We start from the raw sequence: 288358 nt of genomic DNA on the forward strand, positions 1-288358 counted from the left end.
CTGTACCAAATATTAATGTCCATGGACCACTGGTTCTTGGTAACTGTACCAAATATTAATGTCCATGGACCACTGGTTCTTGGTAACTGTACCAAATATTAATGTCCATGGACCACTGGTTCTTGGGGTAACTGTACCAAATATTAATGTCCATGGACCACTGGTTCTTGGTAACTGTACCAAATATATATGTCCATGGACCACTGGTTCTTGGGGTAACTGTACCAAATATGAATGTCCATGGACCACTGGTTCTTGGGGTAACTGTACCAAATATTAATGTCCATGGACCACTGGTTCTTGGGGTAACTGTACCAAATATTAATGTCCATGGACCACTGGTTCTTGGTAACTGTACCAAATAATAATGTCCATGGACCACTGGTTCTTGGTAACTGTACCAAATATTAATGTCCATGGACCACTGGTTCTTGGTAACTGTACCAAATATTAATGTCCATGGACCACTGGTTCTTGGTAACTGTACCAAATATTAATGTCCATGGACCACTGGTTCTTGGTAACTGTACCAAATATTAATGTCCATGGACCACTGGTTCTTGGTAACTGTACCAAATATTAATGTCCATGGACCACTGGTTCTTGGGGTAACTGTACCAAATATTAATGTCCATGGACCACTGGTTCTTGGTAACTGTACCAAATATTAATGTCCATGGACCACTGGTTCTTGGTAACTGTACCAAATATTAATGTCCATGGACCACTGGTTCTTGGTAACTGTACCAAATATTAATGTTCATGGACCAATGGTTCTTGGTAACTGTACCAAATATTAATGTCCATGGACCACTGGTTCTTGGTAACTGTACCAAATATTAATGTCCATGGACCACTGGTTCTTGGGGTTACTGTACCAAATATTAATGTCCATGGACCACTGGTTCTTGGGGTTACTGTACCAAATATTAATGTCCATGGACCACTGGTTCTTGGTAACTGTACCAAATATTAATGTCCATGGACCACTGGTTCTTGGGGTAACTGTACCAAATATTAATGTTCATGGACCAATGGTTCTTGGTAACTGTACCAAATATTAATGTCCATGGACCACTGGTTCTTGGTAACTGTACCAAATATTAATGTCCATGGACCACTGGTTCTTGGGGTTACTGTACCAAATATTAATGTCCATGGACCACTGGTTCTTGGTAACTGTACGGGTCAGTCAAGTCCAACTGCCTTTAATTTAAGCCCATAATCAGCTGTTATCCCGTCTTCTCCACTAGTTCCCAGACATTTTTGCCACTCAGTGCGAGTAAGGGGGCTGGTCCAGTGGGAAAGTGACGTCAATGCAGACCCTCTATTGAGTTTGTGAAAAATCCCTCTGCTGAATAGGTCTGGTACTCTGAGGTGGCTTCCCGACTGTCAAACGTGGCATGATTCTTGAACAGAATCGCAGGCTAGCTGTGGTTTATGAACTCATTGGCAGGATGGAAAAGACCTTGGAGAAGTTGAAGCTCGGCTGTTTGGAGTCGCCATCAAGATGAACCAGAGAGACTCTAAGGCAGACGGAAAATTACTGGAGCCTGCCTGACCCAAATACAATTGTTGACCTTGACAGAGTGGCTTGGCAGGCTGGTCTAGCCACAATCTCCCTGGATGTATTAAAATAAGAGACTCTGCTCCCACGAGCTCTCCCCTCAAGACACCTGTGGACCTAAACCAGAACTATACCGAGCCGGCTGATAGCATCAAGGACAATGGCTGAGGAGGAGATCTGGGGCACACGCACACGCACACGCACACACTTCCCTTATTATTCCTACGTGATACAGTGATGCGGAGGGAGCCTCCCAGGCTCCTCCTGACGCAGTAAACCAGGCTGAAACGCTGCACTAGGAGGCTCCTCCTCCCTCACTACCCTCCACATATGCTTGTATGATGTTGTTAATCGATGAGTATGTTGCTTCTCTGTGCTGAGGTGGGTTTTTTTTTGCTCCTTCATACTGTCTTTACAGTGAAGTCGTATTTTTTCCTGTCCTCTTTCCCAGTGTCATCCTTTCTCAGCTAATGATAAAGGCGGCGCCTACGAGCAGCAGCCATCAGCACCTGTCTATCTATGTCCTATGTTTTAATTTGTTGCGTCTCTTTTTTTGTTCCTTGGACGGGCTGTACTGGAACAAATTTTGTTGTGTAGAGCTGCTGGAGCAACAAGTTCATCAGTGAGCTATCCATCCTGATAGCAGACACGTTTGGGCCTGAGCTGGACTGCTTTGGCACTTGTGGCTCAAATATCTCCATTAATACAGCTGCTTCTCTTATTCAATGTGACAGTATCTCAAGAAGCTCCTGAACCTGCTTTAACAAGACAAGGTTCAGTTTAAGTTCTATGCTTTTATTGTGGATATAAAAACTTTTTTCCAACTGATATTCAGCATAAAAGGATTCAGAACCAACAGCCTGCAAGTACCCACCTGGGCATAGCAGGCCTCTTCGATCGCCAGACCTGTCGCTAAATCCACCTGCAAGAGAAAAAATATTGAAGATATTTAGATTTTTATTTACTTCCGGTTGAAATTTGGTGCCACACATGATCCACACCCCTCCTGAAGCACCCAGGGAACTTTTGAGACCAGTGAAGGGGGGGGTGTCGTACTAGAAAAGACAGTCCCTGCCTGCGAGACTCACCTCGATCCCCTGGTTGATTGCTAGCTTTGCCATCCTTATGGCGATCGGACCCTGTTGAGACAAAATTCACGTTTATCTTTTCTGTCACCAGGTTTAAAGCGAGAAAGCGCTGCTGTTTTGGTTCATACGGATGCAGTCTGTGGCCGCAGCAGCTCTCTGCTCGTGGCTCTCCTCACCTGCGGGTTCATCTCCCGGGCCAGCTCCAGAGCCCTCAGGTAGGCGGCGTCACCACTGTTGTTCTGCTCCACTGAGTGATTGACGAGGCCCAGGCGGCTCGCCTCCTGTCCGTCCACAGCCCGGGCGGCAAACATCAGCTCTTTGGCCTGGGGGACCCCGATGACCCGTGGAAGACGCTGCGTCCCACCTGTAAGGACAGAAAAGACCTCCAAAATCAGCCCATGAAGACCGAACATGACCGATCCGTCAGAACTTTACACCAACAAATAATAGAAAAGATAAATCCACATTCACCTGCTCCAGGAATGATCGCCAGTTTTGTCTCAACAAGTCCCATTTTTGAAGAATTTGCTAAAGAGAAGAATAACAGTATTATTACAGATAGGGCTGGGGATCGATTCAAATGTCAAGAATCAATTCGATTCGATTCCGATTCTTAAGATTCAGAATCGATTTTCAAGATTTGATTCGATTTGATTCCGATATTGATTTGGGTTAGTGTTATTAAATAACTGTTTTTTGAGCTGTTGCATGAATTATATGACTGTAGTTCTGCAACATATTAATACTAGTATTATATTGAGATTCAACAGCAAGTATTGCAGCTAATGATGTTGTAAGGACCAATCAGCTCCCAGAATGCTGATAGAACTGAAACAGAAACATCGTGGGTCAGAATTACCAAACAGATCCAGGGAGGAAACAGAGACGGAGGAAATCGGTTTTATTTTTTCCCACATTCCATTTTTATTTGTTCCTTTTTTGGTCTATTTTGGTTTTAAATTTTTGAGAATTTAGTTTTTAGCATTTTTTGCAAATGTAACCCCAAGACAGTATATAAAGTAATGAAATATAGACAATTTAGGCAATTATAACTGAACACTTTAATGTTTTCATACCTTTAAACATATTTAAAAGGCAAAAACATGGCACCAGTTATTCTCGTGTCCAACAAAATATTCCTTTTTTGGGGATAAACAAAAAATAACCAAAAGTTGTAATGTAATGATGAAAAAAAATACATAAATAAATAAAAGAAAATCAAAAAAAATCCCCCCCCAAAAACAAACAAACAAAAAAAAAAACATCGATCTTTAGACATATGAATTGATTTTTAGGAATTAATATGAGAATCGATTTAGAATTGGGAAATCGATTTTTTCAACACAGGCCTAATTACAGAGATACACTATGCACCTCTAAAACCACCGCTGCTACTTATTTATTTAATATTTCGATAAATACATAAATTAAAATACAAATATTGGAGAATATGTGGAGAGGACAGAAGCAGGTACACCTGCACGACAGAAAAACTTGAGATGACTTGGAAACTTGGAAATAAAATAAAATGCAGAGATTCCCAAATTTACTGACTTATTTTGACGTAAGAGTATAAACCCAATATAGTTCTTACAGGCGATTCTGATGTCACAAGCGAGCGCCATCTCTAAACCACCTCCTAAAGCTGCTCCATCGATTGCAGCGATCGTCGGCATCGGCAGATTTCCTGAAATCCAAAAGAAAACAACATCAAGGTGAACATTTGTGTCCTTGACGTCACACTGAGTCAGCTGATTCACTGCAACAGCTGGCGTCACGACACCAGAAGAACCCTGAACTCTCAGCCATCTTTGTTTCTGCAATCCCCCCAGCTGATGCATGAAAAGATACGGCGCCGTTTTTTCACAGTCCTTGCACATCTTTGGTCTATGCATCTTTTGGATAATAGAAGGTATTATGACCTATGACCTTACCCAGCTCTGTGATGAGGGCTCTGGCTTTAGAAACAAATGGTCCCACTTCGCTCTGGTGCATCTTTGCCCGCTCTTTAAGGTCTGCACCTGCACAGACACAACCGAGAACATCAGGGGGGATTTCAGGCCCCCGACACACTTCCTGTTTGGACCAACACTGCATTTGACATGATTTAGGAGTAGGGGTGCAACAATATATCGTGCCGCAAAATTTCACGATACAAAAACGTCACGATACGTGTCGTGGAGGTGACAAACTGTAGCTGATATTGGGTTATTAATATGAATATATTGTGTTTACTAGTAACGTCCTATTGGTGCAGCGGGATCATGTGACGACCTCGACCTGCGGACCAAAATCTTCCTCCGCTCAGAAGAAACTAGTACCGTTTTGGTCCCGATCACAGGACTCTTGGGGGTTTTGAGCTCCGAACTTTTACTGATGTAAGGCTGGTGTAGAGTTAAGCCTTACCTTATTAAATTAAACCTTTTTGGGGTTGTGAGTAGGATAAACACGGGGACAACTTCTGCTGAGTTCCAGTGTACTTTAATGTCCCTCAACAGTGTAGGATTTTAGAACATCAACACAGCACCTAGTGCCGTACTGTGGCGTATCACTCCGCCCAATCTAAAACACACTAATCACTACAGATAAACTGACTAGTGTCATTATAGTCCCTGATTTACATCAGAATATAAAGAATAGATTTATAAAATAATGATCCCTGAATTACCAAAATAACCTTAACAAAAATAAGTCTCCTCTTACACTTCTAAGGTGAGCATGAATCAATGTTTTTTATGGTGTAAAGATTGTGTCGTCCCCAAAGGTGGAGGATGAAACGATACCGGGGTTCACCTTACAGCCTCAGGCTGGAGCAGGTGAAGCTCTGAGCTCTGGAACAAGATCAATAACAGTCATGTTACATTTGGTGTTTGGGACTCTTCATAGTTTATTTATTTACTTTTATTTATTTATTTAATTTTAGTTGTTAAATTTCCGGAGAAGAAAAAAGTAAAGTCATACATGAGAGAAACTATTCAGTTTGTGGCTAAATATTTGTACTTGTATGAAACTGAAGATGCATAATGCAAAGCTGACATTTACTTTTAGTTCAGTTTGTGGAAAATGGTTGGCCTGGCTTTCTCTTTAAAACTTAAACAGTTATAAAGCATTACAAACTGTAACAATAGGGCAAACGCACAGCATTGTTTTGTATTTTGTGTCTTTCAAATAAAAGACCATGTTTCCAGTCATATGTTCCTCATTCAAGGTTGTTAAAAAAATACTGCTATAATATCGTATCGTTATCGTGACCTCAATATCGTGTATCGTATCGTGAGATTGGTATATCTTTACACACCTATTTAGGAGTAAAAAACTGAACACAGGACATATGGCTTCCTGTGATCACAGGGGTCTGGAAATAACCAGGACCGGTCAGACACACCAAAGACGGTCCGACAGGAGTGCAACTTTTGACCAGGAGCAGGAGATGATCCAGAACAGCAAGAATGTGAACCAATGTCGTACCTGCACAGAAGATGCCAGGAACCAAACTGCACAAGATGACGCTGCGCACTTTGTTGTTTTTCTTGATGTCCTCCACAGTCTCAAACATCTGAGGAGGAAACAAAATATTTAAAAATCCATATTTTGACTGAAGATCCGGTTACTGAAACATTGGGAATATTCTGTTTACATGGTAATTAATCATTTGGGATATCTGGATCAAACCAGCGACGCACGGAGAACATCATGACACAATTACCGTCATTTCTGCTTCTTCTTCCTGTATCCAAATTCAAAACAAATGCTGCTTCACGCAACTTTTGGCTCACCTTCTTGTAAATCTGTCTATCCCGGTACTTTCTACCGTCTACAAATGCAGAAATGTTCATATTCTTGATAACATTTATGAAGTGATTAGTCTCCTCCTGGTCTTGGTTTCTCCGTGTTTATAAGAACTTCCTGGACTCAAAAGACCAGGATTCCTTGTGAACAGAGCATGTGCAGAAAACAAATTCCTGTTCCGTTTGATGGGGATATTCCGTTTGACGTTTACATGACCCAATATTCAGGTTTTAAAAGGAGTAACCCAGGGCTCATATTGGGGTTTTTAAAAACCTGAATATGAGCAAATTCCGGTTATTCAAAAGGGTTATTGGTGTTTACATGGCCGTGCAAAACCGGTTATTGCTAATATTTGGGTTTTAAAAGGGTTATTGATGCATGGAAACACAGTCAATGAGTCTTCAGGAGAACTACAACATGTGAGGAAACAGCTAACGTAGACTTAATGTGGTCTGATGCTCTTATTCAGCTATTGTGTTTGATGGTGGGGAATTATGGGAAAGCATTGGTAGTTTGATGAGGGTGTGGGCCGGTGGGTAATTCAGGCTGTGGAGGGTGGTCAGGCTGGTACCAGCCCACGCTGCCTCCAGCCGTTCAGAGTGTCTTAATCATAAAAACAAAGAGAAAAATTGATGCGTACCATTTTGACCAGATTTTTGCTGATGGAGTTTTTGGCTTTTGGTCGATTGAGCCCAATGACGACGATGCCTGAAAGACAGGTGTAATAGCACTCAGAACATTTCACCAGCATGATACCGCAGATTATCTCACTTTTTACCAGATAAGGTAATCCCACTCAGAATTGTTGTTTTGTTTTTAAAAAACTGGCATAGCACATATCAGAGCTCTCTGCACTAATTTGCAGCATAGTATCTAATCTCAAGCATACTTTTAGTGGCAAAAATAACCCCTGCCTTTAGCTAAATGCTGGGAAATCTAGCTATGGAGGCCACACTTATAATCAAATACTCAGATTGCATCCTTGTATATAAAATCATCCAGGGTCTGGCTCCACCTCCATTAAATATATTTATAAAGAAAAACATGAACAGGTTAACCAGAGCAGGATCTAGAGGTGACTGTATCGTCCCATTCAGAAAAAGTGCTTTTGGGCAGTCAGCGTTTTCATACGGAGAATCTCATACATGGAACACAGTAGCAAATGTCATACGACACAAACCCACCCTCACCTCCTTCATTAAACACTGAAGAACAAGCTTCTACAGAATCAAGTCTGCACTCATGTTACATCTTAGTGTATTTTATTGTATGTTTTATCTTATATCTTAGTGTATTTTATCGTATTTTCTTCTATTGTGTATTTATTAGTGTATTTTACTGCTGTGTGTCATCATTTCTTGGACTGTATGTAATGTATGTGTCTGGAACCTTCTTTTACATCAACCAGGGACTAAAGATGCAAATTAACCACTGGCTATAATCTAGCATATTTACATGAAAATAATATTATTAATATGTACTGTCTCTGGTTCTTTTCTTTTAAAAAATAAAATACAAATACAAAAATACTTGCTTTTTGTACCAGACTGTAAACATGTTTATTTCTTTTGCAAAGTTGGACATTTGAGCAGCGATTGGTTCCCTTTAGTGATCCGCCTTCAGCCGTCAGACAGTGAACTGTCGTTTTTGCTACTTCTAAATTGACCTCAATGTGTTAGTTCATTGAGCTTTCATTCATTTATTTGGTCATTTGATTTGATTATTCAATGATGAAGGAAACATGTAGACTGCACCTTTTTTCTTTCTTATTTCTCGAGGTTCAAGGAATCTTTGTTATCCCCATAGAGGGAATTTGTTTTACAGCTCGCAGTCATACTTCAGGCTGTACACCCAGGCCTGCTCTCAGTAGTTAACGGACAATAACACATGCAATAACAAGATGTGCAATACCATATGTGCCATATTTTTTACCCCTCCCCTGCATGTGTGTGTTAAGTGTACTGCTGCTGAACAATGTGAGTTTCCCCACTGAGGGAGAAATAAAGGATTATCTTATCTTATCTCTTACTTCTTGCTTTTATTTCATTACATTATGATCCTTTTGAGTGTAGGCAATGAATAAGCTTTGCTTTAGCCTACACCTTTTTCGGTCTGGATGTTATTTGTATATTGGAAACGTATTTTTTTATTTTTTTTTGTGATGTCATGACCGAAAATAAACTGAACTGAATAGTTAGATTGTTGGAGCTCTTTTCTCCCGTACTTTACCTATTTCTGCACTTTATACTCTTTTTTTTTTTAAATTTAAATCTTGAAATACAATGAAAAATAAAGAACAAAAAGGCAACATACAGATGCCGAGATTCCAGCACCAAATTGAAAAGAAATAAACAAAAGAATATATATAAAAAGGACAAGACAGTTGAATGTAAATTAAAAAGATAAATAAAAATAAAAACAGCATAATGTGCGAGAGTAGGTTTCATGTAAACAAATTCACCGATTTACAGATGCCGATGGTCTTTTGTGCCTTTGTGTTTTTTGATGAGTAGATCGTCCTCATATATTGTTCAAGTTCTTTTTTAAGTACAAGGAGTTCAGGCTTTCTGTGGATGAATTTGCACTTATGTATGTGAAACTTTGCTAAAAATAAAGACAGATTAATAAAAAAAGAAAGCGTCCCTATCTTTGAGATTGAAATTATGAAAACCAAAAATAACATACTTAAAATAAAGATGAAAGTCAGAAGAGACAGAATCAGCAATATACTTGTGGAAGTCCCTCCAGAATGTATAAGTGAATTCACACGACCAGAATAAGTGAGAATGTTTCAGGATGCCCTTGGCAAAAAGAACAATTAACATCTATATCATTCTTAAATGTTGATAAATATTGTTTTGCAGGGTAGCTGCACTTTATACTCTGACAGGACAGTTTGAGGTGACATTTGTCCTCTCTGCCTGTGGGCGTATCCTTTTATGGGGCTGCAACGCTATTGGTCGACACCTTGCGTGACGTACACACATATACATATATATATATACATATATACATATACACACATATATATATACATATACACACACACACACACATATACACACATATACATATATATATATATATATATATATATATATATATATATATATATACACACACACACACACATATATACATATATATATATTAATAAAATAAATATATGTGACATATTAAAAATATATATCATTTTATATCATGTATATGTACATGTATATATATCAGCACCCACCCCAGCTCTGACCTGTTTGACCTGCTGCCTTCAGGAAGACCAAAGGTCCAAAACTAACAGACTGAAAAACAGCTTTTTCCCTAAAGCCACACTCGCCCCGAACAATATGTGAATGTCTTCCTTACTGTTTTTTACCGTGCAATACTTTTCCCGGCCTATCTGTGCAATATTCCACCACACATGTGTAGTTATATGTTATTATCTGTACATAGGATCTCAGGTCTTGATTTCACTATTCAAAATGCACCTTAACCTTTTTATATTTTTTATATTTTTTATCTTTATCTGTTTGCACTGTTTTGCACTGGAGAGGTGATGCTGCTTTTAATCTCACTGTACCCATCTATAATGAGAATTAAGCCTGATTTATGGTTCTGCGTTAAATCGACGCAGAGCATACGCCGTAGGGTTACGGCGTAGTCTACGGCGTAAAGTACGCTTCGCCGCGTACCTTACGCCATAGGCTCTGCGTCGGTGTAACGCGGAACCATAAATCAGGCTTGAAAGTATTCTCTTCTATGCTGTTCCCGTCACTTCCTTGGTTGTTGACCGTGTCCAGCCTACCGTGGTCCTCCCCGTCCAGGTATCGGACCCGCAGCTCGTCCTTGAGGTCGGAGCTGTAGAGCCGCGGAGCTGCGATGCCCAGGACGGCCCCGGTGGGCCTGCTCGGCCCGCCCCGAGCCGCCCGCACGCCGAGGGCTGCACACACACGTCCCAGCAGCAGCGCCATGATGCTCAGCTGTGACTTTCACCCCTCACCCGGTCACGTGGGGGATCACGTGGTACGGCCACATCAAGCTCGCTTTTATTTTTTTTTATGTATTTTTTTTTTTTTAACATAAGTTTATTGATTTTTTTTGTTTCAGAATGTACATGTATATACTACGGAAGAGAATCAGGGCCATGCAGGAGAAAAAATATTTGAGAGGGGAAGATTTTTTTTGTGCACTTTGAGAAAAAAGTCGAAATGTCGAGATTAATGTTGAAATACAATTTCAAGAAAAAAAATCGAAATTTCGCCTTTTTTCTCAACATTTCAACTTTATTCACGAAATTTTGCCTTTTTTTCCTCAACATTTCGACTTTTTTCTCAACATTTCGACTATTTTCTCGAAGTGCAATGAAAAAATTAAAAATAATGAAAAAAAAATCTTCCTCCTATCCAATATTATTTTTATTTTTATCCCCCTAGGGCCATGCAGGAGAAAAAATATTTGAGAGGGGAAGATTTTTTTTGTGCACTTTGAGAAAAAAGTGGAAATGTCGAGAAAAAAGTTGAAATGTTGAGATTAATGTTGAAATACAATTTCAAGAATAAAGTCAAACTTTTAGGCAGCACGGTGGCTTAGTGGTTAGCACTGTTGCCTCACAGCAAGAAGGTCCCCGGTTCGACTCCCAGGCCCGGCAGGGGCCTTTCTGTGTGGAGTTTGCATGTTCTCCCCGTGCTTGCGTGGGTTCTCTCCGGGTACTCCGGCTTCCTCCCACAGTCCAAAAACATGCATATTAGGTTAATTGATGATTCTAAATTGCCCGTAGGTGTGAGCGTGAGTGTGGTTGTGAGCATGGTTTGTGTGTCTATATGTGGCCCTGCGATGGACTGGTGACCTGTCCAGGGTGTAACCCCCGCCTCTCACCTAAAATGAGCTGGGATAGGCTCCAGCAGACCCCCGTGACCCCAAGGGATAAAGCGGGCAAGATAATGGATGGATGGAAGTCAACATTTTGTGAATCAAGTCGAAATCTCGACTTTTTTCTCAACATTTCAACTTTATTCACAAAATGTCAACTTTTCTCAAAATTGTACTTCAACATTATTCTCGACATTTCAACTTTTTTCTCAACATTTTGAATTTTTTCTCGAAATTGTACTTCAACATTAATCTCGACATTTCGACTTTTTTCTTGAAAAAAAAAATCTTCCTCTCTAAAATATAATTTTTATTTTTTTCCTGCCTGGCCCTAATACTCTTCCGTACTTCCATATGTATACAAGGCATATATAAACATATAGTATGAACAATGGTAAACCCACCAGCTTGTTCTTTAAAACTTAAACAGTTATAAAGCATTACAAACTGTAACAATAGGGCAAATTGTATTTTTATGACTTTCTAATAAAAGACAATTTTTTCCAGGCATATGTTCCTCATTCAAGGTTGTTAAAAAAATACTGCTATAATATCGTATCGTATCGTTATGGTGACCTCAATATTGTGTATCGTACCGTATCGTGAGATTAGTTCAATTCAATTCAATTCAATTTTATTTATATAGCGTCTAATATAACAAAAGTTGTCTCCAGACGCTTTCCAGAGACCCAGATTAGTGTATCGTTACACCCTTATTAAGTAGTAAGTCAATTTTATTACAGCACATTTCACAGACAACGGAATGTCACAAGGTGCTTAACAAAAAATAAAACAGCATCAATAATAACACAAATAAAACACTGCAATAAAAGTAGAAATACGATAAAAACAAGACAATACTGATAAAAGCTCCTAGAATAAAAATACATAAAATCAACATGGTGGTCATAAAAAAACCCTCTCACTATGATGTTTAAAAGCTTAGAGATTAGCTGCAGCCAGGGAATTTACTCCGAGCCACTGTTTTATCTGTGCAAGGCACTGCATCAAGGAGTGCAATTTCTCAATCTCAAAGGCCTTAAAAGAGCAGTACAGTTGGATATGGTCTGAAAATAAATGGTATGACACATCAAGGAAACTCCTGGATTTTCTTACCCAACGGGGTAACATATAATAAAAACAAAAGTGGACCCAAAACAGAACCCTGAGGTACTCCGCACAGCAAATCAGCACATCAGCAGAGTCAGACAGGAACTGGTTGTCAGGGTTTGACACTTCCCCCCAGTTTTTGAGTTTCAGTTCTGTCCCTCCTGTTTCCCATTTGCCCTGATTGTGTCTGCACCTGTGTCTCGTCGTGTCTCGTTATCCCCTGTGTATATCTGGTCTTGTCATTCCTTTGTTCCCTGTCGGTCCGTACTGTTTCCACCTCCATGTCTCCTCGTAGTTTTTTCCTCCATGATCCTGGTTTTTTGTTAATCCTGCTCTGCAGCGCTTTGTTTTTGCCTTTTTTTAAATAAACCCTTTTTTGTTGTGAACTCCTGGCTCCTGCTCTCCTGCGTTTGGGTCCTCGACAAAACCGAATCATAACAGAACGGACCGACCAGATGGACCCAGCGGGAGAGCGCCTCACGCTGATGGAATTCTTGCGCTGGGCCGAGGAGGGGGAGTATGGGGACCCCTTTTTGGGGACATACCAGGCTCTGGGTGGGCCCAGGAGCCTGCAGGCTCAGGGGAGGCAACGACGACGGCGTCGGCCTCAGCCCCAGCCTGTTCCTGCTCCCTGGGAATCGGCCGAGAACATGCGCTGGGCCGAGGAGGAGGAGTATCGGGAGCCCTTTTGGGGAACACGCCTGGCTCTGGGTGGGCCCAGGAGCCTGCAGGCTCAGGGGAAAAAACGACGACGGCGTAAGCGCCAGCCCCAGCTTGTTCCAGCTCCAGCTTGTTCCAGCTCCAGCTCCTGCACCCATCCCTGTTCCAGTGGTGGTCCCGGACGCACCTTCCCATGTTCCAGTGGTGGTCCCGGACGCACCTTCCCATGTTCCAGTGGTGGTCCCGGACGCACCTTCCCATGTTCCGGTGGTGGTCCCGGACCCCCCCCAGCCAGCTCCGAGGACCCGTGTCCCCCCCCAGCCAGCTCCGAGGACCCGTGTCCCCCCCCAGCCAGCTCTGAGGACCCGGGTACCCCCGCAGCAAGCGCCTTGGACCCGGGTACCCCCGCAACCAGCGCCACGGACCCGGGCCCCCACTCAGGCAGCTCCGAGGATCCTCTGCCCCCCGACACCGGCTCCCTGCATCCTGTCTGCCCCTGTTCCGGCTCCCCGCATCCTGTCTGCCCCTGTTCCGGCTCCCCGCATCCTGTCTGCCCCTGTTCCGGCTCCCCGCATCCTGTCTGCCCCTGTTCCGGCTCCCCGCATCCTGTCTGCCTCTGTTCCTGAGGCGATCCCGCCGCCAGTCTCCGTTCCTGAGGCGGTCCCGCCGCCAGTCTCCGTTCCTGAGGCGGTACCGCCCATCTCTGTTCCTCTTCCTGAGGCGATCCGGGATGGATCTGCCCAGCCCCGAGAACGGCCCTCTGGCCGGTGTGCCTGGTCCCGAGTCTGGTTCCGGGGTTAGCCCCCCAAAATGACTCTCCGGTTGGCCCGGCCCCGTCGGCGTCCTCCAGAACTCTCTTGCCGGTCTGCCTGGCCTCGAGGACGGCCCCCGGAACGCTCTTGCTGGTCTGCTCGGTCCCGAGGACGGCCCCCGGAACTTTGGCCGTGTGTGGCCTGGGCCCTCCTCCAGGCCCCCTCCGCCCACCCTGGGTTGGCACTGTTGGGACATCTGGGATCTGTCCCTTGAGGGGGGGGTACTGTCAGCGTTTGACACTTCCCCCCAGTTTGAGTTTCAGTTCTGTCCCTCCTGTTTCCCATTTGGCCTGATTGTGTCTGCACCTGTGTCTCGTCGTGTCTCGTTATCCCCTGTGTATATCTGGTCTTGTCATTCCTTTGTTCCCTGTCGGTCCGTACTGTTTCCACCTCCATGTCTCCTCGTAGTTTTTTCCTCCATGATCCTGGTTTTTTGTTAATCCTGCTCTGCAGCGCTTTGTTTTTGCCTTTTTTTAAATAAACCCTTTTTTGTTGTGAACTCCTGGCTCCTGCTCTCCTGCGTTTGGGTCCTCGACAAAACCGAATCATAACACTGGTTTGCTGAAACACTAAAGCTCCTACCTGGCGAATAGGAAATGAACCAGGAAAGAACCGGTCCAAACAGTCCAACCAAGTCCCGCAGTCCTCTTAACAAGGTTTAATGATCGACAGTGTCAAATGCCGAGGAAGGATCCAACAGGATCAGAACAGTGCATTTCCCAGAGTCTGCAGACATCATAATGTCACTAGATACCTTGAGCAGGGCAGTTTCTGTAGAATGATGCTTAGGGAAACCCGACTGAAAAGGGTCAAAGATGTTACACTCAAAAAAGGAAGTTAATTGTTCAGAAACCACTTTCTCTAAGACTTTAGACAGGAATGGCAGCTTTGATATGGGCCTAAAACTACTTGGATCGCTGGGATCCAGACTAGGTTTTTTGAGAAGTGGTTCCACAAAGGCATGTTTAAAGGAGCTGGGGAAACACCAGAAGACAGTGAGGTGTTTACCAGCTTAGTAACCCAGGGGCCAATGGCATCTAACACTTTTAAAAAGAGTTTACAGGGAAAAGCATCAGATAGACAAAAAGAGGGCTTTATTCTGGTTACCAAAACTGAGATATCAGCTTGGGTTACCGGATTAAAAGAAGACCAATTTTGGGGTGCAGGCTCAACAACAACAACAACAGGACTACAAGACGAAGGCCATGGAGGTTTAACCTTAATATCCTGGATTTTGCTGATAAAATACTCTAAAAAGGCATTGCTATCAGCTTTGCAAGAAACAGGTGTAGAATGAGCAACAGGACACACAAGAGAACTAATGGTGTCAAACACAACTTGGGGCTTCTTATTTAAAACTATCAACTGACAAAAGAAGTAAGATCTGGCATTTTTTTATCATTTCATTTAAGGACGACATCACTTCCCTGAGATGCAATCTATGTACGTCAGGTTTGGTAGACTTCCATAGACGCTCTGTTTTCCGACAGAGACGCTTCATGTCCTGAATACAGGCATTAATCCATGGACATGGGGTTTTCTTATTCACCAGATTAGATTTAACAGGAGCAATCTGATCCAAAATAGATTTACAATGACTGTTAAAACTATAAGTGAGGCTTTCCGTGTCATGACATTATACAAGCAGTTCAGAGTCAAACAAGGCAGAGACCAGAGCTGCTGTATCCTCAGTGATGATGCGCCTCTTTCACCGCATCTCAGAGGGCGAAGGTTTGGGAGCAAAGGACAGGTCAAATAAAACACAGCAATCATCACTAATGTGGACATCTTCTACACAAAGATTGGTAACGTTGATGCCAAGAGAAAAAAACAAGTCAAGAATCAAGAGTGTGGCCTTTTTGGTGGGTGGAGCCAGAAACATGTTTCTTTTAAAGTTTCAGTTAGTGCTAAAAGTTCCCTTCCTGCGCAAGAATTGCTGTCATCAACATTAATATTAAAATCACCAACTATTAAAACTTTTTCCAACTTGATTATTGAAGATAAAAAGTCACTAAAATCCATAAAAAATGCAGCAGCAGGGCCAAGTGGGCGATAAATCAACACACAATACAAAGAGTCGGAAGAACCAATCTTGAACATCTGTGATTCAAATGACGGGAACGTTTGAGTGTTCTTCATTTATTTTTATTTTAATTATTAAGAAAGAATTTTCATGTCATTCTGCTACCTACAATACCTATAGTCGAAAAGATTACTTTCTTATGTCCAGGTCTTGATTGCTAATGTCACCAGCTTGATCTACAAGAGTATTATCATTTCTGATCTAGGTCTATTTGTGGATAGGATTTCAGTTTAGTTTTTTTTTTTAAATCCCAGTTAGAACAGTCAATTCCCAACTTGCTCAGCACCATCAACACTTTCAGTAAACTTTCTGGTTACAAAATGAATGAATCAAAATCTGCTATTCTTTTCCTTATACACTCTGAAACAGTAAATCCACCAGTTCAAACACCATTTAAAATAGTTAGGGATAGCTTACATATATTTACATATAGAAATGACTCCAAAAATGAACAGTTAAGTTCAGGCAAACTACAATCCAGTCCTAGAGTCAGCTTCTAAAGATAAATGCTACCTATTTTCATGATTGGTCGGATCAATATAATTAAAATGAATGTTCTTCCTAGATTTTTGTACCTCTTTCATTCCATCCCTCTTAGTCCCCCAGTCCATTTTTTTCCAAAGATGAAAAGCTTGGTTTGTAATTTCATTTGTAAAAACAGGCGGGCTAGACGTGGTTAACTCTGCTATACCTCCCGTATGAATGACCTTCATCTTCAGTGGTATTATTGGCCAGCCCAACTCTCCACTGGTTCTCACAAGAAATACCATGGTCCTGGATGAAAGTAGCATGACATCCCCTCTACCACTCAGCTCATATTTATATTCAGCTAAATTAAGAGAACTATAGAAATGAACACAGAATCCCTTTGAGGTGAAACTCCTGTTTTGTCTCAATTTACACCAATTTGGGGTAACAGTGAATTTACACCTGGTAAACAGGACTTGGGATTCAAAAACGGGGCAGTCAAAGGCCTATATAAAATTGCAGATCTGTTTAATAATAACATTCTCATGCCATTTGATGAGATGAGACAAATATGGCATCCAACAAAAACATTTCTTTAAATACTTACAAATTAAAAACTATATATTCAAGACACAAAAATCTTTATCTCTACCTGTTCTCACCTTTATAAAAGAATTAGCAACAAAGCAACATTCTAAGGGGGGATTAACTTCAAATTTCTATACAATAAACATAAATTATGCATCCTAGGAATTTTTCCTGAAAATTGTGAAATAAGCAAGACCAACAAGAGTATGATTACATTATGCTTGCTACAAGCAAAAACATATAGCCAAATCCTGGAAATCCACCACTACACTAAGCCTAAGCGTTTGGCTTACAGGATTGTAAAACTCTCTTGCACTTGGAAAAAATATAATATTAATAAAATATATTATATTATAAAAGGTAAATACATCATCTTTGATAAGACATGGAGATATTTTATGGCATTCTTAGAGGGGAGTAAAGCATTAGAAACATGCTAGCCTTGAATGTTAATGTCAACCATTATTTGAATGTATGTTATGGCTTGCTGATTTATTAAGATGTATATTTACTTTCAAGTGCTTTTCTTTCCTGGGTAAAGGGGCAATTATTGTACTTCCAGGGACATTTAAAAGCAATGTCTGCTTTGGACTGTGTCACACAATTCACTCTGTAGCCCGGTATTTTAGTAATTTAGCAATTTGGGAAGAACCTTACTGTGATTGATCTGTTCTGCGCTATGTTATTTGCTGTTATGTTGTTGTTTCTCTCTGTGGAAAATTAATAAAAACATTTGTTGAAAAAAAATAATTTTTATTTACTGAAATGAGCAGAATATGGCGAATGAGAAAAATAAACTTTTCAAGCCCCCCCTCCTGTGGATCACTTTTGTGCATTTATAATCTAGTGCAGGGGTCGGCAACCCAAAATGTTGAAAGAGCCATATTGGACCAAAAACACAAAAAAACAAATATGTCTGGAGCCGCAAAAAAATTAGTCTTGTATAAGCCTTAGAATGAAGGCAAATGGCGAAAGGCCAAGTGTCGAGAAAAAAGTTGAAATGTTGAGAAAAAGGTTGAAATGTTGAGAAAAAGGTCGAAATGTCGAGAAAAAGGTTGAAATGTCGAGATTAATGTTGTAGTATAATCTCCAGAAAAAAGTCGAAATGTTGAGAAAAAAGTCGAAATGTTGAGAAAAGAGTCCAAATGTCGAGAAACAAGTCCAAATGTCGAGAAAAAAGTCGAAATGTCGAGAAAAAAGTCGAAATGTCGAGATTAAAAAGGAAAGCAAAAAGGAAGAAAAAAAGGAAAAAGAGAAAAAAGAAGAAAAAAAGGTCAAACATTTTTGAACAAGCCCCAGGGACCCACTAGGGCGGCGCTAAAGAGCCGCATGCGGCTCTAGAGCCGCGGGTTGCCGACCCCTGATCTAGTGGTATGTTGTCTTTTTTTTGGCAGATACTATAAAAAAAAACAGTAGTTGACCATGCAATTAATCAGTCTACTTCTAATATTATTAGTTTGTGTCTTAATGAAGAGATAAAAAAAGAGGAGTGCCTATGGGTTTTGCACAGAACTGTGTGTTGTGTAAGTACAACAGTGATTATGGTTCAGTGACAGAACATTTATTGTAAACCAAAATTCAGCATTAGAGGAAACATCTAGGCTGTGGGGCAAACATCATTGTCGTCTGTGTTTCAGCTGTGACACAAAAAGCAAGAGATTATTTATACTTTCACTGCTGATGAAGTGATATTAGTAGCAGTAAAAGTGATAAAAACATAACCTTGTTTCCCGGGAGATCTCTCGGGCTGACAGTGGTCTGGAGAGAGCACACTGCAAAAACTCTAAATCTTAACAAGAATATTTGTCTTATTTCTAGTTAAAATGTCTCATTTTTAGTCAATAAAAAAAATCTCATTACACTTAAAACAAAACTGGAAAAAACAACAATTTTCACCTGGTTCAAGTAGATTTTCACTTAAAATAAGTAGAAAAATCTGCCAGTGGAACACGATTTTTTTGCTTGTAATAAGAAGATAAATCTTGTCCCACTGGCAGATTTTTCTACTTATTTCAAGTGAAAATTTACTTGAAACAGGTGAAAATTGTCAAATAAGTTATTTTTCTGGTAATGACTGCATCTCTCACAGCTCTGGATCAATTCCACAGCAATACACTGATGGATGCCGCATTATACTACATACTACCGCTTTAAGGCAAATCAGGGTGGGACTCGCCCTGTGAGTGACAGGTGCGTAAAGATGGGCGGGGCCAAGAGAGAACGCTTTCACCCTCATTGTGCTGAGAGGCAGACAGGTGTGCCACACGTCTCATCGCTGCTTTATCTGCCAAACCACGAAGAGGTTCATACCCGAGATCAAACCATTGTCCTACCACCTCCTGACCTTTCATGAACCTTTGACAGCCTCTCCAGATCTTTATTCAGCATCTGGTCAAAATCCTACAGAGATGCGTTAAAAGAAACCTCAGTAGTCAGCCACACATCTGCTGCAGCTGGTGTTGGGGAGCGGAGTCAGAGGCCTCGCTCCATCCACGGGGGGGGGGGGGGGGGGGGACACGAAAAAATTAAAGCTGCAAGCAGCGATGAACGGGCCCTCGCGCGTGCAATTTTCACCAATAAAGGTCAAGGACTCAAAACTAAGTCCGGTGACACCACCCACGAGTCTGTATGTCATACCATTCAAAAGTTATGGCAGAAAGTAGGAACTATCAAATATCAGCCAATCAGAAGAAGGGGCGGGGGTAATTTGCACTAATTAAGGTGAAGGAGTCAAAACTGAGTCTGATGACACCACCCACGACTCTTTATGTCAAACCATTAAAATGTTATGGCAGAAAACAGGGAATCTGGAAAGTCTACCCATATCAGGGTCTGTGATGTCACAAGCCTGAACCCCTGAGCAGCTCGCTGACGGAGAGAGGAGTCAGACTGGAACAGGCCCAAACAAGGCCATGAGAGGATCCGTTTAGAGCTGCAGGGCTTTGTGACATCACTTCAGCCTGCCCACCTTTGTCTAAGCCCACACTTTCACCTCACATTCAGTGTGCTGAAGAGGCACCATAACGCTCTGCAGGGTGGGGGGGGGGGGGGGGGGGGTTAGGTGTCTGACTCCTACAACGCTCTGCAGGGTGGGGGGGGGGGAGTTAAGTGTCTGACTCCTACAACCAGATCTATACCCACTACGTCTCCAATATTCTCATCAAACATGTCACAGACCCCAAGAATCTGTGGAAACTCGTGAAAAAGTGTATAATACATCTCTTTTATTACATCTACAGTCTTGTTAGAAATGGTGACGGATGATCATTTTATATTAAAAGTAAATCAACAGAGATGGGAGAGCACGGCACACAGAGCTGCTAATGAAAGGTGGAAGAAACAACGAAGTGGTGGAGTGCATTGTACTAAGTTTCCAAACGTCACAGCGCGTTTCATCCAGACAACCAGTGCAGCGGGGAGTCCAGTGAGAAGGCTCAGTCGGAGGAGCAAGCCTCTGGTGCAGACTCGTGCTGATCACTGCAGCTTTCGGGGGTCTCCATCCCAGATCTTTGCTCTGCTGCGCTCAGTCTCGTTAAACCCTGCTGAACACACAAGTCCCCCCCCCGTCTGTGTGCACAGGAAGTTTCTTTCACATCCAGAGCAGGTTTGACAGCGGCAGGACTTTGGATGTGTGCGCTGCGCCTGCAGCCCCCCTGCAGAAACAACTTTCTCTCAGGGCGGGGGCTCCAGTCCTGCAAGCTGCTGACCTGCAGAGACAGAGGGCAGTGGGGGGGCTGCGGGAACACAGATAAGTCCAGAGCTTGGGAGACGGGAGATGAGGGCTTCCCCAGTGAGTCGTATTCGGGGTCGACGGCCTCCGCTTTGATGGGGATTCTCCGGGATTTGATCCGCAGTTTGTGGGGCAGCGCTGCAGAGCTGGCGTCCGGCACTTTGTGTGTGGAGACGATGATGCTTCTGGCGTCTGCAGCAGACGGCATCAGCCCTCGGGGGACCTGCTGCTCGTCCTCGCCATCCGAGGATTTACTCACAGCACCGTCCTCTGAGCTGGGGGAGATGCTGGACGAGCGGAGGATCTGGCTGAAGGATGCAGGTGGAGCGTAAGCTTCAGACAAACGGCCAGACACGCAGTGTTTGTAGAGGTCGTAAGGACTCCCCTGCACGTAGCTGCAGGGTTCTGCTGGTTCTTGTTTGACATCTGCAGCACTGCAGACGGCAAAGCTCCCCTGAGATGCACAGCACGCCTCCGGAATGAGAGGCGACTGTTTGATGACCGATATGCAGCTGCTGCGCCTCGGGAGAGACTCCAGATCCCTGCTGGCCGAGCCCTCGCTGGTGCTGGGTGGGGGGAACTCCTGCAGGTAGCTGAGAGCGGGCCGGGCAGACAGCTTCTGCATCTCCTGGGCGTAAACCGCAGAGCTCACCAGCCCAAACCTGAGCTTCAGCGACAGCAGCTCTGCCCTCAGAGAGGCATTTTCCTCACCGAGCACCATCAGCTTGTTCTCCAGCACCATGTCATTGATCCGCCGCTTCTCCCTGGAGCGCTTGGCGGCCTCGTTGTTCTTCCGCCGCCGCTCCCAGTAAAGGTTGTCCTTCTTTTCATCTGGGATGAACTCTCTCTTCCTGCGACACATGGTTTTGCCCTTGAAAGGAAGTGCAGGAATGCCGTGGCCCATCAGGTCTCTGTTGGACGCCTGCAGGCCCACGGCCAGGACCAGAGTGTCGTCGCCGCTGTACGACTCGCTGGAGTCCATCTCGTGTTTGATGGATTGCATCTCGAGCCCTGGCGGGTCTTTAACTGCTCGCCATGGTGCCGGAAGACAGCGAAGGTCACTCCCACACCGAGCTGAAGAGATCTGTTGAGACGAGAACAAGGGTTTTCACTCCGAGGTGAAGGAGTATTTTGTCTGTCTCATTCTGTGATGAATCAATATTTACTCAACCGTCTGAATGGCTTTGTCTGTATAAGTGACGTTTAATCCAACCACCTGTACCTGCCACTACAAAAACAAACTGATTTTCTCATGTGACGCCCTGAAGAAATGTTTGACTGCTCTGCACCAAGACGTATTATTGAATAGGCCTGTGTTAAAAAGATCGTCTTTTTTTTTTTGGGGGGGGGGGGGGGGGGGGGGGGGGTGGTTTATGGGGGTTTATTTATGTATTTTTTTTTTCATCATTACATTACAACTTTTGGTTATTTTTTGGTTTATCCCCAAAAAAGGAATGTTTTGTTGGACACGAGATTAACTGGTGCCATGTTTTTGCCTTTAAATATGTTTAAAGGTATGAAAACATTAAAGTGTTAGGTTATAATTGCATAAATTGTCTATATTTCATTACTTTATATACTGTCTTGGGGTTACATTTGCAAAAAATGCTAAAAACCAAATGCTCAAAAAGTAAAAACCAAAATAGACCAAAAATGGAACAAATAAAAACGGAATGTGGGAAAAAATAAAACTAATAATAGTAGTAATTCTGACCCACAATGTTTCTGAAAGCAGTTCTATCAGCATTCTGGGAGCTGATTGGTCCTTACAGCATTATTAGCTGCAATACTTGCTGTTTAATCTCAATATAACACTAGTAGTAATATTTTGCATAACTACAGTCATATAATTCATGCAACAGCTCAAAAAACTGTTTTAATAACACTAACCCAAATCAATATCCGAATCAAATCGAATCAAATCTTGATAATCGATTCTGAATCTTAAGAATCGGAATCGAATCGATTCTTGACATTTGAATCGATCCCCAGCCCTATTATTGAAATGACTTAATCAACAGCAAATCTGCTATTTTGTGGATTCATCCTTCTCCCTGCGGCCTCCCATCAACCCCACATCCTCATGTGCCTTTGGCAGTTTCCTTGGTCTACCTGTAGTTTTCCCTTTTTAAAACCTCCTCATTTTGTTTTTGTTTGCTACAAATCTAAAATAAATCAAAGTGGCATCTTACTGGGAACAATTAGCCGGAGTTGAACGGTCGTCTTGACAAAACCTCGGTCGTCCCCGGTCAGCAGTCTGAAATGGAAAAAAGTTGTTTTTTTTTTTAAAGAGAAAAACAAACAAACTGTGCACTGGTGGGGGACCTTCTTTCATTTTTGTTCTATTTTTTTTTCCTCAAAAGATCTCATAAATAAAAAAGGAGTTTATTCTTTTCTGGAAAAAGTTCTCCATTAATCACCTTCCACTTGAACACATATTTAAAGAAGCTTTACTTTAAAAATAAAAATGTGTCTGTTCTTTTACAGCTGCAGTCATCATTAAATCCATAATTGAATCAAAGCCACGCTGAAACTGAGACATTTGTACTTTTATATGAGCAGATTTACGTGCACAGGCTGATATATGAATGATTTATCTCACCTGATGATGAGAACTTTCAAAAAGTATTTCCCCATCCATCATCATAACATGAAACCTGAGCTGTTTTGTTAGAAGCTCCTTGTTAATGACTTATGTAACTTAGCTGACAACATTTCTGTGGCTCCTGTGACAAAACAATAATAATAATATGATGATGATAATAATTCAGCTAAATAGAATTATATGACGAACATCCCCCTCCCTGGCATGCCCTCATCACGTTTTTATTTTACTCATCAGGATATTTACTTGTGCAGACATGCCTCGTAATGAGAGGAGGTGGAGACAAAGGGAAAAGGAGCGGAGTGAGGTGCTAAAGGCCGTGGATCCATCACCAGCTGGATAACAAAGAGCACAGCAGGAAGCACATGGACCAGTTATTTATGTTGGATGGATGATATGTATGTTGTCATTTCTTTAGTTTTTCTGTAGTAGTTCTAGTAGTTCTGCATTTATTCAATGCCAAAACTTCATACAATGTAGAAAGAAAGAGGAAAGTGCATCACTGCCTTCTAGTATTGTAAATGTAAACACTGTACAGCTGGACAAATTAAAGTGCATGAACATTTATAACATGTTTTATATAAACCAGGACAGGTCTAATACTGAAAAGTCAGTAAGCAACTTAATTTTGCATCGTACCTCACTGCCTTCTAGGCTTGTAAATGTAAACACTGTTGGACAAATTGAAGTGCATGAACAATAGTGCGGTGACAACACCGTAAATCCCTTATGTGTGTTGTAATAAAATATCAATATTTGCCGTCAGTTTATCGATTATTTATTGCGACAGAGAGCGCAACAATATATTGCAATATTGATTTTTTTTCCCCCACCATTAGTGATTATCCAGACTTATTCTAGTTTTGTATTTTTCCATTAGTTTCAGTATTAGTTTTAGTTTGTTATTAAAATATGGGGTATTTGTCTTGGGTAAGATTTAAGAAGTTCAGAGCAATACAAAACACAAAAGCATTTTGTATTGTAATGTAACAAAAGTAACAAAGTTATTGTTGGTAAGTGTTAAAGTCTTGTTCCTTGTGTCCCTTCTTAAATTTCAGCACCTGCCCCTCCAAAGGTCTGCACGTCCCTGGTCCCAGAACCAGGGACCAGGGACGCCACCCGTCCCTTGAAATACGGAATTGTTACGTAATTGGGAATTAAAAGTTGCGTTACGTATTGAACCAATACGGACACATATTTAGAGCGGGTTATCATCACTGACCTCCCAATACGATACAATTCCGCTACGATTCGGTATCGATATTCTAGTTACAATAACGGAATAAAGTGATCCTTCCACGCGCTACGTCCGGCCAGAGAAACCCCACTGGTCTGGTGGAAAGAAGCTGCTGCTGATCACTCCTCAAGTAAGGAGGAGACCTGAGCTCAGTGTAGGAACTCCCGGGGTTGGTAGAGGGAGCAATGCCCAGGACTGTTACTTAGGTAGGAGCACTGGGTGATAAAATACGGAAAAAAATCTGGGATTAAAAAAAAATAAAATAAAATTAAACAAAGTTTTTTTTTTTTTTTTTAAATCGATACTTGGATTTATGTAACAAACAGTCTCAGGGACAGCTTCTTCCCCAAAGCTGTGAACTTTCTAAACCAATAAACTACCTCATACTGTGCAATATTCTCTATCCATTATGTGGAATATTCTTTACTCATCTATGTGCAATATTCTTCCATCCTTTCAAGTGCAATATTCTTCCACTCATTAATGTGCATTATTATTCTCTCATTCACTCATTTTTATAGTGTATATATATTTATGTTTCCTGTTTCTTATTTTGTTGTTTACACAGTCTTTGCATGTGTGCACTTTTACGGAGCTGCTGCCTAATCTCATTGTACCAGTATAATGATAATAAAGGCTTTCTATTTCTATGTATCGATAATCGTTCCTACACATGTATATCGATAAAATATCGATATATTGATATTTTTAACCCACCCCTATTCAAGAGTAGACTTACCTTTTCAGTAAAGCATATGCCAGCTATGATTTATAATTTGCCATTGATTTTTATGACTTTTTTACTTTTTCGTGATGATAGAGCTGCTTTTGATTTTCTTGCACTTTGAGATTCATTGAATGTAAAGTGCATTATAAATTAAATTAATTATTATTATTTCCACTGGGGGCAATTATGACATCACCAATAAATGTGGATGAAAGGCTGGGGTGGCGTCATCACGTCCTCCTGCCCCACATTCCTTCATTGTGTCCGGATTACACAATAACCCCCTCACCCACGCCCACCCTGGCCCGGCTCTCCCGGCTCTCCCGCGGCTGCCGACATTATGCAACCTGCCGATGTGGCAACGGACGGCGTTTAGATCACCGAAAACTGCCCGATGCGTCCATCCGTCCATCCATCCATGACATCAGCGCAGCGGCGGCTGCAGGGCATCGCCCCGAGGAGCCAACTGGAGCCGCGGATCTGCTCACCGGGACGCGCCGGCGGCGGGGTCTAGGCGGGTTACCTGCCCTGACCGAAACACCGCCCCGTCCCGAGCGAACCCCTCCCCGCCACGACGGGGCATCCCCACAGCCCCCACGACGCCGTGTTCACGCCGTGACCGGGTTAAAAGATGACACTGAACTGTGACTCCGCGGACCCGCACCAGGCGGTGGCCAAATCTCCGCCACCCTTACACGTTTCACTCCAACTCACAACTGTTACCTTTCCTTCGGCCTCTTGGTCTCCTTTGGGCTGGATGTTCCCCGCAGAGTGGGCTTTTCCCATCAGTTTATAAAGAAAATATCCTCTCAGTTGGAACCACCCAGCTGCCTTCCGTGGGTTTTTTCCTTTCAAGGTGGTTAGTGACTCATGGATCTGTGTTAGTAGGTCAGTGATTAAGTGTATTGGCAGCGTGAGATTAAACGACAGCCGCCGCAGCCAATCAGAGCGCGGCATTCTTTGACTCCAGCCAATCAGCGTCGGCCTCCACCACTCAGCAGGAAGCTCAAATCTTATTTAAAAAAAATCACGTCGTAATGAACAATACCATCCATTTCCCTGAACGCGCTTCAGCGCACGCTTATATAAACATATTTTAATTTAACAAATCCCGTCTTCCACGGCGGGACCGGTGCTGCCGTGATTATATAATCACCTCCCTAACAAGTTTGCAACTTGCTCCGCCGCGGGTGGCGTGTGACCTCTGCAGGCCGCACAGACAACTGTTGACACAACACACAACTGTTACTGCAGGGGACGAATGGGACGCGACGGGTTTGAGCTGCGTTTGAGGACTTCTTGATTTGATTTATTTTATTTTTGTACATGTAAAAAACAACACTGCAAGAGAAGTTTAAGAAAACAAAACAACATAACAAAGAATTTCATCCTTTAACACTTGATATCTTAATTTACATGTGCAAAAAAGGAGTAGGAAGAAGTGTAAACTTATTTAACTTACCTACCCCCATCACTAATCATTTAACCCGTATTTATAAATACTCACACACTGAACTCACACTGCTAAATAACAGTATTATTATTACTATATACTGTAATTATACTCACACACATACCTATACATACATAGGCCTACATACACACACATATTTGAATATTTCTATATATTTGTACACACATGCCCATATACATATTTATATAAATATACTTATTTACACTACCTACCATATGTAGGTACAGTATGTATGGGTATATATATATATATATATATATATATATATATATATACATATACATATACATACATACCTACATACATACTGTATATAAATATATACACATATGCATACATACACATATAATTAGCTGACAATTTCTGTATACATTTCTGTATAATCTTTCTATATAAACAAATCGACCCGTTCACCCAATAGTGTTATCTGCAGGCCCCTTCTTCGGTTTGCTATGGACATGTTGAAGGAAAGTAATATTATTCTGAGTAGATTCCAAACCACTTAACCCAGCGATCCCACACTGCAGTGCCAGCCAAAAGGACTTTTATTTTATTTCATACCATTCATCATTGACTACTTTTCATTTGCTCTTATCTATAGTTTAGAAACAGGAATCAGAGCTGGAGGTGCCTCCTTCAAGACGTTAAGATATACTTTGGGAACAAAGAGGAGGGATGACATTAAGAATGAGCACGTGGGAGTTACAGCCAGGGTTAGATGTTATGTTTAAGAAAGTCCTCTTACAAAAACCAGCCATACGTATTATTAATAAGGTGGGAAACTATGAACATACAAATCCATTGTTTATAAAATCCCATGTTATGAAGTTTAATGATTTGGTTTATTATAAAATAATGCAAATAATGTATAAAGTTAGATTAAAGTTACTCCCTGTACAACGGTTTTTCCCAATACATGAGTCAAAATATAATTTGCGTGATGTTTGTACATTTGTTTTACAAAAAGCTAGAAAAGAGACTAAAAGGAGACATATTTAAGGTTTCTTCTCCTGCTAGGAGTTTTTACCTGCCATTGTTTATGTTATGTTCATGTAATAATTGACATGGCGTCATGTTTTGGGTCTCTGGAAAGATCCTAAAGACAACTTGTGTTCTAAAAGACGCATTATAGATGACATTGAATTAAATTCATCGGTACAAGGATGCTGGAGGTGGACATGCCAGGCAAGAGAGGAAAATAAGGCCAAAGAGGAGATTCCTGGATGAGCTGAAAGAGGGTTTGCAGTTGACTGGTGGGATAGAGGAAAAAGCAGACGACGGGTACGATAGAAAAGGATTTTTGAAAGTTGAAAGAAGTGCATCTTCAAATAAGGAGTTTAACCGCACGTGCGAGTCACTGTAGATGCTACTGGGGGAAAAACAACATGAAAGTGAATTCAAATGATTCTTTTTCTATATTGTAAAATAGAGGAACCCCTTAAATAGAACAAAACGTGTAAAAATAGATGTGTATTTTCTCTCTGGTAGTACAACCTGGCTACGTTTGGCATCACTGGATCACGATTTAAATTTAAGACAGTGAGGATGTAGGCTACTCTAGCAGACCAGTGACCCTGAAGAACGCACATGGACTGATAGATAAAAATTAAATCCCTTATTTTTTTCCATTGAAAATAATAATGCATAAATGATGAAGCCTCAACATGGGCTGATCTTGTAATATAATTGAACATTGTTTTGGAGCATAGAACGGGGGATGGACAAACTCAACAGTGACATCAGCAACAGGTTTTTTGACTTACCTGGTTTAGTAAAATAAGCAGTAAACCTGTGTTTTCTGTTCCAAAAAGTAGTGTCTGTTTATTACTATGGAAACATACCCTCTGGTCAGTTTGTTTGAGTTAAACTGAACTTTAACCTTGGGAGTATTCCAGAAAGCAGTCTTGGACTTACCCGGTTAAGTAAACTCAGAGTAAGTTTAGTAAACCTGCATTTTGGTTTCAAGAAGGATGTTAGTCACCATGGAAACCCAAACTGTTGAGGGTGGGGGCAGATCATGGGGCAGATCATGGGGCAGATTCATTCAGGGCATGTTGAGTATTTCAGGTTCATGTTTTCCCAGGTGGGGTCTTGGTCCGAAATTGGAGTTACCTTTCGAGGATCAACAAAAAATGTTCAGAGGTACAAATAATCTGTAAGCTCTTCATAATGAAAGGGTGACGAGACCGGCGGTCGATGCGTCATCTCAGTTACCTCAATTTTCAGGGTCTCAGGAGTATTTTGATGAAGTGATATGACTGTAAATATAACCTTAATGGTTAATACTTGGACCACCAAATTGTGGGTTTCCTCCCTGTAGATGGTTTTCCAGACGGCCCCTTCACAACTTCAGCTGCTGCTTGTTTATGAGTCTTTCCTCCCTCACATTTCACTTCCGTAACTCAAAACGAGTTGGACTGAGATCAGTGAAAAATATTTCATTTCTTTGACTACTAAAGGTCTGGACTTGCTTCCTCTGCATGTCTGCAGTCATCAACCATCTGCATGGTGATACACAGCTTAGTCTGAGCTGGAACAGAGTACAGACCTGCACACCTCTGAATTCACCTGTCAGCAGTAGGGATGGGCGGTATGGACAAAAACATTTATCAGGATAATTTCTGGCATTTATCCCGATAATGATAAAAAAAAATACCAATTCAACTCCATCTTTGTAACTATAAATCCATCACCACATTCAGTCTGGTTTATCGTGAACGGTAAAATATCACCCATTCCTAGTCGGCATCATCAAGCACCAGGGAGACGTTCACCAGCAGTCGCTCCTATCGCACACGTCTGCTCTCCAGCACAAGCTGCTCTTTTCCTCTTCTCTTTAGTTCATGAAGAAATCGCTCGGCAGAACACGACGAGCAAAATGTAATGGGACTCTCCCGTTCTTGAATAGTAGCAGTGGTTTGTACCCTGATGTAAGAACTCTGAAACTGAATTTTCTTCACCGAGGGGCAGATTCTACAATCATTCCACTAGTTGTCTTCTGTGGTGTGCCTAAGAAAATCCTGTCATTGTCCAAATACTCGGAGATCTATTCATTTATCTCGTAAATGTTCCCGCCTGGAACTGGCAACCCGTGCAGCTGTACCTGCCGTTCACCTGCAGACAGCTGTGACCGGCTCCAACAGGACTAGTGAACTAGTGAGAAATGACACAAGCACATGCATGACCCCCAACGGCCCTGCAGGAGGCTCTCCAGAGCGTCTGCTGCTGTTTCTAAACATTGTGTCACAGGGTCGAGCAGGTTGTCTGTTAGAAAGCTGTAGTTTGCAGACGACGGGCGATGAAAATGTGCTACATGAGATCATTGAGAGTCTTTTATTGGGATCAGTGTATTTGTTCACTACAACGTAGAGTCTGTGTTTTTGTTGTGCTGTCTTCACAGCGCACCCTTTACAAATGTGTTATTCTTGGTGACAAATTATAAAACAACAATCAAAAACAAGAAAACTGGTTAAGAAAAGCAAACGGGTTGAAGAGGAGACCAACACCCCCATCAGCAGTCTGCAGCAACCGTACGAGGTCAGAGGTCACACGGCACCCCCTGCTCATGAAAAAAGACATGTTATCCACAAACGAGGCTTATTTAAGTCTCCTAAACCATTTCCTGTATCATACACTTTTATTCTGCTCGTCATAAAACACAGAAGGAAAATCCCACACCCGTCCTCCGGGAGGGAGAGACGCAGCCGGGGGTCTGCAGCTCTGCAGACCTCCCCTGCACTGCAGTGAACACGTCTGCTGGACGGACCATGTGACTGTCAGGCCGAGGGTTTGAGTCCCACCCTCACAGAACCCAGGTGACCCGTGGCGACGCACCGCTGGTGACACTGAACACCAGCCACGCAGCCTTGCAGCACTGCTCTTTATCAGATATATAATAGTAGAAAGATGTTGCTGCAAAACTATGAGAACACGTTAATTAAAATGACAACATAAAACCGCGTCTAATGAATAAAAATCACTTCTGGGAGGCGGTAGCATCTCAGAAACATAAAAACATTCAGTCAGTCTTCTTCAAATGGTTCCCTTCATGTAGTGGACATCTGTGAAGCGAGCACAGTTCTTATACTGTCACACTTATGTGTCCGATAGGTGGATCATCAGTTTGTCCGTCTGGGGATGCTCGCCGTCGCCGGGGGGCTCTGTCCCGGGCACCGAGGACGACTCGCTCTGCTTTCGCTCTTCCTGGGACGCCCTGTCGGCCGAGTCCTCGTCGTTGGTCCTGGAGTCCTCGTTCAGCAGGGCGACCCGTTCTGTGGCGGAGGTGTTGGAGGGGGCCGTGGTGACGTAGCCCGTGGATGTGGATCCACTGCCGCTGTGATGAGAACTGGCTTTGGAAGCCATCTGCGGTGGGTGGTGCATCTGCTGGGAGGGCATGGCCATGGGGATCTGCATGGGGTAGAAGTTCTGCAGGTAGGGGTACGCCGGCATGGGGTGGTAGCCGTTGACGGGGATGTAGAGCTGCGGCGGCACCATCGGTCGATGCATCTGACCCTTCATGGGCATGAACTGGGGCTGATGGAACGGAGAGCTCTTCTTAGGGCCGGTGTAGCGCGACGCATTCACCGTGCTCATGCTGATGTTGCTGACGGGGCTGGTGCTGAGAGAGCTGGTCTGGGTGGTGTTGCTGGTGCCGGACGTCTGCGCCGGACTGTTGTAGTTGGACAGGCTGTCCCACGAGCGCAGACGGGCATGGATGTCTTTGAAGCGAGGTCTCCTCGCCGGGAATTCACTCCAGCATTCCAGCATCAGGGTGTAGATCCAGGCGGGGCAGTCGTCGGGACACGGCAGCAGCTGGTGGCCGCGCACCATCTCCATCACGTCCTGGTTGGCGTAGCCGCAGTACGGCTGCAGGCCGTAGCTGAACGTCTCCCACAGCAGCACGCCGTAGGACCACACGTCAGACTCCGTGGAGAACTTGCCGTACATGATGGCTTCAGGGGACATCCAGCGGATAGGGAAGGGACTGGTTCCCATGAGGTTGTAGTAATCAGCGGAGTAGACGTCTCTGAACAAACCCAGATCCAGGATCTTGACACTGAGCTTGTCAAAGACCAGAATGTTCCGAGCCGCCAGGTCCTTATGGACCACTTGGTTGCTGGAGAGGTACTCCATCCCAGCAGCGATCTGGGTGATGACGTGCAGGAAGTCCGCCTGCTCCAGCGTGGACTTGGTGGTTCTGTCGTCGTCCGAGCTGCCCACATCCGAGTTGGGGGAACGCATCACCAGGTACTCGTGCAGGTCCCCGAGACTGGAGTAGGTGAAGATCATGCTCATGGGCTGCTCTTTGAAGACCACGCCGATCAGACAGACCACGTTCTGGTGCTGCAGGTGGAAGCGGCCCAGGGCTTCGTGGCGAAACTCCTCACAGAGGGCGGCGTCCAGCTTGTCTTTGACGGTCTTGATGGCCACCAGCTGGGCCTGCTCGCCGGGGGCCGTGCCGTACAGGTGGCCCTTGTAAACCATGCCGAAGCGATCCTCGCCCAGCTCCTCCATGAACCGCACCGCAGACAGGTTGATCTCCCGGAGCTTGGCCTGGACGGAGACAAAACACAGAAACAAAACCCTTAGAGGTCGTGTGTGCTTTTCTTAAGGTTCCTTCGGATCAGCATTTCAGAGAGAAACACAGTCAGCTGTGAGTTTTGGACTGCTTTTGGGAGAAAATATGTATTATCTGAAATATAGTGGTGTCAAATCAAAACAACTTGAATAATAAAAACAAGGGAGCAGAAAAAATGTACATAAAGTGCCAAGAAATGTGATCTGATCTTCATCTCCACTTATACTGTCACATCTTTATTGAAAAGGCTCATGAAATGTTCACTGTGCTGGATGGAAAACATGAATGAACTCACGAACCAATAACTTTTATATTCATAAGAAACACCTGTGATGACAAAAGAGGTTTGAAGTGAAATAAGTGAACATTTTCTTATTTAAAACAACACAAAACATCATTTAATGGGCCCGTCTATATTAAATTGTTTCTGCTGTTCTGTTAAAAGTGTCTTCTGAGACCATAAAAAGGAGAAGAGGTGTCGGAGAGTTCCAGTCTCGGCAAAACCACCTCAAAAGCCACAAAATGACACGATACAGGAGTTGCTGATCATAAACCTGGACACGGATACGTCTGAGCGGGTTGAGGCGTCCACCAGTGCACGGCTGGAGACGGCGTCTCCTCCCACCTCGCAGACATCCTAGTGAGGGTTACGCCACACTGCAACACAAACCGTTCAGACTGGCCCTCCGGCAGGACGCTGCAGGACGCTGCAGGACGCTGCAGGACGCTGCAGGACGCTGCAGGACGCTGCGCTCCATCAGGACCAAAACAAACACTTTCTTCCCGACTGCAGCTCCTCGTCAACAAACGCCCGGACCCCCCTCTCCCCCGTCTACCACCAGTGTTACTGAAAAATAGTAACTAGTTACCGTTACTAGTTACTTCATTAAAAAGTAACTCAGTTAGTAACTCACAGAGGTGTCAAGTAACGAAGTACAAATACTTTGTTACCTTACTTAAGTAGAAGTTTTGGTTATCTATACTTCACTGGAGTAATTATTTTTCAGACGACTTTTTACTTTTACTCCTTACATTTTCACACAATTATCTGTACTTTTTACTCCTTACATTTTAAAAACAGCCTTTCATTTGGGCCTTTAATAAAAACTATCCAGTTAAATTGCTCCATCCGGATAGAGTGAATTTGGTTGTGGTTGTTTCAGATGTTCTTGTCCAGTTTTGTTCTTACATCCGTTCCCTCAGATTCCTGCAACTAAACTTGGATGTACATTCCAATAAAGGTTAGGATAAATGATAACATGAACATGAAGTTTGACTTTTTGGACCATTACAATACTTATAGGTAACTAGTCATCATATCTCCTGCTCTCTGAAACACATGTTAATGCTCAATAGTAACATATATGCTTCTTCAATATATTTGCATTATACTAAGATACATTCATTTTCAATGGCTTTTGTCCTTAATGGCTTTTTTCCCCCTTACATTACTTTTACTTTTATACTTTAAGTAGTTTTGAAACCAGTACTTTTATACTTTTGCTTGAGTAATAAACTTGAGTTGATACTTCAACTTCTACAGGAGTATTTTTAAACTCTAGTATCTATACTTCTACCTGAGTAATGAATGTGAATACTGAAGACACCTCTGGTAACTCAGTTACTTAGACCAAAAAGTAATGCGTTACTATGAAAAGAAACTAGTTACTTTAAATAAAAACATTATTTTAAATGCTCCCATTAATGCCTCTCTAGTCTTCATTTCAGCAGGTTCTGTATGGATTTACATTGTGCATCGTGTTCTGCATTCTGATTGGCTAAACAGTCTCCCCGCTTCTTCACTTCCTGTATCAATAACGTTGGTTGCTTAGCAACAAGCTGAGAACGGCCAATGAGCTTCAGCAGCAGCTCAAGAGCGGGACCTTTGATGAATCGTTCATTACAGTCTCAGATATAATCCATGGTGTCGGTTTATCAGAATCTTTTTGCCCAGCAGAAAAAAGAGCTACAACAACGACCCATAACTATTTTCTTCTCTGGAAAAAACACACCTGCACCGCGGCTTTAGGAGAAAAAGACGCTACAGAGTCGGGATGCAGCGGCTCAGAAGAGCAGTGGAATACGTGCGAGGCGGTGCTGATCTCTGCAATTTGAACCTTCTATAATTGTAAAAGGAATTTCACTTATCACGGGTTCTTTTTGGAACGTAACCCCCGCGAAAAACCAGAGATTACTGTAATAACAATATCTCCATGTTGAGAAACTCTCCTTCTCTTGGCTCATGACCGTCATGTATTTGAAAACACACACTGCATTTCCTCTGGTCCCCGCGTGTGGGAAAAAAAGCTTCACTGTAGTCAGAAATAACGGAGTAACGCACCGTTTGGTAACAGTAATTGAGTTACCGAATTTAAAAAGTAATGCGTTAGAGTATTAGTTACTGTAACGCGTTACTGTAACGCGTTAGCCCCAACCCTGTCCACCACAGACTGCCCCCCCATCACACTCTACGTTACATTAACGGAAAGACCCCACTTCTGACCTTATGCATCACATTAACGCACATCCTAGGTACTCATTACTCCGGCACTTTAAAACCAACATGTTGTACATTTTTTCTTTTAGTATCATTTGTTATTTTGTATTGCACCAATCACCACAACAAATTCCTTATGTGTGTTAAACTACTTGGCAATAACCTTCTTTCTGCATGAATACGACCCCGTGACCCTCTCAATGCTACACCGACTGGGCCTCGTGTTTTCTTAAACATGTAAGAAGCATTTGTCCCACCTTCAAACTATTTCCCCGACCTCCTGAGCAACCAGAGAGCAGCTTCCACATGACTTCCAGCGGCTCGCTTTAATGTTCAAACTAGCATTTTCTCTCAACTGTTGAATCGCTACATGTGTTCCAGATATTGACTACGTTTACATGCAGTCAAAATTCGGGTTATTGCTAATATTCCGGTTACTGAAACATTGGGAATATTCCGTTTACATGGTAATTAATCATTCAGGATATCTGGATCAAACCAGCGACGCACGGAGAACATTATTATTATTATTATTATTATTACCGTCATTTCCTCTTCTTCTTCCTGTATCCAAATCCAAAATAAATGCTGCTTCGCGCAACTTTTCTCTCACCTTCTTGTAAATCTTCTATCCCGGTACTTTCTACCGTCTACAAATGCAGAAATGTTCATATCCTTCATTACATTTATGAAGTGATTAGTCTCCTCCTGGTCTTGGTTTCTCCGTGTTTATAAGAACTTCCTGGACTCAAAAGACCAGGATTCCTTGTGAACAGAGCATGTGCAGAAAACACATTCCTGTTCCGTTTGATGGGGATATTCCGTTTGGCGTTTACATGACCCAATATTCAGGTTTAAAAGGAGTAACCCAGGGGTCATATTGGGGTTTTTAAAAACCTGAATATGAGCAAATTCGGGTTATTCAAAGGGGTTATTGGTGTTTACATGGCCGTGCAAATACGGGGTATTGACAATATTCAGGTTTTAAAAAGGGTTATTGATGTATGTAAATGCAGTCAATGTTTTCAGAAAACCATTTCCCCAAAACTTTTTGAAATACATCCAAGGCTCTTCTTCTAATCTCTCCATGAATACACCTGAACAGCAGAATGACCCTCTAAATAGGAGCGGGATGTTCCTGCGAGCAGACTTGCAGGATTAAAACTCACTTGCACGCTAAGAGAAAGGTGAAACAGCCGTGTTATGAGAAGGTTCAAACCCCTTTAGATGATCTGGTGATGCATTCTTCTGTTTTACTGCTGCTGGCCCGGCTCCAGCGGAGTGGGACCATTTGAGAAGAAACGTGTCAAAGCAAGTTTCACACATTTCTAGCTTAATGTCCTCACAAAAAGCTAGAAATCGAGATTTTCTGAACTTTTTAGATTAGATTAGATTCAACATTATTGTTATTGCACATGTTAAAGTGCAGGGTAACGAAATGCAGTTGGCGTCTAACCGGAAGTTAACTGCATTTTGGAATTACAACAAAAGAAAAGTCATGAATTGCAAGTTTATGAACCGCCAGATAAATATAATTATAAACTATAAGAGATCCCAGCACAGATGCCACACGTACCCGAAGTAAACTGAGGTGCTCCACGGTGAAATAATTCATTCAATACCACTTCATGTAGGAAGAAGGAAAATTATACAAATGCGTATAATGAGGGCTTAGTGGAAGTGTGAAGGTGTGGAGTGGTGAAGGCGGCGTGTGAATCAGCTGGTCTTACCTGGTGCTTCTGCTGACTCAGCAGAGACAGCTCCACCTCCTGGCTGGGCGAGACGCCGAGCTGGCAGCGGGGGGGCGAGCCCGTCGAACACTTCTGTTTGTTGCGACACTTGCAGACCAGAAAGAAGAGGCAAGCGATGACCAGCGGGATGGAAATGGCCGGGATCAGAATGAACAGGATCTCCTTCCGAGGGTTCTCCCGAGGCTCTGCAGAGACACGTGTTGAAGAGTTGTCAGCACATGTTCATTTATGACCTAAAATAACCCTAGTCAGAGGTTTTAGCAGGACAGAGACCTGCCCCATCCCCGACATCAACGTTCCCTCCTGAAGACAATCCTTCACTGCAAAAACTCAAAATCTTACCAGGAATATTTGTCTTATTTCAAGTTAAAATGTCTAATTTTTAGTCAAAAAAAAATCTCATTACACTTAAAACAAGACTCATCACTGGAAAAAAACACAATTTTCACCTGTTTCAAGTAGATTTTCACTTAAAATAAGTAGAAAAATCTGCCAGTGGAACAAGATTTTTTTGCTTGTAAAGAGAAGATAAATCTTGTCCCACTGGCAGATTTTTCTACTTATTTCAAGTGAAAATTTACTTGAAACAGGTGAAAATGGTCAAATAAGTTATTTTTCTGGTAATGACTCTTGTTTTAAGTGTAATGAGATTTCTTGACTAAAAATGAGACATTTTAACTAGAAATAAGACAAATATTCGTCCGTCCCAATAAGATTTTGAGTTTTTGCAGTGTTGAGCATATTTTACATCAGTGCCAAGCGGGATACGTGCAGACTGAAAGCCCGCCAGCTTCCAGCAGGTTCTCCAGCCTGTCCAGGTCTGCAGGTCTCGGTCTGCAGGTCTTTCTGCAGGTCCAGGTCTGCAGGTCCAGGTCTGCAGGTCTCTGTCTGCAGGTCCAGGTCTGCAGGTCTCGGTCTGCAGGTCCAGGTCTGCAGGTCTCGGTCTGCAGGTCTCGGTCTGCAGGTCTCGGTCTGCAGGTCCAGGTCTGCAGGTCTCGGTCTGCAGGTCTCGGTCTGCAGGTCCAGGTCTGCAGGTCTCAGTCTGCAGGTCTCAGTCTGCAGGTCTCGGTCTGCAGGTCTCAGTCTGCAGGTCTCAGTCTGCAGGTCTCGGTCTGCAGGTCTCGGTCTGCAGGTCTCGGTCTGCAGGTCTCGGTCTGCAGGTCCAGGTCTGCAGGTCTCAGTAAATGTTGAGAAGGACTCAGGATTACCAGAGTCTGATCACACCACTTGCAATCTGTATTTGTTTCAATACAAACAACATAAACCAGGAAAAAGAGACTGCAGCAGCTTTGTGAGGAACTCAGCTGGATTTACATAAAACTTCTCCCAGGTTTCATCTATTAGGACGTAAGAAACATCCTTCAGACCGCTACAATAGATCATTTAGTCGTCTACAGGAGATCCTTCAGACCGGGACAGCTGATTCTTCCTGCACACCGCTAGAAACCTCTGCAATGATTTGTTGAAAAGACTTAAATCATAAAAAGTACTGGAATAATCCATTTCTTTGGGTATTAATGAAGTGTTTCTAAATTTAAATTTGAATCAATTATTTACTGAAAAAAAAAAACAGTTTGGGAGAGCCTAAGTACACACTCACCTGCTTTTATACGAGTTAAGAGAGTAACTGATCATCAGGTAAAGCAGAGGTTTTGGGGGTTGGATCATGTGTGTTGGCTAACACAATGCCAAAACGAGACATCAGCACTGAACTTAGAGAAGCAGCTGTTGCTGCACATCAGTCTGGGAGGGGTTGGAAGCCCACTTCCAGACTTAAAAAACACTCAACTATACCAACTATTTCCTTTACGGGAACAGTGTGAGCGTTTCTGCGCCGCGGCACTTACTGCAGGGCTGGATGTCGCACAGGTCCATCCGGACCCGTTGGTCCAGGGTGAAGCACCAGGGCGCCTCCATTAGGCCGCCGGGGTTCCGGCAGAAGTTGTGACTCCCCCAGAGCTCGGGGTACTCCTGGGAGAGGTGGTGGCTGTGAGGGGACTGAGAGCTCCACGGCTGGCACAGGTGACCCGACTTAGTGACGCTGACCGTCCCCCGGTAGTCCGCCCCGCTGCCGTTGAAGCAGCTGTGATCTGAGGGAGAATCTGCACACAGGTTAGAAGCTTCATGAAGCAAGACGGACCTTTTCAGCTGCTTCCAAATGTAAGTTTCATCGTACTTTAAAGGTGAATTGTGAAAAACATGTTTTTTCCATTTAAAGGGGACCTATTGTGAAAAAGGTGTTCTCTGTCTTTAACATATATAAAGTGGTCTCCCCTCAGCCTGCCAACTCAGAGAAGGAGGAAACAACCAGATTCTGCAGTGTCTGTACAGCCGCCCGGATGATCCGCCCAGTGTGATGTGGATCTACGAGCCAATAAGAATCTGATCCTGTCGTTACGTAACGACGGAGCGTTTTACATAGTTTGGCCTCCGATGCGTGAAACCACGCCCACAACTAACTCCACCGGCCGGAGCTTCCGCCATTTTTTGGTAGCGGTGTATCGCGTCATTCAGGCAGCCAATCAGCACAGAGCCTCATTATCATAGCCCCGCCCACTCAGAATCCCGCATAGATAATGAGGTTAGAGACTGGGAAGATAAAGACATGGCTCAGAGGCTGAATTTCTAATTTATTTAGAAAAAACAATCAAAAGCTTGTTTTTAAGACATTCAAGGCCTGTTTAAAATAGGTATTAGATCCATAATAGGTCCCCTTTAACTAATGTTAAACCTCCCTTGTTCACATGCCTCATGTGTTTGAGCGAAGCACGAGTAACGTAACTCTACCTAAAGGCTCAACGCCGCAAGATAGTTAAAGCTCACATTCCTCATGACTGAAAAATGTTGTAAAAGCTGATTGGTGCATGCCGCAACGTGAACTTACGCGAGCCCAGTTTGTCTGGCGGCACTCCTATCCTGATGCAAGACGCCGCCTCCAGGGTGCCCGTCCTGGGCAGCAGGCGGCAGTTGGGCAGCTCCAGCTGCATGAGGATCATGGGATTGGAGCGAGCGATGGTGTACTCGGCGTGGCACAGGTTGTTCTCCAGCGCCTCGCACTCATCGCGACAGAGCTGGCGGCGCCGGGGGCTCCGGGAGTCCTCGTCGCACAGAGGGAACACGTAGTAGCAGAAGGACGGGATGGAAAACTTTGAGCACTGATCCGACAGGTGGGTGGAGGTGCCGATCATGGTGAAAGCGGCTTCCAGGGAGGAGGGAGAGGAACGTGTTGGTTACAATCACAGCTCTGTAACAACGGTAGTGCAGCACAGGGAGTCAGACCAGCCCTCACCAGTGATGCGGTTCTCACTCTCCCCCTGCATCTGCAGGGACTCCACGTAGATGCTCTGGTTACCCAGGAAACGGGCGCAGGCGATGCCTCGGTACGGCTGGCAGAAACCTTTATTACTCGACCTGAGGAAGGAAATGGAGATTTAAAAAAAACATGATATATATATATATATATATATATATATATGTACACACACACACACACACACACACACGGGTCAATGACGCGACGCCTATATTTTCTGAAAAACTGATTTTTTTTCAATTCAAAAAAGGTTTAAATGGATAAAGATGAACTACCTGTGCCACATATGGACTCACTTGAATTTTACAGAAAATACTAGTTATTTGGGATTTTGTTGTTGTTTTAAGCGTCTAAATGTCATGTGGTGCGACCGTCCCACCAGGACTCTGGTTTTGAAAACCTTTTTTGAAATCACTCTAAATGTATTTAAATCAATCTTCTTCTATCTGGCATGATTTCCAAGTGTCTTGTAGTGTGTAAGATTGCAACACATTTGTATTTATATTTCCATCAGAATATACAAACAAAGTTTGACTGATGTCCATTTTATGAAATATCATGTGACGCTACCATTAAAAAAACAACCATTTTTGTATAATACTGAAAACTTGTAAAAAAAAAAGATGTCAAGATGTTACGGAAATTAATTTATTTTAATATGAATCATGGTTACACCACATGACCTTTTTTAAAGCTAGTGCAAATTCATCTTGACAAAAATTTTACATTTTTATATGAATTTATGTGTACACATCATTCTTAATGTTTGAACTACTGCAATATTCTTTTTTTTCATATTTTAAAATTGACCTGTTGAAAATCCTTATTCGTCATTGACCCATATACGTATGTATGTATGTATGTATATATATATGTATATATATATATATATATATATATATATATATATATATATATATATATATATATATATATATATATATATATATATATATATATATATATATATGTATGTGGGTTAATATGCATATATGTGTGTGTGTGTGATTGTGTGCGTGTGTGTATATATACATAATTCAGACTAAATGATGTTCTTAATAAAAATACATGAATGACCTCAGCACACTTAGAGAGCTACTCCGACCATCGGCTCTCGGGCTAAACCGATGGAGCATAATTACAGGTTCAGGTTAAAAATCCTCTTATTTCAGTCATCAGTAGTTTTGTAATGCATTTATGATGGTCCTGACGTCGTAGGCATGCTCAACTGTTTTAAAAACCAGGGTTGCCGTGGCGATGAATTAGCCTTGACTAAGAATGTTGGTCTCGGGTCTCAAGTGACTGGCTAGGAAAATACACCCAACTCCTCCCCCTTCCAGACAGACGAGTGGATGGAGCCGGCCTCAGTTGGAAGGAGAGTGACAGGCGGATGATTATCAGCGAAAACAAGCCAGCACTGCAGGAAGTTGAATACACTGAATTTCTGCAGAGCTTTTCTGGTCATTCCAGGAACAGCGGGCCGGGCCGGGCTGGGCCGGGCGGAAGGGGGGAGTCTTTGCTCAAGGAGTCCTGCTCAAGGACACTTCTGAACCCGGGGATCAAGCTGCTGCCTGGCTGATTGGTGGATGACTTCCTCTCCAGAGCTGCAGCTGAGCCCCGTTAACAGAAGGAGATCCCACCGGTGCTCAGAGTTTAGACAGACGGGATTTACTCGCTGAAAACATCTGAAAGCAGGAAGTGTTTTATCTGTGGATAAACCGCAGCTGCTGGCGTGGACTGGAGTGCAGTACAGCATCCTGCCAGCAGAGGGCCATCTGTGACGCACACGGTCCAGGTCCAGAGCCCTGAACTGAGGTCCTACACAGCCCGGTTCTTTTGCTTTTAACCAGAGGTGTCTTCAGTATTCACATCCATTACTCAGGTACAAGTATAGATACTAGAGTTTAAAAATACTCCTGTACAAGTTGAAGTATCAACTCAAGTTTTTTACTCAAGTAAAAGTATAAAAGTACTGGTTTCAAAACTACTTAAAGTATAAAAGTAAAAGTAATGTAAGGGGGAAAAAAGCCATTAAGGACAAAAGCCATTGAAAATGAATGTATCTTAGTATAATGCAAATATATTAAAGAAGCATATATGTGTACTATTGAGCATTAACATGTGTTTCAGAGAGCAGCAGATATGATGACTAGTTGCCTATAAGTATTGTAATGGTGCAAAAAGTCAAACTTCATGTTCATGTTATCATTTATCCTAACCTTTATTGGAATGTACATCCAAGTTTAGTTGCAGGAATCTGAGGGAACGGATGTAAGAACAAAACTGGACAAGAACATCTGAAACAACCACAACCAAATTCACTCTATCCGGATGGAGCAATTTAACTGGATAGTTTTTATTAAAGGCCCAAATGAAATAGAGTAACGAGGCTGTTTTTAAAATGTAAGGAGTAAAAAGTACAGATAATTGCGTGAAAATGTAAGGAGTAAAAGTAAAAAGTCGTCTGAAAAATAATTACTCCAGTGAAGTATAGATAACCAAAATTTCTACTTAAGTGAGGTAACGACGTATTTGTACTTTGTTACTTGACATCTCTGCTTTTAACTGTCTCAAAATTAATGCCTCAGAGATTATCATGTTTTTTTTAAATCTTCATTTTCTTCCTCAGATTTGGGTTTGAGTGCAGTAAACTGAACCTCCACATTTCTGCGGCCAACTTCAATTCAAAGGAAAAGTTGATTAAATCAAGTATCAAGTTCCTTTATTGTCTTAGAAAAACAATGAAACATTAAAACCCGTCCCGAGACACTGCCACGTCGCTACATCTCTGCAGAACCCAGAAACGCTGTCCACAGAACTGTTCGTCAATAACAAATGTCCAAGTATTTGTTTTTTCACTCAGTATATACTCCCACTTCCTTCCAGCGTGACCTCTGCACATAAACGTGCTTGGACTTGAAACTTGAACCATCATTTGAAGAACCACATTTGTTTTTTTGAGATTGTCCAAATCTGTGGAGCAGATGTTCAGATTAGGAGTGGAGATGTAATTCAGATAACGTTATCCTGGTTCTTGCTGCTGACGTGTGGACAAGATCACCAAGGACCAGCCGGACCGTGGGCTTGCAGAGGGTCAAGGCCTCCCGTGCTCTGAGAATCCTGCAGCAACCCTGGAGCATGTGGAAGGACGTGGAAACCATGACAAAGATGATGCACAATCCTCCAGGGGCTAATTCCTCCTGACCGTCTCGTAACTGCAGCCATTCCTCCTCCTGCAGGCTCAGCCGTCTCCTGGGGGAGCTGCCTTCACGGTCCCGTCTCCCATACTTTGGTCGCAAAGTTTGAGTGACACTATTTGGCGTTTTCTTCCATCTGAGAATAATGGGGCTTATTTTATGTACTTTAGGATAACTCTCATACAAGGCAATCCTTCTGGCATGTTATCTGACCTGCAGATGCGAAAAACAGGTTTTTGCTGCAGTTTTTGTGAAAATGACCTTTTTTTTTTTGAACTGCAGGAAGTCTCATTGACGCATTAACAGGGGTTTGCCGTATTACTATGAGGCGTATTTGGGGTCCAGTTTGTGGAATTTAACAGTAATTGGAAATGCACGTAGAGGGGATAATGCAGATGCGAGGAGGTCCCAGGTAACACCCCTGGGTTCTAATGGGAACCAGCTCCTGACTAAAAATGAGACGTTTTAACTAGAAATAAGACAAATATTCTTGTTAAGATTTGGAGTTTTTGCAGTGCACCAGCCTGGGCCTCGTCCACCAGGGGAACAGGGACGAGACTGCTCTTCTGGGGCAGCGCTGTCTTCCATAGGGTCCTACAAACCACGGTGAAAAACACTCAGAATAAAACCATCTCTTTTTAACCGGGTTCTGGACTTTTTACAGAACAGGTTGTAGATGTGAAGGATCCACATCATCGTCCTCAGCACTGGGGCCTGCGTTTGCCCACTGACTGCGCAGCCAAAGCTCAGGCGCTCATGTCCAATGATGATCTCATCATGGGACATGCACTACCAGCGCAGCTGGCAGCACAGCAAGAAGGTCCTGGGTTCGATTCCCGCCGGGGGCGCTGAAGTGCGTGTTAGTTCCCCCATGACTTCAGCACCCACACCCTGGGTGGGGTTGGAGAAAGGATCTTTCTGTGTGGAGTTTGCATGTTCTCCCCGTGTTCCCTTGGGTAGCTAATGTGAGCTACCCTCACAAAAACATGCAGCAGTCCTGGGCTACACATGTCCCCTCTGGCCAACCGGGGCGCCAGATGGAGTGGGAAGGATCCGGCTGGAATAACGTGATCCTTCCACGCGCTACGTCCGGCCGGAGAAACCCCACCCTGTCTGGTGGAAAGATGCTGCTGCTGCTCACTCCTCAGGATAAGGAGGAGACCTGAGCTCAGTGTAGGAACTCCTGGGGTTGGTAGAGGATGGAAATGCCCAGGACTGTCTAGGTAGGAGCACTGGGTGATAAAATGGGGGAAAAAACCGGGATAAAAATATTATATATAAAAAAAAAACAGACGAGGATTTCAGGAGGGACCACTTCCTCCTCCGTCTGCTCTACAGGAACAGCTGCTGAGACGTCTCAAGCTTCAAATACACGAGGGTGTCGAGGGTGGTGAAGGCTAGTGTTGTCCCGATCCATCGGCCGCCCAATCCATCGGGTCCGATCACGGCATTTTTAAAACATCGGTATCAGCCAAAAAAAGTATGGGGACAAACCTAGTTATTAATGTTTTTAATATATATTAAATGGTTTTATATATCGTTGTATTTAACGTCACTTCCGGCCGATGAAACGAAACTAACATGGTTTACATGTTTGAATTGTGAAATGTTCTATCTGTTCATGTTCATTAAGCTGCTGCTATTCATTCATTCATTCATTCATTCATTCATTCATTCAGAATGTTGCATTAAGGTTAAGACAAAAAGTATTTTAATTTTCATGTGTTTGTGAGTTTGACTGGATGTCATTCAACGACCTCTTTTGAAGTTAAATGTATTTATTTCTGTTATTGCACTATTCTGCACTTTTTGTTTTAGTTTACAATTCCATGTTTTTACATTTTGTGTCACCAGAGCTGATAAGCTTTGTTGAAATAATGTCCATGTTGTTTCCAATGGACAAGAAAAGAAACTTGGGATCATTTAGTTTTAGTCCTCTTTTGTTTTTTTAATTCATTGCCAAAATGTATCTGATCGAGAAAAAGTATCAGAAATGTATCAGGAACCAAAAAAAGTGATCGGATCGGGAAAAATCGGGATTGGCAGAAACTCAAACTCAAGTGATTGGGAGATAAAAAATCCTGATCGGTACAACCCTATTGAAGGCCAGAGAGGATGAAAGATGGCGGCCTGCCCGCCATCAGTGACATTTACGTCAGCGGATGGAGGAGAAAGGCTCCCCCTGACTTGGACTGCTGAGCCTTCTGGCGGACGGATGTGAAGAATCAAGCTCCACTAACACACCTGGCCTGGTATATCATTGTATTCTCACCCAATTTCACTTTTTCATGCAGCCAGGGATGTGTCCGATCCTAGAAAAAGAGTTTTGGGACGCGTGGCTCTTACTGGGAGACCTAGTTTTGGTGCTTTATGACCACTTTGCCTCCAGTCTTGGTTTGGGTCCCTGCCAGTTTTGCTGCACACCTGCAGCCGTACAAACACGGACACACCCCCTCCCCTCCAGCATTCCAGCAGCACTTCCTTCCTCCGTCTCTCTGCCTTCAGGTATTTCAGGTATGAATTCTCGTTTGCAGCTACAACAGCACGTATTTTGTGTGTCGTGAACCACCATGATGTGGATTCATTTAGGTTATTCCTGGATAGGGCTGTAACAATATATCGTGCCACGAAATTTCGCGATACAAAAACGTCACGATACGTGTCGTGGAGGTGACAAACTGCAGCTGATATTAGGTTATTAATATGAATATATTGTGTTTACTAGTCACCAGGCTTTAATACTGTATACTGTCGGTGTCTAAAAATAGCAGCGGTATCATTTTCAATACCGTCATGAAAAAATGCAATGGACTTATATAAGAGATAACAATTAAATATCAAATAAAAGTCATTTAATGCCTAAAATTGATTCTATGTCCAGTAGCACTCATGCGTGGTTGAAGTTTCAGTTTTACTTAAATAGTTGAATATGTTTTAGCCTACATTTTGAGACTTTCCATAAAGTTTATGAGCGTGATGTCATCAAAGAAAAAAGTAAAATCATACATGAGAGAAACTATTCAGTTTGTGGCTAAATATTTGTACTTGTATGAAACTGAAGATCATAATGTAAACCTGACATTTACTTTTAGTTCAGTTTGTGGAAAATGGTTGGCCTGGCTTTCTCTTTAAAACTTAAACAGTTATAAAGCATTACAAACTGTAACAATAGGGCAAACGCACAGCATTGTTTTGTATTTTGTGTCTTTCAAATAAAAGACCATGTTTCCAGTCATATGTTCCTCATTCAAGGTTGTTAAAAACATACTGCTATAATATCGTATCGTAGATCATATGACCTCAATATGGTGTACCGTATTGTGAGATTAGTGTATCGTTACACCCCTATTCCTGGATAAAAACATATCAAATGTAGCTAAAGTTTGGCTTTTTCCACACATCATCAAAAAAAAGGTAACGGCCCAAGTAAAGAAGGTGATAACTCACGGTACATCGGGTCCATGGGTCGGCACCTGTCCTGCAAATCCAAACCAGAACCATATAAGAGAGATGCACCACACAACACAACATGCAGAATGATCTGGAAGACCTGGAAGCTTCAGGTGTGCACGGTCTTACCCAGTTTGACCCACAGCACCCCGGTGGCAGAGATCTGCTTCAGCGAGTTGGAGGCCTCGCACTGGTAATACCCCGTGTCTGTGGTGTCTAGGTCCTGGATGCGGAGCTTGGAGCCCGCCTCGGTGCGACGGATGCTGATGCGCCCCTGCTCCTGGGCCAAGGGAGCGTCGTTCTTCAGCCAGCGGATCGAGGGGCGTGGGTTTCCGGCAACTTTGCAGTACAATGTGGCCGTCTGGCCCTGGAAGTGAGTGATGTTGTTGACCGGCTCCTGGAACTCCAGGAAATAACCTGCAGGAGAAAACATCTGGGTGAGACAGGAGGCTCTAAAGCAGGGCTGTCAAACTCATTTTGCTTGGCGGGCCGGATTTGACCAATATTTTTTCTCGTGGGCCGCACGCTCAAAATAACAAAAACGGTGCGAACATTTTTTTTTCTAATTCTTTTTTTTTTACTATTGTTATCTAATCCAATATCAGTTTAGTTAATTTTAAAGGAAATATGCACTTTGTTTACACTCTAATTATGTAAAATATATTTCTTCAGGATCGTTTTTTTTTTCAAATGATGTAAGATACTTTTACAAGGATAAACAGAAACAAGTATGTTTTTTTTATATTTCGCTTTTTTATAGGAAATTGAATTAAAAGCAAAATCTTTCTTATTACATCCGAGAGTGTTTCTTTGTGATTTAGAGATTTTTCCAGTACAATTAAGTATATTTATTTTTAAAAATTGGCGTGGATATTTACGCCAGTGTGCCGGAAAAGTCCGCACTTTTAACTGTTTTACTTTGTCACTATCCTCGTATTCAAAACTGAAATTCTCGGAATAAATATCTTCTATCATCTTTTTTAGCAGTGATATTTTTCCTGCGAAAATATATAATAGTAGTCAGTTAATAAAAATAAACGACCGTCTACAAAGAAATAAAATCAGCAAATGCATTCTAGAAAACTAAAAAAATGTCAAACGGCTCTCTTTGTGGAATAACGATGGATTTGTAGAAGAAATATATTATCGGATATGCTGCGATTCATGGCAATTATTCATGCCTTCCTTTTAAGTAAATTAACATTTCGGTTTTTTGCGTTGGAAACCTCTCTCGGGCCGCATGAAAACCTCTCTCCATCATCATCAAGTGCCATCATCAAACCTGGTTTTCAAAGAGACTTCAGATATTTCTACTGAATACAAGTGATAAGAAACTCACTGAAACAAACCTGGAACAGAAAATGTTGGGACATGTGGACAATATCACTTAAAAAAAAAAAAAAAAGATATTGATACTTGCATTCATTTTTACTTTAGTTTTTTGAACCCAGTAATATTTAAGGTTTTTATCTCTCATGAGCGTCACTTCAATTAGGGCTGGGCGATATCGAGATTTTAATATATATCGATATATTTTCAAACGCGATATGGTACGAGACAATATCGTTTATATCGAGAAAAAAAATTTTTTTTTTAGGATTTTGATATACGGTAGCTTATTTTGTGACAAATTGACTTGAATGTTTTATTTGAGATTTGCACAAATGTTTTGTTATTTGCACAACTGTCAACCTCAGTGGAAAAGTCTGCCTGTTACTGTCTACATTGTATTAATTGCACAGTGTATTTTTATTTAATTGTTATGCAGGAAAGGGATATTTGTTTTATTTTATTCAAGAAGCATTTTTATTCTATATATGCAGGCAAACCCCAATTATGGCACAGAAAAAATATCGATATATATCGAGTATCGCCATTCAGCTAGAAAATATGGAGATATGACTTTTGGTCCATATCGCCCAGCCCTAACTTCAATAAGCATTAATCTCGTGTTAATGCTTGTCTGATGCTTCATGTTTGCTCACGAAGACTCAAAAAGTCCCTTCAGACCCAGGACATGTCTTTACCTTCCCTAAACACCAGAATGTGGGAGCAGAGCCTCGTTATGGTGAGTCACTTTTTAATCCATCTGAGCCAGGTCCACCGTTTGAGAGAGTGCTCTGCGATGCGGCTGGAGTCAGGGTAAGAACCCTGTGCTGATTCTTGATGCTCGTTGGACAGATTCTCTAGAGGACGTTTGTAGTTTAACTACATTTCTCAGTAGCTTGGTGGTAGCATCTGTGTTTTCTGGATCAAGTAACTTCTCAGTAGTTTCGCTCTTTTATTGATCCCACACAAGCTACGTTTCCAAAATTATTTCTGAAGCTCAAACGAGCCGGAGATTTCTGTTACGGACTGAAATAAAACGGTCACTGCTACCACACAGAGGCAAGAGCTGCCAGTCATGTCTGCATGATGCTGACGTGACCACACCGGTACATGTAACGGTGCTGACGTGACCACACCGGTACATGTAACGGTGCTGACGTGACCACACCGGTACATGTAACGGTGCTGACGTGACCACACCGGTACATGTAACGGTGCTGACGTGACCACACCGGTACATGTAACGGTGCTGACGTGACCACACCGGTACATGTAACGGTGACGTGACCACACCGGTACATGTAACGGTGACGTGACCACACCGGTACATGTAACGGTGCTGACGTGACCACACCGGTACATGTAACGGTGCTGACGTGACCACACCGGTACATGTAACGGTGCTGACGTGACCACACCGGTACATGTAACGGTGCTGACGTTACCACACCGATACATGTAACGGTGACGTGACCACACCGGTACATGTAACGGTGACGTGACCACACCGGTACATGTAACGGTGCTGACGTGACCACACCGGTACATGTAACGGTGCTGACGTGACCACACCGGTACATGTAACGGTGCTGACGTGACCACACCGGTACATGTAACGGTGCTGACGTGACCACACCGGTACATGTAACGGTGACGTGACCACACCGGTACATGTAACGGTGCTGACGTGACCACACCGGCACATGTAACGGTGCTGACGTGACCACACTGACGTACATGTAACGGTGCTGACGTGACCACACCGGTACATGTAACGGTGCTGACGTGACCACACTGACGTACATGTAACGGTGCTGACGTGACCACACCGGTACATGTAACGGTGCTGACGTGACCACACCGGTACATGTAACGGTGCTGACGTGACCACACCGGTACATGTAACGGTGACGTGACCACACCGGTACATGTAACGGTGCTGACGTGACCACACTGACGTACATGTAACGGTGCTGACGTGACCACACCGGTACATGTAACGGTGCTGACGTGACCACACCGGTACATGTAACGGTGCTGACGTGACCACACCGGTACATGTAACGGTGCTGACGTGACCACACCGGCACATGTAACGGTGCTGACGTGACCACACCGGCACATGTAACGGTGCTGACGTGACCACACCGGCACATGTAACGGTGCTGACGTGACCACACCGGTACATGTAACGGTGCTGACGTGACCACACTGACGTACATGTAACGGTGCTGACGTGACGACACCGGTACATGTAACGGTGCTGACGTGACCACACCGGTACATGTAACGGTGCTGACGTGACCACACCGGTACATGTAACGGTGCTGACGTGACCACACCGGTACATGTAACGGTGCTGACGTGACCACACCGGTACATGTAACGGTGCTGACGTGACCACACCGGTACATGTAACGGTGCTGACGTGACCACACTGGTACATGTAACGGTGCTGACGTGACCACACTGACGTACATGTAACGGTGCTGACGTGACGACACCGGTACATGTAACGGTGCTGACGTGACCACACCGGCACATGTAACGGTGCTGACGTGACCACACCGGCACATGTAACGGTGCTGACGTGACCACACCGGCACATGTAACGGTGCTGACGTGACCACACCGGTACATGTAACGGTGCTGACGTGACCACACCGGTACATGTAACGGTGCTGACGTGACCACACCGGTACATGTAACGGTGCTGACGTGACCACACCGGTACATGTAACGGTGCTGACGTGATGACACCGGTACATGTAACGGTGCTGACGTGACGACACCGGTACATGTAACGGTGCTGACGTGACCACACCGGTACATGTAACGGTGCTGACGTGACCACACCGGCACATGTAACGGTGCTGACGTGACCACACCGGTACATGTAACGGTGCTGACGTGACCACACTGACGTACATGTAACGGTGCTGACGTGACCACACTGACGTACATGTAACGGTGCTGACGTGACCACACCGGTACATGTAACGGTGCTGACGTGACCACACTGACGTACATGTAACGGTGCTGACGTGACCACACTGACGTACATGTAACGGTGCTGACGTGACCACACTGACGTACATGTAACGGTGCTGACGTGACCACACTGACGTACATGTAACGGTGCTGACGTGACCACACCGGCACATGTAACGGTGACGTGACCACACCGGCACATGTAACGGTGCTGACGTGACCACACCGGCACATGTAACGGTGACGTGACCACACCGGCACATGTAACGGTGACGTGACCACACCGGCACATGTAACGGTGCTGACGTGACCACACCGGCACATGTAACGGTGCTGACGTGACCACACCGGTACATGTAACGGTGCTGACGTGACCACACTGACACATGTAACGGTGCTGACGTGACCACACTGACGTACATGTAACGGTGCTGACGTGACCACACCGGCACATGTAACGGTGCTGACGTGACCACACCGGTACATGTAACGGTGCTGACGTGACCACACCGGTACATGTAACGGTGCTGACGTGACCACACCGGTACATGTAACGGTGCTGACGTGACCACACCGGTACATGTAACGGTGCTGACGTGACCACACCGGTACATGTAACGGTGCTGACGTGACCACACCGGTACATGTAACGGTGCTGACGTGACCACACCGGTACATGTAACGGTGCTGACGTGACCACACCGGTACATGTAACGGTGACGTGACCACACCGGTACATGTAACGGTGACGTGACCACACCGGTACATGTAACGGTGCTGACGTGACCACACCGGTACATGTAACGGTGCTGACGTGATGACACCGGTACATGTAACGGTGCTGACGTGACCACACCGGTACATGTAACGGTGCTGACGTGACCACACCGGTACATGTAACGGTGCTGACGTGACCACACCGGTACATGTAACGGTGCTGACGTGATGACACCGGTACATGTAACGGTGCTGACGTGACGACACCGGTACATGTAACGGTGCTGACGTGACCACACCGGTACATGTAACGGTGCTGACGTGACCACACCGGTACATGTAACGGTGCTGTGCACCCTGCAGGCGGCCACTTGATGAGAGATGGCAGAGGGGGGAGTTGGAGTGGAGTCAGCGGGCGGGGAGATTTACCTGAGTCGCCGTGGCCACGTCTCAACAACTATATGAGTGTAACTGAAACAACAGACAGAAATGACGTGTTCAGGTGCTGATTGTGCAACCCAAAGAAGAAGCTGCTCTCAACTTTCTGAAGTACAGCACAGGCGTCCCCGCCAGTGCAGCTTGCCAGAGACTCTTTAGTGGAGGCAACGACATTTTCCTCCCAAAGAGAAACCGTCTCTCCGATGCAAATTTTGTAAAACTTCTCTTGTGTCGTGTGAACAAACATCTCATGTGAGAAAGATCACAGAGATAAGAGTTTTTGCAGTGTACATACAGTACATATACACACGTTTTTGACCATGTTACTGTTAAAAGCAGGTCTTTATTCTTTTGCCTGCGTGTCTGTTTGACTTTGAGTTTTATTGATCAGTAAGATTTGACACTGATTTGGCACAAAGTTGGTTCAATTTAGTAAAATGCTTGAATGTAGTTGCACTAGTTATTTTAATTTTGCAGTAGCTTAGCTTGCTACATTTCTGAAGGTAATAGCTTTGATGTAGTTAAGCTTCATTTAATGTTAGAGTAACTAATAGCTTAGCTCGCTACACTTTCCAAGTAGCTTGCCCAACACTGCTTTCTCTGCACCATCAGGAGCTGGAAGACTCCGTCAGTGTCTAAGGACTACGTTTATGCAGATGATGTGGTGTTGCAGCCTCCAGCTGCAATCTTCAGCTCTAACTGGAGCCGTCCTACTAGGCCTGTGTTGAAAAAATCAATTTCCCAATTCTAAATTGATTCTCATATTAATTCCTAAAAATCGATTCATATGTCTAAAGATCGATCTTTTTTATTTATTTATTTTTTTTTATTTATGTATTTTTATTTATTTTTTCATCATTACATTACAACTTTTGGTTATTTTTTTGTTTATCCCCAAAAAAGGAATGTTTTGTTGGACACCAGAATAACTGGTGCCATGTTTTTGCCTTTAAATATGTTTAAAGGCATGAAAACATTAAAGTTTTCAGTTATAATTGCATAAATTGTCTATATTTCATTACTTTATATACTGTCTTGGGGTTACATTTGCAAAAAATGCTAAAAACCAAATGCTCAAAAATTAAAAACCAAAATAGACCGAAAATGGAACAAATAAAAACGGATAAAACGGATTTCCTCCGTCTCTGTTTCCTCCCTGGATCTGTTTGGTAATTCTGACCCACGATGTTTCTGAAAGCAGTTCTATCAGCATTCTGGGAGCTGATTGGTCCTTACAGCATCATTAGCTGCAATACTTGCTGTTTAATCTCAATATAATACTAATAGTAATATGTTGCATGCAACATATATAACATACATAATTCATGCAACAGCTCAATTAACAGTTTTAATAAAAAAAAACTAACCGAAATCAATATCGGAATCGAATCGAATCAAATCTTGAAAATCGATTCTGAATCTTAAGAATCGGAATCAAATCGATTCTTGACATTTGAATGGATCCCCAGCCCTATGCCCTACAAGAATCTGTGGCTGAAAGGACCAGGAACGCAGGGTGGCTGGAATGGCCCTCAGAGAGGGGGGAGAAGCTCTGACATGTCGGGGAGAGTCGGAGTAGAGCTGCTGCTCCTCCACATCAGGGAGCCGGCTGAGGTGGCTCGGACATCTGCTTGGGGACCCGTTTCAGGAAGATCTAACCCTGGAGCAGACCCACAACGCACTGGCGCCATTACATGTGCCAGCTGGTTCTGGTTCTGGTTTCTGTCCCTCCACAGAAGAGATGGAGAGGGAGCTGCAGGCCTCAGTCTTCGGTGAAGACACTGGTTTACAACAATGAGGACGTGTGTTGTGCACGGCCGTGCTACATGCACCGGGATTAATGATGAAGCCCAGGTGTCTGGTCCTTTAAAGGGGACCTATTATGAAAAACAGGTGTTCTCTGTCTTTAACATATATAAAGTGGTCTCCCCTCAGCCTGACAACTCAGAGAAGGAGGAAACAACCAGATTCTGCAGTGTCTGTACAGCCGCCTGGATGATCCGTCCAGTGTGATGTGGATCTACGAGCCAATAAGATTCTGCTGATTTTCGTTACGTAACCAAAATGCAAACCATGCCCACAACTATAAAACCGTGTAACTGCATACGAGTGTCCGACTATCGTAGCACTGCGTGACATCGTCTCTCTGTCCATCTCCCTCCAGCAGCTGAACTTTATTGAGGTTTTTGTAGTGAAATGAGGAGGAATCATAGAGATAACTTCTCATTTCAACTAACTGGATCAGCCGTTCCTCATCCATGACCGTTTCCTACAGCGCTTTCAACCGGCTTTCAGCGCGAGCGACAGGAAGAAAATAGAAGCAGGGCGTCCGACAAATGTTCAGATCAAAACGCTGAGTCGCTGCATCCAGTTAGGACAGTCCAATAGAAAATAAAGCAATGGAATTGATTTTGTCGCTGACGCTCGCATCACATCACATGCAGTTAGGACACGGTAACTCCACCGGCCGGAGCTTCCACCATTTTTTGGTAGCGGTGTATGGCGTCATTCAGGCAGCCAATCAGCACAGAGCCTCATTATCATAGCCCCGCCCACTCAGAATCCCGCATAGATAATGAGGTTAGAGACTGGGAAGATAAAGACATGGTTTAGAGGCTGAATTTCTAATTTATTTAGCAAGAACAATCAAAAGCTTGTTTTTAAGACATTCAAGGCCTGTTTAAAATAGACATTATATGCCATAATAGGTCTCCTTTTAATAATCCCATTTCTGGCAGTTTTTTTCTCTAAAATAAAACTTTGAGGAAACATCTGTTCCCTTCATGACTTCAACGAGCTCTTCATAAGATCTACATTTAAAAGTCATCCCGGGTTATATTCAAGTCAAACCCACCATGTTATGCTCGAGTTGTATTCCATGTATGTATTCCAGTTCAGACAGTTCTGTTCATATACAGTAGTGCATTAGTCTCCACCAGGTCCTCGGGGCCACCGCCCTGCAGGCTTTACAGGTTTCACTACCGCCTCGTATACTAATGACTGTGTCACTAACAGACTCGTGCAGACCCCGATAACGAGCTGATGACCGTCGAAAAGTTTGAATCAGGTGTGCTGAAACAAGGAAACATTGAAGACATGCAGGACAGAGGGCCCCGAGGGCCCCGAGGGCCCCAGGGCCCCGAGGGCCAGGGTGGAGAAACGCTGCATTAGTATATCCAGAGTGGGAACCATCGTGGACAGATGGATCTTTTTTCACAAGAATTGTTATTGAACATTTCAGTGATTTGATCCTTTTTCAACTACAGACTCAGATCTGGACCCTCAAGTGTGTAATCATTCCAATAAAATATCATCAGGATGACCAGCTTTCAAGCTGACCTGACAGGTTTCAGGAGCCCGTCCACCTGGACCACCAGCATGTTGTTCTGAGTCAAGCCCCCTGAATACATGATCCTCCCACCAGAAATCATTTACACTCCTAAATCTGAACTATTGCTTCCCACTTGGTAGTTAAAATAAGATTTGTATTTATCCTACTTGTGGGAACCTTCCTTGTTACCGAAGCAGATAAAAACAATAAAAATCTACCAAAGCAGTCATAGATGTACGTCCTACACATCTTTGTATAAAGTACGAAGGTATGTAAAAGTACATATATTCAAAAAATGATAACACACGAAGGGTCGTAAAAGGGGTAAAGTGAAGATAAATCATGTGTCTGCTGCACGAGAAGGTGTGACGTAAACGTGGAACATGGACACGGCTGGAGTAACATCCTGTTATCTGCAGGGCTGCTCGTCATTTCCAGGAGGAATCACCTGCAGGAAGATGAGAACTGGTGCACGAGGAGGGGAGACACTTCTGAACACAATCTGCAGTGAGCACCTCACATATTGTTCCTGCAGTCACTCAGACGCCAGAAACCTTTCACAGTGTCCCACCAGCCGTTGCACCCTCTTCTTTGGAGTTGGTTTTACTCAGAATGAGATTAGCGTCCATACAGTAAACATAATTCTGAATCTAGAGACTTAAGGCTGGATTATGGTTCTGCAACAAATCCACCCCGAGCGTGCGCCGCAGGTTGCGCCGCGTTGAGCAGCCCACGCCGCACACCACGCCGTGCCTGACGTCACCTCCCACAAAATGTAACTACGTGTCGAGGCGACGCAGACCAACGCAGACGAGAGGGCTGTGATTGGTTCTCTTGGTAGCAACACATTTCTGGTTTTCCGGTTTGAAGCAGTCGTGAACTTTCAGCGCTCTTTTATTCATGCATGTGTGATTTTTTTTGTTTTGGTTTTTTGCACAATAGTTGTCCTTATCTCTTTGATTCACTGTGACCGGAAAAGTCGGATAAACCATTCAGGAAAAGATCGTAACCCCCTAGCGCCCTTGGGGGGTACTGCACCGTGGAGAAATAGAGTGACGGAGAAGTCCGAAGGTAAGGCTGTGCGATTAATCGATTTTAAATCTAAATTGTATTTATTAATCAAGACAATGTTAAAAAAAGGAAAATGGATTTTCCTTTTCTGCAGCTGGCTGCATTACAGACAGAGCTCGTCTAGTCATCTTTGTTTGGTCAAGAAAATGGTAAATGTTGTCACTTTACTAAACTCAAGGAGGATTTACAGTATCTTTCAATTGCACTTCATTCCCAATAGGGAAATTTGTTTACTATTTTTCTTTAAAAATAAAGATAAAATATTTGAAACAATTGATTCCATTGTCTTTTGTAGTTTTACCAAAAAGATCGAAATCGAAATTCGGGTTTTCAGAGAAAAAAATTGGGATTTTATTTTTGTCCAAAGTCGCCCAGCCCTATCCGAAGGTTTAACGCAGAACCATAATTCAGCCTTAAAACTGGTGAACGCAACCATGAACATGTACCGGTACATGTATGAGGGAGGAGGAAAACCATTTTTTCCTTTTTGAACTTTTCACAAATCTCAGACAGGTTTAGTTCATTTGGGATGCGCCCCCCACCAAAACACTTGCTCCACAGTAAAGCAGAAAACAAAGAACGGCATTTGATCCCACCTTCAGCTGAGGGTGCAGCTCCACTCTGAGCTTCTGCCAGACCATCTGCTTCCACTGACGCTCCTGGATCAGCTGTGGGAACAGCAGCAAAGGAGACAAACAGTCACAAACAAAGCGAACAGAAAACAGGAGCGCGCAGGCACGGCGGTAGACGCCCCGCAGCCCTCCATCACGCAGCCCTCCATCACGTAGCCCTCCATCACGCAGCCCTCCATCACGCAGCCCTCCATCACGCAGCCCTCCATCACGCAGCCCTCCATCACGCCCACCGACGCTAGGAATGGATTGGACCGAAGGAACTGCACGCCTGGAGAACGTCCAGAAGAACAACCAGTGGCTCTTCTGTGTTCAGTCCAGTCCAGATGTGACTGGATCTCCATCCCAGAACCAGATCTGATTTTAATGCAGCTACCTCAGGACCCGGAGGTCCCAGCCGTCAAATACTGAGCTTGGGCCGTATCGAACGCACACAGAGATTTATTCAGATCCTCAGAACGATTGGAGGCTTTTCTGGACCGTAGACGAGACACAGGGACAGTTTCTTCCCCCAAGCGGTTGCTCTGATGAACTCCCACAACTAATAGTCTCAGAGTAACCAATCACGTGCAAAACATCATCTAGCACCTTCCTTGATAACCATGTCTGCCTCACTCAGCTGCCCCTCACTGTGTATTTCTTTGTATAATTTGTATAATCTTTTATATTTTTTTTGTATAATTGTCTTGTAAAATTGTAAATCGGTTATGTTTATTTTTATTCAGAACTGTCCCTTTTTCTTTTCTCTCTCTACCTCAAACTGCTGCACCTTAAATGTTTATTCTGTTTATTCTGTATCATAGAAATACCACATTTGTTTTATTGTTTATTTTATTAGCAAAGAGCAAAATGACCGGAGTCAAATTCCTTGTTGGACAATGTTGGAACCTGGCCAATAAAGCTGATTCTGATTCTGAGACATTAGCTGAGGAACTTGGTTAAATGCTTCACCACGGGTTCATCTTCACTGAGGGACTGGCTTTAGCTTCCTGTCCATTATGTTACTGACCTGCTGTCAATCAACCTGTTTACCATCACCTTTTTAACCATGTTCAGATTCAAGATGAACTAATATCCTTCATTAAAAATCTAAACTGTTTCAGCTTCAGTATTGAGCCTTTTTCTTGGTGGTGGTGGGAAAAAAGTAGGGGGTTATGAAATTTGCACCCCATTACTTTCTGTACACTTTTATTTACATTTTACTCAGCGTCCGAACTCTCATGGGACCCGCTTGTACATCCTCTGTACATCATCAGGCCCTCAAAGTTATGTTTAGTTTATGTGAAGATGCAATAAAACTGGGAATAGCAGAAACCCACATGTGGACCATCCTTTTTCATGTTGACAGCATCATGTGGTGGACGGGAGTCTGCAGAGAGCTCGTCTCCACACACATGTGCTTTATGCCTTTTCAAAAAAGCCTTTTCACAGAAGGGAAATAATTAACTTCAGCTTCGCACATGGTGCACTGCAAATTTAAAAATGACATTCTTTGATTGTGAATTTGTCCTTCAGCTCATCTTCTATTAAAATAAAACAAAAAAACTCTGCCAATCTATTCAGCAGTTGCCCTATCGCTGCACTCAAGTCATCATGATTGATTAAAAGCAACACGTTGGAGCATCCCCCTCGTATGACAAGCTGTTATGAAGCCATACTTGTGAGGAGATAGCCTGTTCCCTCCCTACATCTGCTGAGGGCATAATCCCCGGCTCCCATTACCCTTTGGGGATGAAGAACGTGCATCAGAACAAGAGCCTTGGTACGAGTCTCCCTGGGTCGTAGCCGGCCCACTGCTGCCATCTGTTTTAGATGTACTGCACAAGTCAGAGTGGGGAAACAACAGCCAGTGATCTGTCCCTGAAAGAATGTTAACTGGAATCATGAATGCTGGGAGTTAGACGTAAAGAATGAAACAAGACAAATGAGCTTCTGATTCAGGAAAACTGCACAAGTTTAGATGGGAAAGGGAGCCCTGGGTGATTCACACTCTCACAAAGCAGCAGCAGCAGCACGATTCACCCCCGCCTGATCACTCCCCAAACACCCCCCGAGCAGGGCCGGGCCTCTCTACCTGATCACTCCCCAAACACCCACCCAGCAGGGCCGGCCCTCTCTACCTGATCACTCCCCAAACACCCACCGAGCAGGGCCGGGCCTCTGTTCCTGATCACTCCCCAAACACCCACCGAGCAGGGCCGGGCCTCTGTTCCTGATCACTCCCCAAACACCCACCGAGCAGGGCCGGCCCTCTCTACCTGATCACTCACAGCTGATGAGCTTTGTTGAAATAATGTCCATGTTGTTTCCAATGGACAAGAAAAGAAACTTGGGATCATTTGAGTTTTAGTCCTCTTTTTTCTTTTTATTCATTGCCAAAATGTATCTGATCGGGAAAAAGTATTGGAAATGTATCGGGAGCCAAAAAAAGTGATCGGATCGGGAAAAATCGGGATCGGCAGATACTCAAACTCAAGTGATCGGATCGGGAGATAAATAATCCTGATCCTGACAACCCTACGCATGGACACATGCTTACTGACACAGATCGGGAGTTCTACCTTTAAGATTTGTCTTTTTCATAAAGATTGTATGCAGGACTGGCTTTGGTTCTGCTGGTCTGGTTCTGGGCGGCTGGGGGACCATCATGATGCACTGGAAGAGTTCTCCGCTACGCCCCATTTCCTCTCCACATAGGTACGCCTTTATTACTGGATTTCTTCTTCTTCTTTCTCTCCTGGGGCAGCCATGGTTCAGTAGTTCCTCTCCCAGTTGGACGGCCAGCGGTTCGTCCCCAGTTCTTCCACACGACTGGAGTTGTTGGATGAGGTCAGGCTGACCCCGGTGTGTTAGCTGGGGAGTGACTGACGGAGCAAGTGCAACTCTGTACACCGAGCAGACACACCTGACATGACGCTGAGAGGGAACTGAAAAGTGTTTTCTAGGACATAAAATAAGGTTAAAAAAGATAGTTTATGAGCGCCGACCATTTATAATCAGTACTGGAGTTGAGGGGGGATATGGGGATGACATCCCCCCTGAAATAAAAACGGTCCAAATCATCCCCCCTTTCCATCCCTTATGTCATTTCATCAATGAATGTGGTTTTACTGCTATTTCAACATTTAGAGTCATCACCAGAAAAATAACACCAGAAAAATAACTTATTTGACCATTTTCACCTGTAGGAAAAAATCTGCCAGTGGGACAAGATTTATCTTCTCATTACAAGCAATAACATCTTGTTCCACTGGCAGATTTTTCTACTTATTTCAAGTGAAAATCTACTTGAAACAGGTGAAAATTGTTGTTTTTTCCAGTGATGAGTCTTGTTTTAAGTGTAATGAGATTTTTTTACTAAAATGAGACATTTTAACTAGAAATAAGACAAATATTCTTGTTAAGATTGTGAGTTTTTGCAGTGATCCATGTTACTTATCCTGTGAAGGACAGAGTCATATTGATAAGTTCAGAAAAGTGTTTTTTATTGTTGTGTTTTGATGTATTTGATGTAAGCCCAGTGGATATTTAAAGCTTACAGAAGGCTGCATTTAACTGCTGCTATGTCATTCCTGCAGTATTTCTGCAGCTGTTTTGGTCACTGCTATTATTTGTAATATATTATATTATTTGTAATCAGCACAAATTATCTGTCCCCATATGATCAAATCCACCATCCCCCCTGATTTTTTTTTTTACAACTCGAGTACTGTTTATAATCATCATCCTGCTGCACTTTTAAACCTCATGTTCAGCAGGAGATGGTCCCAGGAAGACGGGCTGATGGTAAAATAAGTATCCCTTTAAAAGAAAGAAATTTAAAAAACAGCCATCTGTGTTCAGTGACCTTAGAGCAGTTGCTATAATGTCACACTTTATAAAAGTCCTGGAGAGGCATTTTGTGGCTCGCCTTACTGTGGCACCGAGAGGCGTTTGACTGAACTCTCCGGAGGTCACCGTGACCGCCTCGGGGCGCTGCTATGCCGTCAACGACTAATCTGATGAAGTCTCATGCAGCTTCAGCCACTAACATCCCAGATAAACCTTCCAGGGAGACAACGCACAGTTCAATATCTAGGATCAGAAACAGTCCCGGGGCCTCCTCATTAGGCCTGTGTTGAAAAAAATCGATTTCCCAATTCTAAATCCATTCTCATATTAATTCCTAAAAATCGATTCATATGTTTAAAGATCGATTTTTTTTTCTTTTATTTATTTATGTATTTTTTTTTTTCATCATTACATTACAACTTTTGGTTATTATTTTGTTTATCCCCAAAAAAGGAATGTTTTGTTGGACACGAGAATAACTGGTGCCATGTTTTTGCCTTTAAATATGTTTAAAGGTATGAAAACATTAAAGTTTTCAGTTATAATTGCATAAATTGTCTATATTTCATTACTTTATATACTGTCTTACTGGGGTTACATTTACAAAAAATGCTAAAAACCAAATGTTCAAAAATTAAAAACTAAAATAGACCGAAAATGGAACAAATTAAAACGGAATGTGGGAAAAAATAAAAGCGATTTCCTCCGTCTCTGTTTCCTCCCTGGATCTGTTTGGTAATTGTGACCCACATGATGTTTCTGAAAGCAGTTCTATCAGCATTCTGGGAGCTGATTGGTCCTTACAGCATCATTAGCTGCAATACTTGCTGTTGAATCTCAATATAATACTAGTATTAATATGTTGCAGAACTACAGTCATATAATTCATGCAACAGCTCAAAAAACAGTTATTTAATAACACTAACCCAAATCAATATCGGGATCGGATCGGATCGTGATAATCGAATCTGAATCTTAAGAATCGGAATCGAATCGATTCTTGACATTTGAATGGATCCCCAGCCCTATTCCTCATCAGCGCTCCAGGGATAGTCTTTGCAGCCAAGGTCCAAAGTGAGGTCTGTTTCCATACCTCGCATCCCATTCTGGACCCAACGTTTATGACAGGCCTTGAGGACTTGAAGTCATTTACGGGCCAACATGTGATGATATCTGACGGGCAACAGGAGTTCTGGATGTCCATAAACCTCCCATCAACAGGCCTCCAGGAGGCGGACCAATCACAAAACACTTGAGTCAACTCTCCTGTGGACTCTCAGTCTCAGCTGGTCAGAAATAATGACCAGAGAGTAAAGCTATTCTTGGCATGGCAGGGCTTGAAGAGGAGGAGGATGAAAACAGCAGGATGTGTCTGCTTTAACGCAAATGACTACAGTCATTTTTTATTGGCTTGTCTTAAAAACCAACACTGTGGTCTGAAACGATATCTGTGATGGTTGTTTAGCTGCTCGGTAACGAACGCATGCCCTAATTTATCTGGACGTCCGTGAAATGTGAGACGACGTTTTAATTGTCCGAGCGAGAACAATGACACTTTCCTGGCAGATGCTGCTGAGATCTTGGGTTTTTGCTGCGAGGAGAACATCCAGCACAATTTTCCCCCTTTCATTTGGCTCGGCGCCTGTGGAAAAACAAAACGCTGAGACGCTGCAATAATGGCAGGAATATTTGGACAGGACTTCTCTCTGCTCAGTTATTGGTATTTATCTGAGTTAATGACGCGACCTGAAGGATTTCACTGATGACAGCGGGGCCGCTCGCGTTACATGCAGCACCATAAACCACCAGGCTGCCTGAGAATAAATGTTTTGTGTGCGACTATAAGACGAGCCGTAGCCGGACTGATATTCCAGGAGCCTGGTCATTGCAGGAAGTGGCTGTGATTGATTACACGTATTAAGTGCCTTGGAAAACATGGTGCTGCGGGCAGCGGGACGCTTTCCCATCAAGCGCTGCTGCATTCCTGCAGCCTGCTGCCTCCGCCGTGAAAGGGCCCTTTGAAAGGCGAGAGGCCAGGCCACCGCTCCATCTCTGGGGTTTGGATGGAGGGCCCTTTGGCACACCTCAACACTTTCCTTCCCTCTCCTGTTTAACCTACTTATGAGCGTGCATGTCGTCCCGCTGCTCGCTCCTCTGACTTTTATGTCCCTGCCGTTCCCCGAGACCTCAGCTCACACAGATTTTACAGTCTGCAGCATGCAGACGTGATGTTGCTGGCTGGGGTTTTAACTCCGGAGGTCAGAGACAAATGGCTTCAGTGTCGGAGCAGGGCGACGCGGCTGAAAGCTCAAGTGCTGCTCCTCTCTCTGACGAGGTCAGTGGTTGATCTGTTTCAGCGTTTTTAGCAGCGTGAAATGCATCTCATGGAGCTGCTGTAAGCCGGGACCGGAGCCACTAACACGACACACGCAGACACCGTTCACAAGGTTCTGGAGGGCTCAGGCGGACAGTAGAACTATTCAAACTGATCATTTTCCATGAGACTTACTTGGAGTTAATGGAAATTATTTGGACATTTATGGTAAAATATAATATAAACGTGACATTTTAACTTTAGGGATGAGGACGGCAGTATTGAAAGTAGGGCTGGGGATCGATTCAAATATCAAGAATCGATTCGATTCCGATTCTTAAGATTCAGAATCGATTATCATTCGATTCGATTCAATCCGATATTGATTTGGGTTAGTGTTAATAAAACTGTTTTTTCAGCTGTTGCATGAATTATATGACTGTAGTTCTGCAACATATGAATACTAGTATTATATTGAGATTCAACAGCAAGTATTGCAGCTAATGATGCTGTAAGGACCAATCAGCTCCCAGAATGCTGATAGAACTGAAACATCGTGGGTCAGAATTATCAAACAGATCCAGGGAGGAAACAGAGACGGAGGAAATCGCTTTTATTTTTTCCCATTTATGAGAATTTGGTTTTTAACATTTATGCAAATGTAACCCCAAGACAGTATATAAAGCAAAGAAATATAGACAATTTATGCAATTATAACTGAAAACGTTAATGTTTTCATACCTTTAAACATATTTAAAGGCAAAAACATGGCACCAGTTATTCTCGTGTCCAACAAAATATTCTTTTTTTGGGGATAAACAAAAAAGTACCAAAGGTTGTAATGTAATCATGAAAAAAAAAAAAAGTATTTATTTATTTATTTGTTTTTTTAAATTGATCTTTAGACATATGAATCGATTTTTAGGAATTAATATGAGAATCGATTTAAAATCGGAGAATCGATCCTTTCAACACAGGCCTAATTGAAAGCAGTGGCGGCTGGTGATAAAACATTTTGGGGGGGCGCACTGGTGAGTGGGGATTACAACACAACTATAACTCTACTTGAACATACATGTTGCTCTCCTCTCCTTCAGAACAGAACATTTTTCAATGACTTTCTGATTGAAATCTGTCATTTCACAAACAAGTCTCTTTTCCATGGAGAGCGTGGCCAGTGCATTCAGGCTCCGGTCCAAGCTCCTTAATCAGCTTCTTTTCCTCCGGCCAACGCCTCGGGAAATTATTATGTAATGAAACAACCAAATTTAGTTTTTTTGCCGACAGATTCAGTCGCGCGTCTACACTGTCAGGGGTGTGACTTTGATTGACAGCTCATGAATCAATCAGATTGGATGAAGAATGACAGAAAACACGCTGATTGGCCATGGAGTCTTTGAGTAACCAATTAGAGACCAGCATGAAGTCACATGGAAGAAAAGTTTAAGAACATACAATACACACTCATTTGGCCATAGAAACCTATGTATTTCAGTCTGCACAAAAAACACTCTGAATAAACCCAGTATGGGATGGGAAGGCTTGAAAGATTAAGTCAGACACATTTTATGAGTGCACAGATGTGATAATTAGAATAGAATAGAATACTTTAGAATAGAATACTTTATTGTCAATATACCTGGGTACAGTGAGATTGAAATTACTTTTTATTACGTAATTTATGTGTAGTGTCTATATTTTTTCCCTGTAATTGTAATGGGGGCGGGCAGCGCCCCCTATTGACAAGCCGACACTGATTGAAAGTGTAGTTCCTTGACTGACCACTAGATGGTGACTCCTAAAATAAGCCAATCTTCACTGTACTTTGTGTTAAAATGCGCAACTTTGCAGCAAACAAACACGTTTACAGCTTGGCTGAAAAAAACAAAAAAGTTTTGACCTCCGTAGTTATTTTCACATCCACGACACCTGCATGGGGTGATATTTCACATCAGGCAAGGTTTTATAAAGCAATGCACTGTTATGTAGAAAGGGGCGTACACTTTTGTGTGGTGGCTGCCACAGCCAACGACTGGCTTTCATCCCTTTCGCTGTTTAGAGCTCATCACTTCTTCTGTGCTATTAATTCCACCAACCCTGACTGGCTGTTGGTTGGTATGGAAGGGTTCAAGGACCAAGGGTGGCTCCGAGCAGGCAGCTTGTGCTAACCAAGCGCCTGCTAAATGCAGCGGTTATTTCTGAATTTTGCCACTAAAAATGACATTTGGAAATGGAGATCTCGTTGCAAATATTTACAGATCTGCAGCGCCTCCGCAGTGGCTCCGCTGAAGGAGCCAGGAGGAGCCACAGCAAATGAGTTAACCAGTGTCTTTTTCTCAATGCCAAATATACCTGATTCAGTGTTCAGTACCTACCAGCTCATTTTTGGCCAGTTCACCTCGGGAAATCCTACTTCAGATGACCACTCGCTGCTATTGCACCGATGACATCAATGATGACTTCATAGCTCAGCCAGCAGACCCACACATCTTTGAAAATCTCACATAAGCTCTATCTTGAAAAATCAGCCACAAATTAGAAGTTAGAATTTCAGTATAAAATAGGCCTGTGTTGAAAAAAATCGATTTTCTGATTCTAAATCGATTCTCATATTAATTCCTAAAAATCGATTTGTATGTCTAAAGATTGATTTTTTTTTTTATAAAAAAAAAAAAATATATCTATTTTTTTTTTTTCATCATTACATTTTTGCCTGGTGAACTTTAATTCCAGTATACCCAGTAGTTTTGAAAACTCTTTTTCTTTAGAGAAAATGCTGGACAATCCAGCTTAAATTTCTAAATGTTATATTAGTTCAATGAAGTTCATATTATCTATATTTACTATAGCTTGTTTGGTTTCTCTGTTATCGGATACGGTTTGTCATGAAATACCTGAAAAATGCCGGGTGCTTCATGGCAAGCTGTGTGTGGTGACAGAATAAATCAGACAAGCTAAAATAATCTGTTTACTGCTTGAGCTGTTGCAATTTCTTTCTTTTTTTGCACTTAAAGGAGACCTATTATGGCATTTAATGTATATTTTAAACAGGCCTTGAATGTCTTAAAAACAATCTAAAGCTTGTTTTTTCTACATAAATCAGAAATCCAGCCTGTGGGCCCTGTCACTAGTTTTACCGCTTCTAACCTCTTTTTCTGTGCCTCATTCTAAGGGAAGGGGGGGCGCCCGGTGTGGCTCCGGGGCGCATCGCCCGTTACCGGTGATCAAACCGACAGATTTCGCTGAAAATCTCGGATGGTGCCCCAGAAATCCCTGCTCCCAAAGCGGCTGGGAACCTGGACAATTTAGTTGGACGGACCCGCTTTGGGAACCAGGAAGTAGGCTGGAGCAGCGCGCATCACCGCGGCTTTAACCGGGGAATCTGACCGGTTCCGACCGGCCAGGACCGCAGGAACCGGCCTGGACTGGTAGCAGGGACTCCCGGGGACCGACCAGCAGAATTTCAGCCGGATCTGCCCGGCGGATGCTGCGCGACGGGCGCCGCAACCCCACGGCGGGCGCACAGATCAGCTCCGGGGCGCATCCTATGCGCATCGCCCGTTACCGGGAATCAAACCGACATATTTGGCTGAAAATCTCGGAGGGTGAAGCTGGTCCGACCTGGGACGGACCCCCAAGGACCCAGCTTCCAAACCACCGGGGAACCTGGATGATTTAACCCGGATCCGCTCCACCGCGGCGCCGCGTCCGACTGGCTGAAGGAAGCCCCGCTCCAGCCTGCGGAGAGAGCTGGTTGTGGGCGTGGTTTCAGCAGCGGAGGCTGAACCTATGGAAATCTGCTCCTGTCGTGACGCAACGACAGGAGCAGATTCTAATCGGCTCAAAAAAAACCACGTGACACTGGGGGACTCTGTCCAGCGGGGGTCAGAGAGCTTGCAGAAATTCATGGTATTTTGTCTCCCCTGTGCTGGCAGGGTGAGGGGAGACCACTTTATATGTTAAAACAAGAAAGAAAAAACGTGTTTTTCATAATAGGTCCCCTTTAAAAGGAGCATGAGGCTCCTTTTAAGAAATGACACTCTCTAGCGCCACCCTTCACCACGACGGCCGTTGGGGGTACTGCAGCCAACAGTGAAGCCGGCACGGGAGAACAGGGAGAACGTGCATGCAGCGTCATGTGACGTCACATCTGCAGGACAGCGCGGGAAATTCGGGCCCCGAATTGCAGCACATTTTGCAGCACACAGTCTGTTCAAGGCAAAGGAGAGATACACTAGAGGAATCATTATTTTGGGTTTGGAACGCTTCATCTGACATTATTACTAGAAAACTTAAAACATATAAGAATTTTTTTCAAAAATCCTGCCTCAAGCTCCTTTAAATGGATATTGAAATGCCTATTCGAGTTATTTATTTCTTAGTTATTTCACAATAATTATTGTGAAATTATTATTTCAATAGTTATTTTACAGTCATATAATCCAGGCAACACTAACCCAAATCAATATCGAATCGAATCAAATGGTGATAATCGATTCTGAATCTTAAGAGTTGGAATCAAATCGATTCTTGACATTTGAATCGATCCCCAGCTCTAGTATAAAACATCTTCAATCTACATCGCTCCGCAGCATCAGTTGGGATGTACACCTCTGGGCAGCAACCACCATCCACTGAAGCAAAATGCTTTCTGAGGAACGTTCCCCAGTCCACCAGAGCGTCTGATCAACCATACGCTGAGTGAAAACACTTCCTCCTGCCTCCCCGACCTTCTGAAGCGTGTTTGTGTACGCATCTCAGGGGAGGCCATGTCTGCTTGGTAGCACCAGACAGCTGAGATAACAGCGGCGCGTGTGATCAGACCCAGAAGAGTGCTTCATCCGCCTGTCAAACAAATATTTGGAAAACATGACAAAAGAAGAGAGAGTTTACATAAAAACGTGCGGTTCTCTCAGGACTGCAGCAGACTTGCTGCTGGTGTTGCTTTAAGTCGAGATGAGAGTTATGTTCCCTCGGATGTTTGAAGTCACTATCAGCTCCTAGATTAGGCTCAAAGACACCCCCACCCCCACCACACACACACACACACACAAACACACACTGCATTTAAGTTCCTTGCTACTGGCTAACCGGCAATTTTGCAGATTTCCCATTTATTTCAATCAATTTTTTTTAATTCCTGGAAAAGTCCTGGAATTTTTCAGCCCCATGTGGTTGCATTTAACGATGTGTAACTGAAGCAGTCATTGTCTGAAAGAATCCAACGTGCTGAGATGTTCAAAGTTACAAAACATTCTCATGGTAATCACGGCCGAGTCTCTGCTCTATTTTCTGTCATGTCTACGGCTCGTTCATTTAAATCCACAAGCAGGACGGGCAGATGTTTGTGCAGCCTCAGCGTAGTTGCAGCCACACACACACACACCATCTCACGGCCTAAATGGGTCAAATCCTGGTCAAGCACCCTCAGATATCTGATTGTAAGCACTCTGCGGGCCTCCTCGTCCTCGCCAGGCACAGCGTCTCAGTTTACTGTGGCGGGACTTCTCAGGACCTCCTCACTTACAGAGTTAAGTGCAGTCTTACAATGGAAGTCGCCGCTGCGAGCCTGAAACTTTCATACGGGTGGGATAACGGCACGAAGCCGATCCTGAACAAGCGGCGCTCCACGGAGATTTGGTTCTACGAGTTAAAGTATAGCTCAGTCTTTCACCCATCTGAATGGTATAACAGCAGCTGGTGGTGCTGGGGGAGGAGTCAGATACCACTTCCCTCCACCCCTCTCTCTCGTGTGGCGCTCAGGGTCTCTTGCCCCACCCACGCAGGACTAGTATTTCCTCAGGACCTGCAGTAATTAAATGACACCCCAATGTCTGTGCTTCCCCCAGCGCAGAGAAGTGAAGTCCAAGCTATACGATAATTTGCAGATATTTCCCTGATATGTGGTCACTGGTCAGACTTGTGTTTTACTAAATACTGAACTGGAAGTCCCTGACTTTAGTGACAACATGTCAGATTTTGACTGCAATGTCTAAATTTTGAGTTGATAGTGATAATAAGAGAGCCAAATATGTGTTCTCCAGCACAGAGAAAACGTCAATTCTCATCACTTTAAGTGAGACGCAAGCACAGCTAACCAAAGCATCGGCATCCAAACCACCACCTTCCATCTTATGCCCACTTTTTATTAATTCAGAGCATTTTGAATCTATTTATTGAACCAATAAAAATAATGTCATTTTCCTCTCATATCAACTGATAATTCATCTTTCTGATAGATACTAGGCCTGTGTTGAAAAAATCGATTTCCCAATTCTAAATCGATTCTCATATTAATTCCTAAAAATCGATTCATATGTCTAAAGATCGATTTTTTTTAATTTTTTTAATTTTATTTATTTATGTATTATTTTTTTTTCATCATTACATTACAACTTTTGGTTATTTTTTTGTTTATCTCCAAAAAAGGAATGTTTTGTTGGACATCAGAATAACTGGTGTCATGTTTTTGCCTTTAAATATGTTTAAAGGTATGAAAACATTAAAGTGTTAGGTCATAATTGCATAAATTGTCTATATTTCATTACTTTATATACTGTCTTGGGGTTACATTTGCAAAAAATGCTAAAAACAAAAATGCTCAAAAATTAAAAACCAAAATAGACCGAAAATGGAAAAAATTTAAACAGAATGTGGGGGAAAAAAAGGGTTTTCATCCGTCTCTGTTTCCTCCCTGGATCTGTTTGGTAATTCTGACCCACGATGTTTCTGAAAGCAGTTCTATCAGCATTCTGGGAGCTGATTGGTCCTTACAGCATCATTAGCTGCAATACTTGCTGTTGAATCTCAATATAATACTAGTAGTAATATTTTGCAGAACTACAGTCATATAATTCATGCAACAGCTCAAAAAACAGTTTTAATAACACTAACACAAATCAATATCGGAATCAAATCGAATCAAATCTTGATAATCGATTCTGAATCTTAAGAATCGGAATCGAATCGATTCTTGACATTTGAATCGATCCCCAGCCCTAATAGATACCACGATTGTCAGGTTAGTTCAGTCATATCTTTTTCTTTTTTACCCCCTTCTGGCATATTTTCCAAATGTCTGATATATCTTCAGGTGAAGCCGCCCACTCTCCTGCCTCGGATCACACGCCGTAAGTCGTGGAAGCATCTTGTTCAGGTTTAACACAGTCCTCTCTGGAAGCATCTTGTTTCTGAACGCATGAATGTTGCTATAAAACCTTTTATCCGTGCATTCTCCATCACACACACAGATCATTTCTAGAGTCCTGCACAGGACACCAAGACTATTACAGCCACATCACTCGAGCCATCACTAAAAGCACCACTCCGAGGACACATAATCAAGAGTAGGTGAGCTACGTCATGCTGGACAGCGTCTCCGAGTGTTTAGGCATCCATCAGTCCACACTTAGACAAAGTCCTTGTAAATGAAGAGGGTTTAATACCGTGGTTACTCTTCCTAGAAGCTGGTGCAGAGCTGAGATGGTAAAGACCAACCCACATTTGCTCATAAAGACCATGGACCTGTTCTTTACACGTTGCACCGTCAAGGTGAGCAAATACAATCAAAGAACAGAAAAACTGGAACATCTGGGAATATTAAGGGGGGGGGGGGGGGTTGCAAATGGTCTCCCTATGTTTAACCATTCTTCCCTGATACATTCTGTATTTCAAGCAAAAACTGAAGTTGGCAACGTGGACTGTGTTCACTTCCATGATCCCGTTGTTGGACGCAGCAGGACCGACAGGTGTAGGACCGGGAGGAGAGACAACTACTGAACCGCCCATCCATAAACTAAATGACAGGCTTGTTCCCTGAAACACCACTGCAGGACACGTCTGCCCGCCGGACCGAGCTTCCAAGCAAACGGGGAGGAATGAAAAAGCAAATTAGAGCGGAAATCCTAAACTATTATTGTCCCCGGCCCAACCCAGATAAAGTCAGAGTGGAATGTGTACGGGTATGTTATTAGAAGTACGACAAATTGCCTCAGCCGTCCAGCAAACCCCCAACCCCCTTCCCTGCGCTGTGAAAGGAGACGCCCTGAAATTATGACACCCCCCCCCACCATAAAAGTTTAAGGACAGTGATCTGATGGAAGCACCCTGAGTGAAAACAGCCCTAAGTGCCCCAAAGCAACGTGCTGTGCACCCACTCAAGGAGGTTTATGTGGCTCCCAAACAAAAGTATTTCTCTTTAAAGAGCACCCATGTGCCTGCAGAGCCCTGCTGCTCCTTCACTAGGACACGCAGTGCAGACGCTTAATGGTGCTCACCAAGGCTGCAACACTCCAGGAATGTTCAACGTTGGAAACTTTCAAAAGACATTTAAAGGAACATTCCAGGGTTTAAACAGCTCAGGTCTATTATTAGATGGTGAGGAGTAGAAAACTTTCATTAGGGACCAAAGTGACCTGAATGGCAGCTCTGTGGATGCACAGCTGGAGGCAGAACGACGGGTACGTCTTTACGGCGCGATCGCTGTGTGAAAGTGGCTGCTGTCTGGACGGATGAGGGGGAATTGCTCCCAAAGGACAAACGACTGCAAGGAGGCTGAAAATACAAACACGGCAATATCCATAACGATACAAACATCAGAGGCCGCTAGGGCTGGGCGGTATGGACTAAAAAATGTATCACGATCATTTCTGGCATTTATCCCGATAATGATAAAAATTACAATTTGGAGCCCCAATCACTGCTCTAAAAGATACTAAATGCTACTAAACTACACCAATGGAAATTTATCTATCTTTCTTTCCTTCCTTCCTTCCTTCAAACTCATATCCTTCCTTCCTTCCTTCAAACTCATATCCTTCCTTCCTTCCTTCAAACTCATATCCTTCCTTCCTTCCTTCCTTCCTTCCTTCCTTCCTTCCTTCCTTCCTTCCTTCCTTCCTTCCTTCCTTCCTTCCTTCCTTCCTTCCTTCCTTCCTTCCTTCCTTCCTTCCTTCCTTCCTTCCTTCCTTCCTTCCTTCCTTCCTTCCTTCCTTCCTTCCTTCCTTCCTTCCTTCCTTCCTTCCTTCCTTCCTTCCTTCCTTCCTTCCTTCCTTCCTTCCTTCCTTCCTTCCTTCCTTCCTTCCTTCCTTCCTTCCTTCCTTCCTTCCTTCCTTCCTTCCTTCCTTCCTTCCTTCCTTCCTTCCTTCCTTCCTTCCTTCCTTCCTTCCTTCTTCCTTCCTTCCTTCCTTCCTTCACGGGTTTTATTCCCCACTTCTCCAGCTAACTCTGTGGTGCAATTAACCCCAATCTTCAGATAAAACTAGTTTGTTGAGGAAAAAATATTAACTCTTATTCGTAGCTGCAGAGGAAAAAAAAAATCTCACGAGGAAAACAAAAATATTGCTCACGCCTCGGAGCCTCTTCAGCATAATATAGCAGTCAAAAAAAAAAGAAAAGAGAAGTAAGAGGGATACAAAACATGTACTGTATGTTGTACTATTATACTAATTTATTGAAACACATGGCGAGTCAAACATTTACCAAAGCAGCTGCCAAACACTCCTAAACAAGGTAGTAAGACGTGGGTTCTGCAGAACTGCGGCAGTAAATCCTTTCTAAAGAGTGGCGCTCCGACCAGGAGCTCCATTCTTTAGTAGGGATTTCATATGGATCCAGACCGTTAATAATCATTATTTTCTCCATATACCGCTCCCTGGCTTCCTTGTTTAAGGTATCCCGGTAAATTCCAGTTCCTTTCCAGCAGTTTAACATCTTTTTTTTGCGTTCCGTCTGTTCACTTGGTGAAACAGAAAAGTCTGTCCCGTCTTCATTCGCTATCAAAACAAATGCAGCGACGGGACAGGATCTTTCCGGCAGTACGCGCTAGTGTTCATGGGAAATGTAGTGTTCTTTCTGGTAAAGCACTACTGCTTTTGTCCAAAAGATGGCGCCAAACTCAACAAAAGCTGAAAGTTCCGTTGTGCTGCTTTAAAGTACTTGAATTTACTTTAAGATTATTTTAATTTAAGCTTTTTAAAATTTTTTATTAATTTTAATTTATTTATTGATTTAATTTGCCTGAAGATAATTATTTTGTACTTTTGTCTGTTTGAATGGTTGTGTTAAATTAAAAAAAAATCAGACGTTTTTTCATCAAGTACTTTTTTACTTTTACTCAAGTCATTATTTGGATGACTACTTTTTACTTCTACTTGAGTCATATTATTCTGAAGTAACAGTACTTTTACTTGAGTACAATTTTTGGCTCCTCTACCAGCTCTGGGTTTCATGTCAACCTCCAGTTGTACCGTTTCCCCTACGGTCCTTCCTGGGACCAAAAGGGCTGAGACCACTCCGTCAAGTTTCCTCCATCAGTGCTGGAGGTTAAACCAGTTGTCCTGTGTTACTCTGGTCTAGTTCCTGACTGCATTTCATGTCTTTTTGAGCCGTTTTGTCTTTTATCTATTATGTTTTTATTTATTCTTCCGTAAAACACTTTGGTCAGCTGTGATCGTTTTAAAAGTGCAAAACACATCAAATTGGATTGGAGAAAGAACAGTCAAACATGACCCACTCAGTGCTTTAATCGTTAATAATGGCTATTTCAATTGGAAGCTGCTTTTGTCCCCCAGCAACTGTATTTTCAAAATGTGATATCCATCCATCCATCCATCCATCCATCCATCCATCCATCCATCTATAGTCTTCCAGCAGGTGTACACCCTGGACCAGTTTATGGACATATTTAAGTTTTTTATCCATCAAAAAGGCGTCAACAATTGGCATCAGCCCAGAAACAACAACATCAAAATTGTTAACATACACAGTAATGGGCAGAAACGTTTCACTGGAAGTTCAGCTGAAAACATTTCTAAACCTTCCAAGATAGAAACTTTCCAAGGGAATCAGTGGGAAGTGCAGGTAATATTTCAAACACATGTAAACAAACTTTTAGATTGGTCGAAAGTACAAAAGCATGCAAACTTATACAAATTATAAAAAATTGCATTTTTGACTCCGTGGGTGGAACTTAAGTGGATTCTTTCATTGAACAAAAAAATGGATGAATGTTTTTTTCATTAAATATATTCCTAGTCTTTCTTTTCTTCTGCGTTTATTGTGGTGAACATGTCCCCACATCAGACATGTATGTGACATTGTTCTGTACAATAAAATTAGGAAAAAGCTTCCAGATGTATAATTACAGTCATCCATGAGCAGATGTACAGTTAAATGGATGAGTACTTCTAAATCAGCGTACCAAGTTAAACTTTCACACATACACTTGTAAACCGTCACCTACATTCTTGTATGCTAATGGGAAACCAGCTGGCAGGAGATGCAGCAGGACAATGATTAGATGAGGAGCGTTACAGCCATCTCTTCTCAGTCTGCATGCACGTAACATGATCGCTCTCTGCTGAAGCACCGTTCCAGTTCAGTACTGCCCAGATCCCAGACGTGGTCACGCTCCCGCCAGTTTCATCAAGAGCACATCCGCTGACAGTTTGAGATGATTAGATGAGGCAGAAAGCGCTTCACATCGACGTGCAGCAGTGACGGTGGAGGAGAAAGTTCACAACTGAACGTTACGTTTTAACACGACTAAGGCCCCGTTTACACATAGCCGGGTATTTACAAAAACGGATATTTCCCCCTCTACGTTTTGAAAAATTCCAGCGTTTACACGAGATCGTTTTCAAAATCTCTTTGTTTACACGGATCCGCATGAATACGCTGTTAACGTCGTGCCAGCCAATCAGAATCCTGGAAAAAACATCAACAAATGACACGTGTAACTTCTAGTTAAGGCTGATTTATGGTTCCGCGTTACATCAACGCAGAGCGTAGGGTACGCGGCGACACACACCGTACGGCGCGCATCGCCGCGTACCCTACGCCGTAGGCTCTGCGTCGATTTAACGCAGTACTATAATTCAGGCTTTACTTCCAAGAGGGAACGAGAGTCTTTGGTTTGGAGTGACAGAGAAGTGGAGTTACTTTTAAGTGTGACTTTAGAATATAAAACAGGTAAAATACAAGAAAATATTAACGGTGGCCAAACTAATTGTAAACACAGGTGTCACTCATGACGCTGGTGACGTTTCTGTTGCATAATGTGACGTTCTGAAGCCTAAATCTCAGTTTTCCTCCGTTTAGACGCAAACGTGAAAACAGAGTTTTTGAAAATCTCCACTTTGGCCGGAGTTTTCAGAAATGATCGTTTTTGGTGACTTTGAGCTCCGTTTTCGTGTAAACGAACGGCCAAAACGCATGAAAACGCCTCCGTTTTTGCTCCGTGTAAACGGGGCCTAAGGCAATGTCTTCATGCACGAATGTGGTTCTACCAACTTGAAGTATTGAAAGGAAACATGAAATTTGACTGAGGTCCTAAATGTTTTAGAAGACGCATGGTCCTCCTAGCGTTCTACATTCACTTCTGTTCCCGCCGCATAGAAACAAAACTACACCCTCCGAAGAACGTTCTCATGAATCAAAGTTTCCGGATATGAGCTACCCAGATGTCCAGATTTACTATTTTTGCAATTTTTTTTTTTAAATTTTTGCTTAACTTTCCAAATTTAATTGCAAAGTAAATTTTTGCAAAATAAATTGTCAATTAGATTAAGAGGAAAGTGTGTAAAAATAAGTTAAAATAGCAAAAGAAGGTTTATTTAATTTCTGGCTGGTTATTTCTCATCACCAGCTGCTGCCTTTGGTCATTAATAACAACGCATTCAGTGCTTGCAGGAAAAAATGACATGCATGTTAATTTGCATGCAGAGCAGGAAGGTCAGATTCGATCACTGAAGACACATTTGGGTGCAAGTTTCAGTGCCAGGTGTGAACACGCAGCTAACTGCTGGACGAATGTTAAAACCAGGTCTGAACAGAGTCCAAGGAGCAACGAAGCGTGCAACAAGTGATGCGCTGTGAAAGCTTTAGAGGTCCTCTCCAAACACAAATGTGATGAGCTTTGTTACACAGAATCGTTTACTCTGATCATGCAGATGCAAACATGCACTTAAACCACTTTACAGCCTCTCATAATGACTACATGGAGGCTCTCTCTGAACTGTCAGATGGTATCAGTCGCCTGCAGTGGAATTTCCCCCTTTCTGGCCTGATGCTATCTCCCCACCCCGCATAGCCCCCTACCGAGACAGCTTACAGAGTTTACTCCATCCCGATGACTGAGTTAAAACAACAATAGCCCTCTCATAAAAAACCCCAGCACTTCCCTTCAAACATTTGGCCATTTGGAGCCTCAAAGACACAAAAGTCCTGACGTGGGGGAGTTGAGTCATTTACATTTTATTTGCTCTCTGATAAGTGGGTGCATACCAGTCTGAGCCTGTGGGAAGAAAGAATAAATAAATAAAAAATAAAAAAAAATCAGGGAAAGCTGTGAAAAAAATGTTTGTTTTAACACCAAAACGAACATTTTTACGTGGGCCCTTTAATGATAAGAAACCCGGATTGTAGAGGTTTTTACTGAAGCCAGTGCTGTAGTTGTATTTTTCTATTAAACATGTTACGGAGGCACCGAAAAAGGTACAGCAATATTAAAAGGTGAATCAGCCAGAATAAATGTCGAGTGTCAAAGTTATAAACGTGACTCTCATTTAACTAAACAAAAACACAAGACACTGATTTACCCTTTCACTGCAGCGCAGCTTCGAAAAAATACACCGACAAGACGCAGATGCCAAAGAAACCCCTCGCTGAAATATAAAACCTGGAAAGTTGAGCTGGTGCCATTAACACACACAAAAAAGCCCAAATTGTGTCAAAAAACGAAAATATTTTCATCGTATTATCCCACATTAAACCATTTGGCCGTATTCTTGCTGAAGTGGATCCAGTAAATTGAAACTTGAAATATAGAAATAAACGGAGATTAAAGAGCGTTGATCAGGTTACTGAGATTATCACCCGAGCTTTTGAATTGTGGTCCAGTTTTGTTCCATTTTACCAACGCCAGCGTCAACGTCATGTTATCTCAGTTATTCAATATGCAGTAGTTTGTATTTGTAGGAACCAACAAGAGTTTCTCCTTCTTTTCTTTTTATTATCATTAAGAGAAATGTTTTTTTAAGTCCATTTTCTTTGGTTGAGACCAATTATTTGAGTATTTGAGGTCACCACCCAAACTGTGACATAACACAACTCTGGGACTGTTTTAGGACCTGAAAGTCTTTGATCCAGTGAGCCGGTGGGATCTGCAGGGTTCTGTGACATCACAGACCACTCTGCAGCCATGTCTGCACGCACAACCTCACAAGATGCTGCATTCACTGCCCTCAGCAGTAGGTAGTACAAGCTATCAACACTAGTAAAAAGAAAGATATGATGCAGGAGAAAGGGGTGGAGTAGACCAGCTGGTCTGATACCAGCTGGTATCAGACCAGCTGGTCTGATACTAGCTGGTCCTGGTCTGATACCAGCTGGTCTGATACCAGCTGGTCTGATACCAGCTGGTCCTGGTCTGATACCAGCTGGTCTGATACCAGCTGGTCCCGGTCTGATACCAGCTGGTCCTGGTCTGATACCAGCTGGTCCCGGTCTGATACCAGCTGGTCTGATACCAGCTGGTATCAGACCAGCTGGTCTGATACCAGCTGGTCTGATACCAGCTGGTCCCGGTCTGATACCAGCTGGTCCCGGTCTGATACCAGCTGGTCTGATACCAGCTGGTATCAGACCAGCTGGTATCAGACCAGCTGGTCTGATACCAGCTGGTCCCGGTCTGATACCAGCTGGTCCCGGTCTGATACCAGCTGGTCTGATACCAGCTGGTCCTGGTCTGATACCAGCTGGTCTGATACCAGCTGGTATCAGACCAGCTGGTATCAGACCAGCTGGTCTGATACCAGCTGGTCCCGGTCTGATACCAGCTGGTCCCGGTCTGATACCAGCTGGTCTGAGACCAGCTGGTATCAGACCAGCTGGTCTCAGACCAGCTGGTGTGATACCAGCTGGTCCCGGTCTGATACCAGCTGGTCTGAGACCAGCTGGTATCAGACCAGCTGGTGTGATACCAGCTGGTCCCGGTCTGATACCAGCTGGTCCCGGTCTGATACCAGCTGGTCCCGGTCTGATACCAGCTGGTCCCGGTCTGATACCAGCTGGTCCCGGTCTGATACCAGCTGGTGTTGCTGGCGCCGTTTCCTTTGCCGAGATTTCGACCGAAGCAATGTTATAATCTCCTACATCATCCAATGGTGTCAACGTTCATTTGGACTGCTTGTATTTGCAGATGTATTGTTTCAGGCCCGGACCATGATACTATAGATACCAGCTGGAACACAGATGGAGCAGGAAATCCCCCTCTCCCCAGCAGACACGTACATCTCCAGCTACATGATACCTGAACTCTGGTGGGGGCAGTTAATCATCCCTCACCTGCTCCAACACGGGCCCGCTCAATGCTATACTTAACATTACTTTTTTCAGAAATGCTCTAATATTTGACAATCATTTTAAAATAAGGGTTTAATTTCCAGACTCAGGAAATAAGGATAATAGTAATAAACCAGTGTTAGCTCTAGAGTCTAGACCATCAAAACAATTATTTTATAGAAGTGACTTGTATAAAATGATAAAAGCTCTAATAAGAAAAACTGAAAATACACTTTACCATCACATATTTTCAGGTTAGATAGTGATTTCTTGTCTGCCAAAAGCTGGCGGGTTTCAGGTTGGTACAAGACAGACTACATCGGCCATGACTCGTTGTTGGAGCAACAAAACCCCACAGTTCTGTTAAATACGGGCGTGGATGGGTCTGCCGTGCTTTTGTGAATCTTATGCACCGTTACTGGATTCAACAATATTCCCCGGATCCCGTTCTCCCTCCATGCAAGTTTCCTTCCATCAGAGCCCGAACACTCACTCAGTCAGTTATGTCTTTTAACTTGTGCCGTCATTGTGGAGGTTGAGCCCGTTTTGATAATCTACACAGTTTTCAGTTTAAATGTATAGGGAGTAAAAAGTTGCTGGAAAAATAAATACTCAAGTGAAGTACAGATACCTAAAAACTCGATGCAAGCACAGTAACAAAGTACTTGTACTTCCCACCTCTGGTAATCAAGCTACACCTCCCACGAGGGACACAGGAAACATGGTCTTTTGTCTTCTTTATGGAGCATCAACGTCTTTTGGTGAAAACGTACGCCAACTTGCGGTGGCAGCACAAACCGTGGTTTTTGGGTTCAGAATATAGTGATGTTTATTTTCCTCCATGGTCTTCGATGTGTGTTCAAAACGACCAGGTTTGGCTTCTGACCGTGGACGATTTCATTTCATAGGCTCTCGCTGTGGCTGATGCATGCGTTGAAGCGGGAAGAGTTGAAAAACTTTGGACAAATCAAACTATCTATTTAGCACTTTTCATGAATTAAAATGCAGCACAAAGTGCTTAACAGTTAGGGGTGTAACGATACACTAATCTCACGATACGCGATATTGAGGTCACGATAACGATATTATAGCAGTATTTTTTTAACAACCTTGCATGAGGAACATATGACTGGAAAAACTTGTCTTTTATTTGAAAGACACAAAATACAAAACAATGCTGTGCGTTTTCCCTATTGTTCCAGTTTGTAATGCTTTATAACTGTTTAAGTTTTAAAGAGAAAGCCAGGCCAACCATTTTCCACAAACTGAACTAAAAGTAAATGTCAGGTTTACATTATGCATCTAAGTTTCATACAAGGAAAATATTTAGCCACAAACTGAATAGTTTCTCTCATGTATGACTTTACTTTTTTCTTCTACAGAAATTTAACAACTAAAATTAAATAAATAAATAAAAGTAAATAAACTATGAGTCCCACATGATTGATCTTCTACCAGAGCTCAGAGCTTCACCTGCTCCAGCCTGAGGCCGTAAGGTGAACCCCGGTATCGTTTCATCCTCCCTCCTTTGGGGACGACACAATCTTTACACCATAAAAAACATTGATTCATGCTCACCTTAGAAGTAAAAGTTCGGAGCTCAAAACCCCCCAAGAGTCCTGTGATCGGGACCAAAACGGTACTAGTTTCTTCTGAGCGGAGTCAGATTTTGGTCCGCGGGTCGAGGTCGTCACGTGATCCCGCTGCACCAATAGGATGTTACTAGTAAACAATATATTCATATTCTGATGCTGGGGTCCGGCTGAGGGCCCGACTGGGGGCCAGACCTGGGGTCCAGCTGGGGGCCAGACTGGAGGCCAGACCTGGGGTCCAGCTGGGGGCCAGACCTGGGGGCCAGGCTGGGGGCCCGGCTGATTGACAGAGCACCACAACCCACCCCTGGGTGAGGTGGAGTGAAAACACCAGCGCTGTAGGATGGACGGATGGACGTACGGACGTACGGACCCACCACAACCCTAGGATGAACCTCAAGCTATCACTCACCAATAAACATGTCATAATAATACTAATTAAACATAATAGAAATAGACAAATGTAAATAAACAAGATACGGGCAATAAACAAGAGTGAAATGTGTTCATGACGGGACTTGTTTTGTCGGGGCCCTGGGCGGGAGGGGGACAGAGGAGCTGCTTCTCCTGGGTTTGATGTTCTCTTAAATATCATCCACATGACATCATCCACAAATCCCTAACCCTATCTTTAAAAGTAACCGCCAACTTTTATTATACCACACTTTATTTCATTTCCTCCTTTGCATGCAACGTTTTCAATTTATAAAAATGAATAAATGAGAGACAAAAAACTAAACATGTGTCTAAACTTACAGTCACAAATTTACAGGTCAGATCTGACCGATATAAAAAGTCCACCTTTTTATTCCCGACCCGATATGCCCTGAAAACCATCTTGCCAAACTTCCGAAAAGATCGGCGCCTGAGAAAACTTCCCAGATAAGACCTGACAAAAGCATTTCAGCATGTAAGTCCTGGAGGCAAACTTGTCCTCACAGCTGCTTCCACTCATGAAGCACAAACACCACACGCCTCCGTGAGCTGCAATCTGGGGAAAAGTGGAGAACCGGCCCCGACAACATGTTTGCCCGAGGTGGGATTCAAATCCAGGATCACCTGCACTCGGCTGCAGAGCCTCACATGTGCAAGGACGCCTTTAACTATCGGTGGGAAACTACAGAGTTCTGCTCTCGCAAGCTTTTTGTCTGAATGGCTGAGACTTTTGTGTTTTTTACCAAGAATTCTGGGAAATGTGCTGACTGGAAACGTCTGAGGTTTTTCCTCCTTGTCCTGTTCAATTAACCCAATGGGCAGGTGATCTAGTCGACACAGGGATCATCTCAGGGATCATCTGGATAAACACACATGAAAATGAGCCAAAGCTGCATCTCCCAAACCACCAGCAGCATCATTAGTCACTCAGGTGGGTCAGACTCCAAACCAGTTATGCCACAAAGAAAATCACCCACTGAATACGAGAAGGTTTTACATAGAAGGGTGTAAAACCCCCAGGTCCTCCCCGGGCTTTAGGATGAGCACCGACACACGACTTCTTCCCTCCGTCATCACGTACTGGACAGAAACTACGTACGGTCTCACTACCTCCGCGAGTCTCTACTCAGGTGAGAGCATCTCGTAAACGCAGCGGCTTGCTGCTCTGGCTAATTCAGGTGTGCTAACAGAACGCCAAAAGGGAGAGACACAAGCACTGGTCTTAGAGAAGATAAATCTGGGACAGGTCATAAAAACCACCTCCCAACAATTTGGAGTCCATAATTACGAAGTGGGAAAGAATGTCGTCTGGACGTCCCAGCAGATTCACCTCAAGGTCACATCGTGTAATTCTCAGGGAAACCGTAAAAGTGACAACCTCTACAACAGTCCGCAACAGGTCTCGGCATGTTGCACGTTAAAGTTCACAACGGTACAATTAGAGCAAGCGCGGATTGTTTGGAGGAGTTGCCAGGCAACAGGTCAGCTATGAAAGGCTCAGGTTTACCAAGCGCCTTCTGAACAAACCGCAAGACTTATAACAACGTCCGTTAACGGACAAAGAACGGATGGTTCGCCAGCTTGTGGCACCACGTTTAGCAGCCGAACGGAGCTAATGGTTTTCTGTACGACATCAACAGTCTTTGTCGCGGCTGTGGAGGAATTTTGGTCGTCCTTTACAGCGTTGCTTCAGTTCTTTGGATATTGGTCGAGTTTGTACTTCTTCTCTTCTACTAATCGAAAACAGAACTTTGACTCGCTCGGGCAAAAAGAAATGCCGTACCACCAGCCGTGTGTTCAGCAGGATGGAGGTGAAACCCTGATGCCGTACAGAAGAAGCACAGAACCACCTGAACCTCTCGAGGAACCTCGGGACTTCCAGTGCCTGCAGCAGGACGTTGTATATCTTCTGGGAGTCTGTGGTGGAGGGTGCTGTTTTATCTGCAGTCATCTGCGGGGTCTGCTACATCAAAGCCGGAGGCTCAAAGGCTGTTTTCAGTCTGAGACCCCATAATACTCCGCTCCGAAAGGTCGCCAATGTGCCGCCCTTATGCTGCACATTCACAGCTCTGAGCGAGCCTGAGAAACATATGCAAACATCTGCATGGGACGGTCTCCTTAGAAACTAGATAAATCTGTGTTTGGCTCTGACTTTTGTTCGTAGACTAATTTTGTTAAAACACTGGAGGTTTCAACAGATTCTCCAAGAGGTCCAATAATGATGCCAATTATTGCAAAATGACCTCCAACGGCATGAGTCAGTTCATTTAGATGAAGTTTAAATGGACCTAAATATATGAAACGGTTAGCTGGTCCGACAAAGGGAAGTTACTACTACTACTGTCATTTAGCAGACGCTTTTATCCAAAGCAACTTACATCTGAGAGAAAAAACACACCATTTCGCCCAGCAATTAGGGTTAAGGGCCCAAGGTGGTTCATCTTGGTTGCCATTCCGGGACACCTGGGATCCTGGGTCCTCCAGAGCCAAGTCCTCCTCTGTAGCCACTAGACTACCATCCCTCAAGCTCAGTCCAATCATCACTTTCTTCCTTAACGTCATGCACACACTATCCATCTTCTCTTTACACCTTAAGAGACTGGTAAAGGAACGTAGATATAGTGATGTAGATCAAACTAAATGGGAATAATCGTAATTCAGGCAGCAACGCGAGCAGTTTTATTGAATATAGACTTTGTTTGCATAACAGCTGATAACAACAAAGCCAGCAGCTCCGAGAGGTCGTCACCAGCCAGACGGGTCTGCGTTACCTCTCAGCGATGGCCGTGTGATGCAGGCTTCACCAATCAGGGGAGAAATATATATATATATATATATATATATATATATATATATATATATATATATATATATATATATATATATATATAGGGCTGGGCGATATGGACCAAAACTCATATCTCGATATTTTCTAGCTGAATGGCGATACTCGATATATATCAATATTTTTTTCTGTGCCATAATTGGGGTTTCCCCCAAAGCATTATAGCATAACATCTCTGTTAGCATCTCTGTTAGCTTCATTTTTTTCTGATCAAACCCTTAAAAAAACAGTCAGTTTTAATACAAAGCCTCGTGCCAAATGTCACACAGGTTCCTTTATTAACAGAGGTCTGCACAATATCAAAATGTATAAAACAAATGAAATAAAAATAAACTGCCTGCATATATAGAATAAAAATGCTTCTTGAATAAAATAAAACAAATATCCCTTTCCTGCATAACAATTACATTAAAATACACTGTGCAATTAATACAATGTAGACAGTAACAGGCAGACTTTTCCACTGAGGTTGACAGTTGTGCAAATAACAAAACATTTGTGCAAATCTCAAATAAAACATTCAAGTCCATTTGTCACAAAATAAGCTATATCAAAATCATTAAAAAAAAAAAAAAATTAATCGATATAAACGATATTGTTTCGTACCATATCGCGTTTGAAAATATATCGATATATATTAAAATCTCGATATATCGCCCAGCCTATATATGTGTGTGTGTGTGTGTGTGTGTGTGTGCGCGTGCGTGTGTGTGTGTGTGTGTGTGTGTGTGCACGTGCGTGTGTGTGTGTGTGTGCACGTGCGTGTGTGTGCGTGTGCGTGTGTGTGCGCGTGTGTGTGTGTGTGTGTGCGCGCGCGTGCGTGCGTGCGTGCGTGTGCACGTGCGTGTGTGTGCGTGTGCGTGTGCCCCTGAAGAGTAAAGCCTGAGCCGAGCTGGCACAGCTACATCACCGTTTCCAAATGTTTACGGCTTCATCCCTGCACATTAGACCACAATAACACAAACAGAACCGGGCTCTGGAGCAGAACAACAACTTTCCATGACTGGAGCAGCGTGTACAAGACAACCAACGGAACTAGGAAAGTTTAAATGAAATCCGTAGTAATGCAGACGCAGCAAGTCTCTGGAAGGGTTGTTGATCCAACGGTGATGCTGATTTGTTAGAAATGAAAACAAGACTCTGAATGATCCCTGCTGTTAGCGCTGAAAACATTTACTCTTGAGAAATGTCTGTTTACTGTCCCCCACAACATGGAGATGGAATATTCACCCACCAATGGACGTAAATTAGAGCTCTGGATGTTTATCCTGCCCTCATGCTCATTGTTTCCTTCATCTAAACAGAGAGAGGAGCAGGGACGTGCAGCTGGAAGGTTCCAGCAGCAGATTATTATCCAGCACAAGCACACAGCGACTTCAGCTATGATTAAAAAAGCATCTGCTGCAGGAGGAGGGACGGGCTGTTAACATATTTCCACAGACCATGGCAGGCTTTAAAGACCAATAACTACTAACGGAGCACTCTCAGTCCGCTTTACACTTCCACGAGCGTAAACACATGAGCTTCAACAGATTTATCAAGTCAGGCTCCACGCCGCGCACGTGATGTCCGTCCTCCTCCGTGTCTACACCTTATCAGCTGAAGTCTGCTGGTTCCCTCATGCAGGCTGGGTTCAGCAGGACCACGGAAAAGGTGAATTCTGCTCAGTGACGTGACGAAAGCTTCTGCAGAGCAACGCGGATTTCTGCATGTAAAACTGCCAGCAGCATGAGAACAGCCTGATGTAATCTTCATTGCACATTCATTGCACATTATGTTTTCTTGGCGTTTCCTACGACGACTGTCTCAAAGGCGCCACCCGAAAGCATACGCATCATCCTCGCGACCCGTCGCAGGTATGTTGTGGTGCATTTTGCGCGCGACTGAGCTTAGCCTGAACGTAGCCAGTTCTCATCTCCGCTGGAATTGTGCAAAACCATAATATCTCAAATAAAAGCCTACGATGCAAACACAGAATAGGAAAAGAAGAACCTCAGATGTTGCTAAACCTTTTATACACTTTCATGAGGTGGTTTTCCCGTCGTGTCGATAGTCCAGTTTAGTACTTTGGGAAACACGGTTTCTTTTGCATTTCCACGTCTCTGGCAGTGCTGGTTGTGACGTAGCCGGTCAAGCCAAAGCCATCACACTAGGGCTGGCGATATGGACCAAAAGTCATATCTCGATATTTTCTAGCTGAATGGCGATACTCAATATACAGTATATCGATATTTTTTCTGTGCCATAATTGGGATTTCCCCCAAAGCATTATAGCATAACATCTCTGTTAGCTTCATTTTTTTCTGAGGCAAACCCTTAAAAAAACAGTCAGTTTTGATACAAAGCCTCATGCCAAATGTCACACAGGTTCCTTTATTAACAGAGGTCTGCACAATATCAACATGTATAAAACAAATGAAATCAAAATAAACTGCCTGCCTGCATGTATAGAATAAAAATGCTTCTTGAATAAAATAAATATCCCTTTCCTGCATAACAATTAAATTAAAATACACTGTGCAATTAATACAATGTAGACAGTAACAGGCAGACTTTTCCACTGAGGTTGACAGTTGTGCAAATAAAAAAACATTTGTGCAAATCTCAAATAAAACATTCAAGTCAATTTGTCACAAAATAAGCTATATCAAAATAGTAAAAAAAAACAAAAAAAAAAACTTTTTTTCAAATCGATATAAACGATATTGTCCATATCGCGTTTGAAAATATATCGATATACATTAAAATCTCAATATATCGCCCAGCCCTACATCACACCATAGTTAATACGCTGTAAAGGTGTTATAAGGTTGTAATGGTGTTATACCACTACTTCATCATTATGCATTACTGCGTTACATAAGAGCTTTAACTCTGAACAGTCGTCTGCTCAATAATTTGTCCAAAACTATAAAATGTTTTCATTCATCTTCTTCAAAGTCGAGATTTCCTTTTTTTAGAAGTACGAGGTACGGAGAGTAAGTAGGAGAAATGTGCTCGTTAAAAAACAAGTCGATTTGTGAAAAAAAAACCCTTCAAAAGGAAATGGGAATCCATCGACCAACTATTGAAACCAGAAACACTGAGTCTTGGCTGCTGAAACAGGAAAAGTGAAAGCGTGAAAGCGGCCAGCAGTGGGGCCGGCCGCTGACACTTCGGGCGCTTTTCCATCTGTCGGGGTCCAGGGCAGTTTTACGACGCACGCCTCTATCAATACATAGACTACCGGGTGGGAAACGGTGTGGGCTCTGTGCTGACTCAGCATCCTCAGGGAGGGAGGACGTCCGCCAGCCCTCTCCACGTCCCGAGTCTTTTCCCTTCATCGCCACCACCACAGGAGAAGAGACTGCTGCCCTCTCCGCCTTCCCAATACAAACCCACTACTTTGAAAACACTAGAACTTAAACCCATGGAAGGTTTCAGAAACACCTGAACACCTCGGGAAGCATAATGCGCACGTTCAGCTCTTCCATGGTGGATACTCTGACTTCTCAGTGGGAAAAGAAACTATCTAATTACTGAAGGATAATGTTAGCATCCCAGTAAAGCAGGCCAATAAACCAGCGTGCACGACAGCAACACAGGAAACCTGCGTACCACAAGAATTTATTTGTAAAGGGATAAGAAAATTAATGAGGAAATAGACTGTGTGGCCAATTTATTATTAGGTACACCTGTTCAGCTGGTTGCTGATTCAAATATTTAATCTGCCAATCACACGGCGGCAGCTCATCCAGGCACGTGGTCAAGATGAGCAACTGGCCATCAAACCTAGCATCAGAAGTAGGCCTGTGTTGAAAAAAATCGATTTCCCATTTCTAAATCGATTCTCATATTAATTCCTAAAAATCGATTCATATGTCTAAAGATCGATTTTTTATTTTTTTATTATTTATGTATTCTTTTTTTTTCATCATTACATTACAACTTTTGGTTATTTTTTTGTTTATCACCAAAAAAGGAATGTTTTGTTGGACACCAGAATAACTGGTGCCATGTTTTTGCCTTTAAATATGTTTAAAGGTGTGAAAACATTAAAGTGTTAGGTTATAATTGCATAAATTGTCTATATTTCATTACTTTATGGGGTTACATTTGCAAAAAATGCTAAAAACCAAATGCTCAAAAATTAAAAACCAAAATAGACCGAAAATGGAACAAATAAAAACGGAATGTGGGAAAAAATAAAACCGATTTCCTCCGTCTCTGTTTCCTCCCTGGATCTGTTTGGTAATGCTGACCCACGATGTTTCTGAAAGCAGTTCTATAAGCATTCTGGGAGCTGATTGGTCCTTACAGCATCATTAGCTGCAATACTTGCTGTTGAATCTCTATATAATACTAGCAGTAATATTTTGCAGAACTACAGTCATATAATTCATGCAACAGCTCAAAAAACTGTTTTAATAACACTAACCCAAATCAATATCGGAATTGAATCGAATCGGATCGAATCAAATCTTGATAATCGATTCTGAATCTTAAGAATTGGAATCAAATCGATTCTTGATATTTGAATCGATCCCAAGCCCTAATCAGAAGAAAGATTTAAAATGACAATGTGGCCTGAAACCCTGCTGGGTTGCTGGTCCAACCGTTTCCGAATCCGCTGAGCTGCTGGGATTTTTACCTGAATCATCTTTAGAAATAAAGAGAAATACTCAGACAGCATCAGGCGAAAAGCACTTTTTGTTGCCAGAGGTTAGAGCAGACTGGTTTGACAGGATGGACAGGCAACAGTGACTGGGATAAACACTGGTAACAGCCCAGGTATGCAGAAGACCATCTCTGAATGCGCCATGTGTGGAAACTTGAATCAGGTTGGCTCCAGCCACTGAGAAACAGCTAAAAACAGAAAACCCAGCGAAGAACAGAAAACAGAGGCTCACCAAAACCGGACAACAGAAGACCAGAAAAACATCTGCCGTGATGAGTCTGGATTTCTCCTGCTACACTCACGTGGCAGAGCCAGAAGCCGGTGGAAGCAACGTGAGAAGATGGAGCCACGCTGCCGTGCATCGGCGGTTCAGGCTGCTGCTGCTGCTGCTGCTGCTGCTGCTGCTGCTGCTGCTGCTGCTGCTGGTGGGATGATGCTGATGTCTGTTGGCACACATTAAGCCCACTTGCAGCTTTTAACACCACAGCATCCCCATCTTCTGATGGCTAGTTCCAACAGGACGGTGCTACGTGTCTCTCCTGCGAAGCTGCATGGGAATTTATTGTTTTTACCACGAGATGACAAATTCTTACCGTGGGGAATTCTTTTGAAAGTTTATCGTGAACGGTAAAATATCGCCCATTCCTAGTGACAAGTGCACATTCTTACTTTTGTGTCAGGAGCTGATTTTGTGGTTTATGCTTGTGATTCTGGTTTAGTACATCAATCTCTAGTTAGTGTAACTAGTGTGTTAGGGCCAGTAGTCATAGCTGCAGCTGCAGGACCAGACTAGATCAGACCTTCATCCTAGATATGCTGCTACAGAGCTACGCTGCAGGGGGCACCAACATGATCCACTGACCTGCAGCCCCCCCATGACCACCTCTATTTATATAGTGCTCTCTGTAGTCCACCAACTAACTACGACTACGTTTACATGCATTCAAAACTTGGGTTATTGCTAATATTCCGGTTACTGAAACATTTGGAATATTCTGTTTACATGGTAATTAATCATTTGGGATATCTGGATCAAACCAGCGACGCACGGAGAACATCATGACACAATTCCCGTTCCTTCCTGTATCCAAATTCGAAACAAATTCTGCTTCGTGCAACTTTTCTCTCACCTTTTAAATCTGACTATCCCGGTACTTTCTACCGTCTACAAATGCAGAAATGTTCATATCCTTCATTACATTTATGAAGTGATTAGTCTCCTCCTGGTCTTGTGTTTCTCCGTGTTTAGAAGAACTTCCTGGACTCAAAAGACCAGGATTCCTTGTGAACAGAGCATGTGCAGAAAACAAATTCATGTTCCGTTTGATGGGGATATTCCGTTTGGCGTTTACATGACCCAATATTCAGGTTTTAAAAGGAGTAACCCAGGGCTCATATTGGGGTTTTTAAAAACCCCAATATGAGCAAATTCCGGTTATTCAAAGGGGTTATTGGTGTTTACATGGCTGTGCAAAACCGGGTTGTTGCTAATATTCTGGTTTTAAAAGGCTTATTGACTGCATGGAAACACAGTCGATGTATCAGGCACATGTACATAGAACTCTTAGTTGTTTAATAATTGCTCCGGGGTCACGTTCTGGGTCTCTGGAAAGCGCTGAGACATCTTGCGTTTTAATAGAAAAATGAAAATTGAAAAATGAAAATTGAAGGGAAGTGTGCTTTTAAACCAGCCCCCTGACGCATCAGGACCTCTGACCAAAGTAGAAGCACCTTGGAATATCAAAGGATATGACAGCAACTAATCCAAACCCTGCTTTTTCCTCTTCCTATACAGATGTTTTGTCTGCGTGGCACTGCCGGTGTTGCATCAGAAATGAGAAATGGTTGCAGACTCCAGAATGAGTCAACATTCGGATGACCATGTGACCACCCTCACTGTCAGGAAAGTAAAATCCAGGATCCGACAGGAACCGCGCAGAGCTGCAGCACACACGTACCATCCCACAAGAGCAGATGCTGGAACACGTGAACAGAATAATTAGGAACAGACTCGACAGCGCTGCCTGTGGCTCCGAGTTTCAGCGTAATCCAAACAGATGATGGCCAGGCTCCTGCTGGAGTCCGGGGAGACGCGAGGCCTCCAGCTTCTCCTCCGTGGAACACAGACGTTTCTGTTTCCACCAGCAGAACGCTCGTGATTCATGCGTGTTGCAACAAAATGTCAAACGGAGACACAAAAGGCCTCTAACAGGCGTCTGGGCTGGCCTCTGACCTCCGGGGGGGGGGCTGTCTCGCTCTTAATTATACAGTTTATGTTGGAGAGCTGTCGAGACGATCCCAGGTACCCCTGAAACCAAACAGCAGATAAGAATCGTCCAGCGGCGTGATGGGAGGCACGTTTCCCACCACCTCTGCTACGATGCAGACGAATAAACGTGCTTTCATTTGTGAAAGTCTCAACGGGGCAAGAGCGTGAAATCCAACCCGAGCACTAATCACTAATTAACTCCTGATTTAAAGGTTCCTCTGAGTTCTTGCTCAGCTTCTCTGCACAAACACGAGAACAGACACTCTTTCTACTTGTGCCTGACACATCGTCTGTTTTTCTGATTAGATGACAAACTTTTAAGCTTTTTACGACTCCCACTCGGGGGGCCCCCCTCCGGCGGGCCACATCTTTGAGAAGGCAGACGCGTCCACAAATACAAGGCCCCGGCTCAAGCCCTGCTCGTCCGCCTCACAGACCACCTCTGTGCACATCAGCGCAGTGGGGTTTCACTTTAAAAATGCAGTTTTAAGACAAAACTCACTGAGAGTGGGTAGGGCTGGGCGATATATCGAGATTTTAATATACATCAATATATTTTCAAACGCGATATGGTACGAGACAATATTGTTTATATCGATTTTAAAAAAAAATTATGATTTTGATATAGCTTATTTTGTGACGAATGGACTTGAATGTTTTATTTGAGATTTGCATAAATGTTTTGTTATTTGCACAACTGTCAACCTCAGTGGAAAAGTCTGCCTGTTACTGTCTACATTGTATTAATTGCACAGTGTATTTTAGGAAAGGGATATTTGTTTTATTTTATTCAAGAAGCATTTTTATTCTATATATGCAGGCAGTTTATTTTTATTTCATTTGTTTTATACATTTTGATATTGTGCAGACCTCTGTTAATAAAGGAACCTGTGTGACATTTGGCACGAGGCTTTGTATTAAAACTGACTGTTTTTTTAAGGGTTTGCCTCAGAAAAAAATGAAGCTAACAGAGATGTTATGCTATAATGCTTTGGGGGAAACCCCAATTATGGCACAGAAAAAAATATCGATATATATCGAGTATCGCCATTCAACTAGAAAATATTGAGATATGACTTTTGGTCCATATCGCCCAACCTTAAGAGTGGGCACTCAAGTGAAAACAGCTTTGAAATATTCTTTGTTGCAGGTTTTCCTGCAGTGTCTTTCCTTGTGCATATATATGTGCATGTATTTAGGCAGTTGCAGTTTACCCACTACACGTTAGCTGCCTAACAGCTGAAATAAAAAGGACAGCAGCGTGTTTACGCCATGGTGTCGGCCATGCGTTACACCAGTGCCTGGTGAGTCAGAGGAAGATGCACGAACCAGGTTAAGACCTGGCATTAAAGTGCATCCTGGTAATCAGATTACAAGGTCTGAGCACGTTCCAGGATGGAGCCACATCCAATTACCCAGGATGCATTTGGTCTCTGAGACTTGCATCCACACATCTAACAGGGTTCAAAGACAGCCTAACCGATTAACATAATCAGATTTTGCATGTAAATGACCACAATGAATGTTAGGCCACGTTTACACGTAGCCGGGTATTTACAAAAACGGATATTTCCCCCTCTATGTTTTCAAAAAAATCCTCGTTTACACGAAGCGGCATGAAAACGCTGTTAAGGAGCTATGAGCAGCCAAACCTGCAGGGGGCAGTACGGAGCGCGTCGCCGCGTACCCTACGCCGTAGGCTCTGCGTTGGTGTAACGCGGAACCATAAATCAGCCTTGACTGCCAGTTACTTCCAAGACTGTACGTACTCAATAGTATGTACTATCCATACTCATTCTGGAGAAATGTAATAGTGTGGATTGATGGACACTAGCTGAGCAGAAACTTCCCATAATGCAATGCAGCGGCGTTTGGTTGCCAAGTGATACGTATGTCATAAGTATAATATTATTATATAATATTAATATTATTATATTCGTATTTAATAATATTATTTAAAGTCATCTTGTTTCGGCCAGAATAAACAGGAAAGAGCGGAGCTACTGCTGCTGTGACGGGTTACCATGGTAACACCCCCCCCCCCCCCCCCCCCCCCAACGGCAGGAAGTGCCGTGTGAGCTCTTAATTGTACGTCCGAATTAATGCATACTACTGATATTTACTCAAAAGTGTGCCGAACTTAAGTATACTTTTTAGTATATACTGTTTAATATGGCATTTCGGACGCACCGCTAGACTCTCAAATAATCAATGACACAAAAAGAATTTACCCCTGAAACTGGGCCGTAGCTTAAAAGATACACATAACATACAGAGCACTGCAGAAAGTAAAGTCTTAGTCTTATGAGTAAGTGCAGTGGGGTGAGAGATTTGCACAGGTCCTGACAGACATCCCACTGTTCCCCGGCTGCAGCCAGCAGCACCTGCATCACCTGTCCACATACGGCCACAGGCAGCAGCTTGCTGGCACAATCTTCAAACAAATCTCTCTGCAGTCTCCAGAAAACAGATGACGCCTGATGACATTTGGTTCACTTGGACACTATATAGAGTGAATGCATGAAAGACAAAGTAAAGGATTTATTATTGAAAAAAAAATTATAATAAAAAAAAACAGTTGGCTCATCAGTAAGATCTGTTAAAGTTTGTTGGGTATCAGTTCAAAAGGGACCAGAACTTGGACATCTGAACCGTTCAGCTCCATAGAAAAACACCAGAAGATCCTGAACTCTCTTCTATGGCATTTATATTCCAAAAAATGTTTGATGTACCACTTGTAAGCTTTGATTTCTGAATCCAGATAAAACAGAACTTTATCTTTGCTTTTCATTACAAAACCAACTGGATGTCCAAAATATCAACAAGTATGTGTACATTTGTTTTAATTAAATCAAAGCAAAAACAACTTTAACTCTGCTAACGATACGTATTCCACTGCAATCGTTGTGTATCAACACAGATTTTGCCTCGGATAAGTTGGCGAGCTAGCAGTAACGTTGAGTCATTCACCACAAGTGTTGTCAGTTTACTTTTTAGCCACCAAGATCTTTAAATCTAGTGTAAGGTAGGTAGTTTAAGTCCTGTTTTAATGGTCCTTGATGAAAGGCGGTCGTTTTGGACTCAAAATTAATCAGAAACCTCTTGGAATCAGGTTTCCAGTTTCCAGTTACTAAGGTGGGCGGGGCTTACTGAGAAATCAACTGCAAATATGAATTACAGCTGCAAGCAGCGATGAACGGGCCCTCGCACCCTTGTGCACGTTCAGGCTGCAGTGGAAGCTTGTATGACTTGCATGTAGATTCTTCAGGCCTGGACATTTAGCGGATGAAACCACCCATGACTCTATACCAAACCATTCAAACGTTATGGCAGAAAATATCAGATATCGACCAATCAGAAGAAGGGGCAGGGCTAATTCATGCCAATGAAGGTCAAGTACTCAAAACTAAGTCCGATGACACCACCCACGAGTCTTTATGTCAAACCATTCAAAAGTTATGGCAGAAAGTAGGAACTATCAAATATGGACCAATCAGATGAAGGGGGGATGCGCTTTTTGGCGTCTAGCGTCGCCACGGTAACGCTTTTGACTGAGAAAAGTGATGCGCATCGTCGCAGGATCGAGACACACATTTTGATGTATAACACACCTGAGTGCACGTTACGGTTGGGGCGAAGAAACGGCCGAAGAAATGGCATAAATTGCTGCAAAATTACACGATTAATTCAAAATGGCCGACTTCCTGTTTGGTTTGGGCCATGGCGCCAAGAGACTTTTCTTTAAGTTGCGACATGATACAGGTGTGTACCAATTTCCGTGCATGTATGTCCAACCGTATTGTGGGGCTTGAGGCACAAAGTTTTCTAGGGGGCGCTGTTGAGCCATTTTACCACACCCATTAATGCAAACCATGAAATATCAAAATTTTTGCCAGGCCTGGCTTGGTGCAAAATTTGGTGACTTTTGGGGCACGTTTAGGGGGAAAAAAGGCACTCATTTCATCAGAAAAATAAAAACGAGGAAAAAAAAATAAAAATTCCTACAGATCCAATAGGGCCTTCGCACTGTGAGTGCTCGGGCCCTAATTATGCTGAAGTTGTTTCCTAGCAACTAAAAACTCTTACAAAAAGGACATAACAGTTTAGTTGGCTTCTGTCAAACCGACCCTGCAAAACCCTGGTTAATCCAAAGACGGCCGACTGGCAGGACCTCACTGATCTCACCTCACTTAGCACCAGCTAGCTCCTCTGACTTAGCTCATTTTAATTTGCTTTGTGAGGCATCTAATCACAGCACACCATTAAAGTCTGCCCCCAACCGATGACTGAATCCCACCTTAGTCATTCTGATATGCTGTTGTGGTTTCACAGAAGAGGAAATGAGTAACACCTAAAAAAATGGCATCTTCCTACAAAAGCACCACACTCCCTCCAGTTTTTACTGAGACACCTGGATGCAGCTCAATCACCACACAGTCGGAGCCGCCGCTTCAAAGTGGAGGAGAGCGTCCCGTGACGTCCCATTCATCCTCCAGCACAGATGAAAAGCTAATTTCTGCAGCTGCAAAGGTTACTGCAGGTCACAGCTGAAGCAGGGAAGTGTCAGATGCTTCTGGACCAAGAACCACCCCCACCCTACTCCGTCTGACATGTTGAACATATCCGTGTTAAATAAGAAGAAAAAAAATAGTCTGAATCAGAATCAGCTTTATTGGCCAAGTTTGAACATTGCCCGTCAAGGAATTTTGACTCTGGTTATTTTGCTCACTGTACCCAGATTTAAAAGTAGCAACAGTAAATAACAAATGTACAGTAAATAAACAATGTGGCACTTATTAACATATATACATTACAATTCAAAAAGTGAAAGGTGCAGCAGTACTGGGGTAGACATGGTCATGGTAGCTCTTAATAACAAATATACAATTTGTCTGCTCTGTAACTGGTTGTAAAAAATAAATGTTACCAAAAACTACAATCTCTCAAATGTGGGAACAAACATATCCAGGCTGGTGCACCGCTGCTGTAAATCATTATTTATGTACAACACATGCGGAGAAAACTCATCTGAAGCAGACACGCTACTGACTTACTCCAGAAGTCAAGGCGTAACCTGGTCCGGGCCTGTTTGTAACATTAATGACCTCAGTGATCCAGCAGGTTTAAAGACTAACCTTGGTGGAAATTCTGCATTTGGACTCAACAGATCTCTCGAACCGACTTCAGCGTGAGATTGCTTCCCGGTACTGTGCCCATTTTTAGCAAATTCCTTTAAGTTCCTACAGGTGAGTGGGGGCCATCCCAGAATTGAAAAGACCCTCCAACAACATGACTGAGCAACACTCAAGACCACAAACACAATTAAACACCATCCACACAAATTATGGTTCTCTAAACAGCAGAACAAACAGGAACAGTGCTTGGACTTTAGAGAACCAACATGTGGAGCAGGAATTATGACATCATTGATCCACCAGCGGCCGGTTGACTGTTATGTCACTTCAGCTTTCCCATCAGCAGTGTAAACACAAGGAGGGTAAAAGACGACGGCTGCCTCTGCTTCAGGGAACCAGGACCGCCTCTGAATCAACACGTTTGCATACACTAACAGAAAGTCAAATTGTTTCCTTAATCTGACGATATTTAATTTTTTACAGCCATGTTTACACTTTAGCCGGGCTGTAGTCGAACCGAATTGAAGCTCTTGAGATCGAGCTATTAGTGCCAGATAATCCGTCGTAATCCGAGTTATTCCAGCATGTATAGGCAACCCACGCTTAGCCGAGCGTCTGACTGCCCCGGGACTCCCCCCTCCAGAAGTGACGACACCGCAAAAGCCAGAATGTCAACGGAGTAGGAGAAGATGAAGAACAACAACTAACCAGAACAATGCCAAAGCGAAAGTGCGTGTGGCGCCACCTAGCATCGTAGAGTGGAATGTTCTTAACACAATAATTGATTGTCTTCTCGTACAAGTGTATTTGGATTTCTCTGAACCCCCAGTTCAATCCTTAGCTAGATTGTTGCCAATAGATTGATTTAGATGTGCATGTAACTGCACTGAGTGTTCCCTTTGTGAACCGGGATGAAGCCACTTGTTCTCTTTGAACAACCAAACATGAATGATAAACTGTCTGCACTTGTACAGCATCTTTTTAACATTGGGGTCTGGCGATTTACCCTGAACAGCTTCAAATATTAACACACACACTTTACACCGCTAAGCTAATATCTAATCAACACAATCACGATGAACGATGTGCACATCCGTTTTGACTGAAAAGCATGACAGAGAAGGTTCAGACAGTCACAACTCTCCACTCTCTCTCCCAAACAAGCATGGCTTTTTTTAAACCTCGTGTCTCTGGTCTCGCGGACTTCTGCCACATTCCACATCCCAGAAACCTCCGTGTATTCATTCACAACATGGAAACTGTTAACACGGCAGCCATGCCACCCTTGCAAAGCCCTCCTCATTAAAGGGCTGTCGCTTGCTCTTCATACCGGCTGCACATGATTCACAGACACCAACACCCCCCCCCAAAAAAAACCCACCTCGCTGCAAGAAAAAACACCAAAAAACCTCGGTCATCTGGTTACTAAAGCTGAGTCTGGCTCAGCTTAACATGATGTCATCCAGAAATCTTCCAATTACCCAGCTGATTACATTCATGCACTCGTTCTGAGGGATTTCTTCTTGCAACTGTTGTGATGCCACATAAAATGCTTGTTGTAAAACCCTGCGTAGCTGCAGCGTCCTGTCTGAAGAAGGCTTTGCTGCATTCTTGTCACACATGGAGCCAACAGGCTTCAGTTAAACGTGATCACAGAAATAATTACAGGACACTTTTCTCTTTCTCCTCAGATCCCAGCATGGTGAGCCATATCGCTGTCAGAACTCATGTGTTTCCACTTCGTTCAAAGCTGCTGCTCATTGTTCAAGCAGGGCTCTGAGATCATTTAACTTTATTATCGGGTTAAGCGCCGACTCCTCGAATACCATGTTGCATTTGTTAGCATCGCCCAAATATATCAGATTTTTCAGAGGCAGAGATCAGCAGCGAGTGAGCTTTTTTTTAAAACTGGACCAGGCCCTATTTGGATTTTATGAACTTGCTGGAAAACATGAAGTAGAAGATGCAAACGGCGTGTAAAATCTGCCTCGCACACATAAAACATGTTTTGTATTGAAACATTTGTTGCATTCATCCCGACCTAACCTCTGCAGCCTCGTGAAACTCATGCGGGCTGACTGATCTGCTTGAGACCTCTGAGAAGGCGACTTTCATGCCCACTTCGCTGCAGGGAATCCTGGCCTCAGCCGCTGCTGGAAGACCACGTAGCCGGAGTTTAAAGCTGCATTTCAAAATTCAACAGTCCTTTCTTTAACTCCTACTATTTTCACCACACAAACCAGGGGCTAAATAGAGATTTGGGGCAGGAAATGTAGCCCCAAGGAAAACTGTGGAAGGGAGGTAGAGTTTAGGACTGTTCAGTTTCCATCCAGGAAGCTTCCAGATAATTCCTGATTGCTCCAACGAGACCCTCTGGACGTTCTCCATGCTTCATTCATGCATGTGTATGCAATTATTACTCTCATCAGCTCTGCGGTTCTCTTTTGTGGTCATGTATCAGGCCCTCCTGGACTAATCTTTTTGTTTTGCTGGCATCTTTCCTGCCTTCCCCTCTGAAATGAACGAAGGGAGCGAACGGTGATGGTGCCACCAAGGAAGTGGATCTGTTGCACAAACAGAAACATCCACCGCCTGCTTTGACTTATTGGAGCTGAGGGGCACCTCTTGGGTTTACCTGAACTGAGCCCAGTTGTCGTTGCAGCCTGGATCTCAAGGCTTGTGTGGAAATGCAGTAGACTCAGGACCAACACACCCGGTCCACTAGGAAAGCTCTGGGTACCTGGGGTCCCATCATGAAGCCACTTCAACTTAGGAGGTTACACTGAGCACAAATGAGAATGTTTTTCTAGACCTGCGTAGCTTTCCATCAGTCGGAGGTTGCATGTTTTGGAGCTACACATAAAAAGAAGGTGGGAATTGTAAAACACAAAAGACATATGTAGCAGCAGGGGAGATGGAGACGCTTCCCATCGATCGGTTTAGACGCACCAAACACGCTCCGTACGCGACTGATCACATGACCGATTGGCCGCTTTCACCATTCAAATAACAAACATGGTCAATTATCAGAGAAATGCAAGAAGGAATGATAAAAAAAGTTGGAAATAATTCCCAAAGACACCTTTCAGGTTTTTCTGCCCCTATATGACCAATGACTGCAAACAGGCCATCTAAAAGAGACACTCCTGGCGTTCAGAAGTCAACACAGCTGATGGCAGGGATGAAATTTTCTTCTTTTTTTTTTAAAGATTTTTTTGGGCTCTAGTGGCCCTTTATTCAAGTGGCCGACAGGAAGGTGGTAGAGAGAGACAATGGGGATGACATGCAGGAAAGGTGCGCAGCCCGGGATTCAAACCTGCAGGAGGACTGTAGCCTCACTATATGAGCCGCATGCTTAAACCACTGTCCCACCGAGCAGCCCAAGCAGGGATGAATTTAAGTTAAATTTAACTTAAATGGAAGTGTCACGCTGCGTTACGGAAATGTTTACAGCTGGAGAGCCTCCAGGAGGAAATTCAAGAGCGTTCCTCATCTGCCTTGATTCACTCCCATTTAATCAGAGTACCACTGAAAACCAAGTTCATTTGGGATTCGAAGAAAACATCCTTTAAACTCTTGATATTGGGTTTGAACATCAGTTGTTCGCAGAAACACGAGCTTACACGCGAGCATCCCCCAAGTCCGACATGCTGACTGCTTTAAGGATGGCAGCCATGAGACGGTGAACCGCGGTAGCCGGGTGTCCCACCTGCCAGGGAGTGTTTCTTAACCTACATCCTTGTCTTCACTCGTGTTCTTGCCGACTTGTATCAACTTCAGCCAAAGTCCGCCGAGTACAGCTGAAACCCTCCCACACATTCTTCCTCCGCTCATTTCACCAAGCATGCATCCAGAGACTTGTGTAGACTTGAGGCAGGAAACTATCCCGGGATGTGTTTTGCTGCAACTATTTTGCAGTCGAGTTCAGTTTTAAAATGGTTCAACACCGTAATTTAGTCTTCTTGTCTGGGGCGGACTTATCAAAACAGGATTCAAGTGAAGAATTACTCCAGGATCTTCCAACGTGTGGGCCACGAGCTTCCACCATCGTTCCACCAGAAGAAACACCAAATCTTGTCTTCCCAAGTCTTCTCAAGTTTGAACCACCAAGTACTTCAGTCCATGTTTGATGGAACTGAGAAACATGCAACATGTGCTGCTTACTGGTAGCTACCAGGCTCATTGAAGGGGGAGGGTTCTGTTCTCCTTTGGAACAAGCCAAGAAAGTGCAAAATCAACAGTGTTTGTTTTTAACTGAGATTACTTTTCAGTGTAACTATTCAGAATGCAATCTCATTCAAAAGTTGGGGATATTTAGATAACCGAGGCTTTGTGTTGCTACAGCACCAACTCCACGCGGGAAAGACAAACCAGGCTTTAAAACGCGTCCCTGCTGAAGGATCCACATGGTGGACTGGACCTGAGGAACACTCTTCAGCAACATTCACGGTCAACTTTCAGTTTGTGAATTTGAGAATGAACAGTGACTACGTTTACATGCAGTCAAAATTTGGGTTATTGCTAATATTCCGGTTACTGAAACATTGGGAATATTCCGTTTACATGGTAATTAATCATTCAGGATATCTGGATCAAACCAGCGACGGAGAACGTGATGACGCAATTCCCATCATTTCTGCTTCTTCTTCCTGTATCCAAATTCAAAACAAATGCTGCTTCGCGCAACTTTTATCTCACCTTCTTGTAAATCTTCTATCCCGGTACTTTCTACCGTCTACAAATACAGAAATGTTCATATCCTTCATTACATTTATGAAGTGATTAGTCTCCTCCTGGTCTTGGTTTCTCCGTGTTTAGAAGAACTTCCTGGACTCAAAAGACCAGGATTCCTTGTGAACATAGCATGTGCAGAAAACACATTCATGTTCCGTTTGATGGGGATATTCCTTTAAGCTGGGCAGACACTGTGCAATATTTTAAATCGTTTGATTCAGCCCCATCTCAAACTGCACGACTAGATCGCTGAGTTCAAAAGTTCACAGCCCACGATTTATGGTCTCACACTGTCCGACCTGATGCTCTGATGCTCCGTCTGCTCACACTATACCATCATAATCCTCACGTCGGACTTCTGTTAATGGAACTGCAACGTCAAAAAGAAGTGGACGAGGAGGAAACCACGAAGTGGGAAACACCAAAGATGCTCAGCAAAAACAAACACCCTGCCTTAAGCCTGAATTATGGTTCTGCGTTAAATCGACGGCGTAACCGTACGGTGCGGGTCGCCGCGTACCCTACAGCGTAGGCTCTGCGTTGGTGTAAGGTGGAACCATAAATCAGCCTTTAGCAATTTGTGCCATTTTGTGTGGCGATAAAATAAAAAAGATTAGACAACGTCATGATTGGACAAGGAATTGGCTGGGCAGACGTGGGAAATGTGGTCTTTTTTTCTGCTATTAAAACATGATTTGTAATGTGAATTTGCAACACTTAAACTACAAATAATAGTTTTTGACGTGACATCAGAGATTGCGCATGCTCTCTGTGAAAGGATGAGTCCAATCGGGTCGTAGCTGCTTCAACTGTGCGATTCCTTCACGAGGAGCGACCAGGATTTCAAACACATTTGATTTTCTTGCGAGCATAAGATTTGTGATCGGGAGCTCGTCGTGAGGTGTTAATCTCTCGTCGTTACCCCACGTATAACTGCACGAGGCACAAGCAACGGTTGGGTCAAAATATGACCCCAAAAATATTGGGGTTTTTAAAAACCCGAATATGAGCAAATTTGGGTTATTCAAAGGGTTTATTGGTGTTTACATGGCCGTGCAAACTGGGTTATTGCTAATATTCAGGTTTTAAAAGGGTTATTGATGCATGTAAACGCAGTCAATGTCACTTAACTTCACAAGTACATACTGACTTTTTCCTTAATGTAGTATTAAGTACACTCTCAGGTGTGCAACGAACCGGTCTGCCACATCCCATAGTGCAATGGACCAGCGATCAAGTCATTCATTGTGGTCACATGCCCAACTTCTGGTTACTCTTTGGCATAATGGCTTCAACGTTGGGATTGGATGTGCCTACGATGGCTCAGAACCAAGTTGTACCAGGTTCAGAACCCCCCAACGGTGGGACCCTTCAGGGGCCCGTAGAGCCTCAGAACCCCCCAACGGTGGGACCCTTCAGGGGCCCGTAGCGCCTCAGAACCCCCCAACGGTGGGACCCTTCAGGGGCCCGTAGCGCCTCAGAACCCCCCAACGGTGGGACCCTTCAGGGGCCCGGAGCGCCTCAGGGTCAGAGATGCTAGCGAGCGGTCCAGCTGGAACCGGGAGTTGGTGGAACTTGTATCATCCAAGTATTTTTCACACGCTACTACAAATCACTACACACCTGTAGTGTGGTGGCTGATTTTGAAAATAGTCACAATTAAGAATTGCTGTGAGGATCTGTGACGTCACAGTTAAGGAAATGACCCCAGTTTTTGTGTGTGTGTGTGTGTGTGTGTGCGTGTGTGTGTAAGTAAGAGAGAGAGAGATTGGGGGGACCCTTCCCCCTTCCACTCATTAACAAATGGTGAGACCTGAGAGCCAGAGCCGAAAACAGGAAATCTGCGCCCCCATCCACGGGGGGGGGGGGACGTGGGGGGCGAATTAGCATGGCTGACAAAGATCACCGTGGGCTCTGCGCCAATTAACATGACAAGAACACAGAGTCCTCTGAGAGCGACACAGCGGCTTTTATGAGCTGCAGGAGGACAAAGAGGGGCTAAGTGGTCCCAGACACTCCAGGGAGGAGAGGAGAGGGGACCCCCCCACCCATCCATCCCACCCACCCCCAGCAAACACACACGAAATATCACAATAATGGAGAGAAAAGTTTCATTGAAAACCGCAGAGGTCTGAAAGTTCAAAGATGAGCTGAATGTCACTTTCAGCCACGGCCGTGAAATTAAACTATCTCCGTTTTTCTTGCCACTGTTTGGCTTAAGGTTTTTCTCCCACTAGGGGAGTTTTTACCTGCCATTGTTTATGGAATAATTGCTCGGGGGTTTACTTTCTGGATCTCTGGATATCTGTTATTAGACGCTATAGAAATAAAAGTGAATTGAATGTAAACTGCATGGACTCTCAGCCCCCACTCCCCCAACTGCAGCCAGAAACATAAGTGCAAAGAAAAAAGCGCGAACAACATCTCAAAACCCCACGGGGAATAGAAACTTCTGCAAACTTTTCTAGTGGGGAAGTGTGTCCCACGCACGTGAACTCACCGTCGCAGCCCACGCGTGGAAACAAGAAAAGCATCCAGAGAAAAGTCCTCAGGGAAAAGGCCATGGCGTCCGACACTCTGCAGGAAACTCTCTCCGGGTTCTGGTTCTGGTTCTGGTGGGTTCACCTCTTCTCAGTCCGGAGGAAGACTGAGCTCAGCTCGCGAGGGAGTCCGACACGCAGCGTGACAGGACGAGGAGCTGCTTCATCCCGCGGACCGTTCTGCAGCTCCGCCGCTCCGCTGCTCACACCTCCGGGGCCGAGGGCCCCACCTGCAGGCCGAGGGCCCCACCTGCAGGCCGAGGGCCCCAGCTGCAGGCCGAGGGCCCCACCTGCAGGCCGAGGGCCTCACCTGCAGGCCGAAGGCCCCACCTGCAGGCCGAGGGCCCCACCTGCAGGCCGAGGGCCCCACCTGCAGGCCGAGGGCCCCACCTGCAGGCCGAGGGCCCCACCTGCAGGCCGAGGGCCCCACCTGCAGGCCGAGGGCCTCACCTGCAGGCCGAGGAGCTTGGGCCACGAACCAGTCCGGTGTCGGGCCAAAAATCAGCCAGTGTCCGTCACTCATCTGCAGAGCCGGATTAACGCGAAGGCAAACTAGGCATGTGCCTAGGGCCCGATTGACAGGGGAGGGGCCCTGAGAGGGACAAAAAAAAAAAAAAAAAAAAAAAAATTTTTTGTCTGCACACATATTAATGGTTAATACCATGCCGGTAAAAACCTAAGGCATATATATATGTGCATTATTACTATATTTATTTAGTATATATACGCATACATACGCACAGGGCCTCCGCAAGGGGTGTGCGAACCGTGCAACCGCACGGGGCCTCGCGCTATGGGCCATTTTTTTTTTTTTTTTTTTCAAAAATTATTTTTGTTTTTTTCGTTTTTTTTTCGTTTTTTCCCTTATAAATATCAACAGTCACGTTCCATTACAGACCTAAATGTGTACTAGTCTGTGCATATCAATAAATATATGTGCAATGATGCACATCTCTGCTGCTCCGTTAACACAAAGTAACCATGGATATTCAGAAATGGTTCAAGCACAACCACGCCAGCAAGTTTATATTTATGGTTATATTTATTTTTGTTATTTATTTGTCTCTGTTTTATTTTCTGTTGCTCGATTGTCTGATGGGTGAGGTAGCCCAGACTAAATGTAACATTTTCTTTGTTCTGCTGCGATATTGCTGCAAAAATGCACTTGAAAGACACTTTAAATATTATTGTTTGACTGGTATCATTCCACTTGAAATGACTGTCATGTTTAGTGATGGTTTTGAGCTGTATAGATAAAATTAGTTTGAATTTCTATGTTTTATTTTCAGGGTAAGAAACATCTGTTGCTAGATTGTCTGATTTGGTGAGGTAGCCAAGACTAAATGTAGCATTTTCTTTGTTCTGCAGCAATATTGCTGCAATAAAGCATTTGAAATACACTTTAAATATTCTTGTTTTGCTAGTATCATTCCGCTTGAAATTATGGGAAAATGCATAATTTAGTGTTGAATAACGTGCTAGGCATGTGCACCCCTCTGATCTAAGATGCAGCCCTACTCATCATTTTATACAACCGGCCCTGTGCCAGAATCTGATTTCTCTCCTGAAAATGGGTCTTTTTACCTGCTAAAAATTGATGGAAGGTCAAATACAGTTAATGAAAAGTTTTTTCTACCTAAATATGATTTGATCTCATTCTCGAGCTTCATAATATAAACACTAGAGCTCACAGGATTGCTTTTAACTCTTTTAAAGGACCACTACAACACAAAATAGGCATTTTCACCTGCCAAACATTGATTGAAGGCCAAATACAGTTAATGAAAAGTTGTTTCTGCCTAAATATGATTTGATGTCATTCTTGAGCTTCATAATCTGAAAATCTGACGTTTTAGCGCTATCGCTCAACGGGCTGCTGTGCGCGGCCACAAATCAGATTCTGGCAGGGAATCACTTTTTGGCACGACAAAATCAAAATCAGGATGCTGTTCTGGGGTGCGAGATGCAGCAGATGGAGCTAAAGCAACATGTTACCTGCTCACCTTCTTACTTGATAACATGTACCACATAAACATTATTATTAGTTATTAGTCAGGTGGTTGGACATTCATTTTAACACATTATGATATTTGAATTTGAAGTATAAACGGTGTCTATCATAATTGATCAGGGTTCTGCGTCATTCAGGAGCAGCGGGTCAAAGATCCAACAGCTGAAATAAGTTTACAAAACAAAAACAAGAGAATAAACCAGCTCTTGTCACAGATATGTTCATTTGAGCTACAAAATGTTTGCATGCCAACAAAATGTAATGCTATGAATAGCATTTCTTCCCATCGTCTTGAAAAGGAGTGACAAATACAAACATCCCCCGGCTGCCGCGGTGCACTGGTTGGTAACAAATGTAGTGTAAGTATACTGTAAATACAGTAGTTTGATTGTATGAGTCAAATAAAATACTTCAACAATAAAATAACTTCAACCTGAAATAAACAAATAAATATTAAATAAAAAACTTCAAACTGAAATAAATAAACAAATCTGAGTCAAATAAAAAAACACATATTGTAAGTATGGATGCAGTAGTTTGATTGTAGGTCAAATAAAATAAAACACTTCAACCTGAAATAAATAAATAATTATTAAATAAAAACTTCAAACTGGAATAAATAAACACATCTGAGCAAAATAAAATAAAACACTTCAACCTGAAATAAATAAATAAATATTAAATATAAAACTTCAAATTGAAATAAATAAATATTAAATACAAAACTTCAAATTGAAATAAATAAATATTAAATAAAAACTTCAAACTGGAATAAATAAATAATTATTAAATAAAAACTTCAAACTGGAATAAATAAACAAATCTGAGTAAAAGAAAATAAAACACTTCAACCTGAAATAAATAAATAAATATTAAATATACACTTCAAACTGAAATAAATAAATAAACAAATCTGAGTCACAAGTTGAAAACATCTTAACAACATAAATTGATATAGAACTATAACCAATTTATAGTATATTGGCTTAGGTTTATAGTTTATCCGACCAAGTGGTCCTTTCACCACTCTTTAACGGAGGTGAAAGCCTGGAGCGTTAACAAGGTATTTAATACATGTTATTCAGCGTAGCTGGAAAAAAGAATCTCCAGTCTAGACCGAGACTGGAGACAGAGATTCCTGGCTAATGAGCAGCAGCTTCGGTGCTTGTGCCACAAAGTTTTATTTCAACAACATACCAACTTCAAGTGAAGCACGAGTTTCCTGTGTTTTGCCCTTTTTTTCTCTCTTGTTCCTTATTCATGATGTCTTTTGGACGACATGTTGAAATCTCCCCGTCTGTAGCTCTGCACAAGCCTCCCTGACGCGCAGCCCTCTGATTGGTCAGATGTGATACAGGTCTGCCTTCTCTCCTCCGCCTCACGGTGATGGATGCGCATGCGCGCTACCGTGCAAATGCGTCCCCTCGCTAAATATAAATGATGTCTGTATTTATTTTTTATACTATACACTCATTTATATACGGTACATATATATATCATTTTTACAAAAATAACCTGTTTAATACAAGATGTAATATATGATATAATAGATATAAATATAATATAAGTATATAAACATACAAAGACAACATGACAGAATAGCAGAACACACACAGTTGCTGATCTTTAAACACTGTCTTCACTTTTATACCTCAAATAAACCATTTCTTTATATTTCTTCTTAAATTGGTTTGTACATTCTTTTAACTCCAAATTAGGAGTAAAGTCACTAATCACTTAGGGTAAAGCAGAAAACTGTTCTTACCAAGGTGGTTAATGTCTGTAGTAAAATAACTGGCTCTGCTCAGGAAACTCTACAGGACCTGGATAACAAACAGCTGTATAGGGAATATAAAAACTATCCTATGGGACTGTTCCGTCCTCTACACCAAGGGCCTGATTTACTAAAGGTTTGCGTGCATAAAAACGTGTGCAAACTTGACATCACCCGCAAACCAATGTGCAAGCTGATCTACTAACAGCGTGCAAAGAGGACTGCGCCTCTCAAACTAATATAGAAACATGCAGCATGTGTTGCCTTCATTCTAAAGGCTGATTTATGGTTCCGCGTTACACCAACGCAGAGCCATGTAGAGCCACGTACGGCGCGCGTCGCCGCGTACCCTACGCCGTAGGCTCTGCGTCGATTTAACGCGGAACCATAATTCAGGCTTAAGGTTTGTACAAAACTTTTCATTTTTTGCGGGTCTAGACATATTTGTTTTTTGTGTTTTTGGTCCAATATGGCTCTTTCAACATTTTGGGTTGCCGACCCCTGAGCTAGGATGTGAGGCTTCGTAGTGTTGAAGGCTGATGAGATATCAATATCTCGATCGATCCAATCGATAATATCCATATTTATCTTCCACAGGTGTGAAGTGTGAACAGCTGACTCAGCCAGGTCATCGTCTGACCATCACCTGTCAGGTTTCTTATTCTCTCAGCAGCTTTTCAACACACTGGTTCAGACAGCACACATTGGACTTTCTTCAAAGAGTCACTGGAAACCAAATTCAGTCACCACTCAGAATCTTCCAGTAAAACAGTCACTTTAAATTGGCAGAATATGCAGCCTGGAGACTCTGCTGTGTATTACTGTGCCGAAGAGCTACACTCAATCACACAAACCACCAGTGCACTCTTGCAAAAACCTCGAAGAACAATTTTTACATAAAGCCACCAGGAGGCGCTCTAACACCACAGATATCTACAACTTTATGTTCATCCATAAAACAACAAAAACAGCAATCACTGTGATTGATGAGAGGAAACAAAAACACATGCTACACAGAACTAGACTGCACGCAAAACGGTGTATACAATTACAATTAATGCAGTATCTGTAGTCTCATAATATAAGAAGAGAATATAAGAATTGGAAGAGGCGGATCTCTCTCTTAATACCGACCAGTTTTCTTGGTCACAAATATGCTTAAATACGTTTACTATGACTAAAAACCCAAACTTACAACTTATACAGTACAAAGTTATTCATATAATACATTATACTGGACAAAGGATGTTCCAGATGGGCTTTGTCACCTCTAATATCTGTTCACAGTGCACAGAGAACACCCCAGATAATTATATGCATGCTTTATGGTTCTGTACACCGGTACAGAGGTTCTGGAAGGAGATTTGTGAGGATTTATCCACATGGATCAACTACAGAATCCCAGTGTGCCCCACGGTATGTATATTAGGTCACCTGGGAGACACTCAAATAGAACCTAATTGGACACACCGGGTTCTCACTGCCTTATGTATCGCAAAGAAAACCATTCTAGTAAATTGGAAACAAAAATCCAGTTTATGTATCAATCATTTTAGGAATCTTTTATCAGACCATATTAGTAGTGAGATAATGTCTGCCTCCACTGAACAACATTCGGCTGAATTGCACCCTCTGTGGTCCCCGATTATTGGCTTCGTTACCTAGTGGGGGCGGGGGGGTGGTGATCTCGTAGCCCTTGGGGTTGGGGGTCGGCTTGGGGGGTCTGGGGCGCCGGCCTCTGGTGGCCCCTGGGGGGCGGTGGGGGGGGGGGCGGTGGGGCCCTGTCCCTGGCCGGTGGGGGCCTTGGGGGCCTGTGGGGGGGGTTGCCTCATGGCGGTGGGGGGGGGTGGCTGGGGGGGGCTCGGGCGGGGGGCTGTGGCTTGGGCGTCTCCGGGTCTCCCGGGGGGGGGCTGGGCCGTGGACGTGGGGGCCCCACTCGGAGGGCCCGGCCCTGCCTGGGTGGGGGGTGGCTGTCTGCGCTGGGGGGGCATTGCTACCTTGGTCCTCCGTCGCTGGGCGGGGGCCGAGTGCCCCTGCGGATGTGGGGACTCCGTGACCCTTGGGGTGTCCGCCGGGGTGGCCTTGGGGGGGGGGGGGGGGGGGGTCCGGGGATCGGGGCCTCCCCTGACCGGGGGGTGCACGGGCGGGCGCGGCGGCGGGGTGGAGCCATTCCCAGGTGTCTATGTCTTATGTTGTCAGTATGAATGGGAGGATGTTGGACCGTTTCCCCCTCCGTCTGGGAGCTCCTGCGGCGCCGGGGGCGCCTGTGGAGGTACGGTGGGACCCTGGCCCGGCTCGGAGGGCCGGCCCCCGTCTACTGGATGGCCGGTGGGGGGGCGCGGGTGTCTTATCAGGGCCGGCTTTGCTGGTCCTGCTTCCTGGCTTCGGCCTCCGCTCCCCCTCTTTCCCCCCCTACACGATTCATACGCACATAGGCAAAGGGCGGGGGGTCCGGGTCGTGGGGGGCATTGTCCCGCGTGGCCCGGCACTCCCCGCCTCACGGTTTTAACAGCAAAATAGACACTGCACTTAACTTAAGTTAACATTCAACACTTAATAAATACATTTGACAAGGACATGTAGTTCGGGAGGGGGCGGGTCGGTGTCAAATCGATACTTGGCTCTCCCCCTCCCTGTTTTTATGGCATTAATCACATGCACTCAACACCAGGGGCGGGAGGGGGTCCCACATCACCCGCATTCCCTCACCGGCCTGGGATAGGTGGGTCGGGATACCCGGGCCTGGCGGGGCTGGCCGTGCAGCCTGGGGCGCCTTCTGGCGGTGCTGGACCCCCCCGGGGAGGGGGAAACGGTGCGTGATTGTGTGTCTGTGTCGGTGAGAATGCGGTATGGAAGGGTCCTGCCATGGAGGATTTGAGCCTCCATTGGCAGGACATCAAAACTTAATAATTTATCAATATTATATTATACAAAGATGGTTATTATTATTATTATTAGTATTATTATTATGTATAGTATATCATATTATTATTAGTATAGATATCGGATAGTTGAATGGATGAATGAATGGGATGCCTGGGTCTGGGGCCCTCCGTTGTCGGGCCTGCACGTGTGTCGCCTTGTTGGGGGGTTCCCTCTCTCCGGGCCCGTCTCCGGTCCCCCCCGCTGCCTCTGCGGCGGGGCGCCCCTCTGGTCTTGGAGGGCCACTTTCGTGGGGGGCGGGTGCGCCTGCCCGCGGCGGCGGCCGGGGCGGCTCTGTCTCTCCGGGCAGGCTGGCCCCCTGCCGGGTGGGGGTCGTTGGCCTGAAGGGTGAGGGCCTCCTGGCCGCGTGTCCGGCCCGGACCGGGTGGCCGGGGATTGCCTGGGTCGCGGTCCGCTGCCGCGGGATCCCTGGCTGCTTCTTCCCGCGCCGTGGGGGCCCCGCCCGCGGGCCTCGCAGGCGGTGGGTTGCCTCCCTCCTGCTTCTCCCCTCTGTGGGGTTGCCGGTGGCCTGGGTCCCGGGCTCTTCCGTGTCGGCCTCTGGTCTCGCGGGGTTGCTCCCCCCCCCCTCCCCCACTATAGATACACTTCAGGTAGAGCTTTGTTTGGTTTATTACACACACACACACACACACACACACACACACACACACACACACACACACACACACACACACACACACACACATATAGCCACTTAGTCACATGCATATACACAAACATACACAGCCACACAAACATATACATACACACACACACACACACACACACACACACACACACACACACACACACACACATACGCATGATCATATACATACACACACACACACATAGACATACACACTGGCTTGTTCACCTGCATGCTGGCTCTCTAGTTTTTGGGGTTAGGTAGCGGTAGCGGTAGCTTAGCTCAGACTGCGATCAGATCTCAAGATTTAGGTCGATTGCTGTTATTGTTTTGGTTGGCTCCGTGCCGGTTTCGTGTTTTGTTTGTGGTTTTTTGTTGCAGATTTCCAGTGCGTGTTTCCATGTGTTCCTGCTTCCTGGATTGGCAGTGGATGTCGTCACCCCCGCCCCCCCCCCCCCCCAAAAAAAAAAAAATCACTGGGTTTGTATGTGTATATTTATGTATGTGTACGCATATGTATGCGTATATATATGTATATATATTAAATATAGTAATAATGCACATGTGTATGCTTTTGGTTTCTACCGTCATGGTATCAATCATTAATATGTGTGCAGACAAGGGAAAAAAAAAAAAAAAAAAAGAGAATATAAGAATTATTGCAGTGCAGTTTCATCTCATTGATCTGAACACAGGAATAACTGCGGCTGCATCTGCCAGTGATGGATGGACCGACAATGTGACAAATATCTAAAACCATGAAGGAACAAGAAGGAGCTGATGTTCATTGGTTTTTGTCATTAATGATGTAAGAACCAATAATCCCATAAGATGCCAGTTTTCTCATATCACTGAGAATACTGTATAATAAGAAGTTTGATTGCTTGCAATAGTTGCATAGTTGCTATTTCCAGTCAGAAATATATCTTTCCCTGGCAACACAGAAAGAAATACATCATAAAGTATTGAAAGAAGGTGACAGATTGTTTGGCATTTTAAATGATATGACGTCTTCCACTTGAGTGGAAAATCTCCAAAGAGACTGTGAGGTATAATTTTATTGCATGATTGTCATATTAACTTGATAACACAGGAACCTGTGAACATGCTCAAGTGGCCTGGGAGATGCAACAGATAGATTATTCAGTATAATTTAATAAGATGTGTCATGATTTCTGAGAGAGTTTGACAACAAAAGACTGAACAGTCTCTGAGAATTGGTGAAGTTAATGATAACGAGTCTAAACAGTAATCTAAAACGTTGTGAGGTTGTTCCCAACAGCAGCATATAAATGAACAAATACCAAATATAAGATTGAACTGAGCTTAGTTGTCTCTATTGTCACGATAGTGTTGATTTTATATTGATAAGCTTCTGCTTCAGATGTAAGTAGATCACCAATGAGAGAGATACTTGCAGAACTGTTTGGTAAGGGAACAGCTGTGCACCAATGAACTTTTGGTTATCAACATCCAGAGCTGGGTAATAACGAGTTACATTTACTCTGTTACATTTACTTGAGTAAGTTTTGGGAAATGTTGTACTTTTAGGAGTAGTTTTGAATAACTATACTTTTTACTTTTACTTGAGTAGATTTGTGAAGAAGAAACTGTTCCTCTTACTCCGCTACATTAGGCTACGTTGAGCTGTTACTTTTCTTTTATCCCTTTTATCCACGTACGCGTCAATCTCATGACATCACTGGGTGATTCTTTGGGAAAAATGTTTGTTTTTACTGGCACATTTACACAGACTCAAACACACACAGAGTTTCTATGAGTTCATGTTTGTTCTAGTTCTGTCTGGTTAAAAAAGAAAAGTACAAAGGCTTGACATTTTGTGCTACTTGTGCTTAATTTATTTTCTTATTCTGTTATTATTTTTATCTATTTTATTATTTATTAAAGTACTTGAATTTAGTTTAAGATTACTTTAATTTAAGATATTTATTTTTTATTAATTTTAATTTATTTTATTATTTTATTGATTTAATTTGCCTGTAGATGATTATTTTGTACTTTTGTCTGTTTGAATGGTTGTGTTAAAAAAAATAAATGAGACGTTACTCAACAGTTACTCAGTACTTTTTCACCAAGTACTATTTTACTTTTACTCAAGTCATTATTTGGATGACTACTTTTTACTTCTACTTGAGTCATATTATTCTGAAGTAACAGTACTTTTACTTGAGTACAATTTTTGGCTCCTCTACCAGCTCTGTCAACATCTTTACTTGTTTAATAGCTAATTAACACAGGAAGCAGTCTTCACCACAACAGATGCGTCTGCATCCAGATGACAAACTGACACTTTGGACTGAAAGTTTTGAACCAGACTAATAATAAAAGTAGGTTAAATAAAAAAGTGTTTAACATGGAAATGATAATCCATTCACATTATAACCATTGTTCTAATCCCAGTCGCAGTGATAAATAAATAAAAAACACTGCCTTGAGTGTCTCCCATTTATTAATTGAATTTTGAAACATTACAAATGTTTAGCTTTTAATTTAGTGGAAAATGATTCAATACTTAATGGTCTTAAATGGAATACTTAGATGTTTTAGAGTTTAGGTGATTGAAATAGTTCTGTGAGCAGTGAAGACCTTGGAGGACCTGGCTGTTACACAAAGCCTCCTCTCTGTACAACCTGATCACTCTTGTCAAGCTCAACATCTGTGCAACACACTTTCACATCCATTTCTGCACGTCTACAAAACCAAACTCTGTAAAACCCCAACTCTGCCATCAACCCCACAAACAAACACACTACACTTAGAATTAAGACTCATGTAAACTAGCTACCAACCAAAATGTGAGTATGAATGAAATGAAATCAGGTTGTGTTTTTCAAACAGTCAAAGCTAACATTCAGCAGGAAACATGTAAAGACCTGTCATCTCTTTTCTGTCATCACCATTTCAACACTGGTGGTTCTGCTACTGTCCTGCGTTCCTCTTACACCTGCTCTATTCAAATTTTGTTGTTCTAAAGTTTTGTATCAGGTATTTTAATGGTTAAACCTTTTACGCAACTGTCATCAGATTTCAGTACGGTCTCTGTTCCTTTCCCTTTAGACGTAATGCTGACCATTACACGACAATTCCCACTACATTTCGATACCTTAGGATTTTTGGCCCTTTTGAATGTATGAATAACTGATATAAATAAAACTGAAGCATCTTGAATCAATCTAGCATATTCCTCAGTGGTAGCGCCACTGCTGTGTGAATTGTTGTTATACATCATTTTTTCTTCTGAAAGTCTGAAGCATGAGCAGCTGACGCAGCCACCTCAATGACAGAAAATCTGAGCTTTGGTATAACCCAAGCATTTATTATATATATATATATATATATATATATATATATATATATATATATATATATACAACCAATGATATCAAGTCAGTTCAAAGATTAATGATTCATGTTGCATTCCTTTGTTCTGTAATAATGAGCTATTCAAATGAGACTTCTTTTTCAAATGAAAATTTTTTTCATAATTAAATAAGTGAATATTAACATGTTTTAAGATTTTTGCAATGATACTCTATGTTTTAAATAAAAACCTTATTTCCAGAATAGCTACAGAAGATCAAGTAAATACAACAATCTCAACTGAATTGAAACACAGAAATCATAAATTGTAAGAAAATTGCGGTTTTTAACTTGCTATTTTTTATTTATTGTTTCCCAAATTTTCAGACTTCATATCAAACTTGACATCTGTGAACCTGCTGCTTGTTGGACCTGAAATGAGCCGGACTGATCCAGGTCCTGGCCCAGGTGTGGTCCCTCCTAAAGGGCAGTTTTTACCTGCATGTTCTGGAGAAAACCTGTCTCCTTGCTTCAACACACCTGATTCTAATTAACGGTCGTCACCAGCTTGCCATCAAGGTCTGGACAACTCTGTTGGTGACACAGCTACTTTTATCATGGTGTGCTGAAGCAGGGAAATATCTAAAACATGCAGGACACCGGCCCTCGAGGACCGACTTTGGACACCCCTGCTCTACGTGCAGCAGCAGGTGATGCAGCAGATGAGCGCGTGCCTGTGCCTCCATCTGATCTTTGAACAACTGCAGGTTTGCATGGGATAAATTATGGTGATTCCTCTTTGTCAGAAGACTTCAACTCAGTAACCAGGTCCGAGTCTCCTTCTGCTGGTCGTTTACGGGTTCAAAAGCAAATACAAAGAAAAGATTTTTGCCAAATACAGGGAAGAGGAGACATGAGGTAGTGATGGTGTGGGGATTCAGCATCATGTGTATTTAAAATGGTATATATAATAATGATTATATTGTTTATAAGATCTGTATATATATATATATATATATATATATATATATATATATATATTATAATTGCTCTGGTATATCATTTATTTATAAAGCTCAGGTATATTTATAATGCTCAACTATATTTATAAGGCTGAGGTATAATATTGCAATGAAGTGCTGTACTATTTTATAAGGTAATAACAGGTATACATTTTTTGATAAAGTAAAGCTTGCTGTAAAATGTTTTTCTTATTTTTATTTTCAAGCAAAATTGAAATAGAAACAAGGGGTAGCACCTCATAAGTTTTTTACTTCCTCCTACTCCTTTTCGGGCATGAAGGTTTATGTCCCTTTAATTTTGTTTAAATGACTGTTTATTTATATATATTATATATGGAAATAAAGAAAGATTTCAATGTATGTGTTTATAGTGGGAGATGATCCACCATGGACGAGGAGGGAAACCAGTCCCTGCATTTGTTAGTTTACGACAGCTAAACACGAGTGAAGACGACCGGGAGCAGAGTGACGAGAGCCCGGCCTGGGAGCTCTTTTCTGCAAGTAAACTTTTGGATACCTAAGACCAACGTCAATGATAGAAAAGAACAACTAGCTTACGCCACGTACTTTGAATCAGTTTTAATAATAGGGTTCAAAAAGGCACTGAGCTCTCACAGACATTCAACATCGACTAAAAAAATGAGACGATTTTACAGTATCAAAGAATTATCTGCATTAAATAACAAGGACAGACATCAGCTAAACAGTTAAACAGGAAGCAAATACTCTTCTTTGGTCATTTGGTCCTTGTTGCCCCCGCCCACCACCCCCACGTCTGACAACACGAGTTCATTAATGCGCCACATAAATAAGAACATGGACAAATGATGAAAACACAAACAGGAGTGTATTTCTGAGTTTCTGAGCAGGGATTATGATCCCATGGGTCCCGGTGGTTCTGCAGGCCGCCGGCAGGAAGGGACGGCTCACTGAGGGCCCAGGAGGACGGACGCCGCCTCTGTGATGCAGGACACGGCCTTCTGCAGGTCGTCGTCCATCTGCTTGATGGTGACCACCACCCTGATGCTGAGGACCAGAGGTGTTGAAAAGTATTCACATTCATTACTCAGGTAGAAGTATAGATACTAGAGTTTAAAAATACTCCTGTAGAAGTTGAAGTATCAACTCAAGTTTTTTACTCAAGTAAAAGTATAAAAGTACTGGCTTCAAAACTACTTAAAGTATAAAAGTAAAACTAATGTAAGGGGGGGAAAAGCCATTAAGGACAAAAGCCATTGAAAATGAATGTATCTTAGTATAATGCAAATATATTAAAGAAGCATATATGTGTACTATTGAGCATTAACATGTGTTTCAGAGAGCAGCAGATATGATGACTAGTTGCCTATAAGTATTGTAATGGTGCAAAAAGTCAAACTTCATGTTCATGTTATCATTTGTCCTAACCTTTATTGGAATGTACATCCAAGTTTAGTTGCAGGAATCTGAGGGAACGGATGTAAGAACAAAACTGGACAAGAACATCTGAAACAACCACAACCAAATTCACTCTATCCGGATGGAGCAATTTAACTGGATAGTTTTTATTAAAGGCAGAAATGAAATAGAGTAACGAGGCTGTCTTTAAAATGTTGTCGTCGTCCATCTGCTTGATGGTGACCACCACCCTGATGCTGAGGACACGCCAGATTCAACGTTTACGGAGAAATGATCATGTTTTGAACATCCACTGATGAAAATCAGACACTGCTTTTGAACTGTGGTTCAACAGAGTCATTAATACCTTTAGAAAACTATCATACTATGAACATACAAATCCATTGTTTATAACATCCCATGTTATGACATTTTATGATTTGGTTTATTATAAAACTATGCAAATAATGTATAAAGCTAAATTAAAGTTACTCCCAGTCTGTGTACAACGGTTTTTCTCAATACATGAGTCAAAATATAATTTGCGTGATGTTTGTAAATTTGTTGTACAAAAAGCTAGAAAAGAGACTAAAAGGAGACGTTTATCTGTTGTGGGAGTTAAACTATGGAATGACGCTAACCTAGATTTACCAATGTGCAGCTCATTTTCAGTTTACAAAAACAAAAATTGTAGAGCAATCTTTGAAAGCTACAAATGTTAATGTTTATTTGTTTTTGTTTGTTGCTGTTCTTCTCTGATATTTATATATTAAAAAAATGTCTCTACTACTATACACGTAAACCTTATTGGTCCTCCTTTTCTGGTTTAGTTTTGCTACTGTTTGTATGTAGGACAGGCATTAATATAAGCACTTTGCTTCTGCCTGTGCCTTTTCACTCACTATTGTGTTGATAATGTTAGTGTTGATAATGTTTGTTGATAATGTTAGGCCACGTTTACACGTAGCCGGGTATTTACAAAAACGGATATAAAAAAAATCCTCGTTTACACGAAGTGGCATGAAAACGCTGTTAAGGTGCTATGAGCAGCCAAACCTGCAGGGGGCAGTACGGAGCGCGTCGCCGCGTACCCTACGCTGTAGGCTCTGCGTTGGTGTAACGTGGAACCATAAATCAGCCTTGACTGCCAGTTACTTCCAAGACTGAACGAGAGTCTTTCGTTTGGAGTGACAGAGAAGTGGAGTTAGACCCCGTCCACACGTAGCCGGGTATCTGCTAAACCGAAGATATTAAGATATTAACGCGGCAGCTCCGTGGCGGGACACGGGGGGACTCGGGCTCGTTAACTGCGGCTTACAGAGAAGGAGACGCGCAGATGATCTACAGGTTTAGAATGCTTATGAATGTGGTCGAAAAAGCAGATCTTCAGTTATGTGTGGAAGGGTTTTATTTTTAAAAAACGATGTAATGTGGATACAAATTATTTTATAAACGGAAGGGGGGAAATATTCGGTTTTAAAAATACCCAGCTACGTGTGGACGGGGTCTTACTTTTTAAGTGTGACTTTAGAATATAAAATACAAGAAAATATTGACGGTGGCCAAACAAATTGTAAACACAGGTCGCACAAATGATGCTGGTGACGTTTCTGTGACGTTCTGAGCCTAAATCTCAGTTTTCCTCCGTTTTCCTCTGTTTAGACGCAAATGTGAAAACGGAGTTTTTGAAAATCTCCACTTTGGCCGGCGTTTTCAGAAATGATCGTTTTTGGTGACTTTGACCTCCGTTTTCGTGTAAACGAACGGCCAAAACGCATGAAAACGCCTCCGTTTTTGCTCCGTGTAAACGGGGCCTTAGTGTTGATAATGTTTGTGTTGATAATGTTTGTAGTGTGATGTGACTGAATAAAGAATTTCAATCAAAATAAAACCGGCCTTGATGAAGTATTTGGAACCCTCATTTCATTTAACAACCTTTTTATTGGCACTTTTGCACTAGGACTTACTGAGCCCGACTCGGCTCTACCCGCCTCTACCCGTTTGTTTTTCCACAGCCAGGGGAGAAGTGGGCGGGTTGGGGTGAAGCTGCTGTGACGTACTCGATTGCGCAACCGCTTTGTTCATGTCGGTGCTGATCAGAAATCAGCTGGAGCCGCGCGCGGCTGAGAGTAAAACAGCCCGTCTACATCCCTTTTTTAATTCTCTCGTCAGCCACCAGGTTTATGAACATCTGCACCTCAGAGTTGGATCACCAAACAGACGTTTTGCGCTTTATAATAAAATCGCCGCGAGCCGCGGGCATGGATGTATTGGCCGCGGGTCGCTCTCGCGCTGACTCCCGCTTCCTGATTCAAACGTCTGCCGGCCCCGCCCCCCGACCAATCAGTGGCGCGGAGGGTGATGACGTCAGAAATAGTCCCGGCTCAGCCCGGATAGAACCTCGCTAGAATGGTTACAGAAATAGTATGGGCTTGGAGTGGCTCTACCCGTCTCAGCCCCGAGTGCAAACGTGCAAGACGGGGCCGCACCGAGCTGAGCCGGGCGGAGGCGGGACTAGTGCAAAAGCGCCATAAGACGATCAGTTCAAGCTGACTGCAGGTTCCAGATGTTTCCACAGATGTTCAACAGGATGTAGATCAGGACACTTCAGGACAGTCCAGTGTTTGGTTCTGAGTGGTTCTTGGCTGGTTCTAGTTGCGTGTTTTGGGTAATTTTCCTGTTGGAAGACCAATGACCTGCGACTGAGACCAAGCTTTGTGACTCTGGACAGAACATCTGTCTGCAGAAGGTCTTGATGGTCTTGAGATTTCATCGTACCTGCACAGATTCAAGACACCCGGTACCAGACTCCAGCTCCAGAACAGAACCGAGCCTCCTCCAGGTTCCAGATCCAGTCTTCTTTTCTTTGAAGGACTTGTTTTACATCTGTGAATTTAAAGCTGGTGTTGTTTGTCAAAAACCTCCAGTTTTGTCACAGTCTTCCAGAAGCTTTGTGGTTTGTCAATTTGAATGATGACAAATTCCAGTGTGGGTTTTTCTGACGTTGGTCCACCAGTGGATCCTCCTCAGGCGTCCACTCGGGTCCAGGCAGTGATGGATGCTGATCAGACACTGATGGATCGTGACCTTGGAGGTCACCTTCAATCTCTTTAGAACTTGTTCTCTGTTCTTTGGTTTCCACTAGTGTTGTCCCGATCGATCGGGTCTGATCACGGCATTTTCAAAACATCGGTATCGGCCAAAAAAGTATCGGGACAAACCTAGTTATTAATGTTTTTAATATATATTAAAGCGTTTTATATATCGTTGTATTTAACGTCACTTCCGGCCGGCAAAGTAAGTGAAACTAACATGGTTTACATGTTTGAATTGTGAAATTTTATATCTGTTCATGTTCATTAAGCTGCTGCTATTCATTCATTCATTCATTCATTCATTCATTCATTCATTCATTCATTCAGAGTGTTGCACTAAGGTTAAGACAAAAAGTATTTTAATTTTCTTGTGTTTGTGAGTTTGACTGGATGTCATTCAATGACCTCTTTTGAAGTTAAATTTATTTATTTCTGTTATTGCACTATTCTGCACTTTTTGTTTTAGTTTACAATTCCATATTTTTACATTTTGTGGCACCAGAGCTGATAAGCTTTGTTGAAATAATGTCCATGTTGTTTCCAATGGACAAGAAAAGAAACTTGGGATCATTTAGTTTTAGTCCTCTTTTCTTTCCTTTTTTTTAAAATTCATTGCCAAAATGTATCTGATCGGGAAAAAGTATCAGAAATGTATCGGGAGCCAAAAAAAGTGATCGGATCGGGAAAAATCGTGATCGGCAGAAACTCAAACTCAAGTGATCGGATCGGATCGGGAGCTAAATAATCCTGATGGGGACGACCCTAATTTCCACTGGTATCATCCGTGTCTTCAGTTTGTCCTCAGTTGTCTTTGTGTCCACAGTCCTGCAGAGCCTAAACTTCTGAATGAAATGTCCAGCTGTAGTTGCAGGAACATCCAGTACCAAATAGTTTATCCAGGCCGGTTTCATTTATCCCTTTAGTTTTTTGTACAAAATTCTGGTGAACAACAATAAAGAAGTCTGATTTTCATTCAGTCACTTCCAGTAAATCATTGTCACAGTTTCAAGTTATTGCAGTGGACGGATGACAACACATCTGTCCACACCTGCACATCCATTATTAAATAGAAACAGCTAGTTGGCAGCAGCTCAGTACCAGTTTAAAACATACCTGTACTCAAGTACTGGAGGACGAGTACAGAGTGGAGCTCCTTACCTGGGCGGGGGCAGGAAGCGCTCTTCCTTTTCCAGATATCGAGCGAGCGTCAGAGCCACATGTCGTTCCAAACACTGATGGAGAAAAGCAAGGATGCTTGGTCAGAAACTAAAGGACTATTGAGTATTTAACATCAGGTTACATCACCATTTACTTAAAATTAACTCATGTTCAAAGCATCAAACGGTAAAGACTGTAAAAGCACAGAAAACAACAGTGACAACTGCTGCAGTAATGTTAATGACTGTGTTGTTTTGGTGAGTTCCAGCACTATAAAGTCTCACAGAGGAGTAGGCCTGTGTTGAAAAAAATCGATTTCCCAATTCTAAATCGATTCTCATATTAATTCCTAAAAATCGATTCATATGTCTAAAGATCGATTTTTTTTTTCTTTTATTTATTTATGTATTTTTTTTTTTTTTTTTTACATTACATCATTACATTACAACCTTTGGTACTTTTTTGTTTATCCTCAAAAAAGGAATGTTTTGTTGGACACGAGAATAACTGGTGCCATGTTTTTGCCTTTAAATATGTTTAAAGGTATGAAAACAAAGTGTTAGGTCATAATTGCATAAATTGTTTATATTTCATTACTTTATATACTGTCTTGGGGTTACATTTGCAAAAAATGCTAAAAACCAAATGCTCAAAAATTAAAAACCAAAATAGACCGAAAATGGAACCAATAAAAACGGAATGTAGGAAAAAATAAAACTGATTTCCTCCGTCTCTGTTTCCTCCCTGGATCTGTTTGATAAATTTTGACCCACGATGTTTCTGAAAGCAGTTCTATCAGCATTCTGGGAGCTGATTGGTCCTTACAGCATCATAGGCTGCAATACTTGCTGTTTAATCTCAATATAACACTAGTAGTAATATGTTGCAGAACTACAGTCATAATTCATGCAACAGCTCAATTAACACTAACCCAAATCAATATCGGAATCGAATCAAATCTTGATAATCGATTCTGAATCTTAGGAATCAGAATCAAATCGATTCTTGACATTTGAATGGATCCCCAGCCCTACAGAGGAGACATGAAGATACATGGAGATGTTGGTAAGCTGGGAGGACTTACATAATCCACGATGCTGCGGAGCAGCTGCATGTCAGAAGCTCTGCAGCCTGAACTTTTCTCCAGCTGTAGGTGAAGAGCCGGAGCGCAGGACATTCCCACCAGCTTCAGACCTGGGATCCTGTCACACAGCCAGAACAGCAGTCCACAACTAAGCATCGACCGTGACACCACACCACTCCACCCTCACCGTCTGCTCAACACTTCATGTCAACTTTTACTTCACCATTTTTCCTTCAGAGCTTTGAGGAGTCCAGCATCCCGGGAATGAGGGGAGTTGTATGTGGTATTTAGTGTTTTAATCATTCTTACTGCATTTTATTGTGATGTAATTTTACCTATTTATTCCTAAATCAACCAACAGCTCATTTCATCATTAATTTCGAAGTGATGACTTGATCCAACTTGTAGTCCATTGGCACTTGTCAGCACCACTCAAGGTAACAAAACTTACCTATGATTTTTTTTAAAGATCCATGTCTGTAGATGATATTCTGGTATGATAACCTTCCTGAGTGGCAGCTGGATCAGTTATCAGTTCATGAAGTTACCAGCCCCTTCAGAAAATGACATTTTAGATGCTGCTGCATATCCTGGTTCAGACTCATGTACAGGAAATCTGTCAATGTTTCACTATATTGTCTTTGGTATCATTTTAAAGGAGACCTTTTAAGCATTCATTCAAGCTAAGATGTGAATCTTTCTGACCAACATAGAGGTCACTGCAGCCCTTTAAACTATAAACAACACACATTTTTACACTATTTTCGCCTAAATGATATACTATCTTTTAGCCCTGTGTCATCTAGGAACAACAGAGACATAAAGTACAAAAACTGATATACTCACAGGTCCCCTTTAAAATGATACCAAAGACAATATAGTGAAACATTGACAGATATCCTGTACATGAGTCTAAACCAGGATATGCAGCAGCATCTAAAATGTCATTTTCTGAAGGGGGTGGTAACTAATAAATGTGCAGTGAAATACCCGTCAGTCACAATTTGTCTTACTTTACTTATTGTATTTTTTCTCATAATCCTTTTTCATTTTCTCCCGTTCAAATCCAGTTAATTGGGTCTTGGTGGGGCTGATCTCTGCAGTTTGAAGCCTTGTATAATAATTGTAAAAATCTGGGTTATTTTCTTGGAGGATCTGGTCATATCAGACAGTGAGTTTTCTCCACCACATCGGTAGTACGGTTCCTTTTCTCTGCTGTGCGTCCCGTCACCGTCTCCATCACCAAGCGCTTTCCCAAATTCAGCTCAGCCTGGATCATTTCTCGTGTTTCTGCTTTTCCCCACATCCAAGTAATGATCTGACATGCTGACATGTTTGCTGCATTTAACACCACACACTGTTCGCTGTTTGATTGCGTCATCACACGCCGTTATTAATTGTTCGGTTTTTTTCAACACTTATTCCACCAAACACTGAAAGTGTTTTTTTTGCTATTTTCGGCCGAACAATTTCGGTTACCGAACATTTGGTGCAACACTAGTTAAAACGGACTTGAACTTACCCCTGCAAAGCTTTGTAAACATGCTTGCACTTCTCTCTCAGGACAGTGAAAATATCTGTAGAAAGAAGGAAGAAAAAGGGACAGAAACAAAAACAGAGCTGAATCGCAACATGAAACAGAACCTGAATGTGAGCCAGAACCCGAGGAGCGCTGAGGAAGAAGCAGCAAAGAACCGATGTCTACCTGGATCCTCCTCCATGATGTTGAGAGCCTCGATGGCGGCAGCTGCCAGCATGGGAGGCAGGGAGGCGGAGAAACAGTAGCCCTGCCCCGACAGACGCTAAAAAACACAACATTTACTAAACCTCACTTCTATGGAGGATTTTTAGTGACAAAATTAAATAAATAAATACATCATTAATCATTAAAATGGGAATTAAATACATCATTCATATATTAAATGTGTCATTAATTAATTAAAATTGGAATTAAATATGGCATTAATTAATTAAAATACAATTCATTTTAAGTAAAAAAACAATTATTTTAGTATTTAATGAATTAATGACACATTTAATTAACGATTTTGTGTTGCTGTGTGTGAATCATGAAATGTCAAACTGTCAGTTTCACTCGTCAAACTCAGTGGGCGGGACTAACGCGAATCTAGTGGAATCCACTGCTTTGGTCTGAAACTGGAGGTGGAAGAGGAAGCCTTTCTAAACACGGCAGCTGTGAGTTTGGAGGATTTTCGTGAACTTTGTAGAGAGTTGGTGAGCGATATCTTCGACCTTGCAGGACCTGCTGACCCCGAGCAAGTAGCATGTAAAGCAGAGGAACTGACTGAAGTTGTTGGAGTTATTTCTGCACTTTCCCACCAAGCCCTGCAACAACCCATTATGGGGATTGGATTAGCCTTGACTTGATGTGCAGGGGAACCAATGAGCTGTTTGGAATCTGCCCACTGAGTTTGACGAGTGAAACTGACAGTTTTACATTTCATGATTTACACGCAAAAAGAAATCATTACAACACAAAATCATTAATTAAACGTTTCATTAATTCATTAAATACTGAAATAATTAAATATATTGTTTTACTTAAAATGAATTGTATTTTACTTGATTGACCTATTTCAGCCCAATTCTAATTAATTAATAAAACATTTAATTAATTAATGACACATTTAATTAATTAATTATGTATTTATTTATTTAATTTTGGCACCAAAAATCCTCCATACACTTCACATGCTCAGAATCACTGATTTAATGTGGTTAAACAAACAGAGTTTTCCAGATTATACAAAATCATTCGAAATCCTTCTGATCTGATACAAACTTGTTTAATTTGAGCTGTAAAACAGTAAAACGGTGACAACATAGAAGCAAGAAACTGCTGCAAAGTTGTCTCACTTAAATAAATAATCAATCTTTTAGTCGCAGTTTCTTTTCCAAGTAATAAAACATCCGTCTGAATCAGGTTCAGTCTGCCTTGTTCACATTATCATTGAATCTACGGCCTTTCATAATAAGAGGCTGTCACCTGATGGTCAATGACAAAGGAGCGGCCGCAGCAGAAGCCCCCGATGGAGGCCACGGCGTTCTCCATGTTGGCGCTGATCAGATCGATGTCGTCTATCTGGAGCAGAAACACGCAGACGTGAGCAAAGATTTAAGCAAACGACCCGTACCACGGACGCCGGAGTCGTGTTTTACATTTGACACAGTTTGATCCGTCTAAAAGTGACGTTAGCGTAGCGACTGAAGCATCACCTTGAAGGTTCTGGATGAGAAGCAAACTCAGGAAGTTAGGTGTACTCACATTGACGCCGAAGTGCTCAGTGACTCCTTTACCGTGTCTTCCCAACACACCAAAGGACATGCTCTCCTCCAGGAAGATCCGGACCTTGTATTTGTACTTGAGCTTCACCTGGAGATCACAAGAGCTTGTGTTGGAACCAGAAAGGCAGGAGATGCTCGGGCGTGGATCAGAAAAACCCACACTCCACTCAATCTACCGCCACCGGACGGGAGGAGGAGCGTTGGTGACTCCTGAACGGCATCTGTTTGTCAGTGTTGTGCATGAACGTGTTCATTTCTGTGAGAACGTTGAACTGAACGCAACATACATGCAAATAAAGAACTTGAACTTGTTCATTCTGCAGATCACGAACTGGAATTTTAACTGTTCAGATTATGTGAGTTTCAGCTTCACTGTTTAGGTCCAATTATTACGGAATAATCGTTATTTCACCAGCCGGCGGCACATTTAAAATACGCGACAAGACGACGACTTCACACTACATTACCCACAATGCAGTGCACACACCAGCATAACAACGGGCACCAGCTCCATGGCAACGGCAGCCCGAGCCCGGTGCATCTTTACATGACCAGTGAAGAGAGAGACGATGCAGACGCAGCGTCAGCGAGACATAGATGATGATCCCTATCATTATCTGCTGGAATTTTACACATCGTCTCCCAAAGAGTCTGACGGTAGAAATCTAACCTTTCTGTACAAATTATGTTCACCTGCGCTGAGAAAACAAGTCCGAGCGTCTGCCTCGTCAACTTCACATTTGAAACGTCATGTGGAGTTAAAGCATCCGTCCAGTGTGAGAAAATATCTGCAAGTCCTTGACAATCAAACAAAGTCATCAGGAAAGAGCAAGAAGACCCAACAGCCCCAAAAGACCCCAGTCACTGCTGCTCCTTCAGGGGGAGGATTTACCTGCAACAGGTAGAAACACTGATAATGGACTACAATGTTGGAGATTTACAGCCTCTGAGTAAAGTTGAAAAGCCACTAGGACAATACACGATTGCACAGTAGGGATGGGCGTTATGGACTAAAAAATGTATCACGATAATTTCTGGCATTTATCCCGATAACGATAAAAATGACGATAAGAAAAATACCAATTCAACTCCACTTTTGTAACTATAAATCTATCACCACATTCAGTCTTTAGAGCCCCCAAAACACTGCTCTAAAAGAATACTAAAGATTACTAAACTACACCAATTACATTTAATTAATAAAACTGGAATGACTCAGATCCGCCATGTTTGTTACACAAACACGTATCAACGGGAACCTTCCTTCCTTCCTTCCTTCCTTCCTTCCTTCCCCCCCCCCCATAAGACGTCTCGGTTCAGGCATATTGGATCAAAGTGCTTGTGTGCTGTGATGCACGGGAGATCTGCAAAAACGATCAAAGTTGTGCGCATCTTACCAGTGCATTAGGCTACGGCGTCGACGGCGTAGCCTACGCCGTTGACGCCGTAGCCGTGGCTCTAGAGCCTGCAGCGCACCGCCATCCGCTCTCCGCTCTCGCCGGGATGGAGACGCCGGTGGGCAGGATGCACGTTTGGGTGGGCATAGCCCACCCCTGCCCCCCCCCTAAAACCGGCCTCGGTGCTGGGTCCACCGTTTGATGACAGACCAGAGGCTGAGGGGACTGGCCCGGGACTTTGACGAAACGGGAGGCGCAGGCTTCGCGTCAAATAGGCAAGAACATCTTTATTTAATTTAATGACGCCAGATCTGGCTGGGGTTTTTATTGTAGCATCGGCTATCTGCTGGTTGAAACGTGTGGTCGGTTAGTCTATCTGAGTTTTATGGTGTTTTTATAGTTCATGCTTTATGGTGCTGTACTTTTTTATTTTTTTTTTATTTTTACTTTTTTGTAGGTGCGCCGTCACCTTAATGTTTTTAGCTGCATTTTCATCTGTATTTCTGGTGCGCCGTCACCTGTTTAGCTGTGTTTTCATCTGTTTCTGGGTGTCAAAACTGTTCGAGGGCCAGCAGGTGCCACCGTCTGACATCACTACCCAGAATGCATTGCGGTGTAAACAACAATGGCGACCTACGAGTTAAATTATATTTTCAAGTTTCATAAAAACGAAGACATCAAAAAGGTTTTTTATATCACATTGTTATAATTGATACCAACATTTATCTTTTAAGACCTACATGTCTTAATAGCCAGGGTTCCCTTTAAACTATGTGAACTGAACTTTGAACTAGTTCATGAGAAGTAGGAACTTGCACAACACTGCTGTTTGTTCAGATTAACGAGTTAAAGTCTCAAGAAAGACGATTCACCACGTCTACAATCACATGACCATCAGCAGAAGGAGCCTTCACGTGAACGTCCTTCGTGTCAGCCGAAGCCCGAACCTTCGTGGCTGCGTGAAATGCGCTTATCCCTCCTGAGGTTTACTAATTTATTAGGTTCATTAGTTTTGCATTTACCAGCTCGGGAAGAGGACAGATGTCCGCAGTGTTGATGTACAGCCCCTCCACAACGATAAACTTCCGCGTCACTCGAGCCTTACGAGGATTCTGCAGAGAAAAGAAAAAGATTTTGGTGAACAGAATATTACTGAAGGGAATCAGCAGCACAAGGAACCAACCTTCTGGTCCTCCAGCTCCTGCTCTTTGAGCAGCCGCTCCAGATCCTCCATGTCGTTGTGTTTGAAGTATTTGATGAAGCTGCGCGACGCCTGGAGACCTTTCTGGATAGAAAAACATGCGGCTTCGTCCCTGAACACGAGACACAAGCGTCAGAAGGCCACCCTCAAACCCAACACAGACTGGGAGATGTGTTTTCTTGCAGATTAGGGCTGGGCGATATGGACCAAAAGTCATATCTCCATATTTTCTAGCTGAATGGCAACTCGATATATATCGATATTTTTTCTGTGCCATAATTGGGGTTTCCCCCAAAGCATTATAGCATAGCATCTCTGTTAGCTTCATTTTTTTCTGAGGCAAACCCTTAAAAAAAACAGTCAGTTTTAATACAAAGCCTCGTGCCAAATGTCACACAGGTACCTTTATTAACAGAGGTCTGCACAATATCAACATGTATAAAACAAATGAAATCAAAATAAACTGCCTGCATATATAGAATAAAAATGCTTCTTGAATAAAATAAAACAAATATCCCTTTCCTGCATAACAATTAAATTAAAATTGCAATTAATACAATGTAGACAGTAACAGGCAGACTTTTCCACTGAGGTTGACAGTTGTGCAAATAACAAAACATTTGTGTAAATCTCAAATAAAACATTCAAATAAAATAGTCACAAAATAAGCTATATTAAAATCATTAAAAAAAATAAAATAAAATTAAATCGATATAAACGATATAGTCTCGTACCATATCGCGTTTGAAAATATATCGATATATATTAAAATCTCGATATATCGCCCAGCCCTATTGCGGATCAAAGCCTCTGCAGGACGTTGGATGAGACTGAACCAGGATTTAAGCCACTCACACAAATATGATGTCCCCTCTCTTGGAGTAGGCAGGAATCGCACTGGCAACCGTTGCAAAACCATAAGAGTAAATGATGGCCTCTTCTGTGTTCATGAATTTGGCGAGTCGACTCTCCAGCTCCAGATGGACGTCTGCAGGGGAGAAAGACACCCAGACGTGCAGATGATCCTCTAAGTTCACTGAGAGGGATCAAATATGCTGAGAGGAACCTGAAACATTTATCATCAGAAGTCCTGCTTCTGATGGGAGCTTCACATGACATTTCCTTTGGGTATTCTCAAACAGAGAGCCCCCACCTGACCTGAGCCCAGTCTACCGGACTTAGGTGTCAAAATGACCTGAATCTGCATTTGACGGATCTTCTGAGATTTGAGTTTTTGTTAATACCAGTCTGGGTCCAGATCACTTTCTACGGTGAGACTTAACCACAGGCGAGTCTTAGGGATGTGAACACAGGCTAATCAATTCTACTGATCTCAGGTCTTTGAGAGGAAACAAACGCAACGGTTTTTATTCTGAGTGAGGAGAACGTTACGACGACTCTTGAGAAAGCTAAAACCTCGTTCAGGAAATCAAAGGTAGGAACGCAGCACCTGGCCCTGAGTGTTACCTGGATTTAAACATCTACAAATTGACTAATAAACCCACTGAAAACACATCCAACTTGACTTTTATTGATCATTCAACTGACTTGGAGAATAAAGTCTGTCCCATGCGCTGTTCTGTTGATATATGGAGGACTTCTGAGCCCCCTCCTTCCTATCTGGAGCAGGTGAAGGTGAAAATGTGGATTAGAGACAAGAATAGGAAAACTAGTGTCGGCTTTAAACGCTCAGTTATGTTATTCCAGCCTCAATGCAGATATTCACACTCCGTTAAAGTAAAGACAGGAGCTTCACACCTCTGGATAACTGAGGACCAGCTCTTCCACTCACCAAACGTCCCGTAAAAACCTCGAGGACCACACGTGCCAACGCCGTATTTCTTTAGAGACGCTAAAGCCTTTTCCTGGAATGAGAAATTGAAAACGCAAAAAACATTTTCATTCAAATTTCCAAGCGACGTTTTTCATGATGAGCAACAAAAACCCATAAACACTGACCTTCACGCGCTCGTTGTCAAGGAGACCCAGGAAGTTAAACGAAGCAAAGTTTACACACTCTTTTCCGTTTATGATGATTTTGTGGCTCGGAGGTCTGTAATCAAAGACGAGCTTTAGGATTGTAACACTGCAAACCCCTTAACCACAGAAAGCATGAATAACGCTGGGAGAACATGGAATCAAAGACATTTATTGTTGTTTGTTTTGTCAGTTTTATTTCATAAGTGAATATATGTACAAATCCAAGAATCCCTAGTTTAAATCCTGGGGCTTTTTGGTGCAAAAGCCATCAGTTCAATTCAATAATACCTCAATACTACTAATATATATATATATATATATATATATATATACACACATGTCTCTCCTCTTCATCCTTTCTTTCCTATCTCTCTTTTCCTCCTCTACCCAGCTGGTCTTCAGCAGGAAGGTCCCCCTTATGATCCAGGTTTCTTCCCTCCTAAAGGGCAGTTTTTACTTGCATATTATGTCATGTTTTGATCTCTGGAGACAACCTGTGTTGTAATAGACGCTATATAGATAAAATTATTAACTATTAATTATGACACTAAATCGTTAACGGTATATTTAATAACTGTGGAGGGTCTTAAGGCTGGATTATGGTTCTGCGTTAAACCAACGCAGAACACACGCCGTCACCGTGACGCCATCGTGAACCTTCAGACTTCTCCGTCACTCCATTTCTCCGCGGTGCAGTTCCCCCCGCGACCGCTAGGGGGTGCAATCTTTTCCTAAATGGTTTATCCGACTTCTCCGGTCACAGTGAATCAAAGAGGACAACTATTGTGCAAAAAAACTAAACAAAAGAAAATCACACATACAGGAAGAAAAGAGGCTGAAAGTTCACGACTGCTTCATGAACCGGTACCGGAAATGCGTTGCTACCAAGCGAACCAATCACAGACCTCTCATCTGCGTTGGTCTGCGTCGCCTCGACGTGTAGTTACAATTTCTGGGAGGTGACGTCAGGCACGGCGTGGTGTGCGCCGTGGGGTGCTCATTGCGGCGCACGCTCAGCGTTGATTTAACGCAGAACCATAATCCTGCCTTTAATATTAGACATCCATCCATCATCTACATCAGGGGTGTCAAATGTGCATGTCGCATGCGGCCCGAGAGAGGTTTTCATGCGGCCCGAGAGAGGTTTTCATGCGGCCCGAGAGAGGTTTTCATGCGACCCGAGAGAGGTTTTCATGCGGTTTTCATACTCTTCAACATAATATAGCAGTCAAAAAAAAAGAAAAGAGAAGTAAGAGGGATACAAAACATGTACTGTATGTTATACAATGTTATACAAATGTATTGAAACACATGGCTCTTCAGTAGGGATTTCATATGGATCCAAACCGTTAATAATCATTATTTTCTCCATATACCGCTCCCTGGCTTCCTTGTTTAAGGTATCCCGGTAAATTCCAGTTCCTTTCCAGCAGTTTAACATCTTTTTTTTTGCGTTCCGTCTGTTCACTTGGTGAAACAGAAAAGCGTCCCGTGTTCTCTCATCAAAACAAATGCAGCGACGGGACAGGAGTTTTCCGGCAGTACGTAGTGTTCTTTCTGGTAAAGCACTACCGCTTTTGTCCAAAAGATGCCGCCAAACTCAGAAAAGCTGAAAGTTACGTTGTGCTGCTTTAATTATACTGGAAAAATCTCTAAATCCCAAAGAAACACTCTCGGATGTAATAAAAAAGATTTCGCTTTTAATTAAATTTCCTATAAAAAAGCGAAATATAAAAAAAACATACTTGTTTCTGTTTATCTTTGTAAAATGATATTAAAAGTATCTTACATAATTTGAAAAAAAACAAGAAATTTCAAGAAAAGATCCTGAAGAAATATATTTTACATAATTAGAGTGTAAACAAAGTGCATATTTCCTTTTAAATTAACTAAACTGATATTGGATTAGATAACAATAGTAAAAAAAAAAAAAAAAAAAAGAATTAGAAAAAAAAAAAAATTCGCACTGTTTTTGTTATTATGAGCGTGCGGCCCACGAGAAAAGAATTGGTGAAATCCGGCCCGCCAAGCAAAATGAGTTTGACACCCCTGATCTACACGGCCCTCGTCAGGATCCCAGGGGTCCGCTGGGCCAGCTCTCCTCCAGTGGGAGGTTTTGATGCACAGCGCTCTACAATTCCTGCCAAGGCGTTTCAATCGCTCCAAAACTTCTTCAGCCACTCTGATGCAGATGCGCTGCTATTCTTCAGATCACGGTGCTGTTGCAAGACACCGTTTTTGGCTGACTTTAGTTCCTGAACAAAGATCCTCAGAATTACTCTAGACTACTCTGGTACACAGATGAGATCTTGGCCCATCAGCGACCGACAAGCACCCAGGCCCCGTGGCTGCACAACGAGCTCAGACCACCAACCTTCCGCCTCCGTGCTCGACACTGGGAAATGAGGCGTTTCTGTTGAAAACCAAACATGGCAACGAGCATTTTGGCCAAACAGCTCCACTTTGGTCTCATCAGTTGTAATTCCATGTTATTTTTTCAGAGAGAACAGGCTTTTACTGTCAATCAAAGCGAGCCGGGTCGCTCAAATTGATTTGTGCACGACTGTTGTATTTGCACTTTTTTTATAAGCTGCATTTCTTGTTAATAAAATATGTTAATATTAAGCATGTTATGTTGTTATTGTTCAGTAATAGTGTTTGGTATTCAGTTTCTGAACGGTGAAGGCTCAAGCCAACAGTTTGGTAATACCACTTGAGGCTTACGTCATCATTTTTAATTAGTCACGGTAACAGCCTGTCCTAACTGCATGCGAGCGTTGACTATCGCGTCGCACTGCGTGGCATCGGACGCTCTCTGTCATGAAACACTGAAACTGTTATGGGCCCCCACGTTATTTTGATTGACAGCTGAAACTCGCTTTTTAAAAGGCTGATTTATGGTTCCGCATTACACCAACGCAGACCCTACGCCGTTGACTTTACGCGGAACCATAAATCAGCCTTTATTCACCGCACTACCCGCCTGTGCGCTCCTGAAAGAAACTCCTAAAATAACCCTTAAAGAGTAAAGAGACAAGTAAAAGATGGGTGAGTACTTGTAATCTTCCTACGTTTGTACTTTCTAAACAGAAAACAAGAAAATCACAAAAATTGTGATATTTAAATGGATGAGCAACGGCTGATCCAGTTAGTTGAAATGAGAAGTTATCTCTATGATTCCTCCTCATTTCACTACAAAAACCTCAATAAAGTGGCAGAAAGAAATATTATCCTATTATATATTATCTTATTATTATATCTTATTATCTTATCTGAACCTTCCAGCTCCCTGGCGATCTCCCTCCAGGAGCTGCCACTTTATTGAGGTTCTTGTATTGAAATGACTGTTTCCTACAGCGCTTTCAACCGGCTCTCAAGGCGAGTGACAGGAAGAAAATAGAAGCAGGGCGTCCAACAAAAGTCCAGCTCAAAACGGTGCGCCGCGTTGCGCCGATTCGCTCGCAGCCAGTTTGGACAGTCCAATAGGAAATAGCAAAAAGCAATGGAATTGTTTTTGTCGCTGACGCTCGCTCGTGTCGCATGCAGTTAGGACATGGTGTAATACCGTATACCGGGGTAAAATGTGGAGGAAGTTTGACGGTATCAAAATTTGGATACCGCCCAAGCCTAGTGTGTGGGTACTGAGATGTAGTTTTTATATTCCTCTGAGCATCACGTGGTCTGAGCTCGGGGCAGACTGAATGAAGCAAAAAGGTGTGTTTGTTTGTTTTACCCTGAGACAACGTCGTAGTAGAGGCTGGGGTGGTCTTTGGAGACCAGAGGAACCAGAGGCTCTGGCTGCCATTCTTCTATCAGGTCCTCCTTTTCCTGCAAGGCACAACCATACGACAGCCGTTTGGTGGTACACGGTTACAAACACTGCCTCTACTCGTCACCACGCTACTGGCGTTACCTTCTCTGTCAGTTTGTAGGTCTCGTGAAGTTTGTAGGTCTTCGAGAACAGAAGCCTGATGATCCAAAGTATGAGGATCCCCTCCAGAATCAGGTGATATGCAGGAGCCTAGGAGACAGGCAGAGGTGTCTTCAGTATTCACATTCATTACTCAGGTAGAAGTATAGATACTAGAGTTTAAAAATACTCCTGTAGAAGTTGAAGTATCTAATCAAGTTTTTTACTCAAGTAAAAGTATAAAAGTACAGGTTTCAAAACTACTTAAAGTATAAAAGTAAAAGTAATGTAAGGGGGAAAAAAGCCATTAAGGACAAACGCCATTGAAAATGAATGTATCTTAGTATAATGTAAATATATTAAAGAAGCATATATGTGTACTATTGAGCATTAACATGTGTTTCAAAGAGCAGGAGATATGATGACTAGTTGCCTATAAGTATTGTAATGGTGCAAAAAGTCAAACTTCAGAGGCAAGTTATCATTTATCCTAACCTTTATTGGAATGTACATCCAAGTTTAGTTGCAGGAATCTGAGGGAACGGATGTAAGAACAAAACTGGACAAGAACATCTGAAACAACCACAACCAAATTCACTCTATCCGGATGGAGCAATTTAACTGGATAGTTTTTATTTAAAGGCCGAAATGAAAGAGTAACGAGGCTGTTTTTAAAATGTAAGGAGTAAAAAGTACAGATAATTGCGTGAAAATGTAAGGAGTAAAAGTAAAAAGTCGTCTGAAAAATAATTACTCCAGTGAAGTATAGATAACCAAAATTTCTACTTAAAGCAGCACAACGTAACTTTCAGCTTTTCTGAGAAAAGCGGTAGTGCTTTACCAGAAAGAACACTACGTTTCCCATGAGCACCAGCGCGTACTACCCGAAAACTCCAGTTTTTCTGTGTTTTTATATTAAACTACGCCTCGTGTTGGCTAAAGTTTAACCCGGTTTGGTGTCGTGCGATTGGGTTCAGAGAGAACGACCCATAACACTCGTATAGACGTGTTAAAGGGGACCTATTATGGCATTTAAATGTATATTTTAAACAGGCCTTGAATGTCTTAAAAACAATCTAAAGCTTGTTTTTTCTACATAAATCATAAATCCAGCCTGTGGGCCCTGTCACTAGTTTTACCGCTTCTAACCCCTTTTTCTGTGCTCCATTCTTAGGGAAGGGGGGGGGGGGGGGGGGGTATGATAATGAGGCTCTGTGCTGATTGGCTCCCTGAATGACGTGTAGCAGGGGAGGAGAATAAACCTCGCTCCGCCAGAGCAGCCCGAGCCTGTAAATAAATCACAACACTGAATTTTCACAAATGGCAACTTTATTGTTAAAAAAATAAAATATGAGTTGTATATAAATAACATTTATGCACTATTTCAGCCGGATCTGCCCGGCGGATGCTGAACGCTGGCCCCGGAGCCACGAGAATTCCTGTAGGCGCCCCAAAAGTCACCAAATTTTGCAGCAAGCCAGGCCTGGAGAAAAATGTCATATTTCATGGTTTGCATTAATGGGCGTGGCCTAACGGCTCAACAGCGCCCCCTAGAAAACTTTGTACCTCAAGCCCCACAATACGGTTTGACGTACATGCACGAAAATCGCTACACACCTGTATCATGTCGCAACTTAAAGAAAAGTCTCTTGGCGCCATGGCCGAAACCGAACAGGAAGTCGGCCATTTTGAATTAATCGTGTAATTTTGCCACAATTTATGCCATTTCTTCAGCCGCTTCAGAGCCCGAACCGTAACGTGCACCCAGGTGTGTTATACATCAAAATGTGCGTCTCCATCCTGCGACCATGCACATTACTTTTCTCAGTCAAAAGCGTTACCGTGGCGACGATAGACGCCAAAAAGCCCACCCACCCTTCATCTGATTGGTCCATATTTGATAGTTCCTACTTTCTGCCATAACTTTTGAATGATTTGATATAAAGACTCATGGTGGGGTCATCGGACTCGGTTTTGAGTCCTTGATCTTTATTGGTGAAAATTGCCCGCGTGAGGGCCCGTTCATCGCTGACTGCAGCTTTAATTAAAGTTGATTTTATAAGGTGTTCCACTGGCCACGCCCCCTGCCGAGACCCGGATGTGGAACACAGGTGAACCTCGGGGGTCTCCCCTCGTCTCCTGGGGTCCTCAAAGTTTGTTTCAAGAGCTGGTGAACTCCTCCAGGTGTAGCCGAGGCGGATTCCCGGGTCACAGGGCGGATTCCCGGGTCACAGGGAGGAGGACGGAGGAGACAGATGAGGGGAACCACGCCGCCCACAACTTTACTGTTGTTAACTACATGAAACCAGCTTGAAAACGGCCAGGGCTGCCCTTTAAACCTGGGGATAATCCGTCACGTTACACCCGAGCGTTGTTGTGTATGGTTTCGGGAGGGAGAAGAGGAGCCTTACCTCGTAAAACGCCTGCACCATCTCTACCAACACCCACTGCTGTCCCGACGCCATGTTTATCTCCTCCTGCCTACGTCATCAGCGGGGCTGCGTTCACGGCCCGCAGGAAAACAAGGAAACCTGGACATCCAACTGAACAATACGACCCGCCCTCAGCCCGTTAAAGAACAATTGTGTTCATTACCCATTCTGTGTTTGTTCCCACAAAGCATGGGAACAAACACAGAATGAGAAGGAAATTTGTCACATTTGGTCTTATTGAGATGAAACGCATTACACTAAAATGTGGAAACAGAATGCTATATTATGTATATACATATAGCATATATATGCTATATGTGTATATATATATATATATATATATATATATATATATATATATATATATATATATATATATATATATATATATATAATGTACAAGTTATCCCACTTAAAAAGATGAGAGAGCCTGTAATTTTGATCATAGGTTCACTTCAACTACAGAATGCTATATATCAGGGATGTGCAGAGACCTTTGGAGGGGCAGGTGCTGAAATTTAAAAAGGGACACATGGAACACGACTTTAACACTTTCCGACAATGACTTTGTTACATTTGTTACTTTGTTACATTACAATACAAAACACTGTCGTGTGTTGTATTGTAATACTTGCTCTGAACTCACAATAACACAAATCAGGGGGGATGGTGGATTTTATCACATGGGGACAGATAATTTGTGCTGATTACAAATAATATAATATATTACAAATAATAGCAGTGACCAAAACACCTGCAGAAATACTGCAGGAATGACATAGCAGCAGTTAAATGCAGCCTTCTGTAAGCTTTAAATATCCACTGGGCTTACATCAAATACATCAAAACACAACAATAAAAAACACTTTTCTGAACTTATCAATATGACTCTGTCCTTCACAGGATAAGTAACATGGATCACTGCAAAAACTCACAATCTTAACAAGAATATTTGTCTTATTTCTAGTTAAAATGTCTCATTTTAGTAAAAAAAAATCTCATTACACTTAAAACAAGACTCATCACTGGAAAAAACAACAATTTTCGCCTCTTTCAAGTAGATTTTCACTTGAAATAAGTAGAAAAATCTGCCAGTGGAACAAGATTTTTTTGCTTGTAATGAGAAGATAAATCTTGTCCCACTGGCAGATTTTTCTACTTATTTCAAGTGAAAATTTACTTGAAACAGGTGAAAATTGTCAAATAAGTTATTTTTCTGGTGATGACTCTAAATGTTGAAATAGCAGTAAAACCACATTCATTGATGAAATGACATAAGGGATGGAAAGGAGGGATGGCAGTTTTACAGGGGGGATGATTTGGACCGTTTTTATTTCAGGGGGGGATGATTTGGACCGTTTTTAATTCAGGGGGGATGGCATCCCCCCTCAACTCCAGTACTATATATATATATATATATATATATATATATATATATATATATATATACACACATACACAGTGGGGCAAAAAGTATTTAGTCAGACACCAGTTGTGCAAGTTCTCCCACTTAAAAAGATGAGAGATGCCTGTAATTTTCATCATAGGTAACTTCAACTATGAGAGACATAACGGGGGTAAAGAATTCAGGAAATCACATTGTAGGATTTTTACTGAATCATTTGGTAAATTCCTCGGTAAAATAAGTATTTGGTCACCTACAAACAAGCAAGATTTCCGGCTTTCACAGAGCTGTAACTTGTTCTTTAAGAAGCTCCTCTGTCCTCCACTGTTACCTGTATTAATCATAAATCAATCAAATCATCAAAGACAGCTCCCACCCCGGCTCTGACCTGTTTGACCTTCAGGAAGACGCTACAGAGTCATCAGGTCAAAATCTAACAGACTTAAAAACAGAATTTTCCCCAAAGCCATAACCGCCCTGAACAAAACGTGACTGTCTTCATTACTGTTTTTTACAGTGCAATACTTCTATCTGTGCAATATTCCACTACATGTGTAACTAAATACTATCATCTGTAAATAGAATCTCAGGTCTTCACTATTCAAATGCACCTTAACCTTTTTTATATTTTTTATATTTCTTATATTCCTTATTGTTTGCACTATTGTTTCTTATTTGTCTTGCACTGGAGAGGTGATGCTGCTTTCAATCTCACTGTACCAGGTACATTGACAATAAAGTATTATTCTATTCTATTGCACCTGTTTTAACTGGTTATCAGTATAAAAGACACCTGTTTTAACTGGTTATCAGTATAAAAGACACCTGTTTTAACTGGTTACCAGTATAAAAGACATGTTTTAACTGGTTATCAGTATAAAAGACACCTGTTTTATCTGGTTACCAGTATAAAAGACACCTGTTTTAACTGGTTACCAGTATAAAAGACACCTGTCCACAACCTCAAACAATCACACTCCAAACTCCACTATGGCCAAGACCAAAGAGCTGTCAAAGGACGTGAGAAACTAAACTGTAGACCTGCACCAGGACCAGGACCAGGACTAGACCTGGACCAGGACTCAGACCTGCACCAGCTGGGAAGACTGAATCTGCAATAGGTAACAGCTCGGTGAAGAAATCAACTGTGGGAGCAATTATTAGAAAATGGAAGACACTGATAATCTCCCTCCATCTGGGGATCCAAGATCTCACCCCGTGGGGTAAAAATGATCACAAGAACGGTGAGTAAAGATCCCAGAACCACACGGGGACCTAGTGAAGGACCTGCAGAGAGCTGGACCAGAGTAACAAAGGAACCATCAGTAACTCACTACGATCAGGGACTCAGATCCTGCAGAGAGCTGGGACCAGAGTAACAAAGGAACCATCAGTAACACACTACGATCAGGGACTCAGATCCTGCAGGGCCAGACGTTCCCCCTGCTGAAGACAGGACATGTCCAGGTCTGAAGTTTGATACAGAGCATTTGGATGATGCAGAAGAGGATTGGGAGAATGTTATACGGGTAGATGAAACCAAAATAGAACCTTTTGGTGGAAACACAACTTTTGTTTGGAGGAGAAAGAAAGCTGAGTTGCATCCAAAGAACACCAAACCTACTGTGAAGCATGGGGGAGGAAACATCATGGTTTGGGGATGTTTTTCTGCAAAGGGACCAGGACGACTGATCCGTGTAGGGAAAGAATGAATGGAGCCATGTATGGTGAGATTTTGAGTGAAAACCTCCTTCCATCAGCAGGGCATTGAAGATGAAACGTGGCTGGGTCTTTCAGCAGGACAATGATCCAAACACATCGCCACGGCAACGAAGGAGTGGCTTCCTAAGAAACATTTCAAGGTCCTGGAGTGGCCTAGCCAGTCTCCAGATCTCAACCCCAGTTGAAAGTCTGTGTTGCCCAGCGACAGCCCCAAAACATCACTGCTCTAGAGGAGATCATGGAGGAACGGACCAATCACTGCTCTAGAGGAGATCATGGAGGAACGGACCAATCACTGCTCTAGAGGAGATCATGGAGGAACGGACCAATCACTGCTCTAGAGGAGATCATGGAGGAACGGACCAATCACTGCTCTAGAGATCATGGAGGAACGGACCAATCACTGCTCTAGAGATCATGGAGGAACGGACCAATCACTTCTCTAGAGGAGATCTGCATGGAGGAACGGACCAATCACTTCTCTAGAGGAGATCTGCATGGAGGAACGGACCAATCACTGCTCTAGAGGAGATCATGGAGGAACGGACCAATCACTGCTCTAGAGGAGATCATGGAGGAACGGACCAATCACTGCTCTAGAGGAGATCATGGAGGAACGGACCAACCACTGCTCTAGAGGAGATCATGGAGGAACGGACCAATCACTGCTCTAGAGGAGATCATGGAGGAACGGACCAAAATACCAGCAACAGTGTGTGAAAACCTTGTGAAGACAGAAAACGTTTGACCTCTGTCATTGCCAACAATGGGAATATAACAAAGTATTGAAATGAACTTTTGTTATTGACCAAATACTTATTTTAGACTATAATTTTCAAATACATTCATTAAAAATCACACAATGTGATTTTTCTGGATATTTTCATTTTGTCTCACAAAGTTGAGATATACCTTTGATGAAAATTACAGGCATCTCTCATCTTTTCAAGTATGAGAACACAATTGGTGGCTGATTAAATACTTTTTTGCCCCACTGTATGTGTATATATATATATATATATATATATATATATATATATATAGACAATTGTCTGTAAAGAAACAAAAAGCATAGTAAATGCATGATTCATTGGATTATTTATTTGTTTTTATTTATTTTTATTAGTATTTTTTAATGTTGTCACAACTTTTTTCTGATTTAGATTAAATAAATTGAGTCACTCACTCACAAAGCAACAAAATTCACACGTACAGATTGTGTAACGCAGTTCAAAATGCAGCTCAGTGTAGCCGTCGTCCAAAGGAAAATCCACGATCTTGCTCGTGACATGCAGAGCAACGCAGCATAGGGTTCACTCAGTTGAGCATTTGTCGGTTCTATGACATATTAAAACTTCCAACCCCAAAAGCACAGAAAGCATAATTTAAGGTGTAACATTCAACAATAAGTACATTACAGTCATAGACTTGTAGAAAGTACACTGGATGACAGTGTAGGTCAACCGAAACCCAAACAAACGGTCATGACGCTTGATATTTGTGAGGCATGTACATGGGAATAAAACATCTGAAATGCTGCAGTGAACTGGACATACACCAACCAACAGATTGTCTCGGCTGGTCTGACGTAGGGCTGGGCGATATATCCAGATTTTAATATATATCGATATATTTTCAAACGCGACATGGTACGAGACAATATAGTTTATATCGATATAGCTGCCCTTTTTTTCTGATTTTGATATAGCTTATTTTGTGACAAATTGACTTGAATGTTTTATTTGAGATTTGCACAAATGTTTTGTCATTTGTACAACTGTCAACCTCAGTGGAAAAGTCTGTCTGTTACTGTCTACATTGTATTAATTGCACAGTGTATTTTAATTTAATTGTTATGCAGGAAAGGGATATTTGTTTTATTTTATCCAAGAAGCATTTTTATTCTATATATGCAGGCAGTTTATTTTTATTTCATTTGTTTTATACATTTTGATATTGTGCAGACCTCTGTTAATAAAGGAACCTGTGAGACATTTGGCACGAGGCTTTATATTAAAACTGAAAAAACTTGAAAAAAACACTGAAAAAAATGAAGCTAACAGAGATGCTAACAGAGATGCTATGCTATAATGCTTTGGGGGAAACCCCAATTATGTCACAAAAAAAATATCGATATATATCGAGTATCGCCATTTAGCTAGAAAATATCGAGATATGACTTTTGGTCCATATCGCCCAACCCTAGTCTGACGTGGATCCGGTACCTTAGACTTCCAATCGCTTCCACAATAAACCAGTCCGACTGCTGCTGGGCTGATTTCCATCTTGTGTGGTCTCATCTGCTCATTTCCAGTTGGCTTAGGATTTTATGATATTCGTTTTTGGGTCAGAAGATTCAGCTGTTCTCAACAAACGCTTAAACTGAGCAGCAGTGAACTACCAAGGCTGCCGGGTCACTGTGAAGTTCTGTTATAGCCTGCCTCCATGTGTTTTTCCTGCCAAAGCTCAGCTAACTGCATCGTCGAAGCAAATGTTCTTGCTTTTGACCCAAGGCACATTTTATATTGCTTCTGGTCCAGTTCTGGGTTGCATTGAACGGGATGATGAATGTGGACAACTCCTGGTTCTTGGCTGTGCAGCACTCTTAAACCCGAATGAATCACCTTCGTGAACAAGTCCACGTCTTCCAGCCCCCAGCCTAAGATTGAGGTGTCAAAACCTCCAGCTTTTAGTAAGTCGCTCTTGAAAACACATGTGATTCCAAATCCATAATCCCGCCAGAAGCCACTCTTCTTCGTGAGCGTGAATAGGTTTTCTTTAGGAGTCTTCTCCCCGTATACAATCTTTGGGTCATACTGACTGAAGACAACGGGGAAATAGACCTGTTTCCCTTGGACAGCGTTGTCTCTGCAGCGCTGCAGGGCATCACTGTTGAAAACCAGATCAACATCACAGAAAAAGAGCAGACTGTCATTATGTAGCTGTGAGGAGCCCAGCTCCAAAGCCAAACCACGAGAAAAGTTACCCGTCATGGGAATTACCGACAGATCAGCTTTAGGATATTTTTTGCTGTAATCTCTGATCAACTCAATGTGCTCTCCTCTGCTCTGATCCGCCTGTTCGTTGTCCACCAGGATGATGGAGAGCTTCACATTCTGCTTAGGTATCAAACACACTTTCTCAAAGTTCTCCATGAAGTTGGAGAAGGTGTCATAGCGGCCAGACAACGGGACAAGAATGTGGACCTTCCTTTGACTTTGCTCCCAGGTTTCCCTTGCTGGTTGGTAGACCTGAAAAGATGGCAGGAAGTTGAGAGAGTTCGATAAGAAAAACAGCGACTGGGACTCAGAGTTGATGGCGTTCACAAGTTCGGCCACGTCTATCTCCTCAGCCTCGCTGAAGAAGGCTTGGCTGAAGGACTGCTGAAGATAAGCGTGACGCCTCACAGGCACCGTTACTTTGCGTCCCTTATGTTTCTTGTACAGAAGCAGTAAGTCTAAGACATATTCTGCGCCGTGCATCGGATCAACCCTGTAATACCCATACTGTATCTCCTTAAAGTCAATGATACGGCCGCGTGTTTTGGAATTCTCGTTAATCATTTCCATGACCTGCTGTATTAAGTCTTCTAACGCAGTCCGAAGCGAGTTTCCAAGGTTTTGTCGAGCCATCTTGTTTTCAACAGCAGAATAAAAATGGCGGCTCGTCAAGAAATCCCACTCGATGACGTCATCTCTCTCCTTGGGCTGAAAGCGCATGTACGAGGGCGGGGAGCCCAGCTGCTTGTCCTCCCACAGAACCTCTGAATCACTGAGGGAACTCATCACCAGGGCGTCCCGGTGGAGAAGAATGGAGCGGTGACGGAGCCTGGAGATCTCCCGGCTGAGCATGAATCCGTGGAGCCGGTACTGGTACGCAGGGTTTTTGTTGGGGTGGAGGGTGATGGCGTTATGGATCTTGCTGCTGTGAAGATCTTCAATAAAACCTTTCTTGTTGTGTTCATAGTTCTCATAGAAGAGCTGCTGCATCTGTGGAAATAAGTGAGATTGCATGGTCAGATGATGTTAAACGAGGAGAACACTCAACATGCTTGTCTAGTTGTACAACCATCACACTACAACTGTTGTCTAGTTGTACAACCATCAAACTACAACTGTTGTCTAGTTGTACAACCATCAAACTACAACTGTTGTCTAGTTGTACAACCATCACACTACAACTGTTGTCTAGTTGTACAACCATCACACTACAACTGTTGTCTAGTTGTACAACCATCAATCTACAACTGTTGTCTAGTTGTACAACCATCAAACTACAACTGTTGTCTAGTTGTACAACCATCAATCTACAACTGTTGTCCAGTTGTACAACCATCACACTACAACTGTTGTCTAGTTGTACAACCATCACACTACAACTGTTGTCTAGTTGTACAACCATCAAACTACAACTGTTGTCTAGTTGTACAACCATCAATCTACAACTGTTGTCTAGTTGTACAACCATCAATCTACAACTGTTGTCTAGTTGTACAACCATCAATCTACAACTGTTGTCTAGTTGTACAACCATCAAACTACAACAACTGTTGTCTAGTTGTACAACCATCAAACTACAACTGTTGTCTAGTTGTACAACCATCAAACTACAACTGTTGTCTAGTTGTACAACCATCAAACTACAACTGTTGTCTAGTTGTACAACCATCAAACTACAACAACAGTGATTGAGACAAAGCCAAAACAAAGTGACTTCAAATTACTGTTCAGACGGAGCAGGTGTTTGGACACCTAATTTACTAAAACATGTTTTACTTATGACATGTGGTCAGATTCAGGTACTTGCGTTTCCATTTTGACCCTAAAAAAGCAATATTTGAAAATGTCAATAAAACTCATTAAAATCCATGAAATCATGTAACAAGTCCCTCCCAGAACACCGGTGTTGGGTTGAGACCTTACGTGGGTTCCTGCCAGGCCGGCAAGACTCCTGACATCACGGCCCACAGGTTCAGAGGGGGGCTGCGCTTTCAAAACTATAGGATGACTCCAACAAGCTCTGATGAGTTATGCAAGGCAGTAAACAAAGGTGTCAAGTAACGAAGTACAAATACTTCGTTACCTTACTTAAAGGAGACCTATTATGGCATTTAATGTATATTTTAAACAGGCCTTGAATGTCTTAAAAACAATCTAAAACTTGTTTTTTCTACATAAATCAGAAATCCAGCCTGTGGGCCCTGTCACTAGTTTTACTGCTTCCAGCCTGGGATGGACCCCCGAGGACCCAGCTCCCAAACCACCCGGGAACCTGGATCATTTAAACCGGATCCGCTCCGCCGCGGCGCCGCGTCCGACTGGCTGAAGGAAGCACCGCTCCAGCCTGCGTACAGAGCTGGTTGTGGGCGTGGTTTCAGCAGCGGAGGCTGAACCTATGGAAATGAGCGCCTATGGTGACGTCACCATAGGCGCAGATTCAGAATGGCTCAAAAAAAGGTCACATGACACTGAGGGACTCTGTCCGGCGGGGGTCAGAGAGCCTGCAGAAATTCATGGGATTTTGTCTCCCCTGTGCTGGCAGGGTGAGGGGAGACCACTTTATATATGTTAAAACAAGAAAAAACGTGTTTTTCATAATAGGTCCCCTTTAAGTAAAAATTTTGGTTCTCTATACTTCACTGGAGTAATTATTTTTAAGACGACTTTTTACTTTTACTTTTTCACGGAATTATCTGTACTTTTTACTCTTTACATTTTAAAAACAGCCTCGTTACTCTATTTCATTTGGGCCTTTAATAAAAACTATCCAGTTAAATTGCTCCATCCGGATAGAGTGAATTTGGTTGTGGTTGTTTCAGATGTTCTTGTCCAGTTTTGTTCTTACATCCGTTCCCTCAGATTCCTGCAACTAAACTTGGATGTACATTCCAATAAAGGTTAGGATAAATGATAACATGAACATGAAGTTTGACTTTTTGCACCATTACAATACTTATAGGCAACTAGTCATCAAATCTCCTGCTCTCTGAAACACATGTTAATGCTCAATAGTACACATATATGCTTCTTTAATATATTTGCATTATACTAAGATACATTCATTTTCAATGGCTTTTGTCCTTAATGGCTTTTTCCCCCTTACATTACTTTTACTTTTATACTTTAAGTAGTTTTGAAACCAGTACTTTTATACTTTTACTTGAGTAAAAAACTTGAGTTGATACTTCAACTTCTACAGGAGTATTTTTAAACTCTAGTATCTATACTTCTACCTGAGTAATGAATGTGAATACCTTTCACACCTCTGGCAGTAAATAACTCCTTGTTGTGGTTGCGACATTATGCCAATAGAGCCAGTTTTTACAGATAAAGCACATTTTCATGAGTCAGAAAGAAGAAAAGAACTAATCAAGCTCTAAATAATATATAAGACTGTTTTTAACTTAAATAGTCTGAAATGAAAATGAAATATAAAAGATCCTGTCTAAAATTCTGGTTGTTCTGCTGATAATAAATTCAGACAGAGCAGCTGTGGATGGACACGCAGACACGGAGGTTATTGCAAAAAAGACAAAACATGAGCCATCAGTGAGAATGAAAATAAGACTTGCAAACAAACTTCGGGCAGACTTATTTGGACACCAAAAAAATAACGAATTTCCTGTATAGATCGTTTCATTAGTGAAAGGATTTCATGTCTACGCTGCAAAAACAGTTTTTATCCAAAGGCTATAACAGTGCTTAACATGCACTCAACACCACCTCTTCTAATCACCAAATGTGCTGCTGAACTTCAGTGTCTGCGTATGTGCCTGTCTTTGCTCAGGGTCTCTGCAATCTGCTGTTTTTTGTTTTGTCTGCTTAAGCTGCTATGGGGTGTGTTTGCACATGTGTGTGTGTGTGTGTGTGTGTGTGTGTGTGTGTAATCTTGTCATTTTAAATGTGTCTTTTAAAGGTCTAGCCTATTCTTTTTTATGCTTTCACTGTTAAATTATTCTGCACTTTAAGGGTTTGTACTGCCAATTGTGTTGCTCTGGAGCAAGGTGGAGGAGGTCTGGGGGTGTATCAGTGTCCTCGGTAGAGCTCATTTGTTTGCTTCTGTCCTGCAATGTTCATGCAGAATTGTAACCTGAGGATATAGAGCAACACATGCTGCCTTCAAGACTATTTTCTTTTTTCAAGACATCCAAGCAATTTTCAACAAGACAACTGTGAGGAACCAGAGCGGCCTCCCCACGTACAAGGCAAAACTGGACCTGGGTGATGAGGTGTAAAAAAACCTTGCAGAGCGTAGAATGCCAAAAAAATAAGGCTTTTTATTTTATGTAAAAAAAAAACAAAAAAACACACAGGCGGAGGGCAAAATCAGTATTCTAAAAAAAAAAAAAAAAAAAAAAAAAAAAAAAAAAAGGCACAATGGGGCATAGCCTCTCAACAAGCTTCCTCCATTCAGCAGACCCCTCTTCTGGTATGCAGCTGCTGTTTATAAACCCAGGCAGGGTGGAGAGGTTGATTGGACACAGGTGTGCCACAATCAGTAGAACCAGGCACACCTGTGTGTTGCTCCCCCGCAGACCACGCCCAATCCTCCACTTTGCCACACACATTAAAAAAAAGTCCGGTGATGGTGAGAAGTGGAGGGGTTGCTCACTTTCTCACACTTCCCTCCCCCTCAGGAGTCTCGCCAACCCCGTTGCGAGACAGGAAATCAGCCACTTCCTCCCGGTCGCCGAGGACGCTTCCTCCCGGTCGCCGAGGACGCTTCCTCCCGGTTGCCGAGTACGCTTCCTCCCGGTTACAAGCCGCATCCTGGTCACCGGGTCTCCCAGACTCCTCCTGGTCACCGGGTCTCCCAGACTCCTCCTGGTCACCGGGTCTCCCAGACTCCTCCTGGTCACCGGGTCTCCCAGACTCCTCCTGGTCACCGGGTCTCCCAGACTCCTCCTGGTCACCAGGTCTCCCAGACTCCTCCTGGTCACCAGGTCTCCCAGACTCCTCCTGGTCACCAGGTCTCCCAGACTCCTCCTGGTCACCGGGTCTCCCAGACTCCTCCTGGTCACCGGGTCTCCCAGACTCCTCCAAACCCACGGCCTCGCTTCCCACCTCTTCTCTCCAGTTTTTCAGGTGGCGCCAAAGATCCCACTTCTGACACCAAATGTGAGGAACCAGAGCGGCCTCCCCACGTACAAGGGGACAAGGCAAAACTGGACCTGGGTGATGAGGTGTAAAAAAACCTTGCAGAGCGTAGAATGCCAAAAAAATAAGGCTTTTTATTTTATGTAAAAAAGCATCTCACCAAAGATTCACAGGATAATTAGAGCTGAGACACAACTGAAACCCATTTTTCTTAAACACCGCCTTGTTGTGGCTACAGCGCTAAACAAGTCAGGTCAGGCCCAAAAGCGGGTCACCAACATTTAAATCACGAATATTTTAATCTCCAACTTCTTGTCTCATCTCAGGAATCAAACTTTCTTATATTCCCTTTTGCAGAGGCATGTCTGGCATAGCTTTTTATGTCGTAGGACCGCCCTGACACAACCCTGATCATTTATCTGGGTTATGACTCCCTGCAGCAGTGGGGCCCATGTGTCTCTGGGGAACTGCAATGCAAAAACTCAAAATCTTACCAGGAATATTTGTCTTGTTTCTTGTTAAAATGTCTAATTTTTAGTTAAAAAAATCTCATTACACTTAAAGGAGCTGTATGTAAGAGCAATAATAAAACGAATCATAAAATGACCCCAATATGTCAACAGACATTTAAAAATCATGTTAATTTCAAATACTTATGTCACTGACAACAGCACTCAAGCCAGGATATTCCAGTTTAAAAAGAGGAGTTGCAGCCCTCAACTGATGTTTATGTTGTCATTTTTTGTTTTGGCCTGAAGCTCCACCCTTCACCTATCTCCCAATCACGAAGTCAGTATTGTTTCGGCATCCGGGTTGCCAGCTCGGCTCTAATTATCGCAGCCATGACAGCCTACGTTCCTGCTGCATTCTGCAGCCTACCTGGCAACCTCTGGTCGGGGGGAGGAGGGGGAGGGTACACGCCGCTCAACAATTTTTGAAAGTGACTGCAGTACCAGTTTTGGCCATTTCTTACAGACGGCTCCTTTAAAACAAGAGTCATTACCAGAAAAAGGCGGTGGGTTGCCTCCCTCCTACTTCTCCCCTCTGTGGGGTTGCCGGTGGCCTGGGTTCCGGGCTCTTCCGTGTCGGCCTCTGGTCTCGCGGGTGCTCCCCCCCCTCCCCCACTATAGATACACTTCAGGTGGCGCTTTGTTTGGTTTATTACACACACACACACACACACACACACACACACACACACACACACACACATAGCCACTCAGTCACATACATATACACACACATACACAGCCACACAAACATATACATACACATACACACACACATAGCCACAAAGACATGTACACACACACACGTACGCATACACATATGCATACACATATATATACACACACACACACACACACACACGCATGATCATATACATACACGCATACACACACATAGACATACACACTGGCTTGTTCACCTGCATGCTAGCTCTGTAGTTTTTGGGGTTAGGTAGCGGTAGCTTAGCTCAGACTGCGATCAGATCTCAAGATTTGGGTCCATTGCTGTTCCAGTTTTGGTCGGCTCCGTGCCGGTTTCGTGTTTTGTTTGTGGTTTTTTGTTGCAGATTTCCAGTGCTTGACGTGTGTCTCCGTGTGTTCCTGCTTCCTGGATTGGCAGTGGATGTCGTCACCCCCCCCCAAAAAAAAAAAAAAATCACTGGGTTTGTATGTATATAGTTATGTATGTGTATGCATATGTATGCGTATATATATGTATATATATTAAATATAGTAATAGTGCACATATATATACCTTTGGTTTCTACCGTCATGGTATCAATCATTAATATGTGTGCAGACAAGGTAAAAAAAAAAAAAAGATTTTGAGTTTTTGCAGTGTAAGCGTCTTGTTCAGGGACACATGGGCATGTGAAGGGGCTGTTTGGGGGGGGGACTGACTAGAGTCCAGGATATTCCAGAAACCTGCAAGGAGAGAAAAGGGAGGTTGACTCAGTCCTTACCTCGTAGGACCAGACACACTGAGTTCCTCCGAAGCGTCGCACGCAGCGGCCCACCTCCACGTCCTCATGGGTGGTGTGCATCTCCTGGAGACAGGTATTGATGTGCGGGGCCATCCTGCGCAGCACCTCTCTGCTGAAGATCATCCCCGGGCCTCCCATGCAGAAGTTCTCTCCGGGTTCCAAAGCCAGTTTGCCCAGTTCTTCAGGCATGCCCAGACCCGTCTGACCGAGGTAATGGGGCTTACTGCTGTTCAGTGAACGCAGAAACAACTCCAGCTTCTCTCCTGATGACGTGAAAGACACACTACAGTTACTGGATGTATTCATGTGGATGTGTATATGACTACAAAAACAACGGGTGACCAAACGTCTGCATCAGGGGGAAAAAAATACAATTCCAATTAAAAACAGATAGATTAACTTCATATCGGGACAATTGGTTGATATGTAACTGTAATTGAATCTTTGAATCTTTATCTTTATTTCGGCTTGTACACACTTTTTACAAAATAAGATGAAAAGGTAATAAAAAAAACATTTCCTTTGCCGAAAAGGTGTAGCTGAAGCCGTAGCTTATAGTGCCTACCCTTTTTTTCTTATGATCAGTTTAAATGTAAGACATCAGCATTACTCCGTTGAAACAAACAATTCATTTAATTTCATTTAATTATTTATTCAAACAAACAGGTTAAAACAAAAACAACATTTACAATACATAAAAAGACAAAAATAAGTAAGACAAAACACAAAATTGACGTTTCACATTCTAGAATGTTCCCGATAGTATACTCTATATTCATAGTGTTTTATATTTATTTACAGTATTTTCTTTAAACATTTCCATAAACTTGAAGATAGAACTACACATTTTTAGGTTGTTATTACAACTATTCCAAATTTCTCTAGCCTTAATTGATGTACATCTCTTTTTAATATTAGTTCTTGCTGTCGTCGTCTCAAACATGAGTTTCCCCCTCAGGTCATAGCGGGTTTCTTTTATCTGGAACAGGTCCTGAATGCAGTTTGGAAGCAGTTTCTGCTGGGCTTTAAAGGCAATTAAAACAGTTTTTTTGCTCTACTATATCATGGAATTTTAAAGTATTATATTTAATAAAGAGATTATTTGATGGTTTATAATAGTCAGATCTGTTAATTATCCTTAGCGCTCTTTTCTGTAACAGGAAAATAGGGTTTGATGTAAATTTAAGTTTAACACTTTCTATCATGTTTTTTGTACTTGAACTCTCAGGTACTCTGAGGGTTGATCAGGGGCATGTCACACGCCAACATCTTGGTGCCCTCCATGTATGCAAATTTACTTTACTTTATTTACTTTTATTTGCACATTTCTACTTTCATTCAATTGTTCTGCCCAAAGGCTTTTCTGAATTCATTGTGATTAATAATAATAATAATAATAATAATAATAATAATAATAATATAAGTCGCTTTGGATAAAAGCATCTGCTAAATGATAGTAGTAGTATGAGTAGTAATAATAATAATAATAATAATAATAATAATAATAATAATAATAATAATAATAATAATAATAATAATAATAATAATAATAATAATAATAATAATAATAATAATAATAATAATAAGGCAGCACGGTGGCTTAGTGGTTAGCACTGTTGCCTCACAGCAAGAAGGTCCCCGGTTCGACTCCCAGGCCCGGCAGGGGCCTTTCTGTGTGGAGTTTGCATGTTCTCCCCGTGCTTGCGTGGGTTTTCTCCGGGTACTCCGGCTTCCTCCCACAGTCTAAAAACATGCATATTAGGTTAATTGATGATTCTAAAATTGCCCGTAGGTGTGAGCGTGAGTGTGATTGTGAGCATGGTTTGTGTGTCTATTTGTGGCCCTGTGATGGACTGGTGACCTGTCCAGGGTGTAACCCCTGCCTCTCACCTAAAATGAGCTGGGATAGGCTCCAGCAGACCCCCGTGACCCCGCAAGGGATAAAGCGGGTAAGATAATGAATGAATGAATGAATGAATGAATAATAATAAGGTGCCATGTGCGGGATGTTTGAGTCTAGATTTTTCGCTCCCATCAGGCAACGTTGTCTCACACAAACCTGTTCCAGGTCATTTCAGTTCTGGTTCAGATTTCCATCATCTGTGCAGAGCTATGGATAGTTTTCTGGAAAATATATATATATATATAATATATTTATTTTGTGTGATTTCGTTTGTGCACATTTGTGTGTTTATAGACTCACACTCAGTTTTTTCCTGCAAGTCGGAATGTTTGATTGTTTTTCTGCTATCTCAGCATTTAGCTTGATGTCACATGTTCGGTTGTCCATATTCTAGTTAAAAAGTCAGAAAAAATATTGAAAGCTTGCAGAATGAGCGACTTAAAACAAACCACACTGGTGCAGCTTTCCAGATATTGGACCACATGATTCTGCTGGTAATCTCTGTCAGGAGACTAGTTTATAATAACGCCATAAACATCTATTCAGCACACACAAACAGCAGCACCTCCATTGATAAAAGATAACGGCGGCTACCGCGTCTGACGTCGTGTGACGTCATGTGGCAGTCAGACAGAACTCTTAGAAACATATATTTACTGATTGCTGATGTGACTAACAGCCGTGTTGATTTCGGAAGTTGAGGTAGGGGCAGTGCCGCCACCAGGGGGGGGGGCAGGGGCGGCCACGGCCCCCCCTACAAATTTGCTGGCCAGCCCACTGGCCTCAATAAAAAAACACTTGCCGGTCACATAGATTCTATCGTCAGTTATGCGTTTCATCCCAAATCATTTGGGCCAAATGCATATTAGTAGGCGTTTCTTTAAAGGAGCATGAGGCAGGATTGTGGCAGGATTTATGAAAAAAATTTGTATATGTTTTAAGTTTTCTAGTAATAATGTCAGATGAAGCGTTCCAAACCCAAAAGAATGAGCCCTCTAGTGTATCTCTCCTTTGCCTTGAACAGGCTGTGTGCTGCAAAATGTGCTGCAATTCGGTCCCGAATTTCCCGCGCTGTCCTGCGGATGTGACGTCACATGACGCTGCATGCGCGTTCTCCCCGTTCTCCCGTGCCGGCTTCACTGTTGGCTGCAGTACCCCCGACGGCCGTTGTGGCGAAGGGTGGCGCTAGAGAGTCTCATTTCTTAAAAAGGAGCCTCATGTTCCTTTTAAGTATTTCTGAGCCTGTACACTACAACAGTATAATAAAGTCCTGTAATGATGGATTTCGTTTTAGTTTCCACCCCAAGAATTGAAGTGGCCCCATCTGGCCCCCCTAGGAAGCATTTTTGGAGGCGCCCCTGTAGGGGAGATTTCTGGCGGCGGATTTTCGAAATTGGGAGGTATTCCAGTTCAAACTTGATGGGACAAGCAGGACTCACAAATGTTCATTCCTAAAGTCTGATACATTAATACGTTAAGGACGTTCACTGTGACTTAACAAAATAGCCCTCACCCCCAAATAGATTTTTGCACAGAGCCCCCAAAAAGCAAGAAATGTGTCTGTTTTTGCAGGAAAGTTATCAGAAAGGGTTAAAAAGCTCTGAAAATGCCTCCAGCTGTGCATCAGTACTGAGCCAATCAGCACAGAGCGCCCAAAAGCTAGTAATTTGCCTGTTTTTGCGGGAAAGTTGTCAAAAAGGGTTAAAAAGCTCTGAAAATGCCTCCAGCTGTGCATGTGCCCTAAAAATCCATGATAAAAAAACCATGTCGCTACCATCACTGTCATATACTCAATAAATATGAATATACTTTGAAAAAACTTTGAAAATCTGATAAAGCACTCAAATGTCTGCTTACTTTTTAAAATTACCCATAATGCTGCAGCTCCGCCCTTGAGAAAATGTGTTACTCTCTGCTCTGAGAAGTCAACACGAACAACCAGATCTGTTAGGGGTGAGTGTCGTGGACCCCAACGCAAAACTGCATTTGGGAGTCATCATTCTCCTGTATTGCCATGACTCAATGGAATACTCAGCCAACAGACATTATTTCATTTAGAAGTCCCCACACCTTCTCACATCTGGCCAAGTGTTGGTTACTGTCAAGACAAGTGTGTGTACATTTATGAAGTGTGTTTTTTGTGTGTGTGTGTGTGTGTGTGTGTTGGGGGGCAGCCTAGCTTTAAATCTTAGGTTCCAACATCTGACAGATCCCATGCTCTGTTGAATCTGCTTCCATGTTTTATTTTTCTATTTTATCTATGGTCTTTTTGCTTTGTTCTGCTCTTTTACTTATTTTTTCTTTTTCTATACTCATTTTTATGTAGTATTCCATCAACCTGCCCAGGGACTACAGGTGGAAAATAGCAAGTTGCTACAACCTGGCACAATGCAATTATAGATTTCTAACTGCTCATATATTGTTCTTATAAGTATGATATTACATTTTATGTTAACTATAGGTGGAGGCACCTGATAAGCTCTTTGAGTTTTCGCCTCTTCCTGCACTTTAATTTGTTGTTACTTTTATTTGTGTAAATTTTAACTGTGCAAATAAATAAATCTTAAATCTAAAAAATAATGCTCTCTTGCAAAAGATTAATGTCTTATTGTGCACTGTCCCTGTTTTGAAATGAATAAATAAATTAAAGCTGCAAGCAGCGATGAACGGGCCCTCGCGTGTGCAATTTTCACCAACAAAGGTCAAGGACTCAAAACTAAGTCTGATGACACCACCATGACTCTTTATATCAAACCATTCAAAAGTTTTTGCAGAAAATAGGAACTATCAAATATGGACCAATCAGATGAAGGGAGGGTGCGCTTCTTGGCGTCTAGCGTCGCCACGGTAACGCTTTTGACTGAGAAAAGTAATGCGCGTCGTCGCAGGATGGAGACGCACGTTACGGTTCGGGCCGTATTAACGGCCAAAGGAATGGCATAAATTGCGCCAAAATTACATGATTAAGTCAAAATGGCCGACTTCCTGTTTGGTTTCGGCCATGGCGCCAAGAGACTTTTCTTTAAGTTGCGACATGATACAGGTGTGTACCGATTTTCGTGCATGTAGGCTACGTCAAACCGTATTGTGGGGCTTGAGGCACAAAGTTTTCTAGGGGGCGCTGTTGAGCCGTTAGGCCACATCCATTAATGCAAACCATTAAATATCACATTTATCACCAGGCCTGCCTTGGTGCAAAATTTGGTGACTTTTGGGGAACTATCAAATATGGACCAATCAGATGAAGGGGGGCGCGCTTTTTGTCAACTATCGTCGCCACGGTAACGCTTTTGACTGAGAAAAGTAATGCACGTCGTTGCAGGATGGAGACGCATATTTTGATGTATAACAGACCTGGGTGCACAAAGTTTTCTAGGGGGCGCTGTTGAGCCATTTTGCCACGCCCATTAGCCTGGCTTGTGTGCAAAATTTGGTGACTTTTGGGGCACGTTTAGGGGGAAAAAGGGCCCTCATTTCGTCAGAAGAAACATAAAAACGAGGAAAAAAACTATTTCTACAGATAAAATAGGGCCTTCGCACTGTCAGTGCTCGGGCCCTAATTAAATGGCAGCACTGAGCCGATGGCGGGCCCTGGCGGGTCACCTCGGATGTAGACGTCGTCGTCAGCGCGCATGAACCACTCGTACTGCTGCAGGTGGTGGTCGTGCATGTACTTGAGCATCATGAAGGACTTCTTCTGCGGCGGGTACGAGTCGTCCACGCCGTCCAGGGCCACCACCGGCAGGGGGACACCCACATCCACGCCCCCGGAGCCGGCGCTGGAGAAGAACTGCACCCTCCCCGGGATGGAGGCCGCCCAGGTGCGCTGCGCCGCCGCGGCGCGCGACCGCAGGTATTTCTGGGCCGTCATGACGCCCACGTAGAGGAAGCGCCGCGGTCTGCCGGCCTGCCGTCCGGCCGTCCTGCTGCCGTTGGTCCGGGACGGGGGCCGGCTCTGCTCCGGGGAGGCCCGGCCCAGGGCGGGCTCACCGTGCCGGGACAAACACGCACTCTTCTTGTACGCTGTGTCACAAAAACAGCATTTTATCATTTAAAACATATCTAAGATGAGGCCGTTTCTATTCAATTCAAATTGGCTTTATTGGCATGACCATTGTTGCCGAAAGCGTACATATACAACAAACCACAATACAATTAATATATGAAATATTAAGACAATTACAATAAATATTTAACATTAAATAACTAACACATGCATACAATATATATACAGAACTATTTTACATTATTAGGCAGGGCTATAAGGAGACTGTGTTGTCTGGTTGTGTTTCTCTCCATCTATGCACTATTTAGCTGCTTCTAAAGCACTTTCCTTTTTTCCTCCAATTAAATGTTGGATTTTGTCCTGATCTGAGAGGGAATCAAAATCCTGGACTTGTTGTTTAATTTTAGGAAAGAACTTAGATCGAATGTCTTTGTATTGGAAGTGTTGTTCTGTCTCCAGCTGTGTGTGTGCTGTCTGCGTTTCTCTCTCTGAGCAACACGGAGAGACTAAAGCCTGATTTATGGTTCCGCGTTAAATCGACGCCGTAGGCTCTGCATTGGTGTAACGCGGAACCATAAATCAGGCTTTACTGGGCGACCCAAGAATACCATCAATCAGCTGCAACCGGTTCAAAACGCTGCAGCAAGAGTTCTGACTCAGACCAGAATGAGAGAAACATTAGGCCCATTTTAAAATCCATACACTGGCTACCTGGTAGTTTTCGTGTTGATTTTAAAGTTCTTTTATTAGTTTATAAAGCGCTACATGGGCTTGCACCAGAGTATATTTCAGAGATGTTTTTATTCTATGAACCAGGAAGGTTCTTCCTTTTTAGCTGTTCCCCAGAGTAGAACTAAAACATTTGCTGCTTTTAGCCACGATGCTCAAACTGTGGAACAGCCGGAGAGGAGCTGGAAATGTGGACATTTTTAAACTAAAAACTCATCTCTTTGGGCTGGCTTTTATAGTTTTATTCTGTCTAACATTTTTTTAGAGGTATTTGTTTTATTTATTTATCCATTTATTGTAATGTTTTTATTATTATTATATTTTATTGTTGTCGACTGATTATTTTTTAGCCTTAATTCTTGAACTTTTATCATTTAATTATGTCTTGTATGTCATTGGTCTCCCAGTTTTTATTATGCTTATTTTTCAGTCAAAATGTTAAGCACTTTGTATTTCATGTACCTGGATGAAAGGTGCTATACAAATAAAATGTGATTTGTTTTTATTCTTACTTTCTGTGATCTGGGATACAAACAGCCAGGACGACGCCAGGAAGCCCAGGAAGAAGCCGAGGAGCAGGCTGCTCCACGGTCTCCGGGACCTCAGGGCCATCCTGACCCGAGGATCAGCGCAGATCAGCGGGGAGGCTGCTGACGTGTTCCGGCCTGCAGCATCTCACAGTGGGAAGAAAAGTCCGCCGTCTCGTCTGGGCGTCCGGGTTTCACGCCGGAGACTCCGCGAGAGAGAGAGAGCCTCGACTCTTCTAAACGTCTCTCCGGGACCGGGTTTCAGTCTCATCTGCAGCCGCTGGCCATTTCCAGACTGTCTGTCTCTCAGGGATCCATTCACATCACTGACACGTCACTGGCCGGGGGTTTGTGGAGTGCTGATGTGGAGCTGATGTGGAGCTGATGTGGAGCTGATGTGGAGCTGATGTGGAGCTGATGTGGAGCTGATGTGGAGCTGCTCCAGAGTCACCCAGACTCCTCCAGGCGCGCCGCGGTTCTCCAGGCTTCTCCAGGCTCGTCCATCGGGGCCCCTGGAGCTCTCCGGGGCCTCCACCTCGGCCTCAGCGGCAGAATAAAGTGTCCTCAGATCCTTCCGTCGTGTTTCCCGTTTACAAGATAAGACGGATTCAGGCTCTTCAGAATAAAAGTGCAGTTTCCCCCCAAACCTGCAGTACCTGATGACTGTTGATGCTGTGATTGTCTTACTACAGCTGCTCAATAGAAAAAACATCATATGTATATATGCAGAAGTGAAGATATTTTAGATAGGAGCAGTTACTCTGTGGTTTTGTGATTGCAAACGCGCGTACGCGCTTTTATTTTGAAGACGAATGTTTGAGGGTTTTCTCAAGAAATCATCATCCACAAAAAAAAAAAAAAAAAAAAAAACGAAGTTAAAAGTGAGCCTCAGAAGCTTAGTGGCAGAAAAACACCTATTGTTCTGATTGGACCTGAAGTTATATTTTCCTTCATGAATGACTTTTCTGTTGAGCTGTTTCCAGACTGGAGATAACTGAAAAACCTACAACTGTGAAGAAAAACATGAATCTATTAAGTGCTCATTTTATTTTAAATCAGATAGTCTTCAGAATATTAATATACATATGAATAAAATGCCGATTTTGGAAACGTTGCACTAAGTTTGAATTTAACTATTTTTTGTGCATTTTGCTTTTTTCAGGTGGAGAACGAACAGCAGATGGCAGCAGAGGGGGGTGCTAACCTTGTCTTGTCTTTCCCTTGCTTTTTAATCCTGCCCAGGATAACCCTGTTTTGAATGAATCAGATTTTCTGGAGCTCCTGCCGCTTCCATCTCTTGCATCTGGGTGCTACATACCCGAACCCTGACACTAGTTTTGGACACATTTGGAACTTGGAGGCCCAGTAACACCTCTGCTCCAAACGGAGAGAGTCTGGATGCTGTTGAAACGGAGAACTATCGACCAGTTTCACTACTTCCATCCCTCTGAAATGTTATTAAAAAACAAGTGGGTTTCCGACAGCTCTTGACATTCTCTTCCAGAGTGACTTCCTTGACCCAGTCATCAGTCCAGTTTTAAGAATGGTCACTCCACTGAAAGCCTGGCTGACCGTACCCATTCAGTTCATATAAAATGGGTCTTATACCCTTCCCATGCACATGCGTTTCAACAGGGCATAGGCCGGCCTTATGTGATGGCTCTCGCAGGAACTACAAGAGCTGTACAAGAGGAACCGTAAACAAATGCATCTTACAGCTTGTCCTCTTTGAGGTAGGAATCTCAGTCATGGCACGTTCTTGGTGCAAATCATTTCTATCATGAGAAGGAGAAACATTCTCACCCCATTGTTTCATTACTGGGACCAATACTCCATTCTGATTGGCTGGCAGGTGTGGTTATAAGTGATAACCTACACCTAGAAAACAAGTTTGGTCAAATTGCCTGATAACTTTAATATCATGCGCTGGATCCACTGTCAGGTGGTAACCACGGCAACGGAGATTCAGAAAAGAGGAGCCAGCTAGCGCAGGATGGCCACATGAGTGATTTTGTCATTTCTTTTAATTTATTTGGTGAATTTAACAATTTTGATGACTGGGATGCAGAAAAGGAGAGAAAAGAAAATAGCCGAGCGGAGCTGAGCGGACTAGAACATCTCCCGTTACCAAGGAAACTGAGTTATGGCCTGTTGAAAAACTTTGTAACTTACCCGGTTTCAACGGCTGCAGACGAGAGATTAAATAGTCGCTCAGCCGCTCAGCTGTGGCTTGTTATAAAACTAATGATTTACACTGAAAACACATTAAAGCATGACTAACTGATTTAATATTTATGTTTTTTGGTAAGTGACCGTGGTATAAGCGGGATAATGCCCTAATGCCCGGGACATTATCAGAAATATATGGACTTCGGGCGTCGGACGGTTCACGCCCCCGCGTATTTATGATAATGTACATATATATATATATATATATATATATATATATATATATATATATATATATATATATATATATATATATATATATATCTCCAAAATACCTTAATGCAAGTGTTTTCTGTGACTTTTCATTAATATCAAGTTTTTTCAGATGGCTTAGTTCTGTCTTGCTGAATGATGTAAGGTCTTCCTGGAAAAAAGACGGTAGCTCATGTTTCTCTAAAACCTTTATGTGCCTGATGTGTTCTATCCAGATGTGCAAACTAACATGAACAAGACCGAGACTGGTGATGGACCTGACCGGCTCATACTCCTCATACCCAGACCTGGTTCTGTCACATGAAGCCTATAGCCTTCATACTCAGAGATATCCGGGACCACAACATCCTTCCTGTTTTTCATGCAACATTGCCTGTGGGCACAAAGATCAGCAACGTCTCATCCACATGCAGATTTGTGCAGATTCTTTACATTTTTTTGATGATTTTATGGACTGTAGATGATGATCTTTATCTGTGAGAGACTCTGACTCTCGAAGATGCTCTTTTTATACCCAATCGTTTCACGACCTGTTGCCAGGGAACCCTCTGTAGTTGTAAACTGTTCCCCGCAGCATTTCTCAGCCCTTTGTTGCACTGTTAACCCGAATAAGTTCACAGAACTCAAGATTTTTTGTGTAACTGGATGCATCAAAATATTTAAGTTTATTTTTTTAAATGTTTTAAGTTTCCACAACTTTAACTTTCTATTTTCCTCAACCCATAGTCCGTGGGAAATGCACTCAAAATTTGTAATATTCCTCAACTCATAATCTGTGGGAAATACACTCAAAATTTGTAATATTCCTCAGCTCAGTCAATAATGTTTGAAAAAAATGAAAGCGACACCACTGTTACAATTCAACCATTTTTTATTCAACAATGTGCCTTTTAAAAAAAGCATTGCCCAGCCCTAACAATCAGTGCAAAATCTACAATCACATTTGTTTTTTACTATTTACATTGCAAGTGTTACTTTTATTGTGTGCAAACCAATAAAAAAGAATAAAAAAATAAAAGTACAAATCTGAGGTAAGAGGCAAACAGTGCAACAGCCACAGTCACATTTGTTTTAGAGTTGTTGTAACTTTTTGAGATGTGTTGCTGAAATCAAACCAAAAATGAGCTATAATGGTTTTTTTTATGAAAAGTTAAAATATCAAATGTTTAACATTTGCTATGTTTTATGTGCTGTCTTGAATAAAATGTGAGTTTATGAGATTTGCACATCATTTGTGTTTTTATTTACCTTTGACACAGCCTCCCAACATCTTTAGAACGGGTTCTTCAGTTTTATGTTTATCCCCTCCAAGAAAACGCAATCTTTTTTTTTTTTTTTTAGACTTTCATTGATAACATAACTGTTGATTCGTTTTTGTTTTTGTTTTATGTTGTAATTCATTCATTGGCGCCCAGGCTGCGCTGTGCAGCGCTGGAATAAGTTGAAATGAGCGAACAGAAGCGGGACAGATCGAGCCCTGATTGGTTGGCCGCTGGCTGACGTCAGCACACGCGTGTTTTGATGGAGAGAGTTTGAGTTCATTGATGAGGAGGTGCAGTTGGGAATCTCTTCCACGACTTCAGCTCCAAGGTTTATGTCCTCTGCGAGGAGATCGTCACCATCATCAGCACCACCCACAAAGGACCCATGAGCCCACGAGCTTTCTTCTCCCATTGAGCAGGTAGGTTTCCGGCGGGAAGGAGAGCTCACCTGTGGGCTGACGTCTCACTTCAGCTCAGGTGGACTGAAACTTGTTGGTGTTTTACTTCGGTCAGCGGGTTCACGCGAACATGTCAGGTTTCAAAGAGCTGCTTTGACACTTTTAGTAACTCAGAGAAGTTTGAAAAACATGTTTTCTGAGGTTTGCTTGTTAGAAACGAATAGTCTTAAGCCTGAATTATGGTACTGCGTTAAATCGACGCAGAGCCTACGCCGTAGGGTACCCGGCGACGCACACCGTACGGTGTGCATCGCCGCGTAGCCTCTGCGTTGGTGTAACGCGGAACCATAAATCAGCCTTAAGAAGGGAGGGAGAGCAGATGACGTCCGGAGGACAGTGAAACTTTATTGTGAGGTTGTCGTGCACGGAGATGTGCGTCTTCTGCTTTGACGGCCACTGAACTCTCATACTTTAGATACCCGTGAAACATTTTATATAGAAAAATAATCTTTTCCCCCTGAAATGATTATTCGAGGACACTGCATCCCTCCGAGACTCACCGTGAGAAAGTGTGACCGCGACACTCCCAGCGGGAGCGCGCGTGCTCTTCAGCAGCTGCGCGCTCTCGCTGCGCTTTTGTTCGCGCTGTAAACCTCACAAATGGAATTACATGAAGGTCTTAATGTTGTTAATTTGTTAATTAAGTTATTTTACCCACGTGGATGTTTCAAACGGACTCCTGTGTGCCGGATGCCGTCTGCGTCATTTTTAAACATTATGTTAAACACCAAATGTATCTGAGTTGCAAATTTAGGTTACAATTGTCAAGTAACCAATAATAACAACGTGTCACAATGTATTATTACACGTTCACATTATGAAATAAAAAACTAAATAATGTAATTAAATGAAATTATCCGAGGAATTCCAGTACACCTGATAAATATAGCTGCAGCTCATAAATATACAAAAGAGTGCAAACATTAGTAGCCCTCTGGAACCTATATGCTTTTGAGAAAATATATATAGCCTATATATATATATATATATATATATATATATATATATATATATATATATATATATATATATATATAAAATCCCCATGCATTAGTGTGTCCTCAATGTGCTGCAACAAATGCCGCTTTAATAGTACTTTGCTTATGTCTTTCCCTCTTGGCATTGCTCCAGACCAGGAAATTGCCAAATAATCTGCTTTTGTAGGTCTTGAAGGCGTTTATAGAGGTCTGCACACCTGCTGGGGATCAGTCCATCAAGGTCTGATGATTTTAGCTCCTGGCTGCAGCATACCGCTGAAACCCTGCAGGAATAAGAAAGTAAACATCCTAACTCTAAATATATATTAAGTATACTTAAATATACTAATTATTTAGCATATATACTGTAAATATGTTTATTATATACTAAATATCAATTTAATATTGCTCAGTTGATTTTTTAATTGATTTTTTGGCTTTTTTGTGTTTATCAAATAATCACAAAAAAGTTTATGTGAGTTGATATTTATGTGACACCGAGACCTACTACTATCAGATGATTTGGTTGTTTTTATATAAAAACACAATATTTAAGGAGTTATAGCTTTTGCACGTGATTATAGAATATCATGAACGCTCGTTTTCAACAAAACTTTTGATTTACATGTCTGACGAATGTTCCCGTTTTGCGAAGCTGTCGGCTTATTCATCAATGGACCCATGTATGGATACTGACTTACAGATTGTAAAGTCCCTAATAATTAATACTCTGAAAAATGTTTTCGTGGTGAAACAAACATAGACTTGTTATTTCTATAATTTAGCAAATGAGCTGATAGATGATGGCTGTAACTCTACATGACGGTCACCAGGATAAAGAAAAACAAGGCACAGCTTTGTGTCCCTGGTGTACCGTGATCTGACCGTGTATTTTGAACCATATTTGATGAATGAATTTGTGTATTTATACTTAGCTGACCTTATCTGCTGCATCTGCAGCAGCAACTTTAAATGAGACACATTATGCTCCTTTTTCCGCAGGTTTCCACAGTTTAGTGGGCTCTCAATGAAACCTCTGTTACATGTTTTGTTCAAAGGGCCTCAGAGATAGAAGAGTATATAAGAGTATATACATACATAGTGGAAAAGCTCCCTTTTCAACCACGTCTTCACAGCTCTGCTTGCAGGGGCGGAGTTAGGCTCTGGACTCCACCTGTCTTGCAGCGTGTGCCGTGTTGCAGATCTGTCTCACAGCTTTGTGCTTTCATACCAGTCAGAGGCTAAAGTCGGCAGCTGTTGTTGCTGATGACTGATGTTTACAGGTGGGTTTTCATCATGGCAGAACACGTGTTCACTCGTGAAAAATGGATGCACCGTTCCCAGCTGTTAGTTAGGACATTATTTGCATCATCAGCAGACTTTTTTGCAAACTTAAGAGAACTGTGTCTCCGCTGGTGAGTATCTAATAACACAGGAAAGAGTTTCAGTTCTGGGTGCATATGGAGATACAGTAGGGGCCGGATAATTCTTTCAGATCTGTGATGTCACAGAACGCTGCAAATGTGAACGGTTCATTAGATGATACAGCTCCGTTTCTTTTAAGTGAGGCAACAAAATATTATTGTCAAGTGCCTACAGTAATTTCTGTTCTTTCCTTTCATAAGATTCTCTCTTTCAGAGTTGCAGCAGATAATTGTGCTGCACAAATTTCAGTTAGATGCAGTTTGTGGCCGCAGCATACCATGAATACCCTGTATTATGTGTATTATGTGAACTGTTGAGTTGTGGAGAAGTTGGACTTTGGCAAACAAGTGTGACGTTGTGTTGACGCGCTGTTGTTGTTGTGGGTTTGTGGCCGTCGAGTGGGGGTATTTTGGAAATCTCAGTTTGATCCGATCATGACTGCAGTGGTTTTATTTTCTGTGGTTCCACCTATTGCAGCCTATGACTTTAATCGTCCCTGGAAGGACTAGGTGACAGTCTGGGTGCCAGATAACACCTCAGCTCTTGATTTAAAGGGACAAACACATCTTTACCATCACAGATTTAATACAGATGATTGATTCATGTTGTTTTATTCAACGATATTCTAAAAAAGATGTAATGTTTGAGTGTGTCACTTTAACAGATTGTTCAATTGAACAATAGTCCTGCAGAACTTGAATAAGTTGCAGGTTTTTCTACGTTTTTCTCTTTGCATCGGTGTACTTAACTGATTTATGACATCTTAATTGTGCGTGCATTTTTAATTACCACCGAGAGGCATCGCAGGTCCTTCCTCCCCGCTGCTATCAGACTATATAACCACGCCTGCTCTCAGTAGCCAACAGACAATAATACGTGCAATAACTTAAGATGTGCAATATCTGCCAATCTACCTCACACTCCACCTGCTTTTTCTTTTCTGCACTGTTTATCTGTATATATTGTTCATATCCTGTTTATACATATTTTATACATATTTTATACGTATCTTTTGTATTTTTTATATATTTTTTATTTCTGACTTTTCAGTCCTTTTACCCCTCCCCTATATGTGTGTGCTGCAACAAATAAGTTTCCCCACTGAGGGAGAAAATAAAGGATATTCTATTCTATTCTATTCTATTCTAATTCTGTTTTGTACCAGAGTCCCGCTTTGCCAGGTCTCCCTTAAAGAAGAGATTTGATCTCAAGGGATTTTCTGGAAATATAAAGGTTTAACAAAGTCAGTCTATAGTCAGCTAGTGGATTGAGATATATCTGATTTGCTTTTTAACTAACTTCTCCTTAACCACGGGAGGCTTTTTAAGAACCACAAGCTGAATCACTAGTGCGTTCAGACGTTGCCAAGAATGTAGTATGCAGTACTCAGTAGGCAGTACTCGAGTTGTAAAAAAAAAATCAGGGGGGGTGGTGGATTTGATCATATGGGGACAGATAATTTGTGCTGATTACAAATAATATAATATATTACAAATAATAGCAGTGACCAAAACAGCTGCAGAAATACTGCAGGAATGACATAGCAGCAATTAAATGCAGCCTTCTGTAAGCTTTAAATATGCACTGGGCTTACATCAAATACATCAAAACACAACAATAAAAAACACTTTTCTGAACTTATCAATATGACTCTGTCCTTCACAGGATAAGTCAAATGGATCACTGCAAAAACTCAAAATCTTAACAAGAATATTTGTCTTATTTCTAGTTAAAATGTCTCATTTTAGTAAAAAAATCTCATTACACTTAAAACAAGACTCATCACTGGAAAAAACAACAATTTTCACCTGTTTCAAGTAAATTTTCACTTAAAATAAGTAGAAAATCTGCCAGTGGAACAAGATTTTTTTGCTTCTAATGAGAAGATAAATCTTGTCCTACTGGCAGATTTTCCTACTTATTTCAAGTGAAAATTGACTTGAAACAGGAGAAAATGGTCAAATAAATTATTTTTCTGGTGATGACTCTAAATGTTGAAAACTGTGGCATCATGGGGTTGGGATTTCACATCTTGGGTTGGGATTTCACATCTGGGGTTGCTTGATCCTCGCTGTGGTCTCCTCTTCTTCATGGCTTATTTGTGCTCTTTGGTTTTAAGACCTGTGCATTAAAGGAGGCGGCTGCAGCACTGTGCTCTGAAAACCGTCTGTTTTTATATCTACATTTGCATTAAGTTTACAGAATTAAAAACTCCTTTATGAGACCAAACTCCTCAAAGCTCGGGGACTTCCTGGACCTGAAGATGTCGTGTCCCACATCCTGCCCGGCTGCTGACAGCTCAACGGTGTGGCGGGAATCAGCTGAAATGTGCCAGTCAAACGTGTCTTTGTTTGGGCGTCCTGCAAAATTAGCTGGACGTCTGTAAACCTTCTGTCTTTGAATGTTTACACCCCTGTTCTGAGGACGCTGTGTCGGAGTCAGAGTGAGTTTTATTCTACAAGCAGTTGTCGGGCTTTCCCAGTATCCATCAGTCAGCTGCAGACTTCCTCAGTCAGCTTCAGCTGTTGTTTTGTCAGGCCAACAGGTGCTGATGGGAAAGTGCTCCCTGCGCCCATTTCTGACTTCAACAACACTTCAAAGTGGGAAAAAAGGGGGAAAAATACAATTCACACGTTAAGAATAAGAGAATTCAAAGTTCTGATTAAGGATTATAACTGAATAATTGATTCATGTTTAATTGGTTCTTGCTTTTGTTTGGCGTTGACTTTGAAACATGTAATTCTGGATAGTTCAGTTGTAGTTTTAGTTTGGGCCATGTGTATCTGAATCTGTTTCGTCCTCTCCTGCTTCACGGGGGTGGGCATCGATGCCGAGCATCTTCACTGTGGTCTCATCTGTCCATCTGACATCGTTCCAGAAGTCTGCTGAGTCGTGCTTCCATGTCTTTTTAAAAAGGACATTTCTTCAGATGACCTTTCCAAACAAACCGTACTTGTTACAGTCATGCGCTTCAACATTGAGCATGCTCAGTAGGGCCCAAACACGCCCATAAAGTTTTGCGGATCAGATCAGGATCTGACGGTAATTCATGTTCTGTGTTTTGCTACACACACCTACAGGTCAGCTGTTAAACACACACATTCTAGATTTATATGTTTATATGGTGGAATTGTTTGTAATAAAGCAGCCCCTTACTGTATGGATGAATCCTGAACTCCGTCCTGTTATTTTTATTTTTAAATCCGAGATAAGTCCACAACCCCACTTGATCTGACTGTCTACAGTCATGTCTAACTGTAGATTTCACCCTTAATATCATTCAGTATCACACAGGCTTGAATGATATTGAAGAGAGAGAGAGAAACAGAGACAAAGGGGGAGTGAGGAGTCGTTTACGCGCAGTTAATACACGCTTCGAAAAGACGGTATTTGCTCCACTATTTTTGCGTGTGGCAAATAGCGCTAGCCTTTGTGAATTAGACGGTTTTTGCAATGAGGCTTATTTGCATAGAAAGGGGGCAATTTTGCGCCGAATGTATGAAAATTTACATGCATGCAAATGGCACAGGCACACCATGACACTATTTGCTTGGCAGCGCAGTTTGTGGAGCAATTCGCCCTTTGCGGGTGCTTTGTGAATTAGACGCTCTCTTTTTGTCTCATTTGCACCGGTTTAGCGGCCGCAAAAGCCGCGCAATCCTTTTGTGGATTTGGCCCTAAGTTATTTATCAGGATGACAACTTAAAAACGTATTATTATATCATTATTCAACATTTAATCATACTATTACTACTCCGACAGGTTGTTAAAGGAAAAATGTTAAAAAGTTTTGCTCTCATATTAAAAGAGACATTTTTCAGAAATATTTTTATGTCCTTGCAATTATTTGTTGTGCGTATTTTGTACATTGGTGACACAAAAGGAAGGTGAGAAAAAGAAAGTACAGGGTAAACCAAAGAGACATGTATCAAAAAAACATAATTAATGTTCATTTTTTCAATTAAAGGTTTGTAAAGAATAACTTTACTCTTTTGGTGCTAGTACGTACGGGTCAGGGGACCCGGCTGATCTTAGACACAAGTAGGGGGGGAACAAGGAAAAAAGGTTGGGAACCACTGCCCTAAAGTACGTTCAGCAGTCTCACGTAAACATGAATCATGTGACCTTATCCCGTCTGAACCATTTGGACCAGAAACATTTTGATGAAGTTGGAAAAAAAAAGATTAAAAAATAGATGGACCGACGAGTCGGTTCAGGTCTTGTTGGCGTATAAACGCATGTAGAGGTCCGGTGGGGGCTTTCTTCTACGACAGCGGTGCATGTTTTAAAAAGCCCAACAAAAACAGTGGCACCCCTTGTTTACCGTATTTTCCGCATTATAAGGCGCACCTTCAATGAATGACACATTTTAAAACTGTTCCACATATAAGGCGCACTGCATTATTGGAGGAGCCTCATGCTCCTTTAAAGCAGCACAATGTAACTTTCAGCTTTTGTTGAGTTTGGCGGCTCCTTTGGACAAAAGCGGTAGTGCTTTACCAGTATTGTGGCAGGGTTCCTACCATGCTCCTCAAAGTTACATAGTGCCAGTGAAGGAGATACAGACCCCTCAGACCATGACAGAGGTTCATTAAACCTGTTGTAAGTTGATGTTCCATCACAATGATGATGATGAAATATGAGATTAAGGTGGAAAAGTTACATTGTGCTGCTTTAAAGGAGCTTGAGGCCGGATTGTGGCAGGATTTATGAAAAAAATCTGTATACATTTTAAGTTTTCTAGTAATAATGTCAGATGAAGCGTTCCAAACCCAAAAGAATGAGCCCTCTAGTGTATCTCTCCTTTGCCTTGAACAGGCTGTGTGCTGCAAAATGTGCTGCAATTCGGTCCCGAATTTCCCGCGCTGGGCTGCGGATGTGACGTCACATGCACGTTCTCCCCGTTCTCCCGTGCCGGCTTCACTGTTGGCTGCAGTACCCCCGACGGCCGTCGTGGTGAAGGGTGGCGCTAGAGAGTCTCATTTCTTAAAAGGAGCCTCAAGCTCCTTTTAAGATTTAAAAAAAAAACAAATAAAAGAAAGAAAAAAACAAAAAAAAAGGAAAGAAGGGGGGGGGGGTGTATTATTAAATTGCAAAAATAATAATGAGGGACATTATGAGGGAAAGCCGCCGCCTCACTCTAAGAATAATATTCTAGTTGTCATTCAGTGGTGTTTGTAAATTCTCATAATACTCCAAAAAGGGAGCCCAAATTTTCCTAAAATTTTGTGAGGAACCTTTAAGGGTGTATCTCATTTTCTCCAGCTTCAAAAAATGCATAACATCTCTAATCCACCTGGTGAAATTAGGTGGAGCGTGTTCTTTCCAGGAAAGAAGGATGAGACGTCTGGCAATCAAGGAGGAAAACGCTATAATTACCTGAGCTTTGCCAGCTTTGTGTTTACAATTAGTTTGGCCACCGTCAATATTTTCTTGTATTTTACCTGTTTTATATTCTAACGTCACACTTAAAAGTAACTCCACTTCTCTGTCACTCCAAACCAAAGACTCTGGTTCATCTTGGAAGTAACTGGAAGTTACTCGTGTCATTTGTTGATGTTTTTTTCCAGGATTCTGATTGGCTAGCATGACTTTATCTTCTCGTTACACTGCCCCCTGTAGGTTTGGCTGCTCATAGCACCTTAACAGATATTTATGCAGGTTCGTGTAAATGATGGATTCAAAACGTAGAGGGGGAAATATCTGTTTTTGTAAATACCCGGCTCTGTGGAAACGTGACCTCAGATCCTTTAGAAGCAGTTCATGGGTACTTAGCATTGCTCAAATCTTTTTTTACTTCATTTTTATTTATTATTTATTAATGGAAAGGTGTTATTGTGTTATTGTTCATCTGAGGTTGTATCTGCCTCACACTGAAACCCACTACAATAAGAGGATTTTTATAATGCTTTCTCTCCCTCTCTCTCTCCCAGGATTGAGGGTAATAACTTTTGCACATGACTAGTGTTTATGAGCTGTTAACCAAGTTCTGAGAACATGTCATGTTATTTCGCAGGAATTAGCCTCTCATACTTCCTGCACTTCAGAAAACAGTCCTGGACACCACGTATCCACAAGTGGGTCCGTGGTCTGAGTGCAGCCTCTGTGTTTCTGGATGGACTTCAAACAGCAGGTCTCAGATCCCAGCAGCCCTTTTGTGAGCTGACAGAGCGGCGACAGAGCTTTCTTGCTCGTTTCCATCAGGGCGGCCCCTGGATCCCTTTCACACTGGGAGGACAGTGCTTGTTTGTGCAGCGCTACAGTTGTCCTCAGCTCTGCGGCTGCAGCTGTGGCCTCTCTTAGCACGGTGAAACTGGAGAGGGCGGCCCATAAAGCGTCTGCAGACGTGCTGTCAGGAGCCACCCACTACTGCAGACACCGCTGCAGCCGTCCACATGCAGCCCACATGAAAACCCGGCAGACACGGGTGCCACTTGTTGGCCTCAGGAGATGTGGTCCTGCTCGTTATCACGGGAGGATTGAGCCAACAGCTGGACTAGATGATATGAAACCGTCTCTACTGTCAGCTGTTTCTGTGCCATTAGGAAAGAACAAACACTATTAGTCTGGGCGCGCTGACCAATCTTACTCCTCTGGAGATTCAGTTTTACTTTTGTTCTGTGGATTAGATCACTTAGAGTAAATCCTCCCCAACTGAGGCTAAAGCTGATGTTTAATGAGAGGTTGCAGAAGTGATAACGCAAAGATAACTGCTTTAGATTAGAGACACCACCAGGATGAAAGTTAGTCTCACTTGGACGCCGCATAGAACCGCGAACATGATGAAGATGATCCTTACGCGTAACCAAGGTGTCAAGTAACCAAGTACAAATACTTCGTTACCTTACTTAAGTAGAAATTTTGGTTATCTATACTTCACTGGAGTAATTATTTTTCAGACGACTTTTTACTTTTACTCCTTACATTTTCACGCAATTATCTGTACTTTTTACTCCTTACATTTTAAAAACAGCCTCGTTACTCTATTTCATTTGGGCCTTTAATAAAAACTATCCAGTTAAATTGCTCCATCCGGATAGAGTGAATTTGGTTGTGGTTGTTTCAGATGTTCTTGTCCAGTTTTGTTCTTACATCCGTTCCCTCAGATTCCTGCAACTAAACTTGGATGTACATTCCAATAAAGGTTAGGATAAATGATAACATGAACATGAAGTTTGACTTTTTGCACCATTACAATACTTATAGGCAACTAGTCATCATATCTGCTGCTCTCTGAAACACATGTTAATGCTCAATAGTCACATATATGCTTCTTTAATATATTTGCATTATACTAACATGCATTCATTTTCAATGGCTTTTGTCCTTAATGGCTTTTTTCCCCCTTACATTACTTTTACTTTTATAGTTTAAGTAGTTTTGAAACCAGTACTTTTATACTTTTACTTGAGTAAAAAACTTGAGTTGATACTTCAACTTGTACAGGAGTATTTTTAAACTCTAGTATCTATACTTCTACCTGAGTAATGAATGTGAATACTGAAGACACCTCTGCGCGTAACATCCTTCTGGCTCCCCGGCATCCTTCTACTTTTATAACTTCATCACACCCTTTGGTGAACACGGAAGAAATACCATGGCTACGTATCCGAGACCAGAACCAGTATGGTGCGAACTGAGTCTGTAAATTGTAACCAAAAGTAAAAGTCCTGAGGTCCTGGGTCCAGATAAAGATACAGGAAACTGGAGTAGAAGGTTTCAGCTCTGGATTCTGGAACTCAGAGTCCTGTTGCCTGGATTCAAGCTTTTGAGGACTACATTCACCAACTTATCATCAAATGATTCAAATAAATGTCATTTTATTAGTATGACTCTAAATCACAGCCTCAGAACATCTTGACACAGAAAGTATCAAAGATTCAGTACAATTCCTGTTAAATGTGGTTCAGCACATTCAGTCAACTATATTCTGATTGAGTCCATTTTGTCTTAATTTTGTTTATGTAATACTAATTCACCAAGAAAATAAACACTTTAAAGGGAAAGTGTGGTGACCGGTTTACTGGTCACCACACCAGAGAGCCAGAGAGCTGAAAGATTTACAGTAGATTCCCATAAACTTCCTAGAAGCTCTCCATGGGAAGCTACGTCGAGGAATTTAGGAAACATCCAACTATGGATGCTTTCATGGGACTTAATGAGACCGGGAGAGGAATGGGGCTCTCATAAAGTGGGTGTGGTACTCCAAACCAGTTCCACCGGTGTAGAACGCAGTGGACCAACCACAACAGGCCGGGGGCGGGGTTTATGTGGCCACTCAGACAGGAACGTTTAAAGAGTCAGTATTTAAAACAACCAACACGGCTTCAGAGTTGATAATACGTTGTGAGGGGAGGTTTACAGGACCCAAACGCGCCGATGCAGGAGTACAAAACAGCAAAAAATAAATACGAGAATGAAAAACCCTTGAAACCAGGAACAACCATAAGCAGGGAGGACGGGAAAGACCAGACAATATATGGGTCAATGACGTTTAAATGGATAAAAAAATACCATATATACAGTATATGACCTACCTGTCCCACATATGGACCCACTTGAATTAAAAAAAAATACCAGTTATTTGGGATTTTGTTGTTGTTTTAAGCGTCAAAATGTCATGTGGTGCAACCGTCCGACCAAGATGTTTTTTAATCAATATTCTGCCCTATCTGGCACGATTTCCGAAGTGTCTTGTAGTGTGTAAGATTGCAAAACATTTGTATTTATATTTCCATCATAATATACAAACAAAGTTTGACCGATGACGTCCATTTTATGAAATATCATGAGGCGCGGCCATTAAAAAAAAAACAATTTTTGTATAATAGTGAAAACTATTATACTAAAAAAAAAAGATGTCAAGATGTTATGGAAATTAATTTATTTTAATATGAATCATGGTTGCACCACATGACTTTTTAAGGCTAGTGCCAATTCATCTTGACAAAAAACTCTGAAATCACTTAATTTAAATTTTTTTATATTAATTTATGTGTACACAACATTATTAATGTTTGAACTACTGCAACAGATATTCTTTTTTTATTATTTTAAAGTTGACCTGTTGAAAATCCTTATTCGTCATTGACCCATATACAGACAGGGGCTGACGAGACACAGACGCACACAATCAGGGTGGATGGGGGCCAGGGAAGTCAAATCCAAACTAAACTCAAGGAAACAGACTTTCAAATTAAAGAAAGCAAGTCAAACACAAGCTCAAAACTAATCAACAAGGAAAAAGTCAACAAATGAAACTCACAACCCCCCAGAAAACCCACACAATAACATCATATTAACTATAGCTAATAATAACACCCTGGACTGACAAAACCACAGTCTAACTCCACCCTGAATCCCTTCAGCTGTCTTTTGTTGGTACCGGTCTGCCTGTCACATGCTTTGTTTGTCCGATTTGGTGTATGCCTGTCCTGCAGTGCCCGTTTGTACCGCCCTCTGGGAACCTGGAAACCTGGAAATCAAAGCCCAGTCCACAGGAACCAGACTGATTCTCTATTGAAGAGGAAAACAGTTTGGATTTCTGGCCAGGTTACCTCTGTGCAGCACTCATTTAGCAAACTTCACCCTGGACGGGCACCGACTGCAGTTTTCTTTTCCACTTCTGACCTTCTTTAAGGACTGATAGCAGAGGCTGCAGGTTTTCTTAACTGCACTTTTAGCCTGTTAGCCTTTGTCAGCTTCACTGAGCATGCTCAGCAGCAGAAACAGCTGTCTGATCCTGAGATCCTCCGGGTTTGAGCTTGTTCTGGATGAAGCACTTATGTTTACAATCCTGTTTTCATCTCTAATTAAAATCAGTAAACTACAAGATACAGTATGTTATTAAAATATGTTACTTATTATACTTTTTTTCGTCCTGTTTTTGTTATTCAGACACCAGCAGTCAGAGAAAAAAACTTAGGTACTTAAAGTTTTCTTTGACACAAGACATAAAATCTCGATTCTCATTTTACCTTTAGCTTTATTTCCATCTTTTATTTTCTCCTAAATCTTGCTTAGAGACATAGATGACTAAGGAGAGTTAATAGTCATGATTAAGATTTGAGAGGGATATTTTGATAAGCTCATTTCAGCCTTTCTAATGGAAGAAAATAAGCAATAGATAAGTTATTATGGAGATATTCAGTATAATAAAATAATCAATATTTACAAATAAGCCCGTTATTATATTGGCAGCACTATAAATCTGGTGAAAAATGTTACTTCAGTAATTACCACTTAATGCATTTCCTTTTTAATTTAATATCAGTTTAACAGTATATTTTTGATATATCCAGAGAAGAAGTTTGACAGTTTTTGGTCAGTAATTGTCACAGTTGTGAGACAGAAGTATAAAAAACAAAACATTTTGTTTACTAAGACGAATTACTATACAAAAGTCTTCATATAGTAGATTTAATAATGAAACACATGTGTTTGGCTTCAGGCGTAATTCGGGTTTCGAATGGTTTCATGTAAATCCCTAAACGCCCTACAATGATCTGACCTCTGCAGTGAGATACATGATTGGAGTTAAAACAAGAGCGTAACTAGAGATCTTTGGCTTCTCACACTGAGATTTTGTATCTCATCACTAGAAAAAAGGAAAATAGAAACAGAAGAAATAACCCATAATCTCAGTTTGGCCTCACACTGATCTCATTGTTGACTAGAAGAAGTAAAAGAAACATTTTTACGATCTCTTTTCTCATTTTCTCGTCCTCTGGGCAAGAATGTGAGTGTGGAAGGAGCTTGATTGTGTTTCAAGCTGCAAACACTGAAACCAACTGGTTGGTTGATCTTCGGGACGTAGAATAAACAATGCTGATCTTTTGAGCTGAAGGTTAAAGACGCATTCTGGCCTCAAGCAGGACTCACACAAACTTTATTTAAAGGGGTATGATGAAGGAGCTTTGTGTGCATTTACCTTCATGTATTACCGAGAGTGCAATGATCAGACTGGCTCAGTGTTGGGAAAGAAACCTCCTCCTTGTCATTAGCAGGAGCTTTGAAATGCCTAAATAGCAGCAGAGCCATCAATCTCCTGCTGAAGTTCTGTCATTGTGACAAACAAAATACCACAGCTGTGTGAAGGACAGCTGAGGATCTGCATGTCTGTGGTTCCATACCGTAAAGATAGATCTACTCATTATATGACTCAGATTAGTTTCAATCAAACATTTACATTGTTGGCCTGAAAGCAACCCCCTTTGGAAGTCTGAAGGTTTGAGGTGTAAGTGTGTGTGACTTCCACTGTGTGTTTAGTGGTGGAGCTGCTCACCCAGCATGTCTGCACGCCTTCACGTGACCAGTATAAGATGAAGTTGTTTCAGTTGGTATCAAATAAACAGCTCATAAGACAAAAAGAATGGACTTTGATGCTGCTGCTGCAGCTATTTAGGTTGCAGAGGTAGCAGACAGGCCTGGCGGGACTTATGCAGGGAGGGAGGGAGGGAGGGATGTGTGCAGACCAACAAGCTGGCAGCATGTGTACATGATCACTGCATGGAGGGCTGTTCATTTCCTGGTTGCAAATTAGCTTCTAAAATCCTAAGGAAGCTGGAAGGGCGTACTTAGTATTGCACACATTTTTTATTTATTAACTTTTTAAATTTTTGGCTTCATTTTTGTTAAATAAATGATGGCAAATTGAGAGAAGTTATAAATAATGTTTTATCTGAGTTTGCTAAATAGCAAGATTGAAGGTTTTTATCATGATTTAGTTTAGTTTACCGTAGTTTAGTTTATTGGTCCTTTCAATTCCCACAAACCCAAAGCACAGGTGTAATTAGGTAATTCAGTATATATATATATATACCAGAATATATATAATTAATTATATATATATATATATATATATATATACCAGAATATATATAATTAATTATATATATTCTTTGTTTAACACTGAATGTTAAACAAGGTGTAGACTGAAGGTGTAGACTGAAGCTTATGACGCCTACCCTTTTCACAACAAAATTAGCTTTTATAAACTAGTGCAATGTCATTAATAAATATCATTCCATACAGTATTTGTGACGATAAAAAAAATACCAATTCAACTCCACCTTTTTAACTATGAATCTATCTCGCTCTCAGATCCGCCATGTTTGTCATCAACGGGAATTTATCTTTCTTTCTTTCTTTCTTTCTTTCTTTCTTTCTTTCTTTCTTTCTTTCTTTCTTTCTTTCTTTCTTTCTTTCTTTCTTTCTTTCTTTCTTTCTTTCTTTCTTTCTTTCTTTCTTTCTTTCTTTCTTTCTTTCTTTCTTTCTTTCTTTCTTTCCTTCCTTCCTTCTTTTTTCCCTTCCTTCCTCCTTTCCTCCTGCTCTTTCCTTCCTTCTTCCCTTCCTCTTTTCTCCCTTCCTTCCTTCTTTCCTTGTTTTCTCCCTTCCTTCCTTACTTACTTACTTCCTTCCTTCCTTCCTTCCTTCCTTCCTTCCTTCCTTCCTTCCTTCCTTCCTTCCTTCCTTCCTTCCTTCCTTCCTTCCTTCTTTTTTCCCCTTCCTTCCTTCTTTCCTCCTGCTCTCTCCTTCGTTCTTCCCTTCCTCTTTTCTCCCTTCCTTCCTTCTTTCCTTGTTTTCTCCCTTCCTTCCTTCCTTCCTTCCTTCCTTCCTTCCTTCCTTCCTTCCTTCCTTCCTTCCTTCCTTCCTTCCTTCCTTCCTTCCTTCCTTCCTTCCTTCCTTCCTTCCTTCCTTCCTTCCTTCCTTCCTTCCTTCCTTCCTTCCTTCAAAATTCAGTTTTACACAAAAACATCATCAATGGGAATTTATCGTTTTTACCACGACATGACAAATTCTTATCGTGAGGAATTTTTTGACGGTATATCGTGAACGGTAAAATATCGCCCATTCCTAATACATACACACACACACACACACACACACACACACACACACACACACACACACACACACACACACACACACACACACACACACACACACACACACACACACACACACACACACACATATGCATGTATACATACATACATACATACATACATACATACATACATACATACATACACACACACACATGTCCATAGGTACATGCCTATGTGTATTATCCCTTTGTTTTATATGTATTAATCATTTTGTATTTATAGTTGCTTTTGAATTGTAGTAACGTGCTACATATTTTTATTTCTGTATTTAAGCTGTTCCACAGATTAACACCTGTCACTGAGATCATCGTTGTTTAACGTTGGTTCTTGCCTTTGTTTTCCTGAACATAAATGTTCCTCTTAGTTCATATTGGCTAACTATGCTTTGGAAGAGCTTCTGAATGCTGTCAGGAAGTGTTTTATTGTTGATTTTGAACATAAATTGCGCTGTTTTAAGGGTTCACTAAATCTCGGAATTTAAGTACATTTGAATTTATGAATAATCTATTAGTTGGTTCTCTATAACCTGCTTTGTTTATAACTCTAATGGCTCTTTTTTGTAAGATAAAAATTGGGTCTGTGATTGTTTTGTATGTATTTCCCCAGTTTTATTTACATAAAACACATTGGATGTGTGGAAGTTTGGGACACACCTTTACTCGTGACATTTTTTTTTTAAAATGTGGTGTTTTGTCCTGGTCTCTCTCCGTCTGAAGGTGCAGCTCTGACTGAGATGGCCATGCTGCTGCGCTGCCCCTGGATGCTTCTCTTGGTCGTGGCCCTCTGCTACGTAGCCGTGAACACTTCCTCCCTCAACCTGGAGGATCCCAACGTCTGCAGCCACTGGGAGAGGTCAGTCAAAGTCAAGCAGTTCTCTCTCTGAAGGCTGATTATTGAACATATGTCCATCAAAACAGTAGGTCAACATTTGAGAGAACCACGTCTTCACCTGCCAGAACATTAATGCTCAGTATCAGTCGTATACCAGCGTCCTCGACGTTGACCAGGGGGTCAGGTCTTGTGCAAGTTTCAACCTGAAGGAGTTATTAGACTGCAAAAACTCAAAATCTTACCAGGAATATTTGTCTTATTTCTATTTAAAATGTCTCATTTTTTGTCAAGAAATCTCATTAGACTTAAAACAAGAGTCATTACCAGAAAAATAACTTGATATTTGACAATTTTCACCTGTTTCAAGTAAATTTTCACTTCAAATAAGTAGAAAAATCTGCCAGTGGGACAAGATTTATCTTCTTATTACAAGCAAAAAAATCTTGTTCCACAGGCAGATTTTTCTACTTATTTTAAGTGAAAATCTACTTGAAACAGGTGAAAATTGTTGTTTTTTCCAGTGATGAGTCTTGTTTTAAGTGTAATGAGATTTTTTGACTAAAAAACATTGACATTTTAACTAGAAATAAGAGAAATATTCTTGTTAAGATTTTGAGTTTTTGCAGTGTACAGACTTATAGAAGATACACACAAGACACACACAAGTTTCCCCAGGTTTCGAAAGTAGATGACCGAGGTGCCGGGGAATAAGAGGCACAGGTAACAAGCAAAGGTATTTTATTTAAACCAAAATTTACGCAAAAACACTAAATGCTGGAAAAACATACGGATGAGAAAACTATCCAGGAGGACAGGATGGGTTAGCAAGATAACAAAATGATGATGGATGAGTAATAAAAAACCAAGAGGTGATGAAGGACTAAACACTGACCTGTTGCTTACTGACCCTAAATCACAGGGCAGTTTTTAAAACAATGATATCTGGAGATCACGACTGCTGACGCAGCAGATTTGTGAAACATGCTCATAGAGTAGCACAGAGCAATTTGGCTTGGCTCAGTCCTTCATCAGTCGGTCTTACCTGTAGTTGTGGAGTTTAACATTGTCCAAAGTGTACTCTTGTTCTATGTCCCTCTGTTGTAGTGCATTTTCAGTGCTGTTACAAATCAAATCAAAGCAAATCAATCTTTACTTGTATAGCGCTTTTCATACAAATTTAAATGCAACACAAAGCGCTTTACATGACTTAATAATGCCCCCCACACACACACACACACATACACACAGACAGAAGCAAACACACTACAGTTCAGATAAGTATATGTTACATTGCTGTATTAATGCCGTTTTAGGGCTGTTACAGTGTATTTACAGTGCTGTTTTAGGCAAGGCAAGTTTATTTATATATTACAATTCAACCGAAGGTAATTCAAAGTGCTTTACATCAACATTAAAAGCAGCAAGACACAATTAAACAGTAAATAACAAATACAATGAAATAAAATGATAAGAAAAGAGGTAAAACAAAAAAAGCTTTAAAAATTGTTAAAAATAAGGGCAGTAGAGTACAGCAGGTAAGTATTTAATTTCGGAGTACGCTTGAGTAAACAGTAATGTTTTTATCCTGATTTAAAGGAGCTGACAGTTGGAGCAGACCTCAGGTCTACAGGAAGTTTGTTCCACCGGTGAGGAGCAGAATAACTGAACGCTCGATTTCCTGGTGTAATATGGTCCAGTTTCCTGGTGTAATGTGGTCCAGTTTCCTGGTGTAATGTGGTCCAGTTTCCTGGTGTAATATGGTCCAGTTTCCTGGTGTAATGTGGTCCAGTTTCCTGATCTAATACGGTCCAGTTTCCTGGTGTAATATGGTCCAGTTTCCTGGTGTAATGTGGTCCAGTTTCCTGGTGTAATATGGTCCAGTTTCCTGGTGTAATATGGTCCAGTTTCCTGGTGTAATGTGGTCCAGTTTCCTGGTGTAATGTGGTCCAGTTTCCTGGTGTAATGTGGTCCAGTTTCCTGGTGTAATATGGTCCAGTTTCCTGGTGTAATATGGTCCAGTTTCCTGGTGTAATATGGTCCAGTTTCCTGGTGTAATGTGGTCCAGTTTCCTGGTGTAATGTGGTCCAGTTTCCTGGTGTAATATGGTCCAGTTTCCTGGTGTAATATGGTCCAGTTTCCTGGTGTAATATGGTCCAGTTTCCTGGTGTAATGTGGTCCAGTTTCCTGGTGTAATATGGTCCAGTTTCCTGGTGTAATGTGGTCCAGTTTCCTGGTGTAATATGCTCCAGTTTCCTGGTGTAATATGGTCCAGTTTCCTGGTGTAATATGGTCCAGTTTCCTGGTGTAATGTGGTCCAGTTTCCTGGTGTAATGTGGTCCAGTTTCCTGGTGTAATATGGTCCAGTTTCCTGGTGTAATATGGTCCAGTTTCCTGGTGTAATATGGTCCAGTTTCCTGGTGTAATGTGGTCCAGTTTCCTGGTGTAATGTGGTCCAGTTTCCTGGTGTAATATGGTCCAGTTTCCTGGTGTAATATGGTCCAGTTTCTTGGTGTAATATGGTCCAGTTTCCTGGTGTAATATGGTCCAGTTTCCTGGTGTAATATGGTCCAGTTTCCTGGTGTAATGTGGTCCAGTTCCCTGGTGTAATATGGTCCAGTTTCCTGGTGTAATGTGGTCCAGTTTCTTGGTGTAATATGGTCCAGTTTCCTGGTGTAATATGGTCCAGTTTCCTGGTGTAATGTGGTCCAGTTTCCTGGTGTAATATGGTCCAGTTTCCTGGTGTAACGTGGTCCAGTTTCCTGGTGTAATGTGGTCCAGTTTCCTGGTGGAATATGGTCCAGTTTCCTGGTGTAATATGGTCCAGTTTCCTGGTGTAATGTGGTCCAGTTTCCTGGTGTAATATGGTCCAGTTTCCTGGTGTAATGTGGTCCAGTTTCCTGGTGTAATATGGTCCAGTTTCCTGGTGTAATGTGGTCCAGTTTCCTGATCTAATACGGTCCAGTTTCCTGGTGTAATACGGTCCAGTTTCCTGGTGTAATGTGGTCCAGTTTCCTGGTGTAATATGTTCCAGTTTCCTGGTGTAATGTGGTCCAGTTTCCTGGTGTAATGTGGTCCAGTTTCCTGGTGTAATGTGGTCCAGTTTCCTGGTGTAATGTGGTCCAGTTTCCTGGTGTAATGTGGTCCAGTTTCCTGGTGTAATGTGGTCCAGTTTCCTGGTGTAATGTGGTCCAGTTTCCTGGTGTAATATGGTCCAGTTTCCTGGTGTAATATGGTCCAGTTTCCTGGTGTAATATGGTCCAGTTTCCCGGTGTAATATGGTCCAGTTTCCTGGTGTAATATGGTCCAGTTTCCTGGTGTAATGTGGTCCAGTTTCCTGGTGTAATGTGGTCCAGTTTCCTGGTGTAATATGGTCCAGTTTCCCTGTGTAATATGGTCCAGTTTCCTGGTGTAATATGGTCCAGTTTCCTGGTGTAATATGGTCCAGTTTCCTGGTGTAATATGGTCCAGTTTCCTGGTGTAATATGGTCCAGTTTCCTGGTGTAATATGGTCCAGTTTCCTGGTGTAATATGGTCCAGTTTCCTGGTGTAATGTGGTCCAGTTTCCTGGTGTAATATGGTCCAGTTTCCTGGTGTAATATGGTCCAGTTTCCTGGTGTAATATGGTCCAGTTTCCTGGTGTAATGTGGTCCAGTTTCCTGGTGTAATGTGGTCCAGTTTCCTGGTGTAATATGGTCCAGTGTCCTGGTGTAATATGGTCCAGTTTCCTGGTGTAATATGGTCCAGTTTCCTGGTGTAATGTGGTCCAGTTTCCTGGTGTAATGTGGTCCAGTTTCCTGGTGTAATGTGGTCCAGTTTCCTGGTGTAATGTGGTCCAGTTTCCTGGTGTAATGTGGTCCAGTTTCCTGGTGTAATGTGGTCCAGTTTCCTGGTGTAATATGGTCCAGTTTCCTGGTGTAATATGGTCCAGTTTCCTGGTGTAATATGGTCCAGTTTCCTGGTGTAATATGGTCCAGTTTCCTGGTGTAATGTGGTCCAGTTTCCTGGTGTAATATGGTCCAGTTTCCTGGTGTAATGTGGTCCAGTTTCCTGGTGTAATATGGTCCAGTTTCCTGGTGTAATATGGTCCAGTTTCCTGGTGTAATATGGTCCAGTTTCCTGGTGTAATATGGTCCAGTTTCCTGGTGTAATATGGTCCAGTTTCCTGGTGTAATATGGTCCAGTTTCCTGGTGTAATGTGGTCCAGTTTCCTGGTGTAATGTGGTCCAGTTTCCTGGTGTAATGTGGTCCAGTTTCCTGGTGTAATATGGTCCAGTTTCCTGGTGTAATGTGGTCCAGTTTCCTGGTGTAATGTGGTCCAGTTTCCTGGTGTAATATGGTCCAGTTTCCTGGTGTAATATGGTCCAGTTTCCTGGTGTAATGTGGTCCAGTTTCCTGGTGTAATATGGTCCAGTTTCCTGGTGTAATGTGGTCCAGTTTCCTGGTGTAATGTGTTCCAGTTTCCTGGTGTAATGTGGTCCAGTTTCCTGGTGTAATGTGGTCCAGTTTCCTGGTGTAATGTGGTCCAGTTTCCTGGTGTAATGTGGTCCAGTTTCCTGGTGTAATGTGGTCCAGTTTCCTGGTGTAATATGGTCCAGTTTCCTGGTGTAATATGGTCCAGTTTCCTGGTGTAATATGGTCCAGTTTCCTGGTGTAATATGGTCCAGTTTCCCGGTGTAATATGGTCCAGTTTCCCGGTGTAATATGGTCCAGTTTCCCTGTGTAATATGGTCCAGTTTCCTGGTGTAATATGGTCCAGTTTCCTGGTGTAATATGGTCCAGTTTCCTGGTGTAATATGGTCCAGTTTCCTGGTGTAATATGGTCCAGTTTCCTGGTGTAATGTGGTCCAGTTTCCTGGTGTAATATGGTCCAGTTTCCTGGTGTAATATGGTCCAGTTTCCTGGTGTAATATGGTCCAGTTTCCTGGTGTAATATGGTCCAGTTTCCTGGTGTAATATGGTCCAGTTTCCTGGTGTAATATGTTCCAGTTTCCTGGTGTAATATGGTCCAGTTTCCTGGTGTAATGTGGTCCAGTTTCCTGGTGTAATGTGGTCCAGTTTCCTGGTGTAATATGGTCCAGTTTCCTGGTGTAATATGGTCCAGTTTCCTGGTGTAATATGGTCCAGTTTCCTGGTGTAATATGGTCCAGTTTCCTGGTGTAATATGGTCCAGTTTCCTGGTGTAATATGGTCCAGTTTCCTGGTGTAATATGGTCCAGTTTCCTGGTGTAATGTGGTCCAGTTTCCTGGTGTAATATGGTCCAGTTTCCTGGTGTAATGTGGTCCAGTTTCCTGGTGTAATATGGTCCAGTTTCCTGGTGTAATGTGGTCCAGTTTCCTGGTGTAATGTGGTCCAGTTTCCTGGTGTAATGTGGTCCAGTTTCCTGGTGTAATGTGGTCCAGTTTCCTGGTGTAATGTGGTCCAGTTTCCTGGTGTAATATGGTCCAGTTTCCTGGTGTACTGTGGTCCAGTTTCCTGGTGTAATATGGCCCAGTTTCCTGGTGTAATGTGGTCCAGTTTCCTGGTGTAATGTGGTCCAGTTTCCTGGTGTAATATGGTCCAGTTTCCTGGTGTAATGTGGTCCAGTTTCCTGGTGTAATGTGGTCCAGTTTCCTGGTGTAATATGGTCCAGTTTCCTGGTGTACTGTGGTCCAGTTTCCTGGTGTAATATGGTCCAGTTTCCTGGTGTAATATGGTCCAGTTTCCTGGTGTAATGTGGTCCAGTTTCCTGGTGTAATATGGTCCAGTTTCCTGGTGTACTGTGGTCCAGTTTCCTGGTGTAATATGGTCCAGTTTCCTGGTGTAATGTGGTCCAGTTTCCTGGTGTAATGTGGTCCAGTTTCCTGGTGTAATATGGTCCAGTTTCCTGGTGTAATATGGTCCAGTTTCCTGGTGTAATGTGGTCCAGTTTCCTGGTGTAATGTGGTCCAGTTTCCTGGTGTAATATGGTCCAGTTTCCTGGTGTAATATGGTCCAGTTTCCTGGTGTAATATGGTCCAGTTTCCTGGTGTAATGTGGTCCAGTTTCCTGGTGTAATGTGGTCCAGTTAAGGCCTGTAAAGATGCCATTGCAATAATCCAACCTACTGAAAATGAATGCATGAATAGGTTTTACCATGTCTTGTTTAGATAGTTTTAGTTTTAGTGCAGTTTAGTGCATTTATAATGCTGTTTTAGTGCATTTATAGTGCTGTTACAGTGCATTTATAGTGCTGTTTTAGTGCTGTTAGAGTGCATTTACAGTGCTGTTATAGTGCATTTACAGTGCTGTTTTAGTGCATTCATAGTGCTGTTTTAGTGCATTTACACTGGTGTTTGAGTGCAATTTTATTGCATTTACAGTGCTATTTTAGTGCAGTTTTAGTGCATTTACAATGCAGTTTTAGAGCAGTTTTAGTGCATTCACAGTGCAGTTTTAGTGCATTTATAGTGGTATTCCTGTATAGTGCAGTTATAGTTCGGTTTTAGTGCATTTACAGTGCAGTTTTAGTGCATTTATAGTGGTATTATAGTGCTGTTTTAGTCCTGTTTTCTTGTATTTCAAGTGCTGTTTCTGTGCATTTATAATGCTGTTTTAGTGCAGTTATAGTGCGGTTTTAGGGCATTTATAGTGCTGTTACGGTGCAGTTTTAGTGCATTTAAAGTGGTATTCCTGTATAGTGCAGTTATAGTCCGGTTTTAGTGCATTTACAGTGCTGTTTTAGTGCATTTATAATGCTATTATAGTGCATTTACAGTGCTGTTTTAGTGCATTTATAATGCTATTATAGTGCATTTACAGTGCTGTTTTAGTGCATTTATAGTGCTGTTTTAGTGCATTTATAGTCAGGGCTGCACATAATTATTTTGGTCTGGTGCTCAGAGGAGCCCCTGGATATGTGACTTGGGCCTCCAAGAACGCGGTGACCCGTCTCGCCTGATCGATAAAAGAGGGATGCAGGAATAAGTTATAGGCAAAACGATATTTATTCACTTATAAAGATGAATGGCTCAATATGGTCCTTTACAAAGTTAATTTATTTCAATAATTCAACTAGAATATGGTGTAAAAGTTAATTTATTTCAATAATTCAACTAGAATATGGTGTAAAAGTTAATTTATTTCAATAATTCAACTAGAATATGGTGTAAAAGTTAATCTATTTCAATAATTCAACTTAAAAGGTGAAACTAATATATTACCTAGTCTTATTACATGCAAAGCAAGATATGTTAAACCTTTATTTGTTATAATTTTGATGATGTAATTGTTTATTGATTTCATACTGAGGATTTTGACGGCGCATGCGCTCTGGCGGCCCACTTATGTGCAGCCCTGTTTATAGTGCTGTTTTAGTACATTTGTATTGCTGTTTTAGTGCAATTATAGTGCTGTTTTAGTGCAGTTATAGTGCTGTATTAGTGCAGTTATAGTGCATTTACAGTGCTGTTACAGGGCTGTTTTAGTGCATTCATAGTGCAGTTATAGTGCTGTTTTAGTGCATTTATAGTGGTATTACAGTGCTGTTACAGTGCAGTTATAGTGCGATTATAGTGCTGTCACTGTGCTGTTTTAGTGCATTTATAGTGCTGTTTTAGTGCATTTATAGTGCTGTTTTAGTGCATTTATAGTCAGGGCTGCACATAAGTGGGCCGCCAGAGCGCATGCGCCGTCAAAATCCTCAGTGCGCTGCCAAGCTTGTGCAGCGAAGCGCTTTTGCGTACCACCAGCTGGGGCTCATATTACTGGTTGTGGCCAGACCAGAATACTAATATTAAAACATCTATTGGGAGAGCTTTTCCCCAGAACTGCCACTCAAAGTTGGTACTGGGCTGGCCAATCACAGCGCGTCCGTTGCTGCGGTGGGTTGGGGAGGAAGAGAGGTAAGGATCAGCTTTACTGAACAAACCCTGACACGTCTCGTCAAAATGTCCAAGAAGCAAGCGCCATTAAGTAATTACTTTTGCGTTCCACCACCACCAACTACAAAGAGACGCCAAACTGAACCACTACCCGTGGATAGAAACAGAAAATGTGTGTTTGCCGAGAAGTGGCTGCATGATGTTACGCGGCGACGCGCACCGTACGTTCGCGCTCCCGCGTATCCTACCCCGTAAGCTCTGCGTTGGTGCAACGCGGAACCATAAATCAGCAAGCGTCCGTCACTGCGTGCAGCAGTTACCTGCACCAGCAAGACGCTGCTCTGATTATGGCTCAAAGTTTATGAAAACCCCAAATAAATAAAAAATTAGAGAATATTTTATGAAATCAATAAACAATTACATCATCAAAATTATAACAAATAAAGGTTTAACATATCTTGCTTTGCATGTAATAAGACTAGGTAATATATTAGTTTCACCTTTTAAGTTGAATTATTGAAATAGATTAACTTTTACACCATATTCTAGTTGAATTATTGAAATAAATTAACTTTTACACCATATTCTAGTTGAATTATTGAAATAAATTAACTTTTACACCATATTCTAGTTGAATTATTGAAATAAATTAACTTTGTAAAGGACCATATTGAGCCATTCATCTTTATAAGTGAATAAATATCGTTTTGCCTATAACTTATTCCTGCATCCCTCTTTTATCGATCAGGCGAGACGGGTCACCGCGTTCTTGGAGGCCCAAGTCACATATCCAGGGGCTCCTCTGAGCACCAGACCAAAATAATTATGTGCAGCCCTGTTTATAGTGCTGTTTTAGTGTATTTATAGTGCTGTTTTAGTGCATTTATAGTGCTGTTTTAATGCATTTATAGTGCTGTTTTAGTACATTTATAGTGCTGTATTAGTGCAGTTATAGTGCATTTACAGTGCTGTTACAGTGCTGTTTTAGTGCATTTATTGTGCTGTTTTAGTGCATTTACAGTGCTGTTACAGTACCACTCATAGTATTAATACAGATGTTTCTTTTGCATTGCTTTAAGATGAATGAATGATAGTTGTACTATTAAATACTTCTTTTAATTTGCTGTATTTAAAATGTTGCTTGGATATGTGAAAGGATGTATTTCCTCTGTAGTTCAACTGAAGGTCAGTTTAAGATGGAATAAAACAGCGAGTTTATTTTGACTTTTATTTTTTTACAAAGAGTTTGAACCCAAGTTCAGTATATATAGCGCTAGTAGGTAACTGTAAGAATAAAAAACCATAAATGCTATCTCAAACAGAGGATGTCCCCAGATTGTAATGATAATTTTAATGCAAATTTACTATCCATGAAAACTTGAGTGCATAAAGGAGAAAGGGGGACGCCTGAGCTGGACACCCATGATTTCAGACCCCTCAGGCAGCACTGCATCAAGAACCATCATTCATCAACATATGGACAAGAATAAATGTGGGAAACCTTTTTCAAGCACTACAATACAGAGCTACATTCACAAATGATGCATAAAACTTTACTGTAGAATAAAAGCCTTATGCCAACCTTGTCCTGAGGCTGCATCAATATTTCTGGGCTCTGAGGCATCTGGGGCGGACCGTAACGCAGCGACAACATGCTGACAGGAATCAGTATTCCAGATCTTTTTAGGGAAGAAATGGATGTCTTATGCTCTGGACAAAAGCCCAGTTCCATTTCTGTGAAGCATTAATCGAAATGGTGGATATGATGAAAGATGATGCCCTGCTCTAGCAGGCCGCTGCTACTTTTTGCTGCAAGGCAATTTTTGTTGTGTTAAGCAGGAAGCTGGAGTCAGATCGACACTGCCAACAGTCCAAAGACCGCTGACCTATACACCGCCACTGCAGCAGCTCATTTTTAGCTTAGACTAACGAGTAGTAAGTTACACTGTAAGTACCAACATCTCCATGTTGAAAGGCTGTGATTAATTTTTTTTTGTGTCTTATTTTGGGAACAAAAGGATCCTGGAACTCCATCACATGAGATGTAAAGGAAGAAGGGTGGAGGGAAGTTTCCCAGGGAGAAAACGTTTTACTGACTAATGCCAGTGAACAGCTGCAAACACACTCACAGGCCCGTTCAGAGCTGTTGCCGTCCAAAAACCCTGAGCCCACACAGATTCAGAGACAAGAAAGGAGACCACGGACGTGGAGATCAGCTGTGTCGTTGTAGGGAAAAATCGATTTTCATTCACCATAATTAAATCAATTTGGAAGTCTTTCAGAAACTGATAAAGAAAATCTTCAGAAGATAAATTCCTTTAAAAAAAAGCATCAGTTAAAACATGAAGTTGTATTTATTTACAAGGGACGTACACTTCTGGAAGAGTTCTTCGGCAGTCACTGGTTTTAAATTACTTTAGATTATATGTTGCCCTTTAAAAGCTGTTCAGACGGTCAGATGGTTGTAGGTGGTGCACAAGTGCACGGTAAGGATGTGTCAGCAGCATCCGACTCAGCTAAATGTGGAGCGGCACGTTGTTGTTGGGAAGCCTCAGAGGTTTGACGTGAGGGCTGCAATCAGCGCTGCACAGTGACTCACCGAGTGAAGCCGAGGGATGTTGTAGTTGGAGGTTTGAAGTTTCCACAGAGAAAACAGTGACAGGAAACTTCAGAAAACACGCAGGAAAACTGCTTCTGTTTGGTTTCATATTGATGAACTGCCTGGAACCTTGTCAGGATACGGAGCACTGCCAGGGGGACGCCTCAGGGGTTTCTCAGTTGTACATGTCATCCCCGGACTTTTAAGGCCTTGCTTTGTGATGTAGGCGTTAGAGAGGACCGGTTCCCTTTTCATGACTTCCCGTTTGGACAACCAGGACTGCTTCGTAAACCCCCATCCACAACAGTTCAGGGCATTTACTGCATTGTAATGTTCAATGTGGTGATACGGTTCAGCTGTCACTTTATCAGAGAAAGCTACATCTCTTTAAATGAGAACTATTATGGCATCTAATACCTATTTTAAACAGGCCTTGAATGTCTTAAAAACAAGCTTTTGATTGTTCTTGCTAAATAAATTAGAAATTCAGCCTCTAAACCAGGGGTAGACAATTCCGGTCCTCGAGGGCCGGTGTCCTGCATGTCTTAGATGTTACCCTGCTTCAGCACACCGTGATAAAAGTACCTGTGTCATTAACAGAATTGTGCAGCCCTGGATGACAAGCTGATGACGATGATTAATTAGAATCAGGTGTGTTAAAGCAGGGAAACATCTAAAACATGCAGGACACCGGCCCTCGAGGACCGGAATTGCCTACCCCTGCTCTAAACCATGTCTTTATCTTCCCAGTCTCTAACCTCATTATCTATGCGGGATTCTGGGTGGGCGGGGCTATGATAATGAGGCTCTGTGCTGATTGGCTGCCTGAATGACGCAATACACCGCTACCAAAAAATGGCGGAAGCTCCGGCTGGTGGAGTTAAACCGTGTCCTAACTGCATGTGATGTGATCCGAGCGTCAGCGACAAAATCAATTCCATTGCTTTATTTTCTATTGGACTGTCCTAACTGGATGCAGCGACGCAGCGTTTTGATCTGAACATTTGTCGGACGTCCTGCTTCTATTTTCTTCCTGTCGCTCGCGTTGAAAGCCGGTTGAAAGCGCTGTAGGAAACGGTCATGGATGAGGAACGGCTGATCCAGTTAGTTGAAATGAGAAGTTATCTCTATGATTCCTCCTCATTTCACTACAAAAACCTCAATAAAGTGGCAGCTGCTGGAGGGAGATGGACAGAGAGACGATGTCACGCAGTGCTACGATAGTCGGACGCTCATGCAGTTACACGGTTTTATAGTTGTGGCCGTGGTTTGCATTTTGGTTACGTAGATCCACATCACACTGGACGGCTCATCCGGGCGGCTGTACAGACACTGCAGAATCTGGTTGTTTCCTCCTTCTCTGAGTTGGCAGGCTGAGGGGAGACCACTTTATATATGTTAAAGACAGAGAACACCTGTTTTTCACAATAGGTCCCCTTTAATGATCCTCTCAAACTTCAGTCAGGCTTTTTAAAATCAGCCTTGAATTTCATCCAAGATGTCTTCAAGTCCAGAGGCGCTGGTGCCGGCAGCGTGGAGCCTCCTCTGTCCATCTTGAAATTTGGTCCTTGAATTTCAAGCCTTTCATGTAAATTTAACTGTGAGGAAATCACAGTTAAAATCACCTGTTCATATAACCTGCTTCACAATAAGATTCCTTTTTTTCTTTTACTGCCCTTTTAGAGGAAAATACACCCTTTAAAAAAAAATGTTGTAGGCCTGAAGCCAAATGTGACTTTATATTAGAAAAATAACAAAGTTGTTAGTGTTGGACATGAGGTCCAGTTCTGTCCAGACAGGTGGATCTGGTAGCAGGTCTAATGACTTCAGCTCTATGTTTGACGCTTGTTAGCCTGTGAAATCTTTTCCGTCCATTCTAGCCGCTCATTTCTGCTCGTTCCTGCTCGTTTCTGTCTTATTTGTGAAATATCTGAGAACCAACACTGGTCTCAGGAAAGTCCTGAACTGTGTCCTACGTGAGCACTGGTCTCTCTGGACTTGGACTGTGTTTCTGAGTTAAACCAGTTGTTGCACTAAAGCCTGAGAATCTGTTTAACAAGTTGTGTTTGACCCCTTCATGCCTGATATTTAATAAATACCACCACCAATCAAAACAATGAAAAAATAGATCTAATACCATTTTTACAACAAAAAAGATCAAATAAATAGGAAAATAAAATAAATGCACCTACATTATTCATATAGGTATTCATATAGGTACCAAAACATTATAAAGAAAACTGTAGACAGTCAATATATTTTAAAGGTAAACTTAAATATATTAAATTATAATATATATATATATATATATATATATATATATATATATATATATATATATATATATATATATATATATATATATATATATATATATATATATATATATAAAGTACGACTGACGTACAACACAAAATGTTGTAGGCCTGAAGCCAAATGTGCTTTTATATTAGAAAAACAACAAAGTTGACAAGAAAACAACAACATACTGTTCCTCTGGGGTTGGTGTTTAATCTATACTTCACTGGAGTAATTATTTATTACTTTTTACTTTTATTCCTTACATTTTCACGCAATTATCTGTACTTTTTACTCCTTACATTTTAAAAACAGCCTCGTTACTCTATTTCATTTCGGCCTTTAATAAAAACTATCCAGTTAAATTGCTCCATCCGGATAGAGTGAATTTGGTTGTGGTTGTTTCAGATGTTCTTGTCCAGTTTTGTTCTTACATCCGTTCCCTCAGATTCCTGCAACTAAACTTGGATGTACATTCCAATAAAGGTTAGGATAAATGATAACATGAACATGAAGTTTGACTTTTTGCACCATTACAATACTTATAGGTAACTAGTCATCATATCTGCTGCTCTCTGAAACACATGTTAATGCTCAATAGTACACATATATGCTTCTTTAATATATTTGCATTATACTAAGATACATTCATTTTCAATGGCTTTTGTCCTTAATGGCTTTTTCCCCCTTACATTACTTTTACTTTTATACTTTAAGTAGTTTTGAAACCAGTACTTTTTTACTTTTACTTGAGTAAAAAACTTGAGTTGATACTTCAACTTCTACAGGAGTATTTTTAAACTCTAGTATCTATACTTCTACCTGAGTAGTGAATGTGAATACTGAAGACACCTCTGCCGCTCCTCCACCACCCCCAAAAGTCTTTTTTACACTCTCAGTTAAGTCTCAGTTAAGTCTCTGGGACTTCCGACACACAGGACCACACACAGCGGGCTGGGCGGGAGCCTTAATGAGCACTAACGAGCGCTAGCTGATCCTCACACAAGGCTCTTCCTTCCTGTGCTTTCAGCTACTCCGTGACGGTGCAGGAGTCGTACCCGCATCGCTTTGATCAGATCTATTACACCAACTGCCCCGACATCCTCAACTGGTTCAAGTGCACCAGACACAGGTGAGACACGATCGTTGGCTTACCTGCAGCGATGCAACCGTCTACTGAACTCAACTCAAGCCGTGGAGAGGAAAGATGCTGTCTTCTTTAATTTTGGTTCTGTTCATTTATTGATAATCTTAAGTTACACAGAAAAACCAGTCTGCTAACGTGTCTGCTACTTGTGACTAATCTTTCATCCTGCAGAATGATGGACTACAAACAGTTTAGAAATGGCCTCATGACCCTTCCCTGAGTGATGGGTGGCAACAGCTGCTCCTCTGATGTTCTCTGATGTCTTTCCTCTTTGGCTTTGTGTTTAACACACACCCAAATGCTCCAGAGCAACAATCGGCCTAAACATCTGCTGCTCTCAGAGTCCAATCAGCAGTGTTGGGACTAACGCGTTATTTAGTAGCGCGTTACAGAAACGCTGTTAGTTTTGCGGTAACTAATACTCTAACACATTACTTTTTAAATTCAGTAACTCAATTACTGTTACCAAACAGTGCGTTACTCCGTTATTTCCGGCTACAGTGAAGCTTTTTTTCCCCACATGGAGACTGGAGGAAGAGATTCTCAACGTGGAGATATTGTCATTACAGTAATCTCTGGTTTTTCACGGGGGTTACGTTCCAAAAAGAACCCGTGATAAGTGAAATTCTTTTCACAATTATTATAGAAGGCTTCAAATTGCGGAGATCAGCACGTATTCCACTGCTCTTCTGAGCCGCTGCATCCCGACTCTGTAGCGTCTTGTTCTCCTAAAGCCGCGGTGCAGGAGTGTTTTTTCCAGAGAAGAAAATAGTTATGGGTCGTTGTTGTTGCTCTTTTTTCTTCTGGGCAAAAAGATTCTTCTAAACCGACACCATGGATTATATCTGAGACTGTAATGAACGATTCATCAACGGTCCCGTTCTTGAGCTGCTGCTGAAGCTCATTGGCCGTTCTCAGCTTGTTGCTAAGCAACCAACGTTATTGACACAGGAAGTGAAGAAGCAGGAAGACTGTTTAGCCAATCAGAATGCAGAACACGATGCACAATGTAAATCCATACAGTACCTGCTGAAATGAAGACTAGAGGGGATTAATGGGAGCATTTAAAATAATGTTTTTATTTAAAGTAACTAGTTTCTTTTCATAGTAACGCATTACTTTTTGGTCTAAGTAACTGAGTTACTAACTGAGTTATTTTTTAATGAAGTAACTAGTAACGGTAACTAGTTACTATTTTTCAGTAACACTGGTGGTACCTGCCCGGGAGTCACCAGTGATCCATTCCTGATCAGTATAATCACAAATGGATCACTAATAATGGTGATGAAGATCACCAGGGTGGCAGGCTGTGAAGGTTTTCATCAAACTGCTGGATGTGACCTCACTTCCTGTCTGTGACCTCAGTTCCCGTCTGTGACCTCACTTCCCGTCTGTGACCTCAGTTCCCGTCTGTGACCTCACTTCCCGTCTGTGACCTCACTTCCCGTCTGTGACCTCACTTCCCGTCTGTGACCTCACTTCCCGTCTGTGACCTCACTTCCCGTCTGTGACCTCACTTCCTGTCTGTGACCTCACTTCCCGTCTGTGACCTCACTTCCCGTCTGTGACCTCACTTCCCATCTGTGACCTCACTTCCCGTCTGTGACCTCACTTCCCGTCTGTAACCTCACTTCCCGTCTGTGACCTCACTTCCCGTCTGTGACCTCACTTCCTGTCTGTGACCTCACTTCCCGTCTGTGACCTCACTTCCCGTCTGTGACCTCACTTCCCATCTGTGACCTCACTTCCCGTCTGTGACCTCACTTCCCGTCTGTAACCTCACTTCCCGTCTGTGACCTCACTTCCCGTCTGTGCAGGGTGAGCTATCGGACGGCCTATCGCAGTGGAGAGAAGATCATGTACAGGAGGAAGTCCCAGTGCTGTGCAGGTTTCTACGAGGACGGAGAGACGTGTGCACGTGAGTATCTACGTATGAACTCTCTGTAAAGCTATTTCTGAAGCTTATGTGCGATTGACTATCCGTTAATGCTTCTTTGCTTTTCTATTGTCTCTTTGCTTCTCTGGAGGTCGGTAGCCAAAAATAGAAAGTTGATAATATAGGATAGGCTTTTATAAGCAGTTTGCTTGTGCCTTTTCAGTCATTGTTCAACACGTGATTATTGGTTTTGTGTGAAATGTCAATGCTGTGCACAATGTTTTTTTGGTGTTGTTTTTGTGTTGTCATGATTGAATAAACGTAATTAATTAATTAATTCATTCATTCATTCATTAAATCACACAAACTCACACTTAGTTGGTTTGTTGTTGTACCCTAACCCTGACAAACCATGATCAGTAGCATCCGGTCTGCTCTGACGTTCATGTTGGACATGAGGTCCAGTTCTGTCCAGACAGGTGGATCTGGTAGCAGGTCTAATGACTTCAGCTCTATGTTTGACGCTTGTTAGCCTGTGAAATCTTTTCCGTCCATTCTAGCCGCTCATTTCTGCTCGTTCCTGCTCGTTTCTGTCTTATTTGTGAAATATCTGAGAACCAACACTGGTCTCAGGAAAGTCCTGAACTGTGTCCTACGTGAGCACTGGTCTCTCTGGACTTGGACTGTGTTTCTGAGTTAAACCAGTTGTTGCACTAAAGCCTGAGAATCTGTTTAACAAGTTGTGTTTGACCCCTTCATGCCTGATATTTAATAAATACCATCACCAATCAACACAATGAAAAAATAGATCTAATGCCATTTTTACAACAAAAAAGATCAAATAAATAGGAAAATAAAATAAATGCACCTACATTATTCATATAGGTATTCATATAGGTACCAAAATATTATAAAGAAAACTGTTGTAGACAGTCAATATATTTTAAAGGTAAACTTAAATATATTAATATATATGTATATGTATATGTATATATTTATATTTATATGTATATATATATATATATATATATATATATATATATATATATATATATATATATATATATATATATATTATATATTATATATATATGTATATATATATATATATATATATATATATATATATATATATATATATATATATATATATATATATATAATATAAAAGATATAGTTTTCTATTATTATTTCATACATCAGGCGTCAAGCTTGGTGTCTTCAGTTTTTTCCAAATATAGGTGGAATCACTTAAGGTGTAGGGACTTAAAGTACGACTGATGTAGCCCTTATTGAAATCATCAGGTATGTTTGGGGGTAGCGGTGGGGGGTCCTCATTTCTGAGCCCAAAGTTACAGAGGAAAAAGCTAATTGAGGGTAACTGAGTGCAGCTTTTAAAATCCTGACAGAGCATGAAAACATTGAACTGAAGAAAAGAGCGTGTTGTGTAATTGCAATGCCCCCCCCCTCCCCCCTCCCATGCTCACACACACACACACACACACACACACACACACACACACACACACACAGACACACACACACAGACACCCGTTGGGTTGCCCCCACACCACCATCAGCAGCTGTGAACAGGTGTGAAGCTGCAGCGACTGCAGCGGCAACTGTAGATCACCCGTCAAAGAAAGCTTTATCTCAGCACGGCCGGCCCTCATCTCTGCCCACGTCGTTGGTTCAGGAGCTGGAGAGTGTGTGTGCGTGTGCGTGTGTGTGCGTGTGTGTGCGTGTGTGTGTGTGTTCGCGGGGACAGAGGGACGGTTAATGTGCCCCAGGACTTCAGAGGGGATTTCATCTGGGTGTGAACAGGCTCTGTTGTTTGAGCAGCTATCACATGCTGCCCTGAAAGTCTGCCACCACTGCAGGAAGCAGGATCCACCACACACTCCAGGCAATGTGCTTTTTCCAGATGGGAAGAGTCAGAACGACGCGTTGAATTGCATTCATATCAAAGGTTGTGCTTGTTTGAATGAAACTTGAAAAGCTGCAGACACCGGCAGAGATCAGTCAACGAAATAAAAAAGAATCAGGTAAATTAGTGCACCTGAAGGAACGAATGGATGTAAAACATCAGACAGTGTTGATGATGAATCTAGTGCAGAGGTGTCAAGTAACAAAGTACAAATACTTCGTTACCTTACTTAAGTAGAAATTTTGGTTATCTATACTTCACTGGAGTAATTATTTTTAAGACGACTTTTTACTTTTACTCCTTACATTTTCACGCAATTATCTGTACTTTTTACTCCTTACATTTTAAAAACAGCCTCGTTACTCTCTTTCATTTGGGCCTTTAAATAAAAACTATCCAGTTAAATTGCTCCATCCGGATAGAGTGAATTTGGTTGTGGTTGTTTCAGATGTTCTTGTCCAGTTTTGTTCTTACATCCGTTCCCTCAGATTCCTGCAACTAAACTTGGATGTACATTCCAATAAAGGTTAGGATAAATGATAACATGAACATGAAGTTTGACTTTTTGCACCATTACAATACTTATAGGCAACTAGTCATCATATCTGCTGCTCTCTGAAACACATGTTAATGCTCAATAGTACACATATATGCTTCTTTAATATATTTTCATTATACTAACATGCATTCATTTTCAATGGCTTTTTTCCCCCTTACGTTACTTTTACTTTTATACTTTAAGTAGTTTTGTAACCAGTACTTTTATACTTTTACTTGAGTAAAAAACTTGAGTTGATACTTCAACTTGTACAGGAGTATTTTTAAACTCTAGTATCTATACTTCTACCTGAGTAATGAATGTGAATACTGAAGACACCTCTGATCTAGTGCGAGTAGCTGGATCACAGTAAAGTCGGAGTGGAGGAGGAGTTGGGGGATTTTCAAGGACATCTCAAGGACGGTCTCAGTCGACGAGGCGTCCCGGAACAAACCCAACAAACAGTCTCTGCTACGAGTGTAGAGAAACTCTTACGCACTCGCCAGACCACATGACCTCTCCCCCTGAATCCTGGGTCCAGTCGTCATGCTCCCAAGTGCAGGAAGCTGATTCTCCTCAGTTTTCTTCAGGCTACTCAGCTGCTGAGTCCTGGCACCTTGCTTTATGTATAAACTGTGTTTTTGTTGTCCCCGCTACAGTTTTGGTCGTCTCGGCAATCTCCTGGTGGTTTTGCTGATGACGCACGCCAGTTACTTGAGAGGAGCGTGTTCTCCACGACCACATGATGGGCCTCCTTGTTTAATGAAGGAGAAGAAAGACGTTAAAAAATTAGAGGACTTTCTTGTTACAAATTTGCTTAGTTGAATTCAGGTGGGGAGCGTTTTTCTTTATTTTTTGCCTTTTATTGTCCAGGTAGTTTTTTCTGCCCAGGATCTGAAAGGGCGGGATCACACATCTCTGCTGGCTGGGTTTGAGCTGTTTGGGTCTCACCTTGGAAAGGTTATTGACACACGTACAGCCTCTCAGACGTTTGTGCGTCTTCTCAGGAGTGGACGTCCAGGCTAATATCCTCCTGTGGTCGGTGTGGACGATTGCTATGTGCAGTTGTTGGAGGTTGATGTCAGGAACCATGTTGGGAGAAGACCAGACCAGCAGAAACACCGAGGTGGAGGAGGGATGACGGTCGCTGAGTCAGCAGCCTCCAGTACCCAACATTACCCCGACACATTTTAGAGTATCCAAGAATAACATCCAGTATTCAAGACTATTCTAGAGCAACATGTGACGGTATCTGCCCCACAGTTGAAATGTGGGTGATGCAGCAGGACGATGTTCTGCAGCAAACAAACAAAACCACGACAGGGAGGCCGAAAAACCGTAGGATGAGGCCCCGTAGAAAACAACTTTTTCTTTTTTTTTATTTAGTTTTTCAACAAAAACAAAACATAAGACAGACAGGGTCATCACAGGTGTATAGAAATGCATATTGTAGAAACAAGATTGGATGGGTCCGGGTTACATTTTTATCAAAATACAGGACTGTCTCAGAAAATTAGAATATTGTGATAAAGTCTTTTATTTTCTGTAATGCAAAAATGTCATACATTCTGGATTCATTACAAATCAACTGAAATATTGCAAGCCTTTTATTATTTTAATATTGCTGATCATGGTTTACAGCTTTAGAAAACTCAAATATCCTATCTCAAAAAATTTGAATATTCTGGGAATCTTAATCTTAAACTGTAAACCATAATCAGCAATATCAAAATAATAAAAGGCTTGCAATATTTCAGTTGATTTGTAATGAATCCAGAATGTATGTCATTTTAGTTTTTTTAATTGCATTACAGAAAATAAAGAACTTTATCACAATATTCTAATTTTCTGAGACAGTCCTGTATATTGGGTCCTTAGTGTCCATGTGTGCTGATTGGGGTGCTAGAGGATTTTAGATCCTTCACTCTGTTTCATGTAGATCCTAAGCGTTCCATACCAAGGAAGATGTCTCCCATTCTTTTTGTGCAGAGGGGAAATACAAAGAACAATGGCATATTTCTTCTACCAAACACATATACAGAAAATCATTTCAGGACTTCCATTTTTCCCAGTATTTTTCACCTTTCTTGGTAGCATGTCTCAAAGAAAAAGTCAATCGTTCAATATTATAGATTTCATTATCTATTTCGATCCATTCAAGGATTGTAGGAGATTCTTTACTCAGCCATTTTCTGGTTATTGCTGTTTTACTAGCTACTAGAAGTATTTGTAAGAGGTATCTGTCCTGTTTATTCAGTCCAGTTGGTACATTTCCTAAATATATAGCACTAAAATGTAAAATAAGTTCTGAGCTGATTATAGATCTGATCTGTTTCACTATGTCTATCCAATAGGAAGATATGTTTGGACATTCCCAAAAAATGTGAAAATGACCAGCTGACATATAACTGCACATTCTCCAGCACTGACCTTGTTCAGGGTTGTTACTTTGCCATTTTTTAATCCTTGGGGTTATCAAAAACCTTAAAATGTTTTTCCAGGTGTATTCCCTCCATAAGTCAGAGCTTGATGTTGTACACATTGTGCTATATATATTTGACCAGTCATCTTCAGTCAAAGCTATGCTAGCTTCCTTATCCCACCTTAATTTTACATACAAAGTGGAAAACAACTATTTCAAATTATTGTTATCAAATTATCATATCGTCAGAGGTGTCAAGTAACAAAGTACAAATACTTCGTTACCTTACTTAAGTAGAAATTTTGGTTATCTATACTTCACTGGAGTAATTATTTTTCAGACCACTTTTTACTTTTACTCCTTACATTTTCACGCAATTATCTGTACTTTTTACTCCTTACATTTTAAAAACAGCCTCGTTACTCTATTTTATTTGGGCCTTTAGATAAAAACTATCCAGTTAAATTGCTCCATCCGGATAGAGTGAATTTGGTTGTGGTTGTTTCAGATGTTCTTGTCCAGTTTTGTTCTTACATCCGTTCCCTCAGATTCCTGCAACTAAACTTGGATGTACATTCCAATAAAGGTTAGGATAAATGATAACATGAACATGAAGTTTGACTTTTTGCACCATTACAATACTTATAGGTAACTAGTGATCATATCTGCTGCTCTCTGAAACACATGTTAATGCTCAATAGTACACATATATGCTTCTTTAATATATTTGCATTATACTAAGATACATTCATTTTCAATGGCTTTTTTCCCCCTTACATTACTTTTACTTTTATACTTTAAGTAGTTTTGAAACCAGTACTTTTATACTTTTACTTGAGTAAAAAACTTGAGTTGATACTTCAACTTCTACAGGAGTATTTTTTTATTTTTTATTTTAATTTTTTTATCCCCGATTTTGTACCCATTTCATCACCCAGTGCTCATACCTAAGTAACAGTCCTGGGCATTGCTCTCCTCTGCCAACCCAGGGAGGGCCCTACACTGAGCTCAGGTCTCCTTCTTATCCTGAGGAGTGACGGACCGCTTCTTTTCACCAGACAGGGTGAGGATTCTCTGACCGGACGTAGCGCGTGGAAGGATCACGTTATTCTGGCCAGATCCTCCACCCCATCTGTTCCCCGGTTGGCCAGAGGGGACATGTATAGCCCAGGACTGATGCATGTTTTTGTGAGGGTAGAGAACATTAGCTACCCAAGGGAACACGGGGAGAACATACAAACTCCACACAGAAAGATCCTTTCTCCAATACAGGAGTATTTTTAAACTCTAGTATCTATACTTCTACCTGAGTAATGAATGTGAATACTGAAGACACCTCTGCATATCTTTGCTCTCGTTATTATTATAATTTTGTTAAGTAAGTAACGGCACAAAGGAAAAGGTTTTTATGCAATAATGAGACGCTCTATGATCAGACGAAGCCTCGCAAGATAACCCCTGGATGCCTTATTAACGTACACATCTCTCTCCTCTGTTTGGTCTCTCTGGATGCCCGGCCCCGCCTCCTGGTCTGGTCCCGGTCCAGCCCAGTGCACGGAGAGCTGCGTCCACGGCCACTGTGTGGCCCCCAACAGCTGCCAGTGCGAGCCCGGCTGGGGGGGCTCCAACTGCTCCAGCGGTAAGTCCTGCAGCTGCTGCTGTCCGTGAGCCCCGGAGCTCCAGTGTGTGAGCGGCGTTCCTGTGAACTCACAAGAGGGAAAACAGACGGGTATCGCGTTTCCCGCTATGACCACACCAGGAGCCAGACGGAGCTCAGGAGAACATGTTTCCTCAAGTGCTGGACTTCAGAAAACATTCGTAAACATTTGACATATACTTCATTTCAATCAATTCAAATCCATCTCACACTACAGCGGTTTATAAAAACTGGACTTTTGTTGTGCACGAGAGCACAGTGGGAAGAAACAATCACTTTGAGCAAACGAAACCTCCATGAGAAGCAGATTCAGGGACATCTGCCTTGACTGGGGAGGGGTCTGAGATGACGATACAGAGGGACTAACAAACTTTGCCACGTTTCCACATAGCCGGGTATTTACAAAAACTGATATTTCCCCATCAACATTTTGAATTTCAGTGTAACGAGAAGATAAAGTCATGCTAGCCAATCAGAATCCTGGAAAAAAACATCAACAAATGACACGAGTAACTTCCAGTTACTTCCAAGATGAACGAGAGTCTTTGGTTTGGAGTGACAGAGAAGTGGAGTTACTTTTAAGTGTGACGTTAGAATATAAAACAAGTAAAATACAAGAAAATAATGACGGTGGCCAAACTAATTGTAACCACAGGTGTCACTCATGACGCTGGTGACGTTTCTGTCTCATAATGTGACGTTCTGAAACCTAAATGTCCGTTTCTCTCCGTTTACAAGCAAACGTGAAGACGGAGGTTTTGGCCGGAGTTTTCAGGAATGATGGTTTTTGGTGACTTTGAGCTTCGTTTTCGTGTAAACGAATGAACAAAATACATGAAAACACCAGAGTTTTTGCTCTTTGATTCTGAGTGGGCGGGGCTATGATAATGAGGCTCTGTGCTGATTGGCTGCCTGAATGATGCGATACACCGCTACGAAAAAATGGAGGAAGCTCCGGCCGGTGGAGTTAGTTGTGGGCGTGGTTTCACGCATTGCTCTTGTCGTTACGTAACGAAAATCAGCAGAATCTTATTGGCTCGTAGATCCACATCACACTGGACGGATCATCCGGGCGGCTGTACAGACACTGCAGAATCTGGTTGTTTCCTCCTTCTCTGAGTTGGCAGGCTGAGGGGAGACCACTTTATATATGTTAAAGCAAGAAAAAACATGTTTTTCATAATAGGTCCCCTTTAAATTATTATTCTCTAAAATGAAGAAGAGCTCGGCCCATAGAGGGACTTCAGACGTATATCCTGGATTTCATCGACAAAGAAGAGCTAAGATTGGAGGCTTTTTAACGTACATCTAAGACAGCCTGATAACAAAAAACGACCATAACCCAGTCTTGAATTAATAAACACATTAACTAGTTTCTCTTTGGACTAAATTTTGGCAAAAATATGAAGGGCAGCTGTTCTGGAAATGTGTTTTATTTGTGACTTAAAGGTCAATATAACTTAGAGATTCCCCGCAGTCATGTTGAACATCAAAGTAACACCTCGCAGACTGACGACATGGTCAGACTACTTTAGCTCCGCTACGTTTTAAATGTCCACGGCACTTCAGAGCTTCGGTTTCCTGCAGACCATCAACCTCGGTTTATGTGGGTGTTTGGCTGCATCTCCTTTAATCTAACAGGGCTATGTGTCCGTTTTCAACTCTGTTATCAACTCTGTTACCAACTTGTACCTTTTGCATTTATTTTTTCTTGTTAAGAAATAGGGAACGCTGCAGCGTGCAGCGTGAATAATTCACTTCTTTTGTCTCTTTGTGTATGAGTAGATTTATGAGCTGCGCATGATGAATCTGCAGTCATATGAAACACAAGGGTGTGTGTGTGTGTGTGTGTGTGTGTGTGTGTGTGTGTGTGTGTGTGTGTGCTCCTTTCTGCTGTGTCACTTCACGTGGTCGAAACTCTAAATCAAGATAATTACACATGGCCTAATGTTGACAATATCAGGCCGCTCAAAGCTAATCTTAGCTGAGATGATGAACGATGCTCGTCGCCACACCGAGACGTTCACCCTTCGCTCAGAAAAGCCACCTTGTCCAGCGTGCTTTCCGCTGACAAAACAAGATTCAAGAGGCGGCATTCAAGGTTTAAGGGACGTCTGAGCGACCAGCTGAGAGAACCGGATCTCCTCCATCAGTTTGTGTTGCTGTTATTTCTACAGGACTTTTTGTTGCAGTGTATTCAGGCTGTTTTGTCATTTCTCTTCCTGATTTGCAAGTGATATGATTAGGTCCGACGAGTTAAGGTGTGAGTGGTCATGACACCGTCGGGAGGAGAGGCGTGTCACAGTGAGGCGGGGGTGGGCTTAATGCTATGACTTACAGCAGCCACTATTCAAAGAAACCAAGCTGCCATCACATGCTTCATTCCTTTAATCTTTGTATGTCTATACCAGAGGTCTGCAACCCAAAATGTTTTAGAGCCATATTGGACCAAAAAAACAAAAAACAAATATGTCTGAAGCCGCAAAAAATGAAAAGTCTTGTATAAGCCTTAGAATGAAAGCAACACAAATGTATCTATATTAGTTATAACTGGGGGAAGATTTTTTTTTTCCATTATGCACTTCGAGTAAAAGGTCGAAATGTCGAGAAAAAAGTCCAAATGTCGAGAAAAAAGTCAAAATTTCGAGATTAAAGTCGAAATGTTAAGATTAATCTTGAGATCTTCAATCTTGAGAAAAAAGTCGAAATGTCGAGAAAAGTCGAAATGTAGAGAAAAAAGTCGAAATGTTGAGGAAATAGTCAAAATTTTATGAAAAAAGTCGAAATTTTGAGAAAAAAGTCGAAATGTCGAGATTAATGTTGAAGTACAATCTTGAGAAAAAAGTTGAAATGTCGAGAAAAGTCGAATTGTGGAGAAAAAAGTCGAAATGTCGAGAAAATAGTCAAAATTTCGCGAAAAAAGTCAAAATGTTAAGATTAATCTTGAGATCTTCAATCTTGAGAAAAAAGTCGAAATGTCGAAAAAAGTCAAAATGTTAAGATTAATCTTGAGATCTTCAATCTTGAGAAAAAAGTCGAAATGTCGTGAAAAAAGTCGAAATTTCGAGAAAAAAGTCGAAATTTCGAGATTAATGTTGAAGTACAATCTCGAAAAAAAAGTCAAAATGTCGAGAGAAAAGTCTGTCGAGAAAAAAGTTGAAATTTCGAGACAAAAGTTGAAATGTCGAGATTAAAAAGGAAAGTAAAAAGGAAGAAAAAAGAGAAGGGAAAAAAGGAAAGGTGAAAAAGAGGAGAAAAAAAAGAGAAAAAAAGGCAAAAAAAGGTCAAACTAGGGCTGGGCGATATGGCCTTTTATTAATATCTCGATATTTTTAGGCTATGTCACGATACACGATATATATCTCGATATTTTGCCTTAGCCTTGAATTAACACTTTGATGCAAACAATCACACCAGTATGATGATTATATATGTCTACATTAAAACATTCTTGTTCATACTGCATTAATATATGCTCATTTTAAACTTTCATGCAAAAAGGGGGAATAAGTCAAATTTACCAAAACTGTATTTATTAAACAGTAGTAAGCAGTGAGTGGCACAAACATAAAAAGTGTAATTTCAAAATAGAAAGTGCACGTTGCATCTCTGACTCCCCGTCTGAAGAACATTTGCTAAGAACATGTTCTGGTCCTGGTTTTACCAGGATGACCAGGTTTTACCTGGTTTTACCAGGATGAGCTGCTCTTAGCAGGAGGGGCCTTTAGAGCACCTTTATATTCAGACTAATGTAGGTGTAGGGACTGCAATGTTTCATCCTCTCCTCCTTTACTTTGCATCACTTTCACTTATTGTTAGAAATATGACGTCATATAGTCTTGTTTGACTTTGTTTCAATGATAGTGATTGATTTCATGTGGCCACATTTAAGCAACACTAGGTGACTTTTCTCAGTTCTGGAATAGAAAAGTCTGAATTATGGTTCCGCGTTAAATCGACGCAGAACCTACGGCGTAAGGTACGCAGCGACGCGTTGGTGTAACGCGGGACCGTAAATCAGCCTAAAGGCTCGGCTGCGCGTGTAGCGCTAAGCGGCTCCTCGGCTCTCCACAGAGCCGTTCGCGTCGTGCGAGGAGAAAACATCCCCTCCCGTCTTTACTAAGCCGGTTAGCTTTGAAAAGAGTCCGCCGCGCGTAGCAACCGCGCAGATGAGCTCACGGCGCAAACAGGCGAGTTTAGGAAAGTTAAAGTAAAGTTAAAGCGGGGAAGTGACCGGCGGTATGGATGTATTAAATAACGCGGCGGTGCCGGACAGCAGCGCCAACACCAGCTGCTGGTCGGGGGCCAATGATAATGCACACACGACAGCACGTGACTGACATGTGTGACAGGGTGCGCTTGTTTTATGTCTCAGAGAAAGAGAGACGAGACGAGAGAGTGTGAAAAGCCTGTAATTTAATGCCAGCGGCTAAAAGCAAAATGCGTGAAAATCTATATTCGAATATGCACGATAGAGTCATTTTGTACATCGCGCAGAGTAGAAGCCGAGATACATCGGCTATCCTCGATATATCGCCCAGCCCTAGGTCAAACATTTTTGAAAAAGCTCCAGGAGCCACTAGGGCGGCGCTAAAGAGCCGCATGCGACTCTAGAGCCGCGGGTTGCCGACCCCTGGTCTATGCTGTCCAGAGGAGGGACGTTCTCTTGGGTCGGCTGGTACTGTCCCCTGCAGATCAAGGTTGAACCCAGAGGAACCAGGATAATTACCAAACTCCCTGTGAAAAGGTCTGGTTGGCACCGCTTGACCCCTTTACCTGGTCTCCACTCTGCGCCACAAGCCATGACGTGAAATAACTGACGGACTCGAATAGGAAATCCTGAAAGGCCTAAAACCTTAGAGGATCCACATTCTGCTAATTTTCATCTGTGGTATCTGGTCTTGCATTGCACCCAGCAGTTACTATTTGAAGAAGACAGAGCCGACCAGCACAAGGGGAGGCTCGTCCTGAAGACGAGCAGATCTGTCCGTTTTCCAGGAATTCCTGGAGGCTTTCTGGGGGTGGAGCGAATGGCTCATGACTGCTGATGCCAGTAGGACACATCAACACAGCGTTCTGAACATTTCTTGTAAATGACCTAATGATCTTGTAAATCCCTAGAAAATAACTGTTTTTCTGCCTTCATTTCCCATAAAATGTGATCTGATCATAATCGAGGGCACAGTCCAGACCAGTACAATGTGATTAACTTGATATCAACCAATCACTGCTACTCGTGTCTTACTTGAACACACTCAGACATTCACGGTGAACCTTCGGCGCTTATAGCTGCTTGGACATCTCTTGGCAGCAATTTCTGTGTCTTTGGATCAGATCTGGATACATTTTTGGTCGTCTTTTCTCTCCAGAACTGCTCCACTTCAGCTGCCTTTGAAGGATGTGTGACATAAACACCCCAGAAATGTTTCCCTGGAGATCACACGGCATCGCCGTGGGGTTTAAGTAAACTTGGGAATGCAACCAGTGCAGCGCCAGTGCAGCGCAGCAAGCCCGGATGATGATTCTCTCTCCACCTTCCTTCACTTATGGGGTGATGCTTTCATGCATCATCCTACCGGTCGCCCTGACAAGCCACACCCACGGACTTGAGTCACCCTTGCTCTTCTCTTAACATATCCTGAAATGTTAAATTGGGTCCCAGGAAGCCCACACACCGTCCCCGTTCTCTGTGTCGTCATGTTGTACTGAAGCCGCTGTTTCGCACGCCACCGACTAGGGCTGGGCGGTATGGACTAAAACATTTATCACGATCATTTCTGGCATTTATCCCGATAACGATAAAAATACCAATTCAACTCCACCTTTGTAACTATAAATCTATCACCACATTCAGTCTTTGGAGCCCCCAAATCACTGCTCTAAAAGAATACTAAATACTACTAAACTACACCAATGAAATTGAATTAATAAAAACCAATTAAATGAGTTACACCTGTACTGCAAAACTGGAATGACTCAGATCCTCCATGTTTGTTACACAAACACGTATCAACGGGAATTTATCCTTCTTTCTTTCTTTCTTTCTTTCTTTCTTTCTTTCTTTCTTTCTTTCTTTCTTTCTTTCTTTCTTTCTTTCTTTCTTTCTTTCTTTCTTTCTTTCTTTCTTTCTTTCTTTCTTTCTTTCTTTCAGGCTCATTTCTTTCTTTCTTTCTTTCTTTCTTTCTTTCTTTCTTTCAGGCTCATTTCTTTCAGGCTCATTTCTTTCTTTCTTTCTTTCTTTCTTTCTTTCTTTCTTTCTTTCTTTCTTTCTTTCTTTCTTTCTTTCTTTCTTTCTTTCTTTCTTTCTTTCTTTCTTTCTTTCTTTCTTTCTTTCTTTCTTTCCTTCCCACACATGTACGTTGTGCGTGGATTTAACACAGAACCATAAATCAGTTTTACACAAAAACGTCATCAATGGGAATTTATCGTTTTTACCGTGAGATACAAATTCTTACCGTGGGGAATTTTTTGGACGGTTTATCGTGAACGGTAAAATATCACCCATTCCTACCACCGACACGCGTGGCAGGAACTGGAATTACAGTCAACAACACCAGTTATTTCGAGCTAACTCTGTAGACATCTCAGCAGAAATACATTGGCATTACTTGTGACATAATTGCACTTATTTCTCCTCACTGTCTTGCTGTTTCTAGGTTATTTTGGGATATTTTAACCTACAATCTTACACATTGCTCATTTAATAACGACAATGCAGACAGTGCTATTAAAGTCAGTTTAAAACAAGCTTTGTGAATTCAGTTATGTGACTCAGCAGATCCATAAACACCAGTGTGCCACAGCGAAACATCCACTAGTGTTTTTCAATGACAGAGCGAACCATTTTGAGGTCCCTCTGTCAGAAAAACAGCGTGTAATAACACTGCCTTTCCAGCTGTTGGTGGCGTCCATGAAGGCGTCACGAACATGATGTGCTGCTGCCGTCTCCTCCAGGGACCACTGGGGCTGGACTTTGGGGTCCATTCTTTGTTTTCATTAATATCTGGTTGTATTGGATAACCTGTGGTTGAGTTGGACAGAAGTTTAGGTTGCTGGTCCTGCTGCGTTCATGCAGAGCTTTTTTTGTTTTCGAGGATGATTGATGGCCAGAGTTGATGATTAAAAGCTGTTTGCATATCTATCTATCTTTCTTTCTTTCTTTCTTTCTTTCTTTCTTTCTTTCTTTCTTTCTTTCTTTCTTTCTTTCTTTCTTTCTTTCTTTCTTTCTTTCTTTCTTTCTTTCTTTCTTTCTTTCTGGCTCATATCTTTCTTTCTTTCTTTCTTTCTTTCTTTCTTTCTTTCTTTCTTTCTTTCTTTCTTTCTTTCTGGCTCATATCTTTCTTTCTTTCTTTCTTTCCTTCCCACACATGTACGTTGTGCGTGGATTTAACACAGAACCATAAATCAGATTTACACAAAAACGTCATCAACGGGAATTTATCGTTTTTACCGTGAGATACAAATTCTTACCATGGGGAATTTTTTTGACGGTTTATCGTGAACGGTAAAATATCGCCCATTCCTACCACCGACACGCGTAACAATACAGAAGTCACATCTTTGCACAAGACCATGTTCTCGGTCATTTCTGTCTGTTCTTCCCCAGAAACATCTTCTGCTGCTCTAATTCAAAGCTTTATATCCCGGTATCCAAATATTTGGGCTTTTTGCCATCTAAGAGAACTGGTTCCTCGGCGTTGTTTGATAGATTAGACACATCTGCATCTGTTTGAAAGATGGATGTTTGTTGCGGAGCACGGCGAGCAGCGGGCTGCAGGCGCCGTCCGCTGGGACGCTACGGGAGGCGACGGCTGCTTCTTGTTCTGAGACTGTTGTCATGAGGGCTTTTATGCTGATATGCATGAGGAGCCCACAGGGTGTGGCCCCCTGTCTGCAGTTTCAGCCGCTAATAAAAAGGCTCATTGTTGTGTCTGGGCCCCCGGGCTCTGGTGGGGCCCACTGGGTCCAGCCTGTCTCGTATTTGGAGAAGAAGATGCACTCGGGAGCAGGAACTTAGTGGAAGTAAACAAGCAGTCTTACATTTAAAAAGGCAAAGACTGTTATACAAATAAAGATGACATGATTATAGCAGTGCTATCACTCTGCCTTCCAAGAATTAAGCTGAATGTTATTTATTTTATTTATTTCGATCATGTGCTCAATATGGTACACTCATTCATAGCATATCGTGTAATCATTTGGATGGAAAAGGAATAGGCTGAAGCTCTGAGCTTATAAATGCCTACCCTTTAACCTTCACATTATTATTATTTACACTTTCTACAACAAATGCTTTCTAGTAGTGCTGGGCGGTATGACCAAAAATTTATATCACGGTATTTTTCAAAATTATATCGGTTTCACGGTATATCACGGTATTTTTTTTTTCATGCACAACTGGGCGTTAACCACATTTTTCTAATGATTTGGAAAGGAATTGCTGCAGTAAATTGGCTTAGAATGGCCTATTTTACTGTCAAATCAAATCAAATTAATTTGATTTAGGCATGCTTTTCAAAGAAAAAAATCTTTTACAAAATTATAAGGTAGAAAATATTTATTGAACATAAAAAACTGAACATTTTTTAATTTCCCAGCATTATGTTGTTTTGGTTCCACCTCCTGGTGAATGTTGGTAAAATTCTTATGTGGTTACTTTTTGGTTGGCCAACGATTTATGTTTGTGGTGCGCAACCGGTACGGGAGCGGCCAGTCTTATATTACAACGGCGTTATTAATTGTTCGTTTTTTTTCCCACTTATTCCACCGAACACCGAAAGTGTTTTTTTGCCATTTTCGGCCGAACAATTTCGGTTACCGAACAATCGGTGCATCACTGCTGCTAAACAGTCCCCTCACAAACAGTGTCCAGCGGTGCTACGTTCCGCTGCGCTGCGCGGCGTTCCCAACTTTGTGTACACTACTGTACATACTCACCGTATATGAAAAATTCATATCATAAGAAAAATAAACACCGGTATTCGGTATGAACCGGTATACCGCCCAGCACTACTTTCTAGCATTTCCACCCAAAAAAGAAGCAAACACAAAACACACAAAAAAAAATATATATATATGTAACAACAAAGAACCAGTAAGAAAAGAAAAAAGGAAAAATAAATAATAAAAAGTCCTGATTAAAACAAGGACAAAAAGATCAGTAAATATTACCTGCATAATTCTATAATTCATAATTCAGTTACAAATTAAATGCAAATTAAAAAAAAAAGAGAGGCAGAGAAAAGAAAATGAAGTGATATCTGATTATTTCATTGCAGTCAGAATAAATGAATTGATAATAAATTCATTCATAATTCTGTTGAAGATTTGCTGGCGTGTTGGGGGTCATGCGGTGCTTCCTGACGACCCATTTAGCTGCACATTTGTTTCCAGCAAAAGTTCACGGGCCACTCAATGAGCTCAAGCTGCTCAGGGCTTGAGCTGCAACACGAGGCCACACCATCAGTTTAGTTCATGGTGCTTGTGGTGACCAATCATCTCAATCACCACTCAGACCTGAGCCTGGTTGCTAACAAACTACTTGTTTTATTTTATTTGTTAACTGTCTCTTATGAACTTTAGCCTGCAGAGTCTCATATACACCTCTCGTCTCTTCTTCAGATGTTAAGCTGGGGTGAACTTGCTGGGATGTCCACTCCTAGGAAGACTGGCATTTGTCTTAAGAGTTTTCTTTCTCACGGTAGAATGATGAAATTATTCCAGCAACCGTTTGCCCACTTCTGCCTTTCCTCCTTAACCCTTTATAGGGCACTCATTGAAATACTTGGAAATGTACAATTTCAACCCTAGAGTGTTATTGGGGGCTACTACCAGAGTATTTTTCATTTTTTCTTTTTTTCTTTTTTTTTTTTATTCTTGATGCAAATCAAGGTCAAAGAAGTTACCATATATGGTTCCTTGCCCATCGCGAGTAACATTGTATCTAACACTGATGTTACCATGTATGGTTACTTGCCCATTGTGGGTGAAATTGTACCCATACATTGGATATGTATAAAAATACAAAAACACATACAACATAATATTTACGATGCTCTCTTCATAGAGATATTAAAACGTTTCTCCATAAATGGTACAACTTGACTCATAGGGCTTCTCTTTTTCTCCATCCATATATTTCGTCCAATCAGTCCAATCACCTCCTTTACCACACAGGGGCGTATGATCATAGATGGGATCACCATTATTCACGCTAACCCTGCGTTCACACTAAAAGCGTCACGGGCGTCCTGACGCCAGCATCTCGCCGCTTGGTGCATTCACACACAAAGCGTCAGTGCCTGCAGCGGGGCGGGGGTGGGCGGGGTTGCAAGCTGCGCTGCAGAACTGGAGGGAACAGTGGGAACAGCCTACACATATAACTACACATCTTAATTTTCATATTTCACCATAGATCACACTTTGGGAAGCCTTCTTTATATTTTAGCGTTATTTCTGTGTAGATAAGAGTGAGTTTGATGCTCCTTAACAAGTTTGGTCCTGGATCAACATCAACCCAGCGAGCCCTTGCTCCCAGTGGCTGATTTATGGTTCTGCGTTCCCTACGCCGTCGGCTACGCCGTCGATTTAACGCAACCATAATTCAGGCGAAGCTGCAGTCTGTCTGCGCTGATACTGACACACCGGGTCGGAGCGGATTTGGTCATGATGTTTAACCTGTGTTTTGTGATTAATAAGCACGGGTTTTAATTATTTTTCGTTGGATCAATGTAGCAAATAAAATCGTTGGGACCATCCAGCTCCTCAACCATCAGATGTTTCACGTGATCAGTTCAGGTAAAACGGCAGTCAAACCAGCAAAAATGTCATTTTGCTGGATAAAATATATAAATTCCTGATAAAATAAGTGTGTTAGTGCACAGCTCTGCTCCTTTACGCATGTGAATCAGTGTATGTTTGTGTGAACATGAAAGTACAATCTGCATTGAGGGTTCTCGCTTCGGGAATCCCGGTGTGTGATTGGCCGACGCCTCGGCGTCGCCGCTGCTCATTTGCATAAAGTTCAGATTTTTCAACTTTAAATTGACGCGCCGCGCCATCCGCCCCGCCGGTCCCGCCGCCTCTCGACGCCCGTTTTTCATAGACAATGAATGGCAGCCAGACGCCTATGACGCCCGTGATGCTTTCAGTGTGAACGCAGGGTAACTATTTCATTGATTTCACTAATTCTGCACAAACAACACTTATCTCATCAGTTAGCACCATCATTCAAGTACATACTGTGTGAGTGTCATCAACTTAGCATGGTTAGTTTCAGCTTTCTGAACTTTTGTGTGGAAGAAGGTAGGAGCAAAAATGTGAATTTTCCCCTTCTTGAAAATCAATGAAGATAAATCCAGCTTTTCCACACGCTGCTTGGTAAATAAACAGTCACACCATGTATTGTGTTCCTCCGAGGTCGTATTCACACCATTTTGACTTATTTTGTTTACATCTTCAGGTTTTATGAATCTGAACAGATAGACTGAAGGAGTTGGGGCTGTTTTCCACGTGACTGCTTTACCTCCAGTACTCTTCATTTCCTCCAGCACCACTGGAGACCCATGGATTTGTTTATTTGTATATTTGTTTATTTGATAAGGATCCCCATTAGTCTTCACCATGGGAAGACTATTCTTCCTGGGGTCCACACATAGACACACAAAGATTACAATAATATAATAATACAACTCAAAAAGGGTGAAAAACATTCAGTAGAATTCCTGAAAATAATGAATTGAAACAAAAATAAAATATTAAGTAACCAAGCAAAACTATCCACATCTTAAAGCAGCACAACGGAACTTTCAGCTTTGTTGAGTTTGGCGCCTCCTTTGGACAAAAATCGGTAGTGCTGTACCAGAAAGAACACTCCATTTCCCATGAGCACCAGCGCATACTGCCGGAAAACCCCCGTCCCCGCCGCTGCATTTGTTTTGATGAGAGGAGACGGGACGGACTTTTAAAACGACTTTTCTGTTTTCAGCGGTCGTTTGCAGGATGGATAATGAAGAGGTAATGTATCTATTTTTGGTTAAACAATATAATATGACGATGTTGAAAAACACTAAGTTCAAATTGGTTTTATTAAGTTGTTTCAGCGAGATAATGCGCCCTACAAACTCATACGCTCTGCACCTTTTTCCTGTCACGTTTTTTAGAGGGACTTCGTCATAAATTAGTAGTCCAACATACTTACTGACAAAATAAAAAAATACTTTATAACCTGTGAATAACTGAATGCCCATTCCTTATATTTTGCAGATCAGCCCTGCACAATTTTACAGCTCTCAGGAAAAATACTAGAAATGTTCTATACATTTTCTTCGCATTGCATTATTTCCTCTAGTGCTGTAATTCTATTCAATTGTATTATTATTTTATAAAGCTTCCTCATTGCGAATTACACATTTTTATGATCACTATTATCTCTCTGTCTGTTGTTGATATTGTCAGTAATTTTAGAATTACCAAAACACAAGACGAATCCCCAGTATGTGAAAACATTCTAATTTTGATTCTTATTGATCATAGAATTCTACATTTACATTTGTATCATAACAATTCTGTCTCTTGTTTTATCAGGAATCTGCTGTTCGTGAAAACACCTCTACCTCTGCATCATCAGAGTTTGAACCCCCACAAAGACAGAACCGACACGCAGCATATATATCATATATAGACAGTACACTGGTTTCAGGGCTCCCCGTCCTCTGTAGAATGGAACCTTTATGAGGATTACTGCAAATATTTTGATATTGTTTTTTTTTTTGTTCCATTTTTTCCTGTACAGTTGTTTTTGTGTGTTTAAAATAAAGACATTTGTGCAAAACAAGACAGACTTTTATTTACACACCTTTCAGAAAATAGAACATTCTTGAACTTTGTCATTTGCATAGTGACAGCAGTTATCCCATACATACTTATTATAAACAATAAGTAATCTGTATCACAGTAGCAGTAATGAACAACTGTATGACAGGATAAATTACTGTGAATAAAGTAAACAAGTGTAAATAGAGTAGTAGAAAAATAAACTAAAAATAATGAACTGATAATAAAAACTGAACTATGAAACAGTGTAAGAAGTTACTGTAAATAAATACAATGACTATAGTAGCAGTAGCATCTTGTGTCCATCCATGTTTCGTGCTGGGAGAGTCCGCGTGTGATTCACTGCTGGAGTGTAGGAGAACCTTCCCTGATGATTCACTGCTGGAGTGTAGGAGAACCTTCCCTGATGATTCACTGCTGGAGTGTAGGAGAACCTTCCCTGATGATTCACTGCTGGAGTGTAGGAGAACCTTCCCTGATGATTCACTGCTGGAGTGTGGGAGAACCTTCCCTGCATGAGGATGTGATTCTGGAAGTTTTCCAGATCCGATGTAGTCCTGCAGAGTGTGACAATAAAGATACAAAAACATTATGTCTTTCTGATAATTACTGACCCATAAATCATTCAACATATTTTGTTGATCACAAGTTTGAATTTTTTTCTTTGTTGAAGTCACTGTAATTATGCAGAAAGTAAAAGCAAGTAATGTATAGCTATAGAAAAATTAGAGAAATGTATATATTTATACATTCACAAGATAAAACGACACATTATAAACACCATAAGGTTTCTTTTACTACTCTTGTTATTATTTTAATATAATTCCAATTTATATTGTATTTTTTTCATCTGGAAGTGTATACTTTGCCTATATATTTCATTTTTCTGGCTATATTTTACTATATCTACAAATGTGTTGCTTTTACCATCAGTGTATAAGTATCTGTATATACAGACCTGAAGAGTCAAAAGGTTTACATAGATATTGACATTTGATACAGTAGCAACACTTACACCAGCTGTAGTAGTTTCAGGATAATTGTTTTTGTAAAACACACTGACATAGGTGTTGACAAAAGTGCATACCTGGAGGTGATGAACGTCTTTACATCCTTCAACCATCTCGTCCAAGACGACGGCGCTACAAGGGCTTGTAGCGAGAGAACGCCGGTCCAATGTTTATTCTCCACCGGGCATTTAGCTTGTTACTCTCCCGCTTTCTTTTTTTCGCCTCCTCCGCTCCGTTAAAACTTTTATTTTCTTCGTTTTTTTCGCTGCTTCGGCCATGACACCAGCTCCTCGTTTAGCTCAACACCAGCTTCTGCTGAGCTCAGCCTCTGCGCTCTAAGCCCCGCCCATTTTTGTCTCGACTACGAATCGGGAAGGAGGGGGAAGTGACGTATGTGCCGTAAAGCAGTCAAAGTCGTAAAATTTGTAGTTTTTTAGTGTGGCAGGGTTCCTACCATGCTCCTCAAAGTTACATAGTGCCAGTGAAAGCGATACAGACCCCCTCAGATCATGACAGAGGTTCATTAAACCTGTTGGAAGTTGATGTACCATCACAATGACTCTGGAAATATGATATTAAGGTGGAAAAGTTACGTAGTGTCGCTTTAAGTAACAATATTTGTTACTATCACCAGATCTGTATCCACTTTGAGCAAAAATAGTTTGCAACGACTATAATTTTAAATATACCCATACCTCTACTTATAGTAGTATAAATATACTATATATCATAATATACTCATCCATTATAATATACTCATACTACTATACTATATATACACACTCATAACCTACAGTGATTTAGAATATATTTACTATTGAATTTCTAATGGCCCTTTTGCACTAGTCCCGCCTCAGCTCGGTTCTACCCGCCACGGCCCGTCTTGCGCTTTTGCACTAGGGGCTGAGACGGGTGGAGCCGCTCCAAGCCGATACTATTTCTGTAACCATTCTAGCGAGGTTCTAACCGGGCTGAGCCGGGACTATTTCTGACATCACCACCCTCCGCGCCACTGATTGGTCGGGGGGCGGGGCTGTCATCACCCTCCGTGCCACTGATTGGTCGGGGGCGGGGGCGTCAGACGTTTGAATCAGGAAGCGGGAGTCAGCGCGAGTGGGAGTCTGTTTGGCGTCTGTTTGGTGATCCAACTCTGAAGTGCAGATGTTCATAAACCTGGTGGCTGACGAGAGAATTGAAAAAGGGATGTAGACGGGCTGTTTTACTCTCAGTCGCTCGCGGCTCCAGCTGATTTCTGATCAGCGCCGACATGAACAAAGGTGTTGCGCAATCGAGTACGTCACAGCAGCTTCACCCCAACCCCCCCACTTCTCACCTGGCTGTGGAAAAACAAACGGGGACAGGTAGAGGCGGGTAGAGGCGTGACGAGCCGAGTCGGGCCGAGTAAGGACTAGTCCAAAAGGGCCATAATATACTTACAATTTGCACAATAATCACAATGTATACCTAGGACGGATCATAACTTCCTTCTGAACCACAGCTGCTTCAGTCTCCTTTTAAAACCTGACACCTTGTTTATTGCAGCTATACATGGGGGGAGATGGTTCCAGTGTGCGACTGCTCTATACATTGCCTGCTTTAAGCAGGTCACTGGATCTCAACAATGCGTCTGAGGATCAATTGGGGGAACAAGAGCAGGAGATGTGGGATAGCAGGAATAATAGATGAAAACTGTGTGGCAGAAGAAGACCTCGGGCGCTGGAGCTTGTGATTTTAGTGCATGCAGAAACAACACAAGACGCTCCGGAGGAGTTGAACCGCAACGACGACATCGTCAGGTTCCACGGTTTGGAAGAAGTTTTGATAGTATTTATCTGTCGTTGTCAGGGAATACTGCTCCATGGCCAGTAGGCTTGGTTCTGATGAACCCATGAGAACAAGCCTGGCTGGCGCGGATCTCCCGCGGCGGTGTTCACCATCACGCTTCCCCTCCAAGGGTCTGTGCTCACAAAGCCATCAAGTACAAGTACAAGAAACCGCTATGTGGGAACGCAGCCAGGGAAACTTCTCAGGACTGTGTTATTTTCTCACCGTTAATAATGAACCTTTATGAAGATGAAAGTGTCGTCTCAGCCCTGGAGAGAGTTCCTCTAGTGAAGAACCGGTGGCCGCCGGAACAAAGACGCTTAATAATGAAGATTACGTGTGAAGATGTGAATCATGTCTTCTCCGAGCCTGGACGTCAGCAAGTTTATGAAGTTTATGAAACGTTACAGTTTAGATCACACAGGACCAAAAAAAAGAACCATGCTGCAGTTCCGGTACTGGAGGTGTGAAGGAGTATCTGCTGATGGCTGAGAGGCTGCACGATACCCAGTGAGACGGTAGGAGGCTGTGTTTCAGGAGACACTTTCAGAGAGACACAAGTTCCTCCTGTGGCCAGTAGTCCAGGGGCCAGAGCCCAAAACTTCACTGGTCAGCACCACTCAAGGTGACCAAACTTACTTATAATTTTTGAAAAGATCCATGTCTATAGATGATATTCTGGTATAATAACCTTCCTGAGTGGCAGCTGGATCAGAGTTATCAGCTCATGAAGTTACCAGCCCCTTCAGAAAATTACACTTTAGATGCTGCTGCATATCCTGGTTTAGACTCATGTACAGGATATCTGTCAATGTTTCACTATATTGTCTTTGGTATCATTTTAAAGGAGACCTTTTAAGCATTCATTCAAGCTAAGATGTGAATCTTTCTGACCAACATAGAGGTCACTGCAGCTCTTTAAACTATAAACAACACACATTTTTACACAATTTTCGCCTAAATGATATACTATCTTTTATCCCTGTGTCAACTAGGAACAACAGAGACACAAAATACAAAAACTGGAATACTCACAGGACCATAAGGATTCATGAAATGTATAATATAGCCCTACTATATTGTTGTTACCGGTCATTGTGAGCCTTAAACTAGAAGAGCATCATTAGGCTCCTATGAAACTATAACAGCCACTAATGTCACAAACTGGTCTTTATCTGCAAATACACGACATAAAGGACATAACAATGAGATAAGGAACCAGCTTAGTTTTATAAACAACATTAGAGACACAAAATACAAAAAAATAAAAATACAAAAACTGGAATACTCACAGGACCATAAGGATTCAGGAAATGTATAATATATACCCAATTTAGAATCATCAATGAACCTGAAGGGGCTGGTAAGATCATGAGCTGATAACTCTGATCCAGCTGCCACTCAGGAAGGTTATTATACCAGAATATCATCTACAGACATGGATCTTTTCAGAAATCATAGGTAAGTTTGGTCACCTTGAGTGGTGCTGATATCTGGTCTGGAACATGGACTACAGTTCCCGGTGTCAGTGTGAGCTGTGATTGGAGATTCAGTGGGAGGGCAGCTGTGCCTTTCAACATCAACAACCGTTTGAGGAATCAAACATGTGTCCCCTTTGCTCCAAGACAGCTTCCCCTCTGCAGGATGGACCCAGTCCCAACGCCCGAGCTGCGGTTTCTGGCTGGTTTTGGGTCAGAGTTCACTGAATGCTTTAATTAAATCATCAACTTTCAGATTTAACCAGAGCGTGAGATGATGTGAGGTAGGAATGGGTGATATTTTACCGTTCACGATAAACCGTCAAAAAAATTCCCCACGGTAAGAATTTGTATCTCGTGGTAAAAACGATAAATTTCCGTTGATGACGTTTTTGTGTAAAACTGATTTATGGTTCTGCGTTAAATCCACGCACAACGTGAAGGAAGGACGGAAGGAAGGAAGGAAGGAAGGAAGGAAGGAAGGAAGGAAGGAAGGAAGGAAGGAAGGAAGGAAGGAAGGAAGGAAGGAAGGAAGGAAGGAAGGAAGGAAGGAAGGAAGGAAGGAAGGAAGGAAGGAAGGAAGGAAGGAAGGAAGGAAGGAAATGAGCCAGAAAGAAAGATAAATTCCCGTTGATACGTGTTTGTGTAACAAACATGGCGGATCTGAGTCATTGCAGTTTTGCAGTACAGGTGGACTAATTTAATTGTTTTTTTATAAATTCAATGTAATTGGTGTAGTTTAGTAGTATTTAGTATCTTTTAGAGCAGTGATTTGGGGGCTCTAAAGACTGAATGTGGTGATAGATTTATAGTTATAAAGGTGGAGTTGAATTGGTATTTTTTTCATCGTCATTTTTATCGTTGTCAGGATAAATACCAGAAATGATCGTGATACATTTTTTAGTCCATACCGCCCATCCCTACTGTGAGGAAGTAAAAGTTGCCTGACTTCAGGGTGCAGACAGAGAGGCGTCTGGGTTCTGGTTACATTAGGAGGAATTCTCGTGATTCTTCACACTAATTTGTGTTTAGAAGTACCTGAGCAGCTAAACGCCAACATGCCTCACACAGACCTGGTACAGAGCTGACGAAGCCTCCCACAAAGATCTCTGTAAATGATGAACACCTCTACTGGCTCTTACAAGTGTTCAAGTCAAACCACCTACTGTACACAAGTTTCTTTTAAGAAAACAGAAGTAAAACAAACAGTTAATCCTCCCAAAATGTTGATTATTCATCAAATGACTGTGAGGATGAAAACCTTTTGAGTCAGACCAAATGTGAAATTCCATCCATGGGGGCGCTAAAACTCCCAGGCTTCGGTTGAGCCTCCAACAGCTCTGTTGTAACGTGACAGACCAACCAACCACGCATCAAACGACATTTACAAATGAGAATAGTCAATATTCATGAAAGTTTATGGCATGTAGAGTTGTGTCCTGAGGTTTGCTAGCCAGCAGGTGGCGCTGTTATTAGCAGGTTCATGCTTGTGAGCGTTGTTGAGTGCGGTTCACAGACCATGCAGCATGTTTGTGTGCAGATACTGGTAATGATGGGATATTTCCGTTCAGATCTGACCATAAAGCTGCGGGGGAGGACACGCATCTCAGCTTGGATCGGAAAACCGGAGGATTGCTACAGATGTTTTCTGTCACTGAGAATCCTCCGCATTAGTTTGAACTTTCAGTTCCCATAAGTGTGCCATTCCTCGTAGGCTGGGTAATCACTGGAGAGACAGAAAAACATCCCAGTCCAGTTCCCTCCGCCGCGCTGGGAGGACGGTCGGTGCCAACTCAACAACTGGCAGCTCACATTTCTGCTTTCACAGCTTTTATTCTCGTTCCCTCTTAAATCTGTCTCTGGGCTGGATGTGAGGAGACGCTTCACATTTTTTAGAATTTGCTGTGCATGCACGGACTTTAACAAAGTGGTTCTGACTTTATTCATGACAGTATATGAACCCTGCTTAACGCTGAGAGGTCTTACTTTTCTTCCCTGCATGACGAGCATGTTGTGGAGTACTAGAACATGCGCTCCTTCATGAGGCTGACGCCGGCCTTGTGACTGCACCCTGGCACAGAGCACTCCTTTTTGTTTGCAGCCGTCCTGAAAGGCTTGGTGAAAGAGAACAATCCGTCCTGCAGGAAGTGGACGAGGAGCCTCCAGCTCCTCCAGAATGGCCTTTCTTCAATCTAGGTCAGGTTTCACAAAGGTACCAGGACGGCAGACATGAATGCAGAAAGGGTTTTACATGTGCATCTTAGTATCTCTAATGTCCTCCTGCTCTTTGTCCTCCCACCCACCCCCCCCCCCTCCTCTCTGGCCCCCCCGGCCCCTGTCACTGTTTGCCACACAGGCCAGACTGCCCGAGGTAAAGGAAGCACACACTTTTTAGCTGCTAATGCAGCCGGAATGAAGGCAGCCCGTTAATCACTGGAACAGCCTCCGAATGGTAGAATAGTTGCAGACGGCTGATCTGCATGCAGCGCATGCTGACACCAGGCCGTTTCTGCCGGTGAGGAGAGCTCGGGCCCGGAGGAAATTTGTCTTCACGGCTCAGTTTAGAGCACAGCCAAGGGTTACATCTGGGTTAAGCAACACTATTATATAAAAGGTCGTGGGGCCTTCCAGAGAAACTTAATTAATATTAATACCCGTTAACATTTGCTCCTTTCAGTCAAACTCATTCTTCCGGAGCCAAATGTTTGACCTGTTTTATAACGGTTTCAGCTATAGTGGGAGGTTGGGACAGAATCCAGGGAGTTGCACGTCTCACAAACCCATATCTTATTAAAAATCAATCCAGCATCCTTTTAAAACAGGGAGCTGTTTCTTCATACTGTAGGTCAGTGTCTCCCAACCTGGGGTCCGGTTCCCCCCTGGGGGGGGCGCCAGAGATCTCTGGGGGGGGCGCAAAACTTTGTCTGCTTTGAAATTATGCAGTTGTAAAAATTATATTAATACAAATATAATTTTTACTTATGAATATAAGACATTGTTAGGAATAATTTATGAATGTCTTGAATATTTTTTTGTGTTTTTTACTGTATACACTGGTGACAAACACAGGAAATGATTTCATTCCTTATTATTATATCATTACTCAACATTTAATCTACTCCGACAGGTTGTTAAAGAAAAAATGTTAAAAAATGTTGGTCTCATATTAAAAGAGACATGTCAGTCAGTCATCTTCTCCCGCTTTGTCCGTTACCGGGTCGCGGGGGCAGCAGCCTCAGCAGGGATGCCCAGACTTCCCTCACCCCAGACACTTCCTCCAGCTCTTCCGGGGGGAGTCCGAGGCGTTCCCAGGCCAGCCGAGAGACATAGTCTCTCCAGCGTGTCCTGGGTCTTCCCCGGGGTCTCCTCCCGGTGGGACATGCCTGGAACACCTCCCTAGGGAGGCGTCCAGGAGGCATCCGGTACAGATGCCCAAGCCACCTCAGCTGACTCCTCTCAATGTGGAGGAGTAGCGGCTCGACTCCGAGCTCCTCCCGGGTGACCGAACTCCTCACCCTATCTCTAAGGGAGCGTCCAGCCACCCTGCGGAGGAAACTCATCTCGGCCGCTTGTATCCGCGATCTTGTCCTTTCGGTCACTACCCAAAGTTCATGACCATAGGTGAGGGTAGGGGCGTAGATTGACCGGTAAATCGAGAGCTTCGCCTTTCGACTCAGCTCCCTCTTCACCACGACGGTCCAGTACATCGACCGCATTACTGCGGACGCTGCACCGATCCGCCTGTCAATCTCACGCTCCATTGTTCCCTCACTCGTGAACAAGATCCCGAGATACTTAAACTCCTCCACCTGAGGCAGGACTTCTCCACCCACCCGGAGAAGGCATGCCACCCTTTTCCGGTCGAGAACCATGGCCTCGGTCTTGGAGGTGCTGATTCTCATCCCTGCCGCGTCGCACTCGGCCGCAAACCGCCCCAGCACATGCTGGAGGTCCCGGTCTGATGAAGCCAACAGGACAACATCATCTGCAAAAAGCAGAGATGAAATCCTGAGGTCCCCAAACCGGATCCCCTCCGGCCCCTGGCTGCGCCTAGAAATCCTGTCCATAAAAATTATGAACAGGACCGGTGACAAAGGGCAGCCCTGCCGGAGTCCAACATGCACCGGGAACAAGTCTGACTTACTGCCGGCAATGCGAACCACACTCCTGCTTCGATCATACAGAGACCGGACAGCCCTTAGTAGAGGGCCCCGGACTCCATACTCACTCAGCACCCCCCACAGAATGGCACGAGGGACACGGTCAAATGCCTTCTCCAGATCCACAAAGCACATGTAGACTGGTTGGGCAAATTCCCATGAACCCTCGAGCACCCTGCGGAGGGTATAGAGCTGGTCCAGTGTTCCACGACCGGGACGAAAACCGCATTGTTCCTCCTGAATCCGAGGTTCGACTATCGGCCGTAATCTCCTCTCCAGTACCCTGGCGTAGACTTTCCCCGGGAGGCTGAGAAGTGTGATCCCCCTGTAGTTGGAACACACTCTCCGGTCCCCCTTTTTAAACAGAGGGACCACCACCCCGGTTTGCCACCCCAGCGGTACTGTCCCCTTCCTCCATGCAATGTCGCACAGGCGTGTCAGCCAAGACAGCCCTACGACATCCAGAGACTTGAGGTACTCAGGGCGAATCTCATCCACCCCCGGTGCCCGGCCACCGAGGAGCTTACGAACCACCTCGGTGACCTCGGCTTGGGTGATGGATGAGCACGCCTCCGAGCCCCAACCCTCTGCTTCCTCAGTGGAAGGCATGTCAGTCGGGTTAAGGAGATCCTCAAAGTATTCCTTCCACCGTCCGACAATATCCCCAGTCGAGGTCAACAGCTCCCCACCAGCACCATAAATGGTGCCGGCAGAGTACTGCTTCCCCCTTCTGAGGCGCCGAACCGTCCTCCAGAATTTCCTCGAGGCCGACCGAAAGTCCTCCTCCATGGCCTCCCCGAACTCCTCCCAGACCCGAGTTTTTGCCTCCAAGACTGCCCGAGCCGCGGCCCGCTTGGCCTGCCGGTACCTATCTACTGCGTCAGGAGTCCCACCGGCCAACATAGCCCGGTAGGACTCCTTCTTCAGTCTGACGGCATCCTGTACTTCCGGTGTCCACCACCGGGTTCTAGGATTGCCGCCACGACAGGCACCGGAGACCTTGCGTCCACAGCTTCGAGCCGCCGCGTTGACAATGGAGGCAGAGAACATGGTCCACTCGGACTCGATGTCCCCCGCCTCCCCCGGGATCCGAGAGAAGCTCTCCCGGAGGTGGGAGTTGAAGATGTCCCTGACAGAGGGCTCAGCCAGACGTTCCCAACAGACCCTCACAATCCGTTTGGGTCTGCCCGGTCTGTCCAACCTCCTCCTCCGCCAGCGCATCCAACTCACCACCAGGTGGTGATCAGTTGACAGCTCAGCCCCTCTCTTCACCCGAGTGTCCAAGACATGCGGCCGAAGGTCAGATGAAACGACAACAAAATCGATCATTGACCTCCGGCCTAGGGTGTCCTGGTGCCACGTGCACTGATGGACACCCTTATGCCTGAACATGGTGTTCGTGATGGACAAACTGTGACTCGCACAGAAGTCCAACAACAAAACACCACTCGGGTTCAGATCGGGGAGGCCGTTCCTCCCAATCACGCCTCTCCAGGTATCACTGTCATTGCCCACGTGAGCGTTGAAGTCCCCCAGTAGAATAATGGAGTCCCCAGTTGGAGCACTATCAAGTACTCCTCCCAGGGACTCCAAGAAGGCCGGGTACTCCCCACTGCTGTTCGGCCCGTAGGCACAAACAACAGTGAGAGACCTATCCCCGACCCGAAGGCGCAGGGAAGCGACCCTCTCGTTCACCGGGGTGAACTCCAACACATGGCGGCTGAGCTGGGGGGCTATAACCAAGCCCACACCAGCCCGCCGCCTCTCACCCTGGGCAACTCCAGAGTAGTGGAGGGTCCAGCCCCCTTCAAGGAGCTGGGTTCCAGAGCCCAAGCTATGTGTGGAGGTGAGCCCGACTATCTCTAGCCGGTATCTCTCAACCTCACGCACAAGCTCCGGCTCCTTCCCCCCCAGCGAGGTGACATTCCATGTCCCCACTGTGAGGGTTGATGTCCAGGGATTGGGTCGTCGAGGCACCCCGCCACGACTGCTACCTAGCCCACAATGCACCGGCCTGCCATGGTCCTTCCTGCGGGTGGTGGGCCTACTGGAAGGCGGACCCGCGTCGCCGTTTCGGGCTGAGCCCGGCCGGGTCCCACGGGCAAAGACCCGGCCACCAGGCGCTCGCCATCGAGCCCCAACCCCAGGCCTGGCTCCAGGGCGGGGCCCCGGTGACGCCGATCCGGGCGACGTAGCGGTCCTTGTTTTATTCGTCTTCATAACAAGCTTGTGAACCGCTCTTAGTCTGGCCCGTCACCCAGGACCTGTTTGCCATGGGAGACCCTACCAGGGGCGAAAGTGCCCCCGACAACATAGCTCCTAGGATCACTCGGGCACACAAACCCCTCCACCACAGTAAGGTGGCGGTTCAAGGAGGGGCAAAAAGAAAAAAAAGAGACATTTTTCAGAAATATTTTTATGTCCTTTTATGTTGTTTTGTGCGTATTTTATACATTGGTGACATTGGAGAAAAACAAAGTCATATGTATACAGAGTAAACCAAAGAGAAATGTATCAAAAAAACATAATTAATGTTCATTTTTTCAATTAAAGATTATTTTGGTGCTAGTACGTACGGGTCGGGGGCCCGGCTGATCTTAGACACAAGTAGGGGGGACAAGGAAAAAAGGTTGGGAACCACTGCTGTAGGTGATGTCAACAGGTGACTTCGGTACCCGGCTCCCCTGAAAGGCTGAGTCTGCGGAATCAAAGATGGACAGAGCTGCTCCTCTTTGCCAATAAATGTGCGAGAAAATCGTTGAAAAAGAAAGAAATGTTGAATCTTAATGTACAAAGAAGGACTGGGAGAGATTTGCACTGACTCATTAGACTCATTACTCTACGTGCTTTTTAAAACAGGCACTTCTGTTATTCTCCTCCCAGATGGAGACCTGCTGTTGAACGTGGGGGAGTAGTTAGCAGCTGAGGAGGAGGATGTTTATGTCAGTGGTTTCTGATGACCAAACCAGAGCTAAAAGGAGGTCCAATACTTGTACTGAATACAGAAAAACGGGGAAATGTTTTTTTCCTACTGTTCTCGAAATAACTTTGAAACCACATGGACATCATCATCAACCTCCAGCTCCTCTGCAGCTGCCGTGTGTATCTTCTAATCAGAGCAGTGAAACCAGAACCAGCTGCAGGATCCCACAGATTGGCTGACTGTGAGACCAACGTGGTACCAGGACCACTGAGGCTCCTAAACACACCTGGAAGGGTTCATTCTTTAACCTGAGGATTTCATGGTCAACTCAATGGCTGCAAAACCATCACCACACCAGTTCAGAACCAGCTGCTGTGAAGACCTCTTGACAAATGTCACAGAGGGGTGAACAAAGCATGTAAACGTTACAGCTTATAGCGTTTTTCCATCGCTTATGAAACAGTTTGCTCCGAACCTCCAACTGGCAGCTTAGTGGTTAGTACTGTTGCCTCACAGCAAGAAGGTCCCCGGTTCGACTCCCAGGCCCAGCAGGGTCTTTCTGTGTGGAGTTTGCATGTTCTCCCCGTGCTTGCGTGGGTTTCCTCCGGGTACTCTGGTTTCCTCCCACAGTCCAAAAACATGCATGCTAGGTAAATTGATCATTCTAAATTGCCCGTGAGTGTGAGTGTGTCTGGTTGCTTGTGGGGACTGCGGGTGGAAACTAGCATTTCTGCTAAACCCGGTGTATTTACACTGCTTCATGTAGTGTACATTAATATGCATTGTCCCGTCTAAATAAATAAATAAATAAAACTGCTACAGCCATCGTAAAACAAAGACCAGTGCTTACGTTGTTGCCTCTTGGCATCGTGCTAAACTGCCAAACTGCTAAAAAAAATCCAGATGCTTGACTTGTCAAGGACTAATTATTAGACAGACTGAGATTGAAATGTTACGACCTGCTGTGTTCAGGTGATGTTTTTTTTTTTATCTTTAGCCAAAAACAGAAAAAAGAAAAGGGCATGACTGTAGCTGATAAAATGAGCAGTTGGACCCCCTTTGATCATTGAATCCAGTGTTGGAGCGGTTGGTGTCAGGAGTGAAACCATGAAACCTGGGCGTAATGGTCCTTTAATGGCTGATGACGTACATCCTAACAGTAATGTACACAGCTGAGGTTGAGTCACTTCAGTCTCATTTTTCCCTGGGCTCAATATAGACACCCATGATGTAGAGTTGCATAATGAAGGGTCTGGGAATCATTGTAAACCCTCCCTGGTTCTCCAGCTTTCTCCCAATCCCTTCAGAACCTGCAACATGATGTTTTATCCTTTGAGATTGAACAAAAGTCACTTTGACTTCTTTTCACCTCTCCTCTGAAAGTTATTTTCACTTCCAACTCACCGGTGTTGTCCCTGTTGAGATGGTGAATTTTCTCCTGCAACTTGACTTCTGAATTGTTCAACATTTTGAAAATCATGGATTGTTCAAAGTACTAGTTTAGTTTAGTTTAGTTTATTTATTTAGCAATATAAGAAAAATATGAACAAAAAATGAAAAACAGTGAAATAACATGCAAGGAAAGGAAGAAGCCTGGTGGCTTCTATAGAATCCTTTCCATATATGAATAAAAAACACAACAAAAGCTACACAAGGGGGAGTAAAAAAAAACAAAAAAACACAAGAAAATGTAACTCAGATCAAATAATGAACATTACAAACATGAAACAATAAGAAAGTTCTTTAAATGATTTTTGAATATTGGCAAGGATGGTGATGATTTAAGAGATTTATTGAAGTGATGAAAGATTGATGTTTCCATGTTCTACAAAATGGTAAATTAAAATCATCTTTGTGCCTTGTGGCATAAATCTCATAAATATCGGAATTAACACAAAAGAAATTATGAAAAGAAGAAGGAAGATCTTGTATATAATTTTTAAATTTGAACATAAATAAACATGTTTTAAAAATGTTAATTTTATTGACTGATAATAATGAATATTTAATGAAAAGGGGAGCAGACGGCTCATATCTGTTTGCATGTGATATCATTCTGAGAAACCTTTTTTTAATGATCAATAATTTATTAATATATGTTGAATGTGTCGAAGCCCAAACAATGTTGCAGTAATTAAGATGAGGGAAGATTAAACTATAATAGAGAGTTAAATGTGAAGAAGGAAGAACAAAAGGACAAACTTTTCTCAAAATACCAAGCATCTTCATAGATTTCATACATACAGTATCAATATGTTGTTTCCAATTTAAACAATCATCGATAAAGACACCCAAGAATTTAGTATGAGTAACCTGGCAAATTTCAGAGCCATTGATTATAATTCTAGGTTTTTCTTTGGGAAATGTTTTGTTTTTGTTACTAAAAATCATGAAGTTGCATTTTTTAATATTAAGAGTAAGCTTGTTTAGTTGAAACTATTTGAAGACATCCAATAATTGATTGTTTACATGATTGACAAGGGTATTTAAATCCCTGTGTGAGGCAACGAGATTAGTATCATCTGCAAATAAAATAGGAAGAAATGTATTACAGTTCATGGTAATACTACTAATGTGAGTATGCTGAAGGAAAGCTCATTGTCTTCCTCTGTCCCTCAGCCTGTGACAGCAGCCACTGGGGCCCCCACTGCAGCAGCCGGTGCCAGTGTCAGAACGGGGCCCTGTGCAACCCCATCACCGGCGCCTGCATCTGTGCCCCTGGATACAGAGGCTGGCGCTGTGAAGCCCCCTGTGAAACGGGCACCTACGGGGATGGATGCCAGCAGAAATGCCAGTGCCAGAACGGAGCTGCCTGTCACCATGTGACCGGAGAATGCACATGCTCGCCAGGGTACACTGGAGCTTTGTAAGTCGCAATTCCTGTTTCTGATCCAAAACAGTGACATTAAAGTCAGGGTCCACTTCATGCAGAGGAGACGCTCAGGTTTTCTGGTTGTCAAGTGCAGTTTTACTCTGGAGTCTGAGCCCACTGGTTTCTGTGGGTGGACTTGCATACCGGTTACCAGAGAGATGTGATGAAACTGAAACAAGGAGGCTAATGAGCCATGTGAGCTAACGACACGTCCTGAAAGCAACATTCTCCAATGCTTCCAGTGCACACATGCAGGCGAGGTATTCTCTTTGTAGTTGGTGGGTCTACAGCACTTGTAAAATGTTTGGACACACCTGCTCAGCCAAATGAAAGCAGGTGTGTCCAAACGTTTACTTGGTGCTGTGTGTTTCGGTCCATTTGAGGATTACATCCTCAGACCACATCAATGGTTTCAGGATATGGGTGAGTATTGACAGAAAAATAAAAAACACATTACGTAAGATAATTGAAAAGGTGTTTATTCAACAGCTAAATAACTTATTAACACAAAATAACTGCAATGATGCCTTCCAGTCAGGTTTTAGACAGCACCACAGCACTGAGACGCTCTGACCAAAGTGTTTAAGGACATATGTCTGAATACAGACGGTGGAAACTTGTCAGTCTTAGTTTTACTGGATTTCTGTGCTGCATTTGATCCAGTTGACCACAATATTTTACTCAAACAACTGGAGAACTGGGCGGGTGTTTCTGGACCTCTACTAAACTGGTTCAAAACATACTTAGAGGACAGGAAGTACTTTGTGTCAGTATGTAACTTGACATCCGAGCTGACCAGAATTACATGTGGAGTTCCCCAAGGTTCCTTCCTCTTCTGTTTAACATCTGCATGCTCCTACTGGCACAGATTATAAAGCAAACAAAATAAACAAGACAATTTCCTCGCAGAAATTTCAAGAGTGCCACGGCGGGCTGCTGCCCATTTGTTTACATTGCTTGATTTTGCAAGCAATAAAGGTGAAGGACTCACATATCGGCCAATCAGAAGAAGGGGCGGGGCTAATTTGCACCAATGAACGTCAAGTTTTCCTCCGTTTTGAAGTTTGAATGAGCTTTCTACGTGCAGGTATGGGAAAGGTAGGTGACTCAGAAAAAAGGTGATTTTTTTTTTTTTTTTTTTTTTTTACGTTTTCCCATCCGCTTTGAATGGGTTTTTTTGGCCGTTTTTTTGGGTATAACTTTGGGAAAAATGGGAACACCAAAAGTCATAGCACACCATTTCCTATTGCATAGCTATGGAGGAGCAGTGCCACTTGACGCAGCCGTGGCACTAATTAATAACCCAATATTGCGATACAGTTTATCACCTCTGCAACACGTATCGTGACATTATTGTATCGCGAAATTTCGTGGCACGATATATTGTTACACCCCTATTTTTTGGGCACATTTAGGGGGGCAAAAAGGCCCTCCTTTCGTCAGAAGAATAAGAAAGAAAGAAAGAATAATTCCTACAGATACAATAGGGCCTTCCAGAGGTGTCAAGTAACGAAGTACAAATACTTTGTTACCTTACTTAAGTAGCAATTTTGGTTATTTATACTTCACTGGAGTAATTATTTTTCAGATGACTTTTTACTTTTACTCCTTACATTTTCAAGCAATTATCTGTACTTTTTACTCCTTACATTTTAAAAACAGCCTCGTTACTCTATTTCATTTCGGCCTTTAAACAAAAACTATCCAGTTAAATTGCTCCATCCGGATAGAGTGAATTTGGTTGTGGTTGTTTCAGATGTTCTTGTCCAGTTTTGTTCTTACATCCGTTCCCTCAGATTCCTGCAACTAAACTTGGATGTACATTCCAATAAAGGCTTGGCGTGGGGCTTGGCGTGGGGCTTGGCGTGGGGTTTGGCGTGGGGTTTGGCGTGGGGCTTGGCGTGGGGCTTGGCGTGAGGCTTGGCGTGGGGTTTGGCGTGGGGTTTGGCGTGGCGTTTGGCGTGGGGTTTGGCGTGGGGCTTGGCGTGGGGCTTGGCGTGAGGCTTGGCGTGGGGCTTGGCGTGGGGTTTGGCGTGGGGCTTGGCGTGGGGCTTGGCGTGAGGCTTGGCGTGGGGTTTGGCGTGGGGCTTGGCGTGGGGCTTGGCGTGGGGCTTGGCGTGAGGCTTGGCGTGGGGTTTGGCGTGGGGTTTGGCGTGGGGCTTGGCGTGGGGCTTGGCGTGGGGCTTGGTTTGAGGCTTGGCGTGGGGCTTGGCGTGGGGCTTGGCGTGGGGCTTGGCGTGGGGCTTGGCGTGAGGCTTGGCAGGCTTGGCGGGGGAACTTGACTTGGCGGGGAAACTTGACTTGGCGGAGAAAGCCAGGCCAACCATTTTCCACAAACTGAACTAAAAGTAAATGTCAGGTTTGCATTATGCATCTTCAGTTTCATACAAGTACAAATATTTTGCCACGAACTGAATAGTTTCTCTCATGTATGATTTGTCTTTTTTCTTTTCCATAAATATATAAAAAAGATAAATAAAAGTAAATAAATACATACAATTTTACATCATAAAAAGATTGATTCATGCTCACCTTATAAGTGTAAGAGGAGATTTATTTTTGTTAAGAAGGTTATTTTGGTAATTCAGGGTTGATTATTTTCTAAATCTATTCTTTCTATTCTGATGTAAATCAGGGACTATAATGACACTAGTCAGTTTATCTGTAGTGATTAGTCTGTTTTAGATTGGGCGGAGTGATACGCCACAGTACGGCACTAGGTGCTGTGTTGATGTTCTAAAATCCTACACTGTTGAGGGACGTTAAAGTACACTGGAACTCAGCAGAAGTTGTCCCCGTGTTTATCTACTCACGACCAGAAAAAGGTTTAATTTGATAAGGTATGGCTTAACTCTACACCAGCCTTACATAAGTAAAAGTTCAGAGCTCAAAACCCTGCAAGAGTCCCGTGATCGGGACCCAAACGGTAGTTTCTTCTGAGCGGAGTAAGAGTTTGGTCTGCGGGTCGAGGCGCAGTCGGATGCGCGTTACTAGTCAACACAATAGATTAATACTAGACAATTTCCTCGCAGAAATTTTGAGAGTGCCACGGCGGGCTGCTTCCCATTTGTGTACATTGCTTGATTTTGCAAGCAATAAAGGTGAAGGACTCACATATCGGCCAATCACAAGAAGGGGCGGGGCTAATTTGCACCAATGAACGTCAAGGACTCGATACCGAGTCCAATGACACCACCCATGACCCTCTATGTCAAACCATTCAGAAGTTGTAGCAGAAAATAGGGACAACCAATCAGAAGAAGGGGCGGGGCTAATTTGCACCAATGAACGTCAAGGACTCGATACCGAGTCCAATGACACCACCCATGACCCTCTATGTCAAACCATTCAGAAGTTGTAGCAGAAAATAGGGACAACCAATCAGAAGAAGGGGCGGGGCTAATTTGCACCAATGAAGGTCAAGGACTCGATGCTGAGTCCAATGACACCACCCATGACTCTCTATCGGCCCTTTTCCACTAGTATCTACTCAGCGCTTCTACCCGCCACGCCCCCGTCTTGCGCTTTTCCATTAGGGGCCAAGGCGGGTGGAGCCGCTCCAAGCAGATACTTTTTCTGTAACCATTCTGTCGAGGTTCTAACCGGGCTGAGCCGGGACTATTTCCGACGTCATCACCCTCCTCGCCACTGATTGGTCGGGGGGCGGGGCCGTCATCACCCTCCACGCCACTGATTGGTCGGGGGCGGGCAGACGTTAGAATCAGGAAGCGGGAGTCAGCGCGAGAGCGACTCGCAGCTCGCGGCGATTTTATTATAAAGCGCAAAACGTCTGTTTGGTGATCCAACTCTGAGGTGCAGATGTTCATAAACCTGGTAGCTGATGAGAGAATTAAAAAAGGGATGTAGACGGGCTGTTTTACTCTCAGCCGCTCGTGGCTCCAGCTGATTTCTGATCAGCGCCAACATGAACAAAGCAGTTGCGCAATCGAGTACGTCACAGCAGCTTCACCCCAGCCCCCCCACCTCTCACCTGGCTGTGGAAAAACTAAAACCGGGACAAAACGGGTAGAGGCGGGTAGAGGCGTGACGAGCCGTGTCGGGCTGAGTAAGTACTAGTGGAAAAGCGCCATATGTCAAACCATTCCAAAGTCAAAGACCTAAATTTGGAAAAAGCACATTAAGGCAATAACAAAGTCAGCATACTATCACCTTAAGAATATAGGTTAAAAGATCTGATTTCTCAGCAGGACCTGGAAGAACTAGTCCTTGCAGCGTGTAACAGCATCTTTATAGTCCACCTAAAAGTCAGTTAAACAACTGCAGCTCATCCAGAACTCTACTGCTCCAGTCCTCACTCAGACCAAAACAGTGGACCACATCAGTCCAGCTCTGAGGTCTTTCCACCGGCTTCCTGTCCATCAGAGGACAGACTTTAAAGTTCTGATGCTGGTCTACAAAGCTCTGAATGGTCCATGACCAGAACACATCAGGGACCTCCTGACCCAGTATGAACCTTCCAGGCCCCTCAGGTCACCTGGATCTGTTTTTTTAGCAGTTCCATGAGTCAGAACCAGACATGGAGAAGCTGCATTCAGCTTCTATGCTCCACAGGTCTGGAACAAACTCCCAGAAGCCTCAGATCAGCTGAAACACTCAGTTTATTTAAGTCCAGGTTGAAGACTCACCTGTTCTCAGTTGCATTTGAGTAAAGCTCCAAACCAGCACTGGCACTTTACATTTTTAGTTTAGATCATATTTTAACTACTGATTTTATATATTTTTCTTATTTTTTTATTTTTTGTTTACATTTTAAATCATGCATTTTATTTATGTATCAATGGGTAACACATTTTGAGTCACCTTGTTGTTGAATTGCGCTATACAAATGAACTTTCCTTGCCTAGTGTCAAAATGTTTGTTGCAGTATTCTTAGGGACAAAATACCCAGTTTTCTGGGTGGTGATAATGCTTCCTTCTGAAATTTTCTTTTAAAAATTGTCTTGGAAATACTTGTTTGAGGTGGTTTCTTAACAAAAATTCATTTGACTGGGTGAAGATTTCTCGTATTCATTAACCTAAACTTGTAGCATAAATTTTGTCTTTCTCCTTTAATTTAAAAAGTGTACAGTATATAGTACATTATTTATAAAGTCTTTTTGTTTTGATGATCACAACTGCATCACTGGAGCCAGCAGTTGGAGCCTGTGAAGTGAACCTGGTCAGAAGCAGGCCGTCACTGAGATGCTCTTATCTCTTTGCAGCTGTGAAGACCTGTGTCCTCCAGGTAAACATGGCCAGCAGTGTGAGGAGAGGTGTCCATGCCAAAATGGAGGAGTGTGTCACCATGTGACTGGAGACTGCTCCTGTCCTGCAGGATGGACGGTACCCAACCCCCCCTCCCTCCCCCAACCCATACACACCCACTCACACAAATGCTTTTTGTGGTCTGTGGACATTCACAGGCCTGAACGAATGATAGGAAGGGATAACCAGGACTTCAGTCTTAGACGGGCTAAGTTGAAGGTGGTGATCCTTCATCATTAAGATTGTGATGTTGTCTGGTGGCAATGAAGGTAGAGCTGTGTATCATCTGCATAGCAGTGATATGAGAAGCATTGTGAATGAATAATCTAGGTGGTGTATATGGCAAAGAGAAGGAACCCAAGTACCAAGCCTTGGGGAACCCCTTTAGAGAGGTGATGTAATGAAGATGTTTTCCCTACCAACACACGTTAAAGGAAGACCCGGTAGGTTGGGAATGCACAGACTGTGAGATGCCCAAGTTTGAGAGTCCTGATGGCAGGATGTTGTGGTTAACAGAAAGGTCAAGAAGGATAAGCACCGAGGACTGACCCGTTGCTCTTGCTGTTCTTAGGGCTTCTGTCACAGACAGCAGTGGAGCTTTTGGACCCCACACTCATTTCTATAAGTGTGTGGAAGTCCATGACCTGTTTAACCTTGGAGAGGAAGGGAAGCAGGGAGAAACGCTGATAGTTCTCAACCAGAGCAGTGAGGAGTGAGGCTTTCCTAACAGTGGCTTGATCGTAGCTTGTTTAAAGATAAGCAAGGAATTGATAATACTTATGTACCACAACTGTCAGTGGTTTGGCTTGGAGTAGGTTTGGAGGAACTGTGTCCAACAGACAGGTAGTAGGACTGCTACCAACAAGTAGTTTGGTTGCCTCACTTAGTGAGGGCAAAAAACAAAGAGACCTTTGCACCGCTGGGAAAGTGCCATGTCTAAATGCCATGTTTTCAGGCATGATGCATTCTGTAGAAGTTATGCCCATGATGGAGGGTGACAGGTCTGGACCAGCCAGGTCACTTAATTGATAACTGATGGTAGAGACCTTTCCTGCATGTGGAGGAGGGTTGTGCAGCGATTTGAAGACCGAGTATCTGTGGTACTGCTGATATTGTAAGCAGTACCACAGTGGTATGTCTGCTGTAATAAGCTGTTTTTGTTTTAGTGGTTGTGGTAGAGAACAAGGTGAGGAGAGACTGAATGTTTTTGAGTGAACTTGAGCACTCTCATTTCAGACAAGAGACCTTCTCTTGTCAAGACTTGCAGACAGAATGGAGAAATGGCAATTTTTTCAGTTTCCTTTTTCATTGTGCTGTCACGGAGCTTTGTATAGTTTAACGTTGGGATACATTTGGTGGCACACCTGGTGATGATTGGTCCATCAATTGCTGACAATTAGCATCACCTGGTACCCACCTACCCTACTTGAGTCATACAGCAGTGGTAAGGATGTCCTTAGTATTACCCACGGGATCCTTTCTTTTTGTCATCACTTTGTTAAATAATGATGGGGAAGAAAGTTATGTTGTCTGTCTGAGGTTGTTTTAGCCTAAAAACAAGTGGACCACTGCAGTCAGATGTTTTTTTTGTTTAAAAGAAGAAAAAACTATTTTAAAAGAGAAGGTGCGAGATTTAGCACATGACTGTGTGATATATGAGCATCACTCCCTGATGGAGGGATTCTGAAGTCTTACGTCACAGCGTAGACTGGATAAGCGAAGGTGTTCGTACTACCCACCACGTCTGCATATGGAGCCTCAATCAGAAATATCTGAACAAACGCGAGGCGTAACAGCAGGTTAAAAGGCTTCTTCCTGCTGTCCATGTGTTCAGGGAACTGTATGTGGTCAGCCGTGTCCGGATGGGAGATTCGGACAGAACTGTTCGCAGGAATGTCAGTGCCACAACAACGGCTTCTGTGTGTCGTCCACTGGACTGTGTCAGTGTAGCCCGGGATACATAGGAGACCGGTGAGTCCAGCATCCACAGCACCTGACGCCATATACCGGGTTTTTCTTGGGCTTTTTTTAATGTATTTTTTTGGATCTGTCTTCACTGTGCGTCTTCCCCTCTTACCTGTACGTTTCCTATTTAGCCACTTTCAAAAGATGTATGTAATCGGAGTTCCCAGCGCAATCTGAGGAATACAAAGAAAAACAAAAGGGCAGAGGGGTAAAACTCTGGGAAAACAAGAGAGAAATACTAACTTTATAAACTCACAAATTTACTCAAATGAAAATAAAACAATCTTCTAAGCTTATGTCCTTATTGCTTTGGGAACTTGCAAGAAATTTAGATTTTAAAACCTTGCAGGTTTACAAAAAAAACCTTTTGAATTGAGGAACATAGAGCATATATTATTCCTGCAGTCGACGACCTAATGAACTTGTACTTGGCAGTTGGATTTTGCGACAAGCAAATACTTGATTTTTGCCCCAAATAACCATACAGTCATTTGGATTCGGACTTACGAGAAGAAATTGCCAATAATGACCCAGCAGGGTTGCATCTTTTTTTTTTTTTTTTAGCATTCATCACGTATGCATGAACAGACCCGGTCCTGTGGTCCATGCCATCCTCTTTTCCATCAAAATTACACCGTACAACACTACTCAGATGTCTTATTTTGCTCATTTACAATTTTAATCTCAATTGATGATTAATCTTTAAACCGGTCTGCTTTTCACAGGGAAGTTTCTAGCGTTATGTTTTCAGTGAAGGCTTACCCAAACAGCTGGGAGGTTTTATCAGGCTATAAATAAAGACCGTTTTTATTTCCCCCCACATAGTGTATGAGGCTATCTTGGGGGGCCCTCTAGTGGTTACAAGGGCCCACATATGAAACAGCTCTGGGGGATTTTGTTTTTGAAATTATTGCTACTTTCACTGATTAAAATTTCCAATTTTTCCTTCTGAAGTGACTTTGTTTATTTATTTGTTTATTCATTGGGATCAATGGATCAATGACTACTGAGGAAGTGTCAAATACTTTCCAGTGATATTTGTTATACTAATGTCAATCAAAGAGAGGTCATAAGTGGTGTGATGTCCGCCCATCCGTCCGTCCGTCCATCCATCAAACAAACATCCATCCATCATCCATCCATCAAACATCCATCCATCCATCCATCATCCATCCATCAAACATCCATCCATCCATCCATCAAACAAACATCCATCCATCATCCATCCATCAAACATCCATCCATCCATCCATCAAACATCCATCCATCCATCAAACATCCATCCATCCATCAAACATCCATCATCCATCCATCAAACATCCATCCATCCATCAAACATCCATCCATCCATCAAACATCCATCATCCATCCATCCATCAAACATCCATCATCCATCCATCAAACATCCATCCATCCATCAAACATCCATCCATCCATCAAACATCCATCCATCCATCATCCATCCATCCATCAAACAAACATCCATCATCCATCCATCCATCAAACATCCATTATCCATCCATCCATCCATCAAACAGCCATCCATCATCCATCCATCAAACATCCATCCACCCATCATCCATCCATCCATCCATCCATCCATCCATCCATCCATCCATCCATCCATCCATCCATCCATCCATCCATCCATCCATCAAACATCCATCATCCATCCATCATCCATCCATCCATCTATCATCCATCCATCATCCATCCATTAAACATCCATCCATCCATCATCCATCCATCCATCCATCCATCATCCATCCATCCATCCATCCATCACCTTTACCTGTGCTCCTCTACCTGTGATGTCTGTCTTTAGACCGTGGAATCAGAGTGATGGTCTGATAATAAGAATAAACTGATGACTTGCATTTGAAATCTAAATCAGATCACATGTGTACGGAAGAGTATTAGGGCCATGCAGGAGAAAAAATATTTGAGAGGGGAAGATTTATTTTTTTTATTGTGCACTTCAAGGAAAAAGTTGAAATGTCGAGATTAATGTTGAAATACAATTCAAAATTCAAAATTTCGTCAATAAAGTTTAAATGTCTCCTCTGGCCCGTCAAATCCAGTTAGAAGAGCGACTGACAGCTATGCCAAAGCAGCCAGAGAAAGAATTTCTTTGTTACTGAAGCTGATTCTGAAGTACAGTTTCACCAGTTCATCTATAGGCCTACGAGGCATTTTGTAAAGACAGTCGCTGTTTATTATAGTCTGAGAAGGTTGACTTTATTTTCGAAATTTCGTCTTTTTTATCAACATTTCGACTTTTTTCACCAAATTGTACTTCAACGTTATTCTCAACATTTCAACTTTTTTCTCGACATTTCGACTTTTTTCTCAAAGTGCATAATGAAAAAAAAATCTTCCTCCTCTAAAATATTATTTTTATTTTTCTCCTGCCTGGCCCTAATACTCTTCCGTACATGTGTATGTTTAACTCTTCATATTCTGAAGAAAGATCATCGAAATCTCAGCCAGGAAGCCTGGTTTGTGTTTACAAACTAGTCTGAGTGCTGTGCGTTTCAGCCACATAATCACCTCTATCAGAGCCTGGAGCATGTAATTATGCAGACCAGTGACGAGACACAAATAGACATTTTTCATGAGTAAATAAGGGTTCGCAGAAAACCAAACATCAGTGTAGCAGCGAGCAGCCACGACACACCCAAGGCCACTGTGAAATAGCACTTGACTGCAGAGAAATGATGATTGGAGATGTCCTGTGTTGATGGAAATAATGAGGATACTCAGTGTTTCACTGCTTTACTTGTAGCTTCACAAGAGAGCAGTTACCGGTTACCTCCACCTTCATCAACCACTGACAGGCCGTCTCTCCTGCTTCCTCCAGGTGTCAGGACCAGTGTCCTGTCGGTACTTACGGTGCCGGCTGTGTGCACACGTGTCGCTGCAAGAACAACAGCAAGTGCAACCACACCAGCGGCGTGTGCGTGTGCGAGCCAGGATTCACGGGTGAAATGTGTGACGTCCGACTCTGTCCTGAGGGACGCTATGGCAGCCAGTGCAACGGGAAGTGTCCGTGCTACACTCCAAACACCTGCAGGTATGCAAGAAACCGCTGCTTCTAACAGAACTGGGACAGAACTGAGATCCTTTAGCTGCATGTGCATGTTTCACCTCTGATGGTTCGTAAGAAGACGTCCCCGTGTTTTCCTCTGTGACCTCTGACTCCAGCCCTTGAGTCGGTTGATGAGATCTGCGCAGGTGGCCGGCTGCACATGCTGCACATGCTGCACATGCTGCACATGCTGCACATGCTGCACATGCTGCTGCAGAAAACAGCTGCTCTGCTTCTGCTCAATGAAACTTCTGTCACCTCAGCAAGTCGGCTGTCAAACATGTCAATAAATTATTCAGTCGCGTACAAAAGTTTCTACCTACTCTTTTGCAGAGGTGTCAAGTAACAAAGTACAAATACTTCATTACCTTACTTAAGTAGAAATTTTGGTTATTTATACTTCAGTGGAGTAATTATTTTTCAGACGACTTTTTACTTTTACTCCTTACATTTTCACCCAATTGTCTGTACTTTTTACTCCTTACATTTTAAAAACAGCCTCGTTACTCTATTTCATTTGGGCCTTTAAATAAAAACTATCCAGTTAAATTGCTCCATCCGGATAGAGTGAATTTGGTTGTGGTTGTTTCAGATGTTCTTGTCCAGTTTTGTTCTTACATCCGTTCCCTCAGATTCCTGCAACTAAACTTGGATGTACATTCCAATAAAGGTTAGGATAAATGATAACATGAACATGAAGTTAGACTTTTTGCACCATTACAATACTTATAGGCAACTAGTCATCATATCTGCTGCTCTCTGAAACACATGTTAATGCTCAATAGTACACATATATGCTTCTTTAATATATTTGCATCATACTAAGATACATTCATTTTCAATGGCTTTTTTCCTTAATGGCTTTTTCCCTTACATTACTTTTACTTTTATACTTTAAGTAGTTTTGAAACCAGTACTTTTATACTTTTACTTGAGTAAAAAACTTGAGTTGATACTTCAACTTCTACAGGAGTATTTTTTAAACTCTAGTATCTATACTTCTACCTGAGTAATGAATGTGAATACTGAAGACACCTCTGCTCTTTTGACTTGATGTGTTTTTTCTCTCTCAGACTAATAACATCACATTCATTTTATTACCGTGCCAGATTTGGTTTAACAAAAGTGAAGAAAAAGGAAAATAAGAATTCTGTGGGCAATACTAAGTACCCCTATGATTTTATAACTTGTAGAGCTATGACACCGTCAGGAACAATAAGTTGAAACTGTAATTTACGGCATGTAAAATTTCAATAAGACACTTCTTACTTTCACATAAGTAGACATTTAGGTATAATAGACATGATTTTATTTGTACTTTACATTTTAAACAATCAAAGTGAAGAGAGTGTCAGCGTATGCTAACTCGTAAAATGAAGTTGACGAGAACTTCTAATATCTTGGGTTCATATATCTGCAAAGAAATTCATGTCCAAGAAAATGTAAGAATTCCTGTGTTTGTTTTTAATCACCATCTTTTTCTGAGAGTCAGTAGTCCCGCTATACTTCAAGCAGCCACTTCATGAGGTCTGACGTGGACCGATTTGTCTCTCTTGTGTCTTCAGCTGTCATCCCATGTCGGGTGAATGCACATGCCGGCCCGGTTGGTCGGGCCTCTACTGCAACAAGACCTGCGCTCCGGGATTTTATGGCGAGTCCTGCAGACAAGTGTGCAGGTGTCAGAACGGCGCCGACTGCCACAGTGTCACCGGGGCCTGCACCTGTGCTCCGGGCTTCATGGTAAACCCGGGTCTGGCTTCTAGGATGTGTGTGTGATGCACGTTTTGTTCTGGGCTCATTACTCACAACCTGAGACCCGTCTGAACACGAACTGGGATCCAGAGCTGCTGCATCCCTCTCTCTATCTGCTAATTTTACTCTCTCCTGTTGGGGGAGAGTTTATCGTTGTGATCAGTGCCTTTCTCCAGGGTTTCCAGTATAAATTAATAGATTAACTCATATTAAAGGCTTCATGTTGTGAAAAAGAGATGAGAGTAGGTACTTAGCGGTCTGAAGTTTAAGTTTAAGTTTATTTTAGATGGGACAATGCATATTAATGAACACTACATTAAGCAGTGTAAATACACCGGGTTTTAGCAGAAATGCTAGTTTCCACCTGCAGTCCCCACAGAAAACAAAAACAATTCAGTCAAACAATACAATCAAACAAGGGAACAAACATAAAACATACATAGTAGAAAAATAGATTTAGCAGCATTTAAAAGCAGTATGGATTGTATCTAAAGTGACTTTTTTTTTTTATCTAAAACTTAGACTGTTTTCTGGTAAAATAGCACTATATCTGGTACATTACTGTCTTTATTTCAACACTCGCTCATTTTCTCTTCCGTAACTTTCACTGTCACCAATCACCGATACATTTTCTGTCCGTTAGCCTCCGTTAGCATCTTAGCATGGCCGCTCCGGCTCCCACCGCTTCACCTCTTTCCTGCTCAGTGTGTGAAATGTTTAGTTATTCCTCTGCCTCCTTTAGTGAAGACGGTAAGTGCTTAAAGTGTAGCTTATTTGCAGGGCTGGAGGCGAGGCTCAGTCAGTTAGAGGTCCGGTTTGGCCAACTAAACCATAGTCCGAGAGCCTCCTCAGCTAACCAGGCTAAGCTAGCGGCGGACCGGCCCGTAGCAGCTGAGCGTAACCGCTCCCCTGCAGCTCCCGAGCAGCCGGCCAGGCAGGGCAGCTGGGTGACGGTTCGGAGGAAGGGTAGTCTTAAAGGGCTCACGGAACACCACCCGCTTCATGTGTCTAACCGTTTTTCCCCACTCAGCGACACATCTGTTGAGAAACAGACCCTGGTGATTGGAGACTCTATTGTGAGACATGTGAAGCCGACTCCAGAGACCTTAGTTAGGTGTATCCCGGGGGCCAGAGCGGGCGACATAGAAGCAAATTTGAAGCTACTGGCAAAGGGTAATCGTAAATATGGTAAAGTTATCATCAATGTCGGAGCTAATGACTCCCGTCTTCGCCAGTCGGAAGTAACCAGAATGAATATTGTCTCGGTGTGTAACTTCGCCAAGACCATGTCGGACTCTGTAGGTTTTTCTGGCCCCCTCCCCAATCTGACCAGCGATGACATGTTTAGTCGCATGCTCTCGCTCCGCCGCTGGTTGTCTCAGTGGTGTTCAGAAAACGACGTGGACTTTATTGACAACTGGGAGACATTCTGGGGAAAGCCCGGTCTGATTAGAAGGGACGGCATTCATCCCACCCGGGATGGTGCAGCTCTTATGTCTAGAAATCTGGCCAATGTTATTAGACACTCCCCCTGACAATGCAGGGTCCAGGCCAGGATGCAGAGCTGTAGTTTAACAGGGCTGGAGGCGAGGCTTAGTCAGTTAGAGGTGCCTAGAGAAATAGAAGTGGTTGCAGTTCCCCGCCCTCCAAAAGTTCACCAGGTGCAGCGTTATAGAGGCGTTAACCAAGATAACCTTGTAAAAATTAAAACCAATGTACATTTGGTACCAATTACAGACCTAAAAATTAGATGCGGACTACTAAATATACGATCATTAAGCTCTAAGTCTCTGTTAGTAAATGATATAATTACAGAGAGCAGGAGTGATATTTTCTGCTTAACAGAAACATGGTTACAGGAGGAAGAGTATGTTAGTTTGAATGAATCAACTCCGCCCGGCTACTTTAATCATCACATTCCTAGAAGCACGGGCCGAGGCGGAGGAGTCGCAGCAATTTATAACTCCGGTCTCGAAACAAAAATTGAACCTAAGTGCAATTATAATACATTTGAAAGCCTCATGCTTGGTCTGAAATTTCCGAGCCGGAAATCAGAGAAGCCAGTTGTGTTAGTGGTAGTGTACCGGCCCCCTGCTGGTGCGTATCTGGAGTTTTTGTCTGAATTTTCAGATTTCCTTTCTGGATTATTGATCAGCACAGATAAATTCATCATAGTGGGTGATTTTAACATTCATATGGATGTTGAAAGCGATAATCTTAAATTAGCCTTCGATTCTCTTCTAGAATCAATGGGTATCTCACAAAAAGTGGATAAACCGACGCACTGTTTTAATCATACTCTCGATCTCGTTCTCACCTACGGTGTTGAAACTGATGGTCTGTTGGTGTCACCTGTAAACTCCCTTTTATCCGACCATTACTTAATAACGTTTGAATTTAATTTTGTTGATGTTGAAGTGCAAAATAGGAGGTATTATTTTAGCAGATGTTTGTCTGATGAAGTTATTGTTAAATTTAGGGAGGCCATTGCTTATCTTACGACAGTGCGAAATAGTGATGTAGTCGAGGCCAGTGACCTGGGTTCTACCTCTGCAGATGTTGATTTCCTTGCTAGTAACACTGCTGATTTGTTGCATTCAGCTTTAGATGAAGTTGCTCCTTTGAAAAGGAGGGTTTCTAGCCACAGGAGCTTAACTCCCTGGTATAATTCAGATATCCGCATGTTGAAACAAAACGTGCGTAAAATGGAAAGGAAGTGGTACTCTTGTAGGTCTGTAGACTCTCATCGTGAATGGAAAGATATTCTAATAGTATATAAAAAAGCCATTCGCAAAGCCAGAACAGCTTATTATTCAACGTTGATAGAGGATAACAAAAGTAACCCACGTTTTCTGTTCAGCACTGTAGCCAGGCTGACAAAGAGTCACAACTCTGTTGAGCCGTGCATTCCTGCAGCTCTCAGTAGTGAGGACTTTATGGGCTTCTTCAACAGTAAAATCGCGAGAATTAGAGAAGAAATCAACCAGCCGGTTGTAGGTGTTTCTTCAGCTTTAGCGACTTCCCTAGGCTCTGACTTGTCTCTAGACTGTTTTGATCCTATAGACCTCCCTGAGCTGACTTCACTCGTTAATAGAGCTAAGTCAACCACATGTATGTTAGACCCCATCCCGACTCGACTATTCAAACATATTTTTTCTCTTATTGGTACGACAATACTGGACCAAATTAACTTATCCCTAAGTTTAGGATATGTACCACAGGTTTTCAAAGTCGCAGTAATTAAACCTTTACTTAAAAAACCTTCTCTTGACCCAGACACCTTAGCTAATTATAGACCAATTTCCAACCTTCCATTTGTGTCTAAAATTCTGGAAAAGGCAGTTTCAAGCCAGTTATGTGACTATTTGTATAGAAATGATCTGTTTGAAGTCTTTCAGTCAGGGTTCAGAATGCATCATAGCACAGAGACAGCACTTGTTCGAGTCACGAATGACCTCCTTATGGCCTCAGATAAGGGATTAGTGTCCATACTGGTTCTACTGGACCTCAGTGCTGCTTTTGACACTATAGATCATGGCATTTTACTGCACAGGTTAGAGCATGTTGTTGGGATTAAAGGGACAGCTCTATGTTGGTTTAAATCATACCTATCTGACAGGTTCCAGTTTGTTCATGTACATGAGGTTTCTTCAGAACAGTCAAGGGTCTGTTATGGTGTTCCGCAGGGTTCAGTGCTAGGGCCAATCTTGTTCAGTTTATACATGCAGCCATTGGGAAGTATAATCCAGAATCACGGCATACACTTTCATTGTTATGCTGATGATACGCAGCTCTACTTGTCTATGAAGCCGGATGAAACAGAACCGTTAGTTAAACTTCAGGCATGTCTTAGGGACATCAAGGACTGGATGTCCAGAAACTTCCTGCTTCTAAATTCAGATAAAACAGAGGTTATCATTCTTGGTCCAGAGCATCTTAGGAAGGGATTAGATGGTGTTGCGATGGCTTCCAGTGCAACTGTGAGAAATCTTGGTGTTATTTTCGATCAGGATTTGTCGTTTAAACCATATGTCAATCAGGTTTGTAAAATAGCCTTTTTCCATCTCCGTAATATTGCAAAGATTAGGAAAATCCTCTCACAGAGTGATGCAGAAAAACTAGTTCATGCGTTTGTATCTTCTAGACTAGATTACTGTAATGTGTTGTTAGCAGGATGTCCAAGTAATTTGCTGAATAGGCTCCAGCTGATCCAAAATGCAGCAGCACGAGTACTGACAGGAATTAGCAGGAGAGACCACGTCTCTCCAGTGTTAGCGTCGCTCCATTGGTTACCCGTAAAATTCAGAATCCAATTTAAAATTTTATTACTTGCGCATAAAGCCCAAAACGGCTTAGCTCCGCATTATTTGCAAGACCTGATAGTGCCTTATGTTCCTGTCAGAGCTCTCCGTTCTCAGAGTGCAGGTTTACTCGTAGTTCCTAGAGTATCTAAATGTAGATTTGGAGGGCGGGCGTTCTGCTATCAGGCGCCACTACTATGGAACCAACTTCCAATCTGGGTTAAGGGGGCTGACACCACCTCCACCTTTAAAACTAAACTTAAAACATTTCTGTTTAGTAAAGCCTATAGTTAGTGTTTAGTAAACCTCTAGCTGGTGTTGGTAAATCTCTAGGTAGTGTAAACTTTAGTGTGTCAGAGTCGCTCCTGTGGTTTCTTGTGCTGGCCCCCCCTTCTCCTCCCTTTTCTCTCTTTTGTCCATGTTGCAGCATCCTTTGCCGGACACCGGAACCTGCAGTGTGGGAGTGAGGGGGGCAGGGTAACGGCCCCTTTTGGGCGGGGGAGAATGTTCGTCCCTCAAGACTCCTCTCCCTGGCCCTGCCCCTTCTCAACCTTTCCCCGACCCTGCACCCCAACCTGGGACTTGATGATTGGGCCGGAGCTTCGGGAGCTGCGTGCTGGCCTGCGGTCCCCACCCCTGGTCATCCCGTTGCTGGCCCCCCCTTCTCCTCCCTTTTCTCTCTTTTGTCCTGCAGGTGGCCGTGGGTGGCTTGTAGCTTGCATTACGGAGCACAAGTCTTTTCCTGACCCTGCACCCCAACCTGGGACTTGCTGATTGGGCCGGAGCTTCGGGAGCTGTGTGCTGGCCTGCGGTCCCCACCCCCGGTCATCCCGTTGCTGCTTCCACCTGCCTGCTGTGCTGTTGCCGTCCCTGACCCACCAGTCTGGCCCTCGGCAGGAGGGTCCCCCCTGATGAGCCTGGTCCTGCTCAAGGTTTCTTCCCTCCTAAAGGGGAGTTTTTCCTTGCCACTGTTTGGCTTAAGGTTTTTCTCCCACTAGGGGAGTTTTTACCTGCCATTGTTTATGTAATAACTGCTCGGGGGTCATGTTCTGGGTATGGGTCTCTGTAAAGCGTCTAGAGACAACTCTGTTGTATTAGACGCTATATAAATAAAATTGAATTGAAAATTGAACTTGAGCAAAAAAATGCATATTATGATAATGAAATACCAGCTATGGTAATATTATGGTACTGAGAGTATCCAAGTTGTGTAACGTACAGTACAAAGTGTGTGTTGCATTATACATTGTACGTACGAATTAAAACAGTAAAAAAAAAAAACACTAAACACAATAAAAAACAGATAATTAACATTAAAACAAACTACACCAGTTTAAGCCTGGTTGTTCCTCCAATAGCCATGATTTAAAATGTTTGGTGAAGTCAGAGTGGGAAGTTCACGAATCGTGCTTGGTGTTGCATTTCAGGTGTGAGAGGGACGGACCGAAAAAGTGGCTCGACTAAAAGCACTTTTTCTAAAAGGAACTATACAGTCACTGTCATCTTAAAAATACACAACCTTGTTACAAACAGGTACCAAAAGGACTCCGCCCCCTAGAATCTGTGGCTATGAACAGAGCTGGAAATACGTTGATGACATGAGAGCTGTTCTGTTTTTGTAGGATTTAGAGAAAACCATGGAAAAATTATTTCATCAAGGTCTCACGAAAATGTGCAAACTTGTGAAAAGTCACTTCACCACAATTCTGGCTTTATCATCTTTACACGAACATTATTCATTGTCAGTAAATTTGGCTTTTCTTTATACCAGAATAGTGAGCAGCTGAAATAAAACCAGTCCAAATATGGTCATTTAATATAGAGATCTCTTGTGACACGATAAACCTCTTTAAAAGAAATGTGAAATGTGTGAAGGCTGTTTGAGTCAAACCGAGACCACGTGACATGTCTGTGCTGTAGGCAGGATGGTGACTGTAGAACGATGTAAGCAAACTTCACATGTGATTGTTTTCCTCCCCTGACCTCCAGGGGCCTTCCTGCTCAGCACCATGTCCAGCAGGGTCCCACGGCCTGAACTGCTCATCCAGCTGTCGCTGTAAGAACGGAGCACACTGCTCACCTGTAGATGGATCCTGCTCCTGCACATCGGGTGAGTGGAGGACGAGAGAAGAATTGCTTACAAACATTATTACATAAGGTTGGTGAGATATTGATCTGGCCTCGTTGCAGAATAAACACCAGGGGCCTCATTTATCAACCGTGCGTAGAAAAGGTTTAGAAAATTTAGAATTTAGAACTAGTAAGTAGTCAGTGATGATAAATCCCACCTGTTCAGGAGCATGAGGCTCCTTTTAAGAAATGAGACTCTCTAGCGCCACCCTTCACCACGACGGCCGTCGGGGGTACTGCAGCCAACAGTGAAGCCGGCACGGGAGAACGGGGAGAACGTGCATGCAGCGTCATGTGACGTCACATCCACAGGACAGCGCGGGAAATTCCGGCCCGGAATTGCAGCACATTTTGCAGCACACAGCCTGTTCAAGGCAAAGGAGAGATACACTAGAGGATCATTCTTTTTGGTTTGGAACGCTTCATCTGACAATATTACTAGAAAACTTAAAACGTATATGAATTTTTTTTAATAAATGCTGCCTCAATCCTGCCTCATGCTCCTTTTAATAATGCGTGAATGGATTCTTTCCCCCTCACCTGGGGCCTCATTTATCAACCGTGCGTAGGCACAGATGTGTGCGTAATGTGTGCGTAAGAACATTCTCGCTCCAACATAGGTTGTAAATCACGGCATAGATCCATCAGAATGTTTTTGGGGAAGCGGTATCTGCTGAGAAGCCGCTCTGTCTCTCACTGAACATCAGCACACTCTTTGAAAACGCGCTCCCTGTAGAGCGCACGGTTCTCCAAATCCTTCAACAGTGCAAGATGAGCCATGGTACTTGTATTTTCCTTACAGGTCCTCCTGCCACAGCTGTCTTTATAGCTTGTCACACCAATTATTCAAAATGTCTGCTAAATTACTAATTGAGAATTAGAGGAAACAGGGAACATGTGTGAAGTTTGAGATCGCTGAACACTGTGACTCTTTAATGGGTTCTATTTGTAGTTTCACTGTTCTACCACTGGGTTTTGTGTGTATGCATGGTCAGAGTTGTGCTTGAATTTACACACGTTCCTACGCACAAGTACGGGTTGATAAATTCCATACTTTGCGTGGGAATATTCTTACGCACACATTACGGACACATTTGTGCGTACGCACGGTTGATAAATGAGGCCCCAGGGTCGGTGGGGTGATTCACCTTCTCCTCCCACTGAGGCTCCTGCGGTTCTGTCTCAAAGAAAAGCCATGTGGCTAAATTCTGCTTACAAACAACAATAGTCACTTCAGTGATATTATCTGCTGTTACTCACGTGTGTGGACGTCTTGTGACAGGCTGGCATGGCGTGGACTGCTCCATCCACTGTCCCAGCGGCAGGTGGGGTCTGGGCTGCAACCGCACCTGTATGTGCCTGAACGGGGGAGCGTGTAGCGCTCTGGACGGTCGCTGCGTCTGCGCTCCAGGGTGGAGAGGAGGCCGGTGCGAGCTCCGCTGCCAGGTGAGAGGGCGTGGGGACGCCAAGCCGTTAACATCCAATGATGCTCTTTTCTTTTTAGCATGAGCTATGCATTAAGTATAAAACATAATAAATATCATCTGAGTGCAGAACATCACAAAGCAAGAAGAAATTAGGGAATTTATTTTTTTATTATTTTTTTTTTTACCTTGTCTGCACACATATTAATGGTTAATACCATGCTGGTAAAAACCAAAGGCATACAGTATATATGTGCATTGTTACTATATTTAATATATATATACATATATATACGCATACATACGCATACACATACATATATATATATATATACACATACAAACCCAGTGAGTTAGTTTTTTTTTGTTTTTTTTGGGGGGGGGGATGACATCCACTGCCAATCCAGGAAGCAAGAACACACGGAGGCACACGTCAAGCACTGGAAATCTGCAACAAAAACCACAAACGAAACACAAAACCGGCACGGAGCCATCCAAAACAACAACAGCAATCGACCCAAATCTCGAGATCTGATCGCAGTCTGAGCTAAGCTACCGCTAACTAACCCCAAAAACTACAGAGCAAGCATGCAGGTGAACAAGCGAGTGTGTATGTCTATGTGTGTGTGTGTGTGTGTGCGCGTGTAAGTATATGTGTGTGTGTGTGTGTGTGTGTGTGTGTGTGTGTGTGTGTGTGTGTGTGTGTGTGTGTGTGTGTGTGTGTGTGTGTGTGATAATCCTATCAAAGCTCCACGTGAAGTGTATCTATAGTGGGGGAGGGGAGGAGCAACCCCGCCACCCGCGAGACCATAACTTTGCGCGGTTTTCGAAAATATTTAATTTAAGAGTACGCTTAAATAACAAGTAAAATTAAATAAAATGATGAGGAAAGAGGTTAAATAATAAAAAAAGTTGATGAAAATAAGGGCAGTAGAGTACAGCAGGTAAGTATTTAATTTAGGAGTACACTTGAGTAAACAGTAATGTTTTTTTCCTGATTTAAAGGAGCTGACAGTTGGAGCAGACCTCAGGTCTACAGGAAGTTTGTTCCACCGGTGAGGAGCAGAATAACTGAATGCTGCCTCACCTTGCTTGGTTCTGGTTCTGGAACCACAACAAACCAGATCCAGATGAAGCTCAGGGGTCTGGGAGCTTCATAGGAACTAACAGATCCAGATGAATCTCAGGGGTCTGGGAGCTTCATAGGAACTAACAGATCCAGATGAAGCTCAGGGGTCTGGGAGCTTCATAGGAACTAACAGATCCAGATGAACCTCAGGGGTCTGGGAGCTTCATAGGAACTAACAGATCCAGATGAACCTCAGGGGTCTGGGAGCTTCATATGAACTAACAGATTAACCATGTATTTTGGTCCAAGACCATTCAGGTCTTTGTAGACCAGCAGTAAGATTTTAAACTCTATCCTTTGACTCACTGGAAGCCAGTGTAGTGATTTCATGACCGGTGTAATATGGTCCAGTTTCCTGGTGTAATATGGTCCAGTTTCCTGGTGTATTATGGTCCAGTTTCCTGGTGTAATGTGGTCCAGTTTCCTGGTGTAATATGGTCCAGTTTCCTGGTGTAATATGGTCCAGTTTCCTGGTGTAATGTGGTCCAGTTTCCTGGTGTAATATGGTCCAGTTTCCTGGTGTAATATGGTCCAGTTTCCTGGTGTAATATGGTCCAGTTTCCTGGTGTAATATGGTCCAGTTTCCTGGTGTAATGTGGTCCAGTTTCCTGGTGTAATGTGGTCCAGTTTCCTGGTGTAATATGGTCCAGTTTCCTGGTGTAATATGGTCCAGTTTCCTGGTGTAATGTGGTCCAGTTTCCTGGTGTAATGTGGTCCAGTTTCCTGGTGTAATATGGTCCAGTTTCCTGGTGTAATGTGGTCCAGTTTCCTGGTGTAATATGGTCCAGTTTCCTGGTGTAATATGGTCCAGTTTCCTGGTGTAATGTGGTCCAGTTTCCTGGTGTAATGTGGTCCAGTTTCCTGGTGTAATATGGTCCAGTTTCCTGGTGTAATGTGGTCCAGTTTCCTGGTGTAATATGGTCCATTTTCCTGGTGTAATGTGGTCCAGTTTCCTGGTGTAATGTGGTCCAGTTTCCTGGTGTAATGTGGTCCAGTTTCCTGGTGTAATATGGTCCAATTTCCTGGTGTAATATGGTCCAGTTTCCTGGTGTAATATGGTCCAGTTTCCTGGTGTAATATGGTCCATTTTCCTGGTGTAATATGGTCCAGTTTCCTGGTGTAATATGGTCCAGTTTCCTGGTGTAATATGGTCCAGTTTCCTGGTGTAATATGGTCCAGTTTCCTGGTGTAATATGGTCCAGTTTCCTGGTGTAATATGGTCCAGTTTCCTGGTGTAATATGGTCCAGTTTCCTGGTGTAATATGGTCCAGTTTCCTGGTGTACTATGGTCCAGTTTCCTGGTGTAATGTGGTCCAGTTTCCTGGTGTAATATGGTCCAGTTTCCTGGTGTAATATGGTCCAGTTTCCTGGTGTAATATGGTCCAGTTTCCTGGTGTAATATGGTCCAGTTTCCTGGTGTACTATGGTCCATTTTCCTGGTGTAATATGGTCCAATTTCCTGGTGTACTATGGTCCAGTTTCCTGGTGTAATATGGTCCAGTTTCCTGGTGTAACGTGGTCCAGTTTCCTGGTGTAATGTGGTCCAGTTTCCTGGTGTATTATGGTCCAGTTTCCTGGTGTAATATGGTCCAGTTTCCTGGTGTAATATGGTCCAGTTTCCTGGTGTAATATGGTCCAGTTTCCTGGTGTAATATGGTCCAGTTTCCTGGTGTAATGTGGTCCAGTTTCCTGGTGTAATATGGTCCAGTTTCCTGGTGTAATATGGTCCAGTTTCCTGGTGTAATATGGTCCAGTTTCCTGGTGTAATGTGGTCCAGTTTCCTGGTGTAATATGGTCCAGTTTCCTGGTGTAATATGGTCCAGTTTCCTGGTGTAATATGGTCCAGTTTCCTGGTGTAATGTGGTCCAGTTTCCTGGTGTAATGTGGTCCAGTTTCCTGGTCCAGTTTCCTGGTCCAGTTTCCTGGTCCAGTTTCCTGGTGTAATATGGTCCAGTTTCCTGGTGTAATATGGTCCAGTTTCCTGGTGTAATATGGTCCAGTTTCCTGGTGTAATATGGTCCAGTTTCCTGGTGTAATATGGTCCAGTTTCCTGGTGTAATATGGTCCAGTTTCCTGGTGTAATATGGTCCAGTTTCCTGGTGTACTATGGTCCAGTTTCCTGGTGTAATGTGGTCCAGTTTCCTGGTGTAATATGGTCCAGTTTCCTGGTGTAATATGGTCCAGTTTCCTGGTGTAATATGGTCCAGTTTCCTGGTGTAATATGGTCCAGTTTCCTGGTGTACTATGGTCCATTTTCCTGGTGTAATATGGTCCAATTTCCTGGTGTACTATGGTCCAGTTTCCTGGTGTAATATGGTCCAGTTTCCTGGTGTAACGTGGTCCAGTTTCCTGGTGTAATGTGGTCCAGTTTCCTGGTGTATTATGGTCCAGTTTCCTGGTGTAATATGGTCCAGTTTCCTGGTGTAATATGGTCCAGTTTCCTGGTGTAATATGGTCCAGTTTCCTGGTGTAATATGGTCCAGTTTCCTGGTGTAATATGGTCCAGTTTCCTGGTGTAATATGGTCCAGTTTCCTGGTGTAATATGGTCCAGTTTCCTGGTGTAATGTGGTCCAGTTTCCTGGTGTAATATGGTCCAGTTTCCTGGTGTAATATGGTCCAGTTTCCTGGTGTAATATGGTCCAGTTTCCTGGTGTAATGTGGTCCAGTTTCCTGGTGTAATGTGGTCCAGTTTCCTGGTCCAGTTTCCTGGTCCAGTTTCCTGGTCCAGTTTCCTGGTGTAATATGGTCCAGTTTCCTGGTGTAATATGGTCCATTTTCCTGGTGTAATATGGTCCAGTTTCCTGGTGTAATATGGTCCGGTTTCCTGGTGTAATATGGTCCGGTTTCCTGGTGTAATATGGTCCGGTTTCCTGGTGTAATATGGTCCAGTTTCCTGGTGTAATATGGTCCAGTTTCCTGGTGTAATATGGTCCATTTTCCTGGTGAAATATGGTCCAGTTTCCTGGTGTAATATGGTCCAGTTTCCTGGTGTAATATGGTCCAGTTTCCTGGTGTAATATGGTCCAGTTTCCTGGTGTAATGTGGTCCAGTTTCCTGGTGTAATATGGTCCAGTTTCCTGGTGTAATATGGTCCAGTTTCCTGGTGTACTATGGTCCAGTTTCCTGGTGTACTATGGTCCAGTTTCCTGGTGTACTATGGTCCAGTTTCCTGGTGTAGTAGTAGTAGTAGTAGTAGTAGTTAATAGTAGTAGTAGTAGTAGTAGTTAATAGTAGTAGTAGTAGTAGTAGTTAATAATAGTAGTAGTAGTAGCAGTAATAGTAGTAGTAGTAGTAGTAGTTAATAGTAGTAGTAGTAGTAGTTAATAATAGTAGTAGTAGTAGCAGTAATAGTAGTAGTAGTAGTTAATAGTAGTAGTAGTAGTAGTAGTAGTAGTAATAGGTAGTAGTAGTAGTAGTAGTAGTTAATAATAGTAGTAGTAGTAGCAGTAGTAGTAGTAGTAGTAGTAGTAGTTAATAATAGTAGTAGTAGTAGCAGTAGTAGTAGTAGTTAATAGTAGTAGTAGTAGTAGTAGGTAGTAGTAGTAGTAGTTAATAATAGTAGTAGTAGTAGCAGTAGTAGTAGTAGTTAATAGTAGTAGTAGTAGTTAATAATAGTAGTAGTAGTAGCAGTAGTAGTAGTAGTTAATAGTAGTAGTAGTAGTTAATAATAGTAGTAGTAGTAGCAGTAGTAGTAGTAGTTAATAGTAGTAGTAGTAGTAGTAGCAGTAGCAGTAGCAGTAGTAGTAGTAGCAGTAGTAGTAGCAGTAGCAGTAGCAGCAGTAGCAGTAGTAGCAGTAGCAGTAGCAGTAGTAGTAGCAGCAGTAGCAGTAGTAGTAGTAGTAGCAGTAGCAGTAGTAGTAGTAGTAGCAGTAGTAGTAGTAGCAGTAGCAGTAGTAGCAGTAGCAGTAGCAGTAGTAGTAGTAGTAGTTAGTAGTAGTAGTAGTATATACTGACTGGACAAAACAGTGCAGAAAGTAGTAGAGGGAATAAATTCAGCTCTGCTCCTCCTCCTCAGGATGGGACCTACGGTCTGGACTGCAACGAACGCTGTGACTGCAGTCATGCTGACGGATGCGACCACTCCACTGGTCACTGCCGCTGCCTGGCTGGATGGACAGGTACGACCTCAGAACGCAGCTGAGGACGTTGCTGGATTAGGAACCGGGGAGTCGAGTACCAGGGACGGGTTTGACTTTGGACACCCCTGCTTCAGAGGTCCCCTCAACACCTGAGGTCCTCGTCTCTACTCTGTCATTGTGGAGAGTTAAAACAAACGCAGAGGTTGAAACCTCTTCCAGGAGGGTTTATCAAAGCAAAAATCCAGAGACAAACAGAAGAATACATTTACATTTTCTCATTTAGTAAACGCTTTTATCCAAAATGATTTGAGTAGCAGTTGAGATTCACTACAGTTGGAAGCTTTTGCCTATTGAGGATTAGTTTAATCTTTTTAAATGATGGAATTAAATCACAACAGGTTTGGAAGTGTAGATCGGGATGTTAATGGTGCTGGAAAGGTCAGTCACACTGCTGAATTCTGGACCATCTGTTTGGATTCAATACAATGCAGGAGGGAAAACCTGGTATGACAGATAGACATAAGTATGGTTTGTGTCAGCAGTAAGAGGTCATTTTGAGTCTAATCTGACCTAATTTTCTAATTTTGTGAAGTGTAAAGAAACTTAAAGACAGACACAACGTGACTGTTGTTGGTTTTGTTGATGGGTATGTCGTTTTCAAGGGTTTTATAATTTTTATGTTGTCTTAGATGTGTTGATCGGCTGGTAACGATCAATAGATCACATGTCTTAAAGCGGTTTAGCAGGAGGTGGTGTTCCTTCATTCATGTGGGGATGTCAGAGAGACAAGCTGAGACTGGAGACTGTTAAATCATGAGAATGGAATATACAGTTTGGCATCATCTGTATAGAAGTGACGTGAAAATGTGCATGACTGCACCCAAAGAGGTGGTTTATTATAGAAAGAGAAGAGGCTCCAGCATCAAACCTGGAGGCACCCCAGCAATGACATGATGGGAAGGGGACGTTGACTCTCAGCAACCCAAGTGTCCCATCCTGGAGATTCTCATCCCAGGAATATGAAGGGATGGCCTGGTTTCTCACGTCGAATGCTGCAGAGAGATCTGGCAGGAGGAGAGCTGAGGACTGAGCTAAAGCTCCAGCTTCCTTTGGGGTCACAGTCTGACACGAGGGTCATGTGGGTGGAGTTCACACTGCTCTCAAAGTTGACACAAATAAAGAGGTCACTCTGCAAGACGAAGTCAAAGACATGGGATAACAAGTTATTCTGCCCCTTTGGGCTATTGATACAGGAGAAGAAAAGAGAGCCCTTGTGTTTACAATATCTTTCATCAGTCTCCTCCCAGTTGTGTTCTCATTTTATTGCATGATGTCATGATTGCTTAAGAGATGAGTGATGAGATAAGTGGAGACGACTCCGGCTTCACACTAGTGGGATGGTCAAACTAGGCAGAATGATTTATGTTAGACAACTGCTCCTGTGTAACTCAGATGATCAAATAATAATTGATTTCCAAATATTCAAGGGAGAAAACCAGGAGCTGAGGATCCCAGCTAAGGGTTTATGCTGGCTTGAGTCCCAAAGGAGTTTCATTGTCAAGTCTCTCGTTTGATTCATGAATCTGTGGAACAGTGTTGGCTGCAGATGCAACCACATGAGGATTGCAGTCCTCCTTTTTGGGAGAGTGTCCTTTCATGCAATGCATGTCCATCTGTGTGTGGACGCAGGTATCCACTGTGACAGTGTGTGTGCTGAGGGCCGCTGGGGCCCCAACTGCTCCCTCTCCTGCAACTGTGAGAACGGAGCATCGTGCTCTCCGGATGAGGGGACCTGCGAGTGCGCCCCAGGATACAGAGGCCCCACCTGCCAGAGGAGTAAGTCCTGCACCACTGGCGCATCTGCTCCGTCACTGAGCAGACATCTATAAACCCCAACCTGAGTGTCAGGACAATACTGACAATCCTTAACTCCTGTATCAACCAAATACATCTCCTGTCAGTGTAACATTTTTGCACCAGAGGATAAACTGTGACTTCTTATCTGTCTGATCTGCTTTTACCCTATAAACCCTGACAGACCCAGAGCTCCTCCGGCACCGGCCTTTTAATCATTCCCATAGTTAGAACCATAACCCAGGGTGAGGCATCATTTCCTCACTACGGCCCACGTCTGTGGAACAGCCTGCCGGAGAAACTCAGGGTTAGAGACTGTTGATGCTTTTAAAAGCTCAAGATTCACCTTTCTAATTTGGCTTTTAGCTGATTCCTTTTAGTCTTTCTTGTATACCTTTGTGTTAACTAGCCGTTCTTGTTGTTTTAACAGGTTTTATGGTTTTAAGTTGTCCTTATGCTTGTTTTAGCAGGTCTTGCTTTTTAGACCTACTTTTAGGATTTTATGTTATACTTTTAAACTCTTTTAATGTGTATTTTTAATTCATAGCCTATCTTATCCTGCTTTGGGATAAGTCTGCTTTTTTACGACAGCGTCCCATTTTCGAGTTCAGTTCTTGCCTCTGCGTTGCATTATTTTTCCAGGTCCTGCAGTTATTTGAAGAGTAAAAAGGCCCTGAGGATGACAGAGTGACACATGTGGATCTATGAAGCTGAGTTTTAGTCTCAAAGCTTCTTTCTTTCCCGGAGGAGCAGTAGCATGAGGGCTGGGAGCTGTGTGACGCCAGCGTGACTGTTCTGTGTGCTTTGATTTTCCTGCAGTCTGCTCGCCCGGCTACTTCGGCCATCGCTGCAGTCAGACCTGTCCACAGTGCGCCCACAGTAACGGACCGTGTCACCACGTCACCGGACAGTGCGACTGCTTTCCTGGCTTCAAGGGAGCGCTGTGTAATGAGGGTGAGCATCACGCCAGGTCACATAGACACAAATGACCCCACGCCACCCCGGTCCCGCAGGGGGAACAAAGGCTCCAGTGTTCGAGCAGCATGAATGAAGGCTGGCAGTGTCGGCGTTCGCCGCGGAAGAGACGCTCTCCATCCGATTCATTCACAGCAAAGCTGCAGATACCCGGCGGACAGCCGGCGACCGGAGATGCTGCTTGCAAGCATTCAGTTGCTGCTAGAGAACGTCTTTGTTTCATGGGGAGAAGGAGGTGACGGTGTACCTGCTCAGGTCTGACAGGGTTCATCGTTCCTGCTTTTACCTCTGAAGTCTTGGGTTAATCACTTTTCAAACATTTCAAGGCAAATTTCACCTAAACATGTTGGAATAATCCGTCATTTATAGCAAAAGCAGAAGGATTAACGTCTCTAGAGGGTATCAATTAATGATTCTAGTTTCTTTAGAGATAAAAGTCTCCCAAAGATCCCCTGTTTTGGTGCCTGTTTTCAGTGCAGGAAGTGATGAGTTGATGTGCCTGTACCTGCAGTGTGTCCCAGCGGTCGCTTTGGGAAGAACTGCGCCTGGAGCTGCAGCTGCACCAACAACGGCACCTGCAACCCCATCGACGGCTCCTGCCAGTGTTTCCCAGGATGGATCGGCAGCGACTGCTCGCAGCGTACGTCTATCTAGTCAGTTCACAAAACTGCAGCGCGGTTGGGGTCATAACGATGCGTTACTTTACTGGAACATGCAACCCCAGACCAGAGAGGGTTAGGAGTTGGAAACACACACCTGTCACATGACTTTGACTACTTTGCAGCAGGATAAACCTGTCATTTTATCTTCTTGTTGGTCAGCTTTATGTTTGGTAGTAGTGATGCTACCTCCTCTAGATCCGGGCCGTAAGACCTGGTGAAGGTGAAAGTCCGGATGCTCGCTGTCGTTTTTAGTCCGGACTGTACAGAGCCCAAGGCTTCGAAAAAGACCTAGATACTGATCGATCTGACCACAACTGGAACACATTTCCAGTATTTTTAAATATTTAGTTTAGTTATTTTTAATATTTAGTTTCTCATGTGTTCATTGACAACGTGATGATCCTGTGCCCATATTTTGTGCATGCTTTTACACAAAGTCATCATTGGTATCTTTTTTTTTTTTTTTTTTTTTTTTTTTTTTTTTCTTTTTTTACCTTGTCTGCACACATATTATTGATTGATACCATGACGGTAGAAACCAAAAGTGTATATATGTGCATTATTACTATATGTAATATATACATATATATACGCACACATATGCGTACACATACATAAATATACACATACAAACCCAGTGTTTTTTTTTTTTTTTTTTTTTTTTTTTTGGGGGGGGAGGGGGTGGGGGGGGGTGGTGACGACATCCACTGCCAATCCAGGAAGCAGGAACACACGGAGACACACGTCAAGCACTGGAAATCTGCAACAAAAAAAAAACCACAAACAAAGCACGAAACCGGCACGGAGCCATCCAAAACACGAACAGCAATCGACCTAAATCTTGAGATCTGATCGCAGTCTGAGCTAAGCTATCGCTACCGCTACCTAAACCCAAAAACTAGAGAGCCAGCATGCAGGTGAACAAGCCAGTGTGTATGTCTATGTGTGTGTGTGTGTATGTATATGATCATGCATGTGTGTGTGTGTGTGTGTGTGTGTGTATGCGTGTGACTAAATTACTATATGTGTGTGTGTGTGTGTGTGTGTGTGTGTGTGTGTGTGTGTGTGTGTGTGTGTGTGTGTGTGTGTGTGTGTGTAATAAACCAAACAAAGCTCCACCTGAAGTGTATCTATAGTGGGGGAGGGGGGGGGAGCAACCCCGCCACCCGTGAGACCAGAGGCCGACAAGGAAGAGCCCGGAACCCAGGCCACCGGCAACCCCACAGAGGCGAGAAGTAGGAGGGAGGCAACCCACCGCCTGCGAGCCCCCCCCCCCCACCCGGCGGCGGCCGAGGGGGCCCGCGGGCGGGGCCCCCACGGCGCGGAAAGAAGCAGCCAGGGATCCCGCGGCGGCGGACCGCGACCCAGGCAATCCCCGGCCACCCGGTCCGGGCCGGACACGCGGCCAGGAGGCCCTCACCCTTCAGGCCAACGACCCCCACCCGGCAGGGGGCCAGCCCGCCCGGAGAGACAGAGCCGCCCCGGCCGCCGACGCGGGCAGGCGCACCCGTCCCCCACGAAAGTGGCCCTCCAAGACCAGAGGGGCGCCCCGCTGTAGAGGCAGCGGGGGGGACCGGAGACGGGCCCGGAGAGAGGGAACCCCCCAACAAGGCGACACCCGCGCAGGCCCGACAACGGAGGGCCCCAGACCCAGGCATCCCATTCATTCATCCATTCACCTATCCGATACCTATACTAATAATAATATAATATACTATACTACATAATAATAATAATAATAATACTAATAATAATACTAATAATAATAATAATAATAACCATCTTTGTATAATATAATATTGATAAATTATTAAGTTTTTGATGTCCTGCCAATGGAGGCTCAAATCCACCATGGCAGGACCCTTCCATACCGCATTCTCACCGACACAGACATACAATCACGCACCGTTTCCCCCTCCCCGGGGGGATCCAGCACCGCCAGAAGGCACCCCAGGCTGCACGGCGGGCCCCGCCAGGCCCGGGTAACCCGACCCACCCGTCCCAGGCCCAGGCCGGTGAGGGAACGCGGGTGATGTGGGACCCCCTCCCGCCCCTTGTGTTGAGTGCATGTGATTAATGCCATAAAAACAGGGAGGAGGGAGGGCCGAGTATCGATTGACACAGACCCCCCCCCCTCCCGAACTACGTGTCCTTGTCAAATGTATTTATTAAGTGTTGAATGTGCAGTGTCTATTTTGCTGTTAAAACCGTGAGGCGGGGAGTGCCAGGCCCCGCGGGACAGTGCCCCCCACGACCCGGACCCCCCGCCTTTCGCCTATGTGCGTATGAATCGTGTAGGGGGGGCAAGAGGGGGAGCGGAGGCCGAAGCCAGGAAGCAGGACCAGCAAAGCCGGCCCTGATAAGACACCCGCGTCCCCCCACCGGCCGTCCAGTAGACGGGGGCCGGCCCCCCGAGCCGGGCAAGGGCCCCACCGTACCTCCAAGGGCGCCCCCGGCGCCGCCGGAGCCCCCAGACGGAGGAGGAAACGGTCCAACATCCTCCCATTCATACTGACAACATAAGACATAGATACCTGGGAATGGTGCCACCCCGCCGTCGCGCCCGCCCGTGCACCCCCCGGTCAGGGGAAGCCCGCTCCCCGGACCCGGCCCCACCCCCCCCCGAGGCCACCCCGGCGGACACCCCAAGGGTCCCGGAGTCCCCACATCCGCAGGGGCACTTGGCCCCCGCCCAGCGACGGAGGACCAAGGCAGCAATGCCCCCCCAGCGCAGACAGCCACCCCCCACCCAGGCAGGGCCGGGCCCTCCGGGTGGGACCTCCACGTCCACGGCCCCGCCCCCCCCGGGAGGCCCGGAGACGCCCCAGCCACAGCCCCCCGCCCGAGCCCTCCCCAGCCACCCCCCCCCACCGCCATGAGGTAACCCCCCCCACAGGCCCCCAAGGCCCCCACCGGCTAGGGACAGGGCCCCGCGGCCCCCCCCACCGCCCCCCAGGGGCCACCAGAGGCCCGCGCCCCAGACCCCCCAAGCCGACCCCCAACCCCAAGGGCTACGAGATCACCACCCCCCCCGCCCCCACTAGGTAACGAAGCCAATAAACGGGGACCACAGAGAGTGCAATTCAGCCGAATGTTGTTCAGTGGAGGCATCATTGGTATCTTAAAGGAGCATGAGGCAGGATTGAGGCAGGATTTATGAAAAAAATTTGTATATGTTTTAAGTTTTCTAGTAATGTCAGATGAAGCGTTCCAAACCAAAAAGAATGAGCCCTCTAGCGTATCTCTCCGTTGCCTTGAACAGGCTGTGTGCTGCAATTCCGGGCCCGAATTTCCCGCGCTGTCCTGCGGATGTGACGTCACATGACGCTGCATGCGCGTTCTCCCCGTTCTCCCGTGCCGGCTTCACTGTTGGCTGCAGTACCCCCGACGGCCGTCATGGTGAAGGGTGGCGCTAGAGAGTCTCATTTATTAAAAGGAGCCTCATGATCCTTTAATAATAATAATAATAATAATAACATACATTTTCTTTATAGAACGCTTTTAAAAGATTTCAAAAACGCTTCACAGACAAAGATTAAAAATCGAGATCAAGAAAATTAAAATTAAAAACTACAGGATAAAAAATATAAGAGATAAAAGATAGGATAAAGGATCTTGAAATCTTGTTTAAAATAACCTCATTATTTTGTATATTTCCTTTTTTCCTTTGTAATTACATTTTTGTATGTGTTGAAAAACCCAAATTGTTGTATATTAGCAGTGAAGATGGTGAGAAAACACATTCATATGTTGGGTTCATACTGTCTGGAAATAGATAAAAATGTAAAATAGTGTGTATTTTTTTAACCTCTGGACATGGTCAGGAGGATGCCTCACAGCATGTTTTGTACCTGTTCCTTCATGAATTCCTGCTTCCAGGTGTGATAGTGTTTGGTCGTCTCTGTTTTGCAGCGTGTCCTCCCGGCCACTGGGGTCCCAACTGCATCCACACCTGCAACTGTCACAACGGAGCGTACTGCAGCGCCTACGACGGAGAGTGCAAGTGCACCCTGGGATGGACCGGCCTCTACTGCACACAGCGTCAGTCACGCCAGAAAACACACTTAAAACTCATGCACGGGACTTTTTGAGACTTATGACAAGCCTTCCAGGAACAGGTCATCTGACTGTAGTGTCGTAGTATTACACTAAGACAACCTCAGATGAACAGGTGACATTTTTCATTAAAAAAAAAAATGAAAACAATCATGTGAGAAATACCCCCATGATTCACACGTGTGGATCCACCGTTTTTTTTCTCAATATATTTTTATTCAAGAAAGCACAAAATAAGATGCATTTAAATACAATATCTTGAATTGGATTAGTTTTCTTTTTAACGAACAAAGCCCACCCACCCACAATACCCATATACTGCTGTAAAGGGAAAGAAAAAAAAAATTAACTAAACAAAATAATAGTAATAATTCAAAATTATAATGACAGACATTGGGGGCATACACGTTCAAGTACATGTCAGACAAGACCAAAAATATATCCCAGGGCTCCATAGGCTTATGATGGAATGGTCATGAGATTTTTAAAGTACACAATCAAAGGGGCCCACATCTTGTGAAATTTTCTTGTTGAGCCTCTAGTAAAGTATTTAATTTTCTCTCATTTAAAAAAAAACATTAATTCAGTGAGCCAAACAGACACTTTGGGTGTTTCAGGAGATTTCCAATGTAAAACTATATTTCTACGGGCTATCAAGGATGCAAAGGCAGAAGCGTTCATCTTGTCAGTGGGTATGTGCTCATTAACCAACACTCCAAAGATGGCCATATCTGCAAATGCTTTGACCTTGGTGTTAAATGCATCATTTAGTGTTTTACAGATAGAAGACCGAAATTCATTTAACTTAGGGCAACTCCAGAACATATGGGTCATATTTGCTGGTGCAGAACCGCAGCGCTCACACCTGTCATCAATTTCCTCATAGATTCTTGAGAGTTTAGATTGTGTGGATCCACCTTAACTGGAGATAACTGAAGGTAGTTGTTGCCTCCGAGATGATCAGATCCTTTTTATTACATTTTAATAAAGATTAAAAACGGAGGCACCGACTTCTTGACTTGACGGTGCAATACACTGCAAAAACTAAAAATCTAAGAATATTTGTCTTATTTCTAGTTAAAATGTCTCATTTTTAGTCAAAAGAAAATCTCATTACAATTAAAACAAGACTCATCATTGAAAAAAAAAAACAATTTTCACCTGTTTCAAGTAGATTTTCACTTAAAGCAGCACAATGTAACTTTCAGCTGTTGTTGAGTTTGGCGGCTCCTTTGGACAAAAGCGGTAGTGCTTTACCAGTAGTGTGGCAGGGTTCCTACCATCCACCTCCAAGTTACATAGTGCCAGTGAAGGCGATACAGACCCCTCAGACCATGACAGAGGTTCATTAAACCTGTTGGAAGTTGATGTACCATCACAATGATGATGATGAAATATTAGATTAAGGTGGAAAAAAGTTACATAGTGATGCTTTAAAATAAGTAGAAAAGATTTTTCTACTTATTTCAAGTGAAAATTTACTTGAAACAGGTGAAAATTGTCAAATAAGTTATTTTTCTGGTAATGACTCTTGTTTTAAAGGTATAGTGCTTGATGTTGGAGAGCTAGCAAGATTTGAAAGTGGCACCTCCTCTAAGCCCCGCCCCCTCCTCCCCCTCCCGTCAGCGCTCGGTCCAAAGCCACACCCCCACAAACTTTGGGGAACGCGCATTTGCAGGAGTCAAGTTTTCCAGGACATTTTGGACAGCACATTTTCAACAAAACTACCCCATGTCTCATTCACCTGTAAGCGAGGCCGGTTTTAGGGGGGGGGCAGGGCTGGCTGTGCCTACCCAAACGTGCGTCCTGCCCACCCAATCAAAGTTATGGGGATCCTTTATTTTTTATAATTTTATTTTTTTATAAATCTAAAAAAACATCACAGAATATCTGTACCGTTTCTGATTGGGTGGGCACTGCGCCTAATTTTTTCACACAACAATGAATGCATACCGCAAAAGTTGTGTCTCGGCGGAGGAACCCGACGTTCCAGCAAAATGAAGTTCAGAACAGCACACACAGCACACACTGAAGATGATTTATGGTTCCGCGTTACACCAACGCAGAATGGTGCGCGTCGCTGCGTACCCTACGCCGTAGGCTACGCCGTACCCTATGCCGTACCCTATGCCGTAGGCTACGCCGTACCCTATGCCGTACCCTACGCCGTACCCTACGCCGTACCCTACGCCGTACCCTATGCCGTACCCTATGCCGTGGCTCCAGAGCCTGCACGGCACCGCAGCGCACCGCCACCCGCACCGGCGCTCTCCGCCCCCGCCGGGATGGAGACGCCTCCATCCCCACAGACCCCCATACTGGGGAGGTGGTATTTTTGGCTGCGTTTTCTAGTTTTTTGCGCCATTCTTCAGCAAACGTGACTCGAGTGTGTGAAGTTTTCCGGCAAGATTTTCAACGTGACGAGTGCGCGCTCGGGACAGAGGAGGGCGTGGGCGGGACTTAAAATGAAGGCATCTGATTGGTTCTTTCCCCCCTGCCAATCCTCTGGTCCTCTGACCAATCCGTGCCATTCGGTGCGCAAAAAACAGATTGGTCAGAGTTTTTACAAGATTAAAGCTGTCAGAGAGGTCGGATTTTTTTCTTTCCTTTTTCTGAATACATTATTCACTGGCTACTCTCAGGATGGAAGGACCATTTCACCCAGTATAACAATAAATGTTTTTGAATACGATCACAGACTATACCTTTAAGTGTAATGAGATTTTTTGACTAAAAATTGGACATTTTAACGAGAAATAAGACAAATATTCCTGGTAAGATTTAGAGTTTTTGCAGTGTAGAAACACGTTTCTACTGTAAACAAGACAACAGACGAATCTTATAGTTTAAACGCTACCTCGTCGCTGCGAAGGGGTTTGTGATAAGCGTTCGTCTTTTGCAGGCTGCCCGCTCGGTTTCTTCGGGAAGGACTGCTCCCAGAGCTGCCAGTGCAGGAACGGCGCCGACTGCCACCACATCTCAGGACAGTGCACGTGTCGCACCGGCTTCATGGGGCAGCACTGTGAGCAAAGTGAGGAACGCTGCTTGTTTGTTCCCTCTTTCTCCATTTATTTAGTTGTTTTACGTTCTGTCCTCAACTGTTCCTGTTTAGCACTTCATTGTTTTTGCGATTCCTCTGATGCTGTTGAACAAATTCATTCAGCAACGCCGTCTTAAACTGGTGTTTCAGCTCGGTGGATGCTTGAGGTGCTTCCTTTCGGTTCTCTGTTTTCAGTGCTTTCAGCCTGCTAGTTTTGGGTGAGAACTTGCTAAGTTTGACTTTCCTCTCATTTTCAGAGTGTCCTCATGGTTCCTACGGTTACGGCTGTCGTCAGGTCTGCGACTGTCTGAACAATTCAACCTGCGATCACATGACTGGAACGTGCTACTGCAGTCCCGGCTGGAAGGGCGCGCGGTGCGACCAAGGTTAGGACTCATGTCAACAGACCTGTGATGAGAATTACATCTTGCACATCTGTAGCGGGCTCAAGGTTTAACGTTCACGGGGTAGGATGGTCTTTATTCAGTCATGAAACTGTGTTTTCACTCGGTGCAGTAAAGCATTATGGGTGATGGACCAGTCGGCGTCAATCGTCACGCTCGCTGCGGCATCACAGAGGCATCTCTGACGGCCGACGGATCTCTAGAGTCATCGAGGATTTCATCATTTAAGTTGGAGCCCATGAGAAAGTGGGGCGTGAAGTGATGTCACCGTGATGAAATGAAACCTGGAAGGAAGGGGGAATCCCTGGAAACATTCAATAAGACACCGCTGGCCACATGGCAGTATGATGACTTTAAGGGCCAAATCCACAAAGAATAGATTGCGCCCGCAAATAGCGCTGTGAATTGCGCCGCATTTGCGCCCGCAATTTGCCCCGCTTTAAGGTCCTATTCACAAAAGATTTTGCTCTAATGATATGCCGGCGCAAACACGCCCATAAAGTTTTGCAGTAACTTCATTAACACCGGATCGGGATCAGATCAGGATCTGACGGTAATTCATGTTCTGTGTTTTGCTACACACACCTACAGGTCAGCTGTTAAACACACACATTCTAGATTTATATGTTTATATGGTGGAATTGTTTGTAATAAAGTAGCCCCTACTGTATGGATGAATCCTGAGCTCCGTCCTGTTATTTTTATTTTTAAATCCGAGATAAGTCCACAACCCCACTTGATCTGACTGTGTACAGTCATGTCTGACTGTAGATTTCACCCTTAATATCATTCAGTATCACACAGGCTTGAATGATATTGAAGAGAGAGAGAAACAGACACAGAGGGGGAGCTCTGCGTTGAATCAACGCAGAGCCTACGCCGTAGGGTACGCGGCGACGCACGCCGTAGGGTACTCGGCGACGCGCACCGTACGGTGCGCGTCGCCATGTACCCTACGCCGTAATCGCAGTTTAATACACGCTTCGAAAAGACGGTATTTGCTCCACTATTTTTGCGTGTGGCAAATAGCACTGGCCTTTGTGAATTAGACGGTTTTTGCAATGAGGCTTATTTGCATAGAAAGGGGGCAATTTTGCGCCGAATGTATGAATATTACCTAATTTACATGCATGCAAATGGCACAGGTGCTCCATGACACTATTTGCTTGGCAGCGCAGTTTGTGGTGCAATTCGCCCTTTGCGGGTGCTTTGTGAATTAGACGCTCTCTTTTTGTTTCATTTGCACCGGTTTAGCGGCCGCAAAAGCCGCGCAATCCTTTTGTGGATTTGGCCCTAAGAGTCTGGTTCACAAGACAGTAGTTCTGAAGAAGTGAAAGATGGTCCAGATGGTCGCAGAGCATCCGCCTCAAAGTTCCCAGGGTCCTCCACTTCGCTGCCTGCAGAGACTCGTGGGTTTTTGAGCTCAGTCATGCAGTTTTATACTCTGGACCGCCTCTCAGGAACGTCGCCTGGCACTGCCATCCCTACATTCTTAACACCAGAACCCCCCAAACCCAAGCTCGCTTGCACTTCTGCACCTGTTATACTTGTATTGTGCCATTTGAATAGCTTGAGCACTCATCGGACCCAACCTTCCTCCTTTCTGCAGCTGGTGTGGTGGTGGGAAACATCAACAGTCTGACCAGTGCAGCCATGCACGTGGACACCTACCAGATTGGAGCCATCGCAGGAATAATCGTCCTGTTGCTGCTGGTGCTTTTTCTCCTGCTCCTCTTCATCATCTACAGGAAGAAGCAGAAGGGTAAAGAACCCGCCATGCCAGCTGTGACCTACACTCCCGCCATGAGGATCCCCGCTGACTACGCCGTGGCAGGTGTGTCACAGTTTCCTACTTAGATGTGTCCGGGAACTTCCTGTAGACTGTATCTAGGAGGTGGTCTTTAGTTGATTTAGTCGTATTGACAAAGTGTCTCCACGTGTGTTTCCAGATGCTTACAGTCCTCCCACTGAGACCCACCCCAGCAACTATTTCTCCAACCCCAGCTACCACACCCTCACCCAGTGCGTCAGCCCCCCCCACCTCAGCGGCGGCCCATATGGAAAGGTACGAGTGGTGACTGACTACGTTTACATGCAGTCAAAATCCGGGTTATTGCTAATATTCCGGTTACTGAAACATTCAGAATATTCCGTTTACATGGTAATTAATAATTTGGGATATTTGGATCAAACCAGCGACGCACGGAGAACATCATGACACAATTCCCCTCATTTCCACTTCTTCTTCCTGTATCCAAATCCAGAACAAATGCTGCTTCGCAGAACTTTTCCTCACCTTCTTGTAAATTCAATTCAATTCAATTTTATTTATATAGCGTCTAATACAACAGTTGTCTCTAGACGCTTTACAGAGATCAGAACATGAACATAAACCCCCGAGCAGTTATTACATAAACAATGGCAGGTAAAAACTCCCCTAGTGGGAGAAAAACCTTAAGCCAAACAGTGGCAAGAAAAACTCCCCTTTAGGAGGAAGAAACCTGGACCAGGACTAGGATCATAAGGGGGGACCCTCCTGCCGAGGGCCCGACTGGGAGGGTCGGGGAATCTGGCTATCCCGGTACTTTCTAGCGTCTACAAATGCAGAAATGTTCATATCCTTCATTACATTTATGAAGTGATTAGTCTCCTCCTGGTCTTGGTTTCTCCGTGTTTATAAGAACTTCCTGGACTCAAAAGACCAGGATTCCTTGCGAAAAGAACATGCGAAGAAAACAAATTCATGTTCTTTTTGATGGGGATATTCCGTTTGGCGTTTACATGACCCAATATTCAGGTTTTAAAAGGAGGAACCCAGGGCTCATATTGGGGTTTTTAAAACCGGAATATGAGCAAATTCCGGTTATTCAAAGGGGTTATTGGTGTTTACGTGGCTGTGCAAAACCGGGTTATTGCTAATATTCAGGTTTTAAAAGGGTTATTGATGCATGTAAACACAGTCACTGTCTCTTCAGAGTTTTCGGTGACAACGATGTTTGCTAAACTGTCTCAAATGTCCATTTGTAGGCAAAGTATTCTCAGCTCTTTGTGAACATGAAGAGCGTGGATCAGAGAAAACACTTTGTTGCTCATACGGGAACGCTGCCTGCAGACTGGAAACGAGGCGACTGCTTCAACGAACTGGGTGAGCTGTGGAAACCACTTTATCCAGCAGAGCGTATGACGGGACAAACTTGTGATAACCGACTGATGAGATAATTTATATGTAACTCGAGGTGTGTTTCAGACACTCAGTTTAGACCCTGGTTAAACCGTCCTGCTGCAGATGCAGCTCCATTCACACCAGATCTTCAATCAGTAGAAGATCCCATCACGGTTCAAATGTAACGAGATTCATGCTCTGATGATATTCAGCCCGTTTCGGGACAAAATTTGTGTTATAAAAAAATAACCTGCTCTTGACCCGGTTATGTTCACAGTAGGTTGCCATGGTAACAGACGATGTAGCTAAATATGGGCCATTCGTTTTGTTATTTAGAAAAAAAACTACTTGTAAATGAACAACTGGAATTTGAATCCAAACGTTGCAGTTTTGAACTTTGTAAAATGAACAATTTTTTTAAGGTGTTGCACATATTTGCAAAAAAGTCTGAAATGTAACATTTGAAACAGAAAAACAGATAAGAGCTCTAAATTATAAGAAGTAATTAAAATCAGGGGTGAAAGTAGATTAAAATTCTTGCTGGTACTACGACCTCAACCTTCACCTTGTTCTCCTCCCACCACCCGCTTCTTCATCCCTGAACACGCATTACATTTTTTAACGCATGTATGGTGTAGAAATTAGAAACACTTGACACTGTGTAGGCCTATAGCAAATGATTTATTTAAATGGTGTAAATAAAGGCCAGTCCGGACCAAGGATTGTCACAGAATAATTTGCAAATGTTGACAAAACCTTCGAAATCATAACAATTTGTTTTGTTTCAAATTAGAATAAATTTAGTTATTTTATTTATTTATTTTTTATAAATGTACAGTTAAATTCATCAGCAGATGAACAGTTAACAAGTCTCTGTCTTTCTGTCTCTGAATTTTCAGAACATTGGGCACATAAATGAAAGAAGAGATGATGATGAGTAAAATGTCTGTACAATGTGTGCATTGAAATGGAAGATAACTTCTAAAGCATTTTTTTCATCAAAGCAAAACACTTAAAACATTTTCCACAGAGGCCTAAAGTAGTTATCCTCCTCTGAGTCATGCCACTCGTTGAATGGGCTGCTCTTTATATATATATAACTGTATGACGAAGCAAAAGCAGAGCTGTGGCATTTGGCTGAGTGGTCAGCGCCGCCGCCGTCTGTGAGAGATTGAGAGTTTGAGACCTGCTGTATGCGGGGAATAAATAATTCATTAGTTTTTTTTGCACTGAATCTTTTGGTGGTACGGAGTACCGGATCGTACCGGCTTACTTTCACCCCTGATTAAAATGGAAATGTTTTTCCTTAATTTAATTTGTTTTATTTCACAAAGTTCAATATTAAAACTTCAACTTTCAGTTTCAAATGTTACTTTTTCCATCTACAAGTTTTTTTGTTGCTTTGTTTTCTTTTTTAAAGATGAAAACAACAAACTACCGTATTTTCCGCACTAAAAGGCGCACCTAAAAGCCTTTAATTTTCTCAAAAACCGGCAGTGCGCCTTATATATGATCATTACGGTCATTTCTGTTACTGTAGTCAGAGGAATTCTGGGTAATGTAGTTGATGTCGCCGAAGTAACGGCGCTAAAAACGTCAGGAATCGTCACAGACGTTCAAGACGACAACAGCGACGCTGACTCGCATAATGGAGACTTTGACGAGACGGAGCAAAGCTGGTTTTTATTTTGTTAATAAAGTTTGACATACGGTACTTTTCTTCTTGTTTTTTTTTTTTGTTTTTTTTTTGCATTTGCTGTAGGATTTCGTAGTATTCCCTGTAGCGCAGCTCCATCAGGTAGATACGTAACTCAACCCCAGCCACTATAGTACGGTATTTTACCAGATATTTAGTGCGCCTTATAGTGCGGAAAATATGGTACTTGGATTTAGCTCCATAACAGCTGCTGAGCTTCTGCAACAGGCAGAGTTGACCAATTTCTCTGGATGTAATTTCCTGACTTTATAAAGTAGAAAACAGAATTTTCCTCATTGCAGGTTCAACATACTCAGAGTTTGCACAAGACCCACTTTCTGAAACACATTCATCCAATCTTTAAACCATTCACTCAGGAATCTGGAAGGATTTCTGACGTCTTTGCTTCCATCATTAACACTGTCAATATTTTTGTTTTCTTCATGCCAGGAGCTTATGGAGGTGAGAGAGGAAACATGGGGAGCTCGTTAAGAGGTAGGACCTACAAGTGAACCATACACTTCACTTTCATGCTGGTGCTGGTATCATACTGGATCTCCTGTTGGTTTATCAGATCTGGTGAAGGGCACAGCCTACCACGCCAGCTCCTGCTCCCTCAGCAGCTCTGAAAACCCATACGCCACCATAAAAGACCCGCCCCTGCCGACTGCCAAAAACACTGAATGTGGTTACGTGGAAATGAAATCACCAGCCAGGAGAGACTCGGCGTACGCTGAAATCAGCAGCAACCTGACCAACAACCCCAACGTCTATGAAGTTGGTGAGGAATTTCAGCTCGTGTCTGTTGCCCATCACTGAGTTCTCACCTTATTTACATTTACACAGTTTAATGTCCCACTGAAGTCTGAAATTAAAACAAAAAATAATTGAAAAAAGGAACAATGGAATCAGTTTGTTTACCGAAACTTCATCAAAAGCCACCTTGGTCAGACATGGGGGGACCCGTTCTCCAGCGCTCACATCTTTCTTCTCCTAAACTCTTATGTCCACTTTTCTGTATCGTTCATCTCAAACCAGCTCGGTAGGGTCTGAAGAATCTGCTGGTACAAGTTCTGCTTTTTCTACTGCAGCTGTAAAAAAGTGAATCCTTGCACTGTTCCCTGCGCCACTGCCCCAGATCTACCACTGCAGCTAAAACCACACACCTCCACATAGTTTTACAGGCAAGGCAAGGCAAGGCAAGGCAAGGCAAGGCAAGGCAAGGCAAGGCAAGGCAAGGCAAGGCAAGGCAAGGCAAGTTTATTTGTATAGCACAATTCAACACAAGGTAATTCAAAGTGCTTCACATAAACATTAAAAGCAGCAAGACACAATTAAAACATAAATAACAAATAAAAGGAAATAATTCATCACACACACATCACATTCTTAAAATGGCAAGAATTACGCTTCTATACAGTCAAAACGTACAAAGACCGGGTCAAATACAGTATTACAAAAGTAATCTATAACAATTTGTACGGTGAATTAAACCAATTTGACAATTCTATGCCACAATGCCTGTTTCTAGGTCTTATTTCCATAACTTTGTGCGGTTTTCACACAACTGACTAGAATTACAGATTCAGATTCAGATTCAGAAAAACTTCATTTATCCCCGAGGGGCAATTGCAAGACAACTGAGCAGCAAGACGTTGAAAATATCAAATAGAATAAAAAATAAAATAGAATAAAATGAACAGATAAATGGGGCATGTCTCGTTATGTACAAAAAATATATAAATATAAGAACAAAAGTAATCTGTAACAATTTGTACGGTGAATTAAACCAATTTGACAATTCTATGCCACAATGCCTGTTTCCAGGTCTTATTTCCATAACTGCGCGGTTTTCACACAACTGACGAGAATTACGTTTCTATACGGTCAAAACGTACAAAGACCGGGTCAAATACAGTACAGGAAAGTGATGTTTTAAATTGTTCCTGAATGTTGGATTATAGCTTTAAAACTTTATACAAATCACACTTGTGTTTGATTTCAGAACCAACCGTCAGCACCGATCAGCCCGCTGGAGATGGCAACATCCACGTGCCGTTTGGGCAGGATCCATATGACCTACCAAAAAACAGCCACATCCCGTGTCACTATGACCTCCTGCCGTCTCGAGAGAGTCCGACCTCTGAGCTCAAGGAGCCGGACAGCGAATAAAGACTCAGACTCACCGCTGAGAGAAGTCATCATTCCTATTCCTTAAAATCCATCGACTTACAGGCACAGTTTATACCAACAACATATTTTCACTTGTTTTCTTTTTGTAATCGTTGAAACAATCATTGTAATTATGTATCTTGACTCAAAGGGGTATATGCTTTTGGGTAATATTGAAACTGTGTGCGTATGCTTGTGTGTATATGTGTGTATGTGTTCACTACAGCTGTAACTGCAAAAAAGTCTTAAGTCATTCCAACATCTGGAGGTCCATTTTGTGTCTAGCATAAAAATAGCTTTCTGATTATTCTGTGTAACATTCAAAGACTCATCTCTGTCGCTGTTACGAGAGTCTTAGAAAATTGACTGATTGTCTGCATCAAAATGTTGTGTGTTTTATAAGGAAGAGCAACATGTTATGGACTGGTATTTAAGTAAACCAAAGGTACGAGAAGCATTTAACGAGTACAACCAGCATCATGAATGGGTTTCTAGGTTCTAGCAATATTCAGCAGCTTCCCACTCGCGTAAACCTCAGAGAATGACTGAGAGTTGTGTTTCATGAGTCATTGATCACTTGTGTTGCTCAGACATTATATCTGCATGTAGCTCTTCTGTGCTGGATGCTCTTTTATTCAGATAGACTTCACAAAGGACTGGTTCACTATCCCCCCCAGGACTGGTTCACTATCCCCCCCAGGACTGGTTCATTATCCCTCAGGACTGGTTCATTATCCCCCCCCCAGGACTGGTTCATTATCCCCCACAGGACCGGTTCATTATCCCCCACAGGACTGGTTCATTATCCTCCCCAGAACTGGTTCATTATCCCCCCCAGGACCGGTTCATTATCCCCCCCAGGACTGGTTCATTATCCTCCCCAGGACTGGTTCACTATCCTCCCCAGGACTGGTTCATTATCCCCCCCAGGACTGGTTCACTATCAGCCCCAGGACTGGTTCACTATCCCCCCCAGGACTGGTTCATTATCCCCCCAGGACTGGTTCATTATCCCCCCCAGGACTGGTTCACCATCCTCCCCAGGACTGGTTCATTATCCTCCCCAGGACTGGTTCACTATCCCCCCCAGGACTGGTTCACTATCAGCCCCAGGACTGGTTCACTATCCTCCCCAGGACTGGTTCATTATCCCCCCAGGACTGGTTCATTATCCCCCCCAGGACTGGTTCACTATCCCCCCCAGGACTGGTTCACTATCAGCCCCAGGACTGGTTCATTATCCCCCCCAGGACTGGTTCATTATCCCCCCCAGGACTGGTTCACTATCCCCCCCAGGACTGGTTCATTATCCCCCCCCCAGGACTGGTTCATTATCCTCCCCAGGACTGGTTCACTATCCCCCCAGGACTGGTTCACTATCCCCCCCAGGACTGGTTCACTATCCTCCCCAGGACTGGTTCACTATCCCCCCCCAGGACTGGTTCATTATCCGCCCCAGGACTGGTTCATTATCCCCCCAGGACTGGTTCATTATCCCCCCCAGGACTGGTTCATTATCCGCCCCAGGACTGGTTCATTATCCCCCCAGGACTGGTTCATTATCCCCCCCAGGACTGGTTCACTATCCTCCCCAGGACTGGTTCACTATCCCCCCCAGGACTGGTTCACTATCAGCCCCAGGACTGGTTCACTATCCCCCCCAGGACTGGTTCACTATCAGCCCCAGGACTGGTTCATTATCCTCCCCAGGACTGGTTCACTATCAGCCCCAGGACTGGTTCATTATCCCCCCCAGGACTGGTTCATTATCCTCCCCAGGACTGGTTCACTACCCCCTTAAGACTGGTTCACTATCCCCCCCAGGACTGGTTCATTATCCTCCCCAGGACTGGTTCATTATCCTCCCCAGGACTGGTTCATTATCCCCCCCAGGACTGGTTCATTATCCCCCCCAGGACTGGTTCATTATCCCCCCCAGGACTGGTTCATTATCCTCCCCAGGACTGGTTCACTACCCCCTTAAGACTGGTTCATTATCCCCCCAGGACTGGTTCACTATCCCCTCCAGGACTGGTTCACTATCAGCCCCAGGACTGGTTCATTATCCCCCCCAGGACTGGTTCATTATCCCCCCCAGGACTGGTTCACTATCAGCCCCAGGACTGGTTCACTATCACCCCCAGGACTGGTTCATGCTCCACCCCAGGATTGAAGTATAAACCACGCTCTGCCCCGTGTTCACTGCGGTCATGTTTCTGCTTGATGTTAGCATGTGATCTGTGTTTGGATTTTTACCATTTTGATTGATAAAACACTCTGTAAATACCACCATCTGACTGCTTCTGACTCGTCAGTGGGAACATGTCTGCAGCATCATGCTGTGACTGCATGTTGACTGCATGTTGTATTCACTGATTACTGATTTAACCTGATTTAATCGCATGGAGGAAGGGGACAGTACCACTGGAGTGGCAAACCGGGGTGGTGGTCCCTCTGTTTAAAAAGGGGGACCGGAGAGTGTGTTCCAACTATAGGGGGATCACACTTCTCAGCCTCCCCGGGAAAGTCTACGCCAGGGTACTGGAGAGGAGATTACGGCCGATAGTTGAACCTCGGATTCAGGAGGAACAATGCGGTTTTCGTCCCGGTCGTGGAACACTGGACCAGCTCTATACCCTCCGCAGGGGGCTAGATGGTTCATGGGAATTTGCCCAACCAGTCTACATGTGTTTTGTGGATCTGGAGAAGGCATTTGACCGTGTTCCTCGTGCCATTCTGTGGGGGGTGCTCGTTGAGTATGGAGTCCGGGGCCCTCTGTTAAGGGCTGTCCGGTCTCTATATGATCGGAGCAGGAGTTTGGTTCTCATTGCCAGCAGTAGATCAGAATTGTTCCCGGTACATGTTGGACTCCGGCAGGGCTGCCCTTTGTCACCGGTCCTGTTCATAATTTTTATGGACAGGATTTCTAGGCATAGCCTGGGGCCAGAGGGGATCCGGTTTGGGAACCTCAGGATTTCATCGCTGCTTTTTGCAGATGACGTTGTCCTGTTGGCTTCATCGGACCGGGACCTTCAGCATGTGCTGGGGCGGTTTGCGGCCGAGTGCGACGCGGCAGGGATGAGAATCAGCACCTCCAAGACCGAGGCCATGGTTCTCCATCGGGAAAGGGTGGCATGCCTTCTCCGGGTGGGTGGAGAAATCCTGCCTCAGGTGGAGGAGTTCAAGTATCTCTGGATCTTGTTCAAGAGTGAGGGAACGATGGAGCGGGAGATTGACAGACGGATCGGTGCAGCGTCCGCAGTTATGCGGTCGATGTACCGGACCGTCGTGGTGAAGAAGGAGCTGAGTCGAAAGGCGAAGCTCTCGATTTACCGGTCAATCTGCGCACCTACCCCCACCTATGGTCATGAACTTTGGGTAGTGACCGAAAGGACAAGATCGCGGATACAAGCGGCTGAGATGAGTTTCCTCCGCAGGGTGGCTGGACGCTCCCTTAGAGATAGGGTGAGGAGTTCGGTCACCCGGGAGGAGCTCGGAGTCGAGCAGCTGCTCCTTCACATTGAGAGGAGTCAGCTGAGGTGGCTTGGGCATCTGTACCGGATCCTCCTGGACGCATCCCTAGGGAGGGGTTCCAGGCATGTCCCTCCTCCCTAGGGAGGTGTTCCAGGCATGTCCCACCGGGAGGAGACCCCGGGGAAGACCAAGGACACGCTGGAGAGACTATGTCTCTCGGCTGGCCTGGGAACGCCTCGGACTCCCCCCGGAGGAGCTGGAGGACTAGCTGGAGGAAGAGCTGGAGGAAGTGTCTGGGGTGAGGGAAGTCTGGGCATCTCTGCTGAGGCTGCTGCCCCCGCGACCCGGGAACGGATAAGCGGCGGACGATGGATGGATGATTTAACCTCTGCTGTCACGTCCCAGCCGGGATTTCTATGTAGGAGATTATAGGTGTAGGAGATTATAGGTGCGCTGTCAATATGAGTCCTGATTTGTTTAATGCACAGCTTTTATGGTGGCCCTGCCTGTGTTTACCTGCATGGACTCTGAGCAGGTTCAGTCTGGATTTTAGGCAGGGCCCAAATTGTTAAACTAACTAGTGACCAAGTACATGGGACACCCACAATTTCCCACTTTCTTACCCAATGTCCATTTAGCCATCTGGTGTATGAACCATATCTTCAGCCTCTGTAGGTGTTCCATGTAGGACTCACTCTGCAGTCAAATATGCACTTTTAAACCACATGGGGCCCAATAATGAGGAACATGTATCTGAATCCAAACTGTATCCACTCTCAGCCAGGTCAAGCATTTAGGTTTCTCCTCTGATTTTGTACAAGATTGCTCTTTGTTTCATCAGCATCATAAGGTGGATTTCCATTGCACTTTCATCGCAAAAGAAGAGCACAACTGAATTTGCGATGAAGGTACCTGGTGTACGGGGCTGCTGTTCCACTGAAAAAGCACATCTCAATTTTGAAGAAGGTGGACGAAAACATCTTTAGTCTGACAAATTATTTATTATTTTACCCTGTAAAGTGACTCAAGTGTCTGATAAACCAAAAATGGAAAACCACAGAAATTCCCCCGCACACCAAAAGTGAAGCTGGTACTCGGTCTCTCCAAATCCTAATATCACTGTGGTAAAGTCATGAATGAAGCTGCAACCACGCTAGTGCCGTTTCATTTTAAAATGTTGAACTTTCCTTACGTTCACATTACTCTTGTGAAATTGACCCCCTCAAAGGGGACCGATTATGAAAAACAGGTTTTCTTTTGCTTTAACATATATAAAGTGGTCTCGCCTCAGCTTGCCAACTCAGAGAAGGAAGAAAGCAACCAAATTCTGCAGTGTCTGTACAGCCGCCCGGATGAGCCGTCAGGTGTGATGTGGATCTACGAGCCAATAAGATTCTGGTCGTTATGGAACGAAAATACGATTTACATTGGTTGTAACTAACTCCGCAGGCCGGAGCTTCTGCCATTTTTTCGTAGTGGTGTATCACGTCATTCAGGCAGCCAATCAGCACAGAGCCTCATTATCATAGCCCCGCCCATTTAGAATCCTGCATAGATAATGAGGTTAGAGAATGGGAAGATAAAGTCATGGCTCAGAGGCTGAATTTCTAATTTATTTAGCAAAAACAATCAAAAGCTTGTTTTTAAGACATTCAAGGCCTGTTTAAAATATGTATTACATGCCATAATAGGTCCCCTTTAAATGGAAGCTGTTTGACCCCCCCCCCCCCCCCCCCCCGATCCTGTTTCCGTTTGCAAACATTGTACACAATATAGTTGTATATATTCACTTCCTGGTGTGATCGGTGGGATCTCCACATGTCCTTCGCTTGATTCATCTGATGTATGTATAACACAGGGATCATAGCAACAACCAGGCTTTCTGTTGAAGATCTCCTCATCACTGTAAGGATTGTGCTCCCTCATCACCGGGGCTGGAGACTGATCCATGACTTGGTCATGGATATTATATTATTATTTGTTTTTATATGAATCTCATGATGAATGAGCAGTGCACTGCAAAAACTCAAAATCTTACCAGGAATATGTGTGTTATTTCTAGTTAAAATGTCTAATTTTTAGTCAAAAAATCTCATTACACTTAAAACAAGAGTCATTACCAGAAAAATAACTTATTTGACCATTTTCACCTGTTTCAAGTACATTTTCACTTGAAATAAGTAGAAAAATATGCCAGTGGGACAAGATTTATCTTCTCATTACAAGCAAAGAAATCTTGTTCCACTGGCAGATTTTTCTACTTATTTTAAGTGAAAATCTACTTGAAACAGGTGAAAATTGTTGTTTTTCCAGATCATACACTGGCTTGCTACTTGGGGTCAACCGACAGAACAGAGGACACAGGGTTTAGTGCAGAAATTCTTACCTTCAGCAGCTCTCCTTCCTCCCAGCAGAACCCCCTGCTGGTGTGCAGCCGCTGTTCAAGTAGCCAGGCAGAGTGGAGAGATTGATTGGGCACTGGTGTGCCCAATCAGCTGATTGGCTGCTCCCCCGCAGCCCACACCCAATCCTCCACCCTGCCACACACACATTTTATCCAGTGTGAATACGTTGGTGCGTAGTTAAAGCACCTGATGCACTAAAAGCTGCCCCACACTGATCACATCTGTACGGCTTCTCTCCAGTGTGAATACGTTGGTGCGTAGTTAAAGCACTCGATGCAGTAAAAGCTGCCCCACACTGATCACATCTGTACGGCTTCTCTCCAGTGTGAATACGTTGGTGCGTAGTTAAAGCACCCGATGCAGTAAAAGCTGCCCCACACTGATCACATCTGTATGGTTTCTCTCCAGTGTGAATACGTTGGTGCCTTCTTAAATCACCCTATGCAGTAAAAGCTGCCCCACACTGATCACATCTGTACGGCTTCTCTCCAGTGTGAATACGTTGGTGCCTTCTTAAATTACCCTATGCAGTAAAAGCTGCCCCACACTGATCACATCTGTATGGCTTCTCTCCAGTGTGAATACGTGGGTGCCTTCTTAAATTACCCTATGCAGTAAAAGCTGCCCCACACTGATCACATCTGTACGGCTTCTCTCCAGTGTGAATTTTCTTATGTCTCTTCAAGTTAGATGAAGTGGTGAGGACTTTCCCACACTGATCACAGGGGTAACCTGTGGGCCTCTCTTTGACTTTACGTTTCTGTAAAGAAAGAAAGAGACTTAGATCCTGTTGTCGGTTGACCTGTCAAAAGTTTGTATTTAATAGCTTTCTCTCATGGTGTTTGCAGTGAAATAATGAATCCTTATTTTCTAGGTGTCATATCAACCATGTCCTGTCACAACTAGTTCTTTACAGACAAAAACATTCAAATAAAAACATCTCTGTAGGTAAGATGTAAAAGTGTAAGTGGTGAAAGCTGCTGAAACAAAAACCCTTAGCACACATTCATCAACTGTTTACCGAAGCAAATTGAGATGACTGATCTCAAACTTTCATTAGAAATTTTGTCTTTAAAACAGTTTTGACTTCAGAACTTGATGTGAAAAGTTTTATTATCTGACAAATGTGATGTCAAAAACAAGTCCTCATCAAGATAGAGATGTCATAAAAAGGAACAATTTGGGCTATAAACGAGCCCCAAAACAAGCGACACGAGACAAAAACAACATTTCAGCAACCTGAATTTATTTGTTGCTACTTTCAATTAACATACATGACAAGTAGCATGAAGGCCTGTGTTTTATATGTCAAATATTATTTCATTCACTCTTTCAGCTCAATTAGCTTATTTAAAAACACAATTCATTGGGCATTAAAGTTATGAAATTCATTTATAAAATTGAAAGTTTAAAGTCCCTATAAGAACCAAATAGCTCATAGATGACCATTTGGCGATTGAACATAAACGGTGCAAAAAAAAAATTAATTGGGGTTATGCGAATGTGTGAGGAATTAATAAAGAAATTCTTTCAGTCAGTTATTTGAAAACACTAGTGTGGAGAAATGTTGTAGTTGTTAATGAAAAGAGTACGGATCAATGTAGGTTTTTTTATTGGATACAAAGTTATCTGAGTGCATTACATTTCCCAATGAAAGGGCGGTGCTGACCCATTGGCTGAACCCTCAGACGCCGGCCGCCGACCGGAAGTGACGTTAAATGCAACGATATATAAAACGATTTAATATATATTAGAAACATTAATAACTAGGTATGTCCCCATACTTTTTTGGCCGATACCGATGTTTTGAAAATGCCATGATCGGCGATCGATCAGGACAAAACTACTTTCCCCCCCTTTTTGGAAATATGACCAGGGGCCACATAAAAGCTCCTGGCAGGCCGCAAGTGGGCCGCGGGCCGCCAGTTGAATATCCCTGCTCAAGACCTTCCTTTTTAGTTTAGCTGATAGCTGAGTTTTATTTATTTTATTAGTGTGGTTTAGTTTATTGTTATCTAGTTATTAATTTGTATTATTTTAACTACTTATTTTTCAATTACGTTATTATGAACTTATACTTTTGTATTAACTTTTTTCATTTATTTAGTTTTTAGGTTTATTTTAATGTTGTTTTTATTTTTTAAGTTGTTAACTCCAGTGCTTTTTCCTCATGGGGATCTTCCACACCGGGGACTATGTCTCCTTGGCCTGTGGGGCCGCACTGCAAAAACTCAAAATCTTAACAAGAATATTTGTCTTATTTCTAGTTAAAATGTGTCATTTTTATTCAAAAAATCTCATACTAAAAATAAGAGATTTTTCTCGAAATTTTGACTTTTTTCTCAACATTTCGACTTTTTTCTCGACATTTCGGCTCCAGAGATATTTGTTTTTTGTGTTTATGGTCCAATATGGCTCTAAAACATTTTGGGTTGCCGACTACTGGTCTAGGTTGACATTTGTGTGCTGTGTGGGTATTAATGTGAGGATGTGAAAATGCATTTGTAACATCAGCAGCAGCAACAGACCTCTAAGCATCAAAGTAGGAACTTATTTAGTTTCATTTTTAAAGTTAAGATTGAATTGCTCTCCCATTTAAAATATATAACTGGATCTTATTTGATCCTAGGGCGACATGTGGGTGATGTCTTGCCAATGAGCAAATGCTCTCCGTGCAACGTCTTTACGATTTTGGTTTGGTTCGTCAGCACGAGACAGACGGACGGAGAACGAGCGGGTTCCTGGACCTGAACACTGACCTGCAGACCGGTAGCGTCCGCTTTAGTCCTGCTGCTGGATCCGGAGTCCTGGCTCGGATCCTGGTCCATCTCCAGACCCTGGTTCTGATCCCGGTCTGTCTGCAAACCTTGGCTGTAAGAATATCAAAATATATATAAAATAATAATAATAATAATTAAAGCTGCAAGCAGCGATAAACGGGCACTCCACCCTTGTGCACCTTCAGGCTGCAGTGCAAGCTTGTATGACTTGATGTAGATTCTTCAGGCCTGGACATTTAGTGGATGACACCAGCCACAACTCTCTATGTCAAACCATTCAAAAGTTATGGCAGAAAATAGGAACTATCAGATATCGACCAATCAGAAGAAGGGCCGGGGCTAATTTGCACCAATTTTGTTCAAGGACTCAAAACCTTGTCCGATGACACCACCCACAAGTCTTTATGTCAAACCATTCAAAAGGTATTGCAGAAAGTAGGAACTATCAAATATGGACCAATCAGATGAAGGGGGGGGGCGTTTTTTCGTCGCCACGGTAACACTTTTGACTGAGAAAAATAATGCGCGTAGTCGCAGGATGGAGACGCACATTTTGATGTATAACACACCTGGGTGCACGTTACGGTTCGGGCTGTATTAACTGCCGAAGGAATGGCATAAATTGCGCCAAAATTACACGATTAATTCAAAATGGGCGACTTCCTGTTTGGTTTCGGCCATGGCGCCAAAAGACTTTTCTTTAAGTTGCGACATGATACAGGTGTGTACCGATTTTCTGGACTATCAAATTATGCTACCCCTGAAATATTGATTTAAAATGGATAATATGGGATGTTGAGTATTTGATCCTTCAAAATAAACTACCCATGACATGAATTGTATTACACTTTTTGAACATTATACGATACGAAAAAAAAACCAATTCTATTGCTTTATTTGATATTCATTCAGTCATTCGCCTTTAATTAACCAGGCCAGTCATTAATAACACATTCTTATCTACAATGACGGCCTGGCAAGAGACAAGGACCACTTGGGGGGGAAAGGAAGTGGTTTAGGGAGTAAAACACAGCAAAATTGTAGCTCTGCAAAGGAATAAAACCATTAGGTAGCATTTTTTTTTAAATGGTAGCAAAAACCGATAGACAGACGCTATCGGTTTATGCGGCGGTGACATTTTTCGACAAAGCAGCAGAAATCAGGCAGGAGAAAAATAAAAATAATATTTTAGAGGAGGAGGATTTTTTTTTTCATTATGCACTTCTAGAAAAATGTCAAAATTTCGAAAAAAAAAGTCGAAATGTCGAGGAAAAAGGCGAAGTTTCAACTTTATTCTTGAAATTGTATTAAAGAGCTCCGCTAAATCAGCTGTTCCAGTCCGGATTCCTCGCTGTCAGAGTCACTTTCCGTACCGTGTGGCGCAGCGGAAATTCCGGCTTTTGCGAAAGCTCGCAAAATAGTCCCAGCAGACACGTTAGCCCACGGATCAACAATCTATCTGCAAACTGTGGCATAACTTGCCCGGCGCTGCCTTCCACTCTTGGTGAAACTGTGTTCTCCCTCAGTCATCCATCTCTCCCACGCCGCTGCAGCCTTAAGGCTGATTTATGGTCCTGCGTTACACCAACGCAGAGCCTACGCCGGAGGGTACGCCGGAGGGTACGCCGGAGGGTACGCCGGAGGGTACGCCGTAACTCTGCGTCGATTTAACGCGGAACCATAAGGCTTCACTTTGAACGGCCGGTTCACACCAACGTCCAGCGGTTGGAGTTCCTTCGTCAGACCTCCCGGAATAACAGCAAGCACAGCGTTCATATTTTTCACTTCTTTTTTTACATTTTCTGTGAGATGGGCGCATAGAGTCACAGATGAGCAGCGATGGTGATGTGTGGAAAAAAAACCCGGGTCGCCGCAAATAGACCTGCCTCAGCCACTCGATCATCATGCCTTCATCCATCCAGCCCTTTTTGAACATTTTGGCATTTTTAGACGGTAGAAAGTACCGGGATAGCGAGATTTACAAGAAGTTGAGAGAAAAGTTGGGCGAAGCAGCATTTGTTTCGAATTTGGATACAGGAAGAAGAAGTGGAAATGGTGGGAATTGCGTCATGATGTTCTCCCTGCGTCGCTGGTTTGATCCAGATATTCCGAATGATTAATCACCATGTATACGGGGATAACCCTGTTTGCTCACGCATGTAAACGGAATATTCCGAATGTTTTAGTAACCGGAATATTAGCAATAACCCGAATTTTGACTGCATGTAAACGTAGTCAGTGGTCAGTCGCTATCAATCTCGTTTTTAGCGCGATCTGTAGTGTTACTAACTTACAAAAATGAAAATGAAGCAGACAACCACGCAATTTAAGAAAAAAAGAAAGAAAGAAGGCAAGTGATGGGTCCAATGTTGCCCCAGCAGCAATAATAATAATAATAATGACTTGGATTTATATAGCGCCCTTCTAGGCACCCAGAGCGCTTTACAGAAATCATTATTCATTCATACACATTCTCTCCAGTGGTGGTAAGCTACATTGTAGCCACAGCTGCCCTGGGGCAGACTGACGGAAGCGTGGCTGCCATATCGCGCCTAACGGCCCCTCCGCCCACCACCAACATTCATACACATTCAAACACATTTACACGGGGCAAGGTGGGTAAGGTGTCTTGCCCAAGGACACTACGACAGCAAACTGGGACAGAGCGGGATTCGAACTGCCGACCTTCCGATCATTGGACGACCCGCTCTACCACCTGAGCTACTGCCGCCCCCAGAAGATTTTAACGAGGCTGTAGCCACTGATGGATTAATTATGCAAGTTCATCATAAGTTAAGATATCAAATCACCCTACCCTCTTATAAATCTGTTTAAGGGAAATATTTGACTTTTTTTTACTCTCTCTCTTTCTCTCTTCTGCTCCCTCCCTCTCCTTTTTGCATTTGGACTTTAACTGTTTGAAGTTAAACTGGGATGTCCCTGTGATATTGTTGCACTGACATAGTGAATAAAGTGAACCGAATGAGTTAAATTGCGTTGGTTAGATACGCTTTTTCTGCTCTCTACTCTGCTGCTTGCTGTCCGTGGTGCAGAAAACGGATGTGTATTGCGTAAAGGCCCATTGGCTGAATTGACGCCACTGAGGGAGGAGACAGAGAGAAACTCAGGGTTTATTGAAGAAAACCTGCTAGCGAGCAGGTTAGGTTCAGAGAGCCTACGGTAACTGACCGAGAGCTTAAGTTACCTCTCTTTGTGAAACGGGCTAGAGTTACCTCTCTTTCTCTGGTTTGAGTTACCTCCCTTTGTGAAACGGAAAACTCAGAGTTTCCCTCATTTCAAGGTTAACAGACTCAGAGTTTTCACTAAACCTGCTTTGTGAAACGGACCCCAGGGGTCCGTTTCACAAAGCAGGTTCAACAAACTCTGAGTCTAATCCTGAACTCTTACTTGATCTACTCTGAGATCGGAAACTCTGAGTTTTCGGTTCCAGAACAGCGGATTTGAGGTAATTTACTCAACTCTAAGTAGTTTCACCTGGAGTTAAGCGCGTGCGTCACAACTATCAAAAGCCAGTATCTATAGAGCCCTGATACAACGATTCACCATGGCAACCGCCGACAACAACGGCAAAAGATCCACATACTTCACTCCGTGTCCTTTTTCTCCTGAATGGAATTAGAGATTTTAATGCGTGCATACGGCGAAATATTTTTCGAAAAAAGAGTAACACCGCAGCACAGAATATAATATAAAATTAATTTAACAGATCTCTACATCATTCACCTGCAATCCTGTGGAACTCCTTGATGGCTTGGACAGGTTTATGATAATAGGCTTGCCACCCGTCCCTTGAAATACGGAATTGTTTTTAATTGGGAATTAAAAGTTGCGTTCTGTATTGAACCAATACAGACACATATTATGCCAGGGTTCTCCAACCCTGGTCCTGGAGAGCACCTATCCAGCATGTTTTAGATCTTTCCCTGCTTCAGCACACCAGGATACAAGGAGCTGTGTCAGCAACAGAACTGTCCGGACCTTGATGACAAGTTAATAACGACCATTGATTAGAATCAGGTGTGTTCATGCAGGGAGACACCTAAAACATGCTGGATAGGTGGATCCAGGAATACTTTGAGGATCTCCTTAACCCGACTGACATGCCTTCCACTGAGGAAGCAGAGGGTTGGGGCTCGGAGGCGTGCTCATCCATCACCCAAGCCGAGGTCACCGAGGTGGTTCGTAAGCTCCTCGGTGGCCGGGCACCGGGGGTGGATGAGATTCGCCCTGAGTACCTCAAGTCTCTGGATGTCGTAGGGCTGTCTTGGCTCACACGCCTCTGCGACATTGCATGGAGGAAGGGGACAGTACCGCTGGGGTGGTAAACCGGGGTGGTGGTCCCTCTGTTTAAAAAGGGGGACCGGAGAGTGTGTTCCAACTACAGGGGGATCACACTTCTCATCCTCCCGGGGAAAGTCTACGCCAGGGTACTGGAGAGGAGATTACGGCCGATAGTCGAACCTCGGATTCAGGAGGAACAATGCGGTTTTCGTCCCGGTCGTGGAACACTGGACCAGCTCTATACCCTCCGCAGGGTGCTCGAGGGTTCATGGGAATTTGCCTACATGTGTTTTGTGGATCTGGAGAAGGGACCGTGTCCCTCGTGCCATTCTGTGGGGGGTGCTGAGTGAGTATGGAGTCCGGGGCCCTCTACTAAGGGCTGTCCGGTCTCTGTATGATCGAAGCAGGAGTCTGGTTCGCATTGCCGGCAGTAAGTCAGACTTGTTCCCGGTGCATGTTGGACTCCGGCAGGGCTGCCCTTTGTCACCGGTCCTGTTCATAATTTTTATGGACAGGATTTCTAGGCGCAGCCAGGGGCCGGAGGGGATCCGGTTTGGGAACCTCAGGATTTCATCTCTGCTTTTTGCAGATGATGTTGTCCTGTTGGCTTCATCAGACCGGGACCTCCAGCATGTGCTGGGCCGGTTTGCGGCCGAGTGCGACGCGGCAGGGATGAGAATCAGCACCTCCAAGACCGAGGCCATGGTTCTCGACCGGAAAAGGGTGGCATGCCTTTTCCGGGTGGGTGGAGAAGTCCTGCCTCAGGTGGAGGAGTTCAAGTATCTCGGGATCTTGTTCACGAGTGAGGGAACAATGGAGCGTGAGATTGACAGGCGGATCGGTGCAGCGTCCGCAGTAATGCGGTCGATGTACTGGACCGTCGTGGTGAAGAGGGAGCTGAGTCGAAAGGCGAAGCTCTCGATTTACCGGTCAATCTACGCCCCTACCCTCACCTATGGTCATGAACTTTGGGTAGTGACCGAAAGGACAAGATCGCGGATACAAGCGGCCGAGATTAGTTTCCTCCGCAGGGTGGCTGGACGCTCCCTTAGAGATAGGGTGAGGAGTTCGGTCACCCGGGAGGAGCTCGGAGTCGAGCCGCTACTCCTCCACATTGAGAGGAGTCAGCTGAGGTGGCTTGGGCATCTGTACCGGATGCCTCCTGGACGCCTCCCTAGGGAGGTGTTCCAGGCATGTCCCATGACACCCCGGGGAAGACCCAGGACACGCTGGAGAGACTATGTCTCTCGGCTGGCCTGGGAACGCCTCGGACTCCCCCCGGAAGAGCTGGAGGAAGTGTCTGGGGTGAGGGAAGTCTGGGCATCCCTGCTGAGGCTGCTGCCCCCGCGACCCGGTAACGGATAAAGCGGGAGAAGATGAGTGAGTGAGTGCTTTGCCTGTAATGAGACTATGTATAATATACATGTATTACGTGGTCTGATAACCATCTCCCGACGAATATTTAATTCTCTGCGCATTAATGCTGCACCTTCGTCAATTGTGTCTTCATCAAAAGGACATGCCATGTTCGTGTCAATGGACTTCTAATATATATACTGACTCTGTTTTTAATGACAGACGGCAGAACTTCACCAAAACTCGCCTGCTGACTGAATGAATGAGGAAATCAAATGTGCGTGCGGCTCTGAAAGAGGCGGAGACGCAGAGAAACTCCAGGTTCATTCATATAAACCTGGTCCCGACCAGGTTAGATTCAGAGAGTCTGTTACTACGGTAACTGACCAGGTTAGATTCAGAGAGTCTGTTACTACGGTAACTGACCAGGTTAGGTTCAGAGAGTCTGTTACTACGGTAACTGACCAGATTAGATTCAGAGCGTCTGTCTGATGACCGCCAGGCGGTGCTGTAAGCACTGGATATCTCCCCTCGCGCATGCGCATGTCGAGTACAATACCAACAATGTCACGTCACCCGTGACCCCTGCATGACCCCCGGAAGGGTATAACTTCCAGCGTTAAGCATGGGATCGACTCCTAGAATCTTCTCGCGAGAACACGAGGATTCGGAGTGACCGGCAGGCCTGGCGGTCATCCGGGACTCATAGAACCGTAGTTACAGGCGTAATTTTCGTTCTATTTTGTCCCTGCTGACCGCCAGGCGGTGCTGTAAGCACTGGATGACGAATACCAACAATGTCACATAGAATCCCGGTCACTTACCTCACTGACCAGGGGCAGAAGGACCCTGGAGTAGAACCACGCCCAATGGTTGGGGAGTGGCGACATTGATCCGGTAAAATCTGGAGAACGTGTCCGGCGACGTCCACGAAGCCGCTGTGCAGATGTCCTCCAGAGGCACCCCCTTCAGGGCAGCCAAGAAGCTGCAACGCTTCTGGTCGAGTGGCACCTCACCCCCACTGGTAAGGGGCGGCCACTGGCCCTGTAGGCGTGCTCGACGGTGTCCACCACCCAGTGGGACAGGCGCTGTCTAGAAACAGCACGCCCCCTGTTAGGGCCACCATGACAGATAAAAAGCTGCTCCGACCGTCGCAGAGGCGCGGTGGTAGCAACATAAGCAGCAAGGGCCCGTACGGGGCACAAAGGGCTTGGCCCACCCTCCGCAGGCTCGGGGTCGAACTGGGCAAGCTGGATAGGCCGATTAGCATGATCGCGCGGCAGGACCTTGGGTAGGAACGCCACGTTCGGCCACAACGTAACCCCTGAGCCATCCGGGTTCCACCTCAGGCAGTACCCGCTGACTGACAGGGCATGTAACTCACTGACTCGCTTTGCTGACGTCATAGCGAGGAGAAAAGCCGTCTTCATAGAGAGCCACTTCAGGTCGACCTGGGCCAAGGGCTCAAAAGGTGGAGAAGAGAGGGCACCTAGCACCATAGACAGGTCCCACACTGGGGCCCTTGGGGTCCTCGGGGGGCGCAGCCTCAGAGCCCCCCTAAGAAAGAGAGAAACCAGCCTGTGGCACCCCACGGTGGCATTCTCGACCAGGGCATGTCGTGATGAAATGGCCGCCACCCCAGCCCATCCACCTGTGCATGAGAAAGGGTGTTCCCCAGCCGGCCGATGCTTCATAAGCCTTACAAATATGCCCATCAGTAACCCTACACTGGGTAGAAGGGCACTTGGGATCTGGCTTCAGAGCCTCATCAGGAGCCACTATCAGTGCTGCAATGGAGGGCTCGATGGGGGGCATGTGGTGGAGACCAGCCACTGCCGCGTCCTCCATCCCCGTCAGAGCGCGGTCATCAGCTGTCAGCCTGGAGAGGGCTGCGACATCTCTCCAGCATGAGTGCAGCTCCCTCAAAAAATCCGACGAAGGCGGAATGGTGAATTCCACCGGAGAAGGATTGCACCTGTGGAAGGCGCTAGAGGCCACCTCCGCACGCGGTGCATCCAGCTGCAAGTGTGCCAGGGCAGTGCGGATAACGCTCTCCACAGAGGAACAAGACGTCCCCTCCCGAGAGCTCTGGGCAGATGAGTGCGAGGAGAAGCCCGAGCGCTGTGAGGCCGGGTCCCCTGATGACACGTTGAAGTGGCTTGACGAGGCTGCAATGGAGATGGCGTCCCCTGGCAGCGGCGGTGGCGACCCCAGAGCAAACTCTGGCATGGCAGGTTCCACCTGGCCAGTACCAGGTTGCAGATTGAGGAGGAGCGCCTTCATCTGCTCCATGCCGGCGGCCAAGCGATCTACCTTTGAGGAGAGCTGGCTCGTTACCCACCGTCATTTGGGGGCCCCCACCACTCTCTTTGCCGATCGCTTCAGAGAAGACCCCGGCTGGGATGAGGGGAGGCTGGCCGACGGCCCCGGCTGCTCAGGGCCCAGGCTCGACACGCAGAGGTCCTGGTCATCCGCAGGATCCAGGGCGGCCATACACCCTGGGCATGAACGCTCCATCACAGCGACCGGTGGGAGAGGGAGCGGACACGCTGCCGTCACCACGAATGTGTCGGTGGGAGAGGGGAGCGGACGCGCTGCCGTCACCACGTAGGTGCCGGTGGGAGAGGGGAGCGGAAACGCTGCCGTCACCACAGCGAGCATGCTGCAGTCACCACCATACAAGCAGGTTCTCCACCCGTCCCTTAAAATATGGAATTGTTACGAAATTGGGAATTAAAAGTTGCGTTCCGTATTGAACAATACAGACATATATAATGCTCTTATTTATTGATGTCATAATATGCAGGTGAAGGGCGGAAAATCTGATTATATTGCAAAACTTAATTCGTAGTAAATTCAACTAAAGGTAAAACTGTCACGATTTAGACAGACAACCAGAGGACCACAATTGCGTCACACAAGAAGGTTTATTAATCCTTCAGGGGAAAGGGAAGTTGGGAGTGAATGAGGGCTTCAGGGGGTCCAGGGGCTCCCGGGGGTCCATGGTGTTCAGGGGGTCCAGGGGGTCCGTGTGTGTGTGTTCCCCCGGCAGCGATCACGGGAGCTGGAGGGTCCGGGCAGTCCTGGGGGAAACACACACACACAACAGGTGAAAACGGAGCAGTAGTGCAGTCGAGGGCAAAGCAAAAATTGTAGTCGGGGGCAGAAGGCAGGTCAACATTACCGGGGCAGGAGATCAGAGTTGGGGTGGAATGCAAGTCCGGGTCAGAGATGGGAGTCAGAGAGACAAGCAGACAGGCAGGGTTCCGGTGCAGGTTTGCAGACGATCTGACAAGGGAGAGCTGAAAGACAGGGCTTTAAATACTGGGAGAGGTTAAGTGGAGAATGCAATACAGCTGTGCAGGTAAATCAGAGCAGAGTGGGGGCAGGTGGAGCTAATTGGATAGAGGGTCAACGGGTGGAGTGACAGGGCTCATGACAGAACCCCCCCCTCAAGGGACGGCCCCAGAAGTCCCAAGAGCAACACCACACCGGGCGGGAGGAGGGGAGCCGGCGGAGGGCTAGAACTCCTCAGAGCGGTCCGAGAGAAGGTCCTCATCCTCGGAGGGAGCTGGAGGGTTGAGGTCGGGAGACGGGACAGGTTCCCAGGCCGGGTCAGGCACAGGACAGGGGGCAGAGCGGGCAGGACGGCCAGGGACCCCCCTGGAGCGGCCCCTACGGAGCACTGGGTGCAGGACAGGGTCAGGCACAGGACGGGAAGCCGGGCGGCTAGGATGGTTAGGGACCCCACTGGGGCGCCCCCTCCGGATTGCAGGTTGGTCCGGATGCTGTTGGTGGAAGGCGGTGATGAGGGTCCGATCCACAATCCGACCAGCCGACACCCAGATCCTCTCCTCAGGGCCGTAGCCCTCCCAGTCGACTAGGTACTGGAGACCCCTACCCCTCCGTCTGGACCGAAGCAGGCGGCGGATGGTGTATACCAGGCTACCATCGACGAGCCGTGGAGGAGGAGGGGGAGGCGCAGCAGGAACCAGTGGACTCTCACGAATGGGCTTAATTTTGGACACATGGAAAGTGGGGTGCACTCTCATGGAAGTAGGCAGCCGGAGCCGGACAGCAGTCGGACTGATCACCCTTTCGATGGGAAACGGGCCAATGAACCGAGGCGCCAGCTTTCGCGACTCCACCCTGAGTGGCAGGTCCTTGGATGACAACCACACCCTTTGGCCCACCTGGTAGGTGGGAGCAGGAGTTCTCCGACGGTTGGCCCCGGTAGTGTAGCTGGCAACGGATTTGAGGAGTGTGGCCCGGGCTTGTGACCAGGTGCGGCGACAGCGACGGGCAAAAGCAAGAGCAGATGGGCAAGTAACCTCCTCCTCCTGGCTGGCAAATAGAGGAGGCTGGTATCCATAGACACATTGGAAGGGGGACATACCGATGGCAGAGCAGGTCAGTGCATTGTGTGCGTACTCCACCCATGTCAATTGTTGTGACCAGGAATGGGGGTTGCGGGATGTCATGCATCGCAGTGCCTTCTCGAGCTCCTGATTAGTCCGCTCTGACTGCCCATTGGATTGGGGATGGAAGCCGGAGGTCAGACTGACTGTGGCTCCCAGCAGGTGGCAGAACTCCTTCCAAAAAGCAGAGGAGAATTGTGGGCCACGGTCAGAAACGACATCCTTGGGTAGTCCGTGGATACGGAAGACGTGTTCCAGGACCACCTGGGCGGTCTCCTTGGCGGTCGGGAGCTTGGGGAGGGGAACGAAGTGTGCCATCTTGCTGAATCTGTCTACTATGGTGAGAATGACAGTCATGCCGCCGGAAGGGGGCAGCCCCGTGACAAAGTCAAGGGAGATGTGAGACCAGGGACGTGTGGGCACAGGCAGAGGCTGCAGCAATCCGGCTGGGGGCTGGCAGGACGACTTGTGTTGGTTGCAGATGGGACAGGCTTGGACGAATTCCCGTACATCCTGTCTTAGAGAGGGCCACCAGAACCTCTGGACGAGCAGGTTGTAAGTGCGGGTGGAGCTAGGGTGACAAGCCAGGCGGGAGTCGTGTCCCCACTGAATGACCTGGGACCTCAGGTTTTCGGGGACAAAGAGGCGGCCCGCTGGACAAGTGCTGGGACCTGGCTGGTTACGGAGGGCTTCCAGCACCTGTTCTTCGACATCCCAGGTCAGAGGTGCTACGACGCAGGGACTGGGCAGAATTGACACCGGATCCCTGGAGGGGGTGTCATCTTTCTGGAATTGGCGGGAGAGGGCGTCTGGCTTGGTGTTGCGTGATCCAGGCCGGTATGACAGAGTGAAGTTGAACCTTGTGAAGAACAGGGCCCAGCGGGACTGCCTGGGGTTCAACCGCTTGGCCGTGTGGATGTACTCCAAGTTTTTGTGATCAGTCCAAACGAGGAATGGAACGGTGGACC

General features: G+C 43.3%; 6 protein-coding genes across 13 annotated transcripts in view; 1 reads left to right on the forward strand and 5 right to left on the reverse strand.

The window, feature by feature from the left end:
* Positions 1–10436, reverse strand: part of auh (AU RNA binding protein/enoyl-CoA hydratase) — a 13569-nt gene extending 3133 nt beyond the window's left edge. The window contains exons 1-9 of the mRNA XM_061734540.1: positions 10244–10436; positions 7085–7152; positions 6124–6211; positions 4590–4676; positions 4250–4342; positions 3127–3183; positions 2832–3019; positions 2656–2706; positions 2442–2489 (exon numbers count right to left, since the gene is read on the reverse strand). Of these exons, the coding sequence (XP_061590524.1) occupies positions 2442–2489; positions 2656–2706; positions 2832–3019; positions 3127–3183; positions 4250–4342; positions 4590–4676; positions 6124–6211; positions 7085–7152; positions 10244–10409 (846 nt within the window). The 5' untranslated portion in view covers positions 10410–10436. The remainder of the gene's footprint in view (positions 1–2441; positions 2490–2655; positions 2707–2831; positions 3020–3126; positions 3184–4249; positions 4343–4589; positions 4677–6123; positions 6212–7084; positions 7153–10243) is intronic.
* Positions 10437–19528: 9092 nt separating this feature from the next.
* On the reverse strand, positions 19529–26208 carry nfil3 (nuclear factor, interleukin 3 regulated). Of its 2 annotated transcripts, XM_061734542.1 has the most exons (3): positions 26051–26188; positions 22951–23015; positions 19529–21842 (listed from the first exon to the last, which is right to left on the reverse strand). In XM_061734542.1, the coding sequence occupies exon 3, from the start codon at positions 21759–21761 to the stop codon at positions 20463–20465; it is 1299 nt and encodes a 432-aa protein (XP_061590526.1). In that variant the 5' UTR covers positions 21762–21842; positions 22951–23015; positions 26051–26188; the 3' UTR covers positions 19529–20462. The 2 variants fall into 2 exon arrangements, with proteins under 2 accessions (XP_061590526.1, XP_061590525.1); XM_061734541.1 differs by lacking the exon at positions 22951–23015 and having other exon boundaries at positions 26051–26208.
* Positions 26209–30079: 3871 nt separating this feature from the next.
* ror2 (receptor tyrosine kinase-like orphan receptor 2) lies at positions 30080–102950 on the reverse strand. 2 transcript variants are annotated; one of them, XM_061734543.1, is made up of 9 exons: positions 102751–102950; positions 57061–57132; positions 46717–47004; positions 46585–46615; positions 39917–40038; positions 39512–39826; positions 38475–38729; positions 36607–36812; positions 30080–32354 (listed from the first exon to the last, which is right to left on the reverse strand). In XM_061734543.1, the coding sequence occupies exons 1-9, from the start codon at positions 102812–102814 to the stop codon at positions 30897–30899; spliced, it is 2811 nt and encodes a 936-aa protein (XP_061590527.1). In that variant the 5' UTR covers positions 102815–102950; the 3' UTR covers positions 30080–30896. The 2 variants fall into 2 exon arrangements, with proteins under 2 accessions (XP_061590527.1, XP_061590528.1); XM_061734544.1 differs by having other exon boundaries at positions 38475–38717; positions 102751–102949.
* Positions 102951–115053: 12103 nt separating this feature from the next.
* sptlc1 (serine palmitoyltransferase, long chain base subunit 1) lies at positions 115054–135529 on the reverse strand. Of its 4 annotated transcripts, none has more exons than XM_061734547.1 (16): positions 135409–135529; positions 133001–133108; positions 132821–132915; positions 129067–129160; positions 128900–128972; positions 128656–128727; positions 127963–128095; positions 127090–127219; positions 126929–127018; positions 124490–124597; positions 124211–124306; positions 122909–123005; positions 122726–122780; positions 121204–121321; positions 120120–120193; positions 115054–115515 (listed from the first exon to the last, which is right to left on the reverse strand). In XM_061734547.1, exons 1-16 carry the CDS (start codon positions 135460–135462, stop codon positions 115416–115418), a joined length of 1497 nt encoding a protein of 498 aa, XP_061590531.1. In that variant the 5' UTR covers positions 135463–135529; the 3' UTR covers positions 115054–115415. The 4 variants fall into 4 exon arrangements, with proteins under 4 accessions (XP_061590531.1, XP_061590532.1, XP_061590529.1 ...); XM_061734545.1 differs by lacking the exon at positions 115054–115515 and adding an exon at positions 115538–116123; XM_061734548.1 differs by lacking the exon at positions 128656–128727.
* Positions 135530–139651: 4122 nt separating this feature from the next.
* chsy3 (chondroitin sulfate synthase 3) lies at positions 139652–156363 on the reverse strand. The gene is made up of 4 exons (XM_061734549.1): positions 155796–156363; positions 154152–154571; positions 148625–148908; positions 139652–142545 (listed from the first exon to the last, which is right to left on the reverse strand). Exons 1-4 carry the CDS (start codon positions 155893–155895, stop codon positions 140971–140973), a joined length of 2379 nt encoding a protein of 792 aa, XP_061590533.1. The 5' UTR covers positions 155896–156363; the 3' UTR covers positions 139652–140970.
* A 3450-nt stretch (positions 156364–159813) lies between these two features.
* megf10 (multiple EGF-like-domains 10) lies at positions 159814–269935 on the forward strand. 3 transcript variants are annotated; one of them, XM_061734550.1, is made up of 25 exons: positions 159814–159933; positions 175981–176116; positions 189862–189963; positions 191796–191896; positions 198288–198380; positions 225247–225493; positions 230722–230842; positions 232599–232735; positions 235590–235802; positions 237383–237557; positions 243860–243980; positions 245283–245446; positions 250570–250672; positions 252323–252469; positions 253307–253441; positions 253974–254102; positions 258037–258165; positions 261083–261211; positions 261478–261606; positions 263234–263458; positions 263574–263689; positions 264652–264769; positions 266934–266978; positions 267058–267264; positions 268489–269935. In XM_061734550.1, exons 2-25 carry the CDS (start codon positions 175998–176000, stop codon positions 268653–268655), a joined length of 3372 nt encoding a protein of 1123 aa, XP_061590534.1. In that variant the 5' UTR covers positions 159814–159933; positions 175981–175997; the 3' UTR covers positions 268656–269935. The 3 variants fall into 3 exon arrangements, with proteins under 3 accessions (XP_061590534.1, XP_061590535.1, XP_061590536.1); XM_061734551.1 differs by lacking the exon at positions 189862–189963; XM_061734552.1 differs by lacking the exons at positions 230722–230842; positions 232599–232735.
* Positions 269936–288358: the final 18423 nt, after the last annotated feature.

Source organism: Cololabis saira, chromosome 11 (assembly GCF_033807715.1).
Source record: "Cololabis saira isolate AMF1-May2022 chromosome 11, fColSai1.1, whole genome shotgun sequence".
Taxonomy (NCBI): domain Eukaryota; kingdom Metazoa; phylum Chordata; class Actinopteri; order Beloniformes; family Belonidae; genus Cololabis; species Cololabis saira.

Bases quoted from the DNA above. Each gene is read 5' to 3' on its own strand.
- ror2 (XM_061734543.1), bottom strand. From the start codon at position 102,814: ATGGCCTTTTCCCTGAGGACTTTTCTCTGGATGCTTTTCTTGTTTCCA. The intron at 40,039-46,584 runs GTGAGTTATCAC...TTCCTTCCTCAG, and splicing joins ACCCATGGACCCGATGTACC to GTCGAGTAATAAAGGTTTCT. The intron at 36,813-38,474 runs GTAAGTGCCGCG...GTGTCTCTGCAG, and splicing joins GTGCGACATCCAGCCCTGCA to AGCCTCGGGAGAACCCTCGG.
- sptlc1 (XM_061734545.1), bottom strand. From the start codon at position 135,462: ATGGCGTCGGGACAGCAGTGGGTGTTGGTAGAGATGGTGCAGGCGTTT. The intron at 128,728-128,899 runs GTGAGTGGAAGA...CACCTGCTCCAG, and splicing joins AGGTTTTTACGGGACGTTTG to ATAGGAAGGAGGGGGCTCAG. The intron at 120,194-121,203 runs GTAAGTCCTCCC...TTTCTCCATCAG, and splicing joins TCCGCAGCATCGTGGATTAT to TGTTTGGAACGACATGTGGC.
- nfil3 (XM_061734541.1), bottom strand. From the start codon at position 26,113: ATGGGAAAAGCCCACTCTGCGGGGAACATCCAGCCCAAAGGAGACCAA. The intron at 21,843-26,050 runs GTAACAGTTGTG...TCGTCTCAACAG, and splicing joins ACCAAGAGGCCGAAGGAAAG to ATCTCTTCAGCTCGGTGTGG.
- chsy3 (XM_061734549.1), bottom strand. From the start codon at position 155,895: ATGGCCCTGAGGTCCCGGAGACCGTGGAGCAGCCTGCTCCTCGGCTTC. The intron at 154,572-155,795 runs GTAAGAATAAAA...TTTGTGACACAG, and splicing joins TGTATCCCAGATCACAGAAA to CGTACAAGAAGAGTGCGTGT. The intron at 142,546-148,624 runs GTAAGGACTGAG...TTATTTCCACAG, and splicing joins AGTGTGTCTGGTCCTACGAG to ATGCAGCAGCTCTTCTATGA.
- megf10 (XM_061734550.1), top strand. From the start codon at position 175,998: ATGGCCATGCTGCTGCGCTGCCCCTGGATGCTTCTCTTGGTCGTGGCC. The intron at 189,964-191,795 runs GTGAGACACGAT...CCGTCTGTGCAG, and splicing joins TTCAAGTGCACCAGACACAG to GGTGAGCTATCGGACGGCCT. The intron at 250,673-252,322 runs GTACGACCTCAG...GTGTGGACGCAG, and splicing joins CTGCCTGGCTGGATGGACAG to GTATCCACTGTGACAGTGTG.